The 288,358-nt window shown below is 45.4% G+C and overlaps 2 protein-coding genes across 2 annotated transcripts; one reads left to right on the forward strand and one right to left on the reverse strand.

Annotated features, from left to right (window-relative positions):
- The first annotated feature begins 3,563 nt into the window (after positions 1 to 3,563).
- Positions 3,564 to 30,550, forward strand: LOC309551363 (epoxide hydrolase 1-like). The gene is made up of 9 exons (XM_082251930.1): positions 3,564 to 3,657; positions 11,870 to 12,086; positions 15,030 to 15,210; positions 16,971 to 17,198; positions 18,529 to 18,658; positions 21,554 to 21,768; positions 23,755 to 23,863; positions 25,828 to 25,953; positions 30,200 to 30,550. The coding sequence occupies exons 1-9, from the start codon at positions 3,629 to 3,631 to the stop codon at positions 30,399 to 30,401; spliced, it is 1,437 nt and encodes a 478-aa protein (XP_082108056.1). The 5' UTR covers positions 3,564 to 3,628; the 3' UTR covers positions 30,402 to 30,550.
- Positions 30,551 to 47,988: 17,438 nt separating this feature from the next.
- LOC309549767 (uncharacterized protein) lies at positions 47,989 to 193,781 on the reverse strand. The gene is made up of 31 exons (XM_082250279.1): positions 193,628 to 193,781; positions 191,326 to 191,845; positions 171,516 to 171,656; positions 162,895 to 163,035; positions 154,469 to 154,660; positions 152,903 to 152,986; positions 149,100 to 149,218; positions 146,984 to 147,098; positions 145,593 to 145,652; positions 143,572 to 143,687; positions 126,511 to 126,643; positions 126,308 to 126,378; positions 123,654 to 123,741; positions 121,651 to 121,898; positions 118,610 to 118,727; positions 114,959 to 115,123; positions 112,134 to 112,289; positions 103,300 to 103,520; positions 99,433 to 99,607; positions 97,123 to 97,254; positions 93,264 to 93,569; positions 89,456 to 89,560; positions 82,400 to 83,989; positions 65,894 to 65,971; positions 64,625 to 64,711; positions 60,409 to 60,500; positions 59,062 to 59,147; positions 58,588 to 58,657; positions 53,520 to 53,623; positions 53,301 to 53,426; positions 47,989 to 48,376 (listed from the first exon to the last, which is right to left on the reverse strand). The coding sequence occupies exons 2-31, from the start codon at positions 191,794 to 191,796 to the stop codon at positions 48,177 to 48,179; spliced, it is 5,790 nt and encodes a 1,929-aa protein (XP_082106405.1). The 5' UTR covers positions 191,797 to 191,845; positions 193,628 to 193,781; the 3' UTR covers positions 47,989 to 48,176.
- Positions 193,782 to 288,358: the final 94,577 nt, after the last annotated feature.

Consider the following 288,358-nt stretch of genomic DNA (forward strand, 5'->3'; position numbering starts at 1 on the left):
ACAGATGTTGAGCCAGCTCCTCTCATCCAACATCAGTTCCTGACCTCATAAATGGGACCAAACTCCTAGAGGCGCCCTCCAAAATCTTGTGGAAAGTCATATTAATAGCGATGGAGGCAAGGGGGCAACTCTATCTTAATGGCCATGCAGTGGGGGAACAAGTCTATATTAATGGCCATGGAGAGAGAGGGGCATCGCTAAATGAATGGCCTTTGGGTGGGGGGGTATGTCTATATTATTAGCTATGTAGGGAAGGGGGGCATCTCTATATTAATAGCCATAGGGTGGGGGGACCAGTCCATGAAGGGCGTGGGGTATCTCTATGTAAATGGCCATGGGATGGGGAGGACAAGTCTATATTAATGGCCATGGAGGGAGAGGGGCATCTCTAAATTAATGGTCATGGGGTGGGGGGATACGTCTATATTATTGGCCATGTAGGGAAGGTGGGCATCTCTATTTTAATGACCATTGGCCATAGAGGGACAAGTCTATATTAATGGCTATGGAGGGAGGGGGATACGTCTATATTAATGGCCATGGAAGGAAGGGGGCATCTCTATATTAATGGCCATGGTGTGAGCAGATACATCTATATTAATGGCCATAGAGGGAAGGAGGGCATCTCTATATTAATGGCCACAGGTGAGGGGACAAGTCTATACTAATGTCCATGGAGGGAGCGGAATATCTCTATATTAATGGCCATGGGGTGAGGGGATAAGTCTATTTTAATGGCCATGGAGGGAAGGGGGCATCTCTATATTAATGGCCATAGGGTGGGGGGATATGTCTATATTAATGGCCATTAATGGCAGATGTAGAGGGCATCTCTATATTAATGGCCATAGGTGGGGGGACAAGTCTATACTAATGTCCATGGAGGGAGTGGGGTATCTCTATATTAATGGCCATGGGGTGAGGGAATAAGTCTATTTTAATGCCCATGGAGGGAGGGGGGCATCGCTATATTAGTGGCCATGGGGTGGGGGGATACGTGTATATTAATGACCATGTTGGGAATTGGAGCATCTCTATATTAATGGCCATAGAGTGGGAGACAAGTCTTTATTAATGTCCATGGAGGGAGTGGGGTATCTCTATATTAAAGGCCATGGGGTGAGGGGATAAGTCTATATTAATGGCCATATAGGGAAGGGGCATCTCTATATTAATGGCCATAGGTGGGGGGACAAGTCTATATTAATGTCCATGGAGGGAGCGAGGTATCTCTATATTAATGGCCATGGGGTGAGGGGATAAGTCTATATTGATGGCCATGGGGTGAGGGGATAAGTCTATATTAATGGCCATGGAGGGAAGGGGAGCATCTCTATATTAATGGACATAAGTGGGGGGATAAGTCTATATTAATGGCCATGGGGTGAGGGGATAAGTCTATATTAATGGCAATGGAGGGAAGGGGAGCATCTCTATATTAATGGCCATAGGTGGGGGGACAAGTCTATATTAATGGCTATGGAGGGAGCGGGGTATCTCTATATTATTGGCCATGGGGTGAGGGGATAAGTCTATATTAATGGCCATAGGGTGAGGGGATAAGTCTATATTAATGGCCATGGAGGGGAGGGGAGCATCTCTATATTAATGGACATAAGTGGGGGGACAAGTCTATATTAATGGCTATGGAGGGAGCGGGGTATCTCTTTATTATTGGCCATGGGGTGAGGGGATAAGTCTATATTAATGGCCATAGGGTGAGGGGATAAGTCTATTTTAATGGCCATGGAGGGAAGGGGGCATCTCTATATTAATGGCCATGGGGTGGGGGGATACGTATATATTAATGGCCATTAATGGCAGATGTAGAGGGCATCTCTATATTAATGGCCATAGGTGGGGGGACAAGTCTATACTAATGTCCATAGAGGGAGTGAGGTATCTCTATATTAATGGCCATGGGGTGAGGGGATAAGTCTATTTTAATGCCCATGGAGGGAAGGGGGCATCGCTATATTAACGGCCATGGGGTGGGGGGATACGTGTATATTAATGACCATGTTCGGAAGGGGAGCATCTCTATATTAATGGCCATAGAGTGGGAGACAAGTCTTTATTAATGTCCATAGAGGGAGTGGGGTATCTCTATATTAAAGGCCATGGGGTGGGGGGATAAGTCTATATTAATGGCCATATAGGGAAGGGGCATCTCTATATTAATGGCCAAAGGTGGGGGGACAAGTCTATATTAATGTCCATGTTGGGAGTGAGGTATCTCTATATTAATGGCCATGGGGTGAGGGGATAAGTCTATATTAATGGCCATGGAGGGAAGGGGGTATCTCTATATTAATGGCCATAGGTGGAAGGACAAGTCTAAATGAATGACTATAGAGGGAAACGGGGTATCTCTATATTAATGGCCATAGGTGGGGGACAAGTCTACATTAATGACTATGGAGGGAGGGGGGCAACTCCATATTAATGTCTATGGGGTTTGAGACACAGAACGGCCCTCACACCTCTCAGCCAGGACAAGAAGCCTCCATCTTCCATCGGGGACACGGAGGAGAGACAGAGAAGATCCTCACACAGGAGGAAGAGAAGCCGAGAGTTGGGAGAGATTTCCCCCTTCATGTCCGGTCACCGTGCTGGGAAGAGTCAGAAGTCACCCAACCATAGAAGAGTCATCAGAGGAGCTCCACATCAACCTCCAGAACAGGACACCATCAGCCAGGTACATCTGGGGGATTGAGTTATAGCACCCATTGACACAAGGAGCGGGACAGTACCATTGGCCACTTATCCATTGGATCAGCATTTCCCACTGGATTTATCCTGCGCTTGATTCACTTACTGTCTGGTAAGAAGCCATTTGTACCATACCACCGGGTGATGTTCTGGAAGGTATCTCTATCCATCTAAGATCAGAGTCATTTCTGCGTTCCACCTTATTAATTTTGGTAAGGAGGAACTCTAGCTGGTGGTGGGATCCTTTCATCCACTCTACACTGGACACATCACTTTTGATTTAGGTGTTTCATAAACACTTGGTGAAGATTAACATTGGACTTTCATGTATTCACCCTATTCACTGTGGACTGGAATTTATGTTTTTATGACCCACGGTCCATTTTGAGTCACTTGTTGCACTATTGAACTTTTTGGTTGATTTGTTAGTGCACTTTATTATATCATTTACATTGTATTTGATTTATTTTGCATTGTGACACACTCATTGCAGATATTTAGCGCACCTTTTTTTCATCACAATATCACTTAACCATACACAGGTAGCAGCTTTTTGATTTGTCAGCGCACCCCTTATCACGTCAACTCCATATTAATGTCTATGGGGTGGGGTGGGGTGGGTGTTTATTTATGATGGTTCCAGAATGTGATGTCCAACATGTATATATCGGTGTGATGGTTAGGTGAACCCAACTTTTGCTTGTATAGTTTATTTTCCGGCATTCTGGTAGTTCTTGGCGATAAAGGGAATCTGTTTTGTTTTCCTAATTCTAACCTGCAGAGCCCGGGGTGAATCTTTGGGATTTATCCTGCTGTTGGATGGCTCTGATATATTATATGTCCAGAGAGGAGGAGTTACGTGGTCTGCCAGCATTGTGACCGCACAAAGTCCAGCCAGAGCAGACAAGGCAGGAGGATGTGGAGGCAGCTTCTGGATAATGGCAGGTGAGGGGTGCATTATCACATGTATGTATACGTCATACTGCACAACATATGAATATTTACCACAGGTCACGTAAGGGTTCAGGACACGGATCCACCTTATACGGGTCATGGAACTTACTCCACAGTGACATCTAATACCCTCATATAACACCTTCCATTCTTCATATAGGGCACATTGTGAGGTTATATGGGGTAATCAAGCCGTGCCTTTCCATTCATTTCATTGTACATGGAGTCACGTGACCGCTCTCCAGATATAAGTTATATTATACAGGAGTGACATCACCGCTCTCCAGATATAAGTTATATTATACCGGAGTGACATCACCGCTCTCCAGATATAAGTTATATTATACCGGAGTGACATCACCGCTCTCCCGATATAAGATATATTATACAGGAGTGACATCACCACTCTCCAGATATAAGATATATTACACAGGAGTGACATCACCGCTCTCCAGATATAAGTTATATTATACCGGAGTGACATCACCGCTCTCCAGATATAAGTTATATTATACCGGAGTGACATCACCGCTCTCCAGATATAAGTTATACTATACAGGAGTGACATCACCACTCTCCAGATATAAGATATATTATACAGGAGTGACATCACCACTCTCCAGATAAAGATTATATTACACAGGAGTGACATCACCACTCTCCAGATATAAGATATATTATACAGGAGTGACATCACCGCTCTCCAGATATAAGATATATTATACAGGAGTGACATCACCACTCTCCAGATATAAGATATATTATACAGGAGTGACATCACCGCTCTCCAGATATAAGATATATTATACAGGAGTGACATCACCGCTCTCCAGATATAAGATATATTATACAGGAGGGACATCACCGCTCTCCAGATATAAGATATATTATACAGGAGTGACATCACCACTCTCCAGACATAAGATATATTATACAGGAGGGACATCACCGCTCTCCAGATACAAGATATATTATACAGGAGTGACATCATTGCTCTCCAGATATAAGTTATATTATACAGGAGTGACATCACCGCTCTCCAGATATAAGTTATACTATACAGGAGTGACATCACCACTCTCCAGATATAAGATATATTATACAGGAGTGACATCACCGCTCTCCAGATATAAGATATATTATCAAGGAGTGACATCACCGCTCTCCAGATATAAGATATATTATACAGGAGGGACATCACCGCTCTCCAGATACAAGATATATTATACAGGAGTGACATCATTGCTCTCCAGATATAAGATATATTATACAGGAGTGACATCACCGCTCTCCAGATATAAGTTATATTATAAAGGAGTGACATCACCACTCTCCAGATATAAGATATATTATACAGGAGTGACATCACCGCTCTCCAGATATAAGCTATATTATACAGGAATGACATCACCGCTCTCCAGATATAAGTTATATTATACAGGAGTGACATCACCGCTCTCCCGATATAAGATATATTATACAGGAGTGACATCACCGCTCTCCAGATATAAGTTATATTATACAGGAGTGACATCACTGCTCTCCAGATGTAAGTTATATTATACAGGAGTGACATCACTGCTTTTCAGATATAAGGCATTACGGTATATTATACAGGAGTGACATCACTACTCTCCAGATATAGATTATATTATACAGAAGTGACATCACCGCTCTCCAGATATAAATTATATTATACCGTAGTGACATCACCACTCTTAAGATATAGATTATATTATACAGGAGTGACATCACCGCTCTCTAGATATACTGTATATTATATTATACAGGAGTGAAGAATTGATATACAGTATATGTATTGTGGACTGATCCCCGGATATCCTCACGCATGTATCTACACATAACACATAACCTGCTGGGACATGTAGCTGAGCGTGTTGGGTGACGCGGGTCACACGGGGAACAAGACGCCGTGATTGGTAGAAAGTAAAAAAAGGAATATAAAACCTTTGTGTCTCTGTGATAAAAGAATAAATAATTCAGATAGTTGGCACGGAATGTTCTGGCAGTTTTATTCAAACGGTGAAAGTACAGAAAGTGTTATTCCATCCATAAGGAAACATTACACTAATCCCATCAATGGCTTCTGTCTATAATCCCATCATTAGTTTGTGTTCCTTCCGCCACTCTCAGGGCTAAAGCTGAACTCCCGGCAGACAGAAAAGATTAAAAATGAACTCCACTGAATGAAAATGAATGAATCATTAATATGTCATTACCATTCCTCCCAGCTTTAGACGTGGAGAAAATCTCCCCCCCCCCATAACCCCCCCCCCCCCGCACTAATCCTCTCTTTTCAGCTCCCAGAACAAATTCAACTCAAGCCCCCCCCCCCCCCAACAATTTCCCCACTCAACAAGAATCCTCCCCCTACCCCAAATCCCCTCCAGTATAAACAACCCCTCCCTCCCCCCCCTCCCCCCCAGCTCAAATCCTCTTTTTACCCCTCCCAGAACAAACCCTACCAGACCCCACCCCACTCCCCCCAACAATTTGCTCACTCAACAAACCCCCCCCACCCCAAAATCCCCTCCAGTATAAAACAACCCCTTCCCCTATCCCCCGTCCCAGCACAAATTCTCTATCTCAAATTTCTCCTGCCTGCACAAATCTTTTACCCCCTTCTAGCGTACATCCCCCCAAAATCCCACCTCCCAGCACAATTCATCCTCCCATCCCAGCAAAACTCTTCCCCCAATCTGAACACCCCCCCACCCCCCAGCACAAATTCTCCTCCCTAAATTCCTCTTGCCAGCACAAAACTTTTTTACCCTTCTAGCATAACATCCCCCCCCCCCCCAAATCCCACATCCCAGCACAATGTATCCTCCCATCCCAGCAAAACTCTTCCCCCAATCCGAACACCCCCCCCCCCCAGCACAAATTCTCCTCCCTAAATTCCTCTTGCCAGCACAAAACTTTTTTACCCTTCTAGCATAACACCCCCCCCCCCCAAATCCCACATCCCAGCACAATTCATCCTCCCATCCCAGCAAAACTCTTCCCCCAATCCGACCACCCCCCCCCCCCCAGCACAAATTCTCCTCCTAAATTCTTCTTGCCAGCACAAAACTTTTTTTACCCTTCTAGCATAACATCCCCCCAATCCCAAATCCCACATCCCAGCACAATTCATCCTCCCATCCCAGCAAAACTCTTCCCCCAATCCGAACACCCCCCCCCCCCCCAGCACAAATTCTCCTCCCTAAATTCCTCTTGCCAGCACAAAACTTTTTTACCATTCTAGCATCACATCCCAGCACAATTTATCCTCCCATCCCAGCAAAACTCTTCCCCCAATCCGAACACCCCCCCCCCCAGCACAAATTCTCCTCCCTAAATTCCTCTTGCCAGCACAAAACTTTTTTACCCTTCTAGCATAACACCCCCCCCCCCCAAATCCCACATCCCAGCACAATTCATCCTCCCATCCCAGCAAAACTCTTCCCCCAATCCGACCACCCCCCCCCCCCAGCACAAATTCTCCTCCCTAAATTCTTCTTGCCAGCACAAAACTTTTTTACCATTCTAGCATAACATCCCCCCCCCCCAAATCCCACATCCCAGCACAATTTATCCTCCCATCCCAGCAAAACTCTTCCCCCAATCCGAACACCCCCCCCCCCCAGCACAAATTCTCCTCCCTAAATTCTTCTTGCCAGCACAAAACTTTTTTACCCTTCTAGCATAACATCCCCCCCCCCCCCAAATCCCACATCCCAGCACAATTTATCCTCCCATCCCAGCAAAACTCTTCCCCCAATCCGACCACCCCCCCCCCCCCAGCACAAATTCTCCTCCCTAAATTCTTCTTGCCAGCACAAAACTTTTTTACCCTTCTAGCATAACACCCCCCAATCCCAAATCCCACATCCCAGCACAATTTATCCTCCCATCCCAGCAAAACTCTTCCCCCAATCCGAACACCCCCCCCCCCCCCCCAGCACAAATTCTCCTCCCTAAATTCCTCTTGCCAGCACAAAACTTTTTTACCCTTCTAGCATAACATCCCCCCCCCCCCCAAATCCCACATCCCAGCACAATTTATCCTCCCATCCCAGCAAAACTCTTCCCCCAATCCGACCACCCCCCTCACCACAAATTCTCCTCCCCAAAAAAGCTAGAGAGTGGATTGGAGTCAGTGGACTAATGCTGCAGTAGTGCGCCGCTCACTGCTGCAATAATTTTAAATCACTACTGCAGTGCAGTCACTGCAGTAGTGATTTAAAATGATTGCAGTGAGTGAGTGTGCTACTGCAGCATTAGTCCACTGACTCCCCACTGTCTAGCTTTTTTTCTAGCAGTTTTGCACTGACTGCAGTTAGTGATTTAAAATCATTGCAGTGAGTGCACTACTGCAGCAGTAGTCCACTGACTCCTCCAATCCACTGTCTAGCTGTTTGTTGTTGTCTAGCTTTTTTTCTAGCAGTTTAATTTGCACTGACTGCAGTGTTAAAAATGTTAATAAACAAACATTAACATGTTCAGTAAGCGCCCATTCAGACTGGCGCGACACGACTTGCTGGGGCAACCTGTGAAGTCGCGGTGCACGGCGCGACTTGCAGGGACTTCATATAAGTCGCCTCCAGGTCGTCCCAAAGTAGTACAGGACCCTTTTTCTAAGTCGGAGCGACTTGTGTCGCTCCTATTAGAACGGGTCCTGTACTATTCAATGGCGAGCGACCGACCGCGATTTGTCAAGCGACCAAGTCGCCTGACAAGTCGCGCTAGTGTGAATGGACCCTAACAGATTTGTGTCGAAAAATTGTGTTTATTTTGCAAAAATTTTAATGTTCAAAATATCGGCCCATATCGGCCGATACCGAAATGCAATGGCCAACATATCGGTATTGGCAACCAAAAACCGATATCGGTCAATCACTAACACCCACCCATTGGGGGTCACGAGATTGGAGGTGACGCACCTGACGAGCCGATATTTTATTTTCTGCATCACAATTTATCACTGGTGATTGGGACTGTCTGATTATTAACTTTTGGAAGGAACTTTCTATATTGGTTCTCAAATTTGCTTTAGCGATTAAGCACAAATTGCACGAACTTATATTATTTGGTATTTTTGCTTGTTTTATCAACACTTATCGAATATACTTCTATTTATTTAATTTTTTTAATTAATTTAAATATTTACAACACAGATTTCACCTTTAGTGCCGGTTCACACTTATGCGCTTGCGCTTGCAATGCGAATTTGCAGTGCGAGTTTCCCTTGTGTTTTTCAATAGTACCAGCGCGATTGTAATGAAAATTTTATTGCGTTGATTATGTTAATTAAGCTCAGGAGGGGTGGAGCTGAGGGGAAAATCAAACAAAAAATAAAAATTCGCACATAAGAATTCGCACATATCTGAACTGATAATGCGAGTCCAGACCGATTTACATTGATGTCTATGGAGACTAAATTCGCAACGCAACTCTGTAAACTCGCACAAGACCCTTTTTATCATCGCATCACATTCGCATCTGGATCGCAACGCATAGATGTGAACGAGTGTCACGAATTCAATGAATTTTGTAAATGCATGCGATTGGAGACTATTTAGAACGCATAGCATTCGCAGTACAAGCGCATAAGTGTGAACCGGCACTGAGGCTGCATTCACATGTCAGCTTATAATCGCGGGCAGAACCGCCGCGGTTCCGCCCGCGATTCGGAGATTTATTGCAAATCGCGGGACGCCTAGCGTTGCCCGTTGATTTGCAATAGCCCCCCAAACGCCGAGCGATGTTGCCGCGATTTACGCCCGCCGAATCGCGGCAACATCGCGCAAACAAAATCGCGGGACGCAATACGCTCCAAAGAAGCTCTTGTACTTTTTTGGAGCGTATTGCGTCCCGCGATTTTGTTTGCGCGATTTTGCCGCGATTCGGCGGGCGTAAATCGCGGCAACATCGCTCGGCGTTTGGGGGGCTATTGCAAATCAACGGGCAACGCTAGGCGTCCCGCGATTTGCAATAAATCTCCGAATCGCGGGCGGAACCGCGGCGGTTCTGCCCGCGATTATAAGCTGACATGTGAATGCAGCCTTATTAATATTTTTTGCATACTGCACAGCACTTTGTATATTATATACAAAAAAAAAAAAAATAGACTTCTACTTCAAGGGTTGTATATGAGATCTGTGCTTGTCTCAGGACATTTATGGTCGAATGGCAAAGTTAGAAGATTGCAGCTTTGCTCACAGGAGACCTATTTTGGGGTGGAGTGCCTGCGACATATAACCTTGTTTGTATATCTCATGTGCTGGAGAAATTCTTTTCATAGATAAATATTTCAGTGGAGATTGTCACGTACAGAACGGAGCAGAGAGCAGCCCATGGCTGTCTATACAGGAAAGTTAATATTTAACATTAAGTAGGTAAAGAGTGACTACTGCTTCTCCAGAGTGCAAATCGTGAAGTGGGAATAATTAACCAATCACAGTCCTCATGGTAGAAATGGTGGAATACCCCAGAATTCTGGCCAATGTCCGCTCAGTGATCATTAATTCCAAGATCTATTACAGAGGTGGGATCAATCAAAGTTCCTTTCTGTCATTACAGGGGCTTCACTATGCCTGCTGTACACAGGGCCGGTGCTAAACTATTTTACGCCCTAGGCAAGACCAGCTACTCGCGCCCCCCCGCCCCCAAAAAAATAAAGTAAAAAGGGAAGGGGTTTAAAACTCATCTATGTCATACCCAGTGACCCTGATCTGATGGTTCCTCTATGTTATGCTGTCATACCCAGTGACCCCCATATTCCTCCATGTCACACCTTGGGACCCTAATGTCCCTCTATGCCACACCATGGGACCCCAATGATCCTCCATGTCACACCAGGGGCACCTGATGTTCCTCCATGTCATACCCAGAGACCCTGATGTTTTTCCATGTCACACCTGGGGACCTCAATCCCCCATAGCACACCCTGGGACCCCAATTCCCCATGGTAGAAATGGTGGAATGAAATGCAGGTAAGGGGAAGAACCAGCGCTATGGATAATTTCTCAGAGACTTTAATTACATAGGTTGCAGCCACCAACCAACCCCTAAAAATAGGGGTCAAGTATCGTATAGAGGGGGGAGGTAGTTGGAAACGGCGCTACCTTTTATATATATATAGTAAAAACAAACAGTGTATCCAGACCGTAGATTAAAATATGTGCACTGGCACTTTATTTTGCACATATTTTAATCCACGGTCTGGATACACTGTTTGTTTTTACTATATATATAAAAGGTAGCGCTGTTTCCAACTACCTCCCCCCTCTATATGAGAAATGGTGGAATACCCCATAATTCTGGCCAATGTCTGCTCAGTGATCATTAATTCCAAGATCTATTACAGAGGTGGGATCAATCAAAGTTCCTTTCTGTCATTACAGGGGATTCACTATGCTCGCTGTACAGTGCAGGAGGAAAAAAGAGCTGTCCTCTGCTGCATTCTCCATTATCATAACTTAGATTTATTGCAGTCCTGCATTTATTCAAAAAAGTAGCTAGTGTAAGTACCTAAATGTTACTTTAAATTAGCTTCCTGTAATCCCCTACAAAGCAGATCTCACACCGAGAAAGGTGGGACAGCGATGGGAGGGGAGCCAATGGGGCTCTCCTGTAGTGCACATGTTTGGACAGGAGGAGTGATCAGAGGGGTGACTCATGAGCAGTGCTGGGACAAGGCCATCCAGCACCCAGGGCAAAGGCGCCAAACTGCACCCCCCCCCCTTTTCCTTAGGCTTAGGGTCAGGGCGCCCCTATCCCTGCAATAAACTATTGCACCCAGGGAAGCTTCTCCTCCTGCCCACCCCTTGTCCCGTGAGAATGAGGGCCAAAAAGCCCTGTCCCATGTGCCAATTCTAAGAGCATGCAGGTCATATTTTATACTTTTCAGTTGATTGGTGCATGCAAACTTTGTTCTCCAATTTTATGTTGAGGGTGTAGGCCAGGGGTCTTCAAACTATGGCCCTCCAGTTGTTCAGGAACTACAATTTCCATCATGCCTAGTCATGTCTGTGAATGTCAGAGTTTTACAATGCCTCATGGGATGTGTAGTTCCGCAACAGCTGGAGGGCCGTAGCTTGAGGATCCTTGGTGTAGGCAGTTCATACTGATATTTTGGATGAGGTGTGCAATCTGTCTTTCAATGATGGATTTTAAGTGTGCTCTCCTCTCTCCGCAGGGAGGCCCTCAGCACTCACTGGCCTCACAGTTTTCTGGTCCCAGCCGTTGCTGTCGGTGTGGGGGGCGCACTGCTCTGCTGGAAGCAGTATGGCAAGAAAGTGAAGTCCCTTGAGCTGGGAGAAGGATGGTGGGGCCCAGGGGAGAGGCCCCATTTACTGAGTGAGGATGCCAGCATTAGGCCGTTCATCATCGAGGCCTCCGAAGCTGATATTGAGGTATCATTCAATAAACATTTATCACCTACAAGTCTTATTGTGGTATATACTGAGACTGCAGTGCATGGTCTTTATGTCATTGGAGCTCTTTAAAAGATCACTGCACCCACAAATGCTACTTTATTGCTTGGTGGATACTGGAGAGTTTAATCCCCTGGGGGTCTGAGTTCCCACATCCTTATACCCTTTGAGGGGCTTTGACTCTACATGATGGATTTATCATTTATTGTATCCATATTATATTGTAGAAAGTAATAGGAGAAGTAGGAACACCCCAGGATGAGTGAGAACACCCAGTAGACCAAGGCCGGGGGAAAATGCAACAGACCACGTTGAGCAGTTACATCCAACAGATCAATGATGGAGGGAACATTCAACAGACCAAAGTAGGCACATTCATCCAACAGACCAAGGTGGGCGGGAACATCCAAAAGACCAAGGTAGGCATTGCCACCCAACAGACCAAGGTGGGCGGGAACATCCAAAAGACCAAGGTAGGTACAGTCATCCAACATACCAAGGTGGACGGAAATATCCACAAGATCAAGTTAGGCAACGATACCCAACATTCCATTGTGGGCAGGAACCTCTAACAGACCAGGGTGAGCAAGGACACCCAGAAGACCAAGGTGAGTAGGAACATCCAACAGACCGAGGTGGGCAAGGACCCACAACAGACCATGGTGTGCAAGAACACACAACAGACCAAGGTGGTCAAGGACCCACAACAGACCATGGTGTGCAGGAACACCCAACAGACCAAGGTAGGTGGGAACATCCAACAGACCAAAGTAAGTAAGGACCTTTAATAGACTATGGTGGGCAGGAAAATCCAACAAACCAAGGTAGACAGGAACACCCAACAAACCAAGGTGGGCAGAAATATCAAAAAGTCCAAGGTGGTGGGACATGCAACACCAAGGTACCTGGGATCTGATCCAGGACCTATGGAAGAGAGATCTTGCTGCTGGAGTTGATGAAGAAAAGTAACAAACGAGCAGGCAATACATTTCCAAAAAAACAGGAGGTTTTATTGACAGCTGCAGCTGGGAACAAATTTATTATTTGTTTAAAGAAAGAAAGGCACGCAAGCCTTCTTATAACAATTTTTGACCATAGAATTAAATGTGGTGCAATATGATTGGTTTTAAAAACATACATCAATGTAATCACCATAAATAAAAAAATAATGAACATCTGCAGTTCAGACACATGTCTGAAACTGGTTGGAACTGTCTGAACTTTATTCTAGTAGTCTTTCACTGAGTAAAATTGTGACTGTCTTATAAAAAATATCAGTATGAGCCCCCGTTCACACTAAGGCGACCTGTGAGGCGACCTGGTCGCCTCACAGGTCGCCGTAGGTCGCCTTCCATAGGGAAGCTGCTGACCCGTTCTAATAGGAGCGACACAAGTCGCTCCGACTTAGAAAAAGGGTCCGGAGCTTCTTTGGGGCGACCAGGAGGCGACCGCCATAGACTTCAATGTTATGAAGTCCGTGGCGGCCGCTCCGAGGTCGCGGCGCGCTGCTCGCACCGCGACCTCGGAGGTCGCGGTGCGAAGTAGCGTCGCGGTAGTGTGAATGGGGGCTAAAGCAGAAAGGTCACCTAGAGTTCAACTTTTAGATGTAGCTTTCTATATTATGAAATAATATACAGTACTATACATTACTAAAGACCAATAACTATTGCTTTAATATTGATTAATAATATGATGATAATTCGACTACTACTATAATAATATTAATAATAATAATAATAATATAAAAATCTTAATAATTAATTATTATAATATTAATAATTATATTAATAACATATGCAAATTAATACGAATAATATGAAATATATGGGTTAATATGAAATTCTACAACAGTCAAAAAGCCTAAAGGGAGATGCAATAAACCAAATTCCCAACGAAAACATCACCTTTAGGCGGACCTTTTTTTTCAAAGGAGTTTTCACAGCTAAATTAATTTCTGCATTTGCCTGGCTTCGGAGAAAATTTAATTTCAGTGGTTGCTTACTAGAGATTTTATTTCTGCATTGGCTATCCAGCCACAGACTGCAGGCTGTGTTTAGACTCGCCAAGACAATCTGACCACCAAATGGCTGTGCTCTTTTTACTACTGTTGCATTGGGGCTCATTCAACCTAGAAACATTATAATGTACATAATGACTTGCCTTACCGCAACACATGGTAACACACTGTAGATGTATAGTACTTTGTGGTGCATTGCAAATGAAAGTTCATTTCTCCCCAATGCACACCCACTGTGCCTTACAGATTTACAAAGCATATGTGCTCAGGCACTCCACCACAGATACATATGATCTGTGAGTTGCGCTTAAAAGAATGGTGCTGTTCCCATTAGGGGTAGGCGGATTGGTTATGCTGTGTTTTTTATTTATTTTTTTATTTTTTTTTTCAATATATATATTTTAATTGTATGTTTTTTCTCATTTAACTGTTACCTTGTACTCCTGTAATTTTCATAATTTTCTTCATTTTCCTAACTGTTGCTACATGTATCAAGCAATGAGTCAGAAGTAGCAAATAATTGTAAATGTTATTGTTGAAATTGTTAAATTAAAATTCCAATAAAAATTTAAAGTTAAAAAAAAAAAAAAATGTATGATTGGATGCCCCAGGTGTGCCTTTCCTCCCGCACAAATAGATTTACTATATCTACAAAATGTTGTATGTACACATTCTGTAAGCTGTTAGAGATCTATTTTTACAACCTTCAGGAGGTGCAGCATCTTCACTCCATCCTACCCACTGAGCATCTGCAGCGGTGCTCTCAAGTACAGAAGTGGGAGGAGCTTCAGAGGAGGGACAGAGTGAAAAGATATTTATCAGTGAATTGTAGTTCTTCTTTTTTTTATTGTTTGTCCATGCATAAGTTGAAGAATAGGCCAATCAGTTGTGATCTGTTTTTTCAGGACCTTCATGATCGTCTTGATCGCACACGGTTCTTTTCACCTCTGGAGGACTCCAGATTTCACTATGGTTTTAACTCCACTCAGCTGAAGAAAGTTGTTTCATACTGGAGGAATGAGTTTGACTGGAAGAAGCAAGTGAAAATTCTCAACAGATATCCTCATTATAAGACCACCATAGAAGGTATCACGGAACAGTTGGATGGTCAAAGCGACCTTTTTCAATTTTGTATAAATTGAGAAACTGTAATAGTTTGGGGTCAGTTTATATATAAACTATAAGAATCAATATAAGAAATCATCCTCCATCCAACATATCTGTTGGGAGCACATCATCCATTATTGGGTCTTCCCAGCACAGATGAAGTCTATTCACCATTATAGTAAGCCATTGTTCCTCCCGCAGGTCTGGAGGGGCACTTTTTCCATTGATTGGTCTTCCCAGCACATATGTAGTATATTCATCAATATTGTAATGGAACCTCAGACCCACACTGTACTTGTGGTCTTCCGTCAGTATACGGCTTCCTCGCAGTCATGAACATAGATATCAAATCCCAGCCGCCGTCATACAAAACTAGCCTTACAGTTTGTATACTGGAAACAACTAACTCCTTTATTAAAAAAAGAAACAGACTTTTATACACTTTAGAAGTAGGTCGGTCACTACATGAATATTTACCCAAAACATCACACAATGAATAGCTAACGAGGTACAGCTGACTCATAGCTAATCCCAATTAACATGGTAATTAACTCATTACACTTAAGCCAGCCTGGAAGAACAGACTGCCGGCACCAAAGCTAAAACAAGATACAAATACACATATCATAGTGTAAATACTGAGAACCCACCGTAAACAATAGGTGAGCAAATCAGCATGATTTACAATGCGTGGAAGACAGGTGTTTGAGCTGATGACATGCATCTGTTACAAGTCTGACCAAATGAAGCAGTCCAAACCATCAATTTATCTATCACATAGTTTTTTCACTGTCAGTGACCGTGCGAACCGTCACAAATATCATAAATCATCTTTCTTCCCACAGATCTGGAGGTGCAATTCATCCATTGATGGATCCTCCCAGCACAAAGTTTCTCCAGCAGATCTGGAGGCACATTCATATACTGGTGGGTCCATCCAGCAGAGAAGTAGTATATTCACTAATATCATCCTTCCTCCCGCAGATACTACATCTACTCATGGGTGTTCCTAGCACAGGCATAGTATATTCACTAATATAATAAATTGTCCATCCTCCCGCACATCTAGAGGGACATGTCATGTATTGACGGATCCTCGAAGCACAGAAAAAGTCGAATAACCTCTATAGTAAACCACCATTCCTCCAGCAGGTCTGGAGGTACATTCATACATTAAAGGGTCCATCCAGGAGAGAAGCAGTATATTCATCAATATTGTCCTTCCTCCCACAGATCTGGTGGGGCACATCATCCATTGATGGGTGTTCCTAGTACGGATGTAGTATATTCACCAATTTAATACATTGTCCTTCCTCCCACACATCTGGAGGACCATGTCATCCATTGATGGATTCTCCAAGCACAGACAAAGTCTATTTACAACTATGATAAACCACTATTCTTCCAGCAGGTCAAGAGGTAAATCCCTACATTGACAGGTCCATCCAGCGGAGAAGTAATATATTCACCAATATCCTTCTTCCTCCCTCCCGCACATGTGGAGGGGCATTTCATCCACCGATGGGTTTTCCCCGTGCTGACGTAGTATTCACCACTGTAATAAATCATGCTTCCTCCCACAGGTCTGGAGGTACATTCATACATTAATGGGTTTATCCAGCACAGACAAAGTCTATTTACCACCGTAATGAACCACCATTTTATCCGCAGGTCTGGAGGTATATTCATACAAATACACATATGTAGTATATTTACCAATATCATCCTTCCACCCTCAGGTTTAGAGGTGCACTTCATCCATGTGAAGCCCCCACAGTTGTCCTCCAGGCAGAAAGTTCGCCCCATGCTGATGGTCCATGGTTGGCCAGGATCCATATATGAGTTTTATCACATAATCCCGCTCCTGACAGACCCCGGGAAGCACGGCTTGGACCCAAATGTTGTCTTTGAGGTCATCTGTCCATCTATCCCAGGGTATGGCTTCTCAGAGGCATCACACAAGAAAGGTGAGAGGTGGGGAAAGGGGACGCTGCATGGTTTTGTCATAATTGGGTAAAAATGTGAGGTTAATAAAGTGTATTTTTGATTTATTTTTTTTATAAAGAGTATAAAATGGTTTAGTTGGTGCATTTGTGGAGGTGCATTGGGGCGTCACATGTACCCTCAGTGGCGGATTGCCATTCTATTCCTGTTCCAGTAACACCTGAGCTGCGATAACACTAGGTAAAATCTGAATTTTACTGCATTATCACATCTCACACTAACACGTGATCCAGGGTGCATTTGTTGTGGCGCCTCTTCCTTGGAAAGGCATCTCAATTACAGCAACATCTGCACTGCAGTAAACCACAACACATATGCCAGGGTGCGTTTAAAAAAAAAAAAAAAGATCAGGTCCATCCTCATTTCTTAGTACATTAAGATGCATTCAAAATAAATGGGATGCCCTAATGCACAATATTGCACTGCAGTAATGAACATAACGCAATGCATAATCTCAATGAACCCTAAGTCCTCAGTTAAGCACTGCTGCGTTAGGGTCAAGCAATTTGCTTAAAATATATCTAAAGCCACAACTTGTTTTTTATTGTTTATATGGAGTATCTTCAAAGTCTGAATGTGATTCATAGAGAGAAAGGAAATTACACAGTAGAGGCCTCACCAGAGACAGACTGGCAACTTTAATCCCAGGGGGCAAGTACAAACCAGAGGCCCATGGTGCAGCAACTCGGTCCCACTCTCTCTCTTTCCGGCCTCCTCCTGACCCCCATTCCAGGCTGAAGCTCCGCTCCAGGTACTCTCTACTCACCGGCCGAATCTGGTTTCCCGACCTGGCCAGCAGGGGTGGTTGGAGGAAGCTGGGACAGCTCTGTCGGTGCTGGCCGGATGAGGAGAGTCTCCAGCGGGGCATGATATCGGCCTCTGCTCAGACACAGCTTACACCATCCATGCTGGGGGGAGGGCTGCACTCTGTCCTTGTCTTTTTCCTCAGTAGGACAGCAGCAGGGGCTTTTTACTTCTCTTCACCAGGAATCCTTTAGGCATTTCTGTGGCAGAAGCAGTGCAACCTTTTTATGGGGTATCAGAGTGGCCCGGGGGGCAATTGCCCCCCTGCCCCCTGGCCCAGTCCTCCCCTGGGCCTCACAATCCCAGTGACCCTGTGGAGTGCTCCTTGGGATCTGGTAGCAATGAATTGCAAAGAATTCAGAATATAGGGTCCCTGTAGTGAGAGAAGTGCTGCAGCTGTGCCTGGTGGTCTAAGACCATTAGTTGCCTGTCTGCATGGAGGTTCCCCTGTTTGTTCATATCATAAAATTTGTTTTCTCCATAAAACAGGATTCACGGCCCTTGCCGCGGCACGGATATTCTACAAATTGATGCTTCGACTGGGGTTCAAGGAATTTTACCTGCAGGGTGGAGATTGGGGCAGCAGAATCACCACTCTCCTGTCCCAGATGAAGCCAGAGTAAGTACGAGGTTTTGTATGTATAAGACTGCATTCACACCTGAGCGTAGTCTTTTAGCATGTTTCTGGCTTTTTTGGTGCATTTGTATGTGCAATTTCCGTGTTTTATACAGCATTTTTGAGCTTTGCCATTTTTTTATTAGCCAATTAAGGAAACTATCATCTGTTGCATCATTTGTTGCTATGTTTTTCAGCTTTTTTAGCTTCTCCATCAGCTTTTATTTCTTTTTTTATTACTATTAATAATATTATGCATTTATTTTATTTATTTTTTGTTAGGGTAAGGGGTTCGAGTTAAGGCTAGGTTAGGGCTAGGATTAGGGGTCAGGGTTATGTATTATTTATTTTTGTTAGGGTTAGGGTGGTAATAATACTACTCCTACTACGAATAATAATAAATAATACGTTATTATTATTACTATATTATTTTTATTATTATTTTTATTATATAATTATTATAATAATAACATTTTTTCCAGGTTTGGGCGTTTATTTATTATTATTATTATTATTATTAGTATTAATAATAATAATGTATTTAATATATTTTTGAAGTTTAGGAGTTAAATATTACTTATTTATTATTACATAATAGTCATTTATTTTATTATTAATTCATGATCATTTTTAGTTATTTGTATATTTAATTTAGATTTATTTATTCATTTATTATTATAATTGTATTTTTTTTTTTTTAATTTTAGCAGAAAATGGGGATAGAAATGTGCCCAAAATGTGCAAATCTGCCTATTTTGAGCTACAAAAAAGCTCCAGAACTTTTTTTAGTTTCAGGCGTTTGGCTTCAGGTTACTTGGAGTGGAGATGCGAACCAACTCCATAGAGAATAATAGATTTTTTTCTCCTGCAGCCTTTTGGAGCTTTGAGCTTCAAGCTACAAAATGCTGAGTTGTGAATGGGGCCTGAAGGTCATCACCACACCATGGTATAAGGGCAGATACACACATTGATTTCCAAGGCCTAAAAGTTATAAAGCCCTAAAAAAATTGTATTATGTAAGAGCCGGTACAACAGCTTGCACCGCTGTATATTCCAGCCAAGCACACAGTAACAGTACTTTGTTGGTTAGCTATATACAGTGTATATTACAATGTGTAATAGTTGTCCTTCACAAGAAGTAAAGAAATGCCAACTAAAACTTTTCTCAATAAAGCATAGAAGCAATAAATCCTCTGTCGAGTTTTTATTGTTGTTTGTCTGCATGTAAGGCTCTTGAAGGCATGGTCTTGTCCTTGGTATTACCATTGGAATACTTTTGTCACTCTGGATCGATCTCTCACCATCCCATGGACATGATATGTGAATAAAGATAATGAGGCATCTAAGTGTACACTGCTATTATCCATTAAAATTGCACTCACATGAATCGGCACAATGGGCTTGTGCGGACCGTACACGCCAAAAACAGTAGCTGTCGGGAGCCGTGCTGGTGGGTCGCCGCTCATCCGTCCAGGTCTCCGTCCCCTATACGCGTGGCGTCTTATGCTTTCGCATCATGACTTCCTCAGTAGGGGGTCTGGTTCGGTTATATGGGCCACTTTCATAATGGAAACACTCAAAATATCGTACAGTACCGAACCGACACGAACTGATCCGCTCAGTGGAAACGAGGCATTAGATGTACATCCCCTTGTATTGAAGGCATTTTTTGAATTAAGGATTTTAAATTAAGCTACTGAGTATAACTCATCCTTCAAAGAGGGTGTGAAATATGTCTCCAGAAGCATGGACCAGGATACAGACTTGAGAGATTGGCCTCCAGTGTGCCCCAATGTCAGTTGGGCACAGTCTGTGGGTGAAGGTTCACAATCAGGAAGGCTGTGATTGACTTGGGACAATTGGTCCCAGGGTCTGCAGAAATGACCTGGGTTGGTAAAACTCTCTATGTGACCATGGAAGCTGATGTTGGGAAAAGGGAGGTGACCTCGGTGTCAATGAAGAATGAAGGAGTAGGCAACCACGGATGACCTGGGATGGTTCAGGCTCTTATGCCCTGTTTCCACTGAGCTTTCTGGTACGGTTCGGTTCGGTACGGTACACTATTTATGCCGTTTCCATTGTGAATGGTACCCTAATTCCGAACCGTACCGTACCACTTTTTTGGGACCCTTTCATTGGGGTACCAAACACATTAGTACCGTACCAACAGGGTGGAGCTACACTCTGCAGAACTTTGATTGGTTGACAGAGAATCGTCTATCACAGCTTTCCTGCTACACCACACCTATTGGCAGTGGAAACGCAAGGTGTACCGTACCGAACCGTACCGTATTGAACCGAACCGTACCGTACCACTCAGTGGAAAGGAGGCATTAGTGTCTGAGAGTGGCAGATGGACCCTTTGTATCATGGCAAGTTTCCAACCTTATGGTACTGACGTAAGAAGAGACATATCGCCAGTGGTGAAGAGTAGCAGAGGTAGAGTTCCCACCTCCATGGGAAGGAAGCCCCTCTAGTTGAATGTTCGGGAAGTTTTCTTCTCATTTCATATAGATGTGACCACATAGGAAATGAGAGGGAAGGAAGTCTCCTAATAGGGAACCAGACAGCAATAAAGAACTAAAAAAAATGTTGGCTGTAGTTACACTTGAAATGCTATATCCAGAACCCTCGATAGAGGGCTATTTTCGAAAAGGATATTACTGGATCCTGCTTGCCTTTTACCCCAGGGCTCAGAAGATTTAATTAGGGCTCCCGGAATTATCACTGAGGCTAAGCAAGACACAGAATTTCACAGCGATTCATGAATATTATCAGATACTTCAGTGTTTCTTCCAAATGTCATTTCTGTCAAAGCACAGGTCCCGTCCCAATAAAAAAACAATGTTCTCTGCTCTCTCAATCTCTCCATATAACTTACCTACATTTTTCCTCCAGGTCAGTGAAAGGCCTCCACCTCAATTTCTTGATTCTCCCATCTGGTGGACTAGGGAGGCTGAAATCCCTGATAATTGGCCGCTACGCTCCCTGGCTGGTGGGCCTGACGCGGGAAGACGCAAGGCGTATATATCCATACATGGAGAAGAACGTGTTCGGCATTCTCCTGGAGAGTGGGTACCTCCACATACAGGCCACCAAACCAGACACTGTTGGTAAGAATTGCCGAAAGCTGCAATAAGCATTCCCAATCCCAGCAGGTGTTGCTGTTCTAGCAGAAGTGTGAATGTATACTGAACAATCACTCTGCCAGGCATGTCCAACCTGCGGCCCAGGGGCCGCATGCAGCCCGAAACCGCAGGCAATGCGGCCCACTGCCCCCTGACAATTTATTTTTTTTGCTGGGGAGGAAGGAAGTCGAGTTGGGGGAACGGCCACAGAGGCTGCTTCGGAGGGCATCATCCACTAGTTGTGTTAAATTACTGCGGGGGGGGGGGCAGCATGGGAAGGGCGCAGCGGCGTTTTATTACTTATATACCTTAACTATAGTATATATGTTATATGCAACCCGAGAAAATTTCTCTACACTCAATGTGGCCCAGAGAAACCAAAAGGTTGGACACCCATGCTCTATGTCTTCACAGGGAAATGAGATCATTGAAGTTTATTTAACTAGATGCTTGGTTATTATGTATAGACCCGGAGTAAAAAAAAACAAACCAAAAAAATAAAAAAATAAAACCTTTACTATGTCCTAATAAAATAATAGAAAAAAACCATATTCGTTACTCTTCTGCTAGCTTCAAGAAACCCTGCTAGGTTCTAGGAGAAAGGCAGCCGAAAGTTCTCTGCAATAGAAGAGCTACAGTATAATAGTCACCATAGGCCTGCACACAGGGTGTGCCTGGTGTGCCTGGGCACACCCTAATCACCCTGTGTGGTGCAGGTTCTCCCTGTTTAAATCCCTGATATTTCACCAAAGGCCCCTGACGGGGATCCTAAAAAATGTGTAAAAAAATAACACTAATAAAATTGTAAAAAAATAATAAAATATAAAAATAAAAACTACTGACACTATCTACTGCCCTATAGACACCATCAGTATACCCAGGCACACCAAAATATGTGTTTGAGCTTTGAGGTGCACACCCTAATGCAATAAGCTGTGCACACCTATGATATTACATTTTCTGTTACAGAGAAAGGAGGGGAGGTAGGAGACATGGGACACCAGAGCAGGGCAGCCATCAGACATTTTGGGGCCCCTTACACAGATTTTGGCCTGGGCCCCTCCCATGGATCTGACTGCCAACATTCCCTAAGGCCAACCTACTATGTCATCATCCTCCTCCAGTCGCATGTCCTCCTTCTCCTCCAGTCCCATTTCCTCCTTCATCCCATGTCCTCCTCCACCTCCAGTCCCATCTTCTCCATCCCAGGAAAATAAAGGTTCTAGTAAATGCCACCCCTCCTGTCCAAGAGTGAACAGCTGGGGATTAGGGGAGGGCAGGGCCTACAGCTGTGTGTGAGGGCTAGTGAGGGGCAGGACCCCCCACATAGTGCCAGCCTGCAAGGGAACGGCGGAGCTTACAATTGAATGGTATTGCGAGGACAGGTTGCAGCCCAACCCTGTTTTGGGCCCCTCGGGATGCCTGGGCCCCTTACATGTGTATGGGCTGTACCCCCCTGATGGCAGCCCTGCACCAGAGAGGTGACTATTATAGGTGTGCCCAGCCTTTTCAATTAGAGTGTGCACCATAAAGCTCAAACACATGTGTATGTGTGTGTGTGTGTCTACATATATATGACCCCGGCACATTGATCTCCCTGCCGGCACATTGAAAGAGAAGTGCGTTAACACTTCTTTAATGGCAAAGCCAGTAAGAGGGAAATCTGTCCCATCTTCCTGCCAGAAGGCGCGCACAGCGATAGTGCTAATGTGCATGGGGTGATTAGGGTGTGCCCAGGCACACCGGGCACACACTGTGCACACGCCTATGGTCCCAATTTGTTTAGTGTAGCTGCGCAGATTTGACTGCTGATTCCTGACGCTCCTGCTCACGACCCACGAGTGCCTCTTCTACGCTCTGTTTATCTATCACTGTGTTAGATGCACCCCTTCCAGGCCCGACTCTGTTTCCTCTGCCCCCCCCCCCTTCAGGGGCCACTTCTGCTTCTCACAGGACTCTATTCTCCTGCAGGTTCCGCTCTGATCGACTCTCCAGCTGGACTTGTAGCCTACATTCTGGAGAAGTTCTCGAGTTGGACAAACACTGAGTTCCGTGATCTAGAAGATGGCGGCCTTAACAGGTGAGCGACAACATGTCATAACCTGTCACTTATAGTGAGCTGCTCATTGGTCTTTCCTTTATAAACTGTAAGAGAAAAGGAAAAACTCTTACAGCATAAATTAGCATCAATTGTCCACATTCAGACAAGTTGATAGACCAATCTTGCTCAACCTTTTTACCCCAGAGGAACCCTTGAAATAATTTTCAGGTCTGAGGAAATCCTGCTAAAATCAAATCATTGGAGGTCATTGGGACAAATGGCCCTTACATTGGTGGTCAGTGGGAAGAATGCTCCTTACATTGGTGATCAGTGGGAAGAATGTCCCTTACATTGAAGGTCACTGGGACAAATGCCCCTTACATTGGTGGTCAGTGGGAAGAATGCTCCTTACATTGGTGATCAGTGGGAAGAATGTCCCTTACATTGGTGATCAGTGGGAAGAATGTCCCTTACATTGTTGGTCATTGGGAAGAATTCTCCTTACATTGGTGGTCAGTGGGAAGAATGTCCCTTACATTGGTGGTCAGTGGGAAGAATGTTCCTTATATTGGTGGTCAGTGGGAAGAATGCTCCTTACATTGGTGGTCTGTGGGAAGAATGTCCCTTACATTGGTGGTCAGTGGGAAGAATGCTCCTTATATTGGTGGTCAGTGGGAAGAATGCTCCTTATATTGGTGGTCAGTGGGAAGAATGCTCCTTATATTGGTGGTCAGTGGGAAGAATGCTCCTTACATTGGTGGTCTGTGGGAAGAATGTCCCTTACATTGGTGGTCAGTGGGAAGAATGCTCCTTACATTGGTGATCAGTGGGAAGAATGTCCCTTACATTGGTGATCAGTGGGAAGAATGTCCCTTACATTGTTGGTCATTGGGAAGAATTATCCTTACATTGGTGGTCAGTGGGAAGAATGTCCCTTACATTGGTGGTCAGTGGGAAGAATGTTCCTTATATTGGTGGTCAGTGGGAAGAATGCTCCTTACATTGGTGGTCTGTGGGAAGAATGTCCCTTACATTGGTGGTCAGTGGGAAGAATGCTCCTTATATTGGTGGTCAGTGGGAAGAATGCTCCTTATATTGGTGGTCAGTGGGAAGAATGCTCCTTATATTGGTGGTCAGTGGGAAGAATGCTCCTTACATTGGTGGTCTGTGGGAAGAATGTCCCTTACATTGGTGGTCAGTGGGAAGAATGCTCCTTATATTGGTGGTCAGTGGGAAGAATGCTCCTTATATTGGTGATCAGTGGGAAGAATGCTCCTTACATTGGTGGTCTGTGGGAAGAATGCTCCTTACATTGGTGATCAGTGGGAAAAATGCCCCTTACACTGCTGGTTAGTGGGAAGAATTCTCGTTACATTGATGATCAGTGGGAAGAATGCTCCTTACATTGGTGGTCTGTGGGAAGAATGTCCCTTACATTGGTGGTCAGTGGGAAGAATGCTCCTTACATTGGTGGTCAGTGGGAAGAATGCTCCTTACATTAGTGATTAGTGGGAAAATTGCCCCTTACATTGGTGATCAGTGGGAAGAATGCTCCTTACATTGGGCATTGGTGGTCAGTGGGAAGAATGACCACTGAGGTGGTTAGAATGCCACACTTTTAGACAGCTAAAAAGATCTTTGCTGTCATGCAGCTGGCTCTGCCAATTGCGATTGGTTCTGGAGCTAGGCCAGCATCATCACATTGAAGATAAATTGACCACAGCTCAAGGAACCCCTAGCAGCCCCTGGATGAACCCTGGTTGACAATGGCTGTGATAGACCTGCTACCAACACAACCCGCAGATGCATTTGTCAACAAAATAATTGCCCAGGACTTACTTCAAGATATGGGGAAAGGGCAAATTCCAGCATCAAGAGGATCTCTTGGCAAATGTGTTGAACTTCAATCAGTGGAGTAAATTCATGTCAGCAATGACTTGTCAAAAAAAAAGTACAATGGCACACCAGTAGCCAACCACTAACATGTTTCTAACTATATTCAGAAAATTCTCCCTTGATGATCTCCTGACCAATGTGATGATCTACTGGATCACGGGATCAATCGCATCCTCCATGAGGTTCTACAAGGAGAATTTCCCAAGGAATTATAACAGCACCCCGGACACCAAGTGAGTATAGAAAATATATCATTGTAGCAAATTATGCATCTTTATGGGCCCTGAGGTCCTAGGGCTCTAACTGGGGTGTCCCTGACATCCTTACTTCTCTCCTTCCCTACATCCTTTCCTTCTCTATCCTTTTTGCCCCCCCCCCCCCATTTTGCGGAGGCCTCTGCCTACATATTTCTTTGTTATCCGCGTTGGCAGACCTGACTCCTGCGTTAACCTTACCAGTTAGCGTTTAGTCCACGTTCCTAGGTACAACACTAACTATTATTGTAATCCTAGCCTGTAACCAGGAATACTTATTGTTTTTCTTTTTTACTGCAACTGTTCTTTCCTCCTGACACTTGATAGTTAATATTTGAGAATTTATTGATGCATTGTACTTACCCACGCACTAACATGGGTTGGTTAAGTTTTATGAAAAATTTTATTTAAAAAGGTATAGCAAATGTAAAATATGTGACTGTAAGCTCCTCAGGGGCGGGTCCTCTCTTCCTCTGAGTATTCATTCTGCTCATTTCTGTAGTGTGCAATTTGTACTTCTTTGTTTGTTTAAAGTGTCACTAAAGGCAGAGTTCTTTTTTCGTTTTGGATAGAGAGGAGAGGGGTTAGGTCAGGTTTTATTGCTGTCTGTAACCCCGTTAGGGAGCTTCACCCTCTCTATTTGTCCTTTTTACCAATATCATTAAAAGTAAAAAAAAAATCCCAAATTTTGGGTTGACATCGGAAGAAGACTAGAGGGAAAAACTAGTTCTGGTGACCCTGGTAACACACCGGGATTCCCTCACTTTGGAGGGATTTCCTCTCACTTCCTGTTTTGGCTATGAGACAGGAAGTGAAGGGAACTCTCCCTAATGGGACACAGGTGGCAAAAAACCAGATGAGGGTTATAATTCTCCCTTACGCTATCCAAAATGAAAAATATGTTTAGCCTTTAGTGACACTTTAGGTACAGATCTGTGATACAAGTTAGCATTTATATGTAGCACTGTCCCTGTAGGACTTGCTGTGTGATGACTTATTGGGCCTCCTCTGATTACCAGCAGACAGTCACTAGGGGATTTTTTCACACATTCTTACCTCCAGTTGCCCGTTTCTCAATAAACAGTCCAGGGGATTTGGTTTTGTATTTATGGTGGAACTTGGATGGGGGATAATGGGATACTGCAACTGAAATATTCACAATAGACAAGGATAACTCTCACTTGCCTCACCAGGTTATTTGTGGAAGCAGTCACACTGCTTTAACCATACTGCCACTTGTATGGAAGAATTAAGTCTTCTTGCTCTCTCTAGCAGCAGACTTGATGCAACTACTTTATCTTCGGGACACTCTCTAGCATCCCCTTGACTGACACCCGTCCACTGACTCTTCCACTGAAGGGATGGCCCTCCTCAGGACAGGCCCCATGACACACACCCGTCCACTAACTCTTCCACTGAAGGGATGACCCTCCTTAGGGCAGGTCCCATGACACACCCATCCACTGACTCTTCCACTGAAGGGATGGCCCTCTTAGGACAGGCCCATGGACACACACCCGTCCACTGACTCTTCCACTGAAGGGATGGCCCTCTTAGGACAGGCCCCATGACACACACCCGTCCACTGACTCTTCCACTGAAGGGATTGCCCTCTTAGGACAGGCCCCATGACACACACCCGTCCACTGACTCTTCCACTGAAGGGATGACCCTCTTAGGACAGGTCCCATGACACACACCCGTCCACTGACTCTTCCACTGAAGGGATGGCCCTCCTCAGGACAGGTACCATGACACACCCATCCACTGACTCTTCCACTGAAGGGATGGCCCTCCTCAGGACAGGCCCCATGACACACACCCGTCCACTGACTCTTCCACTGAAGGGATGGCCCTCTTAGGACAGGCCCATGGACACACACCCGTCCACTGACTCTTCCACTGAAGGGATGGCCCTCTTAGGACTGGCCCCATGACACACACCCGTCCACTGACTCTTCCACTGAAGGGATTGCCCTCTTAGGACAGGCTCCATGACACACACCCGTCCACTGACTCTTCCACTGAAGGGATGGCCCTCCTCAGGACAGGCCCCATGACACACACCCATCCACTGACTCATCCACTGAAGGGATGGCCCTCTTAGGACAGGCCCCATGACACACACCCATCCACTGACTCTTCCACTGAAGGGATGGCCCTCCTCAGGACAGGCCCCATGACACACACCCATCCACTGACTCTTCCACTGAAGGGATGGCCCTCTTAGGACAGGCCCCATGACACACACCCATCCACTGACTCTTCCACTGAAGGGATGGCCCTCCTCAGGACAGGCCCCATGACACACACCCGTCCACTGACTCTTCCACTGAAGGGATGGCCCTCTTAGGACAGGCCCCATGACACACACCCGCAGAGTTGTATAAAGTACTCGAAACCCCTACTTGAGTAAAAGTACAAGTGCTCGATCAAAAAGTGACTTGAGTAGAAGTGGAAGTGCTCGATCAAAAAGTGACTTGAGTAGAAGTACTAAAGTATTCAACATTTTTTGTACTTAAGTATTGCAAGTAGTTTTTTTAAAAATTTTGCTACTCAAGTACTGAAAGTAAAAGTACCAGTAGTTTTGAAAAAAAAAAATTGCTACTCAAGTACTGAAAGTAAAAGTACAAGTACTGTTATGTAGTTATTAAAGAAAGAAGTCAAAAGTTTGAACATCATATTGTTTCTTATTATTTCAAATGCAGCTTTTATTTATACATACAGTAGCTTTTATTTTCGTATGCGCTGATAATACACATGTTTTGAGCTTCATGAAACCTGCCATCTACTGTTCTGGCAGTGGTAATTTTTATAATAGTAACGAGTAACTATGCAGCACAAAAAAAAAATATCAGAGTAGAAGTATTGAAATCATTGAAAAAATGTAGTGAAGTAAAAGTGGAAGTAGGAGGAAAAAATTCTACTCTAGGAAAGTACAGATACCGCCTTTCAGTACTTAAGTACAGTAGTGAAGTAGTTCTACTTAGTTACTATACATCTCTGCACACCCGTCCACTGACTCTTCCACTGAAGGGATGGCCCTCCTCAGGACAGGCCCCATGACACACACCCGTTCACTGACTCTTCCACTGAAGGGATGGCCCTCTTAGGACAGGCCCCATGACACACATCCGTCCACTGACTCTTCCACTGAAGGGATGGCCCTCCTCAGGACAGGCCCCATGACACACACCCGTCCACTGACTCTTCCACAGAAGGGATGGCCCTCTTAGGACAGGCCCCATGACACACACCCGTCCACTGACTCTTCCACTGAAGGGATGGCCCTCCTCAGGACAGGCCCATGACACACACCCATCCACTGACTCTTCCACTGAAGGGATGGCCCTCACAGGACAGGCCCCATGACACACATCCGTCCACTGACTCTTCCACTGAAGGGATGGCCCTCCTCAGGACAGGCCCCATGACACACACCCGTCCACTGACTCTTCCACAGAAGGGATGGCCCTCTTAGGACAGGCCCCATGACACACACCCGTCCACTGACTCTTCCACTGAAGGGATGGCCCTCCTCAGGACAGGCCCATGACACACACCCATCCACTGACTCTTCCACTGAAGGGATGGCCCTCACAGGACAGGCCCCATGACACAGATCTGTACTAACTGTAGGCATAATGAGATCCTTTCCAGTGTCTCCCTTCCAGTCAGGTCTGCAGGACATCCGAGTTCAGCTCCTCTCTGACTCTCAGGCCCTCAGGTCGACCACCAGAGGCCGCTTCTACAGAGGAGGGGCAGATGCCCCCTTCCTCCGGGACCCCTCTCTCCAGTTGAAGACATCTAGCACATGTGCCCTTGGCATTTATACAGTTACCCAGCATGCACTGAGACACTTTCCTCTGCCAATCACCAGGGCGGTAAAAATGCCCGTGCCCTCACTTGGCAGGTTTCCTCCCACTGTCCACTATGCCTCACTATTGGACCAGTGCATAACATTTCAGACAAACTGAGCTGCACCTGAGCACCATAAGAAGACCCTACCAATGGATCCTGCTCTCTGGTAGGCAGAGAGCAATATAAATTTACCTGGTAATCTCTCTGGTAAGCAGAAAGACCCAAAAACTATACTCTCTTCTAGAACCTACCTAGGAGGGTGCTACACATAAATGATGGATAATAAAGATAATTATTGTAGCCATTTTTCATAGGAATGTATGTGCAAGATGTTTAGTGGTTTTACACTTTTATTTTATTCCAGGATCGGGGTGTACGTGCCTACTGGTATCGCTGCTTTCCCCTGTGAGCTGGTCCACTCCCCTCGGGTTTGGGCAAAGGAGAAGTTCAGGAACATTGTCACCTACACATTTATGCCCCGTGGAGGACACTTTGCTGCCTTTGAGGAGCCAGAACTTCTCGCCCGCGACATCCAGAACTTTGTGTCGAAAGTGGAAAAGCTGTAAAATGGGGAGGGGCATTAGTGCTATTTTATAATTTTAGATGGTAGAGTCATGGGGAAGGATGATGTACCAAATGATGCTGCCGCTTTAAGATATAGACAATCCTAGGTTACATGGTCCAAAGCATCAGCCAGTCTGTGTGTTGCTGGATTCTGCTGAGCTTCATTTCCAGTTAAAGTAGGACTATGGCAAAAATAATTTTTTCATTTTGGATAGAACAAAGGAGGGCTGTCAGATTTTGTTTCGCCATCTCTGTCCCATGGCGGAAATTTCCCTTCGCTTCTTGTCCCGAAGCCAAACAGGAAAAGTGGAAGGAAATCTCTTAAAAAAAAATTGAAGGAATTTCTTGGGGACCCCCAGGTCACCAAAACTAATTCCCTTCTATTCCTTTTCTGGAACAACCCCAATTTTTTTTTTTTTTTTTATTTCACCTTCAATAATAATGGTAAACAGGACAAATAGAGAGGGTGAATCTCCTTGGGGACACAGACAGCAATAAAAATTGACAAGCATTCTAATCCCCCTTCTATCCAAAACTTAAAAAAAAAAAGTTTTGCCTTTAGTTATAATTTTATGTCCATGCAATTAGTCTGTTACTGCATTGCCTTTTATTAAAGGATTGTCGTCCAACCAGTGTCATTTCTTGCCCTGGCTAATAAGAATCCACAAACTTTAGAGATCTTTATTTCTCCAGTAAATAGATAAAAGACAGAAAAGAACCGGTGACAGAATAGCAATGGGTCATTCTCATCTTTCATAAAGCTGTAACAAGGAGGCCAGATAATACATGAGGAGCCTGGAGTGACCGCACAAGCTGACAGCATGTAAGAAGAGCTTTGTGGTTGGCTAGAATTGGGGCCCGGAGCACAAGTCCCTACCCCTGATCCTGTCCTGCTAGAACAGTGCCCCGACTCTGATGTAAGGGGGGCTTTGTGTCGGGGGTCTATGATGTGAGGGGGGCTTTGTGTCGGGGGTCTCTGATGTGAGGGGGACTTTGTGTTGGGGGTCTCTGATGTGAGGGGGGCTCTGTGTGTGGGGTCTATGATGTAAGGGGGCTCTGTGTCGGGGGTCTCTGATTTAAGGGGGGCTTTGTGTGGGGGGTCTCTGATGTAAGGGGGGCTCCTATGTAAGGGGGGCTAAGTTATTAGTGATCATAAAAAAGAAAAGTCAAATAAAGTGCAAAAAAGGTGCAAGAAAATTTGCGCGGGGGGGGGGGGGGGGTCGCCACGGGATTAGCTCGCACAGGGCGCCTGATCACCTAAGGCCGGCCCTGCCCCTACTGGTAGGGCCAAACCAGAGGTGGGGGACTCGAGTCACATGACTTGACTTAAGTCACCAGTTTGAGGACTTGAGTCTTGCTTGACTAAAATTAATAAAAGATTCGACTTGACTTTGACTTGGTATTCATGACTTGAGACTTGACTTTGACTTGAGACATATGACTCGAAATGACTTTACTTTTTCAAGTTATTAAATATTTGCATTTTCTCAAGAGGTGTTAAAGCAAAATGAATGTGCCTGTTATGTTTCTGACACCACAGTCACTTAAAACAACTCAGTGTGTTCTGATTTTTAGGACACTGGCTGTTTAACAATGGAAATACTGTACTGAACATGTATTTAGTGACTGTGGTGTTGAAACATGACCAGACGAAGGATTTTGAGCTGTTTGGGCATTCAAAGTGTTTCTTTAATATGCCAAGAAAAAAGCACTAAGCAGTTTTGTTAATGTTGAAAATAAAACAAAACCTTTCCTGACCACTGACTTTTAGCCTCGGTTTCTACTAGTGCGGCTACGAAGTCGTGCTACTTCTAGCACGACTTCGTAGCGAAAGTAAACTGCGGCTTCAGTGAGACTTGTCCCTCATATATAGAGGGAAGTCGCACTGAAGGCGGCTCAAAAGTAGTGCACGATCTACTTTTGAAGTCGCCGCAACTGAAGCCGCGGCAGTGGAAATGGGCCCCATTGAAACAATGGGTTTTGACTTGCTGTGCGACTTGACATGTGTCAAGTCGCACCGCAAGTCGCACTAGTGGAAACCGAGCCTTAACTGATTTAAAGGTGGAAATTGGGGTAGATCAGTATTTTGACTTGATTTGTGACTTGACCAAAACAAATGACTTGACTTGTTTGACTTCTAGCAGGGACTCGACTTGACTTGCTTGCTTTTTCGCCACAGTAACTTGGGACTTGCTTGAGACTTGAAGGTTAAGACTTGAGACTTGCACATGTGTGACTTACTCCCATGTCTGGGCTAAACCCTATGCCATATTGTGCCCCAGTCCATGCCAGAGGCCTTCACATGATATTCCCAGCTGATGACCTTTATATCCCAAGGAAGAAATGTCCACACATATGTTTGCTACACTTTACTGGTGGTATTTAGCGAATGGCATAACAGTCACATCACATCGACTTACATTTCGGAGTCACTTGCCAATACACAGTCAGTCACTTTTAGTGGATGATCTGCAGTAGTCACATGTGAAAGCATTTGCAGCACTTTAACCACTTGCCTACTGGGCACTTTCACTCCCTTCCTGCCCAGTCTAATTTTCAGCTGTCACACTTTAAATGATAATTGCGCGGTCGTGCAAAACTGTACCCATATGAATTTTTTTTTTTTTTTACAGAAATAGAGCTTTCTTTTGGTGGAATTTAATCACCACTGGGGTTTTTAATTTTTTGCTAAACAAACAAAAAAAGACCAAAAATTAAAAAAAAAAAATATTTTTCTTAGTTTCTGTTATAAAATTGTGCAAATAGGTAATTTTTCTCCATCACTGATGTTCGCTGATGAGGCTGCACTGATGGGCACTGATAGGCTGCACTGATGGGCACTGATAGGCTGTACTGATGGGAATTGATGAATGACATGGATAGGCATTGATTGGCAGCAGTTATGGGCACTGATGGGCAGTGTTGAGACTGCATTGATAGGCCTGCACTGATGGTCACTGATGAATGACATGGATAGGCATTGATTGGCAGCAGTTATGGGCACAGATGGGCAGTGTTGAGGCTGCATTGATAGGCGGCACTGATGGGCACTGATGAATAACATGGATAGGCATTGATTGGCAGCACTTATGGGCACCGATGGGCAGTGTTGGGGCTGCACGGATCATCAGTGTCCTAATTATCAATGCAGATGTCCCCTTTCACACTTGTGGGTTACCAGATCTCCTCTCGTCACTATGTGACAGCTCGTGAGGCAAGGAATGAGGATAACCGGCAAGTGGGTTTACATTGTGATCAGCTGTGATTGGACACAGCTAATCACATGGTAAAGGGCCGATGTGATTGGCCTTTTACCCCGATCTGTGCTCAACTGTGTCCAAAGGGCATAGCAATCACAGAGCATGCCGGATGCACGCAGTTCAGGGAGTCCGTGAACAGACGCCCTCCCAGAACTGGACGACTGCGCTGTAGTCATCGTTAACCACTTGCCGACCGTCAGCAGTACATATACTGCGGCAAGTTGGCTCTGTCCCGCGAAATGACGTAACTGTACGTCACTTTGTGGGACCACTAGTGGGGGCACGCGTACACCGATTGGTCACAGGGGTATCCAATCAGCGGGTCTGGCGCCCGCGATTGCTACTGGACACCCGCGATCGCTCCCCATGGAGACAGAACAGCGGTCTGCCGTTGTAAACACAGCAGACCGCTGTTCTGTCAGTAACAAACAAAGGGATCCTGTGTTCCTCTTATTTAGGAACACAGGTCTCTGTGTTCATTCAGTAAATACAACCCCACACACAGTTAGAAATCACCCCCCTAGGCACACATTTAACCCTTTGATCCTCTTCCCTGATACCTCTTCCCTGCCAGTGTCATTAGTATAGTAACAGTGCATATTTTTAGCACTGATTACTGTAGTAATGTCACTGGTCCTGAAAAGTGTCAAAAATGTCAGTTAGGGGTCCGATCTGTCGCGGCCCCGCTAAAAATCGCAGATCGCCGCCATTACTAGTAAAAAAATTAAACATTTTAAAAATCAACATAAATCTTTCCCCTAGTTTGTAGGCGCGATAACTTTTGCCCAAACCAATCAATATACACTTATTGGGATTTCTTCTACCAAAAATATGTAGCAGAATACAAATTGGCCTAAAATGATGAAAAAATTTGATTTGTACTTTTTTTTATTGGGAATGTTATATAGCAGAATATAATAAATATTGTTTTTTTTTTTTTTTTCAGAATTGTCGCTACTTTTTTGTTTATAGCGCAAAAAATAAAAATTGCACAGGTTATCAAATACCACTAAAAGAAAGCTCTATTTGTGGGAAAAAAAGGACATCAATTTTATTTGGGTACAGCGTCGCACGACCGCACAATTTGTCAGTTAAAGTAACGCAGTGCTGTATCACAAAAAAAGGCCTGGTCAATAAGAGGGTAAAACCTTCCAGTCCAGAAGTGGTTAAGCAGCCATCTGCCTCGTACACACGCAACGATTATCGGCCGACCGATCGGCCGTCTTTTGTCCAGAGTTGTGTTTTGTTGGTTGGAATGTGCCTAGACTGCACACGATTTTTCTCGGCCAACAAAAATCTACTTCAGAAGTGATGTCATGTGCTGGTTTGCTTTCTTTGTGTGTTTTCTTCTCTGAGCATGCCCAGTCTTGCTTATCAGATTTTTGTCTGCCGAAATCTGTACTGACTGACGGAAAATCGGCCATTGTGTTGTTGGCCAACAAAAATTTTATAGACTGCACACCAGATTTTTTTCAGCCAAAAAGTCGAAGTTGGTTGTCGGAAGCATCATACTAACAAGCCGACAATCGGCTGATCGGACGTTGGCCGAAAATTCCCGGCCAATAATCGATGCGTGTGTACGAGGCATAACAGTCTCTCCTTCCACCTGGCGTTATTACACTCACAGGACTGGGCTTTCTGTAGACACCTCCTCCGTAGGCACCTCTCCCAGGACTTCCAGGGAACTCTTGGCCTGGCCTAAAAGGCCTTTTGTGATCAGCCCTACCCCCCACCTCCATATGGGTCAGAAAGTCTACAACCGGTGTTCCGTCAGAATCGGCGACCCGTCAGATTAGGTACCAGAAGTGAAGTTTCTTTAGCTGCACATGCGTCCCCGCTACCAGGTTTGCTAATCTGATAGAACACCTGCAGTCAGAAGGCGGCGGCGGCCATCTTACTCCACCCAGCTACCTCTTGAACTTAACAGAAATTTTAGCAATAAAGTGGGCGTATATAAATAAATATAGGATATTGACATCTGTGATGCTCTTTTGATATTACATTTTCAAAGAAACTGGACGCCAGCAGGAGGAAGGTGGCGGAGGCCATGTTGGTACACCCCGCACTGCACAGCACTAAACCTTTAGGCTTTCAAAATTAAACATCTAAATAGCATCACGGATAGCAACAGGGCTTTTTTTCTCAGTGAATAGGTGCCGGATCTCACCCTTTCCAAGTCACCCCTTGTCTCTGCCCCCTACCCACCTCTGAGCACCATTCATTGCTTCTACTCCCTACCCATCTCTCAGGCTTGCCACTTTTAGAGAATTAAGAAGCATGTAACATTTGTGGTACTAAGTCATTTGTATAGAATTTGCCAATGATAATAAGAAAAGCAGCAAAATAGTTCCCCTGCAGTCAGCAACAATAGATCCCCCGTAACAAAATACTCCCCCCCCCCCGCAACAATAGTTCCCTGGTAACAAAATACCCCCCCAGTAAAATAAGTTCCCTTGCAGCAACAACATATCTGCCTGCAGTCAGCATCAAATCCCCCCAGCAACAATAGACCACCTACAACAAAACAATACCCCCCTCCAGCAAAAATAGACCCCTGGCAACAACAACAGATTTCCCCACAACCAGCATCAATAGACCCTCCGGGAGTCAGTAACAATAGAGCCCTCCCTCAACAGTAGAACCCCCCCAGCAACATAAGACCCCCCAGCAACAGAAGACCCACCCTCAGTAACAATAGATCCCCCTCCAGCGACAGACCCTCCCAGCAACAACAGATCACCCCTGCAGAAATTGATCTCCTCCGGTTACAATAGATCCCCCAGCAGCCAGCATCAACACCCTGCAGTACACCCTAGTACCCCCTGCCATTATATACATTTAGTGCTGGAGGTGCCGGAACTGCGTTCCCCCTCGTTCCTGCTGAAAAAAAGCCCTGGATAGCAATATACTATATTTATTTATATTCGCTCACATTTTTGCTAAAATTACTCTGAAATTCAAGAGGTAGCTGGGTGTAGTAAGATGTCCGCTGCCTTGACTGCAGGTGTTCTGTCACATTAGCAAACCTGGTAGCGGTGGATGCATGCGCAGCTAATGGAATGCCGCTTCCGTTATTTAATCTGACGGGTGGCCGATTCTGACGGTACACCGGCTCTCTTGGGTGCAGGTCTACTCCTCCCCAGCCTCCTGCCTTCTACAGGGCCTCCATGCAGGGCCGATGTAAGAAATCACGGGGCCCCATACAGCCTACCTGGCAGGGCCCCCCCCCCCCTCGAATATATCAAGACAATATTTTCACTAAAAATATACTAAAATTATTATTATTAGCGGACACCAACATAACAGAGAACCTGTGTGAATTAGCCATTTTGGTTGTTTTTTACATTAAAAAAAAAAGAAATTATAATTTTTGTAAAACAATTTAAAAATGTTTACAATTATTTTTATTTTACATTTTTTTTTTAATGATTTATTACAAAGTTTAATTATTATTATTTACATTTTTTTTACAATTTGTTATTTTTTTACAGGACAGGGAAGCCTGCAGCGCTGGGGGGGGGGTCACAGTGAAAGGGGGACACACAGGGAGGGGGGGATCAGAAGCAGGCAGAACAGGGAGGGGAATCTGTGAGAAGCAATTACAGGAATGATGCCCTGTGTCTGTGTCTCTCCCTGCAGCAGCTGAAAGCTGGCAGGAGAGTGGAGAAACTGGCTTTCATCTGCTGCAGAGAGCCACACAGGGCTTCCTTTTGTAATTGCCCCTCTGCCCGACCACACTGATTCCCCCATGCTGTTGGGGCCCCTCTGTGTGCCTGGGCCCCCTACAGGAGGACTGGTGGTCCCCCCCTATCAGCGGCCCTGCCTCCATGTGCTGGTGTGAGTTGCTTGGCTCCCATGCCCCACGTGTACTCAGACTCCTCTCAACCTGCCTAATAACTGGGCACTGACACAACTATGACATCACTGCAGGAGGGCTCTAACTAGAAGGGGCCTAGCACCTGATTACACTGTCTGCTGTAACCAGATCATATTCTGGTACAGAAACACCTAATGGCAAAATGGCTAACTACAAATCCCTAGGAAGACATTATATGATCTTTTCTCCAAAGACAAGTCTGTTGGCTCTCTGAATTGCTCAGTTCATAAATATTGCACACATTCTTACTAAAGAAGAAATAAGCATGCAGTGGTACACTTCAGTACACAGTACAGCCACCGTAGCTTAAAGAAAGCCTTCACCCCACACTTGTTTTTAAATTCCAGCATTATACTGTATCTATGAAGTCAAAAACCTACTTACTGGCCCAGTAGTATAATTATTATCTCATTACACTGATACCAGAAAGTGGGAAACATTGAGTTGGATGCGCAGTCAGATAGCAGTGGTCTGAGCGCATATGGGAATAATTAAGTGCCACATCCCTAATAGACTGAAAATGGATCGGTTGGAAAGGCAAGGACTTTGGAGGAGCCAAGTTAAAAAATAATAACAATTTTATTCATGAACTTTAAAATTACATCAAAGTGTGAAAATTAAGCCTCAACAGAGGCAATTGTCTAGTCAGTATATCAATGAGGCTGGTTGGTAACAAATAACGTACAGAAAAACCAACTATACAGTATTTTTAAATGACATAGGTTAAAGAGGTTGTAAACCCTTTTTTTTTTTTTTTCTTTTTCACCCTGAAAGACAAACACATAATGAGCCAGTATGCATCGCATACTAGCTCATTATGAAATACTTACCTTACAACGAGCCCCCGCTGTGCCGCCCGCTTAGCTGTAGGACGGGCGACATGTCCAGTCGCCCGTGTTCCGGGATCGCGGCATCCGACCATCTGATTGGCCGGAGCCGCGCCGACGGTCACGGAACGGAGTTCTGAAGGAGCGGCACCAGTGGCCGTTCCTTCAGAGCGCATGAGCCAGTGACGTCACTGGATGCATCTAAGGTAAATATCTCCTTAACGGTACATGTTTAGGAGATATTTACAGTACCTATAGGTAAGCCTTATTATAGGCTTACCTATAGGTACAAGTGTCAGAGGAGGGTTTACTTCCTCTTTAATGGATACATCACATCAAGAAGATCTCATAAAGGGTGACAGAAGGTGAAAACTGCCGTCCATCAAGATCGGTTGATGTTGTATTCAAACAAAGGATTCGTAGAGTCACATTGCTCGACATGTTTCGTTAAAATAGCTTACACAGAAAAACAGAAAAACCAACTATACAGTATTTTTAAATGACATAGGTTAATGGATACATCACATCAAGAAGATCTCATGAAGGGTGACAGAAGGTGAAAACTGCCGTCCATCAAGATCGGTTGATGTTGTATTCAAACAATCAAAGGATTCGTAGAGTCACATTGCTCGACATGTTTCGTCTGGAGCTAATAGTGAAATACTCTGTATAATACTGTAGGCTTGTAAGAGGGCATGATGCCAAAATATAGAACTAACGAGGAGGGTAGCGTGAACATATGCAGGAGCAGATCAGAGTGAGCAGACAACTCATGGCGGCGGTTCCCCATCCGGGGAGGGTGTTTATCTATACAGGAGCCGAAACAGCGCCTCTGGTTACCTTCCCAGACATACAGCTTTATACTACTCATGTTTTTGCATACTACCTTATGCTGGCTTGATGGTTTTAGTATGCATTTAAGAAACCTTAGATCAGGCATGTCCAACCTGCGGCCCGAGGGCCGCATGCGGCCCAGAACCGCAGGCAATGCGGCCCACTGCCCCCTGACAATTTTTATATTTTTTTGCTGGGGAGGAAGGAAGTTGGGTCGGGGGCAAGGCCACAGCAGCTTCCAACTGTAGGCAGAGGCTGCCTCAGAGGGGGGGGGGGGGGGGGTGAGCATGTGCAGACTCCTACAACCATGACCACTTCAAATCGCTGAAGTGGGCATGGTGGTTGGAGTGTTCCTTTGATCATCCTCTAGTTGTCTTAAATTAGTCGGGGGGCATGGCAGCGCAGGAAGGGCACGGCTGCATTTTATTACTTGTATACCTTAACTATAGTATATATTTTATATGCGGCCCGAGAAAATTTCTCTACACTCATTGTGGCCCAGAGAAGCCAAAAGGTTGGACACCCATGCCTTAGATGCTTTTCCCTACAAGGATAAAGCTTTGTACTGTTGTCTGCTCACTCTGATCTGCTCCTGCATTTGTTCACGCTACCCTCCTCGTTAGTTCTATATTTTGGCATCATGCCCTCTTACAAGCCTATAGTATTATACAGAGTATTTCACTATTAGCTCCAGACTAAGCTATTTTAACGAAACATGTCGAGCAATGTGACTCTACGAATCCTTTGTTTGAATACAACATCAACCGATCTTGATGGACGGCAGTTTTCACCTTCTGTCACCCTTTATGAGATCTTCTTGATGTGATGTATCCATTAAAGAGGAAGTAAACCCTCCTCTGACACTTGTACCTATAGGTAAGCCTATAATAAGGCTTACCTATAGGTACTGTAAATATCTCCTAAACATGCACCGTTAAGGAGATATTTACCTTAGATGCATCCAGTGACGTCACTGGCGCATGCGCTCTGAAGGAACGGCCACTGGTGCCGCTCCTTCAGAACTCTGTGCCGTGACCGTCGGCGCGGCTCCGGCCAATCAGATGGTCGGATGCCGCAATCCCGGAAGACTGGACATGTCGCCCGTCCTACAGCTAAGCGGGCGGCACGGCGGGGGCTCGTTCTAAGGTAAGTATTTCATAATGAGCTAGTATGCGATGCATACTAGCTCATTATGTGTTTGTCTTTCAGGGTGAAAAAGAAAAAAAAAAAGGGGTTTACAACCTCTTTAACCTATGTCATTTAAAAATACTGTATAGTTGGTTTTTCTGTATATTATTTGTTACCAACCAGCCTCATTGATATACTGACTAAACAATTGCCTCTGTTGAGGCTTAATTTTCACCCTTTGATGTAATTTTAAAGTTCATTAATAAAATTGTTATTATTTTTTAACTTGGTGCCTCTAAAGTGCTTGCTTTTCCAACCGATCCATTTTCAGACACCTGAAAGTGGGTGGGATATATAAGGCAGTGGGTGAACATGTTGTCCCTAACGTTGATGTTGAAAGCAGAAAAAAATAGGCAAGCGTAAGAATTTGTGAGATTTTGACAAGGACCAAATTGTAATGGATAGAAAACTTGGTCAGAGCAACTCCAAAACTGCAGCTCTTGTGGGATGTTCCTGGTCTGCAGTGGCCAGGACCAACCGAAAGTGGTCCAAGGAAGGAAAACCAGTGAACTGAGGACAGGGTCGTGGGTTGCCAAGGCTCATTGATGCACATGGGCTGACCCCTGTAGTCCGATCCACTAGAAGAGCTAATGAAGCTCAAATTGCTGAAAAAGTTAATGTTGGTTCCAAAAGAAATGTGTCAGAACTCAGAACGCAAAGAGCATCGCAGTTTGTTGTGTGTGGGGCTGCATAGTCGTAGACCGGTCAAGCTGCCCATGCTGACCCGTGTCCACAGCCAAAAGCGTCTAAAATGGGCATGTGAGCTTTAGAACTAGACCACGGTGCAATGGAAGAAGGTGGTCTGGTCTGATGAATTCAAGAATGGTTTGAGGAACACAACAATGAGTTTGAGGTGTTTACTTGGCTTCCAAATTTGCCAGATCTCAATCCAATCAAGTATCTGTGGGATGTGCTAAAAAAAAAAAAAAAAGTCCATTCCATGGAGGTCCTACCTCGCAACTTACAGGATTTAAAGGATCTGCTACTGACGGCTTGGTGCTAGATAGCACAGCATCCCTTCAGTGGTCTAGTTGAGTCCATGCCTCAACAGCAGGGCAGCCATCAGAAATTCTGGAGCCCCTTACACAGCTTTAGGTCTAGGCCCCTCCGGGCCTGACAACCAAAATTCCCCAGGGTCGGTCCTCTGGCCATCCCACCAAATCTGCCCACTGGCAATCCTACCGAGTCCTTCAGTGCACCCACTTTTATTTTAACACTCTTACAACTTAATATATAAAAATGAATTCAATCCTGCAAAAAGACATCCCCATATATTCAGCAAAGAGATATCTCAATCCAGCAAAGAGACATCCCAATCCAGCAAAGAGACGGCCTCATATATTCAGCAAAGAGACAGCCCAATCCAGTAAAGAGACATCCCAATTCAGCAAAGAGACGGCCTCATATATTCAGCAAAGAGATATCCCAATCCAGCAAAGAGACATCCCTTCGACTGCATCAGCTTACTCTGCGGCCACCCTGCTTTAGCAATTGCTAGTTACTACAGCAGCAACAATTTGATCTCGTTGGTTGGGCCTGGGAAACTGGGCCCCATGGAACGCCTGGGCCCCCTACATGTGTATGGGCTGTCCCCCCCCTAAAGGCTGCCCTGCTCAACAGGCTATGATGGGTTTTCATAATGTTATGGCTGATCAGAGTGTATTATTACAGAAAAAATGGACAGTACATTTTCACAACATTATTGTTGCAACACTTACCCAAAAGTAATTTTTGTATTTTGGGTTTCACAATTCTAAAGCCTAGTACATATGATGAGAATGTCGGATAATTGATCGTCTGTTTTTTTTTTTTTTTTTTTCTTTTTTTTACATGCTAGTCTCATATCGAAAACCAATAATTTACTTAAGTTAGAAAATTCTCATATGACAGAATACAACTTTGGAAGTGATGTAATGGGTTGCATTGTATTATAATGAATTCTTTCAGTTCGAAGCAAGGCCTTGGTCTTCTGGGGGGTTTTGTTGGAAGAATATTATACTGAATAATCAAAACTTGTTTGTTCTGAAATCGTATGGGAAACATTTTGGCGTTTGTCTCTTTGAATAATTTTGCATTAACTGTCATCAATTGGCTCTCAAAAGTTCTGTACTAAAGAATACATTTTGGAAGATCGCTCCGAAAGCAGTATTTTTCATCAGATTTTCACATTGTGTGTACTAGGCATTAGTAATTGTTGTTCCATAATCGTTATATTCTAATTTATCTAGTGATGTAGAATCTCCCTGTAGCACCATTCTGTATGTTAGACAGTACAGTCAGCTCCACTAAACAATTGCTACATAGTGAGCCTGATGTTTTCAGCTGGTCTGAGGAGACCAAGAGAAGAGCACAGTCATTGTACAGCACCATGAATCCAGAGACAAAGCCTGCAAGTCACAAATACATATATATAGTATATTTTGACAATCTATACATAGGAAGGCGACATATAAACAGTAGAGCACACTTTGATAAAATGTTTACAATAAAATTCACATAAATGTAAAAAATACTATAAATGCCATTTAAAGGAACATTCCACTTTTGCTTATAAAAAAAAAGTTGCTTTACAAAGAAAGAAAAAAAAAAAATATATATATATATATCTATATATGTATATATACAGTATATATATATTTTTTCTTTGTAAAGCAACTTTTTTTTTTTTAAATGTGAGGGCTGTACTCACTTTTGTGAGCTACTGTGTGTGTATATATATATATATATATATACAGTAGCTCACAAAAGTGAGTACAGCCCTCACATTTTTAAACAACACTGAAGAAATGACACTTTGCTACAATGTAAAGTAGTGAGTGTACAGCTTGTATAACAGTGTAAATTTTCTGTCCCCTCAAAATAACTCAACACACAGCCATTAATGTCTAAACCACTGGCAACAAAAGTGAGTACACCCCTAAGTTAAAATGTCCAAATTGGGCCCAATTAGCCATTTTCCCTCCCCAATGTCATGTAACTCATTAGTGTTACAAGGTCTCAGGTGTGAATGGGGAGCAGGTGTGTTAAATTTGGTGTTATCGCTCTCACTCTCTCATACTGATCACTGGAAGTTCAACATGGCACCTCATGGCAAAGAACTCTCTGAGGATCTGAAAAAAATACTTGTTGCTCTACATAAAGATGGCCTAGGCTATAAGAAGATTGCAAAGACCCTGAAACTGAGCTGCAGCACAGTGGCCAAGACCATACAGTGGTATAACAGGACAGGTTCCACTCAGAACAGGCCTCGCCATGGTCGACCAAAGAGGTTGAGTGCGCGTGCTCAGCGTCATATCCAGAGGTTGTCTTTGGGAAATAGACGTATGAGTGCTGCCAGCATTGCTGCAGAGGTTGAAGGGGTGGGGGCGTCAGCCTGTCAGTGCTCAGACCATACGCCGCACACTGCATCAAATTGGTCTGCATGGCTGTCGTCCCAGAAGGAAGCCTCTTCTAAAGATGCACAGGAAAGCCCGCAAACAGTTTGCTGAAGACAAGCAGACTAAGGACATGGATTACTGGAACCATATCCTGTGGTCTGATGAGACCAAGATAAACGTATTTGGGTCAGATGGGTTCAAGCGTGTGTGACGGCAACCAGGTGAGGAGTATAAAGACTGTCTTGCCTACAGTAAAGCATGGTGTTGAGAGTGTCATGGTCTGGGGCTGCATGAGTGCTGCCGACACTGGGGAGCTACAGTTCATTGAGGGAACCATGAATGCCAACATGTACTGTGACATACTGAAGCAGAGCATCGGTCCCCTTCAGAGACTGGGCCTCAGGGCATTATTCCAACATGAAAACAACCCCAAACACACCTCCAAGATGACCATTGCCTTGCTAAAGAAGCTGAGGGTAAAGGTGATGGACTGGCCAAGCATGTCTCCAGACCTAAACCCTATTGAGCATCTGTGGGGCGTCCTCAAACGGAAGGTGGAGGAGAGCAAGGTCTCTAACATCCACCAGCTCTGTGATGTCGTCATGGAGGAGTGGAAGAGGACTCCAGTGGCAACCTGTGAAGCTCTGATGACCTCCATGCCCAAGAGGGTTAAGGCAGTACTGGAAAATAATGGTGGCCACACAAAATATTGACACTTTGGGCAAAATTTGGACATTGTCACTTAGGGGTGTACTCACTTTTGTTGCCAGCGGCTTAGACATTAATGGCTGTGTGTTGAGTTATTTTGAGGGGACAGCAAATTTACACTGTTATACAAGCTGTACACTCACTACTTTACATTGTAGCAAAGTGTCATTTCTTCAGTGTTGTCACATGAAAAGATAGAATAAAATATTTACAAAAATGTGAGGGGTGTACTCACTTTTGTGAGATACTGTATATATATATATATATATATATATATATATACACACATCTCTCTCTCTCTCTCTATATATATATATATATATATATACTGTATATGGCATTCTGTAATGTAAGATTAATAAAACTGATCTTTCTATTTCATTCTGTAATTATTAAAACCTGTCAGGAAAAAAAACACAGCTTCCTTACAAAAAAGCAAACTGGAGGCCTTTTGTATACCATGAGCACAGGGCCGGGATAAGGGGTGGGCAGGAGGGGCAGCCACCCAGGGTGCAGCAGTATGGGGCACGCCACCTCAGTGCACTCAAGCTCCAGATCAATGGCTAACTACCACAAGCTGCTCTGACAGTTTTTGCTTTCACACTGTGCTCCAACGTGCCCACTCTCTGCCCACAGCAAGAAAAACACTGCGACTCCTTTCTAGTTGCTAGAAATCAAGCAATTGGCCACGCATGTGCAGTGCACACTCCATGCCAACTGGAGCAAAGGGGGCAGAGAATGGGCACAGGGCAGTACACCCATTTGGTAGCATGCATTAGGAGTGGGAGAGTGGGTGGAGTTATCCACCTGTGCCTTGAGCGCTGAACCAGCCTATCTGACTGCATGAATGTATGCAATGAGCTCTAGATATGTCAAAGTGTGATTGGCTGGCTGCTTTTACCAGAATTATACAAGTCCCAATTATGGCACCCCCCAATACAGGACTTTCAATGTTGATGGGGTACCCAGTGGATGATGCAGATTTTCTTATTATAGCAAGGAGATTGCTCAGGTAGTGATAATGAAAGCTGATTTTTTTTTTTAAATTAAGAAATCCTTGTGATCCTTTTTTTTTTAATTCAGAAATCCTTGTGATACTTTTTTTAAATTTAGAAATCCCTGTGATTCTTTTTTTTTTTTAATTCAGAAATCCCTGTGATCCTATTTTTTAAATTCAGAAATCCCTGTGATTCTTTTTTTTTAATTAAGAAATCATTGTGATCCTTTTTTTTTAATTCAGAAATCCTTGTGATCCTATTTTTTTTAATTCATAAATCCCTGTGATTCTTTTTTTTTTTAATTCAGAAATCCTTGTGATCCTATTATTTTTTAAATTCAAAAATCCCTGTGATTCTTTTTTTTTTTAATTCAGAAATCCCTGTGATTTTTTTTTTTTAATTCAGAAATCCCTGTGATCCTTTTTTTAAAATTCAGAAATCCTTGCGATACTTTTTTTAAATTCAGAAATCCTTGTGATCCTTTTTTTAAATTCAGATATCCCTGTGATCCTTTTTTAAATTCAGAAATCCCTGTGATCCTTTTTTCAAATTCATAAATCCATGTGTTCCTTTTTTTTAATTCAGAAATCCTTGTGATCCTATTTTTTAAATTCAGAAATCCCTGTGATTCTTTTTTTTTTATTCAGTAATCCTTGTGATCCTATTTTTTAAATTCATAAATCCTTGGGATTCTTTTTTTAAATTCCGAAATCCTTGTGATCATTTTTTTAAATTCTGAAATCCTTGTGATCCTTTTTTTAAATTCAGAAATCCTTGTGATCCTTTTTTTTAAATTCAGAAATCCCTGTGATCCTTTTTTTAAAATTCAGAAATCCCTGTGATCCTATTTTTAAAATTCATAAATCCCTGTGATTCTTTTTTTTTAATTCAGAAATCCCTGTGATTCTTTTTTTTTTTAATTCAGAAATCCTTGTGATCCTTTTTTTTTAAATTCAGAAATCCTTGTGATACTTTTTTTAAATTTAGAAATCCCTGTGATCCTTTTTTTTTTAATTCAGAAATCCCTGTGATCCTATTTTTTAAATTCATAAATCCCTGTGATTCTTTTTTTTTAATTAAGAAATCATTGTGATCCTTTTTTTTAAATTCAGAAATCCTTGTGATCCTATTTTTTTAATTCATAAATCCCTGTGATTCTTTTTTTTTAATTCAGAAATTCTTGTGATCCTATTTTTTTAAATTCATAAATCCCTGTGATTCTTTTTTTTTTAATTCAGAAATTCTTGTGATCCTATTTTTTAAATTCAGAAATTCCTGTGATTCTTTTTTTAAATTCAGAAATCCCTGTGATTTTCTTTTTTTAATTCAGAAATCCCTGTGATCCTTTTTTTAAAATTCAGAAATCCTTGCGATACTTTTTTTAAATTCAGAAATCCTTGTGATACTTTTTTTAAATTTAGAAATCCCTGTGATCCTTTTTTAAATTCAGAAATCCCTGTGATCCTTTTTTCAAATTCATAAATCCATGTGTTCCTTTTTTTTAATTCAGAAATTATTGTGATCCTATTTTTTAAATTCATAAATCCCTGTGATTCTTTTTTTTTTAATTCAGAAATCCTTGTGATCCTATTTTTTAAATTCATAAATCCCTGTGATTCTTTTTTTTAAATTCAGAAATCATTGTGATTCTTTTTTTTAAATTCAGAAATCCCTGTGATCCTTTTTTTAAAATTCAGAAATCCTTGCAATACTTTTTTTAAATTCAGAAATCCTTGTGATACTTTTTTTTAAATTTAGAAATCCCTGTGATCCTTTTTTTAAATTCAGAAATCCCTGTGATCCTTTTTTAAATTCAGAAATCCCTGTGATCCTTTTTTTAAATTCAGAAATCCTTGCAATGCTTTTTTTAAATTCAGAAATCCTTGCAATGCTTTTTTTAAATTCAGAAATCCTTGTGATCCTTTTTTTTAAATTCAGAAATCCCTGTGATCCTTTTTTTTAAATTCAGAAATCCCTGTGATCCTTTTTTTTAAATTCAGAAATACCTGTGATCCTTTTTTTTAAATTCAGAAATACCTGTGATCCTTTTTTTTTAAATTTAGAAATCCCTGTGATCCTTTTTTTTAAATTCAGAAATCCTTGTGATCCTTTTTTTTTTTAAATTCAGAAATCATATTTACACAATTTAAAGAAGAAACAAAATCCTGAAAGTTTTTTTTTTTCCATTTATGAGAAATGTTTTACAGTCTTGCTTTTAAAAAACATGACAACATGATATATTTCAGAATAATAAAAAAATATAATGATAAATAAGGTCCCAGAGAAGCTACAAACTAGAAATAAATAGAAATAGTCAGAATAATAATATTTGCTCAGTGTTGGGGTAAAGGAGTTCAGTTGCTACAGTATTTATCAAGTCCCTCCTCCAGGGGGCGCCAATAGCGCCTCTAAGTCTTTCCATTTCACTTGCCTTTCCTTTCATTGTAAGTGGCACTTCCGGTATAGAAGAAACATAAAATGTCACTTTCTTGACGGTTCAATTAGCGTCACTTCTCACTCGGTAATATCATTACAGTCTCATGTTTGTAATACGACATTCCATGTTCCACCTGTTGTTCTTCTGCCAAAGCCTGCAAAACAAGTCTTGTGATCTCTGTCCACCTATCAGAACTGGGCATTCCACAGTCCTCCACACCCCAGAGGGCTGCAGCCTGAGATTCAAGGGCACCGCCCACGCAGAACGCTGCTTATTCCTTCTTCCAGAATAACTTCCTGAACACAGACTTATTCCTCAGCTTCAGATCGGAGCTGCTATTTCTTATTTGGGAGGAGGCGAACGAGTGGCAGCGCGTGCGTGGGGTGAGCGGTTCATCGATGTACAGGGTGACAGAGTAGCTGGGCGATGTCTCCGGGGGGCTGGGAAAGGAGGTCATCCTCTGATACATGACTGTGAAAGAACAAGAGAGGATCATGTGATTCTGGCAACAATCATTGCAACCAATGAGAACGCTTTCTGAGGGTTACTAAAAACTAAGAAACGACTTCCTCTTCCCAGACCCAAAACTCAGATTTCCCGGACAGTGCAGAGTGAAAAATATCCGCAGTGATAAATAATTCTACAGCTAAATGCAGGAAAAAGTTACAGTAAGGGTCCTTTCACACGGGACGGACTCCGTTCGGCTCAGCGGGGGGATCGATCCGCCGATCCCCGCTGAGCAGGCGGATGACGGCTTTGTCTCCGCTCAGTGTGCAGAGAAAGATCTGTCAGATCCCCGCTCTCCTCTATGGGAGATTGGATGAGAACGGACCGCCTGTCCATTCTCATCCAATCCGATCCAATCCGATCCTTCAGATGGATGAAAATAGGGTTTCCATCTGTCCGGATTTCACGGACAGGATCGGATCGGAGAGCAGCGGATGTCAGCGGACATGTCACCGCTGACATCCGCTGCCCCATAGGGGTGCATAGAGCGTCCAATCAGGTCTGCCTGAAAAACTGCCGGATCAGATCGGATACCGTAGCAGCGGGTGTCAGCGGACATGTCACCGCTGACATCCGCTGCTCCATAGGGGTGCATGGAGTGTCCAATCAGGTCCGCCTGAAAAACTGCCGGATCGGAAAGCCAGTGTGAAAGGGGCCTAAGTGTTCTCTGAAAGTATTCTGATAATTGTTATTTACCCCCTTCTGGACCGGAAGGATTTGCCCCCTTAATGACCAGGCCTTTTTTTTTGCAATTCGGCACTGCGATAGTTTAACGTAAAATTGCGCGGTCGTGCGACGCTGTACCCAAATAAAATTGACGTCCTCTTTTTCCCACAAAAAGAGCTTTCTTTTGGTGGCATTCGATTACCTGTGCGATTTTTATTTTTTGCGCTATAAACAAAAAAAGAGAGACAATTCTGAAAAAAAAACAAACAATATTTTTTATATTCTGCTATATAACATTCCCAAAAAAAAAATTATTTTTTTTTTTTTTTTTTTTTTAACATTTTAGGCCAATTTGTTTTCTGCTACATATTTTTGGTTAAAAAAAAAAATCACAATAGGCGCATTTTGATTGGTTTGCGAAAAAAGTTATTGCGTCTACAAACTAGGGGAAAGATTTATGTCATTATTATTTATTTTGTTTTTTTTACTAGTAATGGCGGCAATCTGCAATTTTTTGCGGGACTGCGACATTGTGGAGGACAGATCGGACCCCTAACTGACATTTTTTATACTTTTGGGGGGGACCAGTGACATTACTACAGTAATCAGTGCTAAAAATATGCACTGTTACTGTAATAATGACACTGGCAGGGAAGGGGTTAACCTAGGAGTGATGAAAGGGTTAAGTGTGAGCCTAGGGGGTGTTTCTAACTGTGAGGGGGATGGGCTTGTTAAATGATCATAGAGACCTGTGATCCGATATAGAAGGATCACAGGCGCTCTGTGATCACTCCAGACAGAAGAACGGTCAGCTGTGTTTACAACAGCCGACCGTTCTTCTCTCTCAGCAGGGAACGATCGCGGGTGTCAGGCGGCAATCGTGGCCGCCGGCCCCTTGCATCGGCATCCCTGCTCCCCCCAGCACCACCCACGTGATCGACGTAGGGTTACGTCAGTTCGCACAGGAGAGGCTGCCTGCCGCAGTAAATCTGCGGTGGGCGGTCTTAATGTGATTAACCCAATGACACTAAACCTCCGCCGCATAGGAGTGTGCAGTCTATTGAATTAGGGTGTGCACCTCAAAAACATACACTACATTACCAGAAGTATTGGGACGCCTGCCTTTACACGCACATGAACTTTAATGGCATCCCAGTCCGTAGGGTTCAATATTGAGTTGGCGCACCCTTTGCAGCTATAACAGCTTCAACTCTTCTGGGAAGGCTGTCCACAAGGTTTAGGAGTGTGTCTATGGGAATGTTTGACCATTCTTCCAGAAGCACATTTGTGAGGTCAGGCACTGATGTCGGATGAGAAGGCCTGGCTTGCAGTCTCCACTCTAATTAATCCCAAAGGTGTTCTATCGGGGTGAGGTCAGGACTCTGTGCGGGCCAGTCAAGTCCCTCCACCCCAAACTCACTCATCCATGTCTTTATGGACCTTCCTCTCTCATCCCTTCTTCCTTCCTTCCTCTGTCACCCCTCCTTTCCTTCCTTCCTTCCTTTCTTCTTTCCTTCCTCTCTCCCCCCTCCTTCCTTCCTCTCTCACCCCTTCTTCCTTCCTTCCTCACCCCTCCTTTCCTTCCTTCCTTCCTCTCTCCCCCCTCCTTCCTTCCTCTCTCACCCCTTCTTCCTTCCTTCCTCACCCCTCCTTTCCTTCCTTCCTTCCTCTCTCACCCCTTCTTCCTTCCTTCCTCACCCCTCCTTTCCTTCCTTCCTTCCTCTCTCACCCCTTCTTCCTTCCTTCCTCACCCCTCCTTTCCTTCCTCTCTCACCCCTCCTTTCCTTCCTTCTTTCCCCCTCCCGCTCGCTGGACGCCGCCCCCCTCCCGCCACCTTCCCCGGCTCTGCCCGGGTCTCCGTCCCAGCGTGAGACCCGAGCAACCAGCCAACACATCCACCGGCTGGTTGGAGTCCCGAACAAAGCTGGATTCGGCTTTGAACAGGTCTCTGATGTAGTAACCCAGAAGCGACGTCATGACGCCACTTCCGGTTTACTAGGTGGCTAACGGCGCAGAATTTAAAAACTGTCAGTATTCAAAAATGCAGATTTCGGCATTTTGAATACTTTGGAGTGCAGTGGAGGGGTTTGGGGTCTTTTAGACCCCCGATCCCTCCATAAAGAGTACCTGTCACTGCCTATTGCTATCACAAGGGATGTAAACATTTTTTATTTTTTTTTGAAAAACAGTGCTAAAAATAAAAAATGAAATAAATAAATAGGAGAATTTTTTTTTTAAAGCGCCCCGTCACCATGAGCTCGCGCACGAAAGAAAACGCATACGTAAATCGCGTACGCAAATGAAAACGGTGTTCAAACCACACATGTGAGGTATCGCCGCAATCGCCAGAGCGAGAGCAATAGTCCTGAAAACAACCCATGCTGTAACTCTAAACTGGTAACCGCTAAAAAAATGAAGGAGGCACACAGACTGACCACGGTGTCAGGGCTCAGTAGCCATGATATACTGTGGTCAATATACAGAGGGGAGGGTAGAAACTGGCAGGATCAGCCAGGTTTTTCAGGTGATAGAAGGGGCCAAATGACACAGCACAAGTACTGTGCTGTATAACATGCTTTAAGGGAACAGGATCTGTTTTTTTTTTTTATTTTTAACAAACGCTTTATTTCCCACAAATGTAATCAGGTATTTGAAGTGAGCTTCACTTTAAACACTTGCAGACTGCCCCACGTACATATACTGCGGCAGCGTGGTCGCTCTTTGCCAGATCACCTAGTATGTGATCTGACACTTTCAGATATGGGGCATGCACGCGCGCCGCCGGTGACCTGCTCCTGCTGTGATTGGACATGGTGGGAGCCAATCAGCGGGTCTGGGGGACTCAGTGTTCCCTGGGACCCGCCCATCGTACAGCAGGACACCGGCATAACGGCCGTCTGTGAGAGGGGAATATACTGATCCTGTGTTTCTGCTACGTTCCCCAATCAAAGCACCTCCCCCACACCCTAGGAACACCCTAGGACACGTATGTCAAACACAAAGCCCGCGGGCCGAATGCGGCCCTCCAGGCCTTGTCATGTGGCCCTCACACCCAGTTTTGCAGCCAGAACATGGCTGGAATGCCATTCCGCCACCTCCAGCTCTCACTTCTCTCCTGAACTCTGCATGTAATGCCCTCCTGAACTCTGCACGTAACGCCCTCCTGAACTCTGCACACAACGCCCTCCTGAACTCTGCACGTAATGCCCTCCTGAACTCTGCACACAACGCCCTCCTGAACTCTGAACATAACGCCCTCCTGAACTCTGAACATAACGCCCTCCTGAACTCTGCAATCTGTACATAGCGTAGTCCTGAACTCTGCACATAATGCACTCCTGAACCTTGCGCTCTGTACATAGCGCTCCCCAGATACAACCGGCACTTTGAGGGCAACCATACTGCTGATGCAGCCCGCAATGAAATTGAGTTCGACACCCCTGCCCTAGGAACACATTTAATCCTTTGATCGCCCCTGATTTTAACCCCTTCCCAGCCAGTGTCATTAGTGATAGTGCGTATTTTTTAGCACTGATCACTATATTAGTGTCACTGGTCCCCAAAAAGTGTCAAAAGTGTCAACTTGTGTCCGATCAGTCCTGCTAAAAAAAAAAAAAAAAAATCGCTGATCACCACCATTACTAGTAAAAAAAAATTAAAATAGATAAATATATCCCATAATTTGTAGATGTTATAACTTTTGTGCAAACCAATCAATATACGCTTAGTAGGATTTTTTTTTTTACCAAAAATATGTAGCAGGATCCAAATTGGCTCAAATTGATGCAGAAATTCGATTTTTTAAAACATTTTTTATTGGGTGTGATTTATAGCAAAAAGTAATATATATATATATATATATATTTTTTTTTTTTTAATTGTTCATCTTTTTTGTTTATAGCACAAAATATAAAAATCGCAGAGGTGATCAAATACCACCAAAAGAAAGCTCTATTTGTGAAAAAAAAGGACATCAATTTTATTTAGGTACAGCGTCGCACGACCGCGCAATTTTTAGTTAAAATAACGCAGTGCCGTATCACAATAATGGCCTGGTCATTAAGGGGGGTAAATCTTCCAGAACTGAAGAGGTTAATTACTAACAATGACTTTGCTACTTGGCCACATTCTCATGTGCAATCCTTTTCTTTGGGTCTGATAACCTTTCTTGGCACCTGATCTCAGCTCCCAGCACTACATACTGATTATAGCATGGTCTCACCTGAGCTGAAAGAGCGGGAGCGCCTCCTGCTGTCTGTCAGACTCACATCAAACTCTGAATCAGCAGACTCCAGGAGGTTGTCTGATACCCAAGACCTCGCCTGATGAGTGTCAGCTCTGCAGCCGCCTGTAGACAGAGGAGGAGATGGAGAGGGTCAATGTGTGACATGTGCTGATAAATCTACAGGTTGTCTGGCCAGATACTGGCATGGTTTCTTACCAGCTGGCACACTAAATGGCTCCAGGTGTTGCTCTGCCGGGTCTCTGCCTCGCACTGCTATCGGCTGGCACAGGTCTGGTATACAGGAATTCAGCAGGTTCCCTCTGAGTGCGGAAATACAGAGATACGTCATGTGAATGCGGCACAATAATGATTAATGAATGTTTCCATAAAGGGGTTGTAAACCTCAGACATGAAATATGAACAAAACATATCCCTCTATAGCAGGCGTCACTAAATGGCGGACCGCGTGCCAAATGCGGAACGAGTCACTGCCCCATCCGGACTCGCAGTCACGCCATATAGAAGCTAATTCTGTCCCCAGCTTCCCCTGCAGTCATTATAACAGCAGAGCGGGGATCGGGAGGAAGGACAATTCATGAGAAAGACACAGCAGTGCATGGAGGGCGGGAGCTGCCTGAGATAACTCTTCCCTTCCTCTCTCACGCTCCTGTCCTTCCTCCCTCTATCTCTCTCTTCTATCCTTCTATCCTCTTCTCTCCTTCCACTCTTACTCATTTATTCTCCCTATCCTCCCTATCTCAGTCTTTCCTCCTCTCTCACTTTTGTCCTTATACTTTTTCTTTCTTACTCTTCTATTGTTCGTCTCACTCTTTCTTCCTTTCTAACTCTCCTGTCCTTCCACTCTCTTTCTTTCTTTATTACTCTTCTATACTTCTCTTCCTTCCGCTATCACTTGCTTGTCCCCCCAATCTCACTCTTTCTTACTTCCTCTTTCTTTCTCTTTCTTACTTTCTCTCTCTTTCTTACTTTCGCTCTCTTTCTCTCTCTCTTTCTTACTTTCTCTCTCTCTTTCTCACTTTCTCTCTCTTTCTCTTTCTCTCTCTCTCGCTCTCTCTTTCTTACTTTCTCTCTCTTTCTCGTTTTCTCTCTCTCTTTCTTACTTTCTCTCTCTTTCTTACTTTCTCTCTCTTTCTCTTTCTTTCTCTTTCTTACTTTCTCTCTCTTTCTTACTTTCTCTCTCTTTCTCTTTCTTACTTTCTCTCTCTTTCTTACTTTCTCTCTCTTTCTCTTTCTTACTCTTTCTTACTTTCTCTCTCTCTTTCTTACTTTCTCTCTCTTACTTTCTCTGTCTTTCTCTTTCTTTCTCTTTCTTACTTTCTCTCTCTTTCTCTTTCTTTCTCTTTCTTACTTTCTCTCTTTCTTTCTTACTTTCTCTCTCTTTCTCTTTCTTTCTCTTTCTTACTTTCTCTCTCTTTCTTACTTTCTCTCTCTCTTTCTTACTTTCGCTCTCTTTCTTACTTTCTCTCTCTCTCTTTCTCACTTTTTCGCTCTCTTTCTTACTTTCTCTCTCTTTCTCTTTCTTACTCTTTCTTACTTTCTCTCTCTCTTTCTTACTTTCTCTGTCTTTCTCTTTCTTTCTCTTTCTTACTTTCTCTCTCTTTCTCTTTCTTACTTTCTCTCTCTTTCTCTTTCTTACTTTCTCTCTCTTTCTCTTTCTTACTTTCTCTCTCTCTTTCTTACTTTCTCTCTCTTTCTTTCTCTTTCTTACTTTCTCTCTCTCTCTCTCTTTTTCTTACTCTCTCTCTCTCTTTTTCTCTCTCTCTTTCTCTATTTCTTACTTTCTCTCTCTTTCTCTTTCTCTCTCTTTTTCTTACTTTCTCTCTTTCTCTCTCTTTCTTACTTTCTCTCTCTTTCCCTTTCTCCCTCTTTTTCTTACTTTCTCTCTTTCTCTCTCTCTCTCTTCTTTCTTTCTTTCTTTCAGAAATACAGAGATACGTCATGTAAATGCGACACAATAATGATTAATGAATGTCTCCATAAAGGGAATGTAAACCTCAGACATGAAATATGAACAAAGCATATCCCTCTATAGCAGGCGTCACTAAATGGCGGACCGCGTGCCGAATGCGTAAGGAGTCACTGCCCCATCCGGACTCGCAGTCACGCCACATAGAAGCTAATTCTGTCCCCAGCTTCCCCTGCAGTCATTATAACAGCTCTCTTCTTTCTTTCTTTCTTTCTTTCTTTCTTTCTTTCTTTCTTTCTTTCTTTCTTTCTTTCTTTCTTTCTTTCTTTCTTTCTTTCTTTCTTTCTTTCTTTCTTTCTTTCTTTCTTTCTTTCTCGCTCTTTATCCTTCTATCCTCTTCTCTTTTCCCACTCTCACTATTTTATCCCCCCATCTGAATCTTTCTTCCTCTCTCACTCTTTTACCCTTACTCTTTCCTGCTTCTATCCTTTTCCCTCTCTCACTCTCCTGTCCTTCCTCTCACACTTTCCTCCTCATTATTTCCTCTCTCACTGCCATGTCCCTCCTTCCTAATGCTGGGTACACAAATGAAGTTTTTTTTTGCTCAACCAAGCGGGCTTACAGATCGCTGTAATAACACATCCAATGTTAGTGTGACCCCCGCTGAGCTATCGTGTTCTGACTGAGTGTTCTGGGGGTGTGAACAGAGTGAAGGGAATCTGGGGGTGAGATCAGAGTGGAGGGAATCTGGGGGTGAGATCAGAGTGGAGGGAATCTGGGGGTGAGATCAGAGTGGAGGGAATCTGGGGGTGTGATCAGAGTGGACAGAATCTGGGGGTGTGATCAGAGTGGACGGAATCTGGGGGTGTGATCAGAGTGGACGGAATCTGGGGGTGTGATCAGAGTGGAGGGAATCTGGGGGTGTGATCAGAGTGGAGGGAATCTGGGGGTGTGATCAGAGTGGAGGGAATCTGGGGGTGTGAACAGAGTGGATGGATTCTGGGGGTGTGCTCAGAGTGGAGGGAATCTGGGGGTGTGATCAGAGTGGATGGATTCTGGGAGTGTGATCAGAGTGGAGGTAAAATGGGGGTGTGATCAGAGTGGAGGGAATCTGGGGGTGTGATCAGAGTGGAGGGAATCTGGGGGTGTGATCAGAGTGGAGGGAATCTGGGGGTGTGATCAGAGTGGAGGGAATCTGGGGGTGAGATCAGAGTGGAGGGAATCTGGGGGTGAGATCAGAGTGGAGGGAATCTGGGGGTGAGATCAGTGTGGACGGAATCTGGGGGTGTGATCAGAGTGGACAGAATCTGGGGGTGTGATCAGAGTGGACGGAATCTGGGGGTGTGATCAGAGTGGACGGAATCTGGGGGTGAGATCAGAGTGGAGGGAATCTGGGGGTATGATCAGAGTGGAGGGAATCTGGAGGTGTGATCAGAGTGGAGGTAAAATGGGGGTGTGATCAGTGTGGAGGGAATCTGGGGGTATGATCAAAGTGGAGGGAATCTGGGGGTGTGATCAGAGTGGAGGGAATCTGGGGGTGTGATCAGAGTGGAGGGAATCTGGGGGTGAGATCAGAGTGGAGGGAATCTGGGGGTGTGATCAGAGTGGAGGGAATCTGGGGGTGTGATCAGAGTGGAGGGAATCTGGGGGTGAGATCAGAGTGGAGGGAATCTGGGGGTGAGATCAGAGTGGAGGGAATCTGGGGGTGAGATCAGAGTGGAGGGAATCTGGGGGTGTGATCAGAGTGGAGGAAATCTGGGGGTGTGATCAGAGTGGAGGGAATCTGGGGGTGTGATCAGAGTGGAGGGAATCTGGGGGTGTGATCAGAGTGGAGGGAATCTGAGGGTGTGATCAGAGTGGAAGGTATCTGGGGGTGAGATCAGAGTGGAGGGAATCTGGGGGTGTGATCAGAGTGGAGGGAATCTGGGGGTGTGATCAGAGTGGAGGGAATCTGGGGGTGAGATCAGAGTGGAGGGAATCTGGGGGTGAGATCAGAGTGGAGGGAATCTGGGGGTGTGATCAGAGTGGAGGGAATCTGGGGGTGTGATCAGAGTGGAGGGAATCTGGGGGTGTGATCAGAGTGGAGGGAATCTGGGGGTGTGATCAGAGTGGAGGGAATCTGGGGGTGAGATCAGAGTGGAGGGAATCTAAGGGTGTGATCAGAGGAATCTAAGGGTGTGATCAGAGTGGAAGGTATCTGGGGGTGAGATCAGAGTGGAGGGAATCTGAGGGTGTGATCAGAGTGGAAGGTATCTGGGGGTGAGATCAGAGTGGAGGGAATCTGGGAGTGAGATCAGAGTGGAGGGAATCTGGGGGTGTGATACGAGTGGAGGGAATCTGGGGGTGTGATCAGAGAGGAGGGAATCTGGGGGGGGGGGGGTTCAGAGTGGAGGGAATCTGGGAGTGAGATCAGAGTGGAGGGAATCTGGGGGTGTGATCAGAGTGGAGGGAATCTGGGGGTGTGATCAGAGTGGAGGGAATCTGGGGGTGTGATCAGAGTGGAGGGAATCTGGGGGGGAGATCAGAGTGGAGGGAATCTGAGGGTGTGATCAGAGTGGAAGGTATCTGGGGGTGAGATCAGAGTGGAGGGAATCTGAGGGTGTGATCAGAGTGGAAGGTATCTGGGGGTGAGATCAGAGTGGAGGGAATCTGGGAGTGAGATCAGAGTGGAGGGAATCTGGGGGTGTGATACGAGTGGAGGGAATCTGGGGGTGTGATCAGAGAGGAGGGAATCTGGGGGGGGGGTTCAGAGTGGAGGGAATCTGGGAGTGAGATCAGAGTGGAGGGAATCTGGGGGTGTGATCAGAGTGGAGGGAATCTGGGGGTGTGATCAGAGAGGAAGGAATCTGGGGGTGTGCTCAGAGTGGAGGGAATCTAGGGGTGTGGTCAGAGTGGACAGAATCTCAGGGTGTGATCAAAGTGGAGGAATCTGGGGGCGGGGGGGAGTCTTGAGGCGTGATCAGAGTAGAGGAATCTGGGGGTGTGTGATCAGGGATTTTGGTATCTGGGGGTGTGTGATCAGAGTGGGGGGGTATCTGGGGGTGTGATCAGGGCAGTGGTATCTAAAAGTCTACAGGTTAGGAGGCACAAATCACTTGTCTAGCCCCGGGCACTGACAACCCACGCTACGCCACTGCGCTCACCAACACATGAACTGTGGTGCAGTGGGCTGCGGCATCATTTATTTTGAATACCACCCCAATACACATCCCCAACACCTCAACACGGCCCTGCATTTTAGTGGGAACCATTTTTGCCTTGGGGTACAGGTGCATTGATCAAAGGTGTGAGTCCTGCCTTAGGCAAAGTGCAGTGACGATGAAAACAATAATCTGTATGTATTCCTCCTTCACTCACCGAGATGTGAGATGTGGAGAGCGGTCAGCCACCAGTGCCGGGTCTCGGAGTGGATCTGTGTCTTCAACACCTGCCGATCAAGAGAAAATACAATCATCTACAGTCCTCAACAACCTTTTCTATCTAGACAACAATTTAATGATCCATTATGTGTTTGGTGGGCACCAGAGAGGTAAACCCCCTCATGGTCCCTAATATTTGAAGGGATCTCACCATCCCTGCTGGAGTTTTCATCTATTTTATATTATGAAGAATGTAACAGGTGAGACTGTAACACCCCAAGGGGGCTAAGAATAGAGATCTTAGGAGGTATCAAGTGCCAGCAGGTGTTTGAGATCACCAGACCTAGGGTGGCCTGAATACCACACTATCCAGTAGCCTGGCACTATGGTATTGGGTCAGCTCTTTCCCAATTTATCTATCATCCAACCCAGGTGAAGTGTTAGATATGTCGCTTACGCAATGTGCCCTCACCTGAATTATGGCGGAGTTTGCACACCCACTCCTGCAGCAACTCAGAGGTCGGGGCCCGGAACAGGTACTCAGAACCATCCCTTAATCTGCAGAAAAAGAATAGAATTATGTAATGATTACAAAGGATGTTACGCAACGCATGTTACCGTATGTGTTACTGTGTATGACCTCCCAAATCAGTAGATATGTGCAAAACAAAAAAAAAATATTTTGTTTCGTTATTTACATAAATTTTTTGGTTTAATTTGTTTTCCTAAATTTGTTTCCTCTAGTCTAATTCAAATTGATTCAAATTTTCCAAATTCGGCCGAATTTGGAAAATCCAGATTGTTTTAAATATAAATTCCATTTGAATTCAAACTCAAAGTGAATTCATTCTATTCGAAATTCAAATTTTGGAAAATGGTTATATTCTATTCCATCTTATTCTATTGTTTTTTTCTATTTTGTTCTTTTATTTTCTATTCTATTTACTATTCTATTCTATTCTTTTCTATTCTATTTGAATTCAAACTTACTCTATTCGAATTTCTGAAAACGGTTATATTGCTATTTTCATTCTGTTCTATTCTACTCTATTCTATTCTTTTCTATTGTTTATTCTATTCTATTCTTTTCTATTCTATTATTTTATTTTCAATTCTCATCTTTTCTATTCTATTTAATTTTCTATTCTATTCAAATTCGAATTTCAGAAGATGGTTATATTCTCTCTATTCTATTTTTTTAATTCTATTCTTTTCTAATCTATTGAATTTTAATTTATTCTATTTGAAATTCGAATTTTGGAAGACAATTACATTTTTTCTATTTTATTCTCTTCTATTCTTTTTTTTCTATTCTATTCTTTTCAATTCTCTTCTTTTCTATTGTATTCAAATTCAAATTTGTTCTATTTGAAATTCGAATTTTCAGAAGATGTTTATATTTTTCTCTGTTCTATTCTATTATATTTTTTATTATATTCCATTTCTTTATTTTCTATTAAATTTTATTCTGTTCTTTTATTTTCTATTCTACTTTGTTCTGTTTTACTCTATTCTTATGTTTTTTTTTATTTTTTTTTCTATTCAATTATATTTCCTTTTTATTCTCTTCGGAAATTCAAATTCCATTTGAAAACTATTAAAATTTGAAAACGATTAAAATCCGATTAGAAAGCTATTCGAATTCGAATTTCGTCTGAATTTTTGTTTAGTTATTTTGGCTCCTTTAAATTTCTTACTATTGTAATGTATGTATCCGAATTTCCGAATAACGAAAAATCTGTCCGAATTTCAATTTGGAATGAAACGAACCGCACATGTCTAATATTAATGATAAAATGTGACCCGCCATTTCACTGACCTCAAGCGGAAGCAGTTGCTCTTCTTATTGTAGTCGGATTCTGGTGTGCAGAGCGCGCCTGTGAGGTGAAGGGGGGGCGCAGACAATGGGCTCTGTTGGGAGACATAGGGGGGCGAGTTACCATTATGCATGTCAGTTTTATTTCGGCCATGGGCAGGTTTCTCCATCCAAGCTGTCTATGGACATAGCTGCAAGTTGTCTCTTGACAAGTGGCTTTACTGTAATCCCCAGCTTGTTTCTCTAAAATTAGATTTTTTAGCTGGTTTTATGAAAGCCACAAATGGAAATAGACAATATGAGTGCCAGCCAGTCATCTTAAAGCATATTTACACCCTCACTTTGTAAAACAACCCATTTCATGTAAAATAGAAATGAAAGGCAAACCATTTGTGTATACAAGTACACTGTGTGTGTGTATAAATAATTAATAAATGCATTATATTTTATTTTTAACCCCCTTTTTTGTCATCACATATCTTCTGTTCTCAGCTGCATATCCTATGAAGAAGTCATCTATGACGAAACGCGTCCGGACCATGCCATCTGCCATCTAAACTTCATTCCTATTGTTTTGTGCTGTTTCCCATGGATGTTTGTAAGTGTAATTGTACCCTGTTTTAATAAATCCTTTTAAGCGGTTTTACACTATGTCCATGTCATTTGGCTTATCCTTACATGTGAATGCTTGATTGGGAGATCCAGCCATCCCTTGTTCAGGACTACATGGCCATTTTGTTGAATATCCGGTGACATAGCTTCTGTTGGGGAGACCCATGGTTAACATGCAGCCTTTATGACCCATTTGCTGTATAGTATTCTAATGGCTGGAATACACGGGCCGAATATCACCCAATCATTCGACCACCGACTTATGAAAAAGTGTTCGTTGGTCGAAAACATTGCCAACACACACAGGCCGAATATCGCCCAACCGTTTGACCGCCGACCATCGAAACAGTGCATGCGTGATGATGTTCTACAGATTTTAAATGAACGACCTTAACACCAACATATAGAATATTGTTCGTTTGCAAACGAGACAACAGAATTTTTTGTTTTTTTCAAACGGGATTTTTCGTTCACAATATCGATATCGGTCACTGATGGCTGGGCATTAACGAGTAGAATATCGGCCGATCCTTCGCTGAACGGAAATTTTCGGCCGATTTTCTTATCGTGTATTCCGGCCATAAGTCTATAGTTTCTGGTGAGCGCATTCAACTTCTATTCTGGCGGCGTGGGGATCTATTTACATTTCTGATCACATCATCAGTTTGGACAGTTCACCTTCACCGTTTCACTTGGGACTTATTTTATTAATATTTCTCTATGGAATTATTTCACTATATTTTAAAGTTCCTTTTTTGGACTTCTTACATGTTTACTAGTGCTGCACATTATTTGTTTACATTGCATAAGAGCTGGGGGAGGAGAAACAGCAATACACTAATCTTCCCAGTGAATGGCTGTGTGGGGGCCGGGGGGGGGGGGGCAGGACAAGGCTGATTATTGGAGGAGAGCACACAGAGTTTCCAGCATAGCTAGAGAACTGACCACAGTGTGTTCTCTTGCTTAGTGTGGTCAGTTTTTCTGGTACTATGTTTTTTTTTTTATTAAGGCAAATAGACAGGTACATCAATAGAAATCCCACGCAGGGGATAAAAACAGTAAGAATGATTAGCCACAAAGAGCTACAAACAGAACGTGCTCAAAGGTGTATTATTTCAAACTGCAGTGTCCTCCTGACTGAGGCCAGGGGGTAACACAGGGTGCCCGGACCCTCAGGTCCAGGGGATGAGTATGGGGTGTGGTCTAGTCCCCTAAAAAACCAAAAGAAGTATATAAAGGAAAAAAAAAAGTGAAGGGGGGGGGGGCAGGAGAAGGTGAAAAAAAGAAGAAGAGAGAGGAAAGAAGAGGAAAGAGAGTTAGTTCCCCCAGGCTGGGGAATGGATAACATCAGGTGGAAAGGCCCAAGCTGGTCAGATGCTGGGTTGGAAGAGCGTATGACCACCACAAGGACCATACCTTAAGAGATTTAGCGTGGGAATCATGGAAGATACTGGTCATCTTCTCATTGATCATGAGGGTAGTCAGGATGCTCTTCACTTCTGCATACGAGACAGCAGGTTTTTCCTAGCCCTGGCAGTCACGCGCTTGTCAATGAATAGATAAGTGGCCAATTTCTGTTGGTAGGAAAACAGGCCCAGGACTGGACAATGAAGCAGTGCTAATGTGGCATCCTTGCAGATAGGTATAAAGAGTATATAAGAGTCCGAAGACCCTCGACCAGAATCCGACCAGGCGGGGCGCAGGACCACCAAATATGGATTTCGTATCCTCGTTGGTCGCAACGGCGGAAACATCTGTCACTGTATGATTGATGGGTTTGACTTGGCAATTCAGGCCAGGACCCAGTACCAGCGGAAGAGGACCTAGTAGGCCACCTCCAGAGTGGTCGTATTGAAGGAGCACTTGGCTTTGCTGGACCAGGCTTTGTTCCAATCCGCTAGGTCACAAGGGGACAGATCCCATTCCCATTTGGGCACGTAGGAGGGTGAGACCGGAGCACCATTGGAATTGAGGTTCCGAAGAAGTGTGGTCAGTTTTCAATAGGAGAGCAGAGGGACTGGCAGGAACACCGGGGATTTCACACAAAGGAAGCAATACAAAGAGAACAGGAGACTTTCTCATACAAGTACATGGTACAGCAGCCACATATCAGGAATATGAAATGTTGGGCTGACATATTCTTTAACCACTTGCTGACTGCCGCACGACTATATACGTCGGCAGTCAGCCCCTCACAGGCAAAGTGACGTATGGGTACGTCGCTAGCCTGTGAGGCTCTAGGGAGCGAGCGTGTGCCGCTGGAGGTGCGCTCCCGCTCACGCTCGCTCACAGACCCCCCCGCGCGAGTGAGCGGCGGACCCGATGTCCGCCGCTCACTCGCGATCCTCCGGTACAGCAGGAGAAAGGCAGGCGGCTAATGTAAACAAAGCCGCCTGTCATTCTCCCCTGTGTATGAATAGTGATCATATGGTTCTACTATGTAGGACCGTTGATCACTGTTCCTACACCTCAAGCCACAGTCAATCACAGTTAGAATCACGCCCCTAGGGACACACATAACCCCTCCCTCTCAAAAAAGTTAACCCCTTCACTGCCAGTGTTATTTTACAGTAATAGTGCATATGTATAGCACTGATTACTTTAGTAATGTCACTGGTAACCCCAAAAGTGTCAAAAATGTCAGTCAAGGGTCCGATCTGTCCGCCGCAATGTCGCAGTACCGCAAAAAAAATCGCAGATCGCCGCCATTACGCGTTAAAAAAAAAAAAAATGACAAAAATCTTTCCCTTAGTTAGTAAACGTGATAACTTTTGCGCAAAACCAATCAAAATACGCTTTTTGCTATTTTTTTTACCAAACATATGTAGCATAAAACAAATTGGCCGAAAATGTTAAAAAATTTTGATTTTTACATTTTTTTGGGGGAATTTCATATAAAAAAATGTGAAAAATATTGTTATTTTTGTAAAATTGTCGCTCTTTTTTTGTTTATAGCGCATGATCAAAAAAATCGCACAGGTGATCGAATACCACCAAAAGAAAGCTCTGTTTGTGGGGAAAAAAGGACATCAATTTCATTTGGGTACAGCGTCGCACGACCGCGCAATTGTCCGTTAAAGTCCCGCAGTGCCGAATCGCAAAATAGGCCCTGGTCAGGAAGGGGGTAAAATCTTCCGGAGCTTAAGTGGTTAAGAGTCACCCATCATTTAATGTTGATAAAATTAAGACAACAGGAAGATATAAGATAGCCAAATCATCTTAGGACCCAAACAGTCCCTCTTCATTGGGGCTTGGAAGCTTTCATCCATTCCGACCAGTAATACTCCTTATTTAACACTGAACATTTTCCAGGAGTCTTTATATTTAAAGTAAATTTTTCAATTTTTTTATCCAAGTCCTGATAAATAGGGATTGTTTGGCCCCCAAAACGCATTATTTTCCCGTGTACTCAATTTTCTTAACAATAAATGGTGATGGAATTTTAAGACGACCAGCTGGTGCTCTTTTTGGCCATTTCCCTTGGATTTTTTGGTGGAGGCACTTTATTACGGGCTTTGTTTTAAGTAAAATTGACAAGTAGATTCTGTGGAACCATAAATTGTTACATAAGGAAGTAAGGTTAGAGGTGAGGTGGTTGGGCACTTACCTTGGTGGAATGTTTGCGGTCGTGGTAGAAGCAGAGAGTTCTTCTCACCAGCACAGCGTAAAACACCCCCCAGGTGCGAGAAGAGGCCTGTGGGCAGGAAGACACAGTATTACACAGCGCACTTTCCACTGACAGAGAGGGATTGATTTACTAAAGGCAAATAGATAGTGCACTTTGCAATTGCAGTTGCTTCAGAGCTTAGTAAATGAGGAAAAGCTCTGCATCATCCAATCATGTGCAAGCATGTAATTGGGTTTTCTTTGGAAAAGGAAGCTTTGCCTCATTTACTAAGCTCTGGAGCAACTGCACTTGCACATTTTAGTTGCCCTTAGTAAATCAACCTCAGATTGTCTTGGTGTCTCTGGGTGCCCTTTGTTTGGTGTGAAGTAGTAGTTGTCATACTATTGTCTGACCATCGTCTCCAGGGAAGGACTTGCCCAGGGGGCAGGGGGGCAGGAGGGCTGTTCTGATGCCCCATACAAAGGCTGCACAGTCTAGTTGCCCTTAGAAAATCAACCTCAGATTGTCTTGGTGTCTCTGGGTGCCCTTTGCTTGGTTGGAAGTAGTAGTTGTCATACTATTGTATGACCATCGTCTCCAGGGGAGGACTGGCCCAGGGGGAAGGGGGGCAGGAGGGCTGCTCTGTTGCCACGTACAAAGGCTGCACAGTCTAGTTGCCCTTAGAAAACCAACCTCAGGATTGTCTTGGTGTCTCTGGGTGCCCTTTGCTTGGTTGGAAGTAGTAGTTGTCACACTATTGTATGACCATCGTCTCCAGGGGAGGACTTGCCCAGGGGGCAGGGGGGCTGCTCTGATTCCCCGTACAAAGGCTGCACCGCTTCTGCCATAGACATGCCTAAAGAATGGTGAAGAGAAGTCAAAAGCCCCCACCGCTGACCTACTGAGTGCGGGATGAAGACAAGGATAAAGAGCAGCCCCCTCCCTCACCCTAGCATGGATGGTGTAAACTGTGTCTGAGCAGAGGCCAGTTCCATGCCCCACTGGAAACTCTCCTCCCCCAGCAAGCCCTGACCGAGCTGTCCCAGCTCCCCAAAACTGCCCCCTGCTGGCCAGGTGGGGAACCAGGATTCGATCAGTAGAGAGTAACTGGAGCGGAGTTTAAGCTTGGAATGGGGGTCAGGAGGAGGCCAGGAAGAGGGAGAGTGGGGGGAGGGCCGAGTCGCTGCACCACGGGCCTCTGGTTTTTACTTGCCCCCTGGGCCAAAAGTTGCCGGTCAGCCCCTGATCGTCTCCCCATATCCTGCTCACCTTTTTTCCGCCTGACTGCAGGATGTGCTTCTTCTCCAGGGAACCTTCCATCAGCTGATAGTCCAACTTCCGAGTCACCTGCAAATCACACCAACACCATATAAATCTGCTCCAACCAACAAATAGAGGATCCATACAAATATACTGTACCATGGAAATATATCTGACTTTGGGTGCATCGCTCTGAAGCCTACACTAAATTCCACTAAAGACTAGAAGATCCACTTGATAATTATGGGAATCTAGAAAGGGTCACATAGTTTACTTTTAATAATTTTTATTAGGTTCAAAGAAATATAGAATTACCATTAGGCAAGCAGTATGTGGATGCCAGGGTAGGTACAAAGAAACATAACATAACAAGGGTAACGGGACTTTATGTATGCCCATGAGAGCCCAGTAAGCACTAAATTGTTTTTGTAAAAATACAACATTTTTTATTTAAAATATAAATTAAAAAAGTATCATAACATGTACCATACAACACACGAATAAAATATATATACAATACAGAGCTTATATATACGTGATCAATAGTAAGTTGGTCTACACGTTTCGCAGGAGCGCCCACTTCTTCAGGACTGAGTAGATTGAATATCACAGAAAGCTCTGATTAAATATATCTAATAAGAAAAATAAAAAACACAGATATATCACAGAAACTTTACAAACCCAATTCCAAAAAAGTTGGGACACTGTACAAATTGTGAGCAAAAAAGGAATGGACTAATTTACAAATCTCATAAACTCATATTTTATTCACAATATAATATAGATAACATATCAAATGTTGAAAGTGAGACATTTTGAAATGTCATGCCAAATATTGGCTCATTTTGGATTTCAAGAGAGCTACACATTCCAAAAAAGTTGGGACAGGTAGCAATAAGAGGCCGGAAAATTTAAATGTACATTTAAGGAACAGCTGGAGGACCAATTTGAAACTTGTTAGGTCAATTGAAACATGATTGGGTATAAAAAGAGCCTCTCAGAGTGGCAGTGTCTCTCAGAAGTCAAGATGGGCAGAGGATCACCAATTCCCCCAATGCTGCGGCGAAAAACAGTGGAGCAATATCAGAAAGGAGTTTCTCAGAGAAAAATTGCAAAGAGTTTGAAGTTATCATCATCTACAGTGCATAATATCATCCAAAGACTCAGAGAATCTGGAACAATCTCTGTGCGTAAGGGTCAAGGCTGGAAAACCATACTGGATGGCAGTGATCTTTGGGCCCTTAGACGGCACTGCATCACATACAGGAATGCTACTGTAATGGAAATCACAACATGGGCTCAGGAATACTTCCAGAAAACATTGTCGGTGAACACAATCCACCTTGCCATTCGCCGTTGCCGGCTAAAACTCTATAGGCCAAAAAAGAAGCCATATCTAAACATGATCCAGAAGCGCAGGCGTTTTCTCTGGGCCAAGGCTCATTTAAAATGGTCTGTGGCAAAGTGAAAAACTGTTCTGTGGTCAGACGAATCAAAATTTGAAGTTCTTTTTGGAAAACTGGGACGCCATGTCATCCAGACTAAAGAGGACAAGGACAACCAAGTTGTTATCAGCGCTCAGTTCAGAAGCCTGGATCTCTGATGGTATGGGGTTGCATGAATGCGTGTGCCATGGACAGCTTACACATCTGGAAAGGCACCATCAATGCTGAAAGGTATATCCAAGTTCTAGAACAACATATGCTCCATCCAGACGTCGTCTCTTTCAGGGAAGACCTTGCATTTTCCAACATAACGATGCCAGACCACATACTGCATCAATTACAACATCATGGCTGCGTAGAAGAAGGATCCGGGTACTGAAATGGCCAGCCTGCAGTCCAGATCTTTCACCCATAGAAAACATTTGGCGCATCATAAAGAGGAAGATGCGACAAAGAAGACCTAAGACAGTTGAGCAACTAGAAGCCTGTATTAGACAAGAATGGGACAACATTCCTATTCCTAAACTTCAGCAACTTGTCTCCTTAGTCCCCAGACGTTTTCAGACTGTTATAAAAAGAAGAGGGGAGGCCACACAGTGGTAAACATGGCCTTGTCCCAACTTTTTTGAGCTGTGTTGATGCCATGAAATTAAAAATCAACTTATTTTTCCCTTAAAATTATACATTTTCTCAGTTTAAACATTTGATATGTCATCTATGTTGTATTCTGAATAAAATATTGAAATTTGAAACTTCCACATCATTGCATTCTGTTTTTATTCACAATTTGTACAGTGTCCCAACTTTTTTGGAATTGGGTTTGTAGATATATCTATACAATTGCAACATTTCATTATCAATGTTCTATGCTGGGAAAAGGTAGAAAAAAAGGGGGGGGGACCACAATGACCATAAATTAATAAATATGAATGCACAACAATAATTGAAATATCCGATCTTTGAAGTGTCCCAAGGGCCACCAGGAGATTTTATGTTTTCACTTATGCCTCGTACACACGTGCAGATTGTCGGCCGAAAAGATTCGGCTGACAACCGATTGGCCGATTGTAGGCTTGTTAGTATGATGCTTCCGACAGCCGACAGCGCACTTTTGTGAGGTCAGGCACTGATGTTTGACGAGAAGGCCTGGCTTGCTGTCCCTGCTCTAATTCACCCCAAAGTTGTTTTATCGGGTTGAGGTCAGGACTCTGTGCAGGACAGTCAAGTTCCTCCACCCCAAACTCGCTCATCCATGTTTTTATAGACCTTGCTTTGTGCACTGATGCGCAGTCATGTTGGAAGATGATGGGCCAACCCCAAACTCTTTCCACAAAGTTGGGAGCATGAAATTGTCCAAAATGTCTCAGTATGCTGACGCCTTAAGAGTTCCCTTCACTGGAACTAAGGGGCCAATCCCAACCTCTGAAAAACAACCCCACACCATAATCCCCCTCCACCAAATGATTTGGACCAGTGCACAAAGTAAGGTCCATAAAGACATGGATGAGTGAGTTTGGGGTGGAGGAACATGAATGGCCTGCACAGAGTCCTGACCTCAACCTGATAGAAAACATTTGGGATGAATTAGAGCGGAGATTGCGAGCCAGGCCTTCTCTCCAACATATCAGTGCCTTACCTTACATATGCGCTTCTGGAAGAATCATCAAACATTGCCATAGACACACTCCTAAACCTTGTGGACAGACTTCCCAGAAGAGTTGAAGCTGTTATAGCCGCAAAGGGTGGGCCAACTCAATATTGAACCCTACGGACTAAGACTGGGATGCCATTAAACTTCATGTGTATTTAAAGGCAGGCGTCCCAATACTTTTGGTAATATAGTGTATTTAATCAGAGCTTTCTGTGATATTCAATCTACTCAGTCCTGAAGAGGCGGGCACTCCCAGTAAATGCATAGATTAGCTTACTATTGATCACGTATATATATATCTAAGCTCTGTATTGTATGCAGGGCTGCTGTTAGAAGTCCCGCCCCCCCATCGAATATATCAAAACAATATTTTCACCAAAAATACACTAAAATCATTATTAGCTGAAACTTAACATAGAACCTGTGTAAATTAGCCCTTAATTGTTTTTTTACATTTAAATTTTTTTTTTAAAATGTTAAAAATGTTGAAATTATTTTATTTTACAATTTTTTTAGAATTATTTATTACAGTGTTTATTTATTTTTTTTTTTTTTACAATTTTTTTGTATGTTAAAAATGTTGAAATTATTTTATTTTACAATTTTTTTTAGAATTATTTATTACAGTGTTTAATTTTTTTTTTTTTTTACAATTTTTTTGTATGTTAAAAATGTTGAAATTATTTTATTTTACAATTTTTTTTAGAATTATTTATTACAGTGTTTAATTTTCTTTTTTTTTACAATTTTTTTTTCTTTTTACAGGGAAGCCTGCAGTGCTGTGGGAAGGTGGGGGGGCACTCCCAGTAAATGCATAGATTAGCTTACTATTGATCACGTATATATACAGTGGGTACGGAAAGTATTCAGACCCCCTTAAATTTTTCACTCTTTGTTATATTGCAGCCATTTGCTAAAATCATTTAAGTTCATTCTTCTTCCTCATGAATGTACACATAGCACCCCATACTGACAGAAAAACACAGAATTGTTGACATTGTTGCAGATTTATTAAAAAAGAAAAACTGAAATATCACATGGTCCTAAGTATTCAGACCCTTTGCTGTGACACTCATATATTTAACTCAGGTGCTTTCCATTTCTTCTGATCATCCTTGAGATGGTTCTACACCTTCATTTGAGTCCAGCTGTGTTTGATTATACTGATTGGACTTTATTAGGAAAGCCACACACCTGTCTATATAAGACCTTCCAGATCACAATGCATGTCAGAGCAAATGAGAATCATGAGGTCAAAGGAACTGCCTGAAGAGCTCAGAGACAGAATTGTGGCAAGGCACAGATCTGGCCAAGGTTACAAAAAGATTTCTGCTGCACTTAAGGTTCCTAAGAGCACAGTGGCCTCCATAATCCTCAAATGGAAGACGTTTGGGACGACCAGAACCCTTCCTAGAGCTGGCCGTCCGGCCAAACTGAGCTATCGGGGGAGAAGAGCCTTGGTGAGAGAGGTAAAGAAGAACCCAAAGATCACTGTGGCTGAGCTCCAGAGATGCAGTCAGGAGATGGGAGAAAGTTGTAGAAAGTCAACCATCACTGCAGCCCTCCACCAGTCGGGAGACGAAAGCCTCTCCTCAGTGTAAGACACATGAAAGCCCGCATGGAGTTTGCTAAAAAACACCTGAAGGACTCCAAGATGGTGAGAAATAAGATTCTCTGGTCTGATGAGACCAAAATAGAACTTTTTGGCCTTAATTCTAAGTGGTATGTGTGGAGAAAACCAGGCACTGCTCATCACCTGTCCAATACAGTCCCAACAGTGAAGCATGGTGGTGGTAGCATCATGCTGTGGGGGTGTTTTTCAGCTGCAGGGATAGGACGATTGGTTGCAATCGAGGGAAAGATGAATGCGGCCAAGTACAGGGATATCCTGGACAAAAACCTTCTCCAGAGTGCTCTGGACCTCAGACTGGGCCGAAGGTTTACCTTCCAACAAGGCAATGACCCTAAGCACACAGCTAAAATAACGAAGGAGTGGCTTCACAACAACTCTGTGACTGTTCTTGAATGGCCCAGCCAGAGCCCTGACTTAAACCCAATTGAGCATCTCTGGAGAGACCTAAAAATGGCCGTCCACCAACGTTTACCATCCAACCTGACAGAACTGGAGAGGATCTGCAAGGAGGAATGGCAGAGGATCCCCAAATCCAGGTGTGAAAGACTTGTTGCATCTTTCCCAAAAAGACTCCTGGCTGTATTAGATCAAAAGGGGGCTTCTACTAAATACTGAGCAAAGGGTCTGAATACTTAGGACCATGTGATATTTCAGTTTTTCTTTTTTAATAAATCTGCAACAATGTCAACAATTCTGTGTTTTTCTGTCAGTATGGGGTGCTATGTGTACATTCATGAGGAAGAAGAATGAACCTAAATGATTTTAGCAAATGGCTGCAATATAACAAAGAGTGAAAAATTTAAGGGGGTCTGAATACTTTCCGTACCCACTGTATATCTAAGCTCTGTATTGTATGCAGGGCTGCTGTTAGAAGTCCCGCCCCCCCATCGAATATATCAAAATAATATTTTCACCAAAAATACACTAAAATCATTATTAGCTGAAACTTAACATAGAACCTGTGTAAATTAGCCCTTAATTGTTTTTTTACATTTACATTTTTTTTTTTAAATGTTAAAAATGTTGAAATTATTTTATTTTACAATTTTTTTAGAATTATTTATTACAGTGTTTAATTTTTTTTTTTTACAATTTTTATGTATGTTAAAAATATTGAAATTATTTTTTTTTTTTTTACAATTTTTTTAGAATTATTTATTACAGTGTTTAATTTTTTTTTTTACAATTTTTTTGTATGTTAGAAATGTTGAAATTATTTTATTTTACAATTTTTTTTAGAATTATTTATTACAGTGTTTAATTTTCTTTTTTTTTTTTACAATTTTTTTTTTCTTTTTACAGGGAAGCCTGCAGTGCTGTGGGAAGGTGGGGGGGGGGGTCAGAAGCAGGCAGAACAGGGAGGGGTGATCGGTGTCGGAGAAGCAATTACAGGAATGATGCCCTGTGTCTGTGTCTCTCCCTGCAGCAGCTGAAAGCTGCCAGGAGGGGGAGAAACTGGCTTTCAGCTGCTGCAGGGAGCTGCACAGGGCTTCCTTCTGGAATTGTCCCTCCGCCCAACTGCACCGATTCCCTGTGTTGTTAGACCCCCCTCTGTGCCCGGGCCCCCTACAGAATGACTGGTGGTCCCCCCCTATCAGCGGCCCTGAATATATGTATATGGAAGGATACATTTTTTGATACCTTTTTAATGTATATTTTGAATGAAAAATTTTGTATCAATTTAGTGCTTACTGGGCTCTCATGGGAATACTTAAAGTTCCGTTACCCTTCTATTTGTTTTTGTTCATATATTTTGCTGGGATGATGCCTAAAATAGTTGGATTAATCTATATAAATGTTATCCCACCCCCAAATCTCCAATTTAATAACATAACAAGGCCACATTGCCCAGTATAAAAATATAAACCTAACAACATACATGGAGTAGTAACAAGGAGGTGCAAGGTGAATGCAAAACGAATTTGCCCCCTCATAGGTGTGCGTAGCCTGTTGCATTAGGGTGGGCACCCCAAAGCTCAAACACAGAGCAACAGAGGCAGTAGCGAGGGGTGTACACATGGCATGGATGTGATGCTTTGCTTCGCAGCCATGGCAGAAATTACAGAGTGCAAAGCACATGTGAACCAGTCGCTATTATTTTATATATATTTTTTTATTTTTTTTTTTATTAATTTTTTACCTGCCCTTTTAGGGTCTTTGCTAAAATATAAGGGTTCTAAACAGACCCCTGATGCCTTACATTTAGGAGTGAGAAAGTGACTAAGGAAAGGATGGGGGATCAGATGCTAGAACTGATCCTCCTGCAGTGCAGCCTGAGGGAGGGAGAGGAGGAGAAGCCGTCAGCACTGCAGGGGGAGGAACAATTGGATCGGGATGGTGCCCCCATTTGAACACAAGGACATGGGCTCGGTACAAGAAGGCAAGGCTGTATTGCCTTATAATCGGCTCTGGTGCACGGGTTAATTAGGATGTGCCCAGGCACATCCGGCACACCCCCTGCACACGCCTATGTGCCCCCTTATTCAATGAGGAACCAAAAATACCAGCAAAAAAGGGGCTCTCTCTGTCAACCAAAAAAGACTGGCCATCGAGAGCCAGCATGGTCACAAAAAAACAAAAAACCAAACAAGAAGGAAAAAAAAAGAAATAGAAGGGAAAAAAGAAAGAGAGGAAAAAGAAAACCGGTCCGGACAAAGACTAGAGAGGACTTTCAAGCAATGTAGCAAGATTCAAATTCAACATGCATAAAACTAGCCTAAGGCTCCCAGGTCCTTACAAATTTTTGGATTGAATCTTGAAGAATACTAACAATATTTTCATGTAATATAATCCAAGAAATCTTTTTCTCTGCCTATGCGAGACGCACAGAGGGCTGCTTCCAGGATTTGACAATGGTCATTTTAGTTTCCAGTAGTATTGGGCCTGATGCACAGAAAAAAAGCCCCAAAGCCAGTAGCAACGCCAGGAAAAAGTGGCTGCAAAAACGCTTTTTTAGAAGCGTTTTGCATTGGCGTTAATGCGCATTTAGCCACATCAGCGTTTCTCTGCCCTCTTCTTTTTTCCACTCCCAAATCCAATTACTACAGCTTAAAAACACCTGACGCGGCTAAATGCTGTATACACGCGTTTAGCTGCAATCAGAGAGATGCTCCATAAAGCCTGATGCACACAGCGCGTTAAAAAAAAAAAAAAAGCCAGTTCTGACGCCAAGAAAACGCGGCTGTAAAGCACGCTTTTTAAATCGTTTTGCATTGGCGGTAATGCGCGTTTAGCTGCACTAGCGTTTAGCAGTGGTCATTTTAGCTCCCAATAGTAATAGGCCGGATGCCTAGAGGGCCTTAAAAAAAAACAAGCTTCAAAGCCAGTAAAAAGCGGCTGTAAAAACGCATTTTTAGAAGCAATTTGCATTAGCGTTAATGCATGTTTAGCCGCGTCAGCGTTTAGCAGCGTTTCTCTGCCCTCTTCTATTTTCCACTCCCAAATCCACATTACTACAGCTTAAAAACACCTGACGTGGCTTAATGCTGTATACACGCGTTTAGCTGCATCAGACGTTTTTACAGCTGTAACTCTGCTGCTCCATAAAGCCTGATGCACACAGAGTGTGAAAAAAAAAAAACGAGCTACAAAGCCAGCCCCGACGCATTGGCTTTAATGCGCCTTTAGCCGCGTTAGCGTTTAGCAGCGTTTCTCTGCCCTCTTCTATCTTCCACTCCAAAATCCAATTACTACAGCTTAAAAACAGCTGATGCGGCTTAACGCTGTATACACGCGTTTGGCCGCGTTTAGCTGCATCAGACGTTTTTACAGCTGTAACTCTGCTGCTCTAAAAAGCCTGATGCATGCAGGGCATTAAAAAAAAAAAAAACGAGCTGCAAAGTCAGTTCCAACGCCAGGAAAACGCGGCTGTAAAAATGTGCTTTTAAAAACATTTTGCTTTGGCGTTAATGCCCGTTTATCGCCATTAGCGTTTAGCAGCGTTTCCATCCACTGGGGCGTTTATTAGAGCTATGTGAGGCATCTGAGGAACAGATACCCCCTTGAGCCTACGCAATCTGTGGGTACTCCCACCACACACGGTGTATAGATCCTCAGGGATTACACCCTCTACATAAAGGGGAGACAGAGGGGTACATTTTAGCCAAACGCGTTGGAACCAAGTACCATCAAGTGAGTACCTTCAAACTGGCCTCCATCAGAGCTTCCTACGTAACATAACATACATAACAGGAGCGTAAATAACACCAGATCCCTGTCCTCCCCAAGGTGCCGCTCCCAGCTGAGCATATAAGAGAACTTGGAGGGCGTGCCTAGTAACCACCCATATATATATGTAGCACCCTCCTAGGTAGGTGCTAGTAAGAGAGTATAGTTTTTGGCTCTGTCTGCCTATCAGAGGAGCAGCAGGCAAATCTATATTGCTTTCTGCTTAGCAGAGAGCAGGATCTGGGAGTAAAGCCCCGTACACACGTACCGATGGTCGGCATACAAATGTTCCTCTTTTCTCCCCGGGATGTCGGTGTCTGCTGAAAAGTGCAAAGACAGCACAAGGACAGCACAAGAATTTTGTCCGCTGACTGCAGAAGTGATGTCATGTAAGGCCCCATGCACACGGGACGTTTTTAACGCCGCTGTAAGCAGCGTCAGGTGTTTTCTTTTTGCAGCCTAAAAACGCCCCTCCATGTTATTCTATGGCCTCATGCACACTCAGACGTTTTTGAGCTGTAAGTGGCTTAGACGTTTTTAGGCTGCAACAAGAACCCACCACCTGCGCGTTCTGAGGACCAGCGTTACAGCGTTAAAAACGCCTGACGCTGCTAAAAGCTGAATAACTTTGCTATAACGTTGCTTAACGTGCGTTAAGCCACGTTATACGTTTTTTTTTCTTCCATTCAAAATCAATGGTTCCCTATGGGATCCTATTGATTTGAATGGAGGTCGCACCGCAACACCGCAAGTCGGATCCGACTTGCGGGGTGACTTGCGCTGTGGGAATCTTGAGGGGGAACGCCACGCCAAAATGGGGAAAAAACGGCGTGGGGTCCCCCCCAGGGTTCCAAACCAGGCCCTTCGGGTCTGTTATGGAATTTGAGGGTAGCCCCATGCCGAAAAAACGACATGGGGTCCCCCCCAAAATCCATACCAGACCCTTAACCGAGCATGCAGCCCGGCAGGCCAGGAAAGGGGAGGGGACGAGCGAGCGGCCCCACCCCCCCTGGACCACACCAGGCCACATGCCCTCAACATGGGGGGGTGTTGGTGCTTTGGGGCAGGGGGAGCTCTGCACCCCCCACCTCAAAGCACCTTGCCCCCATGTTGATGAGGACAAGGGCCTCATCCCCACAACCCTGGCCGGTGGTTGTGGGGGTCTGCGGGCAGGGGGCTCATCGGAATCTGGAAGCCCCCTTTAACAAGGGGGCACCCCAGATCCCGGACCCCCTCCCTATGTGAATGGGTATGGGGTACACTGTACCCCTACCCATTCACCCCATAAAAGGCAGTGTATGGAAATAACGACAAGAGACGTTTTGGAAAGTTTATTAAAAATCTTCATCCGACTCTTCTTGTCTTCTCCTCTCCGGGGTCTTCTGCTCTTTTGCTGTCCGCCCTTCTTGTCTTCTCCTCTCCGGGGTCTTCTCCGGTGTCTTCTGCTGTCCGCCCTTCTTGTCTTCTCCTCTCCGGGGTCTTCTGCTCTTTTGCTGTCCCCCTCTTCTTGTGTTCTTCTCTCCGGGGTCTTCTGCTGTCCTCTCTTCTTTTCTTCTCCTCTCCGGTCTTCTGCTCTTTTGCTGTCGGCTGTCTTCTTCCCCCGGTCCTCCTCCGACGACGTCTCCGCTGATTATGCCTTTCTCTGGTCTCTTCAGCTTATTATATAGCCATTAGGGGCGTGGCCCCGATGACGTCATCTGGAGGCCCCGCCCCCTCATGTCACAGATGACGTCATATGTGACATGAGGGGGCGGGGCGTCCAGATGACGTCATCGGGGCCACGCCCCTAATGGCTATATAATAAGCTGAAGAGACCAGAGAAAGGCATAATCAGCGGAGACGTCGTCGGAGGAGGACCGGGGGAAGAAGACAGCCGACAGCAAAAGAGCAGAAGACCGGAGAGGAGAAGAAAAGAAGAGAGGACAGCAGAAGACCCCGGAGAGAAGAACACAAGAAGAGGGGGACAGCAAAAGAGCAGAAGACCCCGGAGAGGAGAAGACAAGAAGGGCGGACAGCAGAAGACACCGGAGAAGACCCCGGAGAGGAGAAGACAAGAAGGGCGGACAGCAAAAGAGCAGAAGACCCCGGAGAGGAGAAGACAAGAAGGGCGGACAGCAGAAGACACCGGAGAAGACCCCGGAGAGGAGAAGACAAGAAGGGCGGACAGCAAAAGAGCAGAAGACCCCGGAGAGGAGAAGACAAGAAGAGTCGGATGAAGATTTTTAATAAACTTTCCAAAACGTCTCTTGTCGTTATTTCCATACACTGCCTTTTATGGGGTGAATGGGTAGGGGTACAGTGTACCCCATACCCATTCACATAGGGAGGGGGTCCGGGATCTGGGGTGCCCCCTTGTTAAAGGGGGCTTCCAGATTCCGATGAGCCCCCTGCCCGCAGACCCCCACAACCACCGGCCAGGGTTGTGGGGATGAGGCCCTTGTCCTCATCAACATGGGGGCAAGGTGCTTTGAGGTGGGGGGTGCAGAGCTCCCCCTGCCCCAAAGCACCAACACCCCCCCATGTTGAGGGCATGTGGCCTGGTGTGGTCCAGGGGGGGTGGGGCCGCTCGCTCGTCCCCTCCCCTTTCCTGGCCTGCCGGGCTGCATGCTCGGATAAGGGTTTGGTATGGATTTTGGGGGGACCCCCACGCCGTTTTTTTCCCATTTTGGCGTGGAGTTCCCCCTCAAGATTCTCACAGCGCAAGTCGCCCCGCAAGTCGGATCCGACTTGCGGTGTTGCGGTGCGACCTCCATTCAAATCAATAGGCTCCCATAGGGAACCATTGATTTTGAATGGAAGAAAAAAAAACGCTGCTAAAAGCTACGTGGCAAAACGTGCAATAACGCCAATGGAAAAAGCTACTGAAAGCACGTTTTTACAGCTGCTTTTTCCGGCGTCAGAACTAACTTTGACGTACGTTTTTTCTAACGCCCCGTGTGCATGGGGCCTAATGGTTAACTTTCCCTGTGTTTTCTATTTTCTGAGCATGCCCAGTCTTGCAAATCTGCGGTCTGTCGGCCGAATTCTGTACTGACACGCGAACAATCGTCCGTTCTGGTGTCCGCAGACAAAAATTTTCATGTTTGCACGAAAGACTTTTGTCCGCGGATTGTGCGCAGACATCTGTCGGAGGCACCATACTAACACGCGTACAATCGGCAGATCTTTCGTCCGCCGACGTTTGTATGCCGACGATCGGTACGTGTGTACGGGGCTTTAGGTCTGCTCATTGTGCTCAGTATGCGATTCATTGGGTCTAGAGAGTGTTTCACACTGGTCCAATAGGGAGGCATGTTGGACAGTGGGAGGAAACCTGACCAATGGGTACACAGGCTTTAATACAGTCCCGGTGATTGGCAGAGGTCGGCTGTCTCAGTGCATTATGGGATATTGTATAAAAGCCAGAAGCACATGTGTTGCAGGGTCTGTGGCTGGTGAGCAGAGTCCCGGAGGGAGGGTGGTGGCTGCCTCCTCCTCTGTAGTGGTGGCACGTGGTCGCAGGCGGTCGACCTGGGGAATCAAAGGAACCCAGAGGTCCAGGAGAACTTACTATAGGGGGAGAGACACTGGAGACCCTCGTGACAGTATCGTGAGTACAGGGGATTGTGTCAAGGGGCCTGACCTGAGGGGGGCCTCACCGGAGTAGGATAGTCAGAGGACAGGTGTCAGTGTGTCAAGTGAAGGGATACTAGGAGAGTATCCTGATGAGAATTAGCTCATCAAGTCTTCTGGATAGAGACTTAACCCAAACTCCCCTAGTGGCAGGGTGAATCAGCAGCCTGGCTGCATCATCAGATAGGAGTCCTCATATCTTGTGAATAGTTGATCTGGAGTATCCCACTATTCCCTTCTCACACCCCTATTTAAAATAAAACACCAAAAACAACCACAAACCCCTGTACTGATCATTGACTGAGCGAAGAAGTAAAGTGTTAAATTGTGACCGACCGTGTTGCTAACGGTAACCCAGGGGGACCCGAAAGTGTGTTATCCAGCAGTCCTCAAGGGGGCAGTGCTACATATAAAAGATATACCCCCCTCTGGCCCGAGACCTGCGAACACCACTTTTCGTACAGGTTCCCTGTGTATTGTTCCTGCCTGTCAGGCTGAAATGAGCGCAAGAAGTGCGAGATCTGAAAAAAGTGAAACTGCTCTGACGAAGGCATTTCAAGGACCTCTGTACAATGATGCAATGTAGAGGATCCCCTATGGGTAAAGGTCACATAATTTAATGAAGTCGTGGACCACTGCTGTAGAGCACCAGGCCACTTCTTCATCCCCAACTATTCCTCATCCTCTACATCCTTAACCATCCTTTTTGTGGTTCCTATTACATTAGTAGTAGAGTGCTGTACCATGCTAGCCATTGATCTGTGTAGAAGGTTTAAAGTTTAAGGTTCCCTTCATATCTTAGCGTTGCCTCACCATTGACATACATCGCTTTAAGTCAGCCTAATAATTTTGAATGGGATGCCACCATAACGTGAAACCAGACATGAAGCAAAGACCATGTCCCTCAGTACCTACTGTACTTGGGCGTTGGGGGGTCATTTTGAATGAATGAATAACTTAAGTTATTAATCACTTGCCGACAGCCTAACGACTATTTACGTCGGCAGTCAGCCCCTCACAGGCAAAGCGACGTAGTACTACGTCGCTAGCCTGTGAGGCTCTAGGAAACGAGCACGCGCCGCCGGAGGCGCGCTCCCGCTCGCTCACGGACCCCCCCGCGCGTGTGCCTGGCGGACCCGATGTCCGCCGGGCACTCGCGATCGTCCGTTACAGCGGGAGAAAGGCAGGCGGCTAATGTAAACACAGCCGCCTGTCATTCTCCCCCGTGTAAGTACAGAGATCATACGGTTCTGCTATGTAGGACCGTTGATCTCTGTTCTTACACCTCAAGCCACATCCAATCACAGTTAGAAGCACGCCCCTAGGGACACACTTAACCCCTCCCTCTCAAAAAAAGTTAACCCCTTCCCTGCCAGTGTCATTTTTACAGTATCAGTGCATATGTATAGCACTGATTACTTTAGTAATGTCACTGGTAACCCCAAAAGTGTCAAAAATGTCAGTCAAGGGTCCGATCTGTCCGCCGCAATGTCGCAGTCCCGCAAAAAAAATCGCAGATCGCCGCCATTACTCGTTAAAAAAAAAACAACAAAAATGACAAAAATCTTTCCCTTAGTTAGTAAACGCAATAATGTTTGCGCAAACCAATCAAAATAAGTTTTTTGCGATTTTTTTTTTACCAAACATATGTAGCATAAAACAATTTGGCCTAAAATGTTAAAAAATTTAGATTTTTACATTTTTTTGGGGGGGAATTTCATATAAAAAAATTTGAAAAATATTGTTATTTTTGCAAAATTGAAGCTCTTTTTTTGTTTATAGCGCGTGATCAAAAAAATCGCACAGGTGATCAAATACCACCAAAATAAAGCTCTGTTTGTGGGGAAAAAAAGGACATCAAATTCGTTTAGGTACAGCGTCACACGACCGCGCAATTGTCCATTAAAGTCACGCATTGCCGAATCGCAAAATAGGCCCTGGTCAGGAAGGGGGTAAAATCTTCCGGGGCTTAAGTGGTTAAAGATGCAAGATGTTGAAACAGGTCAGGTTTCTTTGCCGCCGTTGTAAAATTGTATTGTACTGTAGAATTGTAAATGTACCTTGTGCAACTGTATAATGTCTATAAAAGAAATCCGATGTAAGCTTGCATCCTCAATACCCAAAGTTACTGTAGCCAACAAAAAGGATCGCTGTAATCATTAAACTTTTCTGTGTACCTATTATGTGCAAGTCACTTGGTGGAGCCCTGTATAGGTGGGCCTGGAGCCAATGAACTTTTTTGCCTCTATAAAAATAGTTCTGTCATAGGAATGCAGAGTTGTATAAAGTCCTAGAAACCCATACTTGAGTAAAAGTACAAGTGCTCGATCAAAAAGTGACTTGAGTAGAAGTACTAAAGTATTCAACATTTTTTGTACTTAAGTATTGCAAGTAGTTTTTTTTAAAAATGTTGCTACTCAAGTACTGAAAGTAAAAGTACAAGTACTGTGTTATGTAGTTATTAAAGAAAGAAGTCAAAAGTTTATTAAAGTTAAAGTTATTAAAGTTAAAGTTATTAAAGAAAGAAGTCAAAAGAAGTCAAAAGTGACATTATACATATTTTTTTGAGCTTCATGAAACCTGCCATCTACTGTTCTGGCAGTGGTAATTTTTATAATTGTAACGAGTAACTATGCAGCACAAAAAAAAAATATCGGAGTAGAAGTATTGAAATCATCGAAAAAATGTAGTGAAGTAAAAGTGGAAGTAGGAGAAAAAAATTCTACTCTAGGAAAGTACAGATACCGCCTTTCGGTACTTAACCACTTAAGCCCCGGGAGATTTTACCCCCTTCCTGACCAGGGGGTATTTTGCGATTCGGCACTGCGTGACTTTAACGGACAATTGCGCGGTCGTGCGACGCTGTATCTAAACGAATTTGGCGTCCTTTTTTTCCCACAAACAGAGCTTTCTTTTGGTGGTATTTGATCACCTGTGCGATTTTTTGATCATGCGCTATAAACAAAAAAAGAGCGCAAATTTTGCAAAAATAGCAATATTTTTCAGATTTTTTATATGAAATTCCCCCCAAAAAAATGTAAAAATCTAAATTTTTTAACATTTTCGGCCAATTTGTTTTATGCTACCTATGTTTGGTAAAAAAAATCGCAAAAAGCGTATTTTGATTGGTTTGCGCAAAAGTTATCGCGTTTACTAGCAAAGGGAAAGATTTTTGTCATTTTTGTTGTTTTTTTTTTAACGCGTAATAGCGGCGATCTGCGATTTTTTTTTGCGGTACTGCGACATTGCGGCGGACAGATCGGACCCTTGACTGACATTTTTGACACTTTTGGGGTTACCAGTGACATTTCTACAGTAATCAGTGCTATACATATGCACTGTTACTGTAAAAATACACTGGCAGTGAAGGGGTTAACTTTTTTTGAAAGGGAGGGGCTATGTGTGTCCCTAGGGGCGTGCTTTCTACTGTGATTGGCTGTGGCTTCAGATGTATGAACAGTGATCAACGGTTCTACATAGTAGAACCGTATGATCATCCTTCATACACAGGGGAGAATGACAGGCAGCTTGTTTACACAAGCTGCCTGCCTTTCTCCCTCTCCCCCGACGATCGCAGAGTGACCGGCGGACATCGGGTCCGCCGGTCACATGCGCGGGGGGGTGCGTGACCGTGCGGGAGCGCGCCTCCGGCGGCGCGCGCTCGCTCCCTAAACCCTCACAGGCTAGCGATGTAGACCTACGTCGCTTTGCCTGTGAGGGACTGACTGCCGACGTAGATCGGCGTTAGGCAGTCGGCAAGTGGTTAAGTACAGTAGTTAAGTAGTTCTACTTAGTTACTATACATCTCTGTAGGAATGTGAATTGCAGGTTGATTGCTGAAAGTCAACCTCTTGGCTGTGCAAGGAATGATCAATATTCTAATGTTCTCACATTGTCCTATGTGTCGCATGTTACTCTTCCTACTTATTGCATTCTGTTTCAAACATGGAACCACCCAAGAAAATAAACAGAAGAGCTCCATCACGAACACACAGAACCCATCTCACCGTGGTTATGGATGTCTCCACTGCATCAGATTTATTCTTCAAAGCATGTGGCTCTTGCCCTGATGTTTGCTGGCATTTCTCCACTTGATTACTCTCCTTTACAATAGTAGTGGACACCACTCTTTCTTGAATCAGGCTGCTGTCTTCCCTTTGGTCCTTCTCTTTCCCTGAGTCTGTAGATAAGACAACTGAAGTGGGCAATGTAAACGTAGCCACCAACATGTTTGGCTCAGACCTCATGACTACTTGGCCACTTGGTGCTTTGTGATTTGAGGTCTCTTGATTTGCTTTAGTCAACTGGTCTTCTTTATTTGCTTTCAGTGATACAATTTGAGGTTTCTGGATTGGGTTCTCTAGTTGCCCCTGTTTAGCATTATTCCAGATGTCTTCTAGCTCCTTATCATCATGCTCCAGAAACTCCTGATCGGGATGGAGCACTTCAGGGAATGAATGAGAAGCAACCTTCTTATTAGTCCTTTTTTTGGGTAGGTTATTGGGCGAGCTGTAAGGCTCGATTATAGAGTTGGGTTTTGCATTGTACGTTCTGACAAACTCTACATAGGTAGAATTATTCATGTCATCGTTATAGGGTTTTATACAATCTGAAGCTTTTGGGAAGATGGTTGAGGGGACAGTACCAACTCCATTCTGGTATTTGGAGATGTGGTTGTCCTCTGAATGGCTGGATGTACTTAAATACTGCATTTCGCCCAACTTTGAGTCTGTTCTTTGTCCATCCCTCTCAGATTCCAGGTGATGGAAAACATTAGTGGGTGAAAGTCTATCTATCTGAAAATGGATAAAGTCGTCATTTAGCTTATCTAGGTCCTGTGATCGTGAAGTGTCTGCCACCTTTCCATAGCCATGAATGTTTTGCCTGCAATAGCCAGAGCTGGTGGTTAACGCTTCAATCCATGACTTTGTAGAAGAAGACTGGAATGAATTCTTGGTGTCTTGGAGGCCACGGTCTTCTTTATTTGGCTCTGCAGGGTCTGTATTTTTTATTTCATCTGCATCTCCAGAATCTGAAAAATGACAGGACCCATTGTCTTCTACAGATTCTATTCGAAGTGACTCCTGAATGTTGTCCACAAGACTAGCTTCCTTGGATAGATCCAGAACCAAGACAGAACCCAAAGTCACATGTGGACATGTCACTGGAGAGATCGGTTGGGTTGAATTAAGGCTTTCCACTCCCGTTTGCTTGAAATCTGCCCCGGACACCGCACATTCAGCATCAATCTCCTTTGTCAGTGGGTTTTTGACATAATTGAGGAAGTTCCCAAATTCGGGTTGTGGCGTGGTCCTGTCAAGCTTGGGAGGCCAGGTGGAGGTTTCATATTTGGTGCTCTCTTCGTTCATGGGCTTCTTATCAGAGTATAGGTCCATAATCCCTTGCACTGTACACCTTTGTGCTTTTTCTTTTCTCTTGAGGCTCCTGAAAAGTAAACTGGATCTAATATTTGAGTCATTTGCAGATATCACAGTGTATTGTTCTGACGACCGACTTTTTTTGGATGGTCGTGGCAAGGTCAAGCTTTGGCATGCATCTGGTCCCTCACTTTCTTTTGCATTCAAGTAGGTGCTGACCTGCAAACGGACAAAGTGACGAGTAAGGCACAAGGGAGAATGACAGATAGGGATCACTGACAGATAGCGCAGCCTGAGAAATGAGAGGGAGATACACCATGAAAGACAGAAAATGAAGAATGAAGCAGACATCGGAGAGAGAGTCAATATGGGACATGAGACAAAGAAAGGAACAGACCTTGGAGAGAATAAGTAAGGTAGGATGAAGAAAGTGGAATTCCAGACACAGATGAGGAATTAATAAATGAGACAGACCTGGTTAAAAGGGAAAGTGATGAGCGAGAAACCTGGATGAGAGAAAAAGTGATGAGTGAGACAGGTCAGGATTATGGAGATGATGAACAAAGTGATGAGAAGGTGTAGGGAAGGGGCAAACTTTGGTATACAGTATAAAAGAGAAAATTTCAGACCAGTAGATGGTAGTTAAATATGCACGCTAAATAAGCTGCTGAACTTTATATATATATATATATATATATACTAAATAATATATATATGTTTAATTCTGCTTAGTCAGCTCTATGATCAGACACCCCTACAGATGATACAGCCGAGTCCTGGACATCCCTGTAGACCAGTGGTCTCCAAACTGTGGCCCAGGGGTCAGATGTGGCCCTTTGCTTGCTTTTATCTGGCCCTTGTGGCATTATTCCCCCCACTGTCAGCAACAGTGGGGCATAGTTCCTGCCACTAAGAGTGACAATGGGGCACTAGTCCTCTCACTGACACCAAGGATGGAACACTATTCCTACCATTAATACAATGATGAGGCACTATTCCTCCCATTGATACCAATGATGGGGCAGTATTACTCCCACTGATACCAAAGATAGGGCACTATTCCTATTATTAATACCAAAGATGGGGTACAATTTCTCCCATTGATACCAATAATGGGGCACTATTTCTCCAATTAATATCCAACGGTGGGGCACTATTCCTCTCAGTGATACCAATGACGGAGCACTATCTCTCCCATTGATTCCAACAATGGGGCACTATTCCTACTATTAATACCAAAGATGGGGTACTATTCCTCCCATTGATACCAATGATGGGGCACTATTTCTCCCTTTGATTCCAACAATGGGGCACTATTCCTACTATTAATACCAAAGATGGGGTACTATTCCTCCCATTGATACCAATGATGGGGCACTATTCCTCCCATTGATACCAGTGATGGGGCAGTATTACTCCCACTGATACCAAAGATAGGGCACTATTCCTATTATTAATACCAAAGATGGGGTACAATTTCTCCCATTGATACCAATAATGGGGCACTATTTCTCCAATTAATATCCAACGGTGGGGCACTATTCCTCTCAGTGATACCAATGACGGAGCACTATCTCTCCCATTGATTCCAACAATGGGGCACTATTCCTACTATTAATACCAAAGATGGGGTACTATTCCTCCCATTGATACCAATGATGGGGCACTATTTCTCCCTTTGATTCCAACAATGGGGCACTATTCCTACTATTAATACCAAAGATGGGGTACTATTCCTCCCATTGATACCAATGATGGGGCACTATTCCTCCCATTGATACCAGTGATGGGGCAGTATTACTCCCACTGATACCAAAGATAGGGCACTATTCCTATTATTAATACCAAAGATGGGGTACAATTTCTCCCATTGATACCAATAATGGGGCACTATTTCTCCAATTAATATCCAACGGTGGGGCACTATTCCTCTCAGTGATACCAATGACGGAGCACTATCTCTCCCATTGATTCCAACAATGGGGCACTATTCCTACTATTAATACCAAAGATGGGGCACTATTCCTCCCATTGATACCAGTGATGGGGCACTATTACTCCCAATGATACCAACGATCGGGCACTATTCCTACTATTAATACCAAAGATGGGGTACAATTTCTCCCATTGATACCAATGATGGGGCACTATTTCTCCAATTAATATCCAACAGTGGGGCACTATTCCTCTCAGTGATACCAATGACGGAGCACTATCTCTCCCATTGATTCCAACGATGGGGCACTATTCCTACTATTAATACCAAAGATGGGGTACTATTCCTCCCATTTATACTAGAGATGGGGCACTATTTCTCCATTTAAAGCCAACGATGGGGCACTATTCCTCCCATTGATACCAATGACAGGGCACTATTCCTCCCATTGATACCAATGACAGGGCACTATTCCTCCCATTGATACCAACGATGGGGCACTTTTTTTCCTATTGATACCAACGATGAGGCACTGTTCCTTCCACTGACACCAAAGATGGGGCACAATTACTCCACCTAATACCAATGATGGGGCAGCGTTTACTTCCACTGATGCCAAGCCATTTCCTTCCTCCACAGGCCACATTCCCCCCCCCCCCCATAAAGTTTGAAGGACAGTAAACTGGCCCTTTGTTTAGAAAGTTTGGAGACCCCTGCTGTAGGCCGTACTGTTCTAGTACATGCCCGAGCCTGTGATTGGACCTTCATGGACCGGCAGAAGATTAATAGTATCATTAACTGTGTTACACTGAATGGATTGTGTTAAGGAATAGAGTCCTGATTAGCTTGGGCCTCTCTTCCCCAGATTGAGTGCTGCTGTGCTGAAGTTTCCAACAGCCAGATATCAGGCATGTGGCTCAATGTCCTATTGTGTCTCTGGGATGGAAGGAAAGTCAAGAGAAATTTCCCTGGTGGTACAGAGATTACCAAACTATGGCCATCAGATGTAGTTTACGATCATAGGAAATAAGTATTAATCTCCTATGATCATCAGCTCCATCTAGTGGCCGTAATGTGTTTTTTTCCTGATTCACACTATTCTTATGAATCAAGAACTTCTGACCCAGAGAAAAGAGCCTAGTAACATCCGGTTTTACCAGCATTTGCACAGAACAAATAAACATGCAGATTTACAGCAAGACAGTTTTATAAATTCACCCTCAAAACTCCAAACTTTCTGCACCTTCTCAGAGATGACAAGAATCCTGTTGCTGCATGTTTCCCCTAATGCAGGGGTCTCCAAACTTTCTAAATAGTGGGCATGTTTACTGTTCAGACTTTAGGGGGGGCAGACTATGGTCATTGGTAGCACAAAAAGTCCCAACGTCAGCGGTAAAAAACTATGCCACATCGTTGGTGTCAGTGGGCAGAATTGTGCCCCATCATTTGTGTTTTTGGGCCTAATTGTTGGTGTCATTGGGAGGAATTGTGCCCCATAGTTGGTGCTAGCGGGAAGAATTGTGGCCCATCATTTGTGTCATTGGGTCCAATTGTTGGTGTTATTGGGAGGAATTGTGCCCCATCGTTGGTGTTAGTGGGAAGAATTGTGCCCCATTGTTGGTATCATTATGCCCAATTGTTGGTGTCATTGGGAGGAATTGTGCCCCATTGTTGGTTTCATTGTGCCCAATTGTTGGTGTCATTGGGAGGAATTGTGCCCCATCATTGGGGTTATTGGGCCCAATTGCTGGTGTCGTTGGGAGAAATTGTGCCCCATAGTTGGTACTAGCATGAGGAATTGTGCCCCATCATCGGTGTCATTGTGCCCAATTGTTGGTGTCATAGTTACATAGTTACATAGTTTAGTCATTGGTAGGTATTGTGCCCCATAGTTGGTGCTAGCGGGAGGAATTGTGGTCCATCATTGGTGTCATCGGCGGGTCCCATTGTTGGTGTCATTGGGACAAAATTGTGCCCCATAGTTGGTGTTAGTGGGAAGAATTGTGCCCCATTACTGGTGTCATTGTGCCCAATTGTTGGTGTCATTGGGAGGAATTGTGCCCCATCATTGGGGTTATTGGGCCCAATTGTAGGTGTCATTGGGAGGAATTGTGCCCCACAGTTGGTGCTTGCGGGAGGAATTGTGCCCCATCGTTGTTTACATTGTGACCAATTGTTGGTGTCATTGGGAGGTATTGTGCCCCATAGTTGGTGCTAGCGGGAGGAACTGTGCTCCATCATTGGTGTCATTGTACCCAATTGTTGGTGGTCATTGGGAGGTATTGTGCCCCATATTTGTTGTTAGTGGGAAGAATTGTGCCCCATCATAGCTGTCATTTTGCCCAATTGTTGGTGTCATTGGGAGAAATTGTGCCCCATATTTGTTGTTAGTGGGAAGAATTGTGCCCCATCATTGGTGTGATTGGGCCCAATTGTTGGTGTCATTGGGAGGAATTGTGCCCCATAGTTGGTGTTAGTGGGAGGAATTGTGCCCCATCATTGGTTTCATTGTGCCCAATTGTTGGTGGTCATTGGGAGGTATTGTGCCCCATATTTGTTGTTAGTGGGAAGAATTGTGGCCCATTATTGGTGTCATTGTGCCCAATTGTTGGTGTCCTTTGGAGGAATTGAGCCGATATTTGCTGTTAGCGAGAAGAATTGTGCCCCATTATTGGTGTCATTGGGCCCAAATATTGGGGTCGTTGGGAGGAATTGTGCCTCAGAGTTGGTGTTAGTGGGAGGAATTGTGCCCCATCATTGGTTTCATTGTGCCCAGTTTTTGGTGTCAGTGGGAGGAATTGTGCCCCAGAGTTGGTCAGTGGGAGGAATTGTGCCCCATAGTTGGTGTTAGTGGGAAGAATTGTGCCCCATCATTGGTGTCATCGGGCCCAATTGTTGGTGTCATTGGGAGGAATTTTCCCTCATCGCTGGTGTCATTGTGTGGAGTTGTGCCCCTTCACTGATCTCAGTGAGGAGGAATTATGCCCCATTGTTGATATCAGTGGATGAAATTGTGCCCCAAGGGCTGGGTAAAAACAAGTAAAGGGCCGCATCTGGCCACAGTTAGGAGACCACTGCCTTAATGTAGCTATAAGTTGATCCCCTCCAGCTTCCCAAATCACTGCAGCCACCATGCACGAGGAGGAACGCCGAGATAAGACCATTTAGCCAAACAGAGTTCTGCACAGTTTCTAACGGTCACATCATAAGCAACATCCCCCCCCGGAAAAAAAAAAACAGCACTAATTTCACAGCACACAACAATTTCACAACGTATGAGAACATATTCGTATGGCAATTCATCTTCCCAGGGCATGCGTTTCAAATGGCAGCGATTAACACGGTATAGGGAGTGAGCGTTGTCCCCCCCAGGACAGGGAGCATGTTACTGGCCGGATCATCAGCTTAGAAATAAGGAAAAAACCCTAAAAAAAAAAGTAGAAAACCAATGCAGTCACCACATCAAAGTACTGGTAATCTGCAATGCGTCACATTCTTTCTTCTTGGCGTTTTGATAAACTTTAAAATTTTAACAATGAAACTTTCAATTTTGCATTTTTAAAAAGGATAAAATATAATTTTTTATATAAATAAAGTGGCAAAAAAAAAAGGAAAAAGGCGCAGAGCTATAGTGGCGACCTTTAAAGTGGCCCCCATTTTTGTTGGTGTCATTCAGTTTAGGGTGGAGTTAATGGACAAATCACGGCATGCTGTTATGGCACGGCACATCGCACTCTGGTCGGCGTTACCTCCTCCGCCATGGGAAGCGAAACTCTTTTCTTTCTCTTTAAGCTGTCGAACGTTCCCCCTATTATTCCCTGACAGCGCTTCCAGAATGACTTAGGGGGTGACAGCTGATGGGGGGGGGGGGGGAGACAGATAAGAGAGAGATGATTAGACAGTCGAGAAGCCAAGATTAAAGGACAGACAAGAAAACCGCGATCCATCACAAGTGCACTGCTAATGACGTTCACCAATATCTCTGGAAAGGTTTCCGTCCACACACAGGAAATATGCCAAAAAAAGAAAAAGTGCCCCCCTCCCATACTAATACCACCCCACCTGAAGAGTATGTCTAAACAAAAGCTTAAACTTTTTAAAAAAAAACTTTTGGGGGGGGGGAGGGGGAGAAGGGAATACATGCCTCCTCTCTCTTGGGTGAGATTTCCCTTCACTTCCTGTGCTGGAGACACAACAGGAAGCCTGAAGAAATTTCCCCAAAGTGAATGAATCCCCTGAATTCTTGTTCCTGTATAATTCCGGATTTCTCATTACTTCCCTGGGAAATTGGTCGAAAAGGACAAATAGAGAGAGTGACTCTACCCCAATGTACCCCCCCGGGGTACTTCAAACATTAGAACCAGTTTGCCCTGAACCAGAGATGGATGTGAAGGGGGAACTTTAAAGTGATGGAGGGACTCTTATGTATAGGGGGGACTGTGATGTGGGTGCCGCAGTGGGGTTGGGAGGCTTCTAACGTGAAGGGGGTGACTTCTGATGTGAAGGATGGATCTCTGATGTGACAAGGGGACCTCTAATGTGAAGGGGGGCTTCTGATGGGGGGGGGGATTATGAGATTAAAGGGGGGCCTCTGATGCAATGGAGATCTCTGATGTGAAAGGCGGACTTTTATGTGATGAGGGGACCTCTGAGGTGATGGGGGCCCTATGATGTGAAGGGGGGACCTCTGATGTGATGGAGGAAGTCTGATGTGATGGGGACCTCTGATGTGAAGGGGGGGCTCTGAAGTGAAGGGGGGAACTGTGACGTGATGGGGGGCCTCTGACATGAAGGGTAACTCTGATGTGATGAGTGGACCTATGATGTGATGGGGAGACCTCTGGCCTGAAGGGGGGGGAGAGGCTATGATGTGATGGGGGGCCTCTGATTTGAAGGTGGACTCTGATGTGCTGGAGGGACCTTTGGAGTGAAGGGGGCCCTCTGATGTGAACGGGGACCTCTGATGTGAATGGGAGACCTCTGATGTCATGAGGGAACCTCTGATGTCATGGAGGACCTCTGATATAATGTGAGAGACTCTGATGTGATGGGGGAGACTCTGATATGATGGGGGGACCATGATGTTGACCTCTGATGTGAAGGGGGGACTTTGATGTAATGGGGAGACCTCTGATGTCATGGGAAGACCGCTGATGTGATGGGGGGACCTCTGACATGAAGGAGGGACCATGATGTTGACCTCTGATGTGAAGGGGGGACTTTGATGTAATGGGGAGACCTCTGATGTCATGGGAAGACAGCTGATGTCATGGGGGGACCTCTGAAATGAAGGAGGGACCATGATGTTGGCCTCTGATGTGAAGGGGGACTCTGATGTGATGGGGAGGCCTCTGATGTGATAGGGGACCTCTGATGTGATGGGGGGACCATGATGTTGGCTTCTGATGTGATGGGGGGACCTCTGACATGAAGGGGGGGACCATGATGTTGGACTTTTATGTGAAGGTGGGGCTCTGATGTGATGGGGAGACCTCTGATGTAAAGGGGAGACCTCTGATGTCATGGAAGTACCTCTGATGTCTTGGAGGACCTCTGATGTGATGGGGGAGCTCTGACATGTGGGGAGACTCTGATGTGAAGGCGATCCTCTGACATGATGGGGAGACCTCTGATGTGAAGGGGATCCTCTGACATGATGGGGGAGTCCTCTGATGTGAAGGAGATCCTCTTACATGAAGGGGAGACCTCTGATGTCAAGGGGATCCTCTGATAATGATGGGGGAGACTCAGACCTCTGATGTGAAGGAGATCCTCTGAAATGATGGGGGAGACCTCTGATGTGAAGGGGATCCTCTGACATGATGGGGAGGCCATTGATGTGAAGGGGATACTCTGACATGATGGGGGAGACCTCTGATGTGAAGGGGATCCTCTGACATGATGGGGGAGACCTCTAATGTGAAGGGGTTCCTCTGATATGATGGGGAGACCTCTGACATAATGGGGGAGACCTCTGACATGATGAGGGAGACCTCTGACATGATGGGGGGCCTCTGATGTGATGGGGGGCCTCTGACATGATGGGGAGACCTCTGATGTGAAGGGGATACTCTGACGTGATGGGGAGACCTCTGACATAATGGGGAGACCTCTAACATGATGGGGGAGACCTCTGACATGATGGGGGTTCCTCTTATATGATGGGGAGACCTCTGACATAATGGGGGAGACCTCTGACATGATGAGGGAGACCTCTGACGTGATGGGGGCCTCTGATGTGAAGGGGATCCTCTGACATGATGGGGAGACCTCTGACGTGAAGGGGAGACCTCTGACATGATGGGGAGACCTCTGACATGATGGGTGAGACCTCTGACATGATGGGGGAGACCTCTGACATGATGGGGAGACCTCTGATGTGAAGGGGATCCTCTGACATGATGGGGAGACCTCTGATATGATGGGGGAGACCTCTGACATGATGGGGGGCCTCTGATGTGAAGGGGATCCTCTGACATGATGGGGAGACCTCTGATATGATGGGGGAGACCTCTGACATGATGGGGAGACCTCTGACATGATGGAGGAGACCTCTGTTGTGAAGGGGATCCTATGACATGATGGGGAGACCTCTGATGTGAAGGGGATCCTCTGACATGATGGGGAGACCTGTGATATGATGGGGGAGACCACTGACATGATGGGGGAGACCTCTGACGTGATGGGGGGCCTCTGATGTGAAGGGGATCCTCTGACATGATGGGGAGACCTCTGATATGATGGGGGAGACCTCTGATATGATGGGGGAGACCTCTGATGTGAAGGGGATCCTCTGACATGATGGGGAGACCTGTGATATGATGGGGGAGACCACTGACATGATGGGGGAGACCTCTGACGTGATGGGGGGCCTCTGATGTGAAGGGGATCCTCTGACATGATGGGGGAGACCTCTGACGTGATGGGGGAGACCTCTGATATGATGGGGGAGACCTCTGATATGATGGGGGAGACCTCTGTTGTGAAGGGGATCGTATGACATAATGGGGAGACCTCTGACGTGAAGGAGATCCTCTGACATGATGGGGAGACCTCTGACAAGATTGGGGGGCCTCTGATGTGATAATGTTCCTCTGAATTGAAGTTAATTTAATCAAGGTGGTTGTATCATCCCAGGCTCAGATTTCCCATTGATAAGTAACATTTAGATGTTTTTCATTGTAGACTGGGGTGCCTCCAGATTCTGCTTCTTTTTAAAGGGTGCCTCAACTGGAAAAAGTTTGAGAAACGCTGATCTACCCAATGGGGACATTAACAGAAGTCCTAACCCTTCCCCACTCCAACCAAACTAAAGCTTTTGACTTTAAATTCACTTTAAATATATTATGCTCCAAAAAAAGTTCCTGAAACATTTCCATATTTAATCATGAGTGTCATTATTAATGGATTGACATCTCCAGCCACAAAACCTGCTGATACTTGTAGTTCCTTTGCAGCCTTAGACCTGCTCTATCTTGTCCCCACCTAGGACAGGTCCTGCAGGATGACCTGCGAAGTATTGTCATTGTTCTTATCCACCAATTACAGGTTTCTTACCATGACTGGCTCCTCCTCCTCCACTTCGTCCACTCTGGGTCCTGTTGGTAATACTTTGGGCTCCAGCCACAATGGTCCATCAGCGCACTTCCTGGGGGCATCTTCAAGTAGCTCTGCCCCCTCCTCATTGTCTGTTCCTCCTGAAAACCTGAGCGGTTGCTGGAATAACATGGGGCTCAGCGCCTTTCGCCTGTACCTACGCCGTACAGGGCCCCTCGGGGGCGGTGCTGTGGGTGTGGCGTCCTCTTCTGTTGGGCACTCAGACTTGCCAAATTGAAGAGACCCCTGCGTATGCTGCATGTCCTCCTGTGGAATTAACAAACTCCTCTTTATTTGACTGTTACAGTCTGTGACTGCTCAAATGTACCATTCAGGACATTCTATACTATGTATATACTATACATGTAGCACTGCCCCCCCCCCTGGGGACTGCTGGATATTACACTTTTGGGTCCCCCTGGGTTACCGTTAACAACTGCAGCATGCACAATTTAACTATTGGCTCAGTCAATAAACAGTCTAGGGGTTGTAGTTGTGTTTTGTGTTTTTATTTTAAATAGGGATAGGAGAAGGGAAGAGTGGGATACTCCAGAATTGAACTATTCACAAAAGATGAGGACTCCTGTCTGTAGATGCAGCCAGGCTGCTGGTTCGCCTTACCACTAGATGAACTTTAGGATTAAGTCTCTGAGTAGACAACTTGATTAAGTAACTATCTTCAGGGTACTCGATTAGCACCCCCTTTCACTCAACCAGCTGACACCCGTCCTCTGACTATACTACTCTAGAGTGGTCCCCTCTCAGGTCAGGCCCCTAGACACGACCCCCTGTACTCATGATACTGTTGTTCCAGGGTCTCCAGTGTCTCAACCCCTCCAGTCAGTTCTCCTGGACCTCTGGGTTCAGCTCCTTCCTTCTGGTCCACCAGGCTGACCGCTTGCGACCACGCACCAACTGCTGCAGAGGAGGAGGCAGCCGCCACCCTCGTCCTGGGACTCTGCTCACCAGCCAAAGACCCCACAGCACATGTGCTCCTGGCTTTTATACCACACCCCAGAATGCACTGAGACAACCAGTCTGTGCCAATCACTGAGGCTGTATCAAAACATGTGTACCCATTGGCCTGGTTTCCTCCACTGTCCAATATGCCTCCCTATTGGACCAGTGTGAAACACTCCCTAGACCAGATGAATCACACACTTAGCACCACGAGCAGACCTAACTCACAGATCCTGCTCTCTGCTAAGCAGAAAGCAATATAGAATTAGTCTGCTGCTCCTCTGATAGGCAGACAGAGCCAAAACTATACACTCATTCTCTAGCACCTACCTAGGAGGGTGCTACATACAATACAAGCAATATACTATGTATATTCCATACTATAAAAATACAGAAAATATGCTATGTATATACTACACTGTATAACAATACAGACAATATATCATGTACAGTTTATACTATACTATATACAAATACAGACAATATACTATGCTATATAACAATGCAGACAATATACAGTGCCTTGAAAAAGTATTCACACCCCTTGGAATTTTCCACATTTTGTCATGTTACAATCAAAAATGTAAATGTATTTTACTGGGATTTTATGTGATATACCAACACAAAGTGGCACATAATTGTGAAGTGGAAGGAAAATTATAAATGGTTTTCAAACTTTATTACAAACAAATCTGTGAAAAGTGTGGTGTGCATTTGTATTCACCCCCTTGAGTCAATACTTTGTAGAACCGCCTTTCCCTGCAATTACAGCTGCAAGTCTTTTTGGGGATGTCTCTACCAGCTTTGCACATCTAGAGAGGGACATTTTTGCCCATTCTTCTTTGCAAAATATCTCAAGCTCTGTCAGATTGGATGGAGGGTGTCTGTGAACAGCAATTTTCAAGTCTTGCCACAGATTCTCAATTGGGTTTAGGTCTGGACTTTGACTGGTCCATTCTAACACATAAATATGCTTTAATCTAAACCAGTGGCGGCTGGTGCATGATAATTTGGGGGGGCAATAAAACCCACATGCCCCGCGGGACAGCCGGCAGGCAAATCCACCACCTTGCCCCGCCCCGCGGGACGGCCGCCAAACGGCCAGCATTCTTACCTCCTCCTTCCCGGATGGCTGAGTGGCTGTGATTCTACTCTGGCCGTGCGTCTCCTCCCTCTTCCTGGCCAATGGCCAGTAATTGCTTCTTTTTTCAGCCAATTGGGAAAGGGGTCTCAGGACCCACTTCCTGATTGGCTGGGAGGAGAATCAGTGTGATAATAGCGAATATTCATTCGCTATTGTCCTACAACCGGGTGGGCTTAGGGCGCAGTGCTCTGCGCCCCGAGCCCACCCTTTTTTGAAACCTATTAGAGCCTCTGGCTCTAATCGCATGCTTCAAAAAAAAAAAAAAAAAAAACCCTATTGGAATCCATGCTTCCGGTGCCCTGCATGTAGATTAGGGGTCCGGATGCATGGATGGGGGGCGGCGCCGCCACTGATCTAAACCAATCCATTGTAGCTCTGGACGTATTTTTAGTGTCACAGGTGCTGTGATCAAGGCTATATGCCGAAATGCATTAGCCCCTTTTAACCACTTGCCGACCGCTCACTCGAGCTCTACTGCGGCAAAGTGGTTAGTTACCGTCCAGCGACGTAGACCTACGTCGCTGGACTTCTCCCCTTGGGGGCGGCGCATGCGCGCTGCCGGAGGCTCGCTCCCACTGTATTCAGTCACAGCGGGAGTCGGGCCAGGGGAGGAGAGGCGGTGATCACCGCCGCTCTTCCCCGATCGTCGGGGAATCGAGTCTGGAGATCCGCCTGCTTGTGTAAACAGAGCGGGCGGATCTCCTAAGTGACAGACAGTGACAGATTGCAGGGTTCAGCATAGCTGAACATGCGATCTGTCCCTGTGTCACTCAGTCACCTCCCCCCACACACGTCAGTAAGCACCAGGCATACATTAACCCCTCCCTCTCCAATAAAATTAACCCCTTCCCTGGCAGTGTCATTTTTACAGTAACAGTGCATATATATAGCACTGATTACTGCAGTAATGTCACTGGTACCCCCAAAAGTGTACAAAATGTCAATCAAGGGTCCGATCTGTCTGCCGCAATGTCGCAGTCCCGCAAAAAAAAAACGCAGATCGCCGCCATTACTCGTTAAAAAAAAAAACACCAAAAATGACAGAAATCTTTCCCTTAGTTAGTAAACGCAATAACTTTTGCGCAAACCAATCAAAATACGCTTATTGTGATTTTTTTTTACCAAACATAGGTAGCAGAAAACAAATTGGCCAAAAATTTTAAAAAAATTTGATTTTTACATTTTTTTGGGGGGGAATTTCATATAAAAAAAAATGTGAAAAATATTGTTATTTTTTCAAAATCTATGCCCTTTTTTTGTTTATAGCGCAAAAAGTAAAAATCACACAGGTGATCAAATACCACCAAAAGAAATCTCTGTTTGTGGGAAAAAAAGGATGTAAATTTCGTTTGGGTACGACGTCGCACGACCGCGCAATTGTCAGTTAAAGTCGCACAGTGCCGAATCGCAAAAAGTGGCCTGGATGTAAGACAGCAAAATCCTCCGGTAGTAAAGTGGTTAACTGGCTATTATGTAGCAATAAAGATCTTTATACAGATTTTGGAGTTGCCGGCTATTTCTTTTGTTGACTAATAGTGATAATATATAGCAGCTTTTTTATTATAAACTGATGAGCTGAGTGTGATTTTCTTCCTTTCTAATTAATAAAGAACTTTAGAAACCCCAGCTTGTTAATAATGTTTATCCGGCGTGTGAAGGATTCTGAATCGGAAATCTTTTCATTTTCTGTGAATTGTTCTCGGATCGATCACTTACGGTCTGAGTGGGCACTACAGCCTCTCTGGTCCTCTGATTCTTGTTTCCCAGGATCCTCGGGTGTTTCTGACATCGCCATCTCATTAGGACCCAGCTCAGCATCCCTTGTAGCTCCTCCAGACGTTCCTTAATCTGTAAGGGGGGGGGGGGGTATAAAATGGTAAAAATCTAACCATTTGGGATAAAAAGAAGGTTAACTGAATGAATGAATGAATCAATCAACCAACCAACCAACCAACCAATCAATCTATGATTAAAAATATGTCAGATGTTAAAGTACCAACTACAGCAAAGTCACTGGCTGCCAATCAAAGGAGTTTTTTTTTTCCTATTGTGAAGTTCCACGTACCCTGTGTGCTCTAACTGCACCTTTACTAATATTGCCGGACAAGATGATGCTGTGACTTAAAAATCTGTCTATCCTGTACTGTCATAGAACAGGATAGAAACAAACTGCTACCCTGTGCCTGGACCCTTCTACCCCCCAAAAAAAGTCTTCTGAATGGAATCATAAAGTACCCAGAGCCTTTAAAGGGGTTAACATATCTCAATATTTCCAAAGTCCTGCTCTAACAGCAGATAATCCTGACTTCCAACAAAGAAGCTCAGCTCTAACAGAAAAGAACCCTTACCTAACACAAATAAGCTCTGCTTTAACATCAAATAACCCTTAGCTTATTACAAATAAACTCTTCTCTAACAGCCGAGAGTCCTTACCTCCCACAAAAAAGCTCTTCTCTAACAGCAGAGAGCCCTTACCTCCCACAAATAAGCTCTTTCCTACAGCAGAGAGCCCTTACCTCCCACAAATAAGTTCTTCTCTAACAGCAGAGAGCCCTTACCTTCCACAAATAAGCTCTTCTCTAACAGCAGAGAGCTCTTACCTCCCACAAACAGGTTCTTCTCTAACAGCAGAGAGCCCTTACCTTCCACAAACAGGTTCTTCTCTAACAGCAGAGAGCCCTTACCTTCCACAAACAGGTTCTTCTCTACAGCAGAGAACCCTTACCTCCCACAAATAGGTTCTTCTCTAACAGCAGAGAGCTCTTACCACCCACAAATAAGCTCTTCTCTACAGCAGAGAGCCCTTACCTTCCACAAATAGTGTCTCCTCTAATAGCAAAGTACCAATACCTCTCAAAAATAAGCTCTGCTCTAACAGCAGAGAGCCCTTACCTCCCACAAATAGGTTCTTCTCTAACAGCAGAGAGCCCTTACATCCCACAAACAGGTTCTTCTCTAACAGCAGATAGCCCTTACCTCCCACAAATAGATTCTTCTCTAACGGCAGATTTCCCTTACCTCCCACAAATACACTCTGCTCTAGCAGCAGAGAGCCCTTACCTCCCACAAATAAGCTCCGCTCTAACAGAGAACAATTACCTCCAACAAATAAGCTCTGCTCAAACAGCTAAGAGAACCCTTACCTCTCACACATAGTGTCTGCTCTAATAGCAAAGTACCCATAACTCTCAAAAATAAGCTCTGCTCTTACAGCAGAGAGCCCTTACCTCCCACAAATAAGCTTTTCCCTACAGCAGAGAGCCCTTACCTCCCACAAATAGGATCTTCTCTAACAACAGAGAGCCCTTACATCCCACAAATAAGCTCTTCTCTAACAGTGAACTATTACCTCCAACAAATAAGCTCTGCTGTAACAGCAGAGAGTCCTTACCACCCACAAATAAGCTCTTCTCAAACAGCAGAGAGCCCTTACCTTCCACAAATACGCTCTGCTTTAACAGCAAATAGCCCTGACTTTCCGCAAATAAGATATTTTCTAACTGAGAACTACAGTATTACCTCCAGCAAATGAGCCCTGCTCTAACAGCACAGAACAATTACCTCCAACAAATAAGCTCTGCTCTAAGAGCAAAGAACCCTTACCTCTCACAAATAGTGTCTGTCCTAATAGTAAAGTACCCATACCTCCCACAAATAAACTCTGCTTTAACAGCAAAGAACCTTTAACTCGCACAACTAAAGGAAATCTAAAGCCCAAACCATTTTTTTGTGTTTGGAAATGCTAAGGAAGGGGTAAAACTAATATCTAGGTGTTTTTTTCTGCTGTGTGCTACATAGGAGATTCCCTTCACTTCCTGTCTTGGAAACACAACAGGAAGTGGGGGGGGGGGTCCTCTCTTGGATAGCTGTCCCTTGAACAGGTGTACCAAATGTAATACTTCCCTTTATTTTCTCTTCTGTTGTCATCTGTCACATTTAATTGACCCGTCACTTTCTGTCCTGAGGACAATGGTGACCCGCACTGCAGCTTCCAAGACTATCACACAAGGTACTGTCCGTACTCACCGTCTGCGTCAGAAGACGGTCTTCTCCAATCAGCTTCCAGCCGACACCCGCCAGCACCTCGAACTCTTTCATCTTGCTGTCAATGCTTCTCTCCAGACCCTCCCTCCACGCTGGGCTAAGCCGGTCCTCTGGGCTGTCCGACAGAATCTGAGCTCTCGTCTCCTCCGTCCAGGATCTGCAGAGAGAGGATCACACGGCTCACTCGAAGCGTGCTGGGAAAACCAGGCTGGCAATTTGTTTGCAATACTCAGTTTCCGGAAAACTGTTATAATTATGCTGGAGCCTTGGATGACCTTTTAGTGGGAGCTACCCGATCATGCATGGGCTCTCAAACCTTAGAGAAACCTGGTCTACAGAGAGAGACAGTGTAATGGCAGCTCATAAGTACAAGTTATACCAGTCACTCTCAATGAGGGTTCTGTAGGACCCTAGGATTCCTCCAGAGGTTGAAAGGGCTTCCTTGAACTGTGGCTGATTGACCTCTCATCATGTATAGTTCCAAGGCTGGTTTACCTTGGCCAAGCCAGTGGCATAATACCAATGATCTTTTAAGTTGTCTGTAAACTCAGTATTCTGACCACCACTGTAAGGGGGCATTATTTTCCCAACTGAACACCACTGTAAGGGGCATTCTTCCCACTAACCGCCAATGTAAGGGGCATTCCTCCCACTGACCACCAATGTAAGGAGCATTCTTCCCACTGACCACCAATGTAAGGGGCATTCCTCCCACTGACCACCAATGTAAGGGGCATTCCTCCCACTGACCACTACTGTTAGGGGCATTCTTCCCACTGACCACCAATGTAAGGACCATTCTTCCCACTGACCACCATTGTAAGAGGCATTCCTCCCACTGACCACCACTGTAAGGACCATTCTTCCCTCTGACCACCACTGTAAGGACCATTCTTCCCACTGACCACCAATCTAAGGGGCATTTCTCCCACTGACCACCAATGTAAGGAACATTCTTCCCACTGACCACCAATGTAAGGAACATTCTTCCCACTGACCACCAATCTAAGGGGCATTCTTCCCACTGACCACCAATATAAGGAGCATTCTTCCCACTGACCACCAATGTAAAGAGCATTTGTCAGAGAAACCTTCAGCTGCAGACTGGTCGTCACATGACAAGCACCACATGACTTCCACATGACTTCCTGGCTGCCTATAAAAGCTGAGCAAGTGCTCAGAGGAATTGCTGGTTTGTCTTTCAGCTTCCTGTACCTGAGTTCCTGTTTCCTGTGTGATCGTTTACCTGCTGTGACCCGGATTGACCCTGACCTACTCTGCTCTTCTCCTGGACCCGACCTTGGCTTGTTTTACGGACTTTGCTTTTGCTTACCTGTGTTTGACCCTCTGCCTGCGACCCGGATTTACCTTCAGTCTCCTGTGCCTTGACCTTCTGCTTGTGACCTAGTCTTGTCTCCTATCTCCAGTGCCTTGACCCTCAGCCTGTGACCTGGATTGTCTGCTTACCTGTGTTTGACCCTCAGCCTGCTCCGGACTTTTACTGCTGGATCCTGATCAGTCTCTGCTCCAGCTCTACAGGACCTCCACGCAAGCTCTACCCTGCCTGCTGGTAGCTTGTGCCTCTTTGTGCCATCCACCCTCTGTATCACCTCCAGAGGGGCGGAGTGCGCTTAGTCGCAACAGCGAACCGCTCTCGGCATCTCGGCCTCGGTGAGTACCTCTATTCTGATAGCATTCTTCCCACTGACCACCATTATAAGAGGCATTCCTCCCACTGACCACCACTGTAAGGAGCATTCTTCCCACTGGCCTCCAATGTAAGGAGCATTCTTCCCACTGATCACCAATGTAAGGAGCATTCTTCCCACTGACCACCAATGTAAGGAGCATTCTTTCCACTGACCACCAATCTAAGGGGCATTCTCCCCACTGACCTCCAATGTAAGGGACATTCTTCCCACTGATCACCAATCTAAGGGGCATTTCTCCCACTGACCATCACTGTAAGGAGCATTCTTCCCACTGACCACCAATCTAAGGGGAATTCTTCAGACTGACCACCAATGGAAAGGCAATTTTTCCCACTTATCCCAAATGAATTGGTTTTAGCAGGGTTTCACCAAGAGCTGAGAATTATTTTATGGGTATCCCCTAATCTGATTACTAGGAAACCCATCACAGCCAGGTTCTGCAGGCTCCTCATGTTTGCTGCTGGAAAGGTCTGCAGCCTCTGGTCACACAATTCTCTACTATGCCTATTCTACGCTTTGTCTGGGAGTCTCATGCGGTTTACAATGGGCAAAGTTGAGAATCCCAGGCCTGCACATTCACATGACTCAGCAACTGGTGTTCTCTGATTACCAGCAAGCTGGTGACACTCAACAATGGGTGGTCTGTAGGACTACAGTCATCATGGAATGTTGTGACTGCCTGCCATATGTCACTGCGGCCAAATCATGTAACTCCTGTCCTATCTACACACAGACAATGCAGCACTTACATTACCCCCAGGTAGCTCAGGATGAATTATCTCAGCTGGGAGGTTCTATGTAATCGGGGGTGGTTCCTCTGGAAGTTCCTCAGGAGTTCCGGTTAAGGTCTGCAGCCTCTGGTCGCACAATTCTCTACTATGCCTATTCTACACTTTATCTGGAAGTCTCAAGCAGCATACAATGGTCAATTTGGAATCCCAGGCCTGCACATTTACATTGCGCAGCAACTGGTATTCCTGGATAACCAGCAAGCTGGTGAAACTCAAAAATGAGTGTCCTTGAGGACTACAGTCATAGTGGCATTTCATGACTGCCTGCCATGTGTCATTGCGGTCAGAATATGTCAATTTTGTCTTATCTACATCCAGCCAATACAGCATTTACATTATCCACAGGTAGTTTAGGAAGAATTCTCTCAGCTGGGAGGTTCTATGTAATTAGGGGAAGTTCCTCTGGATGTTCCTCAGGAACTCTGATTCAGGTCTGCACTCTCTGGTCACACAATTATCTATTATGCCTATTCTACACTTCATCTGGGAGTCTCATGCAGCATACAATGGGCAAAGTTGGTGTCAGGGATCCACTGCGTTGCGCAGGCGCACTGGCGCCGCAAACCGGCGAACGCCTATGCGCATGCGTGTACGAAGAGGCGCCTTGATTAGCTAGAGGCTACCTTACAATAGTTTGAGGGTACCTTATAATAGATCAAGGCTACCTTGGAATAGTTCGAGGCTACTAAATTGGCGCCAAAACAGCATATTTAAACACAGCAGTCACTCCAGGTAATTGCTGTGTTATCTTTAGCTCTTCCTTGTGATCCTGTGTACCTGTTGTTCCTGATTATTTGACCCGGCTTCCTCTTGACCTTGTTACTTGCTGCCTGCCCTGACCTTTGGCTCGTCTGACTACTCTTTTGGTTATCCTTTGTCTGCTTCTCCGCTTCTGGACCGGAACCTGCACTCTGCCTGGCTGGGTGATCCTGGGGACCGCGACCTGTTGCTAGCTTGCAGCGTAGTCCATCCCCACCATTAGGGGCTCTGGTGAAAACCAGCAAACACTTAGACTCCGCACCTCAGGTGAACCTGTGTCCTTATCAGAGTACTTACCTTAGTGTCCATCCGGTATCCAGCTCTGCTACCGTGGCCTTTCATCAGATGAGAGTTCTCTCTATTAGTCAGGCTCCACCTGCCATCCTGACAGTTGGGAATCCCAGGCCTACACATTCGTATGGCTCAGCAACTAGTGTTCCCCAATTGCCAGCAAGTTGGCGACACTCAACAATGGGTGGCCTGGAGAACTACAGTCATCATGGAATTTCATGGCCGCCTGCCATGTTACATTGCGGTCAGATCATGCAAATCCTGTCTTATCTACACACAGTCAATACAGTACTTACATCATCCCCAGGTAGCTCAGGAAGAATTCTCTCAGCTGGGAGGTTCTTTGTAATCGGATGCGGTTCCTCTGGATGTCCTCCTGTAGCTGGCCCCAAGCTTGCAGGGTTTCCTCAATGCTTCTCCCCAGCACCTCACTCCTCTGGGGGCAGAGTTCTTGTAGCGGGCCCCTCTGCTCTTTCAGCCTCCTCACCTCCGCCTCCATCTCTCCCATCACCTCTGCCTGGAGGACAAAATAACTGCTGCCATGTCAAAGTCACCACAGCTGGAAATATTCCACATAACCTGGCTCTGTGTCAACTATAACGTAAAGCTTCCTACAATGCCAGGTTGGATAGTTACTACAAAGTGAAACAACTCACAATCTTTATACAAGGCATTTTAATTTATTTTCCAACTTGCTCCACACATCAATAAATGGTATGGAGCCCTATGTGTGCCTACCTGTGTTTGACCTGGCTTGTCCTCGACTCTCCTCTGGATTCCTGCCTGCCTATCTGTGACCTCAGCCTGTGCTTTGACCCTGCTCTTGTCTCATGCTCTTGTACCTCGCTGCCTGACTGTGTACTGACTCTGGCTTGTATCCTGACCCTGCTCTTGTCTCAGGTTCCTGTACCTGCATTGCCCAGCTGTTGATGACCCCTTGGCTTATGTTCCGGCTACGTTCCAGCCTACTGATCCAGCATCACAGAGTTCCACTTCCAGTTGCCCGTCTGGTGATCCGCGGCCATTGGTTTCCTGTCAAGCTTTAGCTGGTGCCACCTGCTATACCGGCCCTCGTGCCACTTTGTGTCCCACGCTACCTGTCATCTCTACCAGGGGTGTTGGACAGGAGGTGCTAGAGAAGCCCCCTCTACAGCTCGATCTCCACCAGGTAAATGATAGTACCACAGTACCAGATGTCGGAGACCGAGAGAGGGGACTTCCCTTCTGGAGATGCTATGCCAGCAACTTACCTTTCTTATCCAAGGAGTCAACACCCTCCAAGAGGATTATTTCCAGCTTGAGGGTCGCATCCAATCCATGGCCTCCATCTTAGCAACTCCTGCACCTGCTGTGGCTCCTGGACCCCCCCATACCTGAACGGGCCTCATCTGCACCTGCAGTGATTATACCACCACCAGAACCACAGGTACCTGCCCCGGAACGATTCTCAGGTGATCGGCACAAGTACTGGGCATTCGCTCTGCAGCCACAGACTTTCTCACTTGAATACACCAGGGTGGAGTTTGCTATCTCCCTGCTTCTAGGAGAACCACAGTCATGGGCCCATGGCCTTCTAGAATAGAACAATGCAGGCTTGAACTCTATCACATCGTTCTTTGAAGAGATGGCCTAGCTCTATGACAATCCCCAGCGATCCACCACAGCTGAATCTACCCTACATGCACTGCAGCAAGGTCGCCGCCCTGTCGAAGACTGTCGCAGAATTCTGCAAGTGGGCCTCCAATACAGGCTAGAATGATGCAGTCCTAGGGCATAAATTCCACCTTGGCCTGTCTGAAGGCCTTAAAGACAAACTTGCCAGAGTGGGTAAGCCCGGCTCTCTTGATGGCCTCATTGGTCTCACGATCCAACTTGATGGCAGGTTTAGGGAAAGGAGAATGGAAAGAGCCAGTAGTATCAGACCTACCTGGATGTTACCACGGTACCATTAGCTCCTGCACCTCTTCCATCTACCAATACCCCCACAGCCTTCGGGGTAGAACTAATGCAACTGGGGCTCTTGCTCTCCCCACTCACCACTGAGGAGAGATTGCGAAGTTCCCAAATTTTTTCAACACTTTAGGGCAGCCACTGTGTTTACAAAACTTGACTTACGAGGAGCATACAATCTAGTACGGAAGGGGATGAATGGAAGACAGCCTTTCGCACCAGATTCGGACTCTATGAATACCTTGTAATGGCCTTTGAGTTTTGTAATACTCCAGCAACCTTTTCAGCATTTCGTAAACAATATTTTCAGAGACTTTCTTGACCTTTTTATGTCTGTATTTCTTGATGAAATCCTCATCTTTTCAGTATCCATCGAAATGCACCATAAACACGTTGAAAAGGTCCTCGGCCGCCTAAGAGGCCATGGATTGTACGCAATGGCCAAAAAATGCAAATTCGAAAAAGAAACAATCCAATTCTTGGGACTTATAATTTCCATCTCCATGGACCCCCAGAAGGTCAAATCTATCTTCGAATCTCCCACTCCCACAGACAGGAAGAGCATGCAAAGATTTATAGGTTTGCCAAATTCTACCACAAGTTTAATAAGAATTTCTCTGCTATTATGTCTTCTGTCACACAGCTGACAAAGCAAAATACTCATTTTTAATGAACACTGGCAGCACAAGCTGCATTTGACCAGTTGAAGACCCTATTTACCACAGCACCTCCAAACCCTGCATCACTATACGTCCTTGAAGTGGATGCCTCAGAAAATGCCATAGGTGCCATCCTGTCACAGCGCCAGGGCACAAAGTCCCTTCTTCATCCCATTGCCTTCTTTTCTAGGAAACTCAGTCCGGCAGAAAATAATTATGATGTGGGAGACCTGGAGCTGTTGGCTGTAAAGATGGGCCTAGAAGGATGGCGCTACCTGTTAGAAGGGGCAGCTCACCCTATTTTGTCTCATGCTCTTGTAACTCGCTGCCCGACTGTGTACCGACTCCGGCTTGTATCCTGACCCTGCTCTTGTCTCATGTTCCTGTACCCGCATTTCCCGGCTGCTGGCGCCCCCTTGGCTTGCGTTCTGGCTACGTTCCTGCCTACTGATCCAGCATCATGGAGTTCCAGTTCCAGGCGCACGTCTGGTAATCCACGGCCATCGGTTTCCTGTCTGGTGATCCAGCCCTCGTGCCACTTTGTGTCCCACACTACCTGTCATCTCTACCACGGGTGTTAGACAGGAGGTGCAAGAGAAGCCCCCTCTACAGCTTGATCTCCACCAGGTATTAGATAATGACCCTGTCCCGGCATTGCCTAGAAGACTTGAGACTACGGATCAGACCCTGAGTGTTCCCTGAAGTCTAGGTCAGGAGTTCTGATTCAATTATTCCTAAAAAACCAATTCTGAACAGTCTGCGTTCCGAGTCTACGCACTACAAGTTAATGATCTCCTCTGCAACCTGGATGTCTAACAACCCAGCTGAGATTTTTCATTTGTATCATTACAAATTGAAATTTGGACAAAACTTTAGTTATTCAGAGATTCAGATGTATCCGAATCTCTGAATCACAACAGTAAGAGCCGATTCACATTGAGGCGACACGACTTTGGAGGGCGACGCTGTGCACCGCGACTTCGGTGCGACTTGCGGAGACTTCACATAATGGAAGTCTATGCAAGTCGCTCCGAGGTCGCCCCAAAGTAGTACAGGACCCTTTTTCTAAGTCGGACCGACTTGTGTCGCTCCTATTAGAACGGGTCCTGTACTACTCAATGGACCGCGACATACCGCGACTTGTCAGGCTGACAAGTCACCTGACAAGTCGCGCTAATGTGAATGGGCTCTAACGAATTTCAACTAATCCAAAATAAATTATAAAGAAAGAAAACAAATTAATTTGTATCCATTTGTTTCATTCCAATGATATGATGTGACAGATGGTGTCTTTTGTTAATGCTTGAAGCATCCGAAATAATGTAACAACATAACAAATCATCTGAATTGGTTCAGATCCTTTTTATTTTGCCTGAACATTTTGTATTATTATAAAGAAAATGCTTTATTTATGACATGGAAACATATTGCAATAAACACAGTAAGGTTTAAAAGTGGAGTGACATGTTTGGGTTGGATGGAGGCAGTGTTACCAACCTACTAGATTGAAATTTACTGGCACGACACCCAAAATTTACTAGTACAGCCAAGATTTTACTGGCATTTCTCAAATTTAAAAAAAAATTACAGTTTTACGCCCAAATTTCAATATTTAGGCTACAAATAAGTACAATATGCAATTAGAGAGGTGATTTAAGATGGATATTAACCAATTACAGCAAAGTGACGTAGACCTACGTCGGCTAACTTTGCGTGGTTATGCCGGGATGATGCCTCTAGCTAGAGGCATCATCCCGGTACCGTTGTTTAGAGCCGGCGGTCAGCTTTCTGGCGGTAATGACCGATGCGGCTCAGGAGCCGCTCGATTGTTACCCCGGTGAGCGGGAGGGGGCGTCCCCCCTTCCCGTCGCCTTTCGCGGCTCTGCCCGGGCCTCCCATCCCACCGGCTGGATGGAGTCCCGATCTAAGCCGGATGCGGCTTCGAACGGGTCTCCGATGACGTAACCCGGAGGCGGGGTCCATGACGTCACGTCCGGGTTACTCTGCTGCTAAAGGCGGCAAATTTAAAAAATGAGTGTATTAAAAAATGCTGTTTTCGGCGTTTTGAATACATGGAAGTGCAGTGGAGGGGTTTGGGGTCTTTTAGACCCCCCATCCCTCCATAAAGTGTACCTGTCACTGCATATTGCTGTCACAAGGGATGTTTACATTGCTTGTGACAGCAATAAAAGTGATCAGATTTTTTTTGTAAAAAACCTGTGTTAAAATAAAAAAAAATAAAATAAAATAAATAGGAAAAAAAAAAATGTTAGCAGCCCCCCATCGCCATGAGCTTGCGCACGAAAGAAAACTTATATGGAAGTTGAGCCGCGAATGAAATCGCTGTTCAAACCACACGTGAGGTATCGCTGCGATTGCCAGAGCATGAGCAATAATTTAAAAAAAAGAGCTACATTCTAACTCTAAACTGGTAACCGTTAAACATTTTTTAAAGCGCCACCTATGGAGATTTCTGTTGACCGTAGTTTGTCGCCATTCCACGGACGGGTGTGCGCAATTTTAAACCGTAACATGTTGGGTATCTATTTACTCGGCGTGACATCATCTTTCACAATATACAAAAAATGGGCTAACTTTACTGTTTAGTTTTTTTTAAATGCAGTGAAATGTGATTTTTCGTAATTTTTTTTTATTCTCCAGAGTCTTTGCTAAAAAAATATATATAATGTTTGGGGGTTCTAAATAATTTTCTAGCAAAAAATACTGATTCAAACTTGTAAACAAAAAGTGTCAAAAATAGGCCTGGGCTTAAGTGGTTAAGGCAAAAAACATGCGGTACCTGCACCTTTTCTCCTAAAGAAAAAAAACATAATGCAAGTGGTCCAGGTGGCCTGGGCACAGACAGAATGCAGTACCGGATTACATGGGTGACCCAGAAAGGGGGGGGGGTACCTATTCACTGAGAAAAACAGTACTGCAATTGGTCCAGTTGGCCTGCACACAGACAGCAGTGCTCTGGGTCGCTGGTCTTCACTCCTGGTATTGGCACCAGTGAGGGATGTATGGCACTGGATTTAGGTAAAAAGAAAAAAAAAAGTTCATTTTTTTAGTACAGGAGTAGAAAGGAGCATTTGGGAGGGTGGTTTATTGCCAAGAGAAGGACTTTAAATTAAAAGCCTAAGGCTCCTTTCACACACTCCGTCCGTTGGACGGAGTCTGTTTTTCTCAGCGGGGGATAGAGCCGCCGATCCCCCGCTGAGCAGCAGGAGGACAGCTGTGTCTCCGTGCTGTGTGCGGAGACACAGCTGTCAGTTCCCCATGCATCTCTATGAGGGAATCGGATGTCAACGGACCATCAGTCCGTTCTCACCCGATCCCATCCGATCCGCTGGACGGATGGAAAATAGGGTTTCCATCCGTCCAGATTTGACGGATCGGATCGGGTGTCAGCGGACATGTCTCCGCTTACATCCGATCCCCCATAGAGATGCATGGGGGGACCGTTCAGATCCGCCAAAAAAAAAACGGACAGGCGGATCTGAACGGTCCTCCTGTGTGAAAGGGGCCTAATGTTTGCTGAAAAATGGTTTTACATTGTAGCTATTAAAAAGCTACTTTCTAATACAACAAATTGTCTTCAGCTCTGACATTTGTCTTTGCCAGAGCGAACATTTTTTTTAGTAAAATGACAGATTTATCTTGTGTAGATGGACCTGAGTTAATGTATATTCCAATCTGCTGCATTATGTGTTAACAGGCAGCTGAACAGCAAAGACTTTGTCTTTATCTGACGACCTGTGCCTGAGCTGGTGTCCGTGATTCCATCTGTGATTGTGGATGGATGTCATCCATCCTGCAGCACAGTCACATTCCACCACGAGGCTCCATATTCTGCCTGCTCAGCATGGATCCTGGTTTTTTAGAGGCTGGCGGCGATGTGACGGGAAATGCGCCGTGACATTTATCACTTGCGGTGCCTTGTCAGTGACAAGTTGTCACGAGTAGACATACCACACAGCCTCTGCCAGTAGCCAGACATGTCCCGGGGCCCTGGCTGGCCGGCTGGCCGGCAGGCCGAATGCAGGAAAGGATTGGGTCGTCTCGGGCATTTCCAGAACTGCGCAGCACAGTTCCGAACCCAGCCGATCACAGCCATTTTTCACTGGCACTTTTCTCCTGCTACGGGCATTTACGGGCAGTCAGAAAAGTGTCCTGTTTTTACGGGCTGCTTGTAAATTTACACGTGGTTGGCAACACTGGATGGAAATGGATCCATCAGAATCTCTCAATCAGTGGCGGCCTGTTCGGCGTCCATTAGGGGCGCAGGGGCGCCACCCCCCCATCCATGCTTCCAGCCCCCTAATCTACATGCAGGGCACCAGATGCATGGATTCCGATGAGGGTTTTTTTTGTTTTTGAAGCACGTGATTAGAGCCAGAGGCCCACCCAGTTGTGTGACAATAGCGAATTAATATTTGCTATTGCCACACTGATTCTCCTCCCGGCCAATCAGGAAGCGGGTACTGAGACCTGTTTCCCAATTGACCAAAGGAGGAGGCATCCTATTGGCAGAGGAGGAGGGAGGAGACGGCCACCGAGAGGGGACATGGAGGAGACTGAGGGGGAAGCTGTTGCCACCCAACAGTCTGGAGGAATAAGGTAAGTGAACTGGCGCCCGGGCTCGGGGGGGGGGGGGGGGGTTATGGTGTGGACTGGACTCTCTGGAGTGATGGGGGGGGGGGGTTGTCCGTGGCCAGATCCGCCTGATGATCCCCCCCCCGACCATTGCTCTCAATCATGACATGACAAGTGAATCTGAAATTAGTATCCTACCATTCGATACATTCGGATGCACTCCATTCAATATTGTCAAATCAGCTCATTCCATTTCTCTTTGTGGGTTGGACTAGCAGGGATGACTCAGAGTGCATGAGTAATGTCCCGAAATAACTAATTAGCACGTTAAAATGAATATAGCCAATCTTCCAAAATAACATCTCTAACATCCAGTACTGTCCATGGATGGATGGATAGACAACAACAATGTGGGAACAATGATAGATAGATAGATAGATAGATAGATAGATAGATAGATAGATAGATAGATAGATAGATAGATAGATAGATAGATAGATAGATAGATAGATAGATAGATAGATAGAAACAGTGTGTTGGGACATTTATTTATGATAGATCAGGGTTTCTCAACCTGGGTTCCATGGAGCCTTAGGGTTCCTCCAAAGGTTGCTAGGGGTTCCTTGAGCAATGACCAATTTCTGCCTCTCTGATAAGTTCCCAATGACACCTATCTGTAAGGAGGTAATTCTTCCTAATGACTGCAACAAGCTCATATAGGCATAATGGTCAGGTGTCCACAAATGTTTGCTCATATAGTGATAGAGAGATTCAATGCAAGAAACTAGGACTGTTCAGCCATGTGCACTAAAAAAACATCTCCAGGCAAGTATTGAAACCCCTCCAAGCTCTCCTCAATGTGATCGCTGGCTTGACAGAAAAAAAGGAAAAAACAAAATGCCCTTTTTACTCACCTAAAGCAGGGTCGGTTCTAGACTATTTTGTGCCCTAGGCAAAACCAGCTACTTGCACCCCCCCCCCCCCCAAAAAAAGACTGTACATTTCCCCCCCTTCTGCACATAATGCCCCCCCTTTAACCCTACATTCCCCTCCCTATACACATTGCCCTTCTTTCACCCTACACCTCCCTTCCTGTACACACTGCCCCCCTTCCTGTACACACTGCCCCTCTTCCTGTACACACTGCCCCCCTTTAATGCTACACCCCCTTCCTGCACACACTGCTCCCCTTTAATGCTACACCCCCTTCCTGCACACACTGCCCCCCTTTAATGCTACACCCCTTTAAGCCTACACCCCCTTCCTGTACACACTGCACCCCTCTCTAGAGGTGACATCCATCAGGGATGAGGAGGTGACAGGAGAGGAATGTGGCACTGGCCATGGCTGCACCCTAGGTGGCAGTGCATCCTAGACGGCTGCCTAGTTCGCCTAGTGGTAGCACCGGCCCTGCTAAAGCCTCCAGTCCTGACTCCTCTCTCTTCTTCTGTTTACAAGAGGAGGAGTCCTTCACTGGGTGTCCTGACTGCATGAAGTGGACACTTACAATTGGCTGTCCAGTGGTGGGGTCCTTTCAGGATCTGGATGAAGAGCGTGCAACAATGATGTCTGCACATTGCAACCATTGTGGACTCGCCAGCATGGACACATCTGCAGCACTGGGATAGTGGTCTCCCCGGAATGACGAATATGAGGTATATGGACGGCAGACATTGGTGGGTTAGAGGGGGCAGGAGAGGGGTAATATTTGCCTGGAGATATGCTTTAGGTATGACGGCTGGTGAGGAATCTTTATAAAGTAATAGCAATATGGGGTTCCTGGAAACTGTGGATGTTGTCATGCTGGTTAGTAGTGACTCACTAATCTACCTCATCTCGCAATATGGCCTTATCCACCAAGTGTGAACACGAACTGCGAGACAGTGAACCACAGACAATGTTATCTAGAGGCCGCAGCCCGTTACCTCAGCTTTTTGGTGTAGTGCAGAAATCTCCTGCACGTCTCTCAGCTCTGTACACTTCTTTGCCGCCATATAATCCTGCTCCACCTCCTCCATCTTCCTCCGCACTTCATGGGTTAGGGTGCTGGCTGTCTGGATCATCTGGGAGAGCGCCAAGAGCTAAAAAAAAAAAAAAAAGATAGGGATCAGGACGGTACATCCTTACCTAGGGAATACCTACATTTAGGAAACAAGATTGTCCAACATGAATAAGGAACATGCATTAAATTGGATCTATTGATCTACATAAGGCTTAATTCCCAACGCTTTAACACAAGGATAAAGATCTTTATTCCATGCAACCTTAAATTTCAAATCTTATTAGTGTTGCACCTTACTAGACAGGTGCTAGGTAAAAGCATTGATTGCTCCTGCTGCTTATCAGGGGAGTTTGATCTGTTAGTTTGCCTGTCACATGTTTCTGGTGTGATTCACTGAGTCTGAGGGAGTGTCCCTGCTGTGTCCAATGAGGGAGCTTGTTGGACAGTGGAGGAAACCTAACCAGTAGCACATCAGGGTTTATGGCAGTCCCAGTGGGAGGGCATTTCTGCAATGCATCCTGGGATTGACCATAAATACTGAGGGGACCTGTGACAGGGCGTCTTTTGGCGGGAGCAAAGTCCCAGGAGGAGGTGGTTCGGGCAGTCGGCCTAGTGAACCAGGTGTGGGGCTGAGCTGCAGAAGAATCCAGAGTGCTGACAAGTGGAGCTGCTGGCAGAGTCTCTCGGGAAAAACAGTGTCTGTGAGTACCAGGGGATTTGCCTAAGGGTCTGCCTAGGGAAGGGGGACCAATCCAGAGAAGTCAGGGGATCAAGGAGCCAGCTCACACAGGAAGTGTAACAGTAAAGGGGGTGCCGTGTTGTTGACCCTGAAGAATAGGGACAAGGGGGTGCCAGGAAGGGCCCTGAAGATTGCTCTGCAGTACAGTACAGCTTATCTCAGGAAGCTCACTAAATTCTACTTCACAGCTAAGGGCAAAGTGAAGCAGCGGCCTAGCCGCGACTAGCGTTACTCAGCATTTTTCAGTCGTCCCAGCCAATTGTGCATAGTTATACAAGTTGGAGTATCCCACTCATTCCCTTCTCCTACCCAAGTTCTCAATAAAAACACAAAAACCAAAGCTACCAGACTGTTTCCTGACTGAGCTAAATCACTTGGGAAAATGTTGAACTGTCATGTTGTTGCTAATGGTAACCCAGGTGAACCGGTAACCAGCAGCTCCCAAGGGAGTAGTGCTACATTAGACTCACTGAAAATATCTGTCGCTTTTTTGAAAAAATCTGTATCCTGGTGTGTGGGTTCTGGAAATTGAGCAAAATGGTATAGATATACCATTAAATGTTCTTCTCCATTAAGCTTCTTGCAACTAAGAGTGAAGCTGGAGAGATTGCGGTTGGGGAGTTCTAGAAGATAAGAGAGGTCCTGGAGGCGAGCATGAGATCAGGAGGTCTTGGGAGGAACGGAGAGGATAGTTTGGGTGATATTTTGAGATGAGGCTGGTGATATAGCTTGGAGCAGAGTTGTGGATGGATTTGTATGTTGTTAGTATTTTGAATTGTATTCATTGGATGACTGGAAGCCATTAGAGGGATTGGAAGAGAGGGGTGGCGGACATCAAGCAGCTGGTAAGGTGGATGACTCTCAGATCAGCATTCATGATAGAAGGGGGATACAGTAGCTTGTGTAGGCCAACAAGGAGGGAGTTGCAGTAGTCGAAGTGGGAGATAGCAGGGAAGGAGTGAATTAGTACTATGGTGGCTCATTTGTTCAGAAGTGGCGTGTTTTGGAAATTTTACTGGAGTTTAGGCAGCGAGCATTGGATTTGGGTCTGGGATTACACCTAACACGCTGACATGACAGGGGGGACTGATAGCTGTGCTACTGATCTCAAGGGAAGAGTAAGGGGGGGGGGACAGGGAAAGGAGGAAATATGGATAGAGATGGTATTAAACGCCATGCGAGATTATCAACTGACCAAGGGAGGAGGGCTATATAGAGATAAGAAGGGATTCGAGGAGAGAGCCTTGGGGGACCCCAACTGAAAGAGTAAAGTAGTAGATAGAGTTGTAGGTGACACTAAAGGAACTCTTGGATAGATGGAAGGAGAAACAGGAAAGAGAAGAGTCTTGGAGACCAAGGGAGTAGAGTTTTTTAAGGAAGGGAAGGTGGTAAGCTGGTAGCAGAAAGGTCCAATAGTAAGAGAGTAGTGACCATTGGTTTTAGCGTTTAGTAAGTGATTAGTACGTTTTAGTAGGGCAGATTCTGTGAAGTTATGTGGGGGAAAGACAGACTGTAGGAGGTCAAAAAAGTTGTTATCATTGAGGCAGCAACTCAGGCAAGATGCAAACCAGGCTTTCGAGGAATTTGGAGGTAATAGGAGCAACAGGTTTTTGGTTGTTCAGACTGGTAGGGACCAGCAAGAGATTTATAAGTATAGGGGTTACAAGTGTATGTTTTGGAGGGGAGAGGAAGGGGCCAGGAGAGATAGAGAAATTGGAGATGTAAGTTAGAGAGCCTAGAATGGAAAGAGGGTGAGCGGAAAGGGAACAAGGTCCAAGGGGCAGGTGATTGATAAGTGGGCATTCGAGAAGACACCCACAGTATTAAATATGGCTCAGTTTTATACTGTTATGCACACTCTGAAGTTAGGAGACAGTGTGAGAGTGCCAGTATCTCTGCTGTACAAATGCAGATCCCAGCACTTCCAGCCCTATTCCAATTGGTCATAAGCAGTGAATATCCTCCACTCGTTGTGCTCTGGGGAAGCAGCACACATGGCAGACACTCACCCGCCTCTCCAGGTCAGTCGTCCCTTTGGTGGCAGCCAGTGCTTGCTCTCTCTCCTTTGCTGCATCATTCAGCATTTCCACTGCTTCCTGCAGCTCTTCCAAAGGGGTAAACACATCCTTCCTGTCTGACGGTTCTGGAGGAGGATCTGGGAGTCCCCCGAGCAGCTGTGGAAGGGGCAAAAAAGACAGTTGTTCAGCAGGCAATGCACAACAATACACAAATGTTTCACAATGATACAATGTATTACACATCACTGTACTGAGAAGGACAATGGGGTTGATTTACTAAAACTGGAGAGTGCAAAATGTGGTGCAGCTGTGCATGGTAGCCAATCAGCTTCTAACTTCACCTTGTTTAATAAAGCTTTGACAAAAAAAAAAAATGGAAGCTGATTGGTTTCTATGCAGAGCTGCACCAGATTTTGCACTCTCCAGTTTAAGTAAATCAACCCCAATGTCAGGTAACACAGCACAATAACATGTGATATGTTATACTGATGTAGCACCCTCTAGTGTGCGCTACTAGTATAGACTAGGCAGATGGCCAGGGATAAACCTGAGTAACTGAATCTGGGTCAGGGTTATTAGAGCCCAGGGCTGGATGACTCATCCTGGCAGCTCTCTGGTGCCTCCCCCTGTTTCTAGAATGTTGGAGAATGTTCTGGAACTAGTGGGTGGAAGCTAGGGTTTTCCTTAAATATTTAGGGGCCCCAGGTTGGGGCCTGGGAGTTAACTAAAGAGGCCTTAAAGTGATTGTAAAGTCTCTCTTTTTTTTTTTTTTTAAATAACAAACATGTTATACTTACCTCCTCTGTGCAGTTGGTTTTGCACAGAGCAGCCCCGATCCTCCTCTTCTCGGGTCCCTCTTTACTGCTCCTGGCCCCTCCCTCCTGTCGAGTGCCCCCAAGTCAAGCAGCTTGCTATGGGGGCACCCAAACCGAGCTGCAGCTCTGTGTGTCCATTCAGACACGGAACTGCCATTCGGCCTCACCTCCCTCTCTCTCCTGATTGGCTAACTGACTTTGATAGCCGCGGGAGCCAAGGGCACCGCGACTGTGTCTCAGCCAATCAGGAGAGAGAGTCCCGGATGGCTGAGGGACTCGTGGACATCGCTGGGGAGAGATGGGGCTCAGGTAGGTATTAGGGGGTACTGGGGGGGGGGGGCTGCTACACACAGAAGGCATTTTATCTTAATGCATAGAATGCATTAAGATAATAAAACCTTCTGACTTTACAACTACTTTAAATAGACATGACCCATGCCAGCAGGGGAGTCGGGTGGAAGTAGTGCAGAGGGAGGCTGTTGGTGGCCCTTAAAGTCTTATCACACTTCCCAGCAGCCGAAAGCATGCATTTCACCAAGGCGTTTACAATAATGCAGAAGCCACTGAATAGAGCTGCATTAATTGTAATGGTTTGTACAATATGTGTCCAGAACTGGGAATTTATACACTGAAAACTGCAGTTTACAAAGCTCCTTCAAATTGTTGTCTTTGACCTAGAAGGAAAAAGGGGGGGTGACGATACCGCACTAAGGTGCATCAAATATGAAAAGAACAGCTAGCACTACAGATGTCAACCTGTATCTAAAATAAAAATGTATAAAGTGCAGCGCTAATGGAAAATAAAAATAAAGTGCATATATAGTGCATATATAGTGCAATGATAATTTGTATCTATATGGCAAATATGAGCATTGATACATTACACACATGTAATAATATAACCAAAAATAAGGTGATATAGTAACTGGTCACTGCAAATTAATAAAAGAGTCCGAAGTGAGTCCAAAATGTGATGTGAAAAGTAAAATCTTCAAACGTTAAATCATGTGAATTTTCAATCTCGTGCACAGGAACCACCACCAACGTCAGAGGGGGGGCTTACCAGATAGAATGGACTCAATTAAGCTTACACCTAGTGAGTCAGAAACAGCATATAAAGATGAGTAATAAGCCAAAGGACATCTGGATAAACTTTCACCGCACCAACAGCAACAACGGATTATTCCACTTGGATACAGATAATTTCCCACAATGGACCATCTAGTTAAAATTGGGGCCACAAGTTCTTCTCCACATGTACTCAATAAAAGAGAGCTCCACATAGTGTAAAACCATACAAAAATGTCTAATTTATTTAAAATCCAGAACACTTACAATGTAGCTGAATAAAAAGCGCTTTCATATAGAACATCCTAGGATCAAATGTGACGCAGTGGCAACATAGCAGCAGACCCATGTATGGTTCTACACTATGTGGAGCTCTCTCTTTTATTGAGTACCAGGGGCGTAGATAAGGGGGGGGGGTCCAACCCCCCCCCCCCCCCCCGGAGCATCGGTCAATTTCACAGCAGCTAGGCTAGTGTAGCCTATAACTGCCACTGGGAAGACCACCTGTCTCATCCATGAGGCTGATAGGCAGGGCCCGGCTGACATTGAAGCAATGTTTACTATTTGCTTCACTAACAGATGTGCCTGCTGGGGGCGCTGTATATACTGTATGTATATATACACACCACAATTTGTCACAGTGTGGCAGGCGTGATAATTATTGATCTCTCGGTACTCAAGGCTGAACCCCCCCAGAAAAAAAAAATGATCTACGGCCCTGTTGAGTACATGTGGAGAAGAACTTGTGGCCCCAATTATAACTGGATGGTCCATTGTGGGAAATTATTTGTATCCAAGTGGAATAATCCGTTGATGCTGTTGGTGCGGCGAAAGTTCATCCAGATGTCCTTTGGCTTATTACTCATCTATATATGCTGTTTCTGACTCACTAGGTGTAAGCTCATTTGAGTCCATTCTATCTGGTAAGCCCCCCTCTGACGTTGGTGGTGATTCCTGCGAACAAGTTTGAAAATTCACAAGAAATAACGTTTGAAGATTTTACTTTTCATATCACATTTTGGACTCACTTCAGACTCTCTTTTATTAATTTGCAGTGACCAGTTACTATATCACTGTCTGTGCTTTAAGTGGCCAAAAAGAGGTGCCGGTACTCTATTATAGCCTATAAATTTTGTCGCCCCCCCCCACCCCACATCAGGGTCCCCACAGAGCACCCCCCCCTGGCCTGGGCTGGGACTCCGGAGCAGGGGGACTCACTGGTGGTGACTGGTCTGGCTCTGCAGTGGGAAATATTCTTGGGGGGGGGGGATTGAGGGCGCAAATGTCCAAAACGAGCATACTGGTACGCTAAGGCGCACGGAGAGGTAGCGGTATGCTCAAGAGCCATATTTGAAAGTGGCGGTACTGAGTACCAGTGCATACTGGCCCACTTAAAGCACTGATCACTGTATTTTTGGTTATATTATTACATGTGTGTATTAGATCAATGCTCATGTTTGCCATCTAGACCTAGAAGGACCATCAAGGAACTTTTCCATAGCAGAGGTGGAAGCACAATGCCGAACACACTTTAGGACCTAAGCAGCAATGAGAACTGCCTCATCCTACAAGCATGGCAGGAATTTACTGGTGCTTTCCCAAGCGGTAAAGTGCTACATTAAGATGAGGGCCACCAAAAGTGGAGCACCTACAGAAAGAAACTAAACACAGAACAGCTATCGTCTTGCTAAGCTTTCCATTTTGAAAGGAGTTGTCACCAGTCAGACACACAATGAAGTGTAATATTTTTCTCTCTCACCGTACTCCTCCTCCGCCTCTCATCCTCCATCTGGACAACCTTCATGAACTCCGAAAGCACCAACGTGTCTCTCAGATCGGAGGTGCGGCGACGGAGCGCCTCCTGTACCGTCTGCAGCCTGGCAAAAGAGAACATTGGAGGTCTGTGTTAACCGGGCAACTCATGTGTGATAATTGACATCCAGTGTTCCAAAGTGAAGCACACAAAGTGATGGCACAAAAATATCAAGTGGTCCATCAAGTCTGCCCCTTTTTGATTTTTTTTTTTTTGCTGTTTTAACCTTTTTGTCTGAATATAGATCTATGTTTGTTTCAAGCATGTTTAAATTCCCTTACTGTTGACTGCCATACATTTGCTGGAAGTCTATTCCAAGTATCAACTACTATTTCAGTAAAGTTATGCTTTTTAAGGTTGGTGTTGAACCCTTTTTCCTTCTTTCCTCCAGGTTGTACAGTACATGACATGTTCCTGCAGTCTCTTTTGGTACATTTTGCCTGTCTATGGACTTGTTTTATCTCATTAATATCTTTTTTTTGTAAGCAAGGTCTTCAGAATTGGACGTAAAACTCAAAATGATGGCCATATACTGTTCAAATTTTGGCCATTTACCGATGACCTGGCATGAAATGCGCTCAATGGGCAGCCATGTTAGCCACCTCCTGCCGGACATCTGGCTGAAAGCTGAATGACAAAAAATATTATGTTTGTGGCCTAACTAAAGATCTGTATAGAAGAATCAGGACCTCCTTTCTCTTGCTTGAGATCCCTCTAGTCAGGGGAGGACTGGCAAGGGGGGCAGGGTGGAAATTGCCCCCCGGGCCACTCTGAAAAGTGGTAAAAACTAGTAAAAAGGCCGCACTCAGGGCTGGATTAATGTAGGGGCCAGACACTGTATACAGCTCTCAGTCCAAAACCAGGTGGGCATGGATGGTGAGCTGATTCAATGGTTCAATAGGCCACTTGACTGGACTTGCCCCCCAGGCCTAAGGCTGCCAGCCCTCCCCTGCCTCTAGTGATATAAAGATCTATAGGGAGGAATCAGGACCTCCTTCCTCCTGCTGGAGATCACTCTAGTAATATATAGATCTATATAGAGGAGTCAGGACCTCCTTCCTCCTGCTGGTGATACCTCTGGAGATAACTAAAGATCTATATAGAGGAATCAGGGCCTCTTCCCCCGCCTGTGATCTCTCCATTGATATAAAGGTCTATATAAAGGGAATTCAGGACCTCCTTCCTCCTGCCGGAGATCCCTCTAGTGACAACTAAAGATCTATATAGAAAAAAACAAGGACCTCCTTCCTCCTGCTGGTGAACCCTCTAGTGATATAAAGATCTATATAGAGGAATCAGGACCTCCTTCCTCCTGCTGGTGATCCCTCTAGTGATATAAAGATCTACATAGAGGAATCAGGACCTCCTTCCTCCTGCTGGTGATCCCTCTAGTGAGATAAAGATCTACATAGAGGAATCAGGACCTCCTTCCTCCTGCTGCTGATCCCTCTAGTGATATAACGATCTATATAGAGGAATCAGGACCTACTTCCACCTGATGGTGACCCCTCTAGTGATATAAAGATCTATTTTGAAGAACCTATATTGAAGATCTATATTGAAGAAGTATCTTTCTGCTGGAGATACCTCTAGTGATTACTAAAGATCTATATAGAAGAATCAAGACCTCCTTCCTCCTGCTGGTGACCCCTCCAGATAGTGACCCATCGAATGATATAAATATCTATATATAGGGGAATCAGGACCTCCTTTCTCCTGCTGGTGACCCCTCCAGTGATCTCAATCCATGCAGAGCTTATTAATAATGTTCATATAAAAGAACATCTGGGTAGCACTGACCATAATATGATTTCCTTTAATGTTAGCTGTAAGCAATAAACGCATACAGGAAATACAAAAACACTTCACTTTAAGAGAGCAAATTTTCCAAGGATGATGGCTGCTCTCCAGGATTTAGACTGGGAGGGAATATTGGCATTGATGTGCACAGAACAGAAATGGGAAATTTTCAAAAAGACTTTATGCAAACTCACTGCAAAGTATATTCCCATGGGTAATACGTTTAAAAGGCTAAAAATAAAACCTATGTGGCTCACGGCCAAAGTTACCAAAGCTATAAATAATAAGAAAAGAGATTTTAAAAAAACATAAAAATGAAGGAACACTATCATTGTTTAATTGTTACAAAGAATATAACAGAATATGTAAAAAGGAAATCAAGGACACAAAGATTCAAAATGAACGACGGATTGCAAAAGATAGCAGGACAAACCCCCAAAAATTCTTCAAATATATTAACAGTAAAAAGGTCAGGTCTGAGCATGTAGGCCCTTTACAAAATAATCAGGAGTGGGTAACTGGGGACAAAGAGAAGGCAAATTTATTAAATACTTTCTTCAGCTCTGTATAAACAAAGGAGCATGGGGGAGCTCATGACCATAATGAGAACGGTACTGACACAGCCCCAAATGATCCACAATGGCTCAAAAGTGATATGGTCCAGAAATATTTAGACAGAATAAAGGTGGATAAAGCACCTGGACCAGATGCCATCCACCCCCATTTGGGTGCGGACCAGCCAGGCTGCATTCCTTCCCTCAAGACAGATGGTGTCGGTGTCGCGTTGTCTTCCCGTTGGGTAGTTGTTCTGTATTGAACTTTAACTTCAATACATTTCTGTTACTGTAACTGGAATCTGAGTGTCTGCTGACGCTGCACCGCCCCCACAAGTGTTGTACCCAGTTTTTATGTTAGCGATGCCATGATATTTTTTCCTTCCATCACTGATAAACCTTAAAAAGGTTCTGTCTCAGTTTTAAAAGGGTTTAGCCATCTCCTCCTTTTTTTTGTAGATGATTTCCCCACCAGGGGAAACGCAACGGAGGATCCAACTATTTGGCCTTTGGATGCACTTTCATTTGACCATGGTATTACTGAAGGATCACATTTTCCTGCATTAAGGTAACTGTACATGGATAAGGCCCCTAAATCAGTTTTAGTACCGTACAACGTTAGAATTTGCTCACCTCTCCTCCACCTCCTGGACCTGGACCTTCATTTCCTTGTCCACACTCCACCCAGAGCTCAGGATCGCTCTCCCTGCAGAATGTAGAGCCACGCCTCGTGACTTCAACTGTTTCTCCAGGTAGGACACCTGCTTCAGGTCCCGACGAACCAGCTGTGGACTGCGCATGGCAGCAGGCTCCGATAGAAGCTGTTCCAGATTCTGTAGCCATTGTGATGTGGCCTTCAGTTCGCCGAGAAGACTGTCTTCCTGCAAAAGGTTTAGAAAGTGGCAGGTACGTGTGGAATGAACTCGGTCCACAAATTACTTACATAGTTACATAGTAGGTGAGGTTGAATAAAGACAATAGTCCATACAGTTCAACCTATGTAGGTGTGTGTGGCCGTAATCACCTCCCATACCCTTGAATGTTTTGATCCTTGAGATTTACATCCAAGAGTCTTTTAAAAATAGCCATAGTCCCCGCAGTAACTACCATTTGTGGTAGAGAATTCCACAGTCTAGTAGCCCCTACTGTAAAGAACCCACTGCGTAGCCTGAGGTTAAAACACTTCTCCTCTAATCGCATTGTATGGCCTCGTGTCCTCATGCATTCCTTGCGACTGAATCGTTTTTTTTCTATGTTGATATCACTGTTGAGGTATTTATAAATTGCTATCATGTCCCCTCTCAGGCATCTCCTCTCCAGGGAGAATAAATCAAGCGCTTGTAAGCTCTCTCTTCATAATTAAGGTCCTCCAATCCCCTAATTAGTTTAGTTGCCCTTTTCTGGACTCTTTCCAGCTCCAACACATCCCTTCTGAGTACTGGCGACCAGAACTGGACAGAATACTCCAGATGTGGTAGGACCAGAGTTTTATAAAGTGGAAGGATTATAGATTTGTCTCTGGAATACATCCCCTTCCTTATGCATGCTAATATTCTGCTGGCTTTGGCAGCTGCAGCTTGACAGTGCACGCTATTCTACTAAGACCCCCAGATATTTCTCCATTTTTGATTCCCCCAGGGGTTTCCCCCCTAAAGTGTATTGTGCTTTTATGTTTTTTTGTCTCCAAATACTGTAAGCTCTGTGGTCTAGTCAGGATTATTATCTATGATCTTTAATCCCAAAGTGCTTTTTTCAGGTAATTTATCCCAAATGTGCACCAATTAAAGGGGTCTTCCACTTTACTGAAAAACTTGTCTAACGCTGGATCCAAAACCTTTTTATTTTGGATAGAGTAAGGTTTCTGTCCCAATGACACATGACTTAAAGCGGAGTTCCGCCCAAAAGTGGAACTCCGGTTATATGCTTCCTCCCCCCCCTCTGGTGCCACATTTGGCACCTTTCAGGGGGGAGGGGGGAATGGGTACCTGTTTTTTACAGGTACCCTTCCCCTCTTCCAGGAGAGCGCCGCGGCTCTGTCCCTCGGACATTCAGCCCCCTCCTTTTTCCTCCGCCGCCGGGCCAATTACAAAGCGCAGTAGGGAACCAGCAGTGAAGCCGAAAGGCTAGTAGAACTTACCTGTCCCGGGTTCCTGCAATGTCGGCACCCGAAGCTGATTTTCGTATGGGCTCTCAGGTGCTGCCGCCACCATTCAGGGTAAGGGAACCCTGGATGGTGGCGGCAGCACCCGAGAGCCGATACGAAAATCGGCTTCGGGTGCCGACATCGCAGGAACCCGGGACAGGTAAGTTCTACTATTTAAAAGTCAGCAGCTATAGGATTTGTAGCTGCTGACTTTTAATTTTTTCATGGGGGGCGGAACCCTGCTTTAAGCTGGTCATACACTATAAATTTCATCAGGAACTGGCCAAATCTCACCTACTGGGTGGCCCTGTTGGTTCCCTCCTTCGATTGAACAATTGAAGGAGCCAGGAGGAAAATTGTCAGCTGAACAGCAGCTGCATCCAATCAGATTTTTTGACAACCAGCAGAGCCGACTGAGTGGGACGAGCTGGTAAGGGGCAAAAGGGTCAGTCTGCCTAATTCCAAACATGATGGTACAGACTCTGGAACTCACCCCAGTATCTGGAGGTGGGGAGTGTCTCCGACAACTATTCTTGCTGTTGTCACTCTCTTCTCTGCACTGCAATAATTTCCCACATGTGCTAAAAATTTGAAAAAACAAGTGAAATAAGTTCACACAATATTTCACACAGTGCAACAAACCAAGTTAGAGTGCAAGAGAGAGAAAAGAAACCAAAAACAACGGGACACATTGTCTTCCTATCTTATAACAGATAATAATTATGCGTCATTAACCAACTTTCCATCCAGTGTCAAAGGTTTATAGACCAGATACATCCTAAGTATAGAGACATTTATCCAACTGTCCATCCAGAGCCTCTGGTTTACACACCACATACATCCTAAACACAGAACCATTTATCCAACTGTTCATCCAGAGTCTCTGGTTTCTAGCCCGGATACATCCTAAATATAGAACCATTTATCCAACTGTCCATCCAGAGCCTCTGGTTTATAAACAGATACATCCTAAATATAGAGCCATTTATCCAACTGTCCATCAAGAGCCTCTGGTTTATAGACCGGATACATCCTAAATTTAGAACCATTTATCCAACTGTCCATCCAGAGCCTCTGGTTTATAGACCGGCCACATCCAAAATATAGAGCCATTTATCCAACTGTCCATCCAGAGCCTCTGGTTTATAGGCCAGATACATCCTAAATATAGAGCCAATTATCCCATTGTCTATCCAGAGCCTCTGGTTTATAGACCGGATACATACTAAATATAAATCAATTTTTCAGCCTATTCAGAACCTGGTTCCTCACACCTATTCTTTTCTCAATAATCTTTCAATGAATAACATCCATTTTCTTGACTGATGGAAGAAATGACAATAATAATGACGTGTAGTATCTCACAAAAGTAAGTACACCCCTCACATTTTTGTAAATATTTTATTCTATCTTTTCATGTGACAACACTGAAGAAATGACACTTTGTTACAATGTAAAGTAGTGAGTGTACAGCTTGTATAACAGTGTAAATTTGCTGTCCCCTCAAAATAACTCAACACACAGCCATTAATGTCTAAACCGCTGGCAACAAAAGTGAGTACACCCCTAAGTGAAAATGTCCAAATTGGGCCCAAAGTGTGAATATTTTGTGTTGCCACCATTATTTTCCAGCACTGCCTTAACCCTCTTGGGCATGGAGTTCACCAGAGCTTCACAGTTTGCCACTGGAGTTCTCTTCCACTCCTCCATGATGACATCACAGAACTGGTGGATGTTAGAGACCTTGCGCTCCTCCACCTTCCGTTTGAGGATGCCCCACAGATGTTCAATTGGGTTTAGGTCTGGAGTCATGCTTGGACAGTCCATCACCTTTACCCTCAGCTTCTTTAGCAAGGCAGTGGTCTTCTTGGAGGTGTGTTTGGGGTCGTTATCATGTTGGAATACTGCCCTGCGGCCCAGTCTCCGAATGGAGGGGAGAATGCTCTGCTTCAGTATGTCACAGTACATGTTGGCATTCATGGTTCCCTCAATGAACTGTAGCTCCTCAGTGCTGGCAGTACTTATGCAACCCCAGACCATGACACTCCTTGGATTGTAGGCAAGACACGCTTGTCTTTGTACTCTCACCTGGTTGCTGCCACACGCACTTGACTCCTTCTGAACCAAATAAATTTATCTTGGTCTCATAAGACCTCAGGACATGGTTCCAGTAATCCATGTCCTTAGTCTGCTTGTCTTCAGCAAACTATTTGCGGGCTTTCTTGTGCATCATCTTTAGAAGAGGCTTCCTTCTGGGACAACAGCCATGCAGTCCAATTTAATGCAGTGTACGGCGTATGGTCTGAGCACTGACAGGCTGAGCCCCCACTACTTCAACCTCTGCAGCAATGCTGGCAGCACTCATACATCTAATTCCAAAGACAACCTCTGGATATGACGCTGAGCATGTGCACTTCTTTGGTTGACCATGGCAAGGCCTGTTCTGAGTGGAACCTGTCCTGGTAAACCACTGTATGGTCTTGGCCACCGTGCTGCAGCTCAGTTTCAGGGTCTTGGCAATCTTCTCATAGCCTAGGCCATCTTTATGTAGAGCAACGATTTTTTTTTTTCAGATCCTCAGAGAGTTCTTTGCCATGAGGTGCCATGTTTAACTTCCAGTGACCAGTATGAGAGTGAGAGCGATAACACCAAATTTAACACACCTGCTCCCCATTCACACCTAAGACCTTGTAACACTAACGAGTCACATGACACCGGGGAGGGAAAATGGCTAATTGGGCCCAGTTTGGACATTGTCACTTAGGGGTGTACTCACTTTTGTTGCCAGTGGTTTAGACATTAATGGCTGTGTGCTGAGTTATTTTGAGGGGACAGCAAATTTACACTGTTATACAAGCTGTACACTCACTACTTTACATTGTAGCAAAGTGTCATTTCTTCAGTGTTGTCACATGAAAAGATATAATAAAATATTTTAAAAAATGTGAGGGGTGTACTCACTTTTGTGAGATACTGTATATATCATCTGTTTTTTTTTTTTTTTAGCATTGAATGTTGTAGTGCAGATCTCTCCAGTAAGTTTTACCATGTATCTTATTGTCCACATCTACTACACAAGGACAGAATATGATTTGTTAATCCAAGGGAGGGAAAGTATGAGCAGACAATGGTTGGAATTTTGTTTACCTGCTGGGCCCAGTTTGTGGCGTTGGGCGTAGCGGGATCTGTACTTTGCAGTCCCCGGTGTTTGGCTCCTTCTGGGAAGATAAATACAGTTATTGGAGTCACAGAAAATGATGTCAAGTTTTATATTAAGACTCAGGAAGTTCTGAGAACTCTCGGAGGACCATTTGTGTCCTGTTGGCTCTTTCCCAGCACCAATCACTGACCTGAGACACAATAGTCTGGCTTCCCAGGGTGCTTTGCTGCTTCTTTCCCACGCTGCTCTGCTCCCGTATGTCGGGGGTCACCGAGTTACCCAGTTCTCTGGTGAATGTGGTGCCTCTCGAGGACTTTCCTGTCCTAAGGGACCAAAAAGTGACTTTGTGTTAGCTATTATTGTCTAATTATAGAGATTATGGGAATTTCAAACAGAGGAGAATCTCGGCCAAACAGTTACATTGTGTCATCTGGTGAAGACATGAAATGTTTCAACAAACAACTGTACAACAATTACTGATTTAGGCAGAAGAGGCGTTGATGGTTTTTGTCTTCTTTTCTTGCAAATGCAGTACCCAGTGGTGTATTTTGGTTTTGTGGTGCCCTAGGCAAAACTAAAATTAGGCGCCCCCTCCTATGTAAATTTGCTCCACTCCTTCCTTTTAAATTAATGTGACTCCCTCCAAAATTTAAGGACTACAAGTCCCAGCATGAACCCCTGAAATCTCATGAGAGGGGGGGGGGGGGAGAGAGGAGGTGGAAGAGAGAGAGGGGGGTGGGTGAGGAAGGGGGGCAGAGTGAGAGGGGGTGGGTGAGGGAGGGAGAGAGAGGGGGGTGTGAGAGAGGGAGGGGTGAGAGAGGGGGATGAGAGAGAGGATGAGAGAGAGGGGGTGAGAGAGGGGGGTGAGAGAGAGAGAGGGGATGAGAGAGAGATGGGGGGTGAGATTGAGGAGAGGTCAGAGAGAGAGAGAGAGGGGGGGGTGAGATTGAGGAGAGGTCAGAGAGAGAGAGAGAGAGAGATAGGGGGGTGAGATTGAGGAGAGGTCAGAGAGAGAGAGGGGGTGAGGGAGAGGGGGTGTGAGAGAGGTGGGTGAGAGAGGCGGCTTTAGCAACCAGTGGCCAATAAAGTCTCAGGTGGATGAGGGGTGGCTTTTTTGCTGCCCCCCTGCAAAGCGCCGCCCTAGGCCTGGGCCTTGTTGGCCTAGGCCAAAATACAGCACTGGTAATACCTGATACCTTCAGTTATGGTTTTCTTCCCCCACCTTTGACTCCAGCCTTCCTCAGTCTTTTTACCTTTAAAGCAGGTGGCTGTAAGCAAGTGCATTTAACCACTTTGCCACTAGTTGGCTCTGTATCTGAATAGTGTCTGCTACAGCAGGAAGTGACACCAGGTGTTAGGCCCCTTTTTGGTAGAACCCTCCCTCAGTGATGTCAGGGGTAAGTTAGCACCCACATATAAGCTAGGTGGGGAGGAGACACAGACAGTCTCTTGGCATAGGAGCTAAACATTCCACACCTGTCAGCATTTACCCAATACATGTAGGCCCTGGACAGGGCAGGTGGCTGGGTGGAGTGGACCTGTATCCAGGAAGAGCTGGCTGTAGACATTCCGACCCTTAAAGTGTAGATCCACCCAAAATAGGAAGCCCCACATGTTGCACCCTCCGCTTCACTGCCATATTTGGCACTATTTTCGGGGGAGGGGGGAGCAGGTACCTGGTTTGGACAGGTACCCCCTCCCATCTCTGGCTCAAATCACCACAGCGATCTGAGCCGGAAGTCCACACCCCCCCCCTCTACTATCTTTTGGGAAACATCACAGGTCTCAGAAGCGTACAGCGCGACTCATGCATGCGCTGTAGATAACAAGCTGTAAAGCCGCAAGGCTTCACTCCTGTTTCCCTTACTAGAGTTGCCAGCACCTGAAGCCGGTTGAAGAATCGGTTCGGGTGAGGGCATCCCTGGACAGGTAAGTGTCCTTATATTAAAATCAGCAGCTATAGTATTTGTAGCTGCTGACTTTAATTATTTTGGGGGGGGGAGCCTGAAGCTCCTCTTTAACGATTTGCCGACCGGTCACGTTGACCATACTGCGGCAAAGTGGCTCTATATCGTCCAGTGACGATAGACCTACGTCGCTGGACTCATCCCATTGTGCGCGCCGCCAGAGGCTCGCTCCCACTGTTTTCAGTCACAGCGGGAGTCGGGCCAGGGGAGGAGCGGCGGTGATGACCGCCGCTCTTCCCCGATCGTCGGGGATCGAGTGTGGAGATCCGCCCGCGTGTGTAAACAAAGCGGGTGGATCTCCTAAGTAAGCATAGCTGAACCTGCGATCTGTCCCTGTGTCACACAGTCCCCTCCCCCCCATACGTTATTAAGCACCAGGCATACATTAACCCCTTGATCACCAATAAAAGTTAACCCCTTCCCTGCCAGTGTCATTTTTACAGTAACAGTGCATATTTTTAGCACTGATTACTGTTGTAATGTCACTGGTACCCCCAAAAGTGTCAAAAATGTCAGTCAAGGGTCCGATCTGTCCGCCGCAATGTCGCAGTCCCGCAAAAAAAATTGCAGATCGCCGCCATTACTCGTTAAAAAAAAAAAAAACAATAAAAATGACATAAATTTCCCGTTGTTAGTAGCTGCGATAACTTTTGCGCAAACCAATCAAAATACGCTTATTGCGATTTTTTTTTTACCAAAAATATGTAGCAGAAAACAAATTGGCCTAAAATGTTAAAAAATTTTGATTTTTACATTTTTTTGGGAGGGAATTTCATATAAAAAAATGTTAAAAATATTGTTATTTTTTCAAAATTGTCGCTCTTTTTTTGTTTATAGCGCAAAAAGTAAAAATCGCAGGTGATCAAATACCACCAAAAGAAAGCTCTATTTGTGGGGAAAGCAAGGACATAAATTTAATTGGGTACAGCGTCGCACTACCGCGCAATTGTCTGTTAAAATAACGCAGTGCCGAATCGCAAAATATGGCCTGGTCAGGAATGGGGTAAAATCTTCCGGTCTTAAAGCGGTTAAAAATACGCTCATTGAGAATTTTTTTGTCAAAGACATGTAGCTAAATACATTTTGGCCTAAATATATGACAAAAATTGAATATATTGGATATTTTTTAACTGTCAAAGTAGAAAAATATTGTTATTTTTTCAAAATTGTCGCTTTTTTTTTTTTGGAATATCGCAAAAAATCAAAATCGCAGAGATGATCGAATACCACCAAAAGAAAGCTCTGTTTGTGGGAAAAAAAGGACGTAAATTTAGTTTGGGTACGACGTTGCATGACCGCTCAATTGTCAGTTAAATTCGCACAGCGCCGAATCTCAAAAAGTGGCCTGGACGTAAGACAGCAAAATCCTCCGGTGGTAAAGTGGTTAAGGAGGTGGGGGCTAGGATGAATTGCAAAAGGCCTTTTAGACCATGTTGGAGATCACTGCATGAGGCTGCTTCCCTGGAGCGTTCCTAGGATAGATCTACCCCCAGCTAGGAGGTGTCTACAGAGAACACAGTTCTGTGATTACTGATGACCCTTGGCAGAAGAGAGACTGTAGGGAGATGGCTGCTAAGTGCTGCATCTGCTTTCACCTGTGACTACTGCAGTCTGTCCACTATATGTGATTGACTGTGTATGTCAAGTGACTCCGGAATTTATGTCTAGTGATGTGACTGTAATGCCATTTCCTGAACAACACCAGTTGCAGTAAATTTACGTGGTAAAGAGCCTACGTCATAGGCTCTTTACCTAGATCAGAGATGCGCACACGAGCGGCTTATCTTGCTGGATGTCATATGACGCCCATTCAAGATAACAGAACCAACCTGCGGTCGTCATTTTGCATACGGAGGGCGGGAAGTGTTAAGAGAGGCTTTGTGGTTGGCTGGTGTTGGTGCCAAAGCAGAAGTCCCTACCCCTGCTCCAGCCCAGCTAGTACACTGTCCCTCCTGCTGAGGCTGAACCCTCCACCATCTTGTTCCCTGCTCCTTTCCACAGGCCTGCACACAACATTCCCAGCCATAGACCCTGATATCCCGAAGAAGGAATATTCTGGCAATGGCACGTATTGATGTCCCATCAGAGGCGTAACTAGAACCTTCAGGGCCCCAGTGCAAGAAACCATGAAGGGCCTCCCCGGACCCCTGGCCGGGGCCCTTCCCTTCAAGCCCGGGGCTCTTCCCACTGATCCTGGGGTCCTTTACTCCGCTTGTGGGGTCCTTTATTGCGGTCCCACAGCGGGTCCCTTTCACAAGTTTTGCAGTGGGCCCCCTTCCTGCCATCTTGGGGCCTCCGCACGGTGGTGGAATGCCAGGGTCCGGTTGCAAGTGTGACCTTTGCGATCCTGGAAGTTCACCCACTGGTGTCAGTAGTTTTTATTTTTTGGTATTTTATTGTATTATTTTTTATCATATTTTATTTTTTTACAATGTCACTGACTATGACTCTGTCCATTTAGAGTAGCAAGGAGCTGGTAAATTACATATTTACCGCCCCCCTTCCTGGTTCTCTATTGTTACACATCCCCTGCAGCAGCCGGCAGGAAAGGGGAGGGATCACAGTGGGTTGGGGGGGACCAGGGGAGCACACAGGGGCCCAGAGACAGCAGAACACAAGTGAACTGGATAGGAGGAGTGGCGGGGGCAGCATACAGAGGATCCAATCTCTTCCATTTTCTTTCTGCAGCTACAGGAGGAAAATGGAGGACAGTGATTTCTCTACATGCTGCCCCCGCCTCCCCTCCTATCCAATGCTGGGCCCCCTGGAGCATTGGGCCCGGTTGCAATCGCAACCCCTGTAGTTACGCCCCTGTGTCCCATCCTGGAGGAGTAGAAATGCCTGTGCAACCTCTATAGGGTCCAGGTATCACCTCATGCTACCAGTAGTGACACTGACCCGAGCCAAATGCAAAACTAGTGAAAAACTGTAAGAAAAGATGAGTAATGAAAAAAAAGGTCAGTGGCCTCCACCTGTAAAATCATTCCTGTTTTGGAGGTTGTCTCATTGTTGCCTATCTAGTGCACCTGTTGGTAATTTAATTAACACCAAAGCAGCTGAAACTGATTAACAACCCTCTCTGCTACTTAACTGACCAGATCAATATCCCAGGAGTTTACTTGACTTGATGCTATACTCTGATTAATAGGTGTTCCTTTAATTTTTTTTGAGCAGTGTATTTGGTGTCATGCTGCTGACTATGCTAAGTGGTGTCGGACCCAGAACCTTGCAGGCACTATCATATGGGAGGTCATTAAGCCACAGCTCAAGGAACCCCTGGCAATTTCTGGAGGAACCCTTGGATACCATGGAACTCTGGTTGACTTCCCTACACAATGCTGGCTGCTTTTACAAATTACACCATGAAAACTCCCAAATTACATAGTAGGTGAGGTTGAATAAAGACAATAGTCCATCCAGTTCAACCTGTGTAGGTGTGTGTGGCTGTAATCATCTCACATAGCCCTTAATGTCCTGATCCTTGTGATGTAAGTCTAAGAGTCTTTTGAAAGCCACCATACTTCCCGCAGAAACCACCTCCTGTGGTAGAGAATTCCACAATCTTGTAGCCCTAACAGTAAAGAACCCCCCACGTTGCCTGAGGTTAAAACACTTCTCCTCTAATCGCATTGTATGCCCTCTTGTCCTCATGCAATCCCTTCGAATGAACAGCTTTTTTTCTAAGCTGAGGTCCCCATTGAGATATTTATAAATTTATAAATTGCTATCATGTCCCCCCTCAGGCGTCTCTTCTCCAGGGAGAGAATGTATCGCTGGATTTAATGTTCAGACCTATTTAGCTATATAAGCCAGCAATCTGATTGTACAATGTACTTTACATCTACCAATGACTACATAGTACAGGGACTTCTTCTATTGGATACAAATTAAACAAAAATAACTAGATATCCTTTGCATTTCACAGTTTCGGATCATGGGTAGTGTTGAGCGAACACGGACTGTATTATTCGTGTTCGTACCGAATAATTGGATTTTTGTTACCCGAACACGAACACGGACACTTTACTGTATATTCGGGTAAAAATCCGTGTTCGGTCGTTTTATTTCCGGGTTTTGCATGCTTTGGCGCTCTTTTCATGGCGGGCTTTCAACAGCCAATCAACAATCGTTTAACTGGTGTGCCTTAAGCCATGCCTGCAAATGTCTCAGTAGCTGTGATTGGCCGTCTGAAGCATGTGACCAAGTCTTTATAAGTTCGAGGCAGCCGCAGCGGCGTCATTCTGCTGCTTAGATCAGGGACAGAGCACACATCAACGTGCTGGCTGCTGATTAGGGAAAGATAGGCAGGAAAAAACCATTTGTGTCCGGATAGAATTGAGGGACAGGTCGGAGTGTTTAGGCAGGGCGAGTTGTAGGCATTTTAGGGATAGAGTCTGCTGAATTATAGGGTCAGTGTCTTCTGCAAACTACAATCGATATTGCTGTGTGGGGGGTGGAGTCTGCACTCAATCCTGATCTACGATCTCTTCTCAATCCTGTTAGGGAGAGGCTGCTGCTGAATTTTAGGGTCAGAGTGTTCTACAAACTACAATCGATATTGCTGTGTGGGGTGGGGTCTGCACTTAGTTCTCCTGATCTACGATCTCTTCTCAATCCTGTTAGGGACAGAGTCTGCTGAATTTTAGGGAAACTGTGTTCTACAAACTACAATCGATATTGCTGTGTGGTGTGGGATAGGAGATAGGCAGGTGTCAGTGATCCACATCCATTTTTCTGTGTGTGGGCTGCAGTGAACACAATCTTTTTGGGGTGCAGTGAACACAATCCTTTTGGAGTGCAGTGAACAAAATCTTTGTGGGGTGCAGTGAACAAAACCTTTGTGGGGGTACAGTGAACACAATCTTTGTGGGGTGCAGTGAACAAAACCTTTGTGGGGTACAGTGAACACAATCTTTGTGGGGTGCAGTGAAGACAATCCTTTTGGAGTGCAGTGAACAAAATCTTTGTGGGGTGCAGTGAACACAATCTTTGTGGGGTGCAGTGAACAAAATCTTTGTGGGGTACAGTGAACACAATCTTTGTGGGGTGCAGTGAAGACAATCCTTGTGGGGTGCAGTGAAGACAATCCTTGTGGGGTGCAGTGAACAAAACCTTTATGGGGTACAGTGAAGACAATCTTTGTGGGGTGCAGTGAAGACAATCCTTTTGGAGTGCAGTGAACAAAATCTTTGTGGGGTACAGTGAACACAATCTTTGTGGGGTGCAGTGAACAAAATCTTTGTGGGGTACAGTGAACACAATCTTTGTGGGGTGCAGTGAAGACAATCCTTGTGGGGTGCAGTGAAGACAATCCTTGTGGGGTGCAGTGAACAAAATCTTTGGGGGGTACAGTGAACACAATCTTTGTGGGGTGCAGTGAACAAAACCTTTGTGGGGTACAGTGAACACAATCTTTGTGGGGTGCAGTGAACAAAACCTTTGTGGGGTACAGTGAACAAAACCTTTGTGGGGTGCAGTGAACAAAACCTTTGTGGGGTGCAGTGAACACAACCTTTGTGGGGTACAGTGAACACAATCTTTGTGGGGTGCAGTGAACAAAACCTTTGTGGGGTACAGTGAACACAATCTTTGTGGGGTACAGTGAACACAATCTTTGTGGGGTGCAGTGAACAAAACCTTTGTGGGGTACAGTGAACACAATCTTTGTGGGGTGCAGTGAACAAAACCTTTGTGGGGTACAGTGAACACAATCTTTGTGGGGTGCAGTGAAGACAATCCTTTTGGAGTGCAGTGAACAAAATCTTTGTGGGGTACAGTGAACACAATCTTTGTGGGTTGCAGTGAACAAAATCTTTGTGGGGTACAGTGAACACAATCTTTGTGGGGTGCAGTGAAGACAATCCTTTTGGAGTGCAGTGAACACAATCTTTGTGGGGTACAGTGAACACAATCTTTGTGGGGTGCAGTGAACAAAACCTTTGTGGGGTACAGTGAACACAATCTTTGTGGGGTGCAGTGAACACAATCTTTGTGGGGTGCAGTGAACAAAACCTTTGTGGGGTGCAGTGAACACAACCTTTGTGGGGTACAGTGAACACAATCTTTGTGGGGTGCAGTGAACAAAACCTTTGTGGGGTACAGTGAACACAATCTTTGTGGGGTACAGTGAACACAATCTTTGTGGGGTGCAGTGAACAAAACCTTTGTGGGGTGCAGTGAACACAATCTTTGTGGGGTGCAGTGAACAAAACCTTTGTGGGGTGCAGTGAACACAACCTTTGTGGGGTACAGTGAACACAATCTTTGTGAGGTGCAGTGAAGACAATCCTTGTGGGGTGCAGTGAAGACAATCCTTGTGGGGTGCAGTGAACAAAATCTTTGGGGGGTACAGTGAACACAATTTTTGTGGGGTGCAGTGAACAAAACCTTTGTGGGGTACAGTGAACACAATCTTTGTGGGGTGCAGTGAACAAAACCTTTGTGGGGTACAGTGAACACAATCTTTGTGGGGTGCAGTGAAGACAATCCTTTTGGAGTGCAGTGAACAAAATCTTTTGTGGGGTACAGTGAACACAATCTTTGTGGGGTGCAGTGAAGACAATCCTTGTGGGGTGCAGTGAAGACAATCCTTGTGGGGTGCAGTGAACAAAATCTTTGGGGGGTACAGTGAACACAATCTTTGTGGGGTGCAGTGAACAAAACCTTTGTGGGGTACAGTGAACACAATCTTTGTGGGGTGCAGTGAACAAAACCTTTGTGGGGTACAGTGAACACAATCTTTGTGGGGTACAGTGAACACAATCTTTGTGGGGTACAGTGAACACAATCTCATACTTCTGAAGCTTTGAGGGTGCTGCCTGTTCTATACTCCTCCTCCTCCTCCTCATCCATCCTTTTAGGTGTACAAACAATAGTAATTGGGGCCTAGTGTGCTTCTGTACGTGTGAAAAACATACACTTTTTTTTGATCATATTTCCTATTCCGCTATTCTATAAAAACCTTTGGGGCTCAATTAAATTGCGGAATAGTCTGTGTCGGTACGTGTGAGATCCACCTTTCCAAGTTTTTGGGGTTCATCTCATACTTCTGAAGCTTTGAGGGTGCTGCCTGTTCTATACTCCTCCTCCTCCTCCTCCTCATCCATCCTTTTAGGTGTACAAACAATAGTAATTGGGGCCTAGTGTGCTTCTGTACGTGTGAAAAACATACACTTTTTTTTGATCATATTTCCTATTCCGCTATTCAATAATAACCTTTGGGGCTCAATTAAATTGCGGAATAGTCTGTGTCGGTACGTGTGAGATCCACCTTTCCAAGTTTTTGGGGTTCATCTCATACTTCTGAAGCTTTGAGGGTGCTGCCTGTTCTATACTCCTCCTCCTCCTCTTCCTCATCCATCCTTTTAGGTGTACAAACAATAGTAATTGGGGCCTAGTGTGCTTCTGTACGTGTGAAAAACATACACTTTTTTTTGATCATATTTCCTATTCCGCTATTCAATAAAAACCTTTGGGGCTCAATTAAATTGCGGAATAGTCTGTGTCGGTATGTGTGAGATCCACCTTTCCAAGTTTTTGGGGTTCATCTCATACTTCTGAAGATTTGATGGTGCTGCCTGTTCCATACTCCTCTTCCTCATCCTCCCTTTAGGGTAGGAAAAAATTTAATCGGGCATAGTCTGTGTTTGTACGTGTGAGATACACAGTTTTTTATCCTATTCCGCTATTCAATACACACCCTTTTGGTGTAAAAAACATTAAATTGCGGCATAGTTTGCATATTTGACTGTGAGATACACCCGTGCGATACTGTTGTTCTTGTTTGTTCTTTTGGTCTATTCAATAAAGACCTTTCTAGGGCAAGATCTTAAATTTCAGAAATATGAGGAGAGCGTCAAATAGGGGCCGTGGCCTGGGTCGTGGTGGTGCTGCTGCTAGAGCTCCTGTTGCAAGGAGAGGACGTGGTCGATCTGTGCCAGCTACACGCACAAGTGAAACACCTTCCTCAAGTGTGAGTAGGCGACAGAACCTGCATCAGTATTTGGTAGGGCATCATACGCCCCTAGAAGTGATGAGGCCAGAACAAGTGGAGGCGATAGTAGATTGGTTTGCTGCTGACAGTGCCTCCAGTTCCTTCACATTGTCTCCCACCCAGTCTACTGCAGAAAGGTCACAGTTGGCACCTGCAGCCGATGTCCAACCGTCTTTCACCTCACCCCCTTGCAAATCAGGCAAGCAGTCTGAGCCCCAAGCCATACAGCAGTCTCTTCTTCTTTTTGATGACTCTGTCAGCCGGGTTTCCCAGGGCCATCCACCTAGCCCTGCCCCAGAAGTGGAAGAGATTGAGTGCAGCGATGCCCAACCACTTATTTCTCAAGATGAGTACATGCAAGGATCATCGCAGCACGTCTCCGATGATGATGAAACGCAGGTGCCAACTGCTGCGGCGTTCAGCATTGTGGAGACCGACAAGGAGGGCAGGGGTGAAGACTGGGTGGAAGATGATGTGGAGGACGATGAGGTCCTCGACCCCACATGGAATGAACGTCATGCAGGTGACCTGAGTAGTTTGGAGGAAGAGGCGGTGGTCGCACAGAGCCACCAGCACAGCAGAAGAGGGTGCAGAAGCGGAGCGGCCGTGCCCTTGACACTACGCCCGCTACTGCCCAACGCAGCAAGGGAACGAGCGCACCAAAGTCAGCTCAAAGGAGTTCTCTAGCGTGGAAGTTCTTTAGAAAATGTGCTGATGACAGGACACGAGTGGTTTGCACCCTGTGCAATCAGAGCTTGAAGCGAGGCATAAACCTTCTCAACCTGAGCACAACCTGCATGATCAGGCATCTAAGTGCAAAGCACGAGCTGCAGTGGAGTACACACCTTCAAAACCAAGAAACGTCTCTGGCTCATCCTGCTTCCTCTTCTGCTGCAGTCTCGGCCGCTCCAGCCACATCTGTAGTGATACCGGCACCTGCCACCCCGCAAACAGACGATCTGTCAGCAACACCACCACCTGGGTCACCAACAACCATCTCCAAAATGTCCCGTGGAAGCGTTCAGATTTCCATCTCCCAAACACTTGAGAGGAAGAGGAAGTACCCCCCTACCCACCCGCGATCCCTGGCCCTGAATGCCAGCATTTCAAAATTATTGGCCTTTGAAATGCTGTCATTCCGTCTGGTGGAGACGCACAGTTTTAAAAACCTTATGTCGGTGGCTGTCCCACAGTACGTCGTGCCCAGCCGCCACTACTTTTCCAGGCAAGCCATCCCTTCCCTACACAACCAAGTGGGGGAAAAAATCAGGTGTGCACTGCGCAACGCCATCTGTGCCAAGGTCCACCTAACTACCGATACGTGGACCAGTAAGCACGGTCAGGGGCGTTATATCTCCCTAACGGCACACTGGGTAAATGCAGTGGCGGATGGGCCTGAGGCGGATAGCAATTTGGCGCATGTCCTTCCACCACCGAGGATTGCAGGGCGCTTCAGTTTGCCTCCTGTTCCTAACTCCTCCTACTCCGCTTCCTCATCCTCTACCGCCTCCTCATCCGGACAGCGTAACACCTTCACCACCAACTTCAGCACGGCCAGGGGTAAACGACAGCAGGCAGTTTTACAACTTGCCTGTTTGGGGGACAAACCACACACCGCGCAGGAGTTGTGGAGGAGCATGGAACAGCAAACAAATGAGTGGTTGCTGCCAGCGAGCCTCAAGCCCAGCCTGGTGGTGTGCGATAACGGGAGAAATCTCATAGCAGCTCTGGGCCTAGCCGGTTTGACGCACATCCCTTGCCTGGCGCATGTGCTGAATTTGGTGGTGCAGAGGTTCCTTAAAAACTACCCCGATATGTCAGAGCTGCTGCAGAAAGTGCGGGCCGTTTGTGTGCACTTTCGGCGTTCTCACCCTGCTGCTGCTCGCCTGGCAGCGCTGCAGCGTAACTTCGGCCTTCCCGCTCACCGCCTCATATGTGACGTGCCCACAAGGTGGAACTCCACCTTGCACATGCTGGAAAGACTGTGCGAGCAGCAGCAGGCCATAGTGGAGTTTCAGCTGCAGCACGCACGCGTGAGTCGCTCTGCGGAACAGCACCACTTCACCACCAATAACTGGGCCTCCATGCGAGACCTGTGTGCCTTGTTGCGCTGTTTTGAGTACTCCACCAACATGGCCAGTGGCAATGACGCCGTTCTCAGCTTAACTATCCCACTTCTATGCCTCCTTGAAAAAACAATTCGGGCGATGATGGAAGAGGATGTGGCACAGGATGAGGAGGAGGAGGAGGAGGAGGAGGATGAAGAGGTAACATTTCAAAGGCTTTCAGGGCAGTCATTCGCAAGGGGCTCCGACTGTGGGTTCCTGCACACACAAACGCCAGGGACACAATTGTCCAGTAGGGGCACAGTTCTGGAGGATGAGGAGGATGAGGAGGAGGAGGAGCTGGAGGAGGAGATGGAACCATGTTCACAGCAGGGTGGCACCCAGGCCAGCTCATGGCCATCACTGGTGCGTGGCTGGGGGGATACAGAGGACACGGACGATACACCTCCCACAGAGGACAGCCTTTCGTCGCCTCTGGGCAGCCTGGCACACATGAGCGATTACATGCTGCAGTGTCTCCACAACGACCGCCGAGTTGCCCACATTCTAACTTGTGCTGATTACTGGGTGGCCACGCTGCTGGATCCCCGTTACAAGGACAACGTACCGTCCTTAATTCACTCACTGGAGCGCGATCGCAAGATGCGCGAGTACAAGCGCACGCTGGTAGACGCGATGCTGCTGGCATTCCCATCTGACAGCGGGGCCACAGTGGAAGCACAAGGAAGAGGAGGAGGAGGAGGTCGCCAACTCAACCAGGGCACCGCCAGCACCTCAGAAGGCAGGGTTAGCATGGCCGAAATGTGGAAAAGCTTTGTCAGCACGCCACAACAAACAGCAGCACCAGCAGCTCAGATGGAACGTCTTAGGCTCCATGTACACGGGACGCTGGAAATGGCCGTTTAGGAGCAGTTGGGCGTTTTTTTCAGAAGCCCCTGAACCCATCTACATTTTATCTTATCTGTCCATGTACACCAATTCGTTTACAGTCATTTGCAGGCAGTTGCGTTCGGGGACTGTTTTTAGAACGCAATTATTTGCGTTCGAACGTGTGTTTCCCGGCGTTTCAAACGCACAAACGCGTCTGAACACGTCTGAACGCGTCCGAACGCCTCTGAACGCGATGACCCGCGTTTAGCGTTCGCGTTTTTCCATTTTAAAGGGGAATAATTTTTATGACCTCTAGGAACGCTTCTAAACGCAAACGCCCGCAAACGCTGCTAAACGCCCACTAAACGCGGGTACAAACGCGACTGAACGGACGTTTCAAACGTCCTAAAAATTCCAGCATTCAAAGGGACTTTTAACAACGTCCCGTGTACATGGAGCCTTAGCAGGAGGCAGCATTTTACCAACATGGTGGAGCAGTATGTGTGCACACGCCTACATGTAGTGAATGAGGGGTCTGCCCCCTTCAACTTCTGGGTCTCCAAATTGGGCACATGGCCTGAGCTTGCCCTTTACGCCTTGGAGGTGCTGGCGTGCCCTGCAGCCAGTGTATTATCTGAACGGGTATTTAGCACGGCTGGGGGTGTTATAACAGACAAGCGCAGCCGCCTGTCCAGAGACAATGTGGACAAGCTCACGTTCATTAAAATGAACCAGGCATGGATCCCACGGGACTTTTCCGTACCTTGTGCAGAATAGCAATGGATACCGACCTTACCCAGCCATTGTTCCATTTTTGCTCTTTCTCACTCTTTTGGGGTGTACCCTCATTTAAAATTTGTGAAAAGAAGCAGTGTTGGCTACCTCGTCCTCCTCCTCAGGGCCAGATTAACGTAGGGGCTATTGGAGCTGCAGCTCCATGCAGGCCCCTACCTTTTATATAGGCCCCGGGTTGGCCATATTCACTGTGACCGCTCTTCTGTCACTTGTAAACACAGAAGTCTGGCTTCTATGCTCGCTTCCCCAGGCAGCACCCTCAGAACCTCCCCACACAGCGCGAAGGCCGGACAAGGAGGGACAGTTGCCGATGCATGGATGTGTTTATGGGCTTCAGAGACAGCATCCCATGTTGAATTAGGCATGCATGGCTGCACCCTTCCTCCTCTGGGTGCATGCCAAGGCACGGCCCTTAAGGCCCTTCAAAATCCTCAGCACCAAGACCATGATGCTCTTAATCCGGCCCTGGTCCTCCTCCACCGCCGCTTCCACCTAAACCGCCCATAGGTGTGCGCAGCCTATTGCATTAGGGTGTGCACCCCAAAGTTGAAATACACATGCATGTGTTTGCCTACATGTACATGGCCCCGATACATTACTCTCCCTGCTGGCAAAGAGAAATAGAGCAGAGCAGGTGCGAGGGAGATCTTTCCCATCTCCTCACTGGCAAACAGAGCGATAATGCTATGTGCCCTAGGTGATTAGGGTGTGCCCAGGTACACCAGGCACACCCTGTGCGCACGCCTATGACACCGCCACATCCACCACCACCTCAACCTCCCTCCTACTCCTTATGGGCCTCGTCCTTCAGAGATGAAGAACATTGTTTTATTTTTCTGTTTTTTTTTGTTGTTTTAAGTTATTTCCCTATCCACATTTGTTTGCAGAGCACTTGCCATGCTCTTAACTACGTTTTGCTGCCATTTGCAGCACTCTAGCCCTTTCCATTGGTGTTTTAGAGCCATTTTAGTGCCTTAAAGTTCGGGTCCCCATTGACTTCAATGGGGTTCGGTGTCCGGGAAAAGTTCGGTAAAAGTCCGGGACACGGACCCGGACTTTTTTTTAAAGTTCGGCCGAACCCGTCGAACACGGACATCTAGGTGTCCGCTCAACCCTAATCATGGGTGTCCACAGAACTTTTTCAGGGGGGGGGGCATCATTTTAAGGTCGACCATGTTCCGCCCCTTTTTAACAATGTCATGGTGGGGAGGGGCTTAGTCATTATACTTATTTTGAGTATTTATTTTTAAAAGGCAAACAGCAGCATTTATTTTTAAAGCATTTGTTACCTAAAAAAAAAATTATCCTGTTCCCTTAAAGAATGTTATACAGCACAGTGCTTATGCTGTGTAATTTGGCCCCCCGGTATAACCTAAAATACCTGGCTGATCCTGCCTGGCTATTTCCTCCCTTCTGTAAACTGACCACGTTATACCATGGCTGCGGAGCCCTGACTTTGTGGTCAGTTTACGTGCCTCCATCATCCGCAGCTCTCCTGTCTTCCTCTGTTCTCTCTCTCTCCCCTCCCTCCCTGCCTGTCTGCTCCTGTGTCAGTGCTGTTGCTGTAGTTTCATTTAAAGTTTCATATCCTGTCTACAGTCTGTTTAATAATCCTGTGTGCCCCTGTGTCTGTGTTTTATAAAAATAAGCCATTCTTTACAAGTTGTCAGAGCACCAATCGCTGCTCACATGACCCGCTGCCTCTCTCCTCCCCTCCTCTTCCCCTCCGGACTGATGACAGCGAGGAATCCTCGGCCCCACCCGCTGCAGACAGCTGTCAGACAGGGAGAGGAGAGACTTGACAGGGCATGTGAGCGGTGCTCAGCACTCTGAAAACTGGTAAAGAATTCCTTATTTTTTTAAAACACAGACACAGGGGCACACAGGATTATTAAACAGACCAGAAAGGATGGTATAAAGTGGCTTAACAACCACTTTAAAGAGAAAGTTGAGATTCCCCCCCTTGCCCCTACCTGCGGACGCCCATGTTTCGGATCCTCCTTTCCCCTCTTATCAACATACTATTGAAACATTTAACCACTTTACCACTAGAGCATTTTGCTGTCTTACGTCTGGGCCACTTTTTGCGATTCGGCGCTGTGCAAGTTTAACTGACAATTGCGCGGTCGTGCGACGCCGTACCCAAACGAAATTGACGTCCTTTTTTCCTCACAAACAGAGCTTTCTTTTGGTGGTATTTGATCACCTGTGCGATTTTTACTTTTTGCGCTATAAACAAAAAAAGAGCGTTTATTTTGAAAAAATAACAATATTTTTAACATTTTTTTATATGAAATTCCCCCCAAAAAAGATGTAAAAACTATTTTTTTTTTAAATTTTTGGCCAATTTGTTTTCTGCTACCTATGTTTGGTAAAAAAAATCACAATAAGCGTATTTTGATTGGTTTGCGCAAAAGTTATTGCGTTTACTAACAAAGGGAAAGATTTTTGTCATTTTTGGTGTTTTTTTTTTAACGAGTAATGGCGGCGATCTGCGATTTTTTTTGCGGGACTGCGACATTGCGGCGGACAGATCGGACCCTTGACTGACATTTTTGACACTTTTGGGGGTACCAGTGACATTACTGCAGTAATCAGTGCTATAAATATGCACTGTTACTGTAAAAATGACACTGGCAGGGAAGGGGTTAATTTTATTGGAGAAGGAGGGGTTAATGTATGCCTGGTGCTTACTGACGTGTGGGGGGGGGGGGGAGGTGACTGAGTGACACAGGGACAGATCGGATGTCCAGCTATGCTGAACACTCCGATCTGTCACTCCCTGTCACTGAGGAGATCCGCCCGCTTGTGTTTACACAGGCAGGCGGATCTCCACACTAGATCCCCGACGATCGGGGCAGAGCAGCGGCGATCGCCGCTGCTCCTCCCCTGGCCCGACTCCCGCTGTGAATGAAAACAGCGGGAGCGCGCCTCCGGCGGCGCGCGAGCGCCGCCTACAGGGGAGGAGTCTGGCGACGTAGGTCTACGTCGTCAGACGGGATCGTGCCACTTTGCCGCAGTACTATTCCAGTACTCAGCAGTAAAGTGGTTAAATTGAACCTTTCTGTTTTCATTATATACCTTATTTTAGATGCAGTGATCTCATCATTGGGTTTCCGTGCTTTTCTATGCAATGCAGGCAGATCATGGCTGGTGAGAGGGGCAAGCAGGGTGCTGTACATAGCTTCCTGAAAGTATCTAAATGTTTCATTCTTTCAATCACTAAAACTGATATAATTAAGGCACATGATTATACAAAATGCCCCGGACCTGTATTGCTGGTGACTTTCAAACAATCTCATCCTCATCCGAAGGGAAGATTATTTCTTGATTATGATGAAAGCTAACATTTAGATAAACAGTGATAAGTAATAATAAATCACACGTGGGATCCACAGCAAAATTCTGTGATAGGGGTTATGGATGATCTCACCCCAGGATTCCTTCCCTCCCCTATATCCACATTTATCACTTTTCCTGCTTCTGTCATTAAACTTAATTAAGGTTCAACTTAAAAAAAAAAAAAAAAAAGATGGCGGTAGAGGGAGAGGACTCCGTACCGTACTGTCTGCTGAAGATCGGACCAAATCTCCTTCACCTGCCGCTGTCTGTGCAAAGCTCTGGAGGCCAGGACAGGGTGCAGACTGGAGACCTGAGACACCGAGACGTCCAACATCTGCAGGACAAAAAGTGATACATGAATGGGTGAGAAAAAATCATAAGAGTCGCAAATGGGAAGAGGGAAAGTACAGAAGAGAAAGAGGACAGTATATAAAAAAAGGCAGGAGAGACAGGGGAGAGGAGAGGCAGAGGACAGAGGAGACAGAGGAGAAGAGCAACAGAAGACAGAGGAGACAGAGGACAGGAGAGGCAAAGAACAGCAGACAGGAGAAACAGAGGAGAGGAGCAACAGAGGACAGGAGCAGGAGAAGAGACAGAGGAGAGATGGAGAAGGGAAGGAGAGAGGGGAGAGCCAGAGGACAGGAGCAACAGAGGACAGGAGAGACAAAGGAGAGACAGATGAGAAGAGGGACAGGAGAGAGGTGGGGGTGGAGGAGGGAATAGGAGAGGAATGGAGGGGAAAGACAGAGGAAAGCAGAGACCAAGGAGAGGGGGGCGGGAGATGAGAGACTAAGGACTGCAGAGACAGGGAGAAGGAGAGGAGAGAAAAGGAGAGACAGAGGACAGCAGAGACAGAGAAGATGAGATGGGTGGGAAGGAAGGGAAGAGATGAGGACAGTAGAGGAGAGACAGAGGACTATAGAGACAAGGGCAGCAGAGGAGAGGAGGTGGGAGAATGCAAGAGAAGGGGGAGGAGAGACAGAGGACAGGAGAGACAGAGGAGAAGAGAGGAAGGAGAGGGGAGGAGAGGAGAGGAGAGACAGCAGAAACAGAGGAGAGGAAAGGCGGAGGACAGCAGAGACAGAGGAGAGACAGAGGAGAAGAGAGGAGGGGAGGGGAGGAGAGGAGAGGAGAGGAGAGGAGAAGAGAGGAGGGGAGAGGAGGAACAGCAGAGACCAAGGAGAGGGGAAGGGGAGAGGAAAGACAGAGGACTGCAAAGACAGGGAGGAGAGGAGAGAAAAGGAGAGACAGAGGACAGCAGAGACAGAGAAGATGAGATGGGTGGGAAGGAAGGGAAGAGATGAGGACAGTAGAGGAGAGACAGAGGACTATAGAGACAAGGGCAGCAGAGGAGAGGAGGGGGAGAATGCAAGAGAAGGGGGAGGAGAGACAGAGGACAGGAGAGACAGAGGAGAAGAGAGGAAGGGGAGGGGAGGAGAGGAAAGAAAGCAGAGGAGAGGAGAGGAAAGGCGGAGGACAGCAGAGACAGAGGAGAAGAGAGGAGGGGAGGAGAGGAGGGGAGAGGAGGAACAGCAGAGACCAAGGAGAGGGGAAGGGGAGAGGAAAGACAGAGGACAGCAGAGACAGAGGAAGGGAGAGGAGAGACCGAGGACAGGAGAGACAGAGAAGAGGAGATGGGTGGAAGGGAAGGGTAGAGATCAGGACAGGAGAGGAGAGACAGAGGACTGGAGAGACAAAGGACAGCAGAGGATGGGGGGGGGGGGAGGCAAGAGAAGAGGAGAGGAGAGGGGAGGGGAGGGGAGAGGAGAGGAGAGGAGAGGAGAGGAGAGGAGAGGGGAGGGGAGAGGAGAGGGGAGGGGAGAGGGGAGGGGAGGGGAGGGGAGGGGAGGGGAGGGGAGGGGAGGGGAGGGGAGGGGAGGGGAGGGGAGGGGAGGGGAGTGGAGAGGAGAAGAGAGGGGAGGGGAGGAAGGTGGAGAGTCAGAGGAGAGCAGTGGGGAAGGGGAGAGGAGTAGAGAAAAAGTAAAGACAGAGAATAAAAAACAACAGTGGACAGTATAGACCAGGGATCCTCAAACTGACATTCACAGACATGACTAGGCATGATGGGAATTGTAGTTCCTGAACAACTGGAGGGCCGTAGTTTGAAGACCCCTGGTATAGACAAATAAAAGTAATTATAGGAGAGGAAGGAAAGAGAAAGAGACAGATAAGACGGAAGGCAGAAGGCGCAGAGGAGAGGAGAGGCAGGTATCTATATCTATAATGCATATTCTCATACCATGATTTGACTAGCAATATCCCGTAGATCCTGGTCTCTGTGTCCACCACCTGCCTCCTTCTGGGGGGAGAAACAGAGTTTGATCTATAGTAAGCAATTTGTAGACATATCTGTGCAGCTGACGCTGAGTATTGAAGAAGTATAGCTTGCTATAGCATAGATGATTATTTCTGATTTTGAGTATAGTACAGATAATGATTTACGATTTTGGGTATAGTTTAGACCATTCTTTTATAACATGGAAGAACCCTTAAAAGAAAAACTTTCGTGGCTCACATAACCCTTACTCAGTGCTGTATTTTGGCCTAGGCCAACAAGGCCCAGGCCTAGGGCGGCACTTTGCAGGGGGCAGCAAAAAAGCCACCCCCCTCCACCTGAGACTCTATTGGCCACTGGTTGCTAGAACCGCCTCTTTCACCCCCCTCTCTCTTTCTCTCACTCACCCCCTCCCTCTCTCTCACCTCCTCTCTCTTTCTCTATCATCCCCCCTCTCTCTCTCACCATCCCTCTATCTCTCTAATTCCCCCTTTCTCACCCCCCCTCTCTCTCTATCATCCACCCCTCCCTCTCTCTCTCTCACTCTCATCACCCCTCTCTCTCTCTCTCATCCCCCCCTCTCTCTAATTCCCCCACTCTCTCATCCCCCCTCTTTCTCTGACCCCCCCCTCTCTCTCTCTCTCTCCCCCTCTCTCATCCCCCCTCTCTCATCCTCCCTCTCTCATCCTCACCTCTCTCTCATCCTCACCTCTCTCTCATCCCCATTCTCTCTCTCTCTGATTCCCCCCTCTCTCTCTCACCCCCTCAATCTTTCACCCATCCTCCCTCACCCACCCCCTCTCTCTCTCTCCCTCACCCCCCTCTCTCTCCCTCACCCACCCCCCCTCTCTTGCACCCCCTCTCACTCCCCCCTCTCATGAGATCTCAGGGGTTCATGCTGGGACTTTTAGTCCTTCAATTTTGGAGGGAGTCACATCTGTTAAAAAAGGAGTTGGGAAAATTTACATGGGAAGCACGCAATTTTAGTTTTGCCTAGGGCAGCACAAAACCAAAATACACCACTGCTCTTACTAATAATTACTAAATTTAGATTTCATGGTACATTAGTGTGATGGTCACCAGGAAGGATGTTCCTTACACCTGTGGTCATTGGGAGTAAACCGCTCTTACACATAGATAAAAAGGTCAATGTTGCCAGTGGTCAGTCATCTGGGAGGATGAAGTAGAGCATTGCTGATGGAACCCTCCTTGGAGAAAGGCTGGTATAGAGGATAATGTCTGATTTTGGTATAGTACCCCCATCAATATCCTGCCTGTGCCCTCACCTATCCTGGCAGCAATGAGTAATATGATGTATAAGCACCTGACCATTGTGTCCCCAGGCCCATTCTCACCTTCTCCTGCATGGCCCTCAGGACAGTATCCGCTTGCTGCCAGAGTGAGGCGCCTTCCAGGGCCAGCTGTAGACTCCGCTGATATTCGTCCAGAGAGCCCTGGAGCCTCAGCCACCTGCAGGGAGGGAAATAAAGATTGCTAACTTTATTTATCTGTCATTTAGATAGTCAGCTGACCTCTCCATTGAGAAGAAACACATACTGTACAATGGACAGTTTGCCTTCTTATTGTAAAGAAAAAGGTATGCAATTATTCCCAATATTGATTCTTATTGGTTTTCTGGCTGAATCTTTACATTCTTTGGGAGGTAATGTGACATCATAATGATGTCATAACTGGCTCTTCTCTTATTGGTTTATGTCTCTCTCTAATTACACAGTTCCTTCTACATGTGTTGCTCTGCCCTAATAACGAAACCCTGAATAATCCTGAAACGTCATCTTATATACTATGCTGTAGTACACTATTGTCTAATAAACCAATGTCCATACACATAGGGTGAAGATTATCCAATTTTTCATTAGAAGCGCTCCGAAAAATGCTAACAAATAAAATCTCCCTGTGACGGTGTTCACTGTCACTGGGAGTGAGGGACAGATACTTGGGGGACACTGAGAAAATGGTTTGGGTGGCTTCAGATGGGAGAGTGATATTTGTCAACTGTGTCTCTCAAGAAATGTGGAGATTTAATCCAACTTTGCACTGTGAGACCTGTGGCCTGTTGCCATGGAGTCTGTGACACCTAGATGTGTATTCCATGTGTTTCAATGTATTAGACGGACATACTGTCATTGGCAGTCTTGTCCTATTGTCTATCTATTGAGCTGGGGTGTGGATTGTGTTAAGTCTGCCTGTCCCATTGTTAAATGTTAATGACCTCACACTGTTCTGTCCAGATGGCAGGATAATTAGTTCAGGTTAATTCTGTTTCTTTATACAATTTCATCTGCATAGGATAATGTAATCAGGCAACCCCTGACTTGTGAGTAGTAATTTGATCAGGAGGGGGATGTGCTCATGTGTGTATAAATGGAGTGTGAAACTGTTCAATAAAGGAGAAGGTTCCAAAACTTGTATGAGCTAAGTTGTTGGCTAGCTTTGTATGAGGGCAGCTGGGAAAATCTGGGATATACAAAGTATGTTCATGACTGCAAGGAAGCCGTATACTGACGGAAGACCACAAGTACAGTGTGGGTCGGCGGCTCCGTTACACTCCCCAACTATCTAACAAAGGTCGGAGGAGCTCCCCATTCATTTATTTATGCTAACCATAAGTTTGTAGAAGACTCTGGCAAGTCTGGCTCACTGATACCAGCATTAAGTCAGAAGTCCGTTCCTTGGTCCCTCTGCTGCCTTCTTTGAGACTCTAAAGGGCCACTTGTAAGTGGTGATAGTGTATGATATTTTCATTGGTGGTGTCTTATAAAGCTGATTCGGCTAATTGTTTTAACCTTTTGACTTCTGATCTGTACCCTTTTAAACATGGTGTTTCCTTCTATTGTACCTAAAAGAAGTCTGGAAAAAGGAACTTGGGGCTCATGGTGGAATGACTTTTATTCCTTTTGCTGTATTCCGCCATTTATAGCCAGTCTGCGTACTTTTCAATCTTTTTTTTACATGGGATGAGATCCCAACGTACTAAAAAGCAATTCTAGAGCAGACTCTAGAAATGGCAAAATTGAAAGAAAAAAATATGATTCTAGCAGAATAGCCAGATGAAGCAGAATCTGAAAGCATCCACTCAGGAACGTGCAGGCACCTAACATAGCGATATCCAACTTTAACCAATGCTAGAGGTGTGCTAGACATTACTGACTGCAGAGTGCTTTCAAATTTATAAGAGTGCCTATGGGTCGGAATGGTTCCCTTTCTAGACTGTGCTGAGCTGGCATTTTATTGGTGGGTTTTTGTACAAGACCTACCCTCCAATGTCTACCATGCATGATCTATGAATTAGTTATGAGAAGTCAACGTTGGATCGAAATTATATACAGTACAATATTGTACAAAACAGACATTTGTATGATAGATCCCCTCATGTGTCAGCCTTGGGGGGGGCTCCTCTGCCTGCTCTGACCCTGTCATCTCCTGAGTCCTTATCACCCCACTGCTCACATTCTATTAAGGTGCTTTCTCCGGTTAGATGTGCCACGGCTCTCTACCCGGCCAAATTTCTCCAGCTTCTGGGCCAGGCTGTTGATGTTCTCCTGCAGATTGCCGTAATATAGTTGCTCCTGAAAGATAAGAGACAGAGTTTGAAAAACCTGCTGCCTGGGATTATCTTACACAGTGTATACAGAGGGATATTAAATATATAACACTTGTAGGGGTTGGTCACATTTAACTGAACTGGTTCTGTAATATTGAAAATGTTCTACAGCTCAATCAAGTGGCTTCCACCGTTCAAAATTTTAATATTATATGGATCCTTTCATTGTGGGGATCAGTAGAAATGGAGAGAGGAGCCGCTCAGGTGAGACATGCCAGGTTGACGCGTTTCACCATAGAGGATTGCTTACTCATAACCACACAGGTGTGTATCGTGAAACGCGTCAACCTGGCATGTCTTTTGATGCACTGTCTGTATGAATTTGTTCATGAGGAATAAAGGATACCATTGATTTCATTTTCATCTTCGAGTGCGGTCTTACTTTCTTGGTTTCAACAATTTTGGATGGCGGATCTGACCTGCACCAGGATAAACAGCCTCACCTGAGCGGCTCCTCTCTTCATTTCTACTGATCTCCACAATGACAGGATCCATATAATATAAGAAGTTTACTTTCTTGGTTTCAACAATTTTGCATTGTGGAGATCAGCTCTGGATGATACTAAGTAATGGTCCATGGGGATGGTCCATGGGGATGGTCCAGGGTCCTCAGACTTTTTTTTTTTTTCACTTGTGTCATCCGCTCCGTGTGTCCGCATATCATCCCAATCCGTTTGCGGATGATATACGGACATAATGTATGTCTATGGGCATTGCAGATGTCAGCGGATGACACCGCTGACATCCGATTTTCCTTCCTTTCCGTTTTTTACGCGGAGGAAAAATAGGGTTCTGTTCCGTCCAAAAAACGGAACAGAACTGAAAGGAGGAAAATCGGATGTCAGCGGATGGTATTCCGCTGACATCCGCAATGCCATTGACTTACATTATGTCCGTAAATCATCCGCAAAAAAATAGGATGATTTGCGGACAAGCGGAGGGGCCGTGTGAAAGAGCCCTTGCATTGCTCACCGTAAAATCTCTTACGTTCATTGAAGGACACAGCCTCTCTTCTTAGTCTATGACCAGACAGGGTTTTATAGCCCCACCTACAAGAGTGCAGACTGCAGTGTCAAAGGAGAAGTTCCATTGAGGGGTGGGTGCTGTGTCTGTCAATAAACTCAAAGAAAGGGATTTTACAATGAGAAACAAAAAATCCTGCTTTCTCCTACATTCATTGACGGACACAGCCTCTCTTTTTAATCCATAATCCATGACCAAACAGGGATGTCCCCAAGCAGTGCCACAATGAAATGTGGGCAAACCACCTAATGGAGTAAAAACCAAGGGCAACATGCCAACAATGTGAATCGCCCCAAGGGGTGCCACTGCCAACTAGTGGATTCTATCTTGAACTTGTGGACCCACAAGAAGGCATTCAGGGTCTTTGAGATCAAGCAACAGGCGAACACCATCCATCAGGGCTGCTGTTAGAAATCGCGGGGCCCCGTACAGACTACCTGCCAGGGCCCCCCCAAGAAAATATTAAAGATATATTTAGCTAAAATTACAACAAAATCACTATTATCAGACACAAATATAACATAACTCGCATAATTCCTGCTAAATCTAAAAGAAAAACTATGTTAAATAAAAAAGAAGATGAGATGAGAAAAATATACAGGCTAGGCAGTTGGAGCTCAGTGATCAGAGAGACAGCGAGAGAGAAACAAAGTTACAAATAAACTCCTGAGTAGAGATAACATTAGAGCCAGTGCTGGGAGGGGGGCCCACACAAGGGAGGGGATTAATGAGGGACGACTGTCTCTTTCTCAGCAGATAAAAGCTGATAGCAGTGAGAGGAACAGATCAGATTCAGGTGCTGGAGGAAGATTTCTGTATTTGTTGTCAATCACTAATCCCCCTCTCTGTGTGGGCCCCCCTGTGTGCTCGGGCCCCCTACAAGAGGGCTGCTGGTCCCCCCCATCAGCGGCCCTGCCATCCATACTTCTGAAGGCACTAAACAGAATGAGTAGACGTTTGTAGTAGAGAGGGGATTTTATGCCCAGAAAGGACTGTCCTCTGGAGGTTCCGAGCCCTTTTTCAGCCTAGTGTCCTACTCCTGAAGGTGGGGCCATAAAACCCTGTTAGGTCATGGATTAAGAAGAAAAAGCTGTGTCCGTCAACGAACGTAAGAGAAATTAAGATTTTCTATTTTACAGAGAACATTTAGAAATGTTTTGAAAAAGGGTTTGGTGCCTCAGGCCAAGAATATGTGGGACTTAATGGGCTTAATAAGACGATCTGTGTAAAATGATAACAATTTATAAATATAAAAGAGAACATAAATTTTTAACACTCTGTCATGTGTTTGGGTTATAGACCCATTGGTGATGGTGAGTAAGTTGAGAAATGAGTGACACGGTGATATGGTGACATATGAATATAATTTACAATATGCTTGTAAATTCAGCCTGGAGTCTGCAGAGAGGGAATATCCTGGTTATCCTACGCGTTTCGGCATACAAATAAAGCGCCTTTATCAAGGAAGATTGTTCACCATATTTGGAAAAAATGTGCCTGATCCTGGATACCTTGCTTCTGATCTCTATTTTTCACACTAGGAATTTGTGTGGGTGCTGTGACAGCGTAATCGCTTTGTAAATAAAGAATGGGGTCAGTCCTGATCAAATTTGGGTTTTCCCTGGTGTAAATGATTTTAATTGTCATATTGAAGGATCCAACAGAAAAGGTCCAGTAGCAGCAGGTCCTGAGGGTCTGCCTCTCTCCCTCCTCCTTTAGAAATGTTAATCATCGTGCCTAAGGGCTCTTTCACACGGGCGATCCGATCAGATCCGCATGTCAGTTTTTTAGGCGGATCTGATCGGATCCTCCATGCAGCTCTATGGGGCAGCGGATGTCAGCGGAGACACCTCCGCTGACACCCGCTGCCATCCGAATCCGATCCTGTGCGTGAAATCTGGACGGATGGAAACCCTATTGTTCCATCGGTTCAGGGATCTCCCCCATAGAGAGGCTGTGACACCTCCCTCTCCGCACTGCAAGCGGAGACGGAGCTCTCATCCGTCGGCTCAGCGGGGATCGGCGGATCAATCCCCGCTGAGCAGCACGGATCCGCCTACGGAGGCGGACCGTGTGAAAGAGCCCTAAGTGTTACCCACGAATAATGAACTTTTTTCAAATTTGTGAACTTCCTGTGCCTAGGCACTCCTGGGCCAAAATCATCATAGCTGTGTATCTGCAGTGTGAGATCATTGATACTGCTTGTCCCAGCAGATTTGGAATTGCTCTTCTGCTTACTGTTCTCCTTGCTGGAGGGGAAGCTGTACCTGAGGGCCTGCAGTGCAAGGAGCTCTCTGCTTTTGCCTTATCTATTCTGTGTATATGTGCTTCCACCATCTATCCTACTTCTGCTGCATCATTACCCTACCAGTCACTAGATCATCAAACAAAAGTCCTGCTCCTCTACTAAGGTAAGCCTATACAGAGACACAGTGCAAAATAAGATATTGTAAGTCAAAAATAGGGAAAATAAAAAAAATAAAAAAGAATGGGGAAAATATGTAAAGACACCCCACAGGCAAAATCGGTGATTAGTCTTTGTCCTCTCCTTTTTTTTGGTAAGCAGCTTTGCCAATGCTCAGAATGCAAACGCAGAGCCCCCACCCCACCTTCTGTCACTGCGTACCTGCTTGAGGTCCAAGATCCGGCGGCTCAACTGCACTTTGTCCAGGTTCTCATCCAGCAGCAAGCTGAGTGGTGGGATCTCCTCCTGGAGGAACAGAAAAAACGTAGGCACAATGTTCCGGAGATGACATGTGGAAGTGAAGCGATAGATCCACAATGAATTGCATATACAGGACAAATTTTCCCCCAAACTCATATCACAACAGATAACTGAACTGCAGGGGAAATATTTTAATGCTGCATACCAAATTTCTTGACATGAGGGGACAGGAACAGGGCATGTGGGGAGAAGGAAATGAATAGGAGAACAGAATGGGGTGCGTGGAGTAAGAGATACGACATAGGGTATGCGGGGTAAAGGGAATGGAATGTAGATGGGAGAGTGGGATGGGAATGGTGTGGGGTGAGGGGCAGTGCTGTATTTTGGCCTAGGCCAACAAGGCCCAGGCTCTAGGGCAGCACTTTGCAGGGGGGCAGCAAAAAAGCCACCCCCCCTCCACCTGAGACTCTATTGGCCACTGGTTGCTAGAGCCGCTTCTCACACCCCCCTCTCTCTCTCTCACTCCCCCCCTCTCTCTCACCCCCTCTCTCACTCAGCCCCTCTCTCTCACACCCCTCTGTCTCACACCCCTCTCTCTCACATCCCCCTCTCTCTCTCACTCACCCCCCTCTCTCTCTCACCCCCTCTCTCTCTCTCTCCCCCCCTCTCTCTCTCTCTCTCACCCCCTCTCTCACTCAGCCCCTCTCTCTCACACCTATCTCTCTCACACCCCCCCTCTCTCTCTCTCACCCCCTCTCTCTCTCACCCCCTCTCTCACTCAGCCCCTCTCTCTCACACCTATTTCTCTCACACCCCCCCTCTCTCTCTCATCCCTCTCTCTCTCTCCCCCCTCTCTCTCTCCCCCCCTCTGTCACACATCGCCTCTCTCTCTCACCCCCCCTCTCTCTCTCATCCCCCTCTCTCTCCCCCCTCTCTCTCTCCCCCCCTCTCTGTCACTCATCGCCTCTCTCTCTCACCACTCCCCCCTCTCTCACCCCCCTCTCTCTCACACCCCCTCTCTCTCTCTCCCCCCTCTCTCACTCACCCCCTCTCTCTCTCACCCCCCCTATCTCTCTCACCCCTCCTCCCTCTCTTCCCCCTCTCTCTCTCTCATCCTCTCTCTCTCTCTCCCCCCTCTCTCTCTCTCACCCCCATCTCATCCCCTCTCTCTCCCTCCTTCCCTCCCTCACCCACTCCCCCTCTCTCTCTCTTCCCCCCTCTCTGTCTGCCTCCCTCATCCACCCCCCTCTCTCTCTGCCCCCCCTCTCACCCCCCCTCTCGTGAGATCTCAGGGGTTCTTGCTGGGACTTGTAGTCCTACAATTCTGGAGGGAGTCACATCCGTTAAAAAGGAAGGAGTGGGGAAAATCTACATAGGAGGAGGAGGCGCCCAATTTTAGTCTTGCCTAGGGCAGCACAAAACAAAAATACACCATTGGTGAGGGGTATAGGATAGAGTGGGGTATGGGGGGGTGGAATAGGGTATGTGGGGTGAAGGGGTAACCAAGTTTTTGGCCCCTGGACTCACCTTCTCCCTCATCCACATCTCCAGCTCATCCGCCTTCTTATTAAACTCTTGCAGTGCTTTAGTTCCACCCAATTCCTTGCTGTGATTGGTCGCTGTATGTTTCAGCAGCTGCCATTGGTCCTTCAGATTTTGGAGCTGAGTGCGAACAGTGGCTGCACTGGGAGTCTCACTCTTCGAAAGATCATCACTCATCTTTTAGAGAGAGCAAAAAGTAAGTGCTGAGTACAGGAGAGAGCAGAGTGTGAGTGCTGAGTGCAGGAGAGAGCAGAGTGTGAGTGCTGAGTACAGGAGAGAGCAGAGTGTGAGTGCTGAGTGCAGGAGAGAGCAGAGTGTGAGTGCTGAGTGCAGGAGAAAGCAGAGTGTGAGTGCTGAGTGCAGGAGAGAGCAGAGTGTGAGTGCTGAGTACCAGAAAGAGAGCAGAGTGTGAGTGCTGAGTACAGGAGAGAGCAGAGTGTGAGTGCTGAGTACAGGAGAGAGCAGAGTGTGAGTGCTGAGTACAGGAGAGAGCAGGGTGTGAGTGCTGAGTACAGGAGAGAGCAGAGTGTGAGTGCTGAGTGCAGGAGAAAGCAGAGTGTGAGTGCTGAATACAGAAGAGAGAAGGTGTGAGTGCTGAGTACAGGAGAGAGCAGAGTGTGAGTGCTGAGTACAGGAGAGAGCAGAGTGTGAGTGCTGAGTGCAGGAGAGAGCAGAGTGTGAGTGCTGAGTACAGGAGAGAGCAGAGTGTGAGTGCTGAGTGCAGGAGAGAGCAGAGTGTGAGTGCTGAGTGCAGGAGAAAGCAGAGTGTGAGTGCTGAGTGCAGGAGAGAGCAGAGTGTGAGTGCTGAGTGCAGGAGAGAGCAGAGTGTGAGTGCTGAGTACAGGAGAGCGCAGAGTGTGAGTGCTGAGTACAGGAGAGAGCAGAGTGTGAGTGCTGAGTACAGGAGAGAGCAGAGTGTAAGTGTTGAGTACAGGAGAGAGCAGAGTGAGAGTGTTGAGTACAGGAGAGAGCAGAGTGAGAGTGTTGAGTACAGGAGAGAGCAGAGTGAGAGTGTTGAGTACAGGAGAGAGCAGCATGTGAGTGCTGAGTACAGGAGAGAGCAGGGTGTGAGTGCTGAGTATAGGAGAGAGCAGAGTGTGAGTGCTGAGTACAGGAGAGAGCAGAGTTTGATTTCTGAGTACAGGAGAGAGCAGGGTGTGAGTGCTGAGTACCAGAAAGAGAGCAGAGTGTGAGTGCTGAGTACAGGAGAGAGCAGAGTGTGAGTGCTGAGTACAGGAGAGAGCAGAGTGTGAGTGCTGAGTACAGGAGAGAGCAGGGTGTGAGTGCTGGGTCCAGGAGAGAGCAGAGTGTGAGTGCTGAATACAGAAGAGAGAAGGTGTGAGTGCTGAGTACAGGAGAGAGCAGAGTGTGAGTGCTGAGTACAGGAGAGAGCAGAGTGTGAGTGCTGAGCACAGAAGAGAGCAGGGTGTGAGTACTGAGTACAGGAGAGAGCAGAGTGTGCTTGCTGAGTACAGGAGAGAGCACAGTGTGCGTGCTGAGTACAGGAGAGAGCAGAGTGTGAGTGCTGAGTACAGGAGAGAGCAGGGTGTGAGTACTGAGTACAGGAGAGAGCAGAGTGTGAGTGCTGAGTACAGGAGAGAGCAGTATGTGAGTGCTGAGTACAGGAGAGAGCAGAGTGTGAGTGCTGAGTACAGGAGAGAGCAGGGTGTGAGTGCTGAGTACAGGAGAGAGCAGAGTGTGAGTGCTGAGTACAGGAGAGAGCAGCATGTGAGTGCTGAGTACAGGAGAGAGCAGAGTGTGAGTGCTGGGTCCAGGAGAGAGCAGGGTGTGAGTGCTGAGTACAGGAGAGAGCAGAGTGTGAGTGCTGAGTACAGGAGAGAGCAGAGTGTGAGTGCTGAGTACAGGAGAGAGCAGAGTGTAAGTGTTGAGTACAGGAGAGAGCAGAGTGTAAGTGTTGAGTACAGGAGAGAGCAGAGTGAGAGTGTTGAGTACAGGAGAGAGCAGAGTGAGAGTGTTGAGTACAGGAGAGAGCAGAGTGAGAGTGTTGAGTACAGGAGAGAGCAGCATGTGAGTGCTGAGTACAGGAGAGAGCAGGGTGTGAGTGCTGAGTATAGGAGAGAGCAGAGTGTGAGTGCTGAGTACAGGAGAGAGCAGAGTTTGATTTCTGAGTACAGGAGAGAGCAGGGTGTGAGTGCTGAGTACCAGAAAGAGAGCAGAGTGTGAGTGCTGAGTACAGGAGAGAGCAGAGTGTGAGTGCTGAGTACAGGAGAGAGCAGGGTGTGAGTGCTGGGTCCAGGAGAGAGCAGAGTGTGAGTGCTGAATACAGAACAGAGAAGGTGTGAGTGCTGAGTACAGGAGAGAGCAGAGTGTGAGTGCTGAGTACAGGAGAGAGCAGAGTGTGAGTGCTGAGCACAGAAGAGAGCAGGGTGTGAGTACTGAGTACAGGAGAGAGCACAGTGTGCGTGCTGAGTACAGGAGAGAGCACAGTGTGCGTGCTGAGTACAGGAGAGAGCAGAGTGTGAGTGCTGAGTACAGGAGAGAGCAGGGTGTGAGTACTGAGTACAGGAGAGAGCAGAGTGTGAGTGCTGAGTACAGGAGAGAGCAGCATGTGAGTGCTGAGTACAGGAGAGAGCAGAGTGTGAGTGCTGAGTACAGGAGAGAGCAGGGTGTGAGTGCTGAGTACAGGAGAGAGCAGAGTGTGAGTGCTGAGTACAGGAGAGAGAAGCATGTGAGTGCTGAGTACAGGAGAGAGCAGAGTGTGAGTGCTGAGTACAGGAGAGAGCAGAGTGTGAGTGCTGAGTACAGGAGAGAGCAGAGTGTGAGTGCTGAGTACAGGAGAGAGCAGAGTGTGAGTGCCGAGTACAGGAGAGAGAGCAGGGTGTGAGTGCTGAGTATAGGAGAGAGCAGAGTGTGAGTGTTGAGTACAGGAGAGAGCAGAGTGTGAGTGCTGGGTCCAGGAGAGAGCAGGGTGTGAGTGCTGAGTACAGGAGAGAGCAGAGTGTGAGTGCTGAGTACAGGAGAGAGCAGAGTGTGAGTGCTGAGTACAGGAGAGAGAAGAGTGTGAGTGCTGAGTATAGGAGAGAGCAGCATGTGGTGACTGAGTACAGGAGAGAGAAGAGTGTGAGTGCTGAGTACAGGAGAGAGCCGAGTGTGAGTGCTGAGTATAGGAGAGAGCAGAGTGTGAGTGTTGAGTACAGGAGAGAGCAGAGTGTGAGTTCTGAGTACAGGAGAGAGCAGAGTGTGAGTGCTGGGTCCAGGAGAGAGCAGAGTGTGAGTGCTGAGTACAGGAGAGAGCAGAGTGTGAGTGCTGAATACAGAAGAGAGAAGGTGTGAGTGCTGAGTACAGGAGAGAGCAGAGTGTGAGTGCTGAGTACAGGAGAGAGCAGAGTGTGAGTGCTGAGCACAGAAGAGAGCAGGGTGTGAGTACTGAGTACAGGAGAGAGCACAGTGTGCGTGCTGAGTACAGGAGAGAGCACAGTGTGCGTGCTGAGTACAGGAGAGAGCAGAGTGTGAGTGCTGAGTACAGGAGAGAGCAGAGTGTGCGTGCTGAGTACAGGAGAGAGCACAGTGTGCGTGCTGAGTACAGGAGAGAGCAGAGTGTGAGTGCTGAGTACAGGAGAGAGCAGAGTGTGAGTGCTGAGTACAGGAGAGAGCAGCGTGTGAGTGCTGAGTACAGGAGAGAGCAGAGTGTGAGTGCTGAGTACAGGAGAGAGCAGGGTGTGAGTGCTGAGTACAGGAGAGAGCAGAGTGTGAGTGCTGAGTACAGGAGAGAGCAGCATGTGAGTGCTGAGTACAGGAGAGAGCAGAGTGTGAGTGCTGAGTACAGGAGAGAGCAGAGTGTGAGTGCTGAGTACAGGAGAGAGCAGAGTGTGAGTGCCGAGTACAGGAGAGAGAGCAGGGTGTGAGTGCTGAGTATAGGAGAGAGCAGAGTGTGAGTGTTGAGTACAGGAGAGAGCAGAGTGTGAGTGCTGGGTCCAGGAGAGAGCAGGGTGTGAGTGCTGAGTACAGGAGAGAGCAGAGTGTGAGTGCTGAGTACAGGAGAGAGCAGAGTGTGAGTGCTGAGTACAGGAGAGAGAAGAGTGTGAGTGCTGAGTACAGGAGAGAGCAGCATGTGGTGACTGAGTACAGGAGAGAGAAGAGTGTGAGTGCTGAGTACAGGAGAGAGCAGAGTGTGAGTGCTGAGTATAGGAGAGAGCAGAGTGTGAGTGTTGAGTACAGGAGAGAGCAGAGTGTGAGTTCTGAGTACAGGAGAGAGCAGAGTGTGAGTGCTGGGTCCAGGAGAGAGCAGAGTGTGAGTGCTGAGTACAGGAGAGAGCAGAGTGTGAGTGCTGAGTACAGGAGAGAGCAGAGTGTGAGTGCTGAGCACAGAAGAGAGCAGGGTGTGAGTACTGAGTACAGGAGAGAGCAGAGTGTGAGTGCTGAGTACAGGAGAGAGCAGCATGTGAGTGCTGAGTACAGGAGAGAGCAGAGTGTGAGTGCTGAGTACAGGAGAGAGCAGGGTGTGAGTGCTGAGTACAGGAGAGAGCAGAGTGTGAGTGCTGAGTACAGGAGAGAGCAGCATGTGAGTGCTGAGTACAGGAGAGAGCAGAGTGTGAGTGCTGAGTACAGGAGAGAGCAGAGTGTGAGTGCCGAGTACAGGAGAGAGAGCAGGGTGTGAGTGCTGAGTATAGGAGAGAGCAGAGTGTGAGTGTTGAGTACAGGAGAGAGCAGAGTGTGAGTGCTGGGTCCAGGAGAGAGCAGGGTGTGAGTGCTGAGTACAGGAGAGAGCAGAGTGTGAGTGCTGAGTACAGGAGAGAGCAGAGTGCGAGTGCTGAGTACAGGAGAGAGCAGAGTGTGAGTGCTGAGTACAGGAGAGAGCAGCATGTGGTGACTGAGTACAGGAGAGAGAAGAGTGTGAGTGCTGAGTACAGGAGAGAGCAGAGTGTGAGTGCTGAGTATAGGAGAGAGCAGAGTGTGAGTTCTGAGTACAGGAGAGAGCAGAGTGTGAGTGCTGGGTCCAGGAGAGAGCAGAGTGTGAGTGCTGAGTACAGGAGAGAGCAGAGTGTGAGTGCTGAGTACAGGAGAGAGCAGAGTGTGAGTGCTGAGTACAGGAGAGAGCAGCATGTGGTGACTGAGTACAGGAGAGAGCAGCATGTGGTGACTGAGTACAGGAGAGAGAAGAGTGTGAGTGCTGAGTACAGGAGAGAGCAGAGTGTGAGTGCTGAGTACAGGAAAGAACAGAGTGTGAGTGCTGAGTACAGGAGAGAGCAGAGTGTGAGTGCTGAGTACAGGAAAGAGCAGAGTGTGAGTGCTGAGTACAGGAAAGAGCAGAGTGTGAGTGCTGAGTACAGGAGAGAGCAGAGTGTGAGTTCTGAGTACAGGAGAGAGAGAGAGCAGAGTGAAAGTGCTGAGTACAGGAGAGAGCAGAGTGTGAGTGCTGAGTACAGGAGAGAGAGCAGAGTGTGAGTGCTGAGTACAGGAGAGAGAGCAGGGTGTGAGTGCTGAGTACAGGACAGAGCAGAGTGTGAGTGCTGAGCACAGGAGAGAGCAGAGTGTGGGTGCTGAGTACAGGAGAGAGCAGAGTGTGAGTGCTGAGCACAGAAGAGAGCAGGGTGTGAGTACTGAGTACAGGAGAGAGCACAGTGTGCGTGCTGAGTACAGGAGAGAGCACAGTGTGCGTGCTGAGTACAGGAGAGAGCAGAGTGTGAGTGCTGAGTACAGGAGAGAGCAGGGTGTGAGTACTGAGTACAGGAGAGAGCAGAGTGTGAGTGCTGAGTACAGGAGAGAGCAGCATGTGAGTGCTGAGTACAGGAGAGAGCAGAGTGTGAGTGCTGAGTACAGGAGAGAGCAGAGTGTGAGTGCTGGGTCCAGGAGAGAGCAGAGTGTGAGTGCTGAGTACAGGAGAGAGCAGAGTGTGAGTGCTGAGTACAGGAGAGAGCAGGGTGTGAGTGCTGAGTACAGGAGAGAGCAGCATGTGAGTGCTGAGTACAGGAGAGAGCAGAGTGTGAGTGCTGAGTACAGGAGAGAGCAGAGTGTGAGTGCCGAGTACAGGAGAGAGAGCAGGGTGTGAGTGCTGAGTATAGGAGAGAGCAGAGTGTGAGTGTTGAGTACAGGAGAGAGCAGAGTGTGAGTGCTGGGTCCAGGAGAGAGCAGGGTGTGAGTGCTGAGTACAGGAGAGAGCAGAGTGTGAGTGCTGAGTACAGGAGAGAGCAGAGTGCGAGTGCTGAGTACAGGAGAGAGCAGAGTGTGAGTGCTGAGTACAGGAGAGAGCAGCATGTGGTGACTGAGTACAGGAGAGAGAAGAGTGTGAGTGCTGAGTACAGGAGAGAGCAGAGTGTGAGTGCTGAGTATAGGAGAGAGCAGAGTGTGAGTGTTGAGTACAGGAGAGAGCAGAGTGTGAGTTCTGAGTACAGGAGAGAGCAGAGTGTGAGTGCTGGGTCCAGGAGAGAGCAGAGTGTGAGTGCTGAGTACAGGAGAGAGCAGAGTGTGAGTGCTGAGTACAGGAGAGAGCAGCATGTGGTGACTGAGTACAGGAGAGAGCAGCATGTGGTGACTGAGTACAGGAGAGAGAAGAGTGTGAGTGCTGAGTACAGGAGAGAGCAGAGTGTGAGTGCTGAGTACAGGAAAGAGCAGAGTGTGAGTGCTGAGTACAGGAGAGAGCAGAGTGTGAGTGCTGAGTACAGGAAAGAGCAGAGTGTGAGTGCTGAGTACAGGAGAGAGCAGAGTGTGAGTTCTGAGTACAGGAGAGAGAGAGAGCAGAGTGAAAGTGCTGAGTACAGGAGAGAGCAGAGTGTGAGTGCTGAGTACAGGAGAGAGAGCAGAGTGTGAGTGCTGAGTACAGGAGAGAGAGCAGGGTGTGAGTGCTGAGTACAGGACAGAGCAGAGTGTGAGTGCTGAGCACAGGAGAGAGCAGAGTGTGAGTGCTGAGTACGGGAGAGAGAGCAGAGTGTGAGTGCTGAGTACAGGAGAGAGCAAAGTGTGCGTGCTGAGAACAGGAGAAAGAGCAGAGTGTGAGTGCTGAGTACAGGAGAGAGAAGCAGAGTGTGCATGCTGAGTACAGGAAAGAGCAGAGTGTGAGTGCTGAGTACAGGAGAGAGAGCAGGGTGTGAGTGCTGAGTACAGGAGAGAGCAGAGTGTGAGTTCTGAGTACAGGAGAGAGCAGAGTGTGAGTGCTGGGTCCAGGAGAGAGCAGAGTGTGAGTGCTGAGTACAGAAGAGAGCAGGGTGTGAGTGCTGAGTACAGGAGAGAGCAGAGTGTGAGTGCTGAGTACAGGAAAGAGCAGAGTGTGAGTGCTGAGTACAGGAGAGAGCAGAGTGTGAGTTCTGAGTACAGGAGAGAGAGAGAGCAGAGTGAAAGTGCTGAGTACAGGAGAGAGCAGAGTGTGAGTGCTGAGTACAGGAGAGAGAGCAGAGTGTGAGTGCTGAGTACAGGAGAGAGAGCAGGGTGTGAGTGCTGAGTATAGGAGAGAGCAGAATGTGAGTGTTGAGTACAGGAGAGAGCAGAGTGTGAGTTCTGAGTACAGGAGAGAGCAGAGTGTGAGTTCTGGGTCAAGGAGAGAGCAGAGTGTGAGTGCTGAGTACAGAAGAGAGCAGGGTGTGAGTGCTGAGTACAGGAGAGAGCAGAGTGAGAGTGCTGAGTACAGGAGAGAGCAGAGTGTGAGCGCTGAGTACAGGAGAGAGCAGAGTGTGAGTGCTGAGTACAGGAGAGAGCAGCATGTGGTGACTGAGTACAGGAGAGAGAAGAGTGTGAGTGGTGAGTACAGGAGAGAGCAGAGTGTGAGTGCTGAGTACAGGAAAGAGCAGAGTGTGAGTGCTGAGTACAGGAGAGAGCAGAGTGTGAGTGCTGAGTACAGGAAAGAGCAGAGTGTGAGTGCTGAGTACAGGAGAGAGCAGAGTGTGAGTTCTGAGTACAGGAGAGAGAGAGAGAGAGCAGAGTGAAAGTGCTGAGTACAGGAGAGAGCAGAGTGTGAGTGCTGAGTACAGGAGAGAGAGCAGAGTGTGAGTGCTGAGTACAGGAGAGAGCAGAGTGTAACTGCTGAGTACAGGAGAAAGAGCAGAGTGTGAGTGCTGAGTACAGGACAGAGCAGAGTGTGAGTGCTGAGAACAGGACAGAGCAGAGTGTGAGTGCTGAGAACAGGAGAGAGCAGAGTGTGAGTGCTGAGTACAGGAGAAAGAGCAGAGTGTAAGTGCTGAGTACAGGAGAAAGAGCAGAGTGTGAGTGCTGAGTACAGGAGAGAGAGCAGAGTGTGAGTGCTGAGTACAGGAGAGAGAAGCAGAGTGTGCATGCTGAGTACAGGAGAGAGCAAAGTGTGAGTGCTGTATAAAGTAGAGAGAGCAGAGTGTGCGTGCTGAGTACAGGAAAAAGAGCAGAGTGTGGGTGCTGAGTGCAGGAGAGAGCAGGGTGTGAGTGCTGACTATACAGCAGTGTGCAAAATAAATAGCAGTGGTAATAACAGATGAATGCGTTGTCACCTGATTCAGCTTCATCATGGTGACCTCGAAGCTCCTGATGTCCCCCTGTATAGATTGGGCGCTCCCTTCCTGCTCCGGTGGGGGGAAAACATCATACTGGTCCCCCAGATCCTGCAACTTCTCCCGCACCCAGCCCTCCGCCTGGAGAAGATTGGTGACAGTGAGCAGAGATTCAAGAGGAAGAACACAACTTCACCTGCAACAATGTAACACTTTAACATCATCTCACTGCTCAGTCACCCCTTACTGTCCTATGGGAAATGAACTGACACCCATGTAACTGACACACCCCCTCATACTGACACCCAGATAACTGACACAACCCCTCATACTGACACCCATATAACTGACACAACTGACACACTCCCTCATACTGACACCCAGATAACTGACACAACCCCTCATACTGACACCCATATAACTGACACACCCCCTCATACTGACACCCATATAACTGTCTCACCCCCTCATACTGACACCCATATAACTGACACACACCCTCATACTGACAGCCATATAACTGACACCCCCCTCATACTGACACCCATATAACTGACACACCCCCTCATACTGACACCCATATATCTGACACACACCCTCATACTGACACCCATATAACTGACACACCCCCTCATACTGACACCCATATAACTGACTCACCCCCTCATACTGACACCCATATAACTGACACCCCCCTCATACTGACACCCATAAAACTGACACACCCCCTCATACTGACACCCATATAACTGACACACCCCCTCATACTGACACCCATATAACTGACACACCCCCTCATACTGACACCCATAAAACTGACACACCCCCTTATACTGACACCCATATAACTGAAACACCCCCTCATACTGACACCCATATAACTGACTCACCCCCTCATACTGACACCCATATAACTGACACACCCCCTCATACTGACACCCATATAACTGACACCCCCCCTCACACTGACACCCATATAACTGACACCCCCCCCTCACACTGACACCCATATAACTGACACCCCCCATATACTGACACCCATATAACTGACACACCCCCATTTACTGACACCTATATAACTGACACACCCCCTCATACTGACACCCATATAACTGACTCACCCCCATATACTGACACCCATATAACTGACACACCCCCATATAACTGACACACCTCCTCGTACTGACACCAATATAACTGACACACCCCCTCATACTGACACCCATATAACTGACACACCCCCTCATACTGACACCCATATAACTGACACACCCCCTCATACTGACACCCATATAACTGACACCCCCCCTCATACTGACACCCATATAACTGACTCACCCCCTTGTAGTGACACCCATATAACTGACACACCCCCTCATACTGACACCCATATAACTGACACCCCCTCATACTGACACCCATATAACTGACACACCCCCTCATACTGACACCCATATAACTGACACACCCCCTCATACTGACATCCATATAACTGACACACCCCCTCATACTGACATCCATATAACTGACTCACCCCTTCATACTGACATCCATATAACTGACACCCCCCTCATACTGACACCCATATAACTGACACACCCCCTCATACTGACATCCATATAACTGACACACTCCCTCATACTGACACCCATATAACTGACTCACCCCCTCATACTGACACCCATATAACTGACACCCCCCTCATACTGACACCCATATAACTGACACCCCCCTCATACTGACACCCATATAACTGACACACCCCCTCATACTGACACCCATATAACTGACACACACCCTCATACTGACACCCATATAACTGACACACCCCCTCATACTGACACCCATATAACTGACTCACCCCCTCATACTGACACCCATATAACTGACACACACCCTCATACTGACACCCATATAACTGACACCCCCCTCATACTGACACCCATAAAACTGACACACCCCCTCATACTGACACCCATATAACTGACACACCCCCTCATACTGACACCCATATAACTGACACACCCCCTCATACTGACACCCATAAAACTGACACACCCCCTTATACTGACACCCATATAACTGAAACACCCCCTCATACTGACACCCATATAACTGACTCACCCCCATATACTGACACCCATATAACTGACACACCCCCTCATACTGACACCCATATAACTGACACCCCCCCTCACACTGACACCCATATAACTGACACCCCCCTCACACTGACACCCATATAACTGACACCCCCCATATACTGACACCCATATAACTGACACACCCCCATTTACTGACACCTATATAACTGACACACCCCCTCATACTGACACCCATATAACTGACTCACCCCCATATACTGACACCCATATAACTGACACACCCCCATATAACTGACACACCTCCTCGTACTGACACCAATATAACTGACACACCCCCTCATACTGACACCCATATAACTGACACACCCCCTCATACTGACACCCATATAACTAACTCACCCCCTCATACTGACACCCATATAACTGACACACCCCCTCATACTGACACCCATATAACTGACACCCCCCCCTCATACTGACACCCATATAACTGACTCACCCCCTTGTAGTGACACCCATATAACTGACACACCCCCTCATACTGACACCCATATAACTGACACACCCCCATATACTGACACCCATATAACGAACTCACCCCCTCATACTGACACCCATATAACTGACACCCCCTCATACTGACACCCATATAACTGACACATCCCCTCATACTGACACCCATATAACTGACACACCCCCTCATACTGACATCCATATAACTGACTCACCCCCTCATACTGACATCCATATAACTGACTCACCCCCTCATACTGACATCCATATAACTGACACACCCCCTCATACTGACATCCATATAACTGACTCACCCCCTCATACTGACATCCATATAACTGACACCCCCCTCATACTGACACCCATATAACTGACACACCCCCTCATACTGACATCCATATAACTGACACACTCCCTCATACTGACACCCATATAACTGACGCACCCCCTCATACTGACACCCATATAACTGACTCACCCCCTCATACTGACACCCATATAAAAGACTCACTCCCTCATACTGACACCCATATAACTGACACCCCCCTCATACTGACACCCATATAACTGACACCCCCCTCATACTGACACCCATATAACTGACACACCCCCTCATACTGACACCCATATAACTGACACACCCCCTCATACTGACATCCATATAACTGACACACCCCTTCATACTGACACCCATATAACTGACACACCCCCTCATACTGACACCCATATAACTAACTCACCCCCTCATACTGACACCCATATAACTGACACCCCCCTCATACTGACACCCATATAACTGACACCCCCCCTCACACTGACACCCATATAACTGACACACCCCCTCATACTGACACCCATATAACTGACACACCCCCTCATACTGACACCCATATAACTGACACACCCCCTCATACTGACACCCATATAACTGACACACCCCCTCATAATGACACCCATATAACTGACACACCCCCTCATACTGACACCCATATAACTGACTCACCCCCATACTGACACCCATATAACTGACTCACCCACTCATACTGACACCCATATAACTGACACACCCCTCATACTGACACCCATATAACTGACTCACACCCATATACTGACACCCATATAACTGACTCACCCACTCATACTGACACCCATATAACTGACTCACCCCCTCATACTGACACCCATATAACTGACACACCCCCTCATACTGACACCCATATAACTGACTCACCCCCTCATACTGACACCCATATAACTGACTCACCCCCTCATACTGACACCCATATAACTAACTCACCCCCTCATACTGACACCCATATAACTAACTCACCCCCTTGTAGTGACACCCATATAACTGACACACCCCCTCATACTGACACACATATAACTGACTCACCCCCTCATACTGACATCCATATAACTGACTCACCCCCTCATACTGACACCCATATAACTGACTCACCCCCTCATACTGACATCCATATAACTGACACACCCATTCATACTGACACCCATATAACTGACACACCCCCTCATACTGACACCCATATAACTGACTCACACCCATATACTGACACCCATATAACTGACACACCCCCTCATACTGACACACATATAACTGACTCACCCCCTCATACTGACATCCATATAACTGACTCACCCCCTCATACTGACATCCATATAACTGACACACCCATTCATACTGACACCCATATAACTGACACACCCCCTCATACTGACACCCATATAACTGACTCACCCCTTCATACTGACACCCATATAACTGACACACCCCCCCATACTGACACCCATATAACTGACACCCCCCCTCATACTGACACCCATATAACTGACTCACCCCCATCATACTGACACCCATATAACTAACTCACCCCCTCATACTGACACCCATATAACTGACTCACCCCCCTCATACTGACACCCATATAACTAACTCACCCCCTTGTAGTGACACCCATATAACTGACTCACCCACTCATACTGACACCCATATAACTGACTCACCCACTCATACTGACACCCATATAACTGACACCCCCCCCCATACTGACACCCATATAACTGACACCCCCCCTCATACTGACACCCATATAACTGACACACCCCCTCATACTGACACCCATATAACTGACTCACCCCCTCATACTGACACCCATATAACTAAGTCACCCCCTCATACTGACACCATATAACTGACACACCCCCTTATACTGACACCCATATAACTGACTCACCCCCTCATACTGACACCCATATAACTGACACCCCCCCCTCATACTGACACCCATATAACTGACTCACCCCCTCATACTGACACCCATATAACTAACTCACCCCCTCATACTGACACCCATATAACTGACACACCCCCTCATACTGACACCCATATAACTGACTCACCCCCTCATACTGACACCCATATAACTGACACACACCCTCATACTGACACCCATATAACTGACACCCCCCTCATACTGACACCCATAAAACTGACACACCCCCTCATACTGACACCCATATAACTGACACACCCCCTCATACTGACACCCATATAACTGACACACCCCCTCATACTGACATCCATATAACTGACTCACCCACTCATACTGACACCCATATAACTGACTCACCCCCTCATACTGACACCCATATAACTGACACACCCCCCCCCATACTGACATCCATATAACTGACACCCCCCCCTCATACTGACACCCATATAACTGACTCACCCCCTCATACTGACACCCATATAACTAACTCACCCCCTCATACTGACACCCATATAACTGACACACCCCCCTCATACTGACACCCATATAACTAACTCACCCCCTTGTAGTGACACCCATATAACTGACTCACCCACTCATACTGACACCCATATAACTGACTCACCCACTCATACTGACACCCATATAACTGACACACCCCCCCATACTGACACCCATATAACTGACACCCCCCCTCATACTGACACCCATATAACTGACACACCCCCTCATACTGACACCCATATAACTGACTCACCCCCTCATACTGACACCCATATAACTAACTCACCCCCTCATACTGACACCCATATAACTGACACACCCCCTTATACTGACACCCATATAACTGACTCACCCCCTCATACTGACATCCATATAACTGACACACCCATTCATAATGACACCCATATAACTGACACCCCCTCATACTGACACCCATATAACTGACTCACCCCCTCATACTGACATCCATATAACTGACACACCCATTCATAATGACACCCATATAACTGACACCCCCTCATACTGACACCCATATAACTGACACACCCCTCATACTGACACCCATATAACTGACTCACACCCATTCATACTGACACCCATATAACTGACTCACCCACTCATACTGACACTCATATAACTGACACACCCCCTCATACTGACACCCATATAACTGACTCACCCCCTCATACTGACACTTATTTAACTGACTCACCCCCTCATACTGACACCCATATAACTGACACACCCCCTCATACTGACACCCATATAACTGACTCACCCCATATACTGACACCTATATAACTGACTCATCCCCTCATACTGACACCCACATAACTGACTCACCCCATATACTGACACCCATATAACTGACTCACCCCCTCATACTGACACCCATATAACTGACACACCCCCTCATACTGACACCCATATAACTAACTCAACCCCTCATACTGACACCCATATAACTGACACACCCCCTCATACTGACACCCATATAACTAACACACCCCTCACACTGACACCCATATAACTGACTCACCCCCTCATACTGACACCCATATAACTGACACACCCCCATATACTGACACCCATATAACTGACTCACCCCCTCATACTGACACCCATATAATTGACTCACCCCCTTGTAGTGACATTGAGCCGCTCTGAGCACCAGACGGAGAGGACAGTGGGGTAAATGCCAGCTGTGGCCCTAGGCACAAAAACTTCTCCCTCCATAGTGACACCGGCCCAGTTGCTATATAATCAAAGACTGTCTACAGGGGTCAGACCAGAAATGTCAGTGCTGGGGGCGGAGTCTGCTGTCACTATTATATGCTAATGAGGTTGGAAGGGTTGTGGGACTTACTACTCCTCACAACAGAGGGCAGCACTGGACAGGCAATGACCCACCTAGGACCAGGCTAGTGAAGAAAGCATTATTATCAGGGAGGGGTGAGGTACGGCATGCCTTCAGTCTGTATAATCTAAAATTGTGTTCTCCTTTAATAATTAAAGAGAACCTGTAGCTTATTCAGCGTTTTTAGGTTGATATTTCATCCTCATGCAAAATGGTCTGATCAGATTGTATTCATATTGCATCTATTGATTGAATTATATACAAATAGTACACAAGGCAGAAATAATATTGCATGACATTCACAGGTCATTGTTCCTGTAGTGACTGTGTTTTACTGTTCCTCATATATTAGTCTCTTAACCACGTCTGGACCAGAAGGATTTGCCCCCTTAATGACCAGGCCATTATTTTGCGATTTGGCACTGCATTACTTTAACCACTTTACCACCGGAGGATTTTCCTGCTTTACGTCCAGGCCACTTTTGCGATTCGGCACTGTGCGACTTTAACTGACAATTGTGCGGTCGTGCAACGCCGTACCCAAACGAAATTTACGTCCTATTTTTCCCACAAACAGAGCTTTCTTTTTGTGGTTTTTGATCACCTCTGCGCATTTCATTTTTTGCGATATTAATAAAAAAAGTGCGACAGTTTTGAAAAATAACAATATTTTTCTACTTTGACAGTTAAAAAATATCCAATATATTCAATTTTTGTCATATATTTAGGCCAAAATGTATTTAGCTACATGTCTTTGCAAAAAAATTCTCAACGAGCGTATTTTTAACCACTTTAAGACCGGAAGATTTTACCCCATTCCTGACCAGGCCATATTTTGCGATTCGGCACTGCGTTACTTTAACAAACAATTGCGCAGTCGTGCGACGCTGTACTTAAATAAAATTAATTTCCTTTTATTCCCCACAAATAAAGCTTTCTTTTGGTGGTATTTGATTACCTGTGCGATTTTTATTTGTTTTGCGCTATAAACATAAAAAGAGCCACAATTCTGAAAAAATATATATTTTTCACTTTCTGCTATATAACATTCCCCTAAAAAGAAAAAAAATATTAAAGTAAAAATTATTATTTTTTTCATCCTTTTAGGCCAATGTGTATTCTGCTAGTAATAAGTGTATATTGATTGGTTTGCGCAAAAGTTATCACGTCTACAAACTAGGGGAAAGATTTATGTCATTTTTATTTATTTATTTATTTTATTTACTAGTAATGGCGGCGATCAGCGATTTCTAGCGGGACTGCGACATTGCGACGGACAGGTCAGACCCCTTACTGACATTTTTGACACTTTTGGGGGAACCAATGACATTACTACAGTAATCAGTGCTAAAAATATGCACTGTTAATGTAATAATCTGGGGGTCGTTAACTTTGTATTGACTTCCCCAGCGATTCGCATATGGCAGTGTGAAGTGCCTGCGAGTCGAGTGCGATGCGGGAACCTGCAGTGGATTCGCAGGGTTCCCGCATCGCATATGTGTGAACCGGCACTAAAGGTCTCTATACATGTTACAATCTGACCATACAATCTCTGTACAATCAACTTTAGATTTACCATTACAATGTAATCAATCTGTATTCAATCAGGCAGGTTCTTGCACTACATAGTTGTTGGTAGGCGATTGTGCAATCAGATTGTATCGTGTATAGCTAAGCCCCATCTAAACACATATAGACCCACTCTATGTACTAGGCTGTGATTGCATACAAAATACAATCCTTCTGTATATCGAATGCAATCCTGCAAATATGGTACAGCAAACAAGTAACTGCGCTCAGTGATAATACGCAACATTCCATAGAGCAGTGAAAAAGACTCAGTCCTACCTCTGATATATCCCGGGTGAGCTGGGCGATCTGCGGGGGGTCGCTGTGCACGGAGGGTCTTCTGCCCCCACAGAAAACACCACCACTGGAGGGCGCTGTGCAGTCACTCCGGGGGGGAATGCTGGGAGAAGTCGGGCTCTGCTGGGGAAACACAACAACACAATCATTGATACAACCAGACTATGCAACGCCCCCCCCAGCAAACAATGTCACCCCCCCAAACCTCAGTCTGACCGCACAGAACGGGAAAGGACTCCACCGCTGACTGATTACTTTGGAATTATTTGTGGAGTTCAAAACTGAACAAAGCCACCAACCCCCCCCCCCCCCCCCCCAAATAAAGGATGATACCAAGGATGCCAGGCTTATCCTATGTATCAGAAGTGTAACTAGAACCTTCAGGGCCCCGGTGCAAGAAACCATGAAGGGCCCCCTGGACCCCTGGCTGGGGCCCTTCCCCTCAAGCCTGGGGCTCTTCCCACTGATCCTGGGGCCCTTTACTCTCGTTGCGGGGCCCTTTATTACGGTTCCGCAGTGGGACCCTTTGACAAGTTCTGCAGTGGGCCCCTTTCCTGCCATCTTGGAGCCTGCCCACGATGGTGGCATGCCAGGGCCCGGTTGCAAGTGTGACCTTTGCGATCCTGGAAGTTCACCCACTGGTGTCAGTAGTTTTTATTTTTTGGTATTTTAATTGTATTATTCTTTATCATTTTATTTTTATTTTTGGTATTTTATTTTATTTATTTATTTTTTACAATATTATTTTTTTCATTTTTTTAGGAGCCCCATTGGGGGGGGGGGGGGGGGGCTTTGGTGAAGTACCAGGGGTCTAAACGGACCTTTGATGTTCCACCTTTGAGACAGAGAAAAGGGAACGAGGACACAGTCCTCAATCTGCTTTTCGGCAGCCCCAGTAGCACAGAATGAATGCACAGGAATAGCTCTGTACAGAGCTTCCCATTCATTCACAAACTGAAGCATAGTAAACACAGAGTCAGGAGGAATGGACAGAGTCAGGGATTAGTATGAATCACTGACTCAATTCATTCAGACAAGGAGAGGGCTGGTAAATGAAACATTTATGGGCCCCTTCCCTGCTTTCCATCCTGAAGGGGGCTGGAGAGCACATGAGGGGCCAGCAGAATACAGCTGGATAGGAGGAGCGGCGGTGGCGGCTGCATATAGAAGAACTGAACTCTTTTCTGCATTTCCAGCAGTGATGTACCTACAGGGGTCGCAGGGGTCGCAATTCCAACCAAGCTCCATGCTGCAGGGGGCCCGCGGGAGACCTATGTACATCTGCATAGGAGAAGCGGCGGCGGTAGGTGCATATAGAAGAATTGAGCTCTCTTCTGCATTTCCAGCAGGGGTGTACCTACAGGTGATGCAAGTCCAACCAAGCTACATGCTGCAGGGGGCCTGTGCCAACCCTATGTACGTCTGCATTGGAGAAGCAGTGGGGATAGGTGCATATACAAAAACTGATCTCTCTTCTGAATTTCCAGCAGGGGTGTACCTACAGGGGTCACAGGGGTTGCAATTCCCACTAAGCTCCATGCTGCAGGGGGCCCGTGCAAGCCCTATATATGTCTGCATTGGAGAAGCAGTGGGGGTAGGTGCATATAGAAGAACTGATCTCTCTTCTGCATTTCCAGCAGGGGTGTACCTACAGGGGTCACAGGGGTCGCAATTCAGACCAAGCTCCATGCTGCAGAGGGGCCCGTGCGAGCCCTATGTATGTCTGCATAGGAGAAGCGCTGAATGCCCATTCCTCCTCCTCTCTCTCTCCCGCAGGCATTCAGCAGCTGCAGGAGCAAAATGAAGAGATCAATTCTTTTATATGCAGCCACCCGCACCGCTACTCCTATCTAGGAATACAGGGGGGCCACACCGGCCCCTTGCAGCATGCGGTTGTGTCGCAGTTGAGACCCCTGTTGGTACGCCCCTGATGGAAATGCCTGAGCAGTATCTTGTATTTGCATGCATGTTTTGTACACGTTGCTTTTGGTTTAGACCAGCCTTTTTCAACCAGTTTGCCCAGGCACGCTGGGTTTCTTGAGGCTTCTTCAGGGGTACCTTGAGGCTTCTTCAGGGTGCCTTGAGGCTTCTTCAGGGGTGCCTTGAGGCTTCTTCAGGGGTACCTTGAGGCTTCTTCAGGGGTGCCTTGGCAAAATGCCTAAAAATTGCCCAAAATTTGTATGCAAGCCGCCATGTGGATGAAGGCTGCCTTTTAGTTACACTAAGTCACAGGTGTTCATTGTTCACCATTACAACCATCTACCTGCAGGCGTCCTAACGACCAATGGCATCATCAGCTGATAAAGAGGATGTCAGTCGCCTGCATAGCATCCTTGTTTGACCCTCCCTTGCCCCTCTCCATCAGCTGTGGGGTCACATTAGCTGAGTGATGGAGACAACCTGAGGGAGAAGAGAAACATTGGCATACTAGTCAGTACCAGTGTGCAAAAGTGTATTTGCTTTGGAAGAATAAATCACCTCTAACGTTGGTTGTCCTACTTGGACTTATGGATGTTGCTGCGTTATGTAAAACTTATAGAATAGTTTTTACATTTTAGAATGGGGGGCCTCGAGACAGTCCGTGATTTTTAAAGGTTGCCTCAAGGTTTTCATAATTTTTAAAGGGTGCCTTGACTGTAAAACGGTTGAGAAAATCTGGTTTAGTCACCGATCAGTCACAACTTTATGACCACCCACCTAATATTGAGTAGGTCCCCCTTTTGCCTCCAAAACATCCCTGACCGGTCAAGGCATGGTCTCCACTACACTTCTGAAGGTCTGGCTCCAAGCTTTAGGTCCTGTAAATTGGCAGGTGGGACCTCCATGGATCAGACTTGTTTTCTCAGCACATCCCTCAGATGCGCGATTGGAATGAGATCTGGAGAATTTTAAGGCCAAGTCACCACCGGCACCTTTGACTCATTGTTGTCTTCCTCAAACCATTCTTGAAACATTATTGCAGTGTGGCAGGGGGCATTATCCTGCTGAAAGAGGCCAATGCCACCAGGGAATACTGTTTCTATGAAGTGGTGCACCAACAATGTTTAGGTAGGTGGTACGTGCCAAGTAACATCCACATGAATGGCAGGAGCAAGGTTTCCCAGCAGAACATTCCCCGAAGCATCACACTGCCTCCCCTGGCTTGTCTCCTTCCTATACTGCATCCTGGTGCCAGCTCTTCCTCAGGTAAGTGATGCACAGGGGAGGACTGGGCCAGGGGGCAGGGAGGCAATTGCCCCCTGGGCCACTCTGAAGCCCCGTAAAAAGGCTGCAGTGCTTCTGCCACAGACATGCCTAAAGGATTCCTGGCGAAGAGAAGTAAAAAGTCTCCACCGCTGACAGTGGCGGCCCGTGCATAGGGGGCGCCAGGGCGCCGCCCCCTTAAAAAAAAGGGGAAAAAAATGACAAAAAAGAACAACAAAGTTCTAAAAAAAAAACAAAAACGGTTCGCCGGCCTATGTGGTGGCTAAAGGGGGGGGGTGGGGTTTACGACCCAGAAAGGCGACGATTGGCTGCCTTCAGGGCGTAACCTGGGTGCAGGAAAGAGCGCTTGGCCACCCCTACCTTCGTGATGTCCTGGCTGTGATTGGTCCAGTCTCCAGCCTGGACCAATCATCATCCAGGACATCCGATCGCTGACGTCGGAATGGGGGCGGTGCCGGTGCGTGCGTCAGTCACTCACCGTCACCGCAGCTCACCTTTCCGCCGGTTCCCGCCGCAGAGAAGAGGAGAGGCCGCCCGCCGGTTCCCGCCGCAGAAGAGGACGAGGGAGAAGCCGCTCACCTTCCCACCGCCACAGAAGAGGACGAAGGAACGAGGAGGGGAGAAGCCGCCGCCAATAGCCGAGCCGCCGCCGCCAGGTAAGTGCATTGGGTTGAAGGGAGCACGCACGCTGGTCTCTGCATTGATTGGGGGACAATGCTGTGGCACTCTGCAATCATTGGAGTACAATGCTGTGGCACTCTGCAATCATTGGAGTACAATGCTGTGGGCACTCTGCAATCATTGGGGTACAATGCTGTGGGCACTCTGCAATCATTGGGGTACAATGCTGTGGCACTCTGCAATCATTGGGGGACAATGCTGTGGCACTCTGCAATCATTGGGGTACAATGCTGTGGGCACTCTGCAATCATTGGGGTACAATGCTGTGGGCACTCTGCAATCATTGGGGCTCAATGTTGTGGCACTCTGCAATCATTGGGGTACAATGCTGTGGCACTCTGCAATCATTGGGGGACAATGCTGTGGCACTCTGTAATCTTTGGGGTACAATGCTGTGGCACTCTGCAATCATTGGGGTACAATGCTGTGGGCACTCTGCAGTGATTGGGGACAATGCTGTGGCGCTCTGCAGTGATTGGGGACAATGCTGTGGTGCTCTGCAGTGATTGGGGACAATGCTGTGGCGCTCTGCATTGAAAGGGGCTCGTGCGTTGAACTCTGCATTGATGGGGGCACGGAACAGTGTTCATTGCATTGAAGGGGGCACGCACGCTGAACTCTGAATTGTGGGGGCACAGCACAGTGTTCATTGCATTGAAGGGGGCACAGAACAGTGTTTATTGCATTGAAGGGGGCACAGCACAGTGTTTACTGCATTGAAGGGGGCACAGCACATTGTTCATTGCATTGAAGGGGGCACAGCACAGTTGCATTGGAGGGGGCATGCACGCTGAACTCTGCATTGTGGGGGCACAGCACAGTGTTCATTGCATTGAAGGTGGCACAGTGTTTATTGCATTGAAGGGGGCACAGCACAGTGTTTATTGCATTGAAGGGGGCATAGCACAATGTTCATTGCATTGAAGGGGGCACGCACGCTGATCTCTGCATTAAAGGTGGCACGCACGCTGGTCTCTGCATTGAAAGGGGGCATGTACGCTGGTCTCTGCATTGAAAGGGGGCATGTACGCTGGTCTCTGCATTGAAAGGGGGCATGTACGCTGGTCACTGCATTGAAAGGGGGCATGTACGCTGGTCTCTGCATTGAAAGGGGGCATATACCATCTCCTGTACCATGACCTGTGACATGCCTATACCATATCTGTGCCATGCCTATACCATATCTGTGCCATGCCTATACAATCTCCTGTACCATCACCTATGCCATGCCTATACCATCACCTGTGCCATGCCTGTACCATGACTTCAAAGTCACGCAATTTTTTACTGCGTTTTTTGACACGAAGCAATACCTATTACATTTTTCTTTTTGCGCCCCCCCCCCCCCCCCAAAAAATTTTGAGCACCAGCCGCCACTGACCGCTGACCTATTGAGTGTGGGTTGAAGATAAGGACAAAGCGCAGGCCTCCCCCCGGCATGGAAGGGGTAAACTGTGTCTGAGCAGAGGCCAGTTCCATGCCCCACTAGAGACTCTTCTTCCCCGGCCAGCCCCAAGAAAGATGTCCCAGCTTCCCCCCCCCCAACCTCCCCCTGCTGGCCAGGTCATGAATCTGGATTCAGCCGGTAAGTAGAGAGTATCTCGAGCAGGTCTTCAGCTTGGAATGGAGGTCAGGAGATGGATTGAACGAGTGGGAGGGGGGTGAGGGAAAGTGGGAGGGGGCTGAGTCGCTGCACCATGGGCCTCTGGTTTGTATTTTCCCCCTGGGCCGAACGTTGCCAGTCTGCCCCTGGCACTGACCAGAAAGCAGAGGAGGGAGGAGGAGGGGGGCCGGACTGCTGACATACGTCGCCGCGGCAAGATCCGACGGAATTGGGGACAGGGCACCGGTCAAAAACAGGTACCTGCTCCCCCCTCCCCGTGAAAGGTGCCAAATGTGGCACCGGAGTGGGGGAGGAGACAGATAAGCGGAAGTTCCACTTTAATTTGTGTTGCAGTGTGCACAAGACACATAGACAACCATGTGCCCTTGCAGTTACATGCAAGCAACCAAGGCTAAAAATATCTGGCCATTGGAAATCATAAAACACTATTTAAACTTGGTGGTAAAAATAGGCGGCTAAACAACATTTTTACCACCCCCGACCACCTCTTTTACCTCTTGATGACCGCCCACCGTAGTATTACTGAGGCCGGGCGGCTCGGCTGCGCAAAAATCACATAGTACTATGTGATTTTGTGCAAGAGGCGCGCCGCCGGAGCCACGCTCCTGCTGTGTTTAGACACAGCGGGAGGCGGGCCAGCGATCGTCAGATAAACTGACAGAAGACCCGCCTGCTTATGCAAACAAAGCAGGAGAGTCTTCTGTCACACAGGCAGAGAGAGATCAGCAGTTTCAGCTAAGCTACAACCCGATCTCTCCCCCCCACACACAGTCAGTAAGCACATTTAGGCACACATTAACCCCCTTTGATCACCCCCAGTGTTAACCCCTTCCCTGCCAGTGTCATTTATATAGTAACCGTGCATATTATTTAGCACTGATTACTGTAGTAATGTCACTGGTCCCCAAAAAGTGTCAAAAATGTCAGTTAGGGGTCCGTTCTGTCCGCCGCAATGTCTTTTTACTAATTACTAATAAAACAAAAAAAAAAAAATTCAAAAATCTATCCCGTAGTTTGTAAACGCTATAACTTTTGTGCAAACCAATTAAAATACGCTTTTTGGGATTTTTTTTTTTTTTACCAAAAATATGTAGCAGAATACAAATTGGCCTAAACTGATAAAAAAATTTGATTTTTTAATTTTTTTTATTGGGAATGTTTTATAGCAGAAAGTAAAAAAAATGGCGTTTTTTTCCAAATTGTCCCTCTTTTTTTGTTTTTAGCCCAAAATGTAAAAACTGAAGAGGTGATCAAATACCACCAAAAGAAAGCTCTATTTGTGGGGAAAGAAAGGACATCAAAAACAACGTATTTGGGTACAGCGTCGCACGACCGCGCAATTTGTCGTTAAAGTAGCGCATTGCCGAATCGCAAAAAATGGCCTGGTCATTAAGGGGGTAAAACCTTCCGGAGCTGAAGTGGTTAAGTTGCAGATGCAGCCAGACAGGGATGTACACATGCTGTGGCTGTGATTCTTTGCAGAGCAGCAACAATTAGGATCCATTCTCACATCAGGTAGCAGGACCAAGTGACCGCACTCGCAATTTTTGTCGCACAATTTTTCATGCGATTCTGAGCGTTACACAGAAGGCAGCCGAATCACATCAATGGGAAGCGCGTTTGAAGCTCCCACTCCTTTTTATGAGTGACAAGCGTAATGCGATTTTTATACACACGTTTTGCCACCCGATTCTGTCTCGCTACAATCATGGCAGAATCGCACTGCATTTGGGGTGCCTTGAACCATGATACAATGTTATCAGAAGTGATTCTTGATTGATGACGGAGGATCAGCAGAGCGGGAGACCTGATTCTTCCTTGCTGCAGTTCAGTACAATTCACAGGTGCCCCCATCATCGGATGGTAAAAAGAGAAGCGGAAGACTGATGAGCTCATCCCATTGTCACTGTGCTCTCTCCTTCTATCAGCATGCTCCTTGCACTGAAACTCAACTGTTTGGCCCCTTGTGGTCACTCTCCTTTCCTCAGTCTGAGCTTTAATGTACAGGGACTGCAAGAATCTCCCGGAATAATGACTACAGAGCTGCATTTGTTTGTCTTTTAAATCTCCCCGGAGTGCAGCTTTAATATACATTGTTACAACAGTTCTGACAATCCAGATTCCAGTCTGCAGTGATCTCTGCTGGAAGGGGACTATGGGCTCTCATGCATAGGACAGGGAGGGATTGGGGGCAGCAAAGGGGTTAATTGTTGGGGTGCGCACATCCTGGGTGAGGCCGCTCCGCTCCTCATCTATGACACAAGAGGAGATGTGTTCAGAATATGAGTGGGGTCAGGGTCAGGCGTTCCCCCGGGGGGTATGAAAGGATCAATTCAGTACAAATTATGAAACAACAAAGACTGTCTGCTGTGTGCAGATACAGACAGAATATCCCCATTAATATATATATATATATATATATATATACTGTATACATGGAATATCCCCATATATGTATATATATATACTGTATACACAGTATATCCCCTATATATATATATATATATATATATATATATATATATGTACTGTATACACAGACTATCCCTAATATATATATATATATATATATATATATATATAAAAAATATATATATATATATATATATATATATATATACAGTATCTCACAAAAGTGAGTACACCCCTCACATTTTTGCAATTATTTTATTACATCTTTTCATGTGACAACACTGAAGAAATGACACTTTGCTACAATGTAAAGTAGTGAGTGTACAGCTTGTATAACAGTGTAAATTTGCTGTCCCCTCAAAATAACTCAACACACAGCCATTAATGTCTAAACCGCTGGCAACAAAAGTGAGTACACCCCTAAGTGAAAATGTCCAAATTGGGCCCAATTAACCATTTTCCCTCCCCGGTGTTATGTGATTCGTTATTGTTACAAGGTCTCAGGTGTGAATGGGGAGCAGGTGTGATAAATGTGGTGTTATCGCTCTCCGTCTCTCATACTGGTCACTGAAAGTTCAACATGGCACCCTAATGACAAAGACATCTCTGAGGATCTGAAATAAATAATTGTTGCTCTACATAAAGATGGCCTAGGCTTTAAGAAGATTGCCATGACCCTGAAACTGAGCTGAAGGCATGGTGGCCAAGACCATACAGCGGTTGAGTGCGCGTGCTCAGCGTCGTATCCAGAGGTTGTCTTTGGGAAATAGACATATGAGTGCTGCCAGCATTGCTGCAGAGGTTGAAGGGGTGGGGGGTCAGCCTGTCAGTGCTCAGACCATACGCCACACACTGCATCAAGCTGGTCTGCATGGCTGTCATCCCAGAAGGAAGCCTCTTCTAAAGATGATGCACAAGAAAGCTGGCAAACAGTTTGCTGAAGACAAGCAGACTAAGGACATGGATTACTGGACCCATGTCCTGTGCTCTGATGAGACCAAGATAAACCTATTTGGTTCAGATGGTGTCAAGTGTGTGTGGCAGCAACCAGGTGAGGAGTACAAAGACAAGTGTGTATTGCCTACAGCCAAGCATGGTGCTGGGAGTGTCATGGTCTGGGGCTGCATGAGTGCTGCCAGCACTGGGGAGCTACAGTTCATTGAGGGAACCATGAATGCCAACATGTACTGTGACATACTGAAGCAGAGCATGGTCCCCTCCCTTCGGAGACTGGGCCAGGGGCAATATTTCAACATGATAACGACCCCAAACACACCTCCAGGACGACCACTGCCTTGCTAAGGAAGCTGAGGGTAAAGGTGATGGACTGACCAAGCATGTCTCCAGACCTAAACCCTATTGAGCATCTGTGGGGCATCCTCAAACAGAAGGTGGAGGAGCGCAAGGTCTCTAACATCCACCAGCTCTGTGCTGTCATCATGGAGGAGTGGAAGAGGACTCCAGTGGCAACCTGTGAAGCTCTGGTGAACTTCATACCCAAGAGGGTTAAGGCAGTGCTGAAAAATAATGGTGGCCACACAAAATATTGAAACTTTGGGCCCAATTAGGACATTGTCACTTAGGGGTGTACTCACTTTTGTTGCCAGCGGTTTAGACATTAATGACTGTGTGTTGAGTTATTTTGAGGGGACAGCAAATTTACACTGTTATACAAGCTGTACACCCACTTTCAAACTTTTTTTTACATTTTGTTATTTATTTTTAAGCTGTTTCTTTAATATTTTATTTTTCTTTTTGTTATTTATTTTTGCACTGTTTCTTAATTTTTTTTTCTTTTTTTTTTTTGTTACTTTTTGTTGTTTATTTTTATACTGTTTCTTAATTATTGTTCTTGCTTTTTTCTTTTTTTACTTTTTGTTGTTTATTTTTATACTGTTTCTTAAAAGTTGTCCTCTTTTTTTTTACTTTTTGTTTATTATTTTTAAAATGTTTCTATAATTTTTTTTTTTTCTCTTTTATTGCTATCACAAGGAATGTAAAAGTCACGTGTGACAGCAATAGGCAGTGACAGCTACTCCTTATGGAAATATCTGGGGCCTATTAGACCCCAGATGTCCCCTCTATCCTAAAAACATGGGAAAATGTTGGTCAGTGGCACCATACATGATGAGCCTCCATCCCAATAGTATTCAACAGGAGAAACATTGGTCAGGGGGACTTTAAATAAGGCATTGCAAAATAGAAAAAAATATATAATAATAATAAATGGGATAACAGAGAAACATTCCACACATGTCTAGGCATCCTATAACTCTATGCGTTTCGTGAATTAGTCTCCACTTCTTCAGGAGTAGATGCAGAAAATGAAGTTTGGAAAAATTAGAGAAAAAAAGACCAAAATAATATAGTATATTATAAATCCCTTAAGGGGGACATGCCTAGACATGTGTGGAATGTTTCTCTGTTATCCCATTTATTATTATTATATATTTTTTTGCAATGCTATTTATTCATACGTGTATACATATCATTATATGCTAATCATGTCATCTATTATAATACAGCTCAATGAATTGTTTTTTTATCCATCTGACTATGTCTGGCATTGTTATTTATATCAGTATCATCCAATAAATTTAAAATTTTACTTTTATTTTTACCTATTGATTATTTGTGGGATGAGCCTCATTTAAAGTCCCCTGACCAATGTTTCTCCTGTTGTATATTATTTGGATGGAGGCTCATCACGTATGGTGCCACGGACCGACATTTATGCTTTTAGAGCCCATTCAGACTAGCGCGACTTGTCAGACGACTTGACAGCAGGGGGGGGGCTGCAGAGAAGTTCTAATTGTAGGAGAAGGGTAAATATAATTGAAGGGGGGTCTGCAGGAGAATTATAACTGAATGGGGGGGGGGGGTGCTTCAGGGTAATTATAATTGTGGAGGAATGGCAAATATAATTGAAGGGGGGGCTGCAGGAGAATTATAATTAAAGGGGGGCTGGGGGGCATTATATTTAAAGGCGGGGGAATTCAATTTGGGGGGGGGGGGGCGCAGGAAAATTATAATTGTTGATGCAGCAATGGTCATGTGACAGGTATAGGGTTGTGTGTGGTGTGCAGCTATAGGAAGGAGACGCCAGCAATTTGTGAAATACAAATAAATATTTATTGATTATAACAAATAAAAAATATGGGGATATTTTTAATCCATTTCTCACATCGCAGTGTGAGCAATCTCACAATTATCACAAAATCAATAGAAAATAAAAAAAATTATAAGGACCTGAAAGGGGGGTACCCTCCACCCTAAAGTGATATTTTAGTCATGGGTGAAATCTGGAGGGCAAAGTCACCCATTGGCAGCTCCCAATAATTCTGCCGTGCACCAGTACCGGCTGTGCTGGAGTCTCACTCTCACTGAGTATTGTAACTGCTTACTTACAGCGTTATACTTTCCATAAAATAGTTTTCATTGACCTTTTTTTATTTTTATTCCCCTCCTTCCTTACATGCCATAGCCCTCTCTTCCTCTGGGAGTGTCTAATTATTGGCTGTGCTGGCCCAGCTCCTCCCATCACCTCCATACATAACCTTTAGTACAGTGGCCGGGGGAAGAGTTTAGGGAAATACTATATAGAGGGTCACATGGGTGACGGCTCTGAAACTGCTGGGGCTGCTGACATCACATCCAAGATGTATGGAGGGGGTCTCAGTAATAAGTGGATGAGGATATATTTCAGGCATGGGGGGGGGGGTCTCAGGGACAGAAGGAGGAGGGAGGGGGGATATATTCCAGGAACAGGTATGGGGGGGTCTCAGGGCAAGAAGGAGGGGGGAGGGAGAATATATTTCAGGGACAGGTATGGGGGGTCGCGGGGACAGGGGGAGGGGATATATTCCAGGGACAGGTATGGAGGGGTCTCAGGTACAGGAGGACAGGGAAGAGGGATATATTCCAGGGACACGTATGGAGGTGTCTCAGGTACAGGAGGGCAGGGAAGAGGGTTATATTCCAGGGACACGTATGGAGGGGTCTCAGGTACAGGAGGACAGGGAAGAGGGATATATTCCAGGGACACGTATGGAGGGGTCTCAGGTACAGGAGGACAGGGAAGAGGGATATATTCTAGGGACAGGCATGGAGGGGTCTCGGGTACAGGAGGACAGGGAAGAGGGATATATTCCAGGGACAGGTATGGGGGAGTCTCAGGTACAGGAGGGCAGGGAAGAGGGATATATTCCAGGGACAGGTATGGGGGGGTCTCAGGTACAGAAGGACAGGGAAGAGGGATATATTCCAGGGACAGGTATGGGGGGGTCTCAGGTACAGGAGGGCAGGGAAGAGGGATATATTCCAGGGACAGGTATGGAGGGGTCTCAGGTACAGGAGGACAGGGAAGAGGGATATATTCCAGGGACACGTATGGAGGGGTCTCAGGTACAGGAGGACAGGGAAGAGGGATATATTCTAGGGACAGGTATGGAGGGGTCTCGGGTACAGGAGGACAGGGAAGAGGGATATATTCCAGGGACAGGTATGGGGGAGTCTCAGGTACAGGAGGGCAGGGAAGAGGGATATATTCCAGGGACAGGTATACAGGGTCTCAGGTACAGGAGGGCAGGGAAGAGGGATATATTCCAGGGAAAGGTATACGGGGTCTCAGGTACAGGAGGGCAGGGAAGAGGGATATATTCTAGGGCATGTATGGGGGGGGGGTCTCAGGTACAGGAGGACAGGGAAGAGGGATATATTCCAGGGACAGGTATGAAGGGGTCTCAGGTACAGGAGGACAGGGAAGAGGGATATATTCTAGGGACAGGTATGGAGGGGTCTCAGGTACAGGAGGACAGGGAAGGGGGATATATTCCAGGGACGGGTATGGAGGGGTCTCAGGTACAGGAGGACAGGGAAGAGGGATATATTCCAGGGACAGGTATGGAGAGGTCTCAGGTACAGGAGGACAGGGAAGGGGGATATATTCCAGGGACAGGTATGGAGGGGTCTCAGGTACAGGAGGACAGGGAAGAGGGATATATTCCAGGGACAGGTATGAAGGGGTCTCAGGTACAGGAGGACAGGGAAGAGGGATATATTCTAGGGACAGGTATGGAGGGGTCTCAGGTACAGGAGGACAGGGAAGGGGGATATATTCCAGGGACGGGTATGGAGGGGTCTCAGGTACAGGAGGACAGGGAAGAGGGATATATTCCAGGGACAGGTATGGAGAGGTCTCAGGTACAGGAGGACAGGGAAGGGGGATATATTCCAGGGACAGGTATGGAGGGGTCTCAGGCGGAGGGGGATTCCTCTGGCTTTGTACAGAAGACAGAAGACATCCAGGACCAGAATAGGAGCACCCCGGGGAACGTCAGTCTGGGAATGGGGATCAGGAAGGAGATTCCTCCTCCATCCTACAGACTGTGTCAGCTTTCCCCATGACCTCATCCCTGCCATGGCCTCCCGCCAGCACTGCCCAACCCATTCCTGGCCCCGGGATATGGTCACCCATTAACCCTTTCCCCTCCAAACTGTGCCGGGGAATTAATGGGGGGAGAGAAGGAAATTAAGATAGAGAAAGAGGGAGGGGGGAGAGATGGAGGAAATAGAAAAGGAGGAGAGAGAAGAGAAAGGGAGAGAGGAGAGAAAGAAGGAGAGAGAGAGAAGGAGAGAAAGAAGGAGAGAGGGAGGAGAAAGGGGGGGGGAGAGAGAGAGGAGAGAGAGAGAGAAGAGAAAGGGAGAGAGGAGAGAGAAGAAAAGAGAGAGGAGAGAGAGAAGAAAAGAGAGAGGAGAGAGAAGAAGAGAGAGAGAGAGAGAGAGGAGGAGATAGTGATGAGAGAGAGGAGAGAGAGAGGAGAGAAAGGGAGAGAGGAGAGAGAAGAAGAGAGAGAGGAGAGAGAGAAGAAGAAGAGAGAGAGAGGTGAGAGAGAAGAGAAATGGATAGAGGTGAGAGAGATGGGGAGAGAAGGAGAGAGAGAAGAGAAAGGGAGAGAGGAGAGAGAAGAAGAGAGAGAAATAGAATGAGATAGAGGGGAGAGAGAAAAGGAGAGAGAGAGGGGGGAGAGAGAGAAGGAGAAAGTGAGGAGAGAGAGAGAGAGGGGAGAGAGAGAAGAGAAAGGGAGAGAGGAGAGAGAGAAGAAAAGAGAGAGGAGAGAGAAGGAAAGAGAGAGAGAGGAGAGAGAGAAGGAGAGAGAGAGAGAGGTGAGAGAGAAGAGAAAGGGATAGAGGAGAGAGAAAGGGGGGGGAGGAGAGAGAGAGAGAGAGAAGGCGAGAGAGAAAGAGAGAGTGAGGGGAGAGAGAGAGAAGAGAAAGGGAGAGAGGAGAGAGGAGAGAGAAGAAGAGAGAGAAGGAGATAGAGGGGAGAGAGAGAGAAGAGGAGAGAGAGAAGGAGAAAGTGAGGAGAGAGAGAGAGAGAGAGAGAGAGAGAGAGAGAGAGAAGAGAAAGGGAGAGAGGGGAGAGAGAAGAAGAGAGAGAGAAAGGGAGAGAGAGAAGAAGATAAAGGGAGAGAGAGAGAGAGGGAGAGAGACAGAGTTGAAAGAGAGAGGGGGGAGAGAAAGGAAGAAAGAGAAAGGTAGAGAAATATGAGAGAGGAAAGAAAGGAAGAAAGAAAGAAAGAAAGAAAGAAAGAGGGGGAGAGAAAGAAAAAGAGATAGAGGGAGATATAGAAGAGAGAGAGGGAGAGAGAAAAAGGGATAGAGGAAAAAGAAAAGAGAGAGAAGACTAGATAGAGAGAAAGAAATGAAAGATTCAGAGAAGAGTTGGAGAAGGGGGGGTAGAGAAACAGACAGATATAGAAATAGATGATCAGGATAAAAGAAAGGGTGAGAGAAATCCAGAGTAAGAGCATGAAGGAGGGACTGGGGTAGGAGATTTAAAGTGGAACTCCAGACACAATCCAATCTTTAGTTTTTTTCTATAAATATTATACTCATGTCTCCACTGATTTCATCTCTTTCCTAAAACTAAAGAAGAAGTTTTGAAGTTCCACTTTAGGAGAAGCCATGTCATGTCTCACATGATGCTACAGTGCCCAGGGCAGCTGCCCCCTCCTGCCCACCCATTGTCCCGGCCATGCACACAAGTTATGAGCACAAAAAAAAAATCAATGTCTTCACCACTCCTAAGGGAAATAAATAAGAAACTTCTTCACAAAGCAACACCAAGTTACTTAAATTACATTCAAGTGTATCTGAACCCCAAACCAAAAATGTAACATAATGGAACATAACAATCCTTAGGTGTCATTGCTGCATTCATTTTTTCCCCCAGAATTTATTTACTTTATCACTTAGTGGTTCTACAAATTACACACTTCCTGCTCAAGGGTGACAACGCACACTGTACCTATGGAGGACTCAGAGCAGCGTTGTCACTCTCGGCTCCTCCCCCTTATTTACATTACATTAACCTCCCCCTCTCCTCATCCACCAATACATAGAAGGGTATTGCTTTCCAGTTCATACAAAATTGCTGATACAGCATTTCAGATTTCTGAGCAGCCAATCACGGCGGTGCCCTGCAGTCTCCATGGGTGCTGACTCAAAATATCATATCTCCACATAAAGAAAGATATAGATGAGTAGAAGCTGCACACCGGAGATCTCTTCCTTCTGTGTTCTTTATTAAACTATTCATAATATAGCTGGTTCCGTGACTTCCCTGCCCAAGCATCACCTTGACTTAACGCGTTTCATCAAAACAACATGTTCACAGGAAAGATGAAAAGCGTTCCTTGATTCCAAGGTGATCCTTGATCTCTTCCTTTTAGAATATCTCTTCCTTATAAGTGTTCTTTATTGAACCATCCATAATACAGCTTCTTCCATGATGTCCCTTCCCAAGGATCCTCCCGCTTTAGCACATTTTACTAAACGCGTTTCACCTTCCCTGTGATAATGCTGTTTTGGGGAAACGTGTAAAGTCAAGGTGATGATTGGGCAGAGGCACCATGGAAGAAACTATATTATGGATGGTTCGATAAAGAACACATTGAAGGAAGAGAAACCTGTTTACTGTTTATGTTTACTGTTTACAGGTTATGGTCAATGGGGGAAGAAAATGTCCTGGTATCAGTGAAACTAAACAATGCCCCATCATTGGTATTGGGGGAGGAATAGTGCCCCATCATTGGTGTCAATGGGAGGAATAGTGCCCCATCATTGGTGTCAATGGGAGGAATAGTGCCCCATCATTGGTGTCAATGGGAGGAATAGTGCCCCATCATTGGTGTCAATGGGAGGAGGAATAGTGCCCCATCATTGGTGTCAATGGGAGGAATAGTGCCCCATTATTGGTGTCAATGTGAGGAATAGTACCCCATCATTGGTGTCAGTGGGAGGAATAGTGCCCCATCATTGGTGTCAGTGGGAGGAATTGTGCCCAATCGTTAGTGTTAGTGGGAGGAATAGTGCCCCATCATTGGTGTCAGTGGGAGAAATAGTGCCCCATCATTGGTGTCAGTGAGAGGAATAGGGCCCAATCATTGTTGTCAGTGGGAGGAATACTGCCCAATCATTGGTGTCAGTGGGAGGAATAGTGCCCAATCGTTAGTGTTAGTGGGAGGAATAGTGCCCTTCATTTGTGTCAGAGGGAGGAATAATGCGCCATCATTGGAGTCAGTGGGAGGTATAGTGCCCAATCATTGGGGTCAGTGGGAAGTATAGTGCCCAATTATTGGTGTCATTGGGGTCAGTGGAAGGAATAGTGCCCCATCATTGGTGTCAGTGGGAGGAATAGTGCCTCATCATTGGTGTCAGTGGGAGGAATAGTGCCTCATCATTGGTGTCAGTGGGAGGAATAGTGCCTCATCATTGGTGTCAGTGGGAGAAATAGTGCCCCATCATTGTGTCAGTGGGAGGAATAGTGCCTCATCATTGGTGTCAGTGGGAAGAATAGTGCCTCATCATTGGTGTCAGTGGGAAGAATAGTGCTTCATTGTCAGTGTCAGTGGCAGAAGCTATGCCCCACTGTTGCTGAAAGTGGGGGGAATAATGCCTCAAGGACCGGGTAAAAGCATGCAAAGCGCTGCATCCGGACCCCAGGCCACCGTTTGGAGAGCACTGCCCTAGAAGAAAGAAATCATGGATCACTTTGCCTTAACGCTTTTCACTGAACACATTTCACCTTGACTTTGATAATGCCATTTTGACTAAATATGTTAAGGCAAGAAAATAGTTTGGCACAGACATCATGGAAGCAGTTACTGTATATTATAGTTGGTTCATTAGAAGGAAGAGATCACTGGTGTGTGGCTCCTAATCACCTATAACTTTCAATGGCCAATCACAGTGGTCGTGTGATAAGGCAGACCTTCCCGCTTCTTGAGTGTAATAGCCCAGTTAAAGGGAGGTCAGGGCTGGACGGGAAGGAGTTAAGAACCCGGCAGATCCCTGAATCTATCTGAATGATGTATTAATACATTGTAGCGATTTTCTGGATTGTCTGGAACAAGGGGTGGGCAGGAGGGACGGTTGCCTTGGGCACAATGTTTTATTGCAGGGATAAGGGCGCCTTGACCCTAGCCCTAAGCCAAAGTCCCCTACCTCTTATCCCACAGTAAGCCTCAATTTACCATTATCAGAAGAGAGTGTTAGCTCCTTGACCTTTAATATACTGACTGTAAGCTGATGGGGCGCGTTTTGCTCAACCAATAATAGTCTTATCACCGTTCAATGATTTCTATCCACATTCTTCCTTGTATGGTACCCCCCTCCCCCTCAGAGTACTGTCCCTGTTAACCCCCCCCTCCCTCCCCCTCAGAGTGCTGTCCCTGGTACCCCCCCTCCCCCTCAGAGTACTGTCCCTGGTACCCCCTCCCCCTCAGAGTACTGTCCCTGGTCTCCCTTCCCCTCAGAGTACTGTCCCTGGTACCCCCCCCCCCTTTCCCCTCAGAGTACTGTCCCTGGCTGAACCCCCCCAATGAGAAGAGGATTTCATACTATGAGCATCTGCAGCTCACAAGACTGTCTGTTCGTGTATCACAGCCAATCGGCTCCCAAGGAGTCACTTTTATCAGCGTTTCAAATTTTAAAGAGGAGCTGCTGAGGTCAATGCAGAAAATTCTTATTGCAGACGGTTTGATTAGCGGAGAAGCCGGACATCTATCGGGGTTTTACTTTGTGGAAATAATTGTTACAGCTTCTGGCCCTGATGAGTTTAACAGCCCAATCCGCCCACCATAGCAGTGTATATTGGAGAGATTTGTTGAGTCACACATTGATCTGTATACAGTATACCAGGATGATCTCCCTTTACATATCCCCCCCCCCCCCAGTTCATTAAAAAGCTTAGAGTAGTCTCACTACCACTGCTGCATTCTCCATATTGCAAAACACAAGGAGCAACCAGGGTTCCAGAGGCTCTGGATGGACAGTTGGATAAATGGTTCTATATATAGGATGTACCTTATCTATAAACCAGAGGCTCTGGGTGGAGAGTTGGATAAATGGCTCTATATTTAGGATGTATCTGGTCTACAAACCAGAGGCTCTGGATGGACAGTTGGATAAATGGTTCTATATTTAGGCTGTATCCGGTCTATAAACCAGAGGCTCTGGATGGACAGTTGGATAAAGGGCTCTATATTTAGGATGTATCTGGTCTATAAACCAGAGGCTCTGGATGGACAGTTGGATAAATGGTTCTATATATAGGATGTACCTTATCTATAAACCAGAGGCTCTGGGTGGAGAGTTGGATAAATGGCTCTATATTTAGGATGTATCTGGTCTACAAACCAGAGGCTCTGGATGGACAGTTGGATAAATGGTTCTATATTTAGGATGTATCTGGTCTATAAACCAGAGCCTCTGGATGGACAGTTGGATAAATGGTTCTATATTTAGGCTGTATCCGGTCTATAAACCAGAGGCTCTGGATGGACAGTTGGATAAAGGGCTCTATATTTAGGATGTATTTGGTCTATAAAGCAGAGGCTCTGGATGGACAGTTGGATAAAGGGCTCTATATTTAGGATGTATCTGGTCTATAAACCAGAGGCTCTGGATAGACAGTTGGATAAAGGGCTCTATATTTAGGATGTATCTGGTCTATAAACCAGAGGCTCTGGATGGACAGTTGGATAAATGGTTCTATATTTAGGATGTATCTGGTCTATAAACCAGAGGCTCATGATGGACAGTTGGATAAAAGGCTCTATATTTAGGATCTATCTGGTCTAATAACCAGAGGCTCTGGATGGACAGTTGGATAAAGGGCTCTATAATTAGGATGTATCTGGTCTATAAACCAGAGGTCCTGGATGGACAGTTGGATAAAAGGCTCTATATTTAGGATGTATCTGTCTATAAACCAGAGGCTCTGGATGGACAGTTGTATAAATGGTTCTATATTTAGGATGTACCTTATCTATAAACCAGAGATCCTGGATGTACAGTTGGATAAAGGGCTCTATATTTAGGATGTATCTGGTCTATAAACCAGAGGCTCTGGATGAACAGTTGGATAAAGGGCTCTATATTTAGGATGTATCTGGTCTATAAACCAGAGGCTCTGGATGGACAGTTGGATAAAGGGCTCTATATTTAGGATATATCTGGTCTATAAACCAGAGGTCCTGGATGGACAGTTGACAACCTGAGAAATCAAGGAATGATCTGAAAACATTGCTTATAAAAGATAACGCCTATTTTTTTTGGATAAGATTAGAAGAGTTGTGAATCTCTTTTTCAATAAGAAATCTATAATATACTTCAAACATAACAAGATAAAAAAAAGAACACCATCTGCAGAAGATCTTATTGCAGTTATAGGACATGGAAGAATTGCATTGTGTGCGATGTGGTGGGGGTAGTAGCATGCAGTCCCTGTTAGTTCTGGTAGAGGCAGGGTGGGTGTCCCGCAGGCGGCTCAGATAGCAGAACGCAGTGAGTCATGAACCCCCTTACCTTGGCCTGGTTGGAAGGCGATTTATTACTCTTTACGCTGCTGATCCAGTCACATGGCGGGTTGATAGCGTCCGGCATGAGCTGCCTGAGTCCCCGGCTGTTATTATTATTGAAGTTCCCATGTGAGCTTATAAGGGAAGCTCTGGGGCTCATTCTTATCGCCCCCTCTTTGTGGGCGGGCTCCCCATGCCGGGAGAGAGCGATCTTTCTTATAGAGCGTGCAAGAGATTTGTGAGGTCCATGGTTAAACTCCTCATCGTCTTGTAGACCAGTATGGGGGTTGCGACAGCGGAGGGTCCCCTGCGGAGGTGGTGAGCAATGCAGCATGCGGCTATGTAGGTTCTGAGGCATGGAGAGGCTGTCCATAGGGGCCACACAGTGGCCAGAGGTAGATAAATCAGGACATTTAGGAATGGAGAGTCGGGTGCCGACAGTGAACGGCTGGGGCTTCCTCATCACACCCTGAGACATGATCTGTCCGACCGTCTACCATAGATCAGGAGCCTGTCCTCGTAGTGTCCTGGGAAGAGATGGGCAGAAGATCAGGACATGCTGACTACATACTTCAACACACACACATCTCTGTCCTCAGCACTCGCTTCCCTCCCTCTGGTAACTTTCTGTCCCACCCCTGGTCTCTCTGTTTCCTCTGTCACTTTCTGTCCCACCCCTGGTCTCTCTCTGTCTTCTCTGTCACTTTCTATCTCCTTTAGTCACTCTCTGCCCCTCTCTGGTCACTTGATGTCTCTGCTTGTCACTCTCTGTTCCCTTTAATCACTCACTGTCCCCCTCTGCTCATTTTCTTTCCCTTCTGGTCACTCTCTGTCCTCTCTCCAGTCACCCTCTGTTCCTTCTTGTCACTCTCTGTCACCCCTAGTTACTCCTTGTCCTACCCCTGGTCACTCACTGTCACCTAGGGTCACTTTCAATCCCTTCTAGTCACTAGCTATCTCTTCTCTGGTCACTCTTTGTCTGATCACTCACTGTCCCCTTCTGGTCACTCTATTTCCCCTCTGGTCACTCTCTGTCCCCCTCTGGTCAATCTCTGGTCACTCTCTGTCCCCCTCTGGTCACTCTCTGTCCCCCTCTGGTCACTCTCTGTCCCTCTCTGGTTACTCTCTCTCCCCTTCTGGTCACTCTTTATCTCCTCTAGCCACGTCTTTCTACCTGTGCACATTATATGCCCCCTCTTTTCACTCTCTGCCCCCCTCTTTGTCCCCTTTGGTCCTTCTCTGTCCCCTCTAGTCGCTCTCTTTCCACCTCTTGTCACTCCATGTCCCGCTCTGGTCATTCTCTGTCCCCCTCTTGTCACTTTCTGTCCCCCTCTGGTCATTCTCTGTCCCCCTCTTGTCACTTTCTGTCCCCCTCTTGTCGCTCTCTGTCCCCTCCGATCACTCTCTGTCCCCTCTGATCACTCTCTGTCCCCTTCTAGTCACTCTCTGCCCCCCTCTCTTCACTTTCTGTCCTCCTCTTGTCCCTCTCTGTCCCCCTTTGGTCACTCTCTGGCCCCTCTGGTCACTCACTGTCCCCTATGGTCACTCTCTATCCCTCTCTGATCACTCTCTGTCCCCCTCTGGTCAATCTCTGCCCTCTGGTCACTCTCTATCCCCCTCTGGTCACTCCCTGCCCCCTCTGGTCACTCCCTGCCCCCTCTTGTCACTCTCTGCCGCCTCTGTCCTCTCTCTGCCCCCTCTGGTCACTCTCTGTCCCCCTCTGGTCACTCTCTGACCCCTCTGGTCACTCTCTGTCCCCTCTGATCACTCTCTGCCCCCTCTGTCCACTCTCTGTCCCCCTCTGGTCACTCTCTGACCCCTTTGGTCACTCTCTGCCCCCTCTGGTCACTCTCTGTCCCCCCTCTGTCCCCCCTCTGGTCACTCTCTGCCCCCTCTGTCCACTCTCTGTCCCCCTCTGGTCACTCTCTGGCCCCCTCTTGTCACTCTCTGCCCCCTCTGGTCACTCTCTGTCCCCTCTGGTAACCCTCTGTCCCCCTCTGGTCACTCTCTGCCCCCTCTGGTCACTCTCTGCCCCCTCTGTCCACTCTCTGCCCCCCTCTGGTCACTCTCTGTCCCCTCTTGTCACTCTCTGCCCCCTATTGTCACTCTCTGACCTCTTTGGTCACTCTCTGACCCCTTTGGTCACTCTCTGCCCCCTCTGGTCACTCCCTGCCCTTTCTGGTCACTCTCTGCCGACTTTGGTCACTCTCTGTCGCTTCTTGTCATTCTGCCCCCCTCTACAGAACCATCTCCCCCTCATACACCCCCTCCCACACACCCCCGGGTCCCCCTTTCCCCCGGACACCCACCTTCCTGGCCAGGTCCAGCAGGCACAGCACACAGCCCAGCACGGACTGTCGGAAGCTCTCGGAGGTCAGATAGTCCCACAGACGCTGCAGCAATGTGATCAGATGAGATCCGGTCCAGCGGAGCCCCTTCCCCAGATGAGCGGCCGCCCGACTGCCCAGAGCCCGGAGGAGGGCGGAGCGGAGGAGCAGCAGCACTGGGGGGGCGGGCATAGTGCGGGGGGAGGGGGGCAACTGGGGGGAGAGGGGCAGATACATAGCGTTAAATACACCCGTCTTCACTATCCTCATCTCCATATAATACACCCGTCATCATCATCATTGTATAATACACCAATCATCATCCTCATCTTCATCATTGTATAAAACACCCTTCAACATTATCCCCATATATAATACACCCGTCATCATCATCATTGTATAAAACACCAATCATCATCCTGATCCTCATCATTGTATAATACACCCTTCAACATTATCCCCATATATAATACACCCGTCCTCATCCTCATCCTCATCATGGTATAATACACCCTTCATCATCCTCATCCTTGTATAATACACCCGTCATCATCCTCATCTCCATATAATAAACCCGTCATCATCATTATCCTCATCATTGTATAATACACCCATCATCATTATACCCATATAATACACCCTTCATCATCATCATCATTGTATAATACACCAATCATCATTTTATCCATATAATACACCCGTCATCACTATCCTCATCTCTATATAATACACCCGTCATCATCATCATCATCATTGTATAATACACCCATCATCATCCTCATCTTCACCATTGTATAATACCCCCTTCAGCATTATCCCCCATATATAATAAACCCGTCATTATCATCCTTGTATAATACACCCGTCATCATTATACCCATATAATACACCCATCAGCCTCATCATCCTCATCCTTGTATAATACACCAATCATCATTATATCCATATAATACACCCGTAATCATCATCATCATCATGATACACCCTTCATCATCATCATCACCATTGTATAATACATAAATCATCATTATATCCATATAATACACCGGTCATCATCATTATCCTCATCATTGAATAATACACCCTTCATCATCCTCATCCTCATCATTGTATAATACACCACACATCATCCTCGTTCTCGTATAACAGACCCATCATCATTATACCCATATAATACACCCGTCATCATCATTATCCTCATTTCTCATTATTGTATAATACAACCTTCATCATCATCATCATCATTGTATAATACATCCATCATCACTATCCACATATATAATACACCCATCATTATCATCATCCTCAATCCTCATCTTGGTATAATACACCCTTCATCATCCTCATCCTCATCATTGTATAATACACCCTTCATCATCCTCATCCTCATCATTGTATAATACACCCTTCATCATCCTCATCCTCATCATTGTATAATACACCCTTCATCATCCTCATCCTCATCATTGTATAATACACCAATCATCATTATATCCATATAATACACCCTTCATCATCATCATCCTCATCATTGTATAAAATAACCCTCATCATCCTTATCCTCATCATGGTATAATACACCCTTCATCGTCATCATCCTCATCATGGTATAATACACCCTTCATCTTCATCATCATCATCATCATTGTATAATACACCCACCCATCATCATAATCCGCATATTATACACCCATCATTACTATCCTCATCTCCATATAATACGCCTATCATCATTATCATCCTCATCATTGTATAATACACCCTTCATCATCCTCATCCTTATCATTGTATAATAATCATTATATCCATAATACACCCGTCAACCCTATCCTCATCTCAATATAATACACCCGTCATGGTCCTCATCATTGCATAATACACCAATCATCATTATATCCATATAATACACCCTTCATCGTCATCATCATCCCCATCATTGTATAATATACTCTTCATCATCCTTATCTCCATATAATACACTCGTCATCATATAAGCCTCATATTATACACCCATCCTCACTATTCTCATCTCCATAATACACCCTTCATCATCCTCATCATTGTACAATATACCCCTCATCATCCTCATCTCCATATAATACACCCATCATCATTATTCCCATATCATACACCCATCCTCACTATTCTCATCTCTATATAATACTCCTGTCATCCTCATCATTGTATAATACACCCATCATCATCCTCATCCTCATCATTGTATAATATACACATCATCATCCTCAACATTGTATAATACACCCCTCATAATCCTCATCTCCATATTATACACCCCTCATCAACATCCCTATATTATACACCTGTCATCACGATCCTCACCTCCAGATAATACACCCATCATCTTTATCTCCATATAATACACTCTCATCATCCTCATCATTGTATAATACACCCATCATCATCACCCCCATATTATACACACCTCATCATCCCCATCCCCATATATTACACCTATCTTCAACATTGCATTGTATGATGGCATATATGAAGAACATTGCATTAAGCGGACTCGTGATATAGTGTATGCTGCAGAGTATCTCGTCAGCCAAGCAGATACAGTGAAGGATCTGCAGAAAATTGCTCTGTATAATGGCATGTCTGCAGAACATTTCAATGAGCAGACTCCTTGTAATATACTGTATTCTGCAGAGTATCTCATCAGCCAGGCAGCTAAAGTGATAACTCTGCAGCACATTTCTCTATGTAATGGATACCTGCAGAACATTGCCCTTTATAATGGTAAATCTACAGAACATTGCACTGGCCGGCCCTGGCTCCCTACTCTGCTAACTTCCAGTCCTGGGCACCGACCACCCCTCATGCCTCAACCTAGCACCCCTTGTTCCCTCTTGGAACCTACCATCCCTCATTCCCCCTGGGAACTTACCACTCCTCATTCCCCCTTGGAGCCTACCACCCCTCATGCCCCCTTGGAACCTACCACCCCTCATGCCCCCTGGGAACCTACCACCCCTCATGCCCCCTGGGAACCTACCACCCCTCATGCCCTCAGGGTTCTCACCTGTGTCTGGGTGCCTGTCCTGTGTGTGTCCAGCAGCAGCTTCCTGCAATCAGATGTCCCCCCAGTCACCTGGCTCTATATATGCCCCCTCCCTGGTGCCACATGATGGGGGGACAGCTGGGGGACAGCTGACATTTTAACCCTTTATACTACAGAAGTATTTCCATGTCACGTCTCACTGAGCTAGATAAGGCAGGTGTCTGGACCCCTCTATAGGGGAGTCACAATGTCTTTGTTTATTATTACTGAGAGATATACATAGATCATATAATACAATGTTACTGTATACTACTGAGAGATATAAATAGATCATAATACAATGTTACTGTATAATACTGGGAGATATACATAGATCATAATACAATGTTACTGTATAATACTGGGAGATATACATAGATCATAATACAATGTTACTGTATTATACTGAGAGATATACATAGATTTTAATACAATGTTATTGTATACTACTGGGAGATATACATAGATCATAATACAATGTTACTGTATAATACTGGGAGATATACATAGATCATATAATACAATGTTACTGTATAATAATACTGAGAGCTATACATAGATCATAATACAATGTTACTCTATAATACTGAGAGATATACATAGATCATAATACAATGTTACTGTATAATACTGAGAGGTATACATAGATCATAATACAATGTTATTGTATAATAATACTGAGAGATATACATAGATCATAATACAATGTTACTGTATAATACTGGGAGATATACATAGATCATATAATACAATGTTACTGTATACTACTGAGAGATATAAATAGATCATAATACAATGTTACTGTATTATACTGAGAGATATACATAGATTTTAATACAATGTTATTGTATACTACTGGGAGATATACATAGATCATAATACAATGTTACTGTATAATACTGAGAGATATACATAGATCATACAATACAATGTTACTGTAAAATACTGGGAGATATACATAGATCATATAATACAATGTTACTGTATAATACTGAGAGATATACATAGATCATAATACAATGTTACTGTATAATACTGAGAGATATACATAGATCATATAATACAATGTTACTGTATAATACTGGGAGATATACATAGATCATAATACAATGTTACTGTATAATAATACAGAGAGGCTAGATATACATAGATCATAACAAATGTTATTGTAGAGACAATATATACATAGATCATAAACAAAATGTTACTGCATAATAAAACAGGGAGACAGAGATAGATAAAAGACTAGATACACATAGAACTAAATACAATGTTACTGTATAATAATACTTGGAGATTAGACACATATAGATCATAATGCAGTTTTACTACATAATAATCCTGGGAGAAAGAGATATCTAAAAGACTATATACACATAAAACTAAATACAATGTTACTAAATAATAATAATGGGGGACTAGATATACATAGATCATAATACAATGTTACTGTATACTGAGAGACAATATATACATAGATCATAATACAATGTTACTGTATACTGAGAGACAATATACATAGATCATAATACAATGTTACTGTAGAATAATACTGAGAGATATACATAGATCATAATACAATGTTATTGTATAATAATACTGGTAGATGGCAATATATAAAAGTTTAGATACACATAGAACAAAATACAAATATATAATAATACTGGGAGACAGAGTTATTACAAAAGACTAGTTACACATAGAATCATTTACACTACTGTATAATAATACCGGGAGACAGAGTTTGATAAAAGATTAGATACATAAAAAGCCCAAATAACAATAATAATAATATATAAGGAACAAAATACAATGTTTCATAATAATACTGAAATAAAGAGTCTGATTAAAAACTAGATGCATACAAATACAGGGTTGATAGTAATAATAACAATAATAATACATACATATAGAACATAATACAACTTTACACAATAATACTGGGAGAGAGAGTAGATACCCATAGAATAAATAACAATGTTTCTGTAATAAAACTGGTAGACAGAGTCACATGGATCAATGCAGCAATTAGCACAGAGGTCAAGTAAACCCTCCGCCATATTTCCTAAAGTTCTCTGTAGATCAGGGATGTTTTTATTTTTGCACATTCAATACTCTGTACATGGAGTCTGTACTATTTTATAATTGGGTAATGAATGTGATGTGAGTAGACCATACACTATACAATCTGACTCTACAATCTCCTTTTGATCTACCACCAACTACTGTATGTAGTGCAAGAACCTGTCTGGTTTGATATTAGTGGCATGGATAGGTTAGGTTTGATCTCATATTAAATAGTTTTGGTAAATCAAAAATAGATAGTATAGTAATTTAGCAATCAGATGGTATAGCGAGTGGCCAGCCCTGCATTACTCATTTGTATGTCTACCCCATCAGAGGACATCAAATCCCTATTTATCATCCAATAAAATTATTTTAACATACAATTTGTCTGACTGTGTGTTTTTTATTGTGCTTATTTCCCTATTGCACCAATCCGAATTTCTTTCCAGTTTAGAATGAGATTCCAGTTTGCTGCATATTTGCAAATTGAAAGATGTGTTGTATCCTCCATCTATCTGTTAATTTGCTACATATAGAGATTCCTTGATTAACTACTTTTGGATCAGAAGGATTTGCCCCCTTAATAACCAGGCCATTTTTTGCGATTCGGCACTGCGTTACTTTAACGAAAAATTGCGCGGTCGTGCGACGCTGTACCCAAATAAAATTGGTGTCCTTTTTTTCCCACAAATAGAGCTTTCTTTTGGTGGTATTTGATCACCTGTCACCTGATCAAAAAAGAGCGACAATTCTGAAAACAAAAAACAATATTTTTCACATTCTGCTATATAACATTCCCAAAAAAAAAAAAAATTTAAAAATCAAAACTTTTCATCCTTTTAGGCCAATTTGTATTCTGCTATATATTTTTGGTTAAAAAAAAATTCCCAATAAGTGTATTTTGATTGGTTTCACAAAAGTTATCGCGTCTACAAACTAGGGGAAAGATTTATGTCATTTTTATTTATTTTATTTTCTTTTACTAGTAATGGCAATGATCAGCATTTTTTTGCGGGACTGCAACATTGTGACGCACAGATCGGATCCCTAACTGACATTTTTGACACTTTTGGGGGGACCAGTGACATTACTACAGTAATCAGTGCTAAAAATATGCACTGTTACTGTAATAATGACACTGGCAGGGAAGGGGTTAACCTAGGGGTGATCAAGGGGTTAAATGTAAGCCTAGGGGAGTGTTTACTAACTGTATGGGGGATGGGATTTTGAAATGACCATAGAGACCTGTAATCCTATATAGAAGGATCACAGGCGCTCTGCGATCATTCCAGAGAGAAGAACGGTCAGCTGTGTTTACAACAGCAGACCATTCTTCTCTCTCAGCGGGAAGCGATCGCAGGTGGCCGGCGGCGATCGCGGGTAGCCGGCGGCAATTGTGGCCACCAGCCCCGTGCATCTGCATCCCTGCTGCCTAGTAGGGGCGGGAGCGCGCCACCGGCAGTGTGCTCACGCCCTCTAGCACCACACGCGCGACCGACGTTCTACTATGTCGGTTCGCGCAGCTGCGCCAGCCTGCTGCAGTAAAACTGTGGCGGGCGGTCGGCAAGTGGTTAAAAAATGTTATTTCGTTTATATGTATTCTGGTATCTCATCCATGAAATATACACACAAAATAGAATTTATAGAACTTTGCGGACTTTACTGGTACCAGTGAAGGACAGTGAGACAATTTATTAAAAAAGAATATTTTATTACAAAAGACTAAAAAAGATATTTCATAAAACCATACAAATCGGTGCGTATATGGATAGTACGGGTCATAAATGTGAGATTTCTCCAATATTCCTTTGCTATCGTTTCAAGAGGTTGACGCGTTTCGCACAGATTTGTATGATTTTATGAAATATATTTTTTAGACTTTTGTAATAAAATGTTCTTTTTTAATACATTGTCTCACTGTCCTTCTCTGGTACCAGTCTGCAAGGTTCTGTCAATTCTATTTTGTGAGGTTCCTTGATTATCTGTGATTTTGTGAAATTTTTATTCTCACTCCTTTATTTCTTCTTCTCTATATACAACCTATATTCTTTCCATATGTCGTTTATCTTATTCTACAGCCTGTCCAGACCTGACTGCCACCCCCATAGATCCATCATTCTTCTCTAATGACATTTCTTATCTTTTTCTGGCTTTGTAGATCTTCTTATCTAAACTTTGCTGATTTTGCTATTTTTTTCCACATTTTAATTTAAATTAGGATTCTTATTTCAAATGTTTTTTCTCTTTCCCCTGGGGGTCCGCGATGTAAGTGTAACCTGATGATCTATTCTTAACCTTAGTAAATCAGAGCCATGTCACCCCTATGGAATCTACAGATACAATGTAACAATAGACTGGGGATCCCTTAAAGGGGTGATTCTCTTTTAGCTTTTTGGTGGGGATTTCTTTTGTACATCCTCCTATATCTGTCTTATTTGTCCCCCTCTCCTCCTATATCATAACTTATCTGTCCCCCATTCCGTCCTATATCTACCTTACCTGTCCCCTCCTCCTACATCTTATATTACCTGTCCCCTATTCCCTCCTATGTCTATATTACCTGTCCCCCCTCCTCTCCTATATCTTATCTTACCTGTCCCCTATTCCCTCCTATATCTATATTACCTGTCCCTCCCCTCCCCTCCTACATCTTATCTTACCTGTCCCCTATTCCTTCCTATATCTATATTACCTGTCCCCTCATATCTACCTTACCTGTCCCTCCTCCCCTCCTACATCTTATCTTACCTGTCCCCTATTCCCTGATATATATCTATATTACCTGTCCCCCCCTCCCCTCCTCCTACATCTTATCTTACCTGTCCCCTATTCCCTCCTATATCTATATTACCTGTCCCCTCTCCTCTCCTATATCTTATCTTACCTGTCCCCTATTCCCTTCTATATCTATTTTATCTGTCCCCCCTCCACTCCTGTCCACTCTTACCTGGCTCCCTGCCCTCCTTTATCTACTTTACCCGCCCCCCCTCCCCTCCTATATCTATCTTACCTGTCCCCCCTCCCCTCCTATATCTATCTTACCTCTCCCCCCTCCCCTCCTATATCTATCTTACCTGTCCCCCTCCCCTCCTATATCTATCTTACCTCTCCCCCCTCCCCTCCTATATCTATCTTACCTCTCCCCCCTCCCCTCCTGTATCTATCTTACCTGTCCCCCCCTACCCTCCTTTATCTATATTACCTGTCCCCCTCCCCTCCTATATGTTTTTTACCTGTCCCCCCTCCCTTCACATGTCTATCTTACCTGCCCCCATTCCATCCTATCCCACATTCCCTCGAGTCCTATATCTATATGATCTGTACTCCCTGCCCTCCTTTATCAACTTTACCTGCCCCCCTCCCCTCCTATATCTATTTTACCTGTCCCCCCTCCCCTCCTATATCTATCTTACCTGTCCCTCCTCCCCTCTTATATCTATATTACCTGTCCCCCCTCCCTTCACATGTCTATCATACCTGTCCCCATTCCCTCCTATATCTATATTACCTGTTCTCCCTGCCCTCCTTTATCTACTTTACCTGTCTTCCCCTACCCTCCTATATCTATTTTACCTGTCCTCCCTCCCCTCCTATGTCTATCTTACCTGTCCCACATTTCCTCCTATATCTATATTACCTGTTCGCCCTGCCCTTCTTTACCTAGCTTACCTGTCCCCCCCTCCACTTCTATATCTGCCTTACCTGTTCTCCCTGCCCTCCTTTATCTACTTTACCTGTCCCTAGCCAATATCTACCTTACCTGTCCCCCCTCCCCTCCTACTGTATATCCATCTTGCCTGTCCCCTCTTCCTCTTCTATATCTACCTTACCTGTGCCCCCTCCCCTCCTAATGTATATCTATCTTGCCTGTCCTCCCTTCCTCTTCTATATCTACCTTACCTGTTCCCCCTCCCCTCCTAATGTATATCTATCTTGCCTGTCCCCCTTCCTCTCCTATATCTACCTTGACTGTCCCCCTTCCCCATTTCTATCTTACCTGTCCCCCTTCCCCTCCTGTATCTACCTTACCTGTCCGCCCCACCCCTCCTATACCTATGTAATTACCTGAGCCACCTTTTTCTATGTATGCCATACTTATACCCCTCCTCCCCTATATCTGTTTTACCTGTGACCTTACCCCACCCCCTTCTCATTTATGTCTTCCCTGTCCCTTTCCCTTCCCAGTATATATCTGTTTTACTTGAACCCCTCCCCCCCCCCCTAAATCTGTCTTACCTCTCCCCATTGTCTTACCTTTTTCCCCTACCCTCCTGTATCTATCTTACTTGCCCCCTTCGCCTCTTCTTTGTGTTTTACTTGTCCCCCTGCATTTCTGTCTTACCTGTCCCTACCCTCCATATCTGTCTTACCTGTGCTTCATTCTCTCTTATTCTTATCTTACCTTTCCCCCCTCCCTTCTATATTGGTATTACCTGTCCCTATCCCACAATATTGATTTACCTGGTAAAGGGTGTGCTGGATCCTACCAAAATAATGGGTAGAATCCTAATAATGATATATTCATACACTTACCTGGCCACAAAAAAAGTCGCCACCAAAAAAAAAAGGTCACACACTCTAATATTTCATTGGCTTTGATTACGGCACGCATTCGCAGTGGCATTGTTTAGATAAGCTTCTACAATGTCACAAGATTTATTTCCCTCCAGTATTGCATTCATTTTTCACCAAGATCTTGTATTGATGATGGGAGAGTCGGAGCACTGCGCAAAGCCTTCTCCAGAACATCCCAAAGATTCTCAATGGGGGTAAGTTCTGGACTCTGTGGTGGCCAATCCATGTGTGCAGGGCAGCCATCAGAAATGTTGGGGCCCCCTACACAGTAGTGACCAGCATACATGCCCCCTTCAATGTAGTGACCAGCATACATGCCCCCTTCAATATAGTGACCAGCGTACATGCCCCCTTCAATGTAGTGACCAGCATACATGCCCCCTTCAATGTAGTGACCAGCGTACATGCCCCCTTCAATGTAGTGACCAGGATACATGCCCCCTTCAATGTAGTGACCAGCGTACATGCCCCCTTCAATGCAGTGACCAGCGTACATGCCCCCTTCAATGTAGTGACCAGCATACATGCCCCCTTCAATGTAGTGACCAGCGTACATGCCCCCTTCAATGTAGTGACCAGGATAAATGCCCCTTTCAATGTAGTGACCAGCGTACATGCCCCCTTCAATGCAGTGACGTACATGCCCCCTTCAATGTAGTGACCAGCGTATATGCCCCCTTCAATGCAGTGACCAGCGTACATGCCCCCTTCAATGTAGTGACCAGCATACATGCCCCCTTCAATGTAGCGCCCCTGCATGCAGATTAGGGGGCCGGACGCATGGGTAGGGGGGGCGGCGCGCCCCTGTGCCCCAACACACCGGCCGCCACTGGTCGGCGGTGAGGAGGAGGATGGTCTATGTGGACAGCTTTACCCCGGATGCCTACGTACTTAGATTTCGTTACATTTAATGAAGATTCAACACTTGGCAACTCACATGGTTGATAATTAAAAGAGGCACATCTAAGTATGCAGGAATCCGGTGTAAAGCTGTCCACATAGACCGCCCTCCCCACCACCGGCTCTCACCGATGTCAGTCTGCAATCATGACCAGGAAGAAAATTTCATAATTTCTTCATAAATTTAGGCCAATATGTATTCTGCTACATATTTTTGGTAGGTCATTTTTTTCTCCCCACAAATAGAGCTTTCTTTTGGTGGTATTTGATCGCCACTGCAGGGTTTTTTTTTTTTTTGTTTTTTTTTTGCGCTATAAACAAAAGTCTGCCAATTTTGAAAAAAAAAAAACAATATTTTTTGCTTTCTGCTATAAAACATATCCAATAAAAACAATTTTAAAAATCAAATTTTTTCATAAATGTAGGCCATTATGTATTCTGCTACATATTTTTGGTAGGTCCACAAAAAAAAAAAAAAAAAAAAAAAAGCTTTCTTTTGGTGGTATTTGATCGTCACTGTGTTTTTTTTTTTTTTTTTTGTTTGTTTGTTTGTTTTTTGAGCTATCAAGAAAAAAATTTAAAAAATCGAATTTCTTTATAAATTTAATTTTATGTATTCTACTACATATTTTTGGTAGGTCATATTTTTCCCCACAAATAGAGCTTTTTTTGGGTGGTATCTGATCGCCACTGCAGGGTTTGTTTTTTTTGTTTTTTTGCGCTATAAACAAAAAAAGTCTGACAATTTTGAAAAAATAAAAGAAAAAAAACAATATTTTTTTACTTTCTGCTTTAAAAAATATCCAATAAAATTAAAAAAAAACCATTTTTTTTTTTTTTTTTATAAATTAAGGCCAGTATGTATTCTGCTACATATTTTTGGTAGATCATCCCCCCCCCCCACAAATATAACTTTTTTTGGGTGGTATTTGATTGCCTCTGTGGTTTTTATTGTTTGTGCTATAAACAAAAAAAGTCTGACAATTTTGAAAAAAAATTAGGCTAATATGTATTCTGCTACATATTTTTGGTAGGTAATTTTATTCCCACAAATAGAGCTTTCTTTTGGTGGTATTTGATTGCCACTGCAATTTTTATTTTTAGCACTATAAAGAAAAAAAGTCTGACAATTTAAAAAAGATATATATATATATATAATTTCTGCTATAAAACATATCCAATAAAAAAAATATTTTTCTTAAATTTAGGCCAATATGTATTCTGCTACCTATATTTGGTAGGTTATTTTTCTCCACAAATAGAGCTTTTTTTGGGTGGTATTTGATCACCACTGCAGTTTTTATTATTTGCACTATAAACAAAAAAAGTCTGACAATTTAAAAAAAAAAAAAAAAAAAAAATATATATATATATATATATATATATATATATATATATATATATATATATATATATATATACTTTCTGCTATAAAACATATCCAATAAAAATGTTTGTAAAAATTAATTTTTTTCATAAATTTAGGCCAATATGTATTCTGCTACCTATTTTTGGTAGGTAATTTTTTCTCCACAAATAGAGCTTTTTTGGGTGGAATTTAATCGCCACTGCGGATTTTATTTTTTGCACTATAAACAATAAAAGTCTGACAATTTAAAAAAAAATATATATATATATATACTTTCTGCTATAAAACATATTCAATAAAAAATTTTGTAAAAATTATTTTTTTTTCATAAATTTAGGCCAATATGTATTCTGCTACCTATTTTTGGTAGGTCATTTTTTCTCCACAAATAGAGCTTTTTTTTGGGTGGAATTTGATCACCACTGCGGATTTTATTTTTTGCACTATAAACAAAAAAAGTCTGACAATTTAAAGAAAAAAAAAAAAAAAAAAATATATATATATATATATATATATATATATATATATATACTTTCTGCTATAAAACATATCCAATAAAACATTTTTTAAAAATTAATTTTTTTCATAAATTTAGGCCAATATGTATTCTGCTACATATTTTTGGTAGGTGATTTTTTCCCCCACAAATAGAGATTTTTTTTTTTTTTTAAAGTGGTATTTGATCGCCACTGCGGGTTTTATTTGTTGCGCTATAAACAAAAAAAAGTCTGACAATTTTGAAAAAAAACGATATTTTTTACTTTCTGCTATAAAACATATCTAATTAACAAATAAAAAAAAAAAAAAAAACGAATTTCTTCATAAATTTAGGCCAATATGTATTCTGCTACATACTTTTCTGAAAAAAAAAAAAATCCCAATAAGCGTATATTGTTTGATTTGTGCAAAAGTACTATGTGTTTTGATGTAGCATGTTTAAAAAAAAAAAAAAAATAACTTCAAGTAATGCACTTAATGTGCACCCCAAAATGCTAATGCAACGCACCTGCATTGCAGCACACCCCAACACACTGTAATGCTCTGCGCTGCGTTGCCTTATACAAAAATGGTCACATTTGATTTTCGGCACATTAGGGTGTATTGGCAGCCCATACATTTCAATGGGGGGAACATTAACACGCTCTGACAGCTCAGCAGATAAAGTAGATTTAAACCCAATCTCTAAAATCTCATTGAAGCTTTACCAGGTTCATGTCATTTTTTTTTTTTTTTCAATCTTTTCTTTGATATAAAGAACATGAAACAATAACAACAACTGGTGCAATAGACTCATTATACAGAAGTAACATTCAGCCTATTGCGTTGCTTAATAACGACCTCAAAATTTTTTACTCCCTGGTGATCCTGCCCTGTTCAGGCACTTCCTGCTATAGGGTGACAACCCTCTGTCTCTTTCTCCCAATTGTCCTCCTGAGTTGTCACCCTGTCATAAGTGCCGGGACAAGGTCATCCAGAGCCCAGGGCAAACATACCAAACTCCTTCCAATCCAATAAAGATGTATCAGCAAAAATACCCCCTCCCAAAAAAAAAAAAAAAATTAGCACTAATCTGCGTGCTTTTCCTCTAAGCATAAGCCCCTCCTCCTCCCACTATACATCTGCCTCCCCTATCTCCTCTCCAAGCTCAAATCCTCTCTCTCTCCAATTCCCCCAAAAACAACCCCCCCCCCCCCATCAAATTACCCCTCCCAGCACAAATCCTCTACATAAACTCCGAACCCCTCCTCCCAGCACAAATTCCCCCCCAATCCCCCCTCCTAGCACAACCCCCCCCCCCCCATCATCCTTACTAGAAAAAATCCCCCCCCCCCAAAAAAAATCCCCTCCTAGCACAAATTCCATCCCCCCCTCTATCATATCACCTCTTCTAGCACAAACCCCCCTAATCCCTCTCCTAGCACAAATCCTCTTCCCCCATCCCTCTCCTAGCACAAATCCTCTACCCAAACTCCGAATCCCTCCTCCCAGCACAAATTCTCTCCCAATCCCCCCCTCCTATCACAAATCCCCCCCAATCATCTTTACTAGAAAAAATCCTCCCCCCCCCCTCTATCATATCACCTCTTCTAGTACAAACCCCCCTAATCCCTCTCCTAGCACAAATCCTCATCCCCCATCCCCCCTTCTAGCATAAATCCCCCCCCCCACCAAAAAAAAATCCCCCCTCCCAAGTCCCAACACGAATCCCCCAAAATCACCATTCCTAGGTCACATCGGCACACAGTACCCAGAGCAAACAAAACATCATCCAGCAAGACTGACCATGCACCAAGGCTGGGACAAGGGGCAAAAAGGGGCACGGTTGCCCTGGGCGCTATGGTTTATTGCAGGGATGGGGGGCGCCTTGACCATAAGGGAAGGGGGGGGGCTCAGTTTGGCATCTTTGCCCTGGGCGCTGGGCGACCTTGTCCCAGCACTGCCATACACTATACAATCCGATCCTGCAATCTCTTTTAGATCAACCGTCAACTCTGTAGTGCAAGGATCTGCCTGATTGGATAATATTTGAATGGTCTTTTTAGGTTTGTCCACATCTTACATAGTTTTGGTAAACTTAAAGGAGATTGTAGGAGATTGTATAGTGTATGGCCGGCTGAAGGATCTAGCTTGTCTTTCAGTGTATGGAATATGATGGCAGGCGGAGTAGTGCCTTAATCTGGTGTGATAAGCAGATGCTGGCGGGGCTCCAGGCTCAGTAGCGGGGGAAGGAACATTCCCGGGGGGTGAGCTCACTGCAGAGTGTGACCCCAGATCTCCCCGGGAGAGATTTCCCTGCGCAGAGTCACATGACATCACCAAACGCAGCTATTAACCCTTCACCGCCTGGCGTCACCATATACAGATCATCAAAGTGACTCACTGGTCCTGCGCTGGGCCGGGGGGGTCTGGGGGGGGGGATTTCAGATTTGGCAAACTATTTCACCCTGCTTAGGTTCACACTTAGTCCCCGTTCACATCCAGCGCCATTTGGCATGCGATTTGACAGGTCAGATCGCAGCCTATTGCCGACAATAGGGTCACGCTGAGACTACACACATATGCAGCCCCACTGGACTGGCCTTTTTTCCATGGGGGCCGCATACATGCGTATCTGTCTTTGTGCTGGGAGCGCGCCGCACAACGCTCTCCCAGCGCTCTCCCAGCAGTCTCCCAGGGCTCGCCCAGCGCTCTCCCAGCACTCTCCCAGGGCTCTCCCAGCACTCTCCCAGCGCTATCCCAGCGCTCTCCCAGCACTCTCCCAGCACTCTCCCAGGGCTCTCCCAGCACTCTCCCAGCGCTATCCCAGCGCTCTCCCAGGGCTCTCCCAGCACTCTCCCAGCGCTATCCCAGCGCTATCCCAGCGCTCTCCCAGCACTCTCCCAGCGCTCTCCCAGCGCTCTCCCAGCGCTCTCCCAGCACTCTCCCAGGGCTCTCCCAGCACTCTCCCAGCGCTATCCCAGCGCTCTCCCAGCACTCTCCCAGCGCTCTCCCAGCACTCTCCCGGCACTCTCCCAGGGCTCGCCCAGCGCTCTCCCTGCACTCTCCCAGTGCTCTCCCAGGACAGCGATCGGGGTCCAATACTAATGCTGCCCATAAATGTATAGATTTTCATTTGGAAATTTTTGTTTTAACCACTTAAGCCCTGGAGGATTTGGATGCTCAATGACCAGGCCCTATTTTGTGATTCGGCACTGCGTGACTTTAATGGACAATTGCGCAGTCGTGCGACGCTGTACCCAAACAAAATTGACGTCCTTTTTTTCCCACAAACAGAGCTTTCTTTTGGTGGTATTTGATCACCTGTGCGGTTTTTCTTTTTTGTGCTATAAACAAAAAAAGAGACCATTTTGAAAAAATAACAATATTTTTCAAATTTTTTTTTTTTTATGAAATTCTCAAAAAAAAATTAAAAAACAAAATTTTTTAACATTTTAGGCCAATTTGTTTTCTGCTACATATTTTTGGTAAAAAAAAAATCACAATAAGCGTATTTTGATTGGTTAGCGTAAAAGTTATTGCGTTTACTAACTAAGGGAAAGATTTATGTCATTTTTATTGGGTTTTTTTTACTAGTAATGGCAGCGATCTGCGTTTTTTTTTTTTTTTCTGCAGGACTGCGAAATTGCGGCGGACAGATCGGACCCTTGACTGACATTTTTGACACTTTTGGGGGGATCAGTGACATTACTACAGTAATCAGTGCTAAAAGTATGCACTGTTACTGTAATAATGACACTGGCAGGGAAGGGGTTAACTGTACTGGTGATCAAGGGGTTAAATGTGTCCCTAGGGGCATGATTCTAACTTTGGAGGGGCGTGGCTTGTGAGATCATCACAGAGACATGTGATCCTATATAGCAGGGTCACATAGCCTCTGTGATCACTTCAGGGAGAATGACAGACGGCTGTGTTTACATCAGCCGTCTGTCCTTCTCTCTCTGCTGCGGGAGATCGCGAGTGGCTGGCGGACATTGGAGTTTTTTCTGCCAGGCTGCATGCTTGGAATAGGTTCTAGCATTATTTGAAAAAATATTTTTCATTTACATTAATAGCAGACCGTAATGCTGGATGAGGGCTTGGTACAGGTATTGGGTGGGAACCCCACACATTGTTTTTGACTTTTGCTGTGGGGTTTCCCTTTATTTTCATATCAGACTTTAATCAGGATGAGGATCTAATATGGATATAAGGGGGAACCCGACACATTTGTTTTTAGATTTTGCTGCGGGGTTCCCTTTTCTTTTCTTTTCTTTTCATATCTGACTCTGATCCTAAATGAAGGTCTGGTATAGATATTAAGGGGGAACCCCATGCATTTTTTTCACTTTTTGCTGTGGGGTTCCCCTTTCTTTTCATATTTGACCCTGATCCTGGATGAAGGTCTGATATGGATATTAGGAGGGAACCCCATGCACTTTTTTTTACTTTTTGCTGTGGGGTTCCCCTTTCCATTCATATTTGACCCTGATCCTAGATGAAGGTCTGGTATAGATATTAAGGGGGAACCCCATGCATTTTTTTTCACTTTTTGCTGTGGGGTTCTTCTCTCTATTTATATTTGACCCTGATCCTGGATGAAGGACTAGTATGGATATTAAGAGGGAACCCCATGCACTTTTTTCACTTTTTTCTTCGGGGTTCCTCTCTCTGTTCATTTTTTACCCTGATCTTGAATAAGGATCTGGTACAGATATTAAGGGGGAACCCCATGCAATTTTTTCACTTTTTGCTGCGGGGTTCCCCTTTCTATTCATATCTGACCCTGATCCTAGATGAAGGTCTGGTATAGATATTAAGGGGGAACCCCATGCATTTTTTTTCACTTTTTGCTGCGGGACTCTTCTCTCTATTTATATTTGACCCTGATCCTGGATGAAGGTCTAGTATGGATATTAAGAGGGAACCCCATGCACTTTTCACTTTTTTGCTGCAGGGTTCCCCTTTCTATTCATATTTGACCACGATCCTGGATGAAGGTCTGATATGGATATTAGGAGGGAACCCCATGCATTTTTTTATTTTACTTTTTGCTGTGGGGTTCCCCTTTCTATTCATATTTGACCCTGATCTTAGATGAAGGTCTGGTATGGATATTAAGAGGGAACCCCATGCACTTTTCACTTTTTGCTGCAGGGTTCCTCTCTCTGTTTATTTTTGACCCTGATCCTGAATGAGGATCTGGTATAGATATTAAGGAGGAACCCCATGCAATTTTTTCACTTTTTTGCTGCGGGGTTCCCCTTTCTATTCATATTTGACCACGATCCTGGATGAAGGTCTGATATGGATATTAGGAGGGAACCCCATGCATTTTTTTATTTTACTTTTTGCTGTGGGGTTCCCCTTTCTATTCATATTTGACCCTGATCTTAGATGAAGGTCTGGTATGGATATTAAGAGGGAACCCCATGCACTTTTTTCACTTTTTGCTGCGGGGTTCCTCTCTCTGTTTTTTTTTTTTTTACCCTGATCCTGAATGAGGATCTGGTATAGATATTAAGGGGGAACCCCATGCAATTTTTTCACTTTTTGCTGCGGGGTTCCCCTTTCTATTCATATTTGACCCTGATCCTGGATGAAGGTCTAGTATGGATATTAAGAGGGAACCCCATGCACTTTTTTCACTTTTTGCTGCGGGGTTCCTCTTTTTATTTTTGACCCTGATCCTGAATGAGGATCTAATATGGATATAAGGGGGAACCCGACACATTTGTTTTTAGCTTTTGCTGCGGGGTTCCCTTTTCTTTTCTTTTCATATCTGACCCTAAACCTAAATGAAGGTCTGGTATAGATATTAAGGGGGAACCCCATGCATTTTTTTCACTTTTTGCTGTGGGGTTCCCCTTTCTTTTCATATTTGACCCTGATCCTGGATGAAGGTCTGATATGGATATTAGGAGGGAACCCCATGCACTTTTTTTTGCTTTTTGCTGTGGGGTTCCCCTTTCTATTCATATTTGACCCTGATCCTAGATGAAGGTCTGGTATAGATATTAAGGGGGAACCCCCATGCATTTTTTTTTCACTTTTTGCTGCGGGGTTCTTCTCTCTATTTATATTTGACCCTGATCCTGAATGAGGATCTGGTATAGATATTAAGGGGGAACCCCATGCAATGTTTTCACTTTTTGCTGCGGGGTTCCCCTTTCTATTCATATCTGACCCTGATCCTAGATGAAGGTCTGATATAGATATTAAGGGGGAACCCCATGCATTTTTTTTTCACTTTTTGCTGAGGGGTTCTTCTCTCTATTTATATTTGACCCTGATCCTGGATGAAGGTCTAGTATGGATATTAAGAGGGAACCCTATGCACTTTTTCACTTTTTGCTGCGGGGTTCCTCTCTCTGTTTATTTTTTACCCTGATCCTGAATGAGGATCTGGTATAGATATTAAGGAGGAACCCCATGCAATTTTTTTCACTTTTTTGCTGCGGGGTTCCCCTTTCTATTCATATTTGACCACGATCCTGGATGAAGGTCTGATATGGATATTAGGAGGGAACCCCATGCATTTTTTTATTTTACTTTTTGCTGTGGGGTTCCCCTTTCTATTCATATTTGACCCTGATCTTAGATGAAGGTCTGGTATGGATATTAAGAGGGAACCCCATGCACTTTTCACTTTTTGCTGCGGGGTTCCTCTCTCTGTTTATTTTTGACCCTGATCCTGAATGAGGATCTGGTACAGATATTAAGGGGGAACCCCATGCAATTTTTTCACTTTTTGCTGCGGGGTTCCCCTTTCTATTCATATCTGACCCTGATCCTAGATGAAGGTCTGGTATAGATATTAAGGGGGAACCCCATGCATTTTTTTCACTTTTTGCTGCGGGGCTCTTCTCTCTATTCATATTTGACCCTGATCCTGGATGAAGGTCTAGTATGGATATTAAGAGGGAACCCCATGCACTTTTCACTTTTTGCTGCGGGGTTCCTCTCTCTGTTTATTTTTGACCCTGATCCTGAATGAGGATCTGGTATAGATATTAAGGAGGAACCCCATGCAATTTTTTCACTTTTTGCTGCGGGGTTCCCCTTTCTATTCATATTTGACCCTGATCCTGGATGAAGGTCTAGTATGGATATTAAGAGGGAACCCCATGCACTTTTTTCACTTTTTGCTGCGGGGTTCCTCTTTTTATTTTTGACCCTGATCCTGAATGAGGATCTAATATGGATATAAGGGGGAACCCGACACATTTGTTTTTAGCTTTTGCTGCGGGGTTCCCTTTTCTTTTCTTTTCATATCTGACCCTAAACCTAAATGAAGGTCTGGTATAGATATTAAGGGGGAACCCCATGCATTTTTTTCACTTTTTGCTGTGGGGTTCCCCTTTCTTTTCATACTTGACCCTGATCCTGGATGAAGGTCTGATATGGATATTAGGAGGGAACCCCATGCACTTTTTTTTGCTTTTTGCTGTGGGGTTCCCCTTTCTATTCATATTTGACCCTGATCCTAGATGAAGGTCTGGTATAGATATTAAGGGGGAACCCCCATGCATTTTTTTTTCACTTTTTGCTGCGGGGTTCTTCTCTCTATTTATATTTGACCCTGATCCTGAATGAGGATCTGGTATAGATATTAAGGGGGAACCCCATGCAATGTTTTCACTTTTTGCTGCGGGGTTCCCCTTTCTATTCATATCTGACCCTGATCCTAGATGAAGGTCTGATATAGATATTAAGGGGGAACCCCATGCATTTTTTTTTCACTTTTTGCTGAGGGGTTCTTCTCTCTATTTATATTTGACCCTGATCCTGGATGAAGGTCTAGTATGGATATTAAGAGGGAACCCCATGCACTTTTTCACTTTTTGCTGCGGGGTTCCTCTCTCTGTTTATTTTTTACCCTGATCCTGAATGAGGATCTGGTATAGATATTAAGGAGGAACCCCATGCAATTTTTTTCACTTTTTTGCTGCGGGGTTCCCCTTTCTATTCATATTTGACCACGATCCTGGATGAAGGTCTGATATGGATATTAGGAGGGAACCCCATGCATTTTTTTATTTTACTTTTTGCTGTGGGGTTCCCCTTTCTATTCATATTTGACCCTGATCTTAGATGAAGGTCTGGTATGGATATTAAGAGGGAACCCCATGCACTTTTCACTTTTTGCTGCGGGGTTCCTCTCTCTGTTTATTTTTGACCCTGATCCTGAATGAGGATCTGGTACAGATATTAAGGGGGAACCCCATGCAATTTTTTCACTTTTTGCTGCGGGGTTCCCCTTTCTATTCATATCTGACCCTGATCCTAGATGAAGGTCTGGTATAGATATTAAGGGGGAACCCCATGCATTTTTTTTCACTTTTTGCTGCGGGGCTCTTCTCTCTATTTATATTTGACCCTGATCCTGGATGAAGGTCTAGTATGGATATTAAGAGGGAACCCCATGCACTTTTCACTTTTTGCTGCGGGGTTCCTCTCTCTGTTTATTTTTGACCCTGATCCTGAATGAGGATCTGGTATAGATATTAAGGAGGAACCCCATGCAATTTTTTCACTTTTTTGCTGCGGGGTTCCCCTTTCTATTCATATTTGACCACGATCCTGGATGAAGGTCTGATATGGATATTAGGAGGGAACCCCATGCATTTTTTTATTTTACTTTTTGCTGTGGGGTTCCCCTTTCTATTCATATTTGACCCTGATCTTAGATGAAGGTCTGGTATGGATATTAAGAGGGAACCCCATGCACTTTTCACTTTTTGCTGCGGGGTTCCTCTCTCTGTTTTTTTTTTTTTTTACCCTGATCCTGAATGAGGATCTGGTATAGATATTAAGGGGGAACCCCATGCAATTTTTTCACTTTTTGCTGCGGGGTTCCCCTTTCTATTCATATTTGACCCTGATCCTGGATGAAGGTCTAGTATGGATATTAAGAGGGAACGCCATGCACTTTTTTCACTTTTTGCTGCGGGGTTCCTCTTTTTATTTTTGACCCTGATCCTGAATGAGGATCTAATATGGATATAAGGGGGAACCCGACACATTTGTTTTTAGCTTTTGCTGCGGGGTTCCCTTTTCTTTTCTTTTCATATCTGACCCTAAACCTAAATGAAGGTCTGGTATAGATATTAAGGGGGAACCCCATGCATTTTTTTCACTTTTTGCTGTGGGGTTCCCCTTTCTTTTCATATTTGACCCTGATCCTGGATGAAGGTCTGATATGGATATTAGGAGGGAACCCCATGCACTTTTTTTTGCTTTTTGCTGTGGGGTTCCCCTTTCTATTCATATTTGACCCTGATCCTAGATGAAGGTCTGGTATAGATATTAAGGGGGAACCCCCATGCATTTTTTTTCACTTTTTGCTGCGGGGTTCTTCTCTCTATTTATATTTGACCCTGATCCTGAATGAGGATCTGGTATAGATATTAAGGGGGAACCCCATGCAATGTTTTCACTTTTTGCTGCGGGGTTCCCCTTTCTATTCATATCTGACCCTGATCCTAGATGAAGGTCTGATATAGATATTAAGGGGGAACCCCATGCATTTTTTTTCACTTTTTGCTGAGGGGTTCTTCTCTCTATTTATATTTGACCCTGATCCTGGATGAAGGTCTAGTATGGATATTAAGAGGGAACCCCATGCACTTTTTCACTTTTTGCTGCGGGGTTCCTCTCTCTGTTTATTTTTTACCCTGATCCTGAATGAGGATCTGGTATAGATATTAAGGAGGAACCCCATGCAATTTTTTTCACTTTTTTGCTGCGGGGTTCCCCTTTCTATTCATATTTGACCACGATCCTGGATGAAGGTCTGATATGGATATTAGGAGGGAACCCCATGCATTTTTTTTTTGCTTTTTGCTGTGGGTTCCCCTTTCTATTCATATTTGACCCTGATCCTAGATGAAGGTCTGGTATGGATATTAAGAGGGAACCCCATGCACTTTTTTCACTTTTTGCTGCGGGGTTCCTCTCTCTGTTTTTTTTTTTTTACCCTGATCCTGAATGAGGATCTGGTATAGATATTAAGGGGGAACCCCATGCAATTTTTTCACTTTTTGCTGCGGGGTTCCCCTTTCTATTCATATTTGACCCTGATCCTGGATGAAGGTCTAGTATGGATATTAAGAGGGAACCCCATGCACTTTTTTCACTTTTTGCTGCGGGGTTCCTCTTTTTATTTTTGATCCTGATCCTGAATGAGGATCTGGTATGGATATAAGGGGGAACCCCATGCATTTTTTTTACTTTTTGCTGTGGCGTTCCCCTTTTTATTCATTGTTGACCCTGATCCTGAATGAGGATCTGGTATGGATATTAAGGGGAAACCCCATGCATTGTTTTCACTTTTTTCTGCAGGGTTCCCCTTTATATTCATATACAACCTTGATCCTAGATGAGGATCTGGCATGGATTTTAAGGGGGAACCCTCATGCAGTTTTTCTTAACCCTCAAAAGACATTGATGATGTATAGTGAGGGTTTGGTACAGGTATTGGGTGGGAACCCGGGTTACCTAGACAGCACTCGCTGCACATGTATATATAGCTGTAATCCTGCCTGTCCCTGCTTGGACATATCCAGTCAATTTGTGACCGAACGTTAATCTGACCATCATCGGCACACCATTTGACCATTGTCCCAGATCCTCTAGGCCTTGTCAGGTTGTTTGGGCTCCATTTTGCACTCCCTAGTGGTATCACCTTCTGTGGGGACGCTGGGTGGGCCGCAATTTTCAACCCCATACTCTAGGGCAGTGATGGCCAACCTTGGCAACTCAGATGTTTTGGAACTACATTTCCCATGATGCTCACGCACTCTGCAGTGTAATTGAGCATCATGAGAAATGTAGTTCAGAAACATCTGGGGGGCCAAGGTTTGCCATCACTGCTCTAGAGCAATGCAGGTGACCTCTCCCTTTGTTTTTATACATGTTTTGGGCTAGTTCTGTACATGGAGCATCTCACTTGGATCTGAAACTCTCTGTATACTTGTATGTGAGCATCTCTGATTTGAAACTCGAAACGCGTTGGTTGCTTCACCCCCTTTTCCCCATGTGTCATAGAGATCTTTGTTGGTTTATGTGCTGCTTTTCTATCATCATACAATTTAGCTCAATGCCTGTTTGTCCTTTGGACAATTTTACTCTGGTGTGTAATAAAATGTATACTTTTTAAATACAGTATCTCACAAAAGTAAGTACACCCCTCACATTTTTGTAAATATTTTATTATATCTTTTCATGTGACAACACTGAAGAAATGACACTTTGCTACAATGTAAAGTAGTGAGTGTACAGCTTGTATAACAGTGTCAATTTTCTGTCCCCTCAAAATAACTCAACACACAGCCATTAATGTCTAAACTGCTGGCAACAAAAGTGAGTACACCCCTAAGTGACAATGTCCATATTGGGCCCAATTAGCCATTTTCCCTCCCCGGTGTCATGTGACTCGTTAGTGTTACAAGGTCTCAGGTGTGAATGGGGAGCAGGTGTGTTAAATTTGGTGTTATCGCTCTCTCTCTCTTCCATACTGGTCACTGGAAGTTCAACATGGCACCTCATGGCAAAGAACTCTCTGAGGATCGGAAAAAAAGAATTGTTGTTCTACATAAAGATGGCCTAGGCCAGCGATGGCAAACCTTGGCACCCCAGATGTTTTGGAACTATATTGCCCATGATGCTCAACTACACTGCAGAGTGCATGAGCATCATGGGAAATGTAGTTCCAAAACATGTGGGGTGCCAAGGTTCGCCATCACTGGCCTAGGCTATAAGAAGATTGCCAAGACCCTATGCATTTTTTTTTTCACTTTTGGATGTGGGGTTACCCTTTAGATTCATATCCAACCTTGATCCTGGAGGAAGATCTGGTATGGATATTAACCACTTGCTTACCAGCCGCCATACATATACTCTCTGTGTTCATTCCATAAGTCCACCCCCCACACAGTTAGAAAACACCCCGTAGGGACACATTTTACTCTTTGATCGCCCCCTGGGCTAACCCCTTCCCTGCCAGTGTCATTATTACAGTAACAGTGGCATATTTTTAGCACTGATTACTGTAGTAATGTCACTGGTCCCCCCAAAAGTGTCGAAAATGTCAGTTAGGGATCCGATCTGTCCGCCGCAATGTCGCAGTCCCGCTAAAAATCGCAGATCGCCGCCATTACTAGGAAAAATAAACAAAAATGACATAAATCTTTCCCGTAGTTAGTAGACGCGATAACTTTTGCTCAAACCAATCAAAATACGCTAATTGCGATTTTTTTTTTTTTTTTAGCCAAAAAATATGTAGCAGAATACAAATTGGCCTAAAATGATGAAAAAAATTTTATTTTTACATTTTTTGGGGGGAATGTTATATAGCAGAAAGTGAAAAATATATACATTTTTTTTTTCCAGAATTGTCACTCTTTTTTTTTTTTTGCACAAAAAATAAAAATCGCACAGGTGATCAAATACCACCAAAAGAAAGCTCTATTTGTGGGGAAAAAAGGACATCGTACAGCGTCACATGACAGTGCAATTGTTAGTTAAAGTAACGCAGGGCTGAATCGCAAATGGCCTGGTCATTAAGGGGGAACATCTTCCGATCCAGAAGTGGTTAAGGGGAAACCCCATGCATTGTTTTCACTTTTTTTGCTGTGGGGTTCCCCTTTATAATCATATCCAACCTTGATTCTGGATAAGGATCTGGTATGGTTATTAAAAAAGGAACCCCACACATTGTTTTTCACTTTTTGCTGCAGGGTTCCCCTTTATATTAATATTCAACCCTGATTCTGGTTGAAGGTCTAGTATGGATATTAAGGGGGAACCCCTCACGCAGTTTTTCTCAACCCTCAAAAGGAAAGAGAAATTGATGACATAAAGTAAAGGTTTGGTACAGACAGGACTTTTTTCAGCAGGAACGCGGGGGAACGCAGCTCTGGCATCTCCAGCACTGAATGTATGTAATAAAAAAAGGAGTGCTAGGGTGTGCTGCAAGATCTATCGATACTGGTCGCTGGGCTAACTATTGTCGCTGGAGGGGATTTATTTTTGCAGGGAGGTCTATTGTTACTGGGGGATCTGTTGTTGCTGGGAGTGGTTGTTGTCAGTTGTTGTTAGAAGAGATCTAATGTTCATGGAGGGGGTTTTCTGTTGCTGGCTGCTGGGAGATTTTTTTGCTGCTGCTAAGGGTCTGTTGTTGCTGGGGAGGTATATTGTTGGAAGTGGTCCATTTTTGCTTGGGGGATCTGTTGTTGATGAAGGGGCTCTATTGTTGCTGGGGGGTATATTGTTAGAAGTGGTCCATTTTTGCTTGGAGGATCTGTTGTTGATGGAGGGGGTCTATTGTTGCTGGGGGGATAATATGGTTGAAGTGGTCCATTTTTGCTTGGAGGATCTGTTGTTGATGGAGGGGGTCTATTGTTGCTGGGTGTAATATTGTTGGAAGTTGTCCATTTTTGCTTGGGGGATCTGTTGTTGATAGAGGGGGTCTATTGTTGCTGGGGGGATAATATGGTCGAAGTTGTCCATTTTTGCTTGGGGGATCTGTTGTTGATAGAGGGGGGTCTATTGTTGCTGGGGGTATATTGTTGGAAGTGGTTTATTGTTGCTTTGGGGTCTGTTGTTGATGGAGGGGTCTATTGTTGCTGGGGGGATAATATGGTCGAAGTGGTCCATTTTTGCTTGGAGGATCTGTTGTTGATGGAGGGGGTCTATTGTTGCTGGGTGTAATATTGTTGGAAGTGGTCCATTTTTGCGTGGGGGAATCTGTTGTTGATAGAGGGGGTCTATTGTTGCTGGGGGTATATTGTTGGAAGTGGTCCATTGTTGCTTTGGGGTCTGTTGTTGATGGAGGGGGTCTATTGTTGCTGGGGGGGGGGGTATATTGTTGGAAGTGGTCCTTTGTTGCTTGGGGGATCTGTTGTTGATGGAGGGGGTCTATTGTTGCTGGGGGGGGGTATATTGTTGGAAGTGGTCCATTGTTGCTTGAGGAATCTGTTGTTGATAGAGGGGGTCTATCGTTGCTGGGGGGTATATTGTTGGAAGTGGTCCATTGTTGTTTTGGGGTCTGTTGTTGATGGAGGGGGTCTATTGTTGCTGGGGGTATATTGTTGGAAGTGGTCCATTGCTGCTTGGGGGATCTGTTGTTGATGGAGGGGGTCTATTGTTGCTGGGGGGGTATATTGTTGGAAGTGATCCATTGTTGCTGGGGGATCTGTTGTTGATGGAGGGGGGTCTATTGTTGCTGGGGGGTATATTGCTGGAAGTGATCCATTGTTGCTTGCTTTGTGATCTGTTGTTGATTGGAGGGTCTTTTGTTGCTGGGGGGGGTATTTTCTTGGAAGTGGTCCATTGTTGCTTGGGGGATCTGTTGTTGATGGAAGGGGTCTATTGTTGTTGACTGCACAGGATCTGTTTTCCTGCTTTTCTTGTTTTCATTAATACTTTCTATACCAATTAATTTGCACCACAAATGCTACTTGGTTATGTATTCCCCCTTATATTAATATTCCACCCTGATCCTGGTTGAAGGTCTAGTATGGATATTAAGGGGGAACCCTCACACAGTTTTTCTCAACCCTCAAAAGGAACAGGTGGGAACCCAGTTCTGGCACCCCCAGCACGTACTGTATGTAATAGCAAGGGGCACTGGGGTGTGTTCCAAGATCTATCGATTCTGGCTGCTGGAGGATCTATTGTCGCTGGAGGGGATCCATTTTTGCCGGAAGGTCTATTGTTGCTTGTGGTGGGTCCTATGTTGCTGGGGTGCCAGTTGTTGTAAGGAAGAATCTATATCAATGGAGGGGGGTTTATTGATGCTGGCTGCAGGGAGATTTGTTTGTTGCTGCTGGAGGTCAATTGTTGCTGGGGGATATATTGTTGGAAGTGGTCCATTGTTCGCTGGGGGATCTGTTGCTGATGGAGGGGGTCTATTGTTGCTGGGGGGATATATTGTTGGAAGTGGTCCATTGTTGCTTGGGTGATCTGTTGTTGATGGAGGGGGTCTATTGTTGCTGGGGGGATATATTGTTGGAAGTGGTCCATTTTTGCTTGGGGGATCTGTTGTGGATGGAGGGGATCTATTGTTGCAAGCTGCAGGGAATCTATTGTTGCAGGCTGCAGGGGATCTATTTTTACTGTTTTTCTTGTTATCATTAATGAATTCCATACAAATTACTTAGCACCAATTCTCTAAAAGGGGCGGTACTGGGAGGTGGGTAGGGGGTGGAATCAAGGGGGTGACCCTGAAAGGGGGAGTTCCTGCACCTATTCTCTTGGTATAAGTATTGAGTGCGAACCCCAGACTTTTTTTTTTATATTGTGTTTCCCCTAATGAAGAGTTTTTTAATTATTTTAATAGGAGGGAACCCCATGCATTTTTTTTCCACTTTTTGCTGTGGAGTTCCCCTTTATATTTATATCCAACTTTGATCCTGGATGAGGATCTGGTATTGAAATCTAGGGGGAACCTCATGCTTTTTTTTTTTTTTTTTTGCTGTGAGGTTCCCCAGTGTCAGGAACAAGTCATCTAGAGCCCAGGGCAAACATTCCAAACTGCCCCCCCTCCCCCCCAAGATGTATGAGCATTATGTGTCAGCGAAAATCCCCCCCACAAAGACACAGCACTAATCTGCAGGCTTACTCCTAAGCATAAATTCCCCCTCCTCCCAGCACAAATCCACTCCCCCTGCTGAAATCCCCCTCTCAGCACAAATCTTTGCCTCCCCACCCCCCCCCCCCAAAAAAAAAATAATAATTCACCCTTCCTAGCACAAATCCTCTACCCCTAAAATTTCCCATCCTGGTACACATCCTCTCCCCCCCCACTTTAAATCTCCCCCTCCCAGCACAATTTCCCCCCCCCACAAATATTTTCCCCCATCCCCCTTCCTTACATAAATCCCCCCTGAACCTCTTATCACACCCCCCAAATTTCCCCTCCAAGAATAATACCTACCCCATGCTGTCTCCTAAATCCCCCTTTCCAACACAAATCCCCTCCCCCCCAATCTCCTTGTGGTGCCCCCCCACAGCTCACATGATACCACAGTGCCCAGGGCAGCCCCCTCTTGCCCACCCCTTGTCCCAGCCCTGGTTCGCCTTTATATTCATATCCAACCTTGATCCTGGATAAGGGTCTGGTATAAATATTAAGAAGGAACCCCACACATTGTTTTTCACTTCTTGCTGCAGGGTTCCCCTTTATAGTAATATTCAACCCTGATCCTGGCTATAGGTCTAGTATGGATATTAAGGGGGAACCCCTCACATAGATTTTCTCAACCCCTTTAAAAGGAAAGAGAAATTGGTGACATATAGAGGGGGAGACTCACAAACTCGTGTCTCTGCACATCAATTCTGCATGTTTTGTTCCCAGCAGTTTCCATGCATGTATGGTATGAATGAGCAAATCTGAATCAATATTTCCATCCAGGATTGCAGAGACAAGCTTGTCTACCTGCCCCCCCCCCCCCCAGCTGTCCCCTATTCGCCCATCAATCCCACACCCCCTCCTCCAACAACTGCTGCCCGCCTGCCCCACCTACAATGGCAGCAGCTGCCCGGCTCTCCACCCTCAGCTGCCATCTGTCACAGCTCAGCCTGGACCTCAGACCACAGTGGAGGCACAGACACGGCTGAGACCTCAGTATAGGAGGCCAAGATCCTGGCATATATTGTAAATGGGAAATATCAATTCTGACAGCTCCACCTATTCATAAAGCTGCTTTGAGAAATCACTCCACCCATTGCCAATGTGCAGATAATGGCAGACCAGTCTGTCGCTGCTCATTCTCTCCTGCTACCACCTTCTTTAGGATTTCTGGATCCGCTGTCTATTCGCTATGGCCATTGGTCTGCCACTGATGATCCAACTCCTGCTTGCTGGGGGTCACATGATCTCAACTTTTACCATAGGCATGCACAGGGGGTGTGCTGGATGTGCCTGGGCACACCCTAATTACTCCGTGCGGCGCAGATCTCCCCTGCTGATATTTTACCAAAGACCCCCAACGGAGCTCCTAAAAAAACAGTAAAAAATAATATAAAAAATAAAATTGTGAAAAATAATACAAAAATAAAATACTCTACTGACACCAATCATTGCCATACTTACATGTTTGCTGCTCTACTGACACATCCACTGTCCTACTGACACATCCACTGCTCTACTGACACCGTCCACTGCTCTACTGACATCATCCACTGCTCTACTGATACCATCTACTGCTCTACTGACACCATCCACTGCTCTACTGACACAGTCCACTGCCCTGCTGACACCATCCACTGCTCTACTGACACATCCACTGCTCTACTGACACCATCCACTTCTCTACTGACATGTCCACTGCCCTACTGACAGGCCCACTGATCTACTGTCATGTCCACTGATTTACTGACATGTCCACTCCCTACTGACACGTCCACTGCTCTACTGTCACGTCCACTGATTTACTGACATGTCCACTCCCTACTGACACGTCCACTGCTCTACTGACACGTCTACTGCTCTACTGACACATCCACTGTCCTACTGACACATCCACTGCTCTACTGACACATCCACTGCTCTACTGACATGTCCACTGCTCTACTGACACATTCACTGCCTTACTGACACATCCACTGCCCTACTGACACCATCCACTGCCCTACTGTCACATCCACTGCTCTACTGACACGTCCACTGCTCTACGGTCACGTCCACTGATTTACTGACATGTCCACTCCCTACTGACACGTCCACTGCTCTACTGACACGTCTACTGCTCTACTGACACATCCACTGTCATACTGACACATCCACTGCTCTACTGACACATCCACTGCTCTACTGACATGTCCACTGCTCTACTGACACATTCACTGCCTTACTGACACATCCACTGCCCTACTGACACCATCCACTGCCCTACTGGCACATCCACTGCTCTACTGGCACGTCCACTGCTCTACTGACATGTCCACTGCCCTACTGACACGTCCACTGCTCTACTATCACATCCACTGATTTACTGACATGTCCACTCCCTACTGACATGTCCACGGCCCTACTGACATGTCCACTGCTCTACTGACACGTCTACTGCTCTACTGACACATCCACTGTCCTACTGACACATCCACTGCTCTACTGACATGTCCACTGCTCTACTGACATGTCCACTGCTCTACTGACACATTCACTGCCTTACTGACACATCCACTGCCCTACTGGCACGTCCACTGCTCTACTGACACCATCCACTGCTCTACTGACACGTCCACTGCCCTACTGACACCATCCACTGCCCTACTGACATCTCCACTGCTCACCTGACACGTCCACTGATTTACTGACATGTCCACTGCTCTACTGACTACCAGGCCCGTGATATACTGTGTTTGCGTACCGCACATGCTTGAATGACTGGGAGATTTTCACTGTGATTGGTACCGGTGAGCACAATTTGTTCTTTGGTTACTTATTTGTTTACTTGTTTATACATATTATAATATATATATATATATGTATATATATATATATATATACACAGTGCCTTGCGAAAGTATTCGGCCCCCTTGAACTTTTCGACCTTTTGCCACATTTCAGGCTTCAAACCTAAAGATATAAAACTGTAATTTTTTTTTAAAAATTAACAACAAGTGGGACACAATCATGAAGTGGAACGAAATTTATTGGATATTTCAAACTTTTTTAACAAATAAAAAACTGAAAAATTGGGCGTGCAAAATTATTCAGCCCCCTTAAGTTAATACTTTGTAGCGCCACCTTTTGCTGCGATACAGCTGTAGGTCGCTTGGGGTATGTCTCTATCAGTTTTGCCCATCGAGAGACTGAAATTTTTGCCCATTTCTCCTTGCAAAACAGCTCGAGCTCAGTGAGGTTGGAAGGAGAGCATTTCTGAACAGCAGTTTTCAGTTCTTTCCACAGATTCTCAATTGGATTCAGGTCTGGACTTTGACTTGGCCATTCTAACCCCTGGATATGTTTATTTGTGAACCATTCCATTGTAAATTTTGCTTTATGTTTTGGATCATTGCCTTGTTGGAAGACAAATCTCCGTCCCAGTCTCGGGTCTTTTGCAGACTCCATCAGGTTTTCTTCCAGAATGGTCCTGTATTTGGCTCCATCCATCTTCCCATCAATTTTAACCATCTTCCCTGTCCCTGCTGAAGAAAAGCAGGCCCAAACCATGATGCTGCCACCACCATGTTTGACAGTGGGGATGGTGTGTTCAGGGTGATGAGCTGTGTTGCTTTTACGCCAAACATAACGTTTTACACCTTCTTCCACATGTTTGGTGTCTCCCAGGTGGCTTGTGGCAAACTTTAAACAACACTTTTTATGGATATCTTTAAGAAATGGCTTTCTTCTTGCCACTCTTCCATAAAGGCCAGATTTGTGCAGTATACGACTGATTGTTGTCCTATGGACAGAGTCTCCCACCTCAGCTGTAGATCTCTGCAGTTCATCCAGAGTGATCATGGGCCTCTTGGCTGCATCTCTGATCAGTCTTCTCCTTGTATGAGCTGAAAGTTTAGAGGGACGGCCAGGTCTTCGTAGATTTGCAGTGGTCTGATACTCTTTCCATTTCAAAATTATCACTTGCACAGTGCTCCTTGGGATGTTTAAAACTTGGGAAATCTTTTTGCATCCAAATCCGGCTTTAAACTTCTCCACAACAGTATCTCGGACCTGCCTGGTGTGTTCCTTGTTCTTCATGATGCTCTTTGCGCTTTAAACGGACCTCTGAGACTATCACAGTGCAGGTGCATTTATACGGAGACTTGATTACACACAGGTGGATTCTATTTATCATCATTAGTCATTTAGGTCAACATTGGATCATTCAGAGATCCTCACTGAACTTCTGGAGAGAGTTTGCTGCACTGAAAGTAAAGGGGCTGAATAATTTTGCACGCCCAATTTTTCAGTTTTTTATTTGTTAACAAAGTTTGAAATATCCAATAAATTGCATTCTACTTCATGATTGTGCCCCACTTGTTGTTGATTCTTCAAAAAAAAAATTACAGTTTTATATCTTTATGTTTAAAGCCTGAAATGTGGCAAAAGGTCAAAAAGTTCAAGGGGGCCGAATACTTTCGCAAGGCACTGTATATAAATATATATATATATATATATATATATATATATATATATATATATATATTCATTTGTTGTTTTTCTTTTACCCGTTTCTTTTGAGTTTATATTATTAACTTGGCTAATATGGAGGGTCTCTGAGGAAGCGATGTGTGAACAACTTGTTCTGTGACATGCGTTAGACCTCCTGACCATGTTTTCTAACAACTACCCTGTTTCCCTGAAAATAAGCCCTACCCCAAAAATAAGACCTAGTGTTAATTTTGGGGATGGCTGCAGTATAAGCCCTACCCCGAAAAAAAAGTCCCTAGTTAAAGTCGTTGTAAAAACATGTTATCCATTTTGTAAAAAGATTATATAATGTGCAGTGTGTCTCCTTTTGTAACTTTATTGTGGAAAATACCTTATTAACAGCGCCGCTGGGCGCTCACATGACCCGAGGTAGATCGTCTACTCTCCTCCTGGTTGACGTCAGTGGCCCCTCACTCTGCAGTGCTCAAAGCGGGGAAGAAGAGCTCCGGTGGGTCATGTGAGCGCCCAGTGGGTCATGTCTATTATGCTTTAACCGGAGGATCTGGCTGCTCAAAGACCAGGCCATATTTTGCGATTCGGCACTGCGTTATTTTAACGGACAATTGCGCGGTCGTGCGACACTGTACTCAAACAAAATTGACGTCCTTTTTTTCCCCCACAAATCGAGCTTTCTTTTCTATTTTTTTTGCGCTATAAACAAAAAAAGAGCGCCAATTTTGAAAAAATTACATTATTTTTCACATTCTCAAAAAAAAAAATGTAAAAATCTAAATTTTTTAACATTTTAGGCCAATTTGTTTTCTGCTACATATTTTTGGTAAAAAAAAAAAAAAATCACAATAAGCGTATTTTGATTGGTTTGCACAAAAGTTATTGCGTTTACTAACTACGAGAAAGATTTATGTCATTTTTGTTGTTTTTTTTTAACTAGTAATGGCTGCGTTCTGCGATTTTTTTTTTTTGCGGGACTGCGACATTGCAGCGGAAAGATCGGACTCCTAACTGACATTTTTGACACTTTTGGGGTTACCAGTGACATTACTACAGTAATTAGGGCTAAAAATATGCACTGTTACTGTAAATATGACACTGGCAGGGAAGGGGTTAACATTACTGGTGATCAGTGGGTTAAATGTGTCCCTAGGGGCGTGACTCTAACTGTCAGGGGGCATGGCTTGTGAAGTAATCACAGAGACAGGCGATCCTACATAGCAGGATCACATAGCCTCTGTGATCACTTCAGAGAGAATGACAGACGGCTGTGTTTACATCAGCCGTTTGTCTTTCTCTCTCAGCTGTGAGAGATCGCGAGGGGTCGGCGGACATCGGAGCCACCGATCACACGCACTGGCTCCCCAGCTAACGAGCGGCGGCGTGTGCTCGCCCCCTAGAGTCTCCTGGGCAAGTGACGTAACATAACGTCGCTTTGCCCAGGAGCGGCTGTCTGCCGCAGTAAAACTGCGGCAGGCGGTCGTTATGTGGTTAAAGAATCTGAATTTTATTTTGTTAGAGTTACAACCACTTTAAGATCGTCATGATGACATGACTGTTTTAAATGTAAATTATTTTATATACCGTAAATAAATAAGATATCCCCTGAAAATAAGCCCTAGTGTGTTTTTTGGAGCCAAACTTCATATAAGATCCTGCCCTATTTTCGAGGAAACGCGTTAAATAATACAACAGATGGTACAATAAACCCTTTGAGCTGTTATGGGTTTATAATCTAATGTACTGTATTTTATAATCATTTTTATGTATGTCAATAAAAATGTATCTTTTTATATAAATGATTACAATTTGATGTGCTTGTTCATTTGTGGCAACCTTTCCTTCTTTTAGGTGGGAGACTGTTCCCTTATTGTAAACCCCTTTTTCTTCCTGCAGAATATATATATATATATATATATATATATATATATATATATATATATATATATATATATATATATATATATATATATATATATTATTTTTGACCCAGAGTTCCACTCTAAGCACTATAGAAACCAAAACCTCTATTTTTATGCTTTGTACAACCTTTTTATATCTGTCTAGTATGAGCTCTGAGCACTGTCCCCTCTATAAATAAAAATATCATTTGAGTGGTTACATTGTATACATTTCATAATATTTGTATACATAGCAGGCCATTACATGAATACATTACATGACAAACGTATACATTTCATAATATTTATATTTAATGACAAGCTAAAGAAAGCATAAACAATCACTGCAATAACTTTACTTCCAGAAGTCAGTGTGAAGCAATACAAAGCCTTCTTCTACACTACAGCAGGGGTCTCCAAACTTTATGAACAAAGGGCCAGTTTACTGTCCTTCAGGTCCGGTTCACACTGATGCGATGCGGGAAGGCTGCGAACTCGCAGCCTGTTCCCGCATCGCACACGCACCCCCGGCAGTTCACACTGCCATATGCGATCCGCTGGGGGTGTCAATGTAATCTTAACGACACCCCCAGTTTGATCGCATATCGCAGTGCGATCGTGCAGTTCGCACAGGATCGGATCGCACAAGTGTGAACTGCTGTGCGATCCGATCCTGATGCGGCTGCAAAAATGCTTTCTGTGCGTGTTTGCTGCGGGTGCGATGCGAATTTAGCCATACAGTTTGTATGGCTAAACTCGCACCGCACAGCTGATCGCATGTAATGTCGGAGCAGTGCGCACCGACATTACATGCGAACCCCGCACACGCACAAGTGTGAACCGGGGCTCAAACTTTAGTGGGGCCAGACTGTGGTCAGTGGGAGAGGAAACTGTCTTGGTGTCAGTGGGAGTAAACACTGCCCCATCCTTGGTATCAATGGGAGACCAATAGTGCCCCATCATTGGTGTCAGTGGGAGGAATAGTGCCCCATCATTGGTCAGTGGGAGGAATAGTGCCCCATCATTGGTGTCAGTGGGAGGAATAGTGCCCATCCTTGGTATCAATGGGAGGAATAGTGCCCCCTCCTTGGTATCAATGGGAGACATAGTGCCCCATAATTGGTGTCAGTGGGAGGAATAGTGCCCCATCATTGGTGTCAGTGGGAGGAATAGTGCCCCATCATTGGTGACAGTGGGAGGAATAGTGTCCCTTCATTGGTGTCAATGGGAATAATAGTGCTCCATCATTGGTGTCAGTGGGAGGAATAGTGCCCCATCATTGGTGTCAGTGGGAGGAATAGTGCCCCATCATTGGTGTCAGTGGGAGGAATAGTGCCCCATCATTGGTGTCAGTGGGAGGAATAGTGCCCCATCCTTGGTATCAATGGGAGACATAGTGCCCCATAATTGGTGTCAGTGGGAGGAATAATGCCCCATCATTGGTGTCAGTGGGAGGAATAGTGCCCCATCATTGGTGACAGTGGGAGACATAGTGCCCCTTCATTGGTGTCAGTGGGAATAATAGTGCTCCATCATTGGTGTCAGTGGGAGGAATAGTGCCCCATCATTGGTGTCAGTGGGAGGAATAGTGCCCCATCATTGGTGTCAGTGGGAGGAATAGTGCCCCATCATTGGTGTCAGTGGGAGGAATAGTGCCCCATCATTGGTGTCAGTGGGAGGAATAGTGCCCCATCATTGGTGTCAGTGGGAGGAATAGTGCCCCATCATTGGTGTCAGTGGGTAGAATAGTGCCCCATCATTGGTGTCAGTGGGAAGAATAGTGCCCCATCATTGGTGTCAGTGGGAGGAATAGTGCCTCATTATTGGCAGGAACTATGCCCAACTGTTGCTGACAGTGGGGGGAATAATGCCCCCAGGGCCGGATAAAAGCAAACAAAGGACCGCAGTTTGGAAACCACTGCACTACAGTATATGGCCAAAGTATGAGGACCCCCTCCAAATGATTGAGTTCAGGTGTTTCCAGTGAAGGGTACTGTAATACTACATCATACCAAGACATTATAGATCAGAGGTCTCCAAACTTTCTAAACAAAGAGCCAGTTTACTGTCCTGCACTCTTTAGAGGGCGCTGGACTGTGGACAGTGGGAGTAGAAAATGTTCTAGTGTGGAAGCAAACAATACCTCATCATTGGTGTTAGTGGGAGGAAAAGTACCCCATCATTGGTGTCAGTTGCAGAAATGATGCCCCTTTGTTGGTGTCAGTGGGAAGAATAGTTCTTTGCATTGTTGGTCAGTGGCAGTAATTATGACCAATTGTTGGTGTTAGTGGCAAGAATAGTTCCTCATATAAGTGGGAGAAATAGTGCCCCAAGGGCCAGATAAAGACAAGCAAAGGGCCACACTTTGCAGACCACTGTTGTAGACAATTGTGATTTTCCAACCTTGTGGTAACAGTTTGGTGAAGACCCATTTATTTTCCACCATGACTGTGCCCCTGTGTACAAAGCCAACTCCATAAAGACATGGTGTGACCAGTTTGGACCAGCTCCATAAAGACATGGTGTGACCAGTTTCGACCAGCTCCATAAAGACATGGTGTGACCAGTTTCGACCAGCTCCATAAAGACACGGTATGACCAGTTTGGACCAGCTGCATTAAGACACGGTGTGACCAGTTTGGACCAGCTCCATAAAGACATGGTGTGACCAGTTTGGACACAGGGGCACATGGTGTGACCAGTTTGGACCAGCTCCATAAAGGCATGGTGTGACCAGTTTGGACCAGCTCCATAAAGACATGGTGTGACCAGTTTGGACCAGCTCCATAAAGACATGGTGTGACCAGTTTGGACCAGCTCCATAAAGACATGGTGTGACCAGTTTGGACAAGCTCCATAAAGACATGGTGTGACCAGTTTGGACCAGCTCCATAAAGACATGGTGTGACCAGTTTGGACCAGCTCCATAAAGACATTATGTGACCAATTTGGACCAGCTCCATAAAGACAAGGTGTGACCAGTTTGGACCAGCTCCAAAAAGACATGGTGTGACCAGTTTGGACCAGCTCCATAAAGACATGGTGTGACCAGTTTGGACCAGCTCCATAAAGACATGGTGTGACCAGTTTGGACCAGCTCCATAAAGACATGGTGTGACCAGTTTGGACCAGCTCCATAAAGACATGGTGTGACCAATTTGGACCAGCTCCATAAAGACACGGTGTGACCAGTTTGGACCAGCTCCATAAAGACATGGTGTGACCAGTTTGGACCAGCTCCATAAAGACACGGTGTGGCCAATTTGGACCAGCTCCATAAAGACATGGTGTGACCAGTTTGGACCAGCTCCATAAAGGCATGGTGTGACCAGTTTGGACCAGCTCCATAAAGACATGGTGTGACCACCTTGGACCAGCTCCATAAAGGCATGGTGGGACCAGTTTGCTATGGAGGAACTCAAGTGTCCTGGACAGAGCCCTGACCTCAACCCAACTGAACACCTTCAATCTCAATCCTACTGAATACCTTTGGAATGTATGGGCAAAAGTAAGAGGGCCCCCCTTCTAATGATTGAGCTCAAGTGTTTCCAGCGAAGGGTCCTGGTAATGCTCAACATACAAAGACATTGTAGATGATTGTGCTCTTCCAACCTTGTGGTATCCGTTTGTTTTTCTGTTCCAGATTGACTGTGCCCCTGTGTACATAGCCAGCTCCATAAAGACATGATGTGACCGGTTTGGTGTGGAGGAACTTGAGTGTCCAATATAGACCCCATCCCTACTGAACACCTTTGGGATGAATTGGAACACCGATTGTGTGCCAGGTCTTCTCATCCAACATCAGTACCTGACCTCACACATGGGACACAAATTCCCACACTCTGTACAATTGTGGAAGCCTTCCCAGAGTAGTTGAGGATGTTTAAGCCATAAAGGAGGCAACTCCATATTTATGGCCATAGTGGGAGGGGGCAACCCCATATTAATGGCCATGAGGGGAAGGGAGGTAACTCCATATTAATGGCCATGGGGGGAGGAGGCAACTCTACATTATTGGCCATAGGGGAAGCGAGGCAACTCTATATTAATGGCCATGGGTAAAGAGAGGCACCTCTATACTAATGGCCATGTTAATTGCAATATGGAGATTGGACATCTCTTTTCATGGTCATGGGGAAAAAGGGGCAACTCCATATTAGTGGCCATGATGGAAGAGGGCAACGTCATATTTATTGCCAATGGGGGAAGAGGGACAACTCATTAATAATGGCCATAGGGGAGGAGGGGGGGGGGGTGTAACTCAATATTAAAGTAGAACTATAGGCAAAACTTTATTTTTATTCATTTTGGTTAGAGTGTTTTAGCCCCGTCAGATTTTTTTTGACCATCTGTGTCCCATTGCAGTGATTTCCCTTCACTTCCTGTCCCATAGCCTAACAGGAAGTGAGAGGAAATCCCTGCAAATTAAGGAAATTCCTTGGGGACCCCCAGATCACCAGAACTTGTTTCCCAATTGGAAGATTTCCCCTCTATTACTTTTCTGGGGACAACCCAAAGTTTGGGATTTTCTTTTACTTTCACTTTCAATGATAATGATAAACAGGACAAACAAAGAGGGCGAATCTCCATAACGGGGACACAGACAGCAATAAAAACTGACAGCTGTTATAATCCCTCTCCACTCGATCCAAAACTAAAAAAACTTTGCCTTTAGTTATACTTTATTGGTCATGGGGGAAAGGGGGGCATCTCCATATTAATTGCCATGAAGGAAGCAGGCAAATCCATATAAATGGCCACGTGGGGCGAGAGCAACTCCATAATAATGGTCATGACTCATGAGGGTAAGGGGGCAACTCCCTATTACCTACTTGCCTACTGGGCCCTTTTGCCCCCTCCCTGCCCAGGCCAATTTTCTGCTGACAGCGCTGTCACACTTTAAATAACAGTTGTGCGGTCATGCAACGCTGTACCCAAACTACATTTTTATCATTTTTTTCACACAAATAGAGCTTTCTTCTGGTGATATTTAATCACCATTGGGGTTTTTGTTTTTTTCTAAATAAACAAATAAAGACCACAATTTTTGAAGAAATAAAAAACAAAATTTTCAAACAGGTAATTTTTCTCTGATGTATGCTGATGAGGCTGCACTGATGGGCACTAATAGGCTGCACTGATGGGCACTGATGAGGCTTTGATGGGCACTGATAGGCTGCATTGATGGGCACTGATGAGGTGGCACTAATGAGGCTACACTGATGGGCACTGATAGGTAGCACTGATGAGCACTGATAGGTAGCACTGATGAGCACTAATAGGTGGCACTGATGGGCATTGATAGGTGACACTGATGAGGAGGCACTGATGGACACTGTTTGGCAGCACTGATGGACACAGATTGGCAGCATTGGTGGGCACAGATTGGCAGCACTGGTGGGCACAGATTGGCAGCACTGGTGGGCACTGTTGAGACTGCACTGATAATCAGGACACTGAGAATCAGTGCCCTGATTATTAGTTTACATGTCCCTTTTGCAGAAGCTGATCATCGGCTCTCTTCTCCTCTCCTTATGCTGACAGTGTGAGGAGGAGAGGAGAAGAGAGCCAGTGATTTGCTTCTTTTTACATTTGGGATCAGCTGTGATTGGTCACAGCTGATCACGTGGTAAAGAGCCATTGATTGGCTCTTTACCCCAATTTGGGATCAGCAGTGTGCTCCAGACACTGCGATCATAGAGCACGCCGAATGCGCCCCGCCGCGGGAGTGCGGCAGGCGCAATCACAGCACGCCGTCATGTGAAGCGTTCCAGAACTAGCCAGCGTGCTGTAGCCGTCATTTGGCTATAGCGCGGTTGCTAAGTGGTTAAAGGCCATGGGGGAAAGAGAGTAACTCCATATTAATGGTCATGGGGGAAGGGGGCAATTCCATAATAATGGTCATCTGGGGAAGGGGGCAATTCCATATTAAAGGTCATGGGGGGAAGAGGGCAACTCCATATTAACAGTCATGGGGGGAAGAGGGCAACTGCTTATGGTCATTGGGAAAGGGAGCAACTCCATATTCATGATCATTGGGAAAGGGAGCAACTCCATATTAATGGTCATGGGGGAAAGGGAGCAACTCCATAATAATGGTCACAGGGGGGAAGGGGGGCAACTCCATATTAATGGTCATAGGATAAAGGGAGCAACGCCATTTTAATGGTCATAGTGTAAAGGGAGCAACTCCATATTAATGTTCATGGGGGGAAGGGGGAAATTTAATATAATGGGTCATAGGGTAAAGGGAGCAACTCCATATTAATGGTCATGGGGGAAGAGGGCAACTCCTTATGGTCATTGGGAAAGGGAGCAACTCCATATTAATGGTCATGGGGGAAAGGGAGCAACTCCATATTAATGGTCATGGGGGGAAGGGGGAAATTTAATATAATGGATCATAGGGTAAAGGGAGCAACTCCATATTAATGGTCATGGGGGAAGAGGGCAACTCCTTATGGTCATTGGGAAAGGGAGCAACTCCATATTAATGGTCATGGGGGAAAGGGAGCAACTCCATATTAATGGTCATGGTGGGGAGGAAGAAATTCCATATAAATGGTAATTGGGGGAAAGGGAGCAACTCCATATTAACAATCATGGGGGGAAGGGAGCAATTCAATATAATGGGTCATGGGGGGAAGGGGGCAACTCCATAATAATGGTCATGGGGGAATGGGAGCAACTCCATATTAGCAATCATGGGGGGAAGGGAGCAATTCAATATAATGGGTCATGGGGGGAAGGGGGCAATGCCATAATAATGGTAATGGGGGAAAGGGAGCAATTCCATATTAACAGTCATGGGGGGAAGAGGGCAACTCCTTATGGTCATTGGGAAAGGGAGCAACTCCATATTAATGATCATTGGGAAAGGGAGCAACTCCATAATAATTGTCATGGGGGAAAGGGAGCAACTCCATAATAATGGTCACAGGGGGGAAGGGGGGCAACTCCATATTAATGGTCATAGGATAAAGGGAGCAACGCCATATTAATGGTCATAGTGTAAAGGGAGCAACTCCATATTAATGGTCATGGGAGGAAGGAAGCAATTCCATATTAATGGTCATGGGGGGAAGGGGGCAATTTAGTATAATGGGTCATGGGGGGAAGGGAACAACTCTATATTAATGGTCATGGGGGAAAGGGAGCAATTCCATATTAATGGTCATGGGGGGGGGGGAGGGGGCAACTCCATAATAATGGTCATAGGGGAAAGGAAGCAACTCCATATTAACAATCATGGGGGGAAGGGAGCAATTCAATATAATGGGTCATGGGGGGGGGGGGGAAGGGGGCAACGCCATAATAATGGTAATGGGGGAAAGGGAGCAATTCCATATTAACAGTCATGGGGGGAAGAGGGCAACTCCTTATGGTCATTGGGAAAGGGAGCAACTCCATTTTAATGGTCATGGGGGAAAGGGAGCAACTCCATAATAATGGTCACAGGGGGGAAGGGGGGCAACTCCATATTAATGGTCATAGGATAAAGGGAGCAACGCCATATTAATGGTCATAGTGTAAAGGGAGCAACTCCATATTAATGTTCATGGGGGGAAGGAAGCAATTCCATATTAATGGTCATGGGGGGAAGGGGGAAATTTAATATAATGGTCATGGGGGAAAGGGAGCAACTCCATAATAACGGTGATGGGGAAAAGGGAGCAATTCCATATTGATGGTCATGGGGGGAAGGGGGCAACTCCATAATAATGGTCATGGGGGAAAGGAAGCAACTCCATATTAACAATCATGGGGGGAAGGGAGCAATTCAATATAATGGGTCATGGGGGGAAGGGGGCAACTCTATATTAATGGTCATGGGGGGAAAGGAGGCAACTCCATAACAATGGTAATGGGGAAAAGGGAGCAATTTCATATTAAGGATCATGGGGGGATAGGAGCAATTCCATACTAATGGTCATGGGGGGAAAAGGAGCAATTCCATATTAACGGCCATGGGGGTAAGGAAGCAATTCCATATTAATGGTCATGGGGGGAAGGAGGCATCTCCATAATAATAGTCATGGGGGAAAGAGAGCACTTCCATATTATCGGTCATGGGGGGAAGGGGGCAATTCAATATTATGGGTCATGGGGGAAGAGGGCAACTCCATATTAATGGTCATTGGGAAAAGGGAGAAACTCCTAAATAATGGTCATGGTGGAAAGGGAGCAATTATATATATTTATGGTCATGGGGGAAGGGAGCAATTCCATAATAATGGTCATGGGGGAAAGGGGGCAATTCCATATTAAAGGTCATGGGGGGAAAAGGGCAACTCCTTATGGTCATTGGGAAAGGGAGCAACTCAATTTTAATGGTCATGGGGGAAAAGGGAAAATTCTATATTAACAGTCATGGGGGGAAGGAAGCAATTCCATATTAATGGTCATGGGGGGAAGAGGGCAACTCCATCATAATGGTTATGGGGGAAAGGAAGCAATTCCATAGTGACGGTCATGGGGGGAAAGGAGCAATTTAATACAATGGTAAAATAATACACTGTACCCATATGAAATTTTTATAATTTTTTTCACACAAATAGAGCTTTCTTTTGGTGGTATTTAATCACCTCTGGGTTTTTTATTTCTTAGAAAAAAAAAAGTTTTTCTTATTTTCTGTGAGTAAATTTTGAAAATAAATACATTTTTCTCCTTCACTGATGTGCGCTGATGAGGCGGCACTGATGGACACTGATAGGCTGCACTGATGGGCACTGATGAGGTGGCACTTATGGGCACTGATGAGGTGGCACTGATGAGGGGGTACTAATATGCCGCACTGATGAGCACTGATAGGTGGCACTGATAGGCAGCACTGATGAGCACTGATAGGCGGCACTGATGAGCACTGATAGATGACACTACTGGGCACTGAGAGGTGGCACTGCTGGACACTGAGAGGTGGCACTGAAAGGCGGCACTGACGGGCGGCACTGATGGGCACTGAGAGGCGGCACTGATGGACACTGATGGGTGGCACTGATGGACACTGACAGGTGGCACTGATGAGCACTGATGGGCAGCATCATCAGTGCCCACACTCAGTGCCCATAGTGCTGCTAGTCAGTGCCCATCAGTGCCTAGATGAACAGGCACTGATGGGCACTGACTGGCAGCACTATGGGCACTGATTGTGGGCACTGATGGGGGACACTGATGGCGGGCACTGTGGGCACTTATGGCATTTTATTTACCTCTTGTGTAATCAGGGCACTGGTGATCAGTGCCCTGATTACATTTCTCTGTGTCAGATCGGCTCTCCTCTTCCTCACACGCAGTCTCTGTGTGAGTAAGGAGAGCTGGCGATGAGAGATGATCTCATATGTTTACATTTGACATCATCTCTCATTGGATATTCCGATCACGTGGCAAATGGCCGCTGTGATTGGCCATTCACCACGATCTGTGATTGGCTGTGTCCAAGGGACACGGCCGACACAGATTTTCCCCGATGCGCGCTTGCGGGAGCGCGCGGGGAGCCTGTTACAGGCCCGCGTTGTAGCTGACTTTCGTCTATAGCGCGGGCGGGAGGTAGTTAATATCCATGGTTTTGGAATTGGATGTCCAACAAGCTGATATTGGTGTGATGGTCAGGGGGTCCCCAGACTTTTGCCCATACATTATACCTCAAGAGGCCATCAAACTAATCATATTACACCGTTGTCTAAATAAATGTATAATTCTGAGCATTTCAGGATTAGGTGACTTTTATCAGGCTGGATGATGTATCTGAGGTATGTTTGTATCTGATACTTCCTTAGGAATATTATTGGGTGTAGCACATTCTGGGCAGGGTGAGGGAATGTGGGGATGGCAGTGCCCTGACGGTGGCCGGCTGTGGTGGAGACGCCCTGGCAGAAGCCGGGTCACCCCGCACAATGAGGGTTTTGTTCAGACAGCTGACACCGAACATCTGCTCCTGTCTGACTCACTGACAATGTTCTGCGGATGGAGGAGCCCCTGCAGCTATTTCAGGCTCTTCCAGTGTGGTCAGGTGTGTGCGGTGCCCTGTGATGTGCCCGGAGGAGGCCGCCATCTACTCCGCATTGCCAAGATTTATCCGGAAAATTCCTGACATACATCACACAAAATCTGAAAAATGTGTGATGCCGCATCATCTGGACATCTGTGTGATGGCGGAATTCATAAACTATCCCTGGATTTCATGCCATTCATCACAATGCCACATGTCCCCAACTTCCAGAGACATTCCTCTGACATCGCCCAAATTCACAATAACTGCGTAATATCGTCCCTAAACTCATTACACACAGAACAATCAGATTTTATGTCTCTGCGTTCCAAAATCAAATAAGACAGAATAAATAGGTGCTGACCATGCTTTGTCCATTGACAGGCAGGAATAACGGGTTGGTACATTTTAGGTGTGCTACCATCAGGGCTGGCCCAAGACATTGTGCTGCCTGGGTCCAAGAATGAAATGCTGCCCCCCCCCCCCCCCCCCAAAAAAAAAAAAATTACAACCACCAAAAGGTCCCCACATCCATTATTTTATATTATGACAATTAAAACTAAAATTAAATTCATGAGAAAGTCAGATATACATGCAACAGCGCCTTGTCTATATGCAACATTTTTTAGGGGCTGCTTTGTGGGGAGGGTAAGGGGCTGCTTTATGGGGAGGGTAAGGGGCTGCTTTGTGGGGAGGGTAAGGGGCTGCTTTATGGGGAGGGTAAGGGGCTGTATTGTGGGGAGGGTAAGGGGCTGCTTTGTGGGGAGGGTAAGGGGCTGCATTGTGGGGAGGGTAAGGGGCTGCATTGTGGGGAGGGTAAGGGGCTGCTTTGTGGGGAGGCTAAGGGGCTGCTTTATGGGGAGGGTAAGGGGCTGCTTTGTGGGGAGGGTAAGGGGCTGCTTTATGGGGAGGGTAAGGGGCTGTATTGTGGGGAGGGTAAGGGGCTGCTTTGTGGGGAGGGTAAGGGGCTGCATTGTGGGGAGGGTAAGGGGCTGCTTTGTGGGGAGGGTAAGGGGCTGCTTTGTGGGGAGGGTAAGGGGCTGCATTGTGGGGAGGGTAAGGGGCTGCTTTGTGGGGAGGGTAAGGGGCTGCATTGTGGGGAGGGTAAGGGGCTGCTTTGTGGGGAGGGTAAGGGGCTGCATTGTGGGGAGGGTAAGGGGCTGCTTTGTGGGGAGGGTAAGGGGCTGCATTGTGGGGAGGGTAAGGGGCTGCTTTGTGGGGAGTGTAAGGGGCTGCTTTGTGGGAAGGGTAGGGGGCTGCATTGTGGGGAGGGTAAAGGGCTGCATTGTGGGGAGGGTAAGGGGCTGCTTTGTGGGGAGGGTAAGGGGCTGCATTGTGGGGAGGGTAAGGGGCTGCTTTGTGGGGAGGGTAAGGGGCTGCTTTGTGGGGAGGGTAAGGGGCTGCTTTGTGGGGAGGGTAAGGGGCTGCATTGTGGGGAGGGTAAGGGGCTGCATTGTGGGGAGGGTAGGGGGCTGCTTTGTGGGGAGGGTAAGGGGCTGCTTTGTGGGGAGGGTAAGGGGCTGTATTGTGGGGAGGGTAAGGGGCTGCTTTGTGGGGAGGGTAAGGGGCTGCTTTGTGGGGAGGGTAAGGGGCTGCATTGTGGGGAGGGTAAGGGGCTGCTTTGTGGGGAGGGTAAGGGGCTGCATTGTGGGGAGGGTAAGGGGCTGCTTTGTGGGGAGGGTAAGGGGCTGCATTGTGGGGAGGGTAGGGGGCTGCTTTGTGGGGAGGGTAAGGGGCTGCATTGTGGGGAGGGTAAGGGGCTGCTTTGTGGGAAGGGTAAGGGGCTGCTTTGTGGGGAGGGTAAAGGGCTGCATTGTGGGGAGGGTAAGGGGCTGCTTTGTGGGGAGGGTAAGGGGCTGCATTGTGGGGAGGGTAAGGGGCTGCTTTGTGGGGAGGGTAAGGGGCTGCTTTGTGGGGAGGGTAAGGGGCTGCATTGTGGGGAGGGTAAGGGGCTGCATTGTGGGGAGGGTAGGGGGCTGCTTTGTGGGGAGGGTAAGGGGCTGCTTTGTGGGAAGGGTAAGGGGCTGCATTGTGGGGAGGGTAAGGGGCTGCTTTGTGGGGAGGGTAAGGGGCTGCATTGTGGGGAGGGTAAGGGGCTGCATTGTGGGGAGGGTAAGGGGCTGCTTTGTGGGGAGGGTAAGGGGCTGCTTTGTGGGGTATAGGGACAAAGAACAAAAAAACAGTAATAACTTTAGGAAATATAAAATGTAGAAAATATTATATATAATGTTCTCTTCTTCCATAACTCACCACCGGACCGGTCCACCAAACACTCAATGTCTGTCCCCCTGTCACTCCTATCATTCCTGTGTCTGCCGCTCCCACCGCCCTAGAAGATCCAGCCTGCCCTGCATGGGATGGAGTGCGCTGCGCTGATGTCTGACGTCATTGCGCACACTGCAATCACGTGAGGGATGTTCCCGCAGAGGAGACGCTTCGGATCCTTATACTCATCATTTGACACAAAAAACTGCTGGAAAAAAAATCTTGCCTGTCAATTTGCAGCCCCTCTGAAAGCGCTGCCTGGGTCCAATGGACCCATCGGGACCCATGGTAGGGCTGGGTCTTGGCTACCATTGAACTCATAGAACGTGCATTTTGATGAAAATGCATTAAAGATGCAGCATGCAGGGATTTTCTTTAGTGCACCGCACCTAAAACGCATGTAAAATGCACAGGTGTGAGCGGAGTATCACAGGCAGAATTGCCGCGATTCTGCCCGCGATCCGGAATCATTGCAAATCGCGGGACGCCTGTGCGATGCCCGTGATTTGCAATGGCACCCCAAACACTGTGCGACGTTGCCACGATTTCCACCTGCCGGATCGCGGTAACATCGCGCAAACAGAATCGCGGGACGCCTGACGCCCTAAAGAAGCTCTTGTACCTATTTTGGGTGACAGGCGTCCCGCGATTCTGTTTGCGCGAAGTTACCGCGAAATCGCGGCAACATCGCACAGCGTTTGGGGTGCCATTGCAAATCACGGGCATCGCACAGGCGTCCCGCGATTTGCAATGATTCCGGATCGCGGGCAGAATCGCGGCGATTCTGCCCGTGACCCGCTACACCCACATGTGAACGTAGCCATAAAGTGCTAAATGTATAAATCTGTGCAGAATTAAGCAAAGTGCTATATGTGCAAAACTAAACAAGATATGTTACTAATATATATCAAAATATTATATTATATATATAGAAGTGCAAAGTCCTTGAAATATGAATAAAAATCAAGAATAAAGTCCATATCCAAAATCAGGGGGCATTCCGTGTTCGGAGATAGAAGAATATCACCGTAAGTGTGACCGTCCCCATAAGAGGAAGTCAGGAGCGATTAGCAGAAATCGTGGACAGAAGGCTACAACGTCACTAAGTGGTTGGCAGCGTCTCTTCAAATCTCTCAGATATCCAGAAAAACAAAAAGGTCTCCTCATTGTGTAATATCATCAAAACCAAGTTTTATTATCCACTTCTGGATCAGAAGGATTTGCCCCCTTAATGACCAGGCCTATTTTTGCGATTCGGCACTGCGTTACTTTAACTGACAACTGCGCGGTCGTGTGATGCTGTACCCAAACTGGGCTTTTGTTTTTTTGGTGGTACTTAATCACCTCTGCGGTTTTTTGATTATGGGCTATATACAATAATTTTGGGGAAAAAAAACAGTATTTTTCACTTTCTGCTATATAACATTTCCAATAAAAAAAAAAAAAAATGAAAAATCAAATGGGAGGAGTGGGTGTGATTATTTAGCACTGATTATTGGTGTCACTGGTCCCCAAAAAAATGTCACTTATGCCCCATACACACGTGCAGATTATCTGCAGACTTTTGTCTGCAGACTTACCTTTTCTATGTAGTGCAAGGGCCTGCCGGATTGCATACAAATTGAAAGTGTTTAGGTTTGACCTCCTATTATATGGTTTTGGTAAGTCTGCAGACAAAAGTCTGCAGATAATCTGCACGTGTGTACGGGGCATTAGTGCCAGATTTGTCTGCCGCAATGTCTCGGTGAGGAGTACAAAGACAAGTGTGTCTTGCCTACAGTCAAGCATGGTGGTGGGAGTGTCATGGTCTGGGGCTGCATGAGTGCTGCTGGCACTGGGGAGCTACAGTTCATTGAGGGAACCATGAATGCCAACATGTACTGTGACATACTGAAGCAGAGCATGATCCCCTCCCTTCAGAGACTGGGCCACAGGGCAATATTCCAACATGATAACGACCACAAACACACCTCCAAGATGACCACTGCCTTGCTAAAGAAGCTGAGGGTAAAGGTGATGGACTGGCCAAGCATGTCTCCAGACCTAAACCCTATTGAGCATCTGTGGGACATCCTCAAACAGAAGTTGGAGGAGCGCAAGGTCTCTAACATCCACCAGCTCCGTGATGTCGTCATGGAGGAGTGGAAGAGGACTCCAGTGGCAACCTGTGAAGCTCTGGTGAACTCCATGCCCAAGAGGGTTAAGGCAGTGCTGGAAAATAATGGCGGCCACAAAAAATATTGACACTTTGGGTCCAATTTGGACATTTTCACTTAGGGGGTGTACTCACTTTTGTTGCCAGCGGTTTAGACATTAACCGCTTTACCACCGCCCACAGTAATATTACTGCGGCAGAGTGGCTCGTTATCGTCTGACGACGTAGTACTACGTCGTCAGACACTCCCCCTTCTGGGCGGCGCTTGCGCACCGCCGGAGGCTTGCTCCCGCTGTTTTCATTCACAGCGGGAGTCGGGCCAGGGGAGGAGCAGCGGCGATCGCCGCTGCTCTGCCCCGATCACCGGGGATCTAGTGTGGAGATCCGCCCGCCTGTGTAAACACAAGCGGGCGGATCTCCATAGTGACAGGGAGTGACAGATCGGAGTGTTCAGCATAGCTGGACATCCGATCTGTCCATGACTCACTCAGTCACCTCCCCCCCTACACGTCAGTAAGCACCAGGCATACATTAACCCCTCCCTCTCCAATAAAATTAACCCCTTCCCTGCCAGTGTCATTTTTACAGTAACAGCGCATATGTATAGCACTGATTACTGCAGTAATGTCACTGGTACCCCCAAAAGTGTCAAAAATGTCAGTCAAGGGTCCGATCTGTCCGCCGCAATGTCGCAGTCCCGCAAAAAAAATCGCAGATCGCCGCCATTACGCGTTAAAAAAAAAAACACCAAAAATGACAGAAATCTTTCCCTTTGTTAGTAAACGCAATAACTTTTGCGCAAAACAATCAAAATACGCTTATTGCGATTTTTTTTTACCAAACATAGGTAGCAGAAAACAAATTGGCCAAAATTTTTTAAAAAAATTGGTTTTTACATCTTTTTTGGGGGGAATTTCATATAAAAAAATGTTAAAAATATTGTTATTTTTTCAAAATAAACGCTCTTTTTTTGTTTATAGCGCAAAAAGTAAAAAGCGCACAGGTGACCAAATACCACCAAAAGAAAGCTCTGTTTGTGGGAAAAAAAGGACGTAAATTTCGTTTGGGTACGGCGTCGCACGACCGCGCAATTGTCAGTTGAAGTCGCACAGCGCCGAATCGCAAAAAGTGGCCTGGACGGAAGACAGCAAAATCCTCCGGTGGTAAAGTGGTTAATGGCTGTGTGTTGAGTTATTTTAAGGGGACAGCAAATATACACTGTTAAGCCCCGTACACACGTACCGATCGTCGGCATACAAACGTTCATCTTTTCTCCCCGGGATGTCGGTGTCGGTTGAAAAGTGCAAAGACTGCCCAAGAATTTTGTCCGCCGACTACAGCCGATTGCAGAAGTGATGTCATGTGATGGTTAACTTTCCCTGTGTTTTTTCTTTTCTGAGCATGCCCAGTCTTGCAAATCTGCTGTCTGTCGGCCGAATTCTGTACTGACTGGCGAACAATCGTCCGTTCTGATGTCGGCATACAAAAATTTAAATGCTTGCAAGAAAGACTCTTGTCCGCAGAATGTGCGCAGACAGCTGTCGGAGGCACCATACTAACAAGCGTACAATCGGCAGATCTTTCGTCCGCCGACGTTTGTATGCCGACGATCGGTACGTGTGTACGGGCCTTTCGCCCCCGTTCACACTGGGGCGACCTGTCAGGCGACCTGGTCGCCTGACAGGTCGCCGTGGGTCGCCTTCCATAGAGAAGCTATGGACCCGTTCTAATAGGAGCGACACAAGTCGCTCCGACTTAGAAAAAGGGTCCGGAGCTTCTTTGGGGCGACCCGGAGCGACCTGCATTGACTTCAATGTTATGAAGTCCGTGCCGGCCGCTCCGAGGTCGCGGTGCAAGCAGCGCGCCGCGACCTAAGAGGTCGCCCCGGGAAGTAGCGTCGCCCCAGTGTGAACGGGGCCTCATACAAGCTGTACACTCACTACTTTACATTGTAGCAAAGTGTCATTTCTTCAGTGTTGTCACATGAAAAGATAGAATAAAATATTGACAAAAATGTAAGGGGTGTACTAACTTTTGTGAGATAATATACATTTTTGGTTTTGGGTTTAATAAAGCTTTAAATGGTGCTCATACATACCAGCAATTTGTAGGGTAACCAGCAGCTGACACTGATTGGACAACAGTAGACAGGCTGAGCATTGGAAGAGGTAATCCAGATCCGAGGTACACCGGTGATAATCAGGCAGTGCATGTGTTGAGGTGTGACATCTATCGGTAAATAAGGGATGCATACAATTTTCAGCATGCTGGATTATATGATCTGTAATGCAATATAGGGTTCAGTAGATTTAAACATACAGTCAGGACAGGGCCGGGACATGGGGTGGGCAGGAGGGGCGGCTGCCCTGGGCTCTGTGGTATCATGTGAGGTGGGGGGGGGGCACCACAAGGATATTGGGGGGGAGGGGGGTTCGTAATGAGAAGGGGAATTTGGGGAAGCGACAGGGGGTATGAATTGTTCTAGGAGGGCAAATTTAGGGAGGTGTGCTAGGAGTGGTGATTTGGGGGATTTGTGTTAGGAGGGGGAATTTGGGGGTTTGTGCTATAAAATGAAAACAGTAGAGGGGAAATATTTTTTAGGGGGGTATATGTGCTAGGGGATTTGTGGTAGAAATTGGGGGGACTGGGGGAGGGGGCTTGTGCTGGATGTCGAGGATTTGGAGTGGGGGAGAGGATTTGGGCTTGGAGGGAAAATTTGAGAGATTGAGGACGTGTGCTAGAAGGGGAATTTTTTTTTTTTTGGGGAGGGGGGGGGATATGTGCTGGAAGCATATGGGGAGAGGATTTGAGCTGGTGAGGATGGGGGGACAAAGAGTTGTGCTGGGAGGGGAGATTTCAGCAGGGGGCAGATCTGAACTGGGAGGAGGGGGAATTTATGCTTAGGTGGTGAACATTTAGATTAGTGTTCAATTTTTTTTTTTTTTTTTTTGGGGGGGGGGGGGGTTGTTAACATATACTGCTCATTCATTTTTTTGTTTTTTAGGGGGCGGGGGGAGAATTTGTGCTCGAAGCATATGGGGAGAGGATTTGAGCTGGTGGGGATGGGGGGGACAAAGTTGTGCTGGGAGGGGAGATTTCAGCAGGGGGCAGATTTGAACTGGGAGGAGGGGGGATTTATGCTTAGGTGGTGAACATTTAGATTAGTGTTCAATTTTTTTATTTATTTTTTTAGGGGGGGGGGGTGTTTTTGTTGACATATACTGCTCATTTATTTATTTATTTATTTTTTGGGGCAGGGGGAGAATTCGTGCTGGGAGGATATGGGGAGAGGATTTGAGCTGGTGGGGATGGGGGGACAAAGAGTTGTGCTGGGAGGGGAGATTTCAGAAGGGGGCAGATTTGAACTGGGAGGAGGGGGAATTTATGCTTAGGTGGTGAACATTATTAGACTCCATTCACACCAGCGCGACTTGTCAGGCGACTTATCAGCCTGACAAGTCGCTCTCCCTCGCGGTCCAATGACTGCTACAGGACCCGTTCTAATAGGAGCGACACAAGTCGCTCCGACTTAGAAAAAGGGCCCTGTACTACTTCGGGGCGACCTCGGAGCGACCTGCATAGATTTCCATTATGTGAAGCCAATGCAAGTCGCTCCGAAGTCGTGGTGCATGCGAATGCACAAGTCGCCCCCGAAGTAGTACAGAGTAATGCCGCCCCAGTGTGAACCGAGCCTAAGATTAGTGTTCAATCATCTTTTGTTGGGGGGGGGGGTGTTTTTGTTGACATATACTGCTCATTCATTTTTTTTGGGGGGGGGGGGGGGCAGGGTGCAATTTGGCATTCTTGCCCTGTGCTCTAGGTGTTCAATTTTTATTTTTTTTTATTTTGGAGGGGGGGGGGGGGGTTGTTAACATATACTGCTCATTCATTATTTTCTTTGGGGGGTGGGTGGAGAATTTGTGCTGGGAGCATATGGGGAGGGAATTTGAGCTGGTGAGGATGGGGGGGACAAAGAGTTGTACTGGGAGGGGAGATTTCAGAAGGGGACAAATTTGAACTGGGAGGGGGGGGGGGGAATTTATGTTTAGGTGGTGAACATTTAGATTAGTGTTCATTTTTTTTTTTTTTGGGGGGGGGGGTGTTTTTGTTGACATATACTGCTCATTCATTTTTTTTTTTTTTTTGTGGGCGGGGGGAGAATTTGTGCTGGGAGCATATGGGGAGAGGATTTGAGCTGGTGAGGATGGGGGGACAAAGAGTTGTACTGGGAGGGGAGATTTCAGAAGGGGACAAATTTGAACTGGGAGGGGGGGGGGAATTTATGTTTAGGTGGTGAACATTTAGATTAGTGTTCAATTTTTTATTTTTTTTTTGGGGGGGGGGTGTTTTTGTTGACATATACTGCTCATTCATTTTTTTTTTTTTTTTTTGGGGCGGGGGGTGAATTTGTGTTGGGAGCATATGGGGAGAGGATTTGAGCTGGTGAGGATGGGGGGACAAAGAGTTGTACTGGGAGGGGAGATTTCAGAAGGGGACAAATTTGAACTGGGAGGGGGGGGGGGAATTTATGTTTAGGTGGTGAACATTTAGATTAGTGTTCAATTTTTTTATTTTTTTTTGGGGGGGGGGTGTTTTTGTTGACATATACTGCTCATTCATTTTTTTTTTTTTTTTTTGGGGCGGGGGGTGAATTTGTGTTGGGAGCATATGGGGAGAGGATTTGAGCTGGTGAGGATGGGGGGACAAAGAGTTGTACTGGGAGGGGAGATTTCAGAAGGGGACAAATTTGAACTGGGAGGGGGGGGGAATTTATGCTTAGGTGGTGAACATTTAGATTAGTGTTCAATTTTTTATTTTTTTTTGGGGGGGGGGGGGTGTTTTTGTTGACATATACTGCTCATTCTTTTTTTTTTTTTTTTTTGTGGGCGGGGGGAGAATTTGTGCTGGGAGCATATGGGGAGAGGATTTGAGCTGGTGAGGATGGGGGCACAAAGAGTTGTGCTGGGAGGGGAGATTTCAGCAGGGGGCAGATTTGAACTGGGAGGAGGGGGGATTTTATGCTTAGGTGATGAACATTTAGATTAGTGTTCAATCTTTTTTTGTTGGGGGGGGGGGGGGTTGTTGGGCCGTCTTTATTATCGATTGGACCCTGGGCAAACATTTTCTTGGGCCCTCCCGAATCCACCTATCAACTACAGTATGTGCGGGAGGCAGCTGCTTTGGGCCCCACAACAATGACCGGGCCCGGGGCAGCTACCCCTTTTTCTCTGCGTTAAAGATGGCCCTGATACTGCTCATTAATTTTTTTTTTTGGGGGGGGGGGGGGGTGCAATTTGGCATTCTCGCCCTGGGCTCTAGGTGGCCTCGTCCCAGCTCTGAGTCGGGAGCTGTTGACAGATTGGCCCGTTTTGTGGTGGACCTTTGTATAGGTGGCAGGTCCTTAGATATCATTTATTAGACTGTCCTGTATTATAGAACCAATTTCATTGCTACTCCTCAATAACACAGAGGGGAGGGTGGTGGGAATGTCAGGATTTTGGCCATGTATGGAGGCACTAGTCATGATATATATACATAGATGATCCCGTCTTCCTATCTCTCTCTCTCTCTCTCTATATATATATATATACATATATATGGTGTATACACACAGCAGTGAGAACAGGTTAGGGTAGCAGCAGCTGACACTCACAATCGCTCCATTGTACTCCAGAGATCTGCAGACAGCTGTCTCTACCCCTCTCTCTCTTTCTTCCTCCATCTGAGAGTGTCAGCTGTCTCTTCCATCCACCTGTGGGGCCCCTGAGAGCCCAACACTGACCAATGCCATCTAGGGACACAGATGTGCCAGGAAATGTCCTGAACTTTGATGGTTTGTCTGGGAAGTGTTGAGTTTGTCTTTCAATGCTAATCAATTCTATCAACAAATTCCTTTTTTCTATATGTAACATTTTTTTTTTTTCTTCTATTATATCCTTTGGGATTTGAATGTATTACTGAAGAGCAGAAACATATATACAGTATCTCACAAAAGTTTATGTAAATATTTATAGTATCGTTTCATGTGACAACACTGAAGAAATGACACTTTGCTACAATGTAAAGTAGTGAGTGTACAGCTTGTATAACAGTGTAAATTTGCTGTCCCCTCAAAATAACTCAACACACAGCCATTAACCACTTTAACCACTTAAGCCCCGGAAGGTTTTACCCCCTTCCTGACCAGGCCCTATTTTGCGATTCGGCACTGCGTGACTTAAACGGACAATTGCGCGGTCGTGCGACGCTGTACCCAAATGAAATCGATGTCCTTTTTTTCCCCACAAACAGAGCTTTCTTTTGGTGGTATTTGATCACCTGTACGATTTTTACTTTTTGCGCTATAAACACAAAAAATATATTTCACATTTTTTTATATGAAATTCCCCAAAAAAAAAATGTAAAAATCAAAATTTTTTAACATTTTAGGCCAATCTGTTTTTTGCTACATATGTTTGGTAAAAAAAAATCGCAATAAGCATATTTTGATTGGTTTGCGCAAAAGTTATTGTGTTTATTAACTAAGGGAAATATTTTTGTCATTTTTATTGTTTTTTTTTTTTTAACGAGTAATGGCGGCGATCTGCGTTTTTTTTTTTGCGGTACTGCGACATTGCGGCAGACAGATCGGACCCTTGACTGACATTTTTGACACTTTTGGGGCTACCAGTGACATTACTACAGTAATCAGTGCTATACATATGCACTGTTACTGTAAAAATGACACTGGCAGTGAAGGGGTTAACTTTATTAGAGATGCAGGGGTTAAATGTGTCCCTAGGGGCGTGCTTCTAACTGTAAAGGGGTGTGGCTTTTCATGTAACCACAGAGACATACGATCCTACATAGCAGGATCATATATTCTCTGCAGTTACACCAGGCAGAATGACAGACGGCTTTGTTTACATCAGCCGCCTGCCTTTCTCCCTCTCCAGCGGGAGATCGCGAGTGACCGGCGGACATCGGTACCGCCGGTCACTCGCGCTGGAATGTCCGTGAACGAGCGACGTAGTACTACGTCACTTTGCCTGTGCAGGGCTGACTGCCGCTGTAAATAGTCGTGCGGCGGTCGGCAAGTGGTTAAGACCGGAAGGATTTGCCCCCTTAACGACCAGGCCATTTTTTTTGCGATTCAGCACTGCGTTATTTTAATGGAAAATTGCGTGGTCGTGCAAAGCTGTACCCAAATAAAATTGACGTCCTTTTTTTCCCACAAATAGAGCTTTCTTTTGGTGGTATTTGCTCACCTGTGCGATTTTTTTTTTTTTTTTTTTTTGCGCTATAAACAAAAAAAGAGCAACATTTCTGGAAAAAAAAAAGAAAACAATATTTTTCACTTTCTGCTATATAACATTCCTAAAATAAAAATGTAAAAATCAAAATTTTTCTTCTTTTTAGGCCAATTTGTTTTTTGCTACATATTTTTGGTAAAAAAAAATCACAATAAGTGTATTTTGATTTGTTTGCGCAAAAGTTGTCGCGTCTACAAACTAGGGGAAAGATTTATGTCATTTTTTATTCTTTTTCTTTTTTTTTTTTACTAGCAATGATGGCGATATGCGATTTTTAGCGGGACTGCGACATTGCGGCGGACAGATCGGACCCCTAACTGACATTTGTGACACTTTTGGGGGGGGACCAGTGACATTACTACAGTAATCGGTGTTAAAAATATGCATTGTTACTGTAATAATGATACTGGCAGGGAAGGGGTTAACCTAGGGGTGATCAAAGGGTTAAAGTGTGAGCCTAGGTGGTGTTTTCTAACTGTATGGGGGATGGGCTTGTGAAATGACCATAGAGACCTGTGATCCTATATAAAAGGATCACAGGAGCTCTGTCATCATTTCAGAGAGAAGAACGGTCAGCTGTGTTTACAACAGCTGACCGTCCTTCTCTCTCTGCGCGGAGCGATTGCGGGTGCCCAGGGGCAATCGCAGCCGCCGTCCCCATGCATCGGCGTCCCTGCTGCCTAGTGGGGGTGGGAGCGCGCCCCCTGGGGCGCTCGCTTGCCCCCCAGCACCACGCACCTGACCAATGTAGGGCTACATCGGTTCGGGCAGGAGAGGCAACCTGCCGCAGTAAATGTGCGGCGGGCGGTCTTAATGTGGTTAATGAAGAGAGTATGGTGCAAATCAAGCCACAATACCAGAAAACTGATGGGGGAAAATAAAAGACGAATAGAGGAAAGTGAGAGAGAAAAGAGAGAGGAAGAGAGGGAGAAAAATAGAGAGGAGAACAAAGAGAGGGAGAAGAATAGAAAGAAGAAAGAAGGGGAGAAGGGAGAAGAATAGAGAGAAGAAAGAAGAAGAGAGGGAATAGGGGAGAGCGAAGAGAGGAGAAAAAGAGAGAGAAGAAAGAGGAGGATAGAGAGAAGGGGAGAGGGAAAATAATTGAGAGAGAAAAGAGGAGAAGAGGGAGAAGAGAGAGAAAGGTAGAGGTAGAAGAAGAGAGAGAAGAAAGAAGAAGAGAGGGAGAAGAAGAGAGAGAAGAAAGAAGAAGAGCGGGAGAAGATAAGATAGAAGAAAGAAGAAGAGCGGGAGAAGATAAGAGAGAAGAAAGAAGGAGAGGGAGAAGAAGAGAGAGAAGAAAGAAGAAGAGAAGAAGAAGAAGAGAGAGAAGAAAGAAGGAGAGGGAGAAGAAGAGAGAGAAGAAAGAAGAAGAGCGGGAGAAGATAAGAGAGAAGAAAGAAGGAGATGGAGAAGAAGAGAGAGAACAAAGAAGGAGAGGGAGAAGAAAAGAGAGAAGAAAGAAGAAGAGAAGGAGAACAAAAGAGAGAAGAAAGAAGAAGAGCGAGAGAAGATAAGAGAGAAGAAAGAAGGAGAGGGAGAAGAAGAGAGAGAAGAAAGAAGAAGAGAGGGAGAAGAAGAGAGCGAAAAAAGTAGAAGAGAGGGAGAAAAAGAGAGAGAAGAAAGAAGAAGAGAGGGAGAAGAAGAGCGAGAAGAAAGAAGAAGAGCGAGAGAAGATAAGAGAGAAGAAAGAAGAAGAGCGGGAGAAGATAAGAGAGAAGAAAGAAGGAGAGGGAGAAGAAGAGAGAGAAGAAATAAGAGAGGGAGAAGAAAATAGAGAAGAAAGAAAAAAGGGGAGAGAAGAAGAGAGGGAAGAAAGAAGAAGAGAGGGAGAAGAATAGAGAAGAAAGAAGAAGAGAAGAAGAAGAAGAGAGAGAAGAAAGAAGGAGAGGGAGAAGAAGAAAGAGAAGAAAGAAGAAGAGCGGGAGAAGATAAGAGAGAAGAAAGAAGGAGATGGAGAAGAAGAGAGAGAAGAAAGAAGAAGAGAAGAAGAAGAAGAGAGAGAAGAAAGAAGAAGAGAATGAGAAGAAAAGAGAGAAGAAAGAAGAAGAGCGAGAGAAGATAAGAGAGAAGAAAGAAGGAGAGGGAGAAGAAGAGAGAAAAGAAAGAAAGAGAAGAAAGAAGAAGAGCGGGAGAAGATAAGAGAGAAGAAAGAAGGAGATGGAGAAGAAGAGAGAGAAGAAAGAAGAAGAGAAGAAGAAGAAGAGAGAGAAGAAAGAAGAAGAGAATGAGAAGAAAAGAGAGAAGAAAGAAGAAGAGCGAGAGAAGATAAGAGAGAAGAAAGAAGGAGAGGGAGAATAAGAGAGAGAAGAAAGAAGAATAGAGGAAAGTGAGAGAGAAAAGAGAGAGGAAGAGAGGGAGAAAAATAGAGAGGAGAACAAAGAGAGGGAGAAGAATAGAAAGAAGAAAGAAGGGGAGAAGGGAGAAGAATAGAGAGAAGAAAGAAGAAGAGAGGGAATAGGGGAGAGCGAAGAGAGGAGAAAAAGAGAGAGAAGAAAGAGGAGGATAGAGAGAAGGGGAGAGGGAAAATAATTGAGAGAGAAAAGAGGAGAAGAGGGAGAAGAGAGAGAAAGGTAGAGGTAGAAGAAGAGAGAGAAGAAAGAAGAAGAGAGGGAGAAGAAGAGAGAGAAGAAAGAAGAAGAGCGGGGGAAGATAAGATAGAAGAAAGAAGAAGAGCGGGAGAAGATAAGAGAGAAGAAAGAAGGAGAGGGAGAAGAAGAGAGAGGAGAAAGAAGAAGAGAAGGAGAACAAAAGAGAGAAGAAAGAAGAAGAGCGAGAGAAGATAAGAGAGAAGAAAGAAGGAGAGGGAGAAGAAGAGAGAGAAGAAAGAAGAAGAGAGGGAGAAGAAGAGAGCGAAAAAAGTAGAAGAGAGGGAGAAAAAGAGAGAGAAGAAAGAAGAAGAGAGGGAGAAGAAGAGCGAGAAGAAAGAAGAAGAGCGAGAGAAGATAAGAGAGAAGAAAGAAGAAGAGCGGGAGAAGATAAGAGAGAAGAAAGAAGAAGAGGGAGAAGAAGAGAGAGAAGAAATAAGAGAGGGAGAAGAAAAAAGAGAAGAAAGAAAAAGGGGGAGAGAAGAAGAGAGAGAAGAAAGAAGAAGAGAGGGAGAAGAATAGAGAAGAAAGAAGAAGAGAAAGAGGAGAGGGAAGAAAGAAGAAGAGAGGGAGAAGAAAATAGAGATTAAAGAAGAAGAGAGGGAGAAGAATAGAGCGAAGCAAGAAGTAATGGGGAGAAGAAGAGAGAGAAAAGAGAAGGGGAGAGGGTGGATTGAGAGACAAAGATCTTTAATAGACGTTCTTTACTGAGCTCTGAATATATTATCAGACAAGGGGAACAAACACCATCAAGGACCAGTAAGAGGTCGTCTAAACTAAACGGTCAAAACTAGCAGAGACACAGTTACAATAATATTGTCCTCCCTGTGTCATAGAAGGAAATACCACACCATGTCCTTCAGCATATCTAAAACCTGCCCAATGCCACTACACGTCCCTCTCTAATGTCTCATCATCTCTACAATGACAAACAACTCAACAAACAATGGATCAGCCATCAAGCCTAAGAACTCAATGACCTAATGGCCAGGTTCCCACACAAATCATACTCAGACTAACACAAAGACAACTACCACGATAAGAAGATCGCAAACGTAATCATCCAACCTTCAGTTTAAAAGTGGGACCATGCAGATGAACAAGACTAGAGGACACCACCTGCCCTACAATGGACACTTAGACCACCACAATGCATGGAGGAGATAACGACCCTCTTCTTGAAGGAATTTCTTTTCCCCTGTGTGTCCATGGGTGTCGTTTGCCACAGCCTTATTAACACCCATCACCAAGATCAGAGACCAGTACAGTCCAACCAGGGATCTGTGTCAGAAAACTGTTCAACAGTATTCAGCACAAAAGAATCCTCACCTTTCTAACACAGCATAACGTTCTCAAAAGAAGCACAACAGGGATCATGGCAAACATTCGCAATCCAGATCCACACCCTAAACACCAGGACTCACATCTATTTCCTACACATCTTCACCAGGACTCACATGTATATCACACACACCTTCACCAAGATGCATACCTACACCCTGCATACATTCACAAGGACTCACATCGATATCCTACACACCTTCACCAGGACCCATATCTATACTCTGCAAACTCTCAGCAGGATCCACATCTACACCCGGTGCGCCCTCACCACGACCCACATCTACACATCTATACCCGGCACACTCTTTACTAGGCCCACATCCACATCTTGCAAACCTTCACTAGGACCCACACCTACACCCTTCATGCTCTCACCATTAACCATATATACATCCTCACTAGGTCCACATCTTTATCCTGCACACCTTCACCAAGGCCCACATCTTCACCCTACACAATTTCAGCAAGACCCACACCTACACCCTGCACACTGTCACCAGTACTCACATCTACACCCTACACCCTCTTACTAGGACCCACATCTATATCCTGCACACTGTCACTAGTCCTCACATCTACACCCTCTTACTAGGACCCACATCTATATCCTGCACACCTTCACCAGCACCCATATCTATACCCTGCACACTATCAGCAGGATCCACATCTGCACCCGGCGGAACCTCACCAGGGCCCACATCTATACCCTGCATATTCTCACCAGGACCCACATCTACATCCTACACACCCTCACCAATACCCACATCCACACCCATCACACTTTCAGCAGGATCCACATATGCACTGAGTGCACCCTTACCAGGGCCCACATCTACACCCTGCACACTCTCACTAGCACCCACATCTACACCCGGCGCACTCTCACCAGAACCCACATCTATACCCTTTACACTCTCACCAGGGCCCACATCTACACCCTGCATACTCACACCGGGGCCCACATCAACACCCTGGACACTTTCACCAGGACCCACATCTACACCCTGAACAATCTAACCAGGGCCCACATCTACACCCTGGACACTCTCACCAGGACCCACATCTACACCCTGCACACTCTCAGTGGGATCTCCATCTGCACCCTGAAGACTCTCACCAGGGCCCCACATCTACACCCTGCAGACTCTCACCAGGGCCCACATCTACACCCTGCAGACTCTCACCAGGGCCCACATCTACACCCTGCAGACTCTCACCAGGGCCCCACATCTACACCCTGCAGACTCTCACCAGGGCCCACATCTAAATATTTTACACCCTCACCAGCATCCACATCCTGATCACCCTCAACAGGATTCAGATCTACCCCTCTATCTCTCTCAGTAGGACCCACATTTACACTATGCTCACCTTCACCAGGACCCTTGTGCATAGTACAAAACAGTGAAAATAATTGCCTTTTATGTGGATATTAAGATGGCCTATAACTGTGGTATCTAGGTCCTTTGCTGAAACCTCTAGAGAGTGAAATAGGAGAAGAACTGGACATCATTTAGAGTCCATAAACTGAGAACAGTTGCATCATGAAGATGAATGTGCAAAAGGACACAGTACTTTCTGTAGGCCTGTAAAGTTAGGCAAGGTTGCAGCCTAATGCCTCGTACACACGCATCGATTATTGACCGGGAATTTTCGGCCAACGTCCGATCGGCCGATTTTCGGCTTGTTAGTATGATGCTTCCGACAACCGACTCCGACTTTTCAGCCGAAAAAAATCTGGTGTGCAGGCTATAAAATTTTTGTTGGCCGTCAACAGAACGGCCGATTTTCCGTCAGTCAGTACAGATTTCGGCAGACAAAAATCTGATGAGCAAGACTGGGCATGCTCAGAGAAGAAAAAACACACGGAAAGTAAACCAACACATGACATCACTTCTGAAGTAGAATTTTGTTGGCCGAGAAAATTCCTGTGCAGTCTAGGCACATTCCAACCAACAGAACACCACTCTGGACAAAAGTCGGACGATCGGTCGGCCGATAATCGTTGCGTGTGTACGAGGCATAAGTCCAACTCTTCAACATTAGCGACTCTACATGAAACAGAGGTGAAGTTCCTGCTGAATGCGGATGAGCTACTACAATCATCACCAACAGCCAGTAACCAACAACCTGGCAGTGCTACAAAAACACAGCATCACATGGGCACTACCCATCAACGCAAAGAGGACCAAATTCATAGTCTTCCAGGGCAAAACAAACCTCTAAGATAAACAATTGCACTCTTGATGAATCCAACAAGCTACACATGCCTTGGCCTAGAAATTAATCAGCCAGAAAGCCAACCAGAGAGGCTCTGAGAGACAAGGCATGAGGACCTTCTATGCCTTCAGCAGACAGCTGTACCACCTAAAACCACTAGTAAGACACTGGTTTAAAATCTTTGATGTTGTCATCACCCCAAACCTTCTTCATGGCAGTGAAGTTTGGGGCCTATCTTGACCAATCCAAATTGGTCTCCAGCCCAACAGAAACATACTGTAACGACACCCCAAAGTATGAAAGGGATTACAGTCGTATAGGATAATCCGGTCCCGAACACCAGGACAGCTATCGACCACTCCAATCCGCCATACATGAAGCCCATACAGATAATCCCCCCCAAGTACGAGACAAGGCTCCGTATTGAGGTCAAGTGAGAATAACTCTCTTCTGCTTGTTTATTGAAGGAAACACAGCATTTATATACACTTTGAGAATACCACATGAACAATGACTGTGTAATTACATTCCTTAGTAGACAGCCAGGTGAGCTCATTAACATATTTATCAGTAGTCTCAGACCCAATTAAAATACTATCCTATTTTAGACAAAAACACTTAGTTAATCAGTAGACATTCTTTAGGAGGGGCTGCTGGAAACAACCCCCCCCCCCCCCTCTCTCTGCAGCTAATACACATTGATTAGCAGACATGGTGTCTCTCCTAGTTCCTGGACGCCCAAATTAGGAGTTGCACTTCCTGTGCCTTACAGTGTATAGGAATAAGGTAGATCTCCATATTTCCTGAGAGATACTGGTAATGCATATTACTGTCCCATTTGAAGTAGTCCAAACCATATTCCCAGTGTACACCACCCTCCCGGTCACCCTGCATCCATAAAAGATGCAGGGTGACTTAAACATAAGAAAGCCACACAAGGCTGGACATGGTGCCTCCCAACCTCTTTAAAGGAATTTGGGGTCCACAACCCCCATGCCCAAAGTGATTCCTGTCACACGGATACATATGGAATTTTGCAAGCACCTTCTCCATCAGAGAAACTCATATAGTGCTTGCCTGCCCAAGGTGGAGAGATTCCCAGTACAGAAGAGGGTTCAATCATACTGGGAACACATACACAACAGCAACTCCAGCCAGTGGCGTAGCGTGGGTTGTCAGCACCCGGGGCAAGGCAAGTAATTTGCGCCCCCTAACCCGCGGGATTTTAGCACTCGAGTCTCTTCCACTAGTTTAGTTAAAGAAACCCTTAACCCCTAAGCACATGTATTGTTTGTTATGAAAATACTGATGTAATTAAAGTAAAATGCATCTAAATACAAGTTTGAATGACCAGCATGCCCCCTTTCAATGCAGAATGACCAGCGTGCCCCCTTTCAGTGCAGAATGACCAGCGTACCCCCTTTCAATGCAGAATGACCAGCGTGCCCCCTTTCAATGCAGAGAGATCATTGTGCCTCCTTTCAATGCAGACAGACCAGCGTGCCCCCCTTCAATGCAGAGACCAGCGTGCCCCCTTTCATTGCAGAGAGACTTACCTGCAGCGGCGCCTTCTCCTCAGTTCCCCACATCTTCTCGAGTCCTCCGCGTCTCCTCGAGTCCTCCCGCCTCCTCCTCGGCCAATCAGGAAGCGGGTCTCGGACCCGCTTCCTGATTGGCCAGGAGGAGGATCCGTGTGACAATAGCAAATTTTTATTCGCTATTGTCACACAATGGGTGGGCTCGGGGCGCACTGCTCTGCGCCCCGGGTCCACCCTTTTTTGAAGCCTATTAGAGCCTCTGGCTCTAATCAGGCGATTAAAAAAAAACCCACTCTGTGATAGCGCCAGGCTGCTGACTCACTCGCTGCTAAACTGACTGAGCAGTGAGGAGAGGGGGAATAGGCGGGGCTTGGCTTGCAACGCCACCCCACCCTACACCAATGGACAGGTGAGGCACAGTCCAGCCCCGTCCCGACCCACCATTTTAATCCATAGGGCGGCTGCGCTGGACATCTCCCAGCCTGAAGATGGAGGCAGCCGCAGACAGTGTGTGAACTGTGTATGTCAGAGTCAGACTGACAGAGTGACACTGCGGATGCGCCCCCCCAAAATATGCGCCCGGTGCGGCTGGCCCCCCCTGCACCCCCCACGCTACGCCACTGACTCCAGCTCATACCACCATAAAGCCTTAATGACCAACATGGACCAGTCCACACCGTGAGGCCTACAACCACCTGCAGGCCTGCAGCACCTTGTCCATCCAAAACTCCAACAATGCAGCCTGATAAAATCTCAAATAAAAGATATAATGAACAATTCCAAAGAAAAATACGTGAGAGAATGAAGAAAATAAATAACAAGTTCCCAGGAACAAAATACTTACCTGTCACTACAGGGAGACTACAAACTGACCCCAAAGGCAGACAAACCCTGAGCCTGTAAAGACTGAGTTCCCACAGCCTGGAAATCAACTCAGGGTGGCACAGAAAGACCTACAGGCCCAAGGAAAGTAGACTGTGCTAATGGTGTGGCTAGGGGACCCTGGAGGATGAGACCCACTTTCTACAATGGGGCCACAAGTACTCAGCAGTAACAAAAAACTGCAAAACGAACCCCCTGAAAGAGTATAGAGCTGCCACATCCCTAAACTAATAACAAAACACACTACCAATGGCCCTTGGGACTTTCAGGCAGCAACCAAGCATTAACCATCTTTAACCACTTAAGCCCCGGAAGATTTTACCCCCTTCCTGACCAGGGCCTATTTTGCGATTCGGCACTGCTTGACTTTAACGGACAATTGCGCGGTCGTGCGATGCTGTACCCAAATGAAATTGACGTCCTTTTTTTCCCACAAACAGAGCTTTCTTTTGGTGGTATTTGATCACCTGTGCAATTTTTTGATCATGCGCTATAAACGAAAAAAAAGCGACAATTTTGCAAAAATAACAATACTTTCCCCATTTTTTTTATATGAAATTCCCCCCCCAAAAAATGTAAAAATCTAAATTTTTTAACATTTTAGGCCAATTTGTTTTCTGCTACATATGCTTGGTAAAAAAAATCGCAAAAAGCATATTTTGATTGGTTTGTGCAAAAGTTATTGTGGTTACTAACTAAGGGAAAGATTTTTGTCATTTTTATTGTTTTTTTTTTTAACAAGTAATGGCGGCGATCTGCAATTTTTTTTGTGGTACTGCGACATTGCGGCGGACAGATCGAACCCTTGACTGACATTTTTGACACTTTTGGGGGTACCAATGACATTACTACAGTAATCAGTGCTATACATATGCACTGTTACTGTAAAAATGACACTGGGAGGGAAGGGGTTAACTTTATTGGAGAGGGAGGGGTTAAGTGTGTCCCTAGGGGCGTGTTTCTTACTGTGATTGGATGTTGCTTTGTGGGTAACAGCACAGATCAACGGTCCTACATAGCAGGACTGTATGATCAGTGCTTTTACACAGGGGAGAATGACAGGCGGCTTTGTTTACATCAGCTGCCTGCCTTTCTCCCTCTTCCCCCGACGATCGCGAGTGACCGGCGGACATCGGGTCCGCCGGTCACACGCGCCGGCTTCTTCGGGTACAAACGGGGGCGGGAGCGCGCCTCCGGCGGCGCGCGCTTGCCCCCTATTCGCTCCCAGGCTAGTGACGTACCGGTACGTCACTTTGCCTGGGAGGGGCTGACCGCCGCCGTATATAGTCGGGAGGCGGTCGGCAAGTGGTTAAAAGAATACAATTTTATTTATACATGGTTAAACATAGATAACCTGGGATATCCTAAAATATGTGGTTCCCGTATGATATATTAACCATACAGTATACATCAATCCTTATGAAATATTGTTGATCATGGGTTCAGAACTAAATCTCATACAATATGCAGGTGAAAAACTCTGACGCATTTCCATCAGAGTCTACATCTTCTTCAGGGGCTAGATCTTCTTCATCCATGTCTTTATGGACTTTGCTTTGTGCACTGGTCTAAATCATTTGGTGCAGGGTAGGGGGGGGGGGAATTATGGTGTGGGGTTGTTTTTCAGGGGTTGGGCTTGGCCCCTTAGTTCCAGTGAAGGGAACTCTTAAGGCGTCAGCATACCAAGACATTTTGGACAATTTCATGCTCCCAACTTTGTGGGAACAGTTTGGGGGTTGCCCCCTGCACACCAGTGCACAAAGCAATGTCCATAAAGACATGGATGAGTGAGTTTGGGGTGGAGGAACTTGACTGGCCTGCACAGAGCCCTGACCTCAACCCGAAAGAATATCTTTGGGATGAATTAGAGTGCAGACTGCGAGCCAGGCCTTTTCCCCAACATCAGTGCATCTCAAATGCGCTTCTGGAAGAATGGTCAAACATTCCCATAGACACACTCCTAAACCTTGTGGACAGCCTTCCCAGAAGAGTTGAAGCTGTTATAGCTGCAAAGGGTGGGCCAACTCAATGTTGAACCCTACGGACTAAGACTGGGATGCCATTAAAGTTCATGTGCGTGTAAAGGCAGGCGTCCCAATACTTATGGTAATATAGTGCATTTTAGGATATCCCAAGGTAATTATTTTTAACCATGTATAAATAAATATATATTCTTTTATGGATGTTTAATATTTGGTTTCTTCCTCAAAGTCTCAAGGGCTGTTGGTAGTGCGCTTTGTTAGTACTCAGCAGAAAGGGACACTTACTTCCAAAGGCTGTGCACTGATTGAAAACCTCGACTCCACAGTCCTGTTGTGACCTCCGGTAAATGTGATGCCTGGCCAAACTGCTCTGCTGGTTACATGTGTTCTCGATTTACTAAGAATCTCGTAGCGTCCTTGCATTGTGATGGGAGGGGCCTGGCCACTTTTTATGGATTGTGGGGGCGATTATTATTACAGTTTTGATCAAACTCTTCTGTGTCTGGAATTACGGTCCCATTGTCACAACTAGTAACTGTAGACCTGTACTTGGGGTGGGCCTTGGGGGTAGGCAGAAGAGATGGCCACCTTGGGTACTTCAGCAAAAGGGGTGCAAAAAGGGCAAGGCCTGCAGCCTATTCTGCTCAGGTAGTTCACAACTGGAGGGGGGGGGTACATATTTGCTCTTTCATCTACAGCACATGTGTCAAACACAAGCCCCGTGGGCCGAATCTGGCCCTCCAGACCATTTCATGCGGCCCTCACACCTCTAATAGTGCTGCAGCCCTCCTTTGGGCCTCCTCCAGACCCTGCACTTTCTGCTTCCTAGCTCTGCCCCCAGCTTCATCCCGGCAGCAACAGAAGGTAAGGGGGTGCACTTTGATGGGGGGTGGGGACTCTTGACATCTGATGTAAGGGAGTTGGAATACTCTGGACTTCTAGTATTACAGATACAACTGGCCCTTTGAGGGCAATCTTAATGCTGATGCGGCCAACCAACCCCATGAAGTTGAGTTTGTCATCCTTGGTCTACAGCCAATGGAGGGGAAAGGGAGGTACACTTTGGCCTTTTCGCCTTGGGTGTTGAAAGACCTAGTTCCTGTACAGATATCTTAATGTGTCAAATCAGATCCCTGTGGCACCAGTGGAGCCAGTGCATTCAGTGCCTGTAGTTCTCTGTGCCCGCCCCTGCTTTAAGATGCTTGTGGGAGGTATGCAGTCTGTGCTCCGCCCCCACCACTGATTTCTGTTACATTATGAGAAGCGGCGGAGCCGCTGAAAAGTTCCTGATTTTTTAAAACCTTCAAATGGTTTATGACTGCCCAAAATTGAAAGGAACATAAAGGGATCCATTTATAAAAATAAAAAAAATACTGCATGAATATCTCAGCATCCACACAGCCATCACAAATATTCCCTGTAATGTGTCTAATGTATTTCCTATGATTACCAGCTTCATCTAGTGGCCATAATGCAGTATTCGCCAGACTGAAATATTTCAGGAAAATACCTTATTATGGCCACTAGATGTACAGTGAGGGAAAAAAGTATTTGATCCCCTGCTGATTTTGTACGTTTGCCCACTGACACAGAAAAGATCAGTCTATAATTTTAATGGTCGGTTTATTTTAACAGTGAGAGACAGAAAAACAACAAAAAATATCCAGAAAAACGCATTTCAAACAAGTTATAAATTGATTTGCATTTTAATGAGTGAAATAAATATTTAGATCTTGTATGGAGCCCCAGACCGAGGGAGATTGACAGTTATTTTGTGTTTCTTCTATTTGCGAATAATCGCACCAACTGTTGTCACCCTCTCACCAAGCTGCTTGGCGATGGTCCTGTAGCCCATTCCAGCCTTGTGTAGGTCTACAATCTTCTCCCTGACATCCTTGGACAGCTCTTTGGTCTTGGCCATGCAGGAGAGATTTGAATCTGATTGATTACTTCTGTGCAGTGGTGCTTTTTATACAGGTAACAAGCTGAGATTAGGAGAACTCCCTTTAAGAGAGTGCTACTAATCTCAGCTCATTATCTGTATAGAAGACACCTGGGAGCCTGAAATCTTGCTGATTGAGAGGGGATCAAATACTTATTTCACTCATTAACCGCTTGCCGACTGCGCACAGTATATTTATTGCGGCAGTCAGCCCCTCACAGGCAGAGCGACGTAGTTCTACGTCGCTAGCCTGTGAGGCTCTGGGGAGCGAGCGCGCGCCCGCGGAGGCGCGCTCCCGCTCCTGCGCGGTCACGGACCCCCCTGCGCGTGTGACCAGCGGACCCGATGTCCGCCGGTCACTCGGCGATCGTCAGGGGAGAGGGAGAAAGTCAGGCGGCTTGTATAAACAAGCTGCCTGTCATTCTCCCCTGTGTATGAAGGATGATCATACGGTTCTACTATGTAGAACCGTTGATCACTGTTCATACATCTGAAGCCACAGCCAATCACAGTAGAAAGCACGCCCCTAGGGACACACATAGCCCCTCCCTTTCAAAAAAAGTTAGCCCCTTCACTGCCAGTGTATTTTTACAGTAACAGTGCATATGTATAGCACTGATTACTGTAGAAATGTCACTGGTAACCCCAAAAGTGTCAAAAATTTCAGTCAAGGGTCCGATCTGTCCGCCGCAATGTCGCAGTACCGCAAAAAAAATCGCAGATCGCCGCCATTACTCGTTAAAAAAAAAAACAACAAAAATGACATAAATCTTTCCCTTTGTTAGTAAATGCGATAACTTTTGCGCAAACCAATAAAAATACGCTTTTTGCGATTTTTTTTTACCAAACATAGGTAGCATAAAACAAATTGGCTGAAAATGTTAAAAAATTTTGATTTTTACATTTTTTTTGGGGGGGAATTTCATATAAAAAAATGTGAAAAATATTGCTATTTTTGCAAAATTGACGCTCTTTTTTTGTTTATAGCGCATGATCAAAAAATCGCACAGGTGATCAAATACCACCAAAAGAAAGCTCTGTTTGTGGGAAAAAAAGGACCTCAAATTCGTTTAGGTACAGCGTCGCACGACCACGCAATTGTCCGTTAAAGTCACGCAGTGCCGAATCGCAAAATACCCCCTGGTCGTTTAGCAGCCAAATCCTCCGGGGCTTAAGTGGTTAAAAATGCAAATCAATTTATAACTTTTTTTGAAATGCGTTTTTCTGGATATTTTTGTTGTTATTCTGTCTCTCACTGGTAAAATAAACCGACCAATAAAATTATAGACTGATCATTTCTTTGACAGTGGGCAAATGTACAAAATCAGCAGGGGATCAAATACTTTTTTCCCTCACTTGTAGATGATGATCATTGGAAATAAACGTATTAGACACATTATGGGGATTATTGGTGATGGATGTGCGATTGCTGAGAAAATTTTATATAAGTTGACCTAAAAGTGTTTTTTGTTCATAGGAATGAAATCAGGGCCAGGGATGTTTGCTGACTGGTTTAAAGCGTTATTAAACCCAATAGCACAAATGTAATATATTGCAGTTTACCAATCATTAGATGTGGTGGCTGCATTAGTTTTCTTTATTTAGGGCTTTTTCCCCTCTGTTTGCTCCAGGTAATCTGGCCAGTAATTAGTATTGTATAGTATAGTAATCAAGCATTATATAGTATAGTAATCTAGTATTATATAGTGAAGTACAAACCCAAATCCAAAAAGGTTGGGACACTGTACAAATTGTGAGTAAAAAAGGAATGGACTAATTTACAAATCTCATAAACTTATATTTTATTCACAATATAATATAGATAACATATCAAATGTTGAAAGTGAGACATTGTGAAATGTCATGCCAAATATTGGTTCATTTTGGATTTCATGAGAGCTTCACATTCCAAAAAAGTTTGGACAGGTAGCAATAAGAGGCCGGAAAAGTTAAATGTACATATAAGGAACAGCTGGAGGACCAATTTCCAACTTATTAGGTCAATTGGCACCATGATTGGGTATAAAAAGAGCCTCTCAGAGTGGCAGTGTCTCTCAGAAGTCAAGATGGGCAGAGGATCACCAATTCCCCCAATGCTGCAGCGAAAAATAGTGCAGCAAAATCAGAAAGGAGTTTCTCAGAGAGAAATTGCAAAGAGTTTGAAGTTATCATCATCTACAGTGCATAATATCATCCAAAGATTCAGAGAATCTGGAACAATCTCTGTACGTAAGGGTCAAGGCTGGAAAACCATACTGGATGGCGGTGATCTTCGGGCCCTTAGACGGCGCTGCATCACATACAGGAATGATACTGTAATAGAAATCACAACATGGGCTCAGGAATACTTCCAGAAAACATTGTCGGTGAACACAATCCACCGTGCCATTCGCCGTTGCCAGATAAAACTCTATAGGCCAAAAAAGAAGCCATATCTAAACATGATCCAGAAGCGCAGGCGTTTTCTCTGGACCAAGGCTCATTTAAAATGGTCTGTGGCAAAGTGGAAAACTGTTCTGTGGTCAGATGAATCAAAATTTGAAGTTCTTTTTGGAAAACTGGGACGCCATGTCATCCGAACTAAATAGGACAAGGACAACCCAAGTTGTTATCAGCGCTCAGTTCAGAAGCCGGCATCTCTGATGGTATGGGGTTGCATGAGTGCGTGTGGCATGGGCAGCTTACACATCTGGAAAGGCGCCATCAATGCTGAAAGGTATATCCAAGTTCTAGAACAACATATGCTCCCATCCAGACGTCGTCTCTTTCAGGGAAGACCTTGCATTTTCCAACATGACAATGCCAGACCACATACTGCATCAATTACAACATCATGGCTGCGTAGAAGAAGGATCCGGGTACTGAAATGGCCAGCCTGCAGTCCAGATCTTTCATCCATAGAAAACATTTGGCACATCATAAAGAGGAAGATGCCACAAAGAAGACCTAAGACAGTTGAGGAACTAGAAGCCTGTATTAGACAAGAATGGGACAACATTCCTATTCCTAAACTTCAGCAACTTGTCTCCTTAGTCCCCAGACGTTTGCAGACTGTTATAAAAAGAAGAGGGGAGGCCACACAGTGGTAAACATGGCCTTGTCCCAACTTTTTTGAGATGTGTTGATGCCATGAAATTTAAAATCAATTTTTTTTTCTCTTAAAATGATACATTTTCTCAGTGTAAACATTTGATATGTCATCTATGTTGTATTCTGAATAAAATATTGAAATTTGAAACTTCCACATCATTGCATTCTGTTTTTATTCACAATTTGTACAGTGTCCCAACTTTTTTAGAATTGGGTTTGTAATTTAGTATTATATATTATAGTAATCTAGTATTATATAGTACAGTATTCTAAAAGTGCAAAGACTTTTCCTCCGTCAGAATACACAGGTCAGCGTTTCCGGCTATATAAAATCTGATACGGCGAATGTACAGAAGTCGATCGGTAGAGTGACTTCTGTACAACCACAAAAATGGATCGAAATTCGACCGCCTCCCCCCCCCCCCCCGCTGAACCCAGGACTAACCTAAGACATTGTGGTGCCTGGGTCCAGGAAAGAAATGCTGCCAACCCCAAACCAAAAAAAAAAATCACGCCCAACAAAAGGCCCCCACATCCATTATTTTATATCATGATAATTAAAACTAAAATTAAATTTATCAGGAAGTCAGATTTTGCACTAAACACAGAGGTGTTAACCTAGGTTTAGGGAAGTTCATGCCAGGATCACATGGGAACACGCTGCTTTCCCGTGAGGAACATTTTGACAGTCCATTCATTTCAACGGGCTGCTAAAAGTAACAGACTGCGGAATAAGTAATGTTTGCGCTACTTTTTAGAACACTCTGCAGCAAACCGCCAAGTGCTGTGGCAGCATGCGATTTTGTGCCTGTAAACACAATGCATTTGCGATCTGCGTTTGGGGTGCCATTAACCATATATTGTCACCCACATGCAGCAGATTGAAAGGGCTGTGTGGGAAATGCGCACACAGCGCACCTTAGCTGCACCGACTGTGTGCTGATGTGAATGGGCCCTCAATCAACCAGGTATAATAGGGAGCCCCCCCCACACCCCCACACATGACATTTACAGTCAAATTTACAATCAATACAGCCCAGCGATCTCCATGGCCATATGCAATCTCACTCCGAGAAGGAGGAGAGGACGGGGTATCCGGACCGGGACTTACCTGTGACCTGCAGACAGTTCGGCCTGGGCGATCACTCTCTGGCTGGCTTGAATAACGTGGTGGCGGCACGGGTGTCCCTGTTGTCTGTCCACTCCAGCAGTATGCCCAGCGGGTAAGGTAATGGTTACGTTTCGGTCACGGTGCTGTGACTCCGCCTCCTTCCCTCGCCTGCCCTCCCCTGTAGCTGGCCTGTGTGAGCGGCAATCCTAGCTGAGCATTGCAGTTAGGGCCAGGACAAGGGCAGGGCGGGAGGGCCGGTTGCCCTGGGCGCAATGGTTTCCAGAGTGTTGGACCCTCTAAATTTGCAAATTTTGAATGGGGGAAGGGGGCGACCATTGGCATCTTTGCCCTGGGCGCTTGATGATCTTGTCCCGGTACTGATTGCAGTACCTCGCTTGGCTGGGAGAAGGGAGAGGTGTCGGCTGGATGGGTGAGTGAGGTAGTCTATCTCCGGAGCCCAGAGGGGGCTCTTTAATTAGGAAAACTAGGTGGCCGTGAGGCCCCTGTAATTGCGGGCCCTAAGGCGACCGCCTAATTTGCCTAATTGAAAAGCCGCCTCTGCTGCCCCTCTCAAAGTGCCACCTGGATCCAATGGACCCAGCAGGACCCATGATAGGGCCGGCCCTGGCTGAACCCATGGAATTCCAATCCATGTATGCCTAGCTTGAGTTTTAAAACTTCAAGATGGTTAAGATTATTAGGGAGGAGGATTGAAATACAATGTGGAAATTAATATATAATTTTACATTTTCATTATATATACAAAAATTTAAATATAATAACATAAATTAACAAAAAAATTAATTTAAATTAAGCAATTAATTAACAAACTGTAGTAACATTCTAAAAAAGTGCTGCGAGCTGCTGCCCCCAATTAGACTACTACCTAGGTAGTGCCTGTTAAAAAATCTATATATACAGCATCTCACAAAAGTGAGTACACCCCTCACATTTTTGTGAATATTTTATTATATCTTTTCATGTGACAACACTGAAGAAATGACACTTTGCTACAATGTAAAGTAGTGAGTGTACAGCTTGTATAACAGTGTAAATTTGCTGTCCCCTCAAAATAACTCAACACACAGCCAATAATGTCTAAATCGCTGGCAACAAAAGTGAGTACACCCCTAAGTGACAATGTCCCAATTGGGCTCAAAGTGTCAATATTTTGTGTGGCCACCATTATTTTCCAGCACTGCCTTAACCCTCTTGGGCATGGAGTTCACCAGAGCTTCACAGGTTGTCACTGGAGTCCTCTTCCACTCCTCCATGATGACATCACGGAGCTGGTGGATGTTAGAGACCTTGCGCTCCTCCACCTTCTGTTTGAGGATGTCCCACAGATGCTCAATAGGGTTTAGGTCTGGAGACATTCTTGGCCAGTCCATTACCTTTACCCTCAGCTTCTTTAGCAAGGCAGTGGTCATCTTAGAGGTGTGTTTGGGGTCGTTATCATGTTGGAATACTGCCCTGCAGCCCAGTCTCTGAAGGGAGGGGATCATGCTCTGCTTCAGTATGTCACAGTACATGTTGGCATTCATGGTTCCCTCAATGAACTGTAGCTCCCCAGTGCCGACAGCCAGGGCTGGGACAAGGGATGGGCAGGAGGGGCGGTTGCCCTGAGCACAATGGTTTATTGCAGGGATGGGGGGGTGCATTAACCCTAAAGGAAGGGGGGGCGCAGCTTGTCTTCCTTGCCCTGGGCGCTGGATGACCTTGTCCCGGCACTGCCAACAGCACTAATGCAGCCCCAGACCATGAAACTCCCACCACCATGCTTGAGTGTAGGCAAGATACACTTGTCTTTGTACTCCTCACCTGGATGCCGCCACACACACTTGACATCATCTGAACCAAATAAGTTTATCTTGGTCTCATCAGACCACAGGACATGATTCCAGTAATCCATGTCCTTAGTCTGCTTGGTTTCAGCAAACTGTTTGCGGGCTTTCTTGTGCATCATCTTTAGAAGAGGCTTCCATCTGGGATGACAGCCATGCAGACCAATTTGATGCAGTGTGCGGCGTATGGTCTGTGCATTGACAGGCTGACCCCCACCCCTTCAACCTCTGCAGCAATGCTGGCAGCACTCATACGTCTATTTCCCAAAGACAACCTCTGGATATGACGCTGAGCAAGTGCTCTCAACTTCTTTGGTCGACCATGGCGAGGCCTGTTCTGTGTGGAACCTGTCCTGTTATACCGCTGTATGGTCCTGGCCACCATGCTGCAGCTCAGTTTCAGGGTCTTGGCAATCTTCTTATAGCCTAGGCCATCTTTATGTAGAGCAACAATTCTTTTTTTCAGATCCTCAGAGAGTTCCTTGCCGTGAGGTGCCATGTTGAACTTCCAGTGACCAGTATGAGAGAGTGAGAGCGATAACACCAAATTTAACACACCTGCTCCCCATTCACACCTGAGACCTTGTAACACTAACGAGTCACATGACACCGTGGAGGGAAAATGGCTAATTGGGCCCAATTTCGACATTTTGACTTAGGGGTGTACTCACTTTTGTTGCCAGCAGTTTAGACGTTAATGGCTGTGTGTTGAGTTATTTTGAGGGGACAGCAAATTTACACTGTTAGGCGCCGTTCACACTGGGGCGATGCTACTTGCCGGGGCGACCTCATAGGTCGCGGCGCGCTGCTCGCACCGCGACCTCGGAGCGGCCGGCACGGACTTCATAACATTGAAGTCTATGCAGGTCGCTCCGGGTCGCCCCAACAGGTCCACAGCTTCTCTATGGAAGGCGACCTGTCAGGCGACCAGGTCGCCTGACAGGTCGCCCCAGTGTGAACGGGGACTTATACAAGCTGTACACTCACTACGTTACATTGTAGCAAAGTGTCATTTCTTCAGTGTTGTCACATGAAAAGATATAATAAAATATTTACCAAAAATGTGAGTGTGTACTCAATTTTGTGAGATACTGTGCAGGGGAAGGGTTGTGGCGCTGCTCTGTGTGCAATAAAAACAAATGCATCCTTAGGGGTATCAATGATTCCAAAACCCACAGAATAAATCAGCTATGTGCGACATATAGAAAAATTATTCTATGCAAAATCTACTAAAGTGCAAAATATAAATTATTGTGCAACATTGATAAAAAATATGTGAAAAAATGCTAAAAGTGCCGGTGGACAATAGTGCCCAAGTGAAGTGGCCTTCCACATACACTCAAATCATAAACAATCCATGAAATCACACATAAAACATAAAGTGATCTGTGCTTAATAAACAGTTCATGGGTAGTGTGCAGTGTCCTATAAATTTGGCGTTCCCATTAGCTTTTTTGATCCTTATGGTGGCATCAATAAAGGGCTGTTACTTGATGGTGTTACAACCAGGGGGTTGTGTCACATCATGCAATGTGCCCAGTGTCTCCACTCGTTCCCCCCTCCTGATAATATACTCCTCAGATGTCTGCTGCATCCACGTCCAACAGTCTGGTGGCCTTTTCTTGCAGCCCCTATAGTGTAAAACCGTACAAGTAGTTTTATTGATAAAATTTGGTAGTGTGCTTACATTTAATAAAATACAAATCGCTCAAATCAAATTACCAGGAAGTCCAGGACATGATGCGCTCCACGGACCCAAACCGGAAGTGTCACAATGACGTTTGGCTCCGCCCTACACGTTTCGTCACTCTGACGTCATCGGGAGTGGCACCATCTTGCTCCACTCACCGGTTTATTTCAGGTAAGGTATCCTAGCAACCCCCAGTCACATGATCCGTGGCTATTTTTAATTAGATAATAGCACGGATGTTTTCCAATGTTTCCTGGCAACCTCATATCCAATACAAATGCATATGTAGCCGACCGCGGCCTTCCCCCTATCCAGCGGCAGACCGGCAAGCCTCCGAAGGTGTATACTTGGCCTGCATCATATTTACTTAATTGACCTAAATATGTATCTTTAGCCCCGTGGGTGGGATCACAATTTGATAATATGCTGGGGGCGTTATGTTATCTCCTGTTTTAAAAATACATATTATGAATACAGTAAAACATCTATATACAAAGTATTACCAAAATGGCCAGGAAGTATTAGTATTTAAGAGGCCTAAATAATATATATACTTGGTTAAATATTTACATAAATTAAAATATTAAATGGTTAAAATATAAAACAGTGAAAAAAATTACAGTAAACAATTACACTTGAAAGGTCATCGTTTTTGATGTTCCTATGCCTACATCTTTGAGGAGATGATAATATGTATCCCTTATGGCTAGTGTATGTCCCATATAACTATGGGAATAAAAGAAAAAGGAAAAAAGGATAGCCAAAAAAATGCCTAATATACAGTAAACCCCCCTCCATCGCGGGGGTTAAGTTCCGGACCCACCCGCGAAACGTGGAAATCCGCGAAATAGAAAAACCCTATTGAAATACACTGTAGGCATGTTTTTTTTTTTTTACTGTCACTGTACTTTTAAAAGCATTTTAAGGTCTTTAAACACCCTTCAAAACAATAGAAACTCATTTAAACACATAAAAGATACTGAGAGACAAAGCAAGAGCTATGGAAAACACAAAATTATTTAATTTTCAATGATTTATATAGTAAAATAACATTACAGAAAAAAACGCAATATACCGGGAACGCAAAAACTGAACCGCGATGGAGCGGGGGTTTACTGTATATATATATTTGGATTCCTATAAGGGGATGTAAGGAGTCTGTACAGAATGTGAAGAGGGCTCATATACCTACAGTTTAGAGGAGCTAGAATTCATTCATTTATTATGAAACAGTTACGATTGATGTCAATGTTAAGGCCCTCTGGCTGGAGAGAATTGAACTGAAAAATCCATTTGGTTTAATTCTGTGAGACCTTAACCTTCTTGTTGTCCCCTCTCCAGTGTTCTTTTACCACATCAATACCATAAAATGTCATCACTGATGGGTCCCTTCCATGTGCCTCTCTAAAGTGTCTGGACAGGCTATGTTTTGTGAAGCCCTTTTTTATGTTATTGATATGAATATATAAATATGTAACCAAGTATATATTTTATTTAGGCCTCTTTATAGAAGTTTACAATATATAGATCCTGTTACAGATGTATTTTTAAATGCTATTACTCCCTGGCCATTTTGGTAATAATTTGTATATAGATGTTTTACTGTATTCATAATATGCATTTTAAAAACAGGAGATAACATAACGCCCCCAGCATATTATCAAATTGTGATCCCACCCACGGGGCTAAAGATACACGCTTAGGCCAATTAAGTAAATATGATGCAGGCCAAGTATACACCTGCGGAGGCTTGCCGGTCTGCCGATGGATAGGGGGAAGGCGGCGGTTGGCTACATTTGCATTGTATTGGATATGGGGTTGCCAGTAAAAATTGTAAAACATCCGTGCTATTATCTAATTTAAAATGGCCACGGATCATGTGACTGGGGATGCTAGGATTCCTTACTTAATATAAACTGGTGAGTGGAGCAAGATGGCACAGCTCCCAATGACGTCAGAGTGACGAAATGCGTAGGGAGGAGCCTAGGGTAATTGCGACACTTCCAGTTTGGGTCAGTGGAGCGCATCGTATTTCGGACTTCCTGGTATTTTGACTCAAGTGATTTGCATTTCATTAAATGCAAGTGCACTACTGAATTATCAATAAAACTACTTGTACGATTTTACACTATGGGGGCTGTCTCTTCTATGTACCACTGAGATTGCTTGGGGACTGCAAGGAAAGGCCGGCAGAAAGTTGGGCGCGGATGCAGCATACAGCCAGAAGCTGGATACCCCTGTTGCAAGGGGAGAGATGTCTGGTGAGTGTAATATCAGGAGGGGGGCACGAGTGGAGACACCGGGCACATCGCATCCTGTGACACAACCCCCTGGTTGTAACACCATCAAGTAACGTCCCTTTATTGATGGCACCATAAGGATCAACAAGGCTAATGGGAACGCCAAATTTATAGGACACTTCACACTACCCATTAACTGTTTATTAAGCACAGATCACTTTATGTTTTATGTGCGATTTTATGGATTTTTTGTGAATTGAGTGTAATCGGAAGCTCACTTCACTTGGGCACTATTGGAGCACCTGCACTTTTGGCATTTTTGCACATATTTTTTTATCAGTGTTGCACAGTAATTTATATTTTGCACTTTAGTAGTTTTTGCATATAGTAATTTTTGCATATGTCGCACATAGCTGATTTATTCTGTGGGTTTTGGGATCTTTGATACCCCTAAGGATACATTAGTTTTCATTGCACACAGACCAGCGCCTCAACCCATCCCCTCTATATAGATAATGTATGGCCTCCCTAAGTCTAGGTTCACACCATACAGTTGTGATGGAATGCACACGTTTCTGCACGTTTTCCATGAATATCCATGCCATGTGTATGGCAGCCCATTCATTTTAATGGACTACCCTATGCTTGAGAAACACTTTTCTAAAATTGCATCGCACCAAACCGCATGATGCTGTAGCACCATGTTTATTAGCACATTAGCAGATGCATTGGTGTGCCATTAACAATTATTGGCACTGCTGCGCATCTGCTAAAGGGAAACGCGTTTCTGTGTGTGTCGGGAAAAGCCTAAAATGATTTTCAAATTTTTTTTTACTAATAAGAATTACTAATAAGAAATATCTGATAAACAGTTGCACTTATATCCTGTGAAATACAAAAAATTACAACTGTCATCAGTTTATTCTATTGGGCTGGATTTACTAAAGGCAAATGGGCTGTGCAATTTTCAAGTACAGTTGCACCAGTGCTTAGTAAATGAGGGGAAGCTCTGCTGACTTTCATCATCCAATCATGTGCAAGCAAAAATGCTGTTTTGGTTTTTTTTTTTTGTCTTTGTATGTGATTGAGTACTCTTTGCAAAGTGAAGCTTCATCTCACTTACTAAGTTCTGGAGCAACTGTACTTGCGAAGTGCACATTCTATTTCATAATACAAACCCTATGGGTCCTCTGCTTTCAAAATATAAACCGCTCAAAAAAATTAAAGGAACACTTTTTAATCAGAGTATAGCATCAAGTTAATACAACTCCTGGGATATTGATCTGGTCAGTTAAGTAGCAGGGGGGGTTGTTAATCTGTTTCAGCTGCTTTGGTGTTAAAACAAACTAACAACTGGTGCCCTAGATGGGCAACAATGAGACAACCTCCAAAACAGGAATGCTTTTACAGGTGGAGGCCACTGACATTTTTTCCCTACTCATCTTTTCTGACTGTTTCTCACTAGGGATGATCGAACGGTTCGGATCGACCATCGGTTCGACCCGAACATTGGCTGTTTGAAATTCGTCCGAATTGCAAACTTTTTGCTGAAAAAGTTCGGAATTCGGCAACCAGAACCGACCAAAATGCAATGGGACAGGAAATGGGCTTTAAAAGCCCGTGATTGGACCAGAGTCATCAGTAAAAGCCAATTGAGGGGGCAGGAGAATGCTAGGAATGTGATTGAAGTGACTAGGGGGTCCAGAGGCCAATCATTAGTGAATACGCCCCCCAGTATATAAGATAGCCCCGCCAAATTCCTAGCATTGTAATACAGGGCTGTGGAAGAGAGTGGAAGGAGTTCTGTTACTTCTGCTTCAAAGTGTCATTTAGCAATTTTTAGTGTGAGGAAAGGGATATCTAGTGTTGTTAGGGTGCTATTTTCCACTTTAGTTAGCTTTAATAATCTAGTTTCTGTAGGGAAAGTGTTAAGTGCCAGGGTGACCGTAGTGTAGTGTAGGGTTAACTGACTCTGACTGCTATGGCAGGGTGACCAAATCCTTCCATGTCAGGGTGACCGCTATAGAGAAAAGATCGTTTCTCTTAGGTCACTTATAGAACAGAGATATGGCTTCTCGCCTGTCACCCTGCTTTTTGCTGCAGGCGTTTATAGGGCTTTTTTGAGGACATGTTTGGAGTCAGGCATGACAACTGAACTTCTGTGTATGGGTATATATACACACACACATGTCTGTATATATACACATACACATACAGTATATAGGTGTGAAAGTAGCAGAACAGGGCGGCTAAAATAGAACACGAGAGACATATAGCGGAGGAGAGTAGAAAGAACCCCAAGAAATTCTTTAACCACTTAAGCCCCAGAGGATTTGGCTGCTAAACGACCAGGGGGTATTTTGCGATTCGGCACTGTGTGAATTTAACGGACAATTGCGCGGTCGTGCGACGCTGTACCTAAACGAATTTGGCGTCCTTTTTTTCCCACAAACAGAGCTTTCTTTTGGCGGTATTTGATCACCTGTGCGATTTTTTGATCACGCGCTATAAACAAAAAAAGAGCGTCAATTTTGCAAAAATAGCAATATTTTTCCCTTTTTTTTATATGAAATTCCCCCCCAAAAAAATGTAAGAATCAAAATTTTTTAACATTTTCGGCCAATTTGTTTTATGCTACCTATGTTTGTTAAAAAAAATCGCAAAAAGCGTATTTTGATTAGTTTGCGCAAAAGTTATTGCGTTTACTGACTAAGGGAAAGATTTTTGTCATTTTTGTTGTTTTTTTTTTTAACGCGTAATGGCGGCGATCTGCGATTTTTTTTGCGGTACTGCGACATTGCGGCGGACAGATCGGACCCTTGACTGACATTTTTGACACTTTTGGGGTTACCAGTGACATTTCTACAGTAATCAGTGCTATATATATATGCACTGTTACTGTAAAAATACACTGGTAGTGAAGGGGTTAACTTTATTTGAGAGGGAGGGGCTGTGTGTGTCCCTAGGGGCGTGATTCTTACTGTGATTGGCTGTGGCTTCAGCTGTATGCAGAGTGATCAACGGATCTACATAGTAGATCCATATGATCAGCTCTCATACAGAGGGGAGAATGACAGGCAGCTTGTTTACACAAGCTGCCTGACTTTCTCCCTCTCCCCCGCCGATCGCAGAGTGGCCGGCGGACATCGGGTCCGCCGGTCACACGCGCGGGGGGGTCCGTGACCACGCGGGAGCGCGCCTCTGGCGGCGCGCGCTCGCTCCTAGACCCTCACAAGCTAGTAACGTAGCCCTACGTCACTTTGCCTGTGAGGGGCTGACCGCCGACGTAGATCGGCGTGCGGCGGTCGGCAAGTGGTTAAGTATATAAACAGTAAGAAAGCGAGGCCAGAACACATTGGCCCCATAAAAGATGACAAAGGAAATATGGCCACTGAGGACAGAGAAAAGGCGGAAGTGTTAAATAATTTCTTCTCTTCAGTCTTCACAAAAGAATCAGGGGGCTTCACTAACCCAGCTTTTAAGGCCGAACTAAACAACACACCTCAGGTAATACCGCCATGGCTAACAGAAGATAGACTTAGAACTAAACTAGAGAAACTTAACATAAATAAATCCCCGGGACCGGATGGCTTGCACCCGAGGGTTCTTAAAGAGCTCAGCCAGGTGATTGCCAGACCATTATTCTTGATCTTTAAGGATAGTTTACAGACGGGTATGGTGCCAGCTGACTGGAAAAAAGCCAACGTGGTACCAATATTTAAAAAGGGGCCGAGATATATTCCAGGTAACTATAGGCCGGTCAGCCTAACATCTGTAGTCTGCAAGATTTTGGAGGGGATGTTAAGGGACCACATACAAGACTTTAGTAATGAAAACTGTATTATTAGTAGTAATCAGCATGGATTCATGAAAAATCGTTCTTGCCAAACCAATCTATTAACCTTCTACGATGAAGTGAGCTGCCACCTAGATAAAGGAAAGCCTGTGGATGTGGTGTATCTGGACTTTGCAAAGGCCTTTGACACCGTTCCCCACAAACGCTTACTGTACAAACTAAGGAAGGTAGGTATGGACCATAAGGTGAGTACCTGGATAGAGAACTGGCTCCAGGGGAGAGTCCAGAGGGTGATGATTAATGGGGAGTACTCGGATTGGGCGGGTGTGGAAAGTGGGGTCCCCCAGGGTTCTGTCCTGGGACCAATCCTGTTTAATTTATTCATAAATGATCTAGAGGAGGGGATATCGAGTACAATCTCAGTATTTGCGAATGATACTAAACTAAGCATGCCAATATCTTCTATGCAGGATGTGGAAACCTTGCAAGCGGACCTGAACAAAATAACGGGGTGGGCAACTACATGGCAGATGAGGTTTAATGTTGAAAAATGTAAAGTAATGCACTTGGGGGCCAGAAACCAGAAAGCAAGCTACTCACTAGGGGGGGAACCTCTGGGTGAGTCTAGGATGGAAAAGGACTTGGGGGTACTGGTAGACAACAGGCTAGGCAGTGGCATGCAATGCCAAGCCGCTGCAAGCAAAGCCAACAGAATACTGGGATGTATTAAAAAGGGGATTCACTCCAGAAACAAAGAGATTATTCTCCCGCTCTACAAGACTCTGGTCCGGCCACATCTGGAGTATGCTGTCCAGTTCTGGGCACCGGTCCTCAGGAAGGATGTGCTGGAACTGGAAAGAGTCCAGAGAAGGGCAACAAAAATAATTAGGGGAATGGAGGACATCAGCTATGAGGAAAGACTACAAGCACTGAACCTATTCTCTCTGGAGAAGAGACGATTGAGGGGAGATATGATATCAATGTACAAATACTGTACTGGCGACCCTAGCATAAGGAACAAACTATTCAGAGAAAGGGAATACAATAAGACACGAGGCCACTCACTAAAACTAGAGGACTAGTTTAACCTTAAAGTGCGTAAGGGGTTCTTCACTGTAAGAGCGGTAAGGATGTGGAATGTCTTCCACAAGCAGTCGTATCAGCAGGGAGCATTGATAGTTTCAAAAAACTATTAGATGGGCACCTTAGAGACCACAACATACAGGGGTATACAACGTACGGGTAAAAGCAAACACACACACACATCATAGGTTGAACTGGATGGACTGATGTCTTTTTTCAACCACACTAACTATGTAACTATGTAACACTATGCTTGCGCTAATGAAATAATTAACAGGCATATGGCTCCGCTCCTATAACACCTATATATGTGTATGTGTATAAATACATATGTATGTTTTGTCTGCCTCCAAAGACCCCAAAAAAATGCCCAAAAAAACGCCTTCGCCCAAAAAAAAAACGCCCAGGTGTGTTATTGCAGGTGTTTTTATTGGGGCATTTTTTGTGGGTCTTTGGAGGCAGGCAAAACATCTGAACTTCTGTATAGGGGTATATACACACACACTTATATGTATTTATACACATACACACATATAGGTGTGAAAGGAGAGAAGCCATATGGGTGTTAATTATTTCATTAGCGCAAGTATAGTGTTCTGCTACTTTCACACCTATATATGTGTATGTGTATATATACAGACATGTGTGTGTATATATATACCCATACACAGAAGTTCTGATGTTATGCCTGCCTCCAATAACCCCCCAAAAAATGCCCAAAAAAACGCTTGCTACAAAACCGGCAAGGTGTGAAAATAGCGGAGCCATATCCCTGTTCTATATTAATTCTAATACAAACAATCTTTTTTTTCTGGTTCTGGACATGCTACAGAGCTGAAACTTCACAGGTACACTTTTTAGACCCCCCAGACACTAAATCCAAAGAAATCTTTTTTTTTTTTTTCAATAATTTTTTCAATAATTGGCTATCAAAAATGACAATTTTTAAGAACTTTTTTTTGTGTGATTAATAGTCCCTGGGGCATGACCCAGAACCATAGGCACTTTTTAGGGGCATTTATTGGGTTTTAGGGCATCAAAATGGTGTTTTTTGATTCCAGAAGTTCGGATCCCATTGATTTCAATGGGGTTCTGAAATCCGAACCGAACTTTCAGGAAATTCGGGTGTTCTGGTCGAACCGAACTTTTCAAAAGTTCGATCATCCCTATTTCTCACTAGTTTTGCATTTGGCTAGGGTCAGTGTCACTACTGGTAGCATGAGGTGATACCTGGACCCTATTGAGGTTGCACAAGCAGTCCAACTCCTCCAGGATGGCACATCAATACGTGCCTGCCAGAAGGTTTGCTGTGTCTCCCAGCACAGTCTCGAGAGCATGGAGGAAATTTCAGGAGACAGGCAGTTACTCTAGGAAAGCTGGACTGGGCCACAGAAGGTACCTAACCCATCAGCAGGACCGGTATCTGCTCCTTTGTGCAAGGAGGAACAGGATGAGCACTGCCAGAGCCCTACAAAATGACCTCCAGCAGGCCACTGGTGTGAATGTCTCTGACCAAACAAACAGACTTCATGAGGAAGGCCTGAGGGCCCGACGTGAGGGCTAATTGCAGCAGCGATCTATATATATATTTTTATAGATCGCTGCTGCAATTAGCCCTATTAGTTGTAGGTTTTCTTTACTCAATGGGCGAGGCGAGGGTTTAGTAACAGTGGACCCGCCCCTGTCCCCCACCGCTCATACGATCCATCACGGCTTGGCCTCTAGATGGGACTGGAGGTGAAGGTGCCGGACTCCCGAAGTGACGGTGTAGGCCGGTGGAACGCATACTTGCCTGCACTTCTGGGTTATGAGTGCGGCGTGCGTTCCAACTCCGGTAGAGGCCTCCTGCAATAGCGACAGAAGAGGCTCCACAATCACTCCCTCTCTAAAAACCTACTGACGACTAATGGCAGCTGGAGTGAACCCCCCATACCCGTGCCTAGGAGGTATCACATTGTACAGGGAGTGCAGAGATGCTCCAAGTAGGTAATGGTGGGTACATTGACTGGAACCCACTGCCCTAATGAGAGAAATTATATGCCTTTTGTAAATTAATATGTTATATTGCACTTTGAATCATTATGTTGTAGACAGGTTGCAGAGAACATGATATATTGTACTGTGAAACATCATGCATGCAGATTGCTGAAAAGGTTCGGTTGTAGATGGTGATCTTTGCACTGCATTTGGACTCTTGAATAATGCACACCACCAATGATGTGAAAGGGGTGGAACCAACTAACGAAGGCGGTCAGGTTTGCAGGTATATATGTCTAGTGGGTCATTTACTTCTTTGGCTCTGAGGAAGGCGGTTTGCCCTGAAAACACGGCAGCCCAGCCATTATGGATGCCATCCAGTCTTCCTGCAGCATTGGATTTGTCCATGTCCTGGAGGCTACCCGTCTATGCAGTATTTTTGCGCTTTTTACTAAATTTGTTTGTGAGTATGATGTATGTTACCTTTTATTCTTCAATAAATGTTTTAATAGTATTGCACTAGGTCGATGCGCCCTTCTCTTGTTTTTGTCATTTCTAGTACTTGTGGGTACCCATGGTCCTGAGAGGGCAGCAAGACCCCAGGTGCTGTCAATAAAATCTAGGATATACTCTTTTTCCCTATGCATAGCACCTGAACGCAGGAGAGTTACATTGTGGATGGTCCTGGGTTCCTCCTGGTGAGCAACAATGCCCAGCCTCATGTGGGGAGAGTATGGAGCCAGTTCCTGGAGGATAAAGGAATTGATACCATTGAATGGCCCCCACGCTCGCCTGACCTAAATCCAATAGAACAGCTCTGGGACATTATGTTTCAGTCCATCCGACACCGTCAGGTATCACCTCAGTCTGTTCAGGAGCTCAGTGATGCCCTGGTCCAGATCTGGGAGGAAATATCCCAGGACACCATCTGTCGTCTCATTTGTCAGGCATGCATACAAGCACATGGGGGCCATACAAACTACTGAGGACCATTTTGAGTTGCTGCAATGAAATTTCTGCATCGTTCTTTCACTTTGATTTTTGGGGTGTCTTTGAATTCAGTCCCAAGTGTCAAAAAATAGGCCCGGTCTTAAAGTGGTTAAAGATTTAACCACTTTATTGTAGAACCCTGACCTTGCCTCCAGATCTTCCTTGTTACATCCATTTTATGTTTATTGGGAAAAAGGAACTCCTAGAAAGTGTAATTTAACGATCAAGAAGTAAATGTGCGGATCTTTCCAGTAAAAGTTTTGGTATCTTGTTACGCGGTCATGTGACCCAGCAGGTGAACACTTGTGAAGTTGGCGTTCCCAGCAGCTGCCTCGGGGCTGAATGACAACCTCCGGGGAATTATAACAGTTGTCACTGACATTCTGCTGTCACCACAATGGGAATAACAAGGCAGAATAATCTGGAGAGATCAGCGGTGTGCAGAACCTTCTGGGGAATTTGTTATAATAAATTCAGAATGACAGATCGAAAGTTTAACAAATACACTGCTCTAAAAAAAATTAAAGGAACACTTTGAAAACACATCAGATCTAAATGGGGAAAAATCTCATGCTGGATATCTATACTGGTATGGACTGGGTAATGTGTTAGGATCTATACTGGTATGGACTGGGTAATGTGTTAGGATCTATACTGGTATGGACTGGGTAATGTGTTAGGATCTATACTGGTATGGACTGGGTAATGTGTTAGGATCTATACTGGTATGGACTGGGTAATGTGTTAGGATCTATACTGGTATGGACTGGGTAATGTGTTAGGATCCATACTGGTATGGACTGGGTAATGTGTTAGGATCCATACTGGTATGGACTGGATAATGTGTTAGGATCTATACTGGTATGGACTGGGTAATGTGTTAAGATCTATAGTGGTATGGACTGGGTAATGTGTTAGGATCCATACTGGTATGGACTGGGTAATGTGTTAGGATCTATAGTGGTATGGACTGGGTAATGTGTTAGGATCTATACTGGTATGAACTGGGTAATGTGTTAGGATCTATACTAGTATGAACTGGGTAATGTGTTAGGATCTATACTGGTATGGACTGGGTAATGTGTTAGGATCTATACCGGTATGGACTGGGTAATGTGTTAGGAACGTATTCTACGTGTATTCTGATTTTCTGAGATACTGAAATTTGGGTTTTTACTAGGGATAGGCCGATATATCGGTGGCCGATATGCACTTTTCCCGATGTATCGGACCCGGAACTGGCTGATATTGCCGATATTTTTGTGACTTCTGTCTTCTTAGGACGCCTCCCTGGCCTTGGAAAGCCGCGTCTGGAGTCGGGACTAGTCTCACGGGAGTGTATCACAGCCAAACACCCACCCACAGCAGCCCGGTGCCAGCCACCAACCCACCCACATCCACAGCCAGCCACAGGCACTGTACCAGCCAGCCACAGGCTCTGTACCACCCAGCCAGCCACAGGCCCTGTGCCAGCCAGTCAGTCACAGGCACTGTACCAGCCAGCTAGCCACCCATCAGACCCTGTACCAGCCAGCCACCCACTGCCCCTGTGCCCGCCAGCCATGCACCACAGGTTGCCAGACAGCCAGCCAGCCACCCACAGACTGGGTGCCAGACATCCAGCCACCCACAGGCCCTGTACCAGCCAGCCATTGGCACTGTACCAGCCAGCCGCCCACAAGCCCTGTACCAACCAGCCTCCCACAGCCCCTGTGCCACCCACCCACCTACAACAGGGTGCCAGCCAACCAGCCACCCACCACAGGGTGCCAGACAGCCAGGGATCCACCTCAGGGTGCCTGCCAGCCAGCCAGCCATCCACCCACCACAGGGTGCCAGCCAGCCACCCACCCACCACAGGGTGCCAGCAAGCCAGCCATTAAGCATTAAACAAAAATTAACATGTTCAGTACCAGATTTGTGCCAAAAATTGTCTTTATTTTTCAAAACTTTAAATGTAAAAAATATCGGCCCATATCGGCCGATACCAATATGTTGTGACCAAAATAATGGTATAGGTCCTGAAAAAAACATATCGGTCTATCCCTAGTTTTTACTAGCTGTCAGCCATATTCATCAAAATTAAAAGAAAGAAATTCTTAAAATACAATCAGGTCCATAAATATTGGGACATCGACACAATTCTAATCTTTTTGGCTCTATACACCACCACAATGGATTTGAAATGAAAAAAACAAGATGTGCTTTAACTGCAGACTTTCAGCTTTAATTTGAGGGTATTTACATCCAAATCAGGTGAACGGTGTAGGAATTACAACAGTTTGTATATGTGCCTCCCACTTTTTAAGGGACCAAAAGTAATGGGACAGATTAAAAATCATAAATCAAACTTTCACATTTAATACTTGGTTGCAAATCCTTTGCAGTCAATTACAGCCTGAAGTCTGGAACTCATAGACATCACCAGACGCTGGGTTTCATCCCTGGTGATGCTCTGCCAGGCCTCTACTGCAACTGTCTTCAGTTCTTGCTTGTTCTTGGGGCATTTTCCCTTCAGTTTTGTCTTCAGCAAGTGAAATGCATGCTCAATCGGATTCAGGTCAGGTCATTGACTTGGCCATTGCATAACATTCCACTTCTTACCCTTAAAAAACTCTTTGGTTGCTTTCGCAGTATGCTTCGGGTCATTGTCCATCTGCACTGTGAAGCGCCGTCCAATGAGTTCTGAAGCATTTGGCTGAATATGAGCAGATAATATTGCCCGAAACACTTCAGAATTCATCCTGCTGCTTTTGTCAGCAGTCACATCATCAATAAATACAAGAGAACCAGTTCCATTGGCAGCCATACATGCCCACGCCATGACACTACCACCACCATGCTTCACTGATGAGGTGGTATGCTTTGGATCATGAGCAGTTCCTTTCCTTCTCCATACTCTTCTCTTCCCATCACTCTGGTACACGTTGATCTTGGTCTCATCTGTCCATAGGATGTTGTTCCAGAACTGTGAAGGCTTTTTTAGATGTTGTTTGGCAAACTCTAATCTGGCCTTCCTGTTTGTGAGGCTCACCAATGGTTAACATCTTGTGGTGAACCCTCTGTATTCACTCTGGTGAAGTCTTCTCTTGATTGTTGACTTTGACACACATACACCTACCTCCTGGAGAGTGATCTTGATCTGGCCAACTGTTGTGAAGGGTGTTTTCTTCACCAGGGAAAGAATTCTTCAGTCACCCACCACAGTTGTTTTCCGTGGTCTTCCCGGTCTTTTGGTGTTGCTGAGCTCGCCGGTGCGTTCTTTCTTTTTAAGGATGTTCCAAACAGTTGATTTGGCCACACCTAATGTTTTTGCTATCTCCCTGATGGGTTTGTTTTGTTTTTTTCAGCCTAATGGTGGCTTGCTTCACTGATAGTGACAGCTCTTTGGATCTCATATTGAGAGTTGACAGCAACAGATTCCAAATGCAAATAGCACACTTAAAATTAACTCTGGACCTTTTATTTGCTCCTTGTAAATGGGATAATGAGGGAATAACACACACCTGGCCATGGAACAGCTGAGCAGCCAATTGTCCCAATACTTTTGGTCCCTTAAAAAGTGGGAGGCACATATACAAACTGTTGTAATTCCTACACCTTTCATCTGATTTGGATGTAAACAGAGTTGTATAAAGTACTCGAAACCCATACTTGAGTAAAAGTACAAGTGCTCGATCAAAAAGTGACTTCAGTAGAAGTGGAAGTGCTCGATCAAAAAGTGACTTCAGTAGAAGTACTAAAGTATTCAACATTTTTTGTACTTAAGTATTGCAAGTAGTTTTTTTTTACATTTTGCTACTCAAGTATTGAAAGTAAAAGTACAAGTACTGTGTTATGTAGTTATTAAAGAAAGAAGTCAAAAGTTTAAGTCCCCGTTCACACTGGGGCGACCTGTCAGGGGTAGGTCGCCCTCCATAGAGAAGCTGCGGACCCATTCTAATAGGAGGGACACAAGTCGCTCCGACTTAGAAAAAGGGTCCGGAGCTTCTTTGGGGCGACCCGGAGCGACCTGCATAGACTTCAATGTTATGAAGTCAGTGCCGGCCGCTCCGAGGTCGCGGTGCGAGCAGCGCGCCGCGACCTATGAGGTCGCCCCGGCAAGTAGCGTCGCCCCAGTGTGAACAGGGCCTGAACATCATATTGTTTTTTATTATTTCAAATGCAGCTTTTATTTATACATACAGTAGCATTTATTTTTGTATGCGCTGATAATACACATGTTTTGAGCTTCATGAAACCTGCCATCTACTGTTCTGGCAGTGGTAATTTTTATAATAGTAACGAGTAACTATGCAGCACAAAAAAAAAAAAATATCGGAGTAGAAGTATTGAAATCATTGAAAAAATGTAGTGAAGTAAAAGTGGAAGTAGGAGAAAAAAATTCTACTCTAGGAAAGTACAGATACCGCCTTTCCGTACTTAAGTACAGTAGTGAAGTAGTTTTACTTAGCTACTATCTCTGGATGTAAATACCCTCAAATTAAAGCTGAAAGTCTGCAGTTAAAGCACATCTTGTTTGTTTCATTTCAAATCCATTGTGGTGGTGTATGGAGCCAAAGAGATTAGAATTGTGTAGATGTCCCAATATTTATGGACCTGACTGTATATCACTCTGTGTGTAATGCATCTATATAATATATGAGTTTCACTTTTGGAACTGAATTTCTGAAATAAATGAGCTTTTTGTTGATATTCCATTTTTTTCAGATGCACCTGTATATACACTGCTCAAAAAAATGAAATGAACACTTTGAAAACACACCAGATCTCAGTGGGGAAAAATATCATGCTGGATATCTATACTGGTATGGACTGGGTAATGTGTTAGGATCTATACTGGTATGGACTGGGTAATGTGTTAGGATCTATACTGGTATGGACTGGGTAATGTGTTAGGATCTATACTGGTATGGACTGGGTAATGTGTTAGGATCTATATTGGTATGACTGGGTAATGTGTTAGGATGATATGGACTGGGTAATGTGTTGGGATCTATACTGGTATGGACTGGGTAATGTGTTAGGAAGGAAAGGATGCCACATCCTTTGATGGAAATGAAAATTATCCCCTACAGAGGGCTGAATTCAAAGACACCCCGAAAATCAAAGTGAAAAAATGATGCAGCAGGCTAGTCCATTTTGCTGAAATTTCATTGCAGTAACTCAGAATTGTCCTCAGTAGTTTGTATGTTCCCCACGTGCTTGTATGCATGCCTGACAACATCAGGGCATGCTCCTAATGAGACCACGGATGTCCTGGGGTATTTCCTCCCAGATCTGGACCAGGGCATCACTGAGCTCCTGAACAGACTGAGGTGCAAACCTGGCGGTGTCGGATGGACTGAAATATAATGTCCCAGAGGAGTTCTATTGGATTTAGGTCAGACGAGCGTGGGGGTCATTCAATGGTATCAATTCCTTCATCCTCCAGGAACTGGCTGCATAGTCACGCCACATGAAGCCGGGGATTGTCGTGCACCAGGAGGAACCCAGGACTCACTGCACCAGTGTAGGGTCTGACAATGGGTCCAAGGAGTTCATCCTGCTACCTAATGGCAGTCAGGGTGCCATTGTCTAGCCTGTAGAGGTCTGTGTGACCCTCCATGGATACGCCTCCCCAGACCATCACTGACCAACCACCACGATGAACAATGTTACAGGCAGCATAACGTTCTCCATGGCTTCTCCAGACCCTTTCACGTCTGTCACATGTGCTCAGGGTGAATCTGCTCTCATCTGTGAAAAGCACAGGGTGCCAGTGCTGGACCTTCCAACTCTGGTGTTCAATGGACAATGTCAATCGAGCTTCACAGTACCCGGCGGTGAGCACAGGGCCCACTAGAGGACGTCGGGCCCTCATAAAGTCTGTTTCTGATTGTTCAGAGACATTTACATCAGTGGCCTGCTGGAGGTCATTTTGTAGGGCTCTGGCAGTGCTCATCCTGTTCCTCCTTGCACAAAGGAGCAGATACCGGTCCTGCTGATGGGTTAAGGACCTTCTATGGCCCTGTCCAGCTCTCCTAGAGTAACTGCTGGTCTCCTGGAATCTCCTCCATGCTCCTGAGACTGTGCTGGGAGACACAGCAAACCTTCTGGCAATGGCAGTATTGATGTGCCATCCTGGAGGAGTTGGACTGCCTGTGCAACCTCTATAGGGTCCAGGTATGGCCTCATGCTTCCAGTAGTGACACTGACCCCAGCCAAATGCAAAACTAATGAAAAAAAAGTCAGAAAAGATGAGCAAGGAAAAAAATGTTAATGGCCTCCACCTGTAAAACCATTCCAGTTTTGAAGGTCATCTCATTGCTGCCCATCTAGTGCACCGTTTATTAACCACTTGCCGACCGCCACACGGCTATTTACGTCGGCGGTCAGCCCCTCATAGGCAGAGTGACGTAGGGCTACGTCGTTAGCCTGTGAGGGTCTAGGGAGCGAGTGCGCGCCACCGGAGGCACACTCCCGTGTGGTCACGGGCCTCCCCACATGTGTGACCGGCAGACCCGATGTCCGCCGGTCACTCGCGATCGTCGGGTGGAGAGGGAGAAAGGCAGGCGGCTAATGTAAACAAAGCCGCCTGTCATTCTCCCCTGTGTAGGAATGGTGATTATACGGTTCTACTATGTAGGACCGTTGATCACTATTCTGCACCTCAAGCCACAGCCAATCACATTTAGAATCACGCCCCTAGGGACACACATAACCCCTCCCTCTCAAAAAAAAGTTAACCCCTTCACTGCCAGTGTAATTTTACAGTAACAGTGCATAGGTATAGCACTGATTACTGCAGTAATGTCACTGGTAACCCCAAAAGTGTCAAAAATGTCAGTCAAGGGTCCAATCTGTCCGCTGCAATGTTGCAGTCCCGCAAAAAAAAAAAAAAAATTGCAGATCGCCGCCATTACGCGTTAAAAAAAAAAACAACAAAAATGACAAAAATCTTTCCCTTTGTTAGTAAACGCAATAACTTTTGCGCAAACCAATCAAAATACGCTTTTTGCAATTTTTTTTTTTACCAAACATATGGCAAAAAAAAAAAAAATTGGCCCAAAATGTTAAAAAATTTTGATTTTTACTTTTTTTTGGGGGGAATTTCATATAAAAAAAATGTGAAAAATATTGTTATTTTTGCAAAATTTACGCTGTTTTTTTGTTTATAGCGCAAAAAGAAAAAAATCGCACAGGTGATCAAATACCACCAAAAGAAAGCTCTGTTTGTGGGAAAAAAAGGACATCAATTTCATTTGGGTACAGCGTCGCACGACCGTGCAATTGTCCGTTAAAGTCACGCAGTGCCCCATCGCAAAATAGGCCCTGGTCAGGAAGGGGGTAAAATCTTCCGGGGCTTAAGTGGTTAATGACATTAACACCAAAGCAGCTGAAACTGATTAAGTACCCCCTCTGCTACTTAACTGACCAGATAAATATCCCAGGAGTTTAATTGACTTGATGCTATACTCGGATTAAAAAGTGTTCCTTTCATTTTTTTTGAGCGGTGTATTGTTTCCGATGCATATTAGATCTCACTGGATTGATACATTTATGATCCATTGGTGCGGATTCTGTATACTCATCAATGATGAGCACAGAGTTCAGGGGGTGATGTCAGCAGGGACAGGAAAAGGAGTGGGCAGGAGGGGAGGCTGTCCTGGGCACTGTGGTATCATGGGAGGTTTGGGGGGGGGGGGGCGCAACGAGGGGATTAGGAGAAAGGGATTTATGTTGGAAGGGGGATTTTCGTGAGCTGCAGAGGGTAAGTATTGCTCTAGGAGGCTACATTTGGTGGGGATGCCAAGAGTGGTGATGTAGGAGGATTTGGATTGGGAGGGGGGGGGGGAAGATTTGTGCTAGGAGGGGGATTTGGGGGCAATTTGTGCTGGAAGGGGGATTTGAAGTAGGGTGGAGAAGACATGTACAAGAGAGGACATTTTAGGGGTAGAGGGTCTGTGCTAGAAGGGGTAAATACTTTTTTTTTTTGGGGGGGGGGGGGGATTTTGGAATAAAGATTTGTGCTAAGATGGGGGATGTCAGCAGGGGGGCAGATTTGTACTGGGAGGAGGGGGATTTATGCTTAGGGGGTAATCATGCAGATTAGTGCTCAGTGTTTTTGCTGGGAGATTTTTGCTGACACATAATACTCAAGGTGGGGGGGGGGGGGGGGGCAGTTTGGCATGTTCGCCCTGGGCTCAAGATGACCTTGTCCCAGCCTTGGATGTCAGCGTCAGGATACCCC

The sequence above is a fragment of the Pelophylax lessonae genome, assembly GCF_965119305.1.
Source record: "Pelophylax lessonae genome assembly, chromosome: 3".
In the NCBI taxonomy this organism is placed as follows: domain Eukaryota; kingdom Metazoa; phylum Chordata; class Amphibia; order Anura; family Ranidae; genus Pelophylax; species Pelophylax lessonae.

What these genes read in the sequence shown, in the direction of transcription:
- LOC309551363 (XM_082251930.1), top strand. Translation starts at nt 3,629, where the DNA reads ATGTGGAGGCAGCTTCTGGATAATGGCAG. An exon ending in TTATAAGACCACCATAGAAG is followed by an intron (nt 15,211 to 16,970) that starts GTATCACGGAAC and finishes TTCCACCCTCAG; the next exon opens with GTTTAGAGGTGCACTTCATC. An exon ending in AACAGCACCCCGGACACCAA is followed by an intron (nt 25,954 to 30,199) that starts GTGAGTATAGAA and finishes ATTTTATTCCAG; the next exon opens with GATCGGGGTGTACGTGCCTA.
- LOC309549767 (XM_082250279.1), bottom strand. Translation starts at nt 191,796, where the DNA reads ATGTCTCAGGGTGTGATGAGGAAGCCCCAGCCGTTCACTGTCGGCACC. An exon ending in CAAACTCCGCCATAATTCAG is followed by an intron (nt 58,658 to 59,061) that starts GTGAGGGCACAT and finishes CTTGATCGGCAG; the next exon opens with GTGTTGAAGACACAGATCCA. An exon ending in TCTCCACATCTCACATCTCG is followed by an intron (nt 53,624 to 58,587) that starts GTGAGTGAAGGA and finishes TTCCGCACTCAG; the next exon opens with AGGGAACCTGCTGAATTCCT.